The following is a 288,358-nucleotide window of genomic DNA, read 5'->3' on the forward strand; positions in this document are numbered from 1 at the left end:
TGGATAACGCGTGCCGTGTATTTCGTATCTTATTTGGCAATATTAACCGCTTTTTTCTTTTTCCCAGGTGAGGATACTGATGATTAGAGAGTTTAAGTTCTCTGTCTAGAGTGAGAGGCAGAAGCGGGCCAACTTCCTGCCAAATGCATAGAAAGTGCTCGGCAAATGTCTGTCACAGGAATGAACGAGCTGAAGGAGTCAGTATATACTCAACAGTGATTGCAAATGCCACCATATTCTCTGTTGTTTCCTTTGTTAACTAAACAACAGACTTTTCCTATTCACTTGGCATTTACAAAACCGGAAAACTCAAATAGTAGCTGAATGTTGATGGGCATATCTGAAATTTACTTGAATGAAATGAGAAAAACTGTAATTTGGGATCAGAAGCCTTTTTTTTTTTTTTTTAAAGTAATTCCAAAGGTCTGAGAAAAAGTTATGGGGCGTATCTATCCCTTTCTGGGCTATCAACTCCTACCCTTCCCCCCAGCATCCCCATCATCCGTTTGAAGTAAATACATAATACATTGGTGGGTAGAGGTGGGGTGGGTAGTTCTAAGTGCTGGCTTCTTTCTGCTTTCTCCCGCTAAGGAAGCTGTTGGCACTGGCTGGTACAGCTGGGGTAAGACACAGGGTCCCATAAGCTCGGCTAATTGCATCTCACTCTTGGAACTTGAAATTGTGAAGAATAATGAAAATAACCCTCTAAGAATCTCCCTTTTTGCTTCAGATAGCCCAGAATCAGTTCCTGTTGCTTAGAACAGAGACCTGGCAAGTGCAAAGGTCAACAGAAAAGTCAAACAAGTTTTTACACGTTCTGTTTCCAAAGGCTTTTTAGAACTAAAGGGCATTCAACCATTAAAGCCAAATGAAGTTATTTTTAAGCTGGTAATATTTTAAACAGGCAACTTATGTATATAGAGTGTGTCTGTGTGAATGCACACACACCCTCCACTGCTCTGAGCGGATTCAATATAAACATATACCTGAATTGTGTAACATTCAAGTCAATGTAGAAACCAAGCAAAGATTAAATTCAGTGAATTGCAGCTATTTCTTTGAAAGCTTATTTAATTTTTTTTTTTCACAGTGGGTGCTATGGAGGGATTATGCTTATTAGGAATTTAGCTTCTGTTTGGATGACGACTAACACAGACATTTCCCGATACAAAGCTGAGAAAACCTCTTGCAAAGCTAAGCAAACATAACCAGTAAGTTCCTTCTGTAAAAACAAAAAACAAAAGAACTATTCCTCTGAGATTTTTGTCCTTGTTCCTCTGTTTCCATCATAGCATCTATTAAGTGGTTTGGTAGTCATTAACTTTTTGGTAGTACAGGATATTTTTGGGTAATACAGGAGGGTATCCCTTCATCTTTACTTGAAGGTGATTATTTCTAACTTAACTGGACCCCTAAAGTGTAAGCAGGCACCTGGAGCTCAGGCATGATGAAACTGAGCTTAGAATATAGACTTGAGAGATGGCAAATGGAAAACAGAAAAGTGCACCACTGACGTAGGGATTTTTCTTTTGAAAGCTTATCTTTTATTTTTAAAATTCCTAAGCTTTCTTTAAAACAAAAAAAGTTTATTTTGAGAGAGAGAGAGCAAGGATAACTGAGCACGGGAGGGGGAGAGAGGGGTGGGGGAGAGAATCCCAAGCAGGCTCTGTGCTGTCAGTGCAGAACCTGATGCAGGGCTCCATCCCACCAACCATGAGATCATGACCTGAGTTGAAATCAAGAGTCTGACACCCAACCGATTGAGCCACCCAGGTGCCACCTCCCCCACCCCCAAATTCCTAAGTTTTCTAAAAACTACCTCAGTAATATACATTTAATTTTAAGGTAGTATTTTAAAGTACTTTGCCAGAATCTTTTTAAACCTTCGTTTTATAGATGGGGAAAGTGAAATCTAGAGCTTAAATGGACGTGCTTGAAGTCATGTAAGATGAGAACGACTGTGCCATCGCTCCCGAGAGTGGGATTTACTTTGAATTAGAAATTCTTAAACTAATAAAATTTGTGCATTAAATTAAGATTAGAAACCATTAAAGCATTAATAAGGGCTGAAGCATTTTTATAAGATTTTTATTTACTATTTATTACATTTAACTTTTTAAATAAAAATTGGAGAGCCCATACATTATTTAATTCTCCATTTTGCATGATCATAATGTAATTGGTACTTGCCTGCTTTCTCTACCACACTCCTGTTTTAGATTAGTCCTTGTGGACCCTTTCCTCCACAACAGCTTCTCTCTTTTTGCTTTAAATTGCAATCAGGGCAGAATAACAGGTGAGTTGAGAAGCTAATTTACGTCTCTGAGGTTTTCTATATAAACCTTAATAATCCTCTCATCTTACCAAGTTTGCTTTCCTTTGGGAATTTTGTCAGCGCCACAAGTTTATTCCCCAGGTGTGCAATTTAGGAAAATTAACCTGGCAGAGGTAAACAGACTGATTTATAGGAAAAGTGGTGATCATAATAACATAATGAGGATATTGCCGTGAATCAGGCAAGCTCCAGTAGGATCTTGGGTTCGGATTGTGGCAGTGACAACAGAAAGGGGAATACAAAGGAGACAGGTGGATACAATGTGGTTGCAGATTGGCTGTGGGTGTGAAGAGGAAGGAATCAAAGATGCCTGAAGTTCTAAGCTTCCTGGGTTCTAATCCTTGGTTCGACTCCTACTAGCTATGGCCATTCTAGCTTACTACTTACATACATACTTTGTGATTTGGATAACTTATCTAAGCCCCAGTTTCCTCCTCTCTAAAGCAGAGATAATCCTACCTACCCCAAAAAGGCTGGTGCAAAGATTTAAGTAAAATGTAAAACCCTCCCCGTGGTGCCCAGTACACAGCACTAGATAGACGGCAGTCATTATTTGTGGGGGATAACAACAACAGGTTAAAAACATGAGACTGGAGTAAGGAGTTTGGGTATGAATCAATCTTCCTGCCACACCTAACTCCACCCAGAGAAAGGGATGTTGGAGTTTTATACTCCTTTCCTCTGGAGGGTTTTTAATAGAGGATAGTCACCCACACAGAGCTCTGATACAGATGGATAGCAGAGCACAGTTTGGGCTAGGATCCTAAATGAGCCAGGTTTTTTAAATTTTGTTTTTGTTTTTGATCCCCCTTAATTTAAGATGGCTGAGTTAGTAAAGCAGACTCTGGCCCAATTTACACTCTCATTTGCTGGTGAAGGAACAGAAAAATAAGAATGACCACATTACATTAATTACATGGCAAGAAAGTGTAGGCAAGAAAGTGTAGGGAGGGAAAAAGACCTTCCTTCGTGGTCCCACGTCCTGTGACTTGGGACCTGGAAATTAAACTGACAAAAGAGAGATCAACAAGAGAGAAGCAGTTTATTAACCCGTGAGTGCACATACCCATGCGAGAAACTAAGTGGTGAATGACTCAAAGCGTGCCTACAATTTGGGGTTTAATGTATTAACAAAGAATAATTTTGTAGAGAAGTGACAAAAGAAAAGGGGATTAGGCTTTCAGGGACAGCAGACTGCTAAGGTAAAAACGTAATGGAGGAAACGAATGGAAGATAAGGGTTCATTTAGTTAAGGTTTGCGGGTCACTGAAAGTCTGAGTTGCCCTCTTCTTGGTAAGGGAGAGGGAGGCACCTTTACAAATAGAAATTTATGTCCTGCCTTTTAAGCGAATGGGGGCAGTGAGGAGGGCGGGCAGGGATCTTAAAAAAAAAATTAAGCATCTGCTGTTTCTCTGCTAACTTCAGCTCAAAATTACCTTTGTGTCAAAGTGGCATGTTTTGGGGTGGCACATTCTGATCCCCTACAAAAACTTAAGTGTGGCTTCTTCCCTGAGGAGGAAAGAAGGGACTGCCTGAGTGTGCGGACCTCAAAGGCCAGAAACACAGACAGAGCACCGGGTTCTCGCCCTTAAATCACAAGTGGCCCTTGACATTCGCAAAGGGCGGCCGATGGGTGTCCTCAGTTCTGTCCAGTCGGGTAGAAGACACGGAAGGTGATGCGCAAGAGAGGAGAGGGATGCTTTCCTTGGCAGCGCCTACCACCCCCAGCTCATTGCCACGTCGCACGGCCGCAGCACAGAGCGCGCTCAGCGACGCTCCAGCAGGACCCCGGGCGGCCTTGCAGAGATTTTCCCTGGAAAATGCCATCCTCAGACCGGCCTCCGGGCGGGGTGGGGTAGGTCCGGCGGGCGGCGCCCTCTGCTCTCCTCCTGCCAAACAGCTCCGAACCACGTTTATGGGACGTTTAATGGGTTAGAACGAAGCGGCTAATAATTCCGCCCACGGAAGCAGGGAGTCCCTCGCAGAACCGACGCGGCCACCGCCTCCCGTGACGAAGCCACTCAGGCAGGAGGGCGCGGCTGCCGGAGAGCGCCTGCGCCGCCCGGTGGCGCCAAAGCCGCGAAGGTGGGCGGAAACCATGGCAACGCGGCGAGACGTTCGCTACGCCGCGCGTGATGACGGTGTGGGGAGCGCCCCTAACGCCGGATTATGACGCAGTCGGCGGCGCGGGCCCTGCGGTCTCGCGTGACCGCGGACGCAGCCTCCTGGCCTCCAAACAGCAGCAACGGCAGAGGCAGGCGGGCGAGGTCAAGATGGTGGCTCCGCGGGCGGGGGAGGCGTTGGAGGGAGGAGGAGCCAGACCTTAGCCGGCCGGAAACACAGACACCCAGAGGCCTCCCGGGAGCCTCCGCCGCCTGCTCCAGCTCGAGAGACGCGAGCGGGCGGCGGGGCAGGCGGTGAGACAGACCGGAGAGGAGGGAGGGCGGGGGCGGAGTCTCCCGCCTTAGCCCCCGCCCCTGGCCGTGCTCCCGGGCCCTGCCCCGCGCGGCCCTGCCCGGCTCGCCCAGCCCCGGTGTGGCAGCGGCTCATGGCGGCGGTGGGGCCCCCGCAGCAGCAGGTGCGGATGGCCCATCAGCAGGTCTGGGCGGCGCTCGAGGTGGCGCTCCGGGTGCCCTGCCTCTACATCATCGACGCCATCTTCAACTCCTACTACGATTCCAGCCAAAGCCGGTTCTGCATCGGGCTCCAGATCTTCCTCCGGCTTCTTGGTAAGCGGAACCGGGTAGCTTGCGTCCCAGGACGGCTGTGCGGGCCGAGACGTGCTGCAGGGAGCGGGCACCCGCGCGCAGTCAGTGGGTAGTGTGTGTCTGTGTGTTTGAGAACCAGTTTCTTTCCCAACAGAGGCATCTTTGCAGGCTGGGAGAGGGGAGGAGATGACACTTGTCTCAGAGTTGACAGCGGAGCAGTCCTCGTCAAGGGTCAGCCCTCCGTTCATTTTTGCACCCGAGGGTGGGGAGAAAGCATGGATGTGTGAGCATGCGGCTCTTTGCCTGCTGTTTCTCTTGGGGAATGAGTGCTGGCTTGCCGCGTCTCCTGCGACAGCCTTGGAAAAACAGCAACTCTGCCCCATCTCGCCGTGTGTGACCTTGGGCTTGCAGTGCCAAGGCCCGGGCCTCAGTTTCCCCCTCTCCAAAATACAGAGCACTCGTATGTTGTCACTTCTGTATCCCCGGGCCCACATGATCATGAAGTGTCTGCGGGAAATGACACCCAAACGAAGGAGACAGGGTTTCGAATGTCAAACCTTGAAACGATTACCAAAAATGCTCATGAAGACAGCGATACTTGTAACGAGTCTTAGCATTTTCCATGAATAGAGAAGGTATTGAAAATCGTTATAAAAGTGGCTAGAAAGTGAGGAGACTTTTCCGAGACTCCTGGAAATCACTGCCTTTGTTGTAAATGAATGGAGTGTTAACAATATCCTGTTTCATCCCCCGTCTTTACTTGCATTACCAGTGTGAGAAGCATTTATGCATAACATTTTTTTTAAAGCAGCTGAAACTTGGCAAATTTTGTTGATGAGGTAATTCTTGTGATCAGTTTTCAGTAGGCTTGCGATTTTGAAGTGTTGCTGATGAAGGGTTGATGATGAGGTCCTTATTACCGAGCCTTTCTGAATTAGGAACCATCTGTTGCTTGTTTATTCCTCCAAAGGGGGGGGGGGAGTGGTGTTGAGTTTTATTATTGGCAATAACATTTTACATTTGTTTGGTGCTTTATTTTTGTAAAGCATTTTCACTGTTTTTATCTAACCTAAACTTTACACATCCCTCAGAGGTGGATGGTGCTAATCGCATTTTTTAAATGAGGTAACTGAGGGCCATAGAGACTAAGTGTTTTTGATTTTGATACATAGCAGTAAGTGGTTGCCAGAGCTTGGGCTGAAAAATCTTCTGACATCCAGGGTGGTTCACTTTTCTCCTCTATACAGCTGCTATCCAGATACAGAATGGTATAGTAGTGATCATATGTTAGATCTAAAACTAGCAGATGGGACAGTGATGCTCTTTAGCACAAGACTTCTCAGTAACCCACCAGCTACTTGATCCCAGTCATTGCTGCTTACCATTACAAAAGTGTAATGCCCTCATTATATGTGGCAAAAAGGGAGCTGTGTGATTTCGCAGTGTATATAATATGGAATCATCATGTTCTACACCTGAAACTAATGTGTTATATGTCAGTTATACCTCAGCTTCAAAAAGAGCATTGAGTGGTTTTAATGGTTTATGCTCAACATATTTTGCTTCATTTTGGTACTCGTAGATAAAAGTGATTTCAGTTAAAGTGAAATTCGTAAGGGGGGCCTGTTGGGATGGCATTTTATTTCTGCCAGTTAGAAGCCATTCATCAAGATCATAGATTAATAGGCTCTTACTTAACTCAGTATAGTTACTTAGGGGTTCCAGCTGAGCCTGATCAACTACCAGCCCTCTTTCCCTGCCATACCCACCCACATTAGTTAGGGATATGCATGCGGGCAAGATCTGTGCCGTTTTTTGGCATCAAGAGACTGAGAAGTGAGAAGAATTACCATTTTTGTTCCTCAACCCCATAGGATGAGAGAGAGCTTGCTAGAGAGAGAACAGAAGCTAACAGACTTCCAAGGAGCTTTATCAATTTTGGGATAACCCAAGTGCTGCTTTGGAAACTCACCGAATATAACTACAGGGATGACTTTCGTCACTTCTGTTTTAAGAGGAGGTCATGGTGGAGCAAAAAAAAAAAAAAAAAAAAGGCCACAAGAACCAAAAAACAAAACAGCTGTGTTTGAGGGGATTCATGTATTCTTTGGCAAATGGTGTAGCCACTGCCTTGAATGTTCTTTTGACCTGCAACTTCGTATCCTTTTGAGAAGCCCTTTGAGACCAGGTGCTTAAATGCAGTGCTCTTGAGAGTTGAGCTTTAGGCTAAGGAGCTTTAAGGAAAAGGGAGTATTTTCCTTAATTAAATCATGTGTACTTTAAGAACCCTGAACAGTAATTTTGGTATTTTCTTTGTAACCCATGCGTATTTTTATGGTAAATCATGGAAGCTGTATTTGGCAAGTTAAAGAATGTGACCTCAGGCAAGTGATTTAACTGCGCTATGCCTCCCTTTTCTTAACGTTTTTAAAGATGGGCAGTGATGGTCTGTCTCAGGATGTTAAGGATGGTAAGTGAGTTAGGATGTAAGCTCTAAGAACAGTACCTGGACCTAGGAAAGGCTATCTAAGTGTTAGCTATTAATAAGCTTGATAGCTTTAAAAAAAAAATAATGCTTCAGTTAAGACCATACTGTTAGATATTTTGGTCTTTTGAAGGCCTCAGTGAAATTTTGGTGCTTTGTACCCACAATTTTTTGTTCACACTTTGTAAGAAATACAACATATTTTCCACATCTATCACCTGGACTGCTACTTACGTTATACCAGTGTAATTTGCTAATTTTTCATACTTGTGAGAATGATAAAATTCTTTTTTTTAAAAAATGTTTGTTTGTTTATTTATTTTTTAGAGAGAGAGAATCCTCAAGCAGGCTCAGCACTGTCAGCGCAGAGCCCAACATGGGGCTCTATCTCACAAACTGTGAGATCATGACCTGAGCTGAAATCAAAAGTCGGACGCTTAACCGACTGAACCACTCAGGCACCCCAGAATGATAAAATTCTTAAAAACTGGTTTTGTTGCTAAAGATTTACCCTGAATGAAAACAAATGTCTTCAATTTTTGAGGCCCATTCAATGAGGCAGCTTATGTTGTTACTGAAAGTGACAGATTTGTGTGTAAAAGCCACCAGAGGATAGTTGAAATTAATTGTTCTATCTAGTTGTTTCTTTTTTTTTAATAATCATTGACCTCTCAATACTACTGTCTGTAAATCTCAAAACTTGTCAAATCTCATATTTTTCTTTAAAATGGAATTGTAAACATGGAAATCTATTCTCTAGGAAGCATTACCAATTTTATATCTGGTCTCTGAAAAATTGACTCCTCTCCTACAAACAGGTACCACCACTGCACTTGCATTTGGTATCCAACTAATACAAGAATTTCAGCAGATTAGAATATAAAGCATCTCATTTTGGAGATGCAAAAAATACGAATCACAGCATATGGAGTATTTAAGAATATTAAGCTATTCTTAGGAGGTGTCAAATGCTAAATGAAATGCAACCCAGTGCGGCATAATGCTGAATTAGCAAATCTAAATCCAAGGCAGAAAACGCAAGCAGACGAGTTTGATAGTATTACTCATGTAATGATAATTCATTGAAGTAGAAAGGCCTTTCTAAACACAAGGAAACCCAGAAGTTACAAGGAAAAAATGGATAAATTTGAGTGCATAAAAATGGAAGACTTTTTTTGTGACAAAACTCTTTTTTAAAAAATTCTTAAAAATGACAAACTGAGGGGAAAGTATTCACACTGTATAAGATTGAATAAAAGTTTTACTTTTAAGAAAAGACTTACTTAAAGAGAAACTTAAACTCCCAGAGAAGAATGGGCCCAAGATAAAGTAGTTTCCAATAAATGCAATGCAGATGGTCAGTAAGCAAAAACAAAAAACAAAAACTCAGCCTCATTTACAGTTAAAGAAATGCAGGCAACAAGATTTCAGTTACCAGACTGGTGAAGAGTTCAGCATTCAAATAAAAGTTAGACTATATACAAAGTTCAAATAAAGTTACACAGCTTTGGTATGCTGTCACTTCTGTGTAAAGCCATTTGGTTCTATCTCTTGAAATCCATCATCCATCTTTTGACTCAACAATTCCAATTCTAAGAATTTGACCTGATGATATAATTGTACTTGTGCAAGACTATGGGAAAGGATTTTCATGGCAGCATTGTTGGTAATAACAAATTGTTGATCTAAATACCTATTAGATATCTAACTTAGGTAATCTAAATATCTAAAAGGAATCTGTTCTTTATATTAGGTTTAGACATAAAATGAAGTTTTTGAAAAGAATGAGGTAGGTATTTTTGGTGGTATAGAAAGAACTCAGAAAACCTTTGAAGTGAAAAAACAGTGAAGCAATAGTACTTTTGACACCATAGGGATAGACTGGGGATTTTCAACAGCAACCCTATTGATGTTTTGGACTGGATAATTCTTGTGGGGGGGCGGGGCATTGGGGAGGGTTGCTGTTCTGTGAATTATAGGATTTTCAGCAGCATCCTTGTCCTGTTCCCATTACATACCCATTAGCATCCCTCTTCCTCCTTTTGTGACTGCTAAAAATGTCTCCAGACATTTAGATATTACCAAATGCTGGGTGTGGGTGTGGGGAAGTGGGGTTGGGGCAAAATCTGATCCTAGCTGAGAATCACTGAGATAGATAAATAGACCAGTAGCACAGAATAGAAACCCCAGAAACAGAGCATCCATGTATATAGAGAAACTTGATGTGTTTCAGAGGTAGAATTGAAGTATGTACATTGAGGTAAATACAGACTATTCAGGTAGTGGTCATTTAGTTACATGGAAAAAATTACACTGGGTCCATACCTCACATCAATATATAAATAGTTTTAGGTGGATTAATACCTAAATGTGAAAAGCAAAACTTTAAAAATTTGTAGAAGAAAATATAGGAGAATATAGAGTTTTTTTAACCTTTGAGTAAGGGAGAAATTCTTTAAAAATGTATGAAAGTAAATGTATAAAAAAAGATTGGTAAATCCAACAATATTAAAATTAAAAACCTCTGTCAATCAAAAGGCAGCAGCAGAAATGTGAAAAGATCAGCCACATACCTGCAGAAGATATTTGCATTACAGATAACTGGTAAAGAATTTGTAGCCAGAATATTTTTAAATGTCTACAATTCAAGGAGGAAAAACCGCTCCATAGATAAATGGTCAAAAGATAAATTGGCAATTCACAGAGAAAGAAACATGGGCAATAAATCGGAAGATGCCCTCTTTGATAAGTAATCAGAAATGCAATTTTTAAAAAAGATAATAAAAACTCCACTATTACAATGACATCCTGTTTGGATAAGAAGCAAAAAGAATGAGTTCGTGAATGTGTGTTTGCTTATGCAAAACTTTGTTTACTCTTCATTTTATACCCATACCTTTTGACTTTAAAAAAATTATATTCACATTTCTTTTTAATAAAAACGTTAAAAATCTTAGTTTAGAAGCAAAAATTTAGTTTTCTTATTAATAAAAGACTTAGAATACCCTTTTAAACCCCAAATGAGAATTCTGTAGAAATACTTTCTTTATGCTCTCGTTTATTTATCAAGTATACCTACAGATTAACATTTCAAGATATTTTATTTACTTGGTCTACATTTTATTGCTTGGGACTCTCTTTGGATTACGGTAATCATAACATTTCTGTGTTGTTCATTCTTTACTTTGTTAGGCATTTAAATGTTTTTCCATAGTTTTCTTTAGATTGTGTTTAAAAGATATTTAAAGATATATGGAGAGTTATAAATGTTATGTCTTATTTCCTTCCAGTTTTTAGTCCTCAGTTTCTAGACAGGGTTAAAGGTATGAATGGACTTTACACATAAAGGGGTTAAACGCTTTGTTGTGCGCCATGCATGGCAGTGTTTGTTTTGTTTGCTTATTTTGGTAATCAAGTTGAAAAGGCCCTGAACTCTTTCATGAATAGAGTTTGTGTGTATCTTCCAAGCTCCTGAATTGATTTTGATACTTGGCTCTTTTCCTACTGTGAGAACTTCGGTGGAACTCTAATCACTGGGTACTGAGATCCCTGATCTCCAGTGTCCAAGGTGATTTTTCTTCATAAAGTAGCATTTATATATAGTCTTGATTGCTTCTTCAGGTTACTCTCAAATCCTAATGAGAAATCTACCCCTGCGCTTAATTTTCTTAGCCTTCAGGATAAATACCGAGAGTTTTATGTCTGAAGTTGTAAAAATGCAACAAACTTTGGTATTATTTCAATGTTAAAAGGCCATAAGAGGGAATGTTACTGAGAGACTTGTTACTTGGCACGTGGGCTTTTTCTGTGAGATGAGAGCTGATTTTTCCTACATTCCATACATAGGAACATGAGCATAAAAGAAAACTGTAAGAACCTTACATGCAAACTTTGGGTGGGAATTAAAATAATTTTAAACTATTCTGGAAATGTTTTGTCATTATTGTATCCTGGAGTATAATTTTATCACGAAAAGTAACAGTTTCTTACTGTTACTTGCTGGGGCGCATCCAGACCTGGAGTATAGTCTCGCTACGTTGGCCATCATCTCCCCCTTTTTTCCTTTGATACATTTGCATGAAGCAAAATAGCACTTTTTCTACCGAAATATTTGTAAAAATCCAGTCATTCCTTCATTTGTGTATAAAAATAAGCTTTAAGGAAAAGAGCTGTTAGAATAAAAAGGACTGGTTTATAAATTACAACAGAGTTCAAGGTTATTCACAGGTAAAGATTAATTTACCATTTTGTGGATAGCAAGTTGACAAAAATAATTTATAGTCCCTGTTTGGCTTTCTCCATTTTAAGTGGCATAAAATAGGACTGAAGTTATTTGGGTTTTATTTTGACTTATTTTAGGAGGTTAGGTTAAGTTTTGTCTCAGGAAAAATACCTTTTTTTTTTTTTTTTCACATAGAAAAAGTAAGATTACACATAGTGGGTGAGTAAATTCTGTTTCCTGTACCGTACATGAAAAAAGTTTCTAATCCAACCCCCCCAAAAACCCATTTTCTAGTGAAAGGGCCTGTTCCCACCTGTCAGCTCTTTGGGAGATTATCAGTGACCACTTGCTCCAGGAATTAGGTGGTTCTTGTGCAGACATGTATGTGTCTTTCAGGTGATTGTGCCCTTTTCTCCTTTTCACGAATAATCTGACACGTGGGCACAGGATGAATTTTAAGTTCATAGGCAAAGCCATCATTGAGAACTAGCCCTTGCTTTTTTACATGCAATAGACTGTAAAATGCCTCCATTGTAATATGCAGTGTCTTTCTTGATTACGTGTTGAAATAAGGTGGGTAGGTGATGTTTTTGGCGTTTGCCACTTTTTCTGTACTCCAAGCTCTGGTTTCTCAGTTTTGTCTTACCTTTCCATAGGTTTCAGTTTCCAGGTGGGCTGTATTTTGCGCTTGCCTTTACAAATACAATCTAGAACGCAGCAGAAATCTTTCCCCAATGTGACTTCAATGAACAATGAAATAATTGTATTTATTTTCTGCAGAATATTTTAGGATCCATAGATGTGCAAGGTAGGAACCTTGCTTGCTCTCAAGAATACATTGTATAGCAGGGTAGATGACCTACTCAGATAACTACAAGCTACAACGTCAGGTAGTATATGAGTATTGGGCGTTTGCCCAAGTTCTGTGGGTAAGTTGAGAGATCAGTCACTACCAGAGAAAATGGGTCGATTGGATGGGTAGGATTCAAACAGTCAGGGATTTGGGAAGCCCATCATACCAAGCAAAGAGAAGAATGTAAACATAGCTGCAGTTGTGGCAGAGAAAGGGGTACGTTTGAGAAAGAAGTCTGCAGTGGTGGTCTGTGCGTGTTGGGAGGAGCGCTACTCTAAAGCACGTTGGGTCCTTGGATGTCTGGACAAGGAATGTAGATCTCACTTGATAGCGATTTCAAGAGCCACTGCTCTGGAGCATAGAAATGAAGAAAGGCAGTTTGGTGATGGACTGGATAGGTTTGGACAAGAGCTTTCAGGCACCAGCTAACAGGCTGGTGTCGCTGAGTAAAGGGACATAATAGGTGTTAGCAGAATTGGCAAATAACTGTCAAAGTTGGAGGATGTGGGGCTAGAGGCGCCATTAAGAGAATAATGGTACGTGTAACTGAAATTGGAAATTGCAAGAACTATTTGAAGTGAGTTAGGTTTTAGAAATTTTGAGTGTTTCAGTTGTAAGGTAGAGGTGGAACTAGGTGAATATTTGGATATTGTTTCCATCGTTGAAACCTTGGGCAATAATGTTTATTGTGATCTCACTTAAATGTGTCAGAGTTGGGGTGCCCGGGTGGCTCAGTCTGTTGAGCGTGTAACTTTGGCTCAGGTCATGACCTCACTGCTCCTGAGTTCGAGCCCCACATCGGGCTCTGTGCTGACAGCTCGGAGCCTGAAGCCTGCTTCAGATTCTGTCTCCGTCTCTCTGCCCCTCCCCTGCTCATGCTCTGTCTCTCTCAAATATAAAAAAAAAAAAACATTAAAAAAATTAAAAAAAAGAACTTGTCAGAGCACAAAGAAAGATGATCCTGGATGCATGTCACACTGTATATTGGTTACGTACAGAGTGTGGGGAGAGGGCTTTATTACCATTTTAAAAAAATGTTTGAGAGTGAGCACGAGCAAAGGGAGGGACAGAGAGAGAATCCCGAGAAAATCGGTATACTGATAGTGCAGAGCCTGATGTGGGGCTCAATCTCATGAACCATGAAAACATGACCTGAGCTGAAGTCAACAGTTGGATGCTCAACCAACTGAGCCACCCAGGCGCCCCTTATTACCAGTTTTTAAAACATGTTTTGGTTTTCTAAATGTTACTTCTGTAATTTAGAGAATAAAAAGGGTTGACTATTTGTAGTAAAAGATACAGTAATTACAGGAAAAAAGAGAACTTTGGAGGATGTTTCTGAAATCTGCAGGAAAGTATGTAGAAAAAAAAAACACCCTGATTTTGGACCCATGGGAGAATGCAGATTTAAGGAGCAGGAAAAATAAAAGCCAGCAGGAGTTCACTGTTTGAGGAAAAGGAGGCCTTAGGTGTAAGTATAAAAGTTAAACTTGATTTCCTAAATGTGACTTTTAAGAAAAAGGAATCTAAGGTTTAATAGGCAAATATTTGGATTTTGATTATTTTTAATCCTTAATGTTTTTTTAAAGTAATGGAATTGTTTTAAATATTTTTAGTGATTATGAAATTATAAAGGATATGTTCTTTCAAGATTTTAAAACATTAAAATGTATGTATCACTACAAACTGATCTTGAAGATAATTTTGGGGTCTGGACATACAGTACTACTGGAATTACTTTGGGAATTAGAACATAAAGGAGTAAGATTTTTTTAAATATTGTTTGGTCTGTTCTGTTGAACTCTGACTTTACAAAACCCTTATTGGCCTTTAAACCTAAATTGTCTTGAGGCTTAGTTAAGTTCGTAACTTTGAAAATATTCATATTTCCTGAGTAAGGGGAGAATGGCATAATTATTAGTAGAAAAACATTCTTAAAAATGTTGTGTTCAAATGACCTGTTCTTTCTTTTTTTCTTTTTTTCTCCTGTTTAGGTATATTTGTATCCAGTATTGTTCTGATCTTGTCACAACGATCACTTTTCAAGTTTTACATGTACAGTTCGGCCTTTCTATTAGCTGCAACTTCAGTGTTGGTAAATTATTATGCTTCTTTGCACATCGACTTCTATGGTGCCTACAACACGTCAGCTTTTGGAATTGAGCTGCTTCCTCGCAAAGGGCCCTCACTGTGGATGGCACTCATCGTTCTCCAGCTGACCTTGGGAATTGGATATATTACACTACTGCAGATCCATTCCATCTATTCACAATTAATTATTTTGGATCTCCTAGTTCCTGTAATAGGCCTGATCACAGAGCTGCCATTACACATCCGAGAGACTTTAGTTTTTACTTCTTCCTTGATTCTCACGTTAAACACAGTGCTTGTCTTGGTGGTGAAACTTAAGTGGTTTTATTATTCTACACGATACGTTTATCTTTTAGTGAGGCACATGTATCGAATTTATGGATTACAGTTATTAATGGAGGACACATGGAAGAGGATTCGTTTTCCAGATATACTGAGAGTCTTCTGGCTAACAAGAATCACAGCTCAGGCTACGGTGTTGATGTACATCTTAAGGATGGCAAACGAAACTGATTCCTTCTTCATTTCTTGGGATGATTTCTGGGACCTCATTTGCAATCTTATAATTAGTGGATGTGATTCTACACTAACTGTACTGGGCATGAGTGCTGTGATTTCCTCAATAGCCCATTACTTGGGCCTTGGAATATTGGCTTTCATTGGATCCACCGAAGAGGATGACAGGCGACTTGGCTTCGTAGCACCTGTTTTATTTTTTATTTTGGCTCTTCAGACTGGTTTAAGTGGGCTGAGACCAGAAGAGAGACTTATTCGCTTAAGTAGAAACATGTGCCTTTTATTAACTGCAGTCCTGCATTTCATCCATGGGATGACAGACCCTGTATTAATGTCTCTCAGTGCCTCTCACGTGTCATCTTTTCGTAGACATTTTCCCGTGCTCTTTGTCTCAGCTTGCCTGTTTATTCTTCCCGTTTTACTCAGTTACGTGCTTTGGCATCACTATGCGCTCAATACGTGGTTGTTTGCAGTTACAGCCTTTTGTGTGGAACTCTGCTTAAAAGTAATTGTTTCTCTCACTGTTTATACATTATTCATGATTGACGGCTACTATAATGTCCTTTGGGAAAAGCTTGATGATTATGTCTACTATGTTCGTTCCACAGGCAATATTATTGAATTTATATTTGGAGTAGTAATGTTTGGAAATGGGGCTTACACTATGATGTTTGAGTCAGGAAGTAAAATTCGGGCTTGTATGATGTGTCTACATGCATATTTTAACATCTACTTACAAGCGAAAAATGGCTGGAAGACATTCATGAATCGTAGGACTGCTGTTAAGAAAATTAATTCACTTCCTGAAATAAAAGGGAGCCGCTTACAAGAGATAGACGATGTATGTGCAATCTGCTATCATGAGTTTACGACATCTGCTCGCATCACGCCATGTAATCATTATTTCCATGCACTTTGCCTTCGGAAATGGCTGTACATTCAAGATACTTGTCCAATGTGCCATCAAAAAGTGTACATCGAAGATGACATCAAGGATAACTCAAATGTCTCTAACAACAATGGATTTATTGCACCGAATGAAAATCCAGAGGAAGCTATAAGGGAAGCTGCTGCCGAATCTGACAGGGAATTGAACGAAGATGACAGTACAGATTGTGACGATGATGTTCAAAGAGAGAGAAATGGAGTGATTCAGCAACACACAGGCCCTGCGGCTGAAGAATTTATTAATGATGATACTGACTGATTAAAATAGCATTTGCTAATCATTGAGGTATTTGTTTAAAATTCAGTTCATCCAAAATGGAGTAATATGCTTCACTTCAGTGTGTAACCAAGCACAAAAACAGTATCCATGTTGAATCTGTGAATGGTTTTCCGTTTACTGTGATGTGCTACTGTAAATATACCTCTTTAATTACTTCTGGTCTCTTTGGTGACCTATTTAAATTTGTGTACATTGTTGTACATAGAATAAAATGTTTTCACGTTTTTATGACAAAATTTGAACAACTAGCTTTTTAATAGATGTAATGATAATACAGTGCATCAACTGTGCCAAAGATTCCTCAATGAAAGCATATGAAAGTATCTAACCGTGGACCTTAGTTTTTCTTTAAAACGGATGGGAAGAATGAAAATGCAAATCAGAGGAAACCACATTACGTGAAAGAAATAAAATAATTTGGATCAGAGGATAAAAGCTATACCTAGGGTATTTTAAAACAAAGGCAAAACAGGCTGCCGGAAGAGACTTTCTTGAAATTTGAGAGCAGCCCCTTGTGGAGCTGGGGTGGAAAGTCATGATTCAGAGATTGTGTAAGAGTTGAGAAACAGGCTTATCTCAACTAAACTTTGGGATATAAACCAGAATGTGCTGCTTGTTTAATTTTGATGTAAAAAAACAAAACAAAACAAAAACCCAGTATGCTTATTGGCCATTCTGTGTTTGCAGCGTTGACATAAAATTGTCCTTTCAGACTTTGGAAGAGATTACAAAATGAAATATTTGGGAGTTTTCATTGATGTAAACTAAGACATTAATTGACATTAAAAATTTTTTGATCTGACTTTATGGATTAAAAATGAGGGGGATGGTGTGCAGTAACATATAATAACTTTTCATTCAACCTCCAGAGCATTTCTTTATTCAGTCCTTTAGTAAGGTTTACCATGAAATTTTACATACATGATGGAAAATGGAAAGGACATACTAATTACATGTCAGGAAAAAAGACTTTAATGGTGTTGTTATATAGTGTATTGGCTAATTCCAGTGGATCCTGCTCTCTCACTGCTGACATTATCTCCAGTATTTGACTAAAAGAGAAAACAAAAATGGTTGGTTATTTCCAAGTACCTGCTCAGTTTTAAAGGTTTCCTCTTCATCCATGCAAAGGAAGCTCTTGTACGAGCACCTTTAACATAATAAGCTTTAACCAGCTATGAAGTTTTCAACAGAAAGGCTTAACTGCTGCCATATTTAAAATAGGGTAAGTTGAGACAAGGACCAGGTTCAAATAAATTCTAAAACCAGCCCATATTAGGTCTACCACAAATTAATGGAACTAACCCAGTGAAGACGACGAGTTCTTTTAAACCGTAAGTCATTATGCATTCATTAGTGGGTCATGATGAATTTTCAGAAAATTGTAAGAAAAGGAAAAGTACATTGCACTTAATAAGGGAAGTACTGTTTCATTTTTGTTTGGTTTTATACGTACATGTGTGCTGAGTCGCAAGGTGGGTGGCATTGTGGGTACAGCAAAGTTTGAGCACCTCTGCTAAGAGAATTAGTCTCAAAGGACAGCAGGAAGTTGCTGCATCATCATTAGCACGGTGACCGCAAAGGAAGTTACAAGTTATTTACTTGGAATAATGCATGGTTATTGGGGGAGGGGGGAGGAGACGTGCTTTCTCCTCTGTACTTTTTCCCTGCACGATCAAGAACAGCCTGGGTGGCAGATCTTTCAGTTTCTCTGCCTAGAATAATCATCATCATGAGTGTTCTCTAGCCGTACTATATGTAATGTTTTTATACATGAATTAGAAAGTTCTAAAGTCCAAATTAAACATTTAAATATTCTTGTGTTAAGTTTTTTGTCCCTGCTATGGGTTTCTTAAATATAAGCAACTAAAGGAATTAGGGACAGAGATTAGAGACTTACTGGAATTTTTTAAGTACATAATCGTAACACAAAAGCTTCGCTTAATACAGACTAAATTTTTATTATCTAGATCAAAGTATGCCAAAAGCAAATCTGTTAACATTTAAATTGACATTAAGGACCCAATTTTCTTAGTAAACCACAGAACTTTCCTCTGTTAACTACTCAGAATTAGAACTTACCTGCATAATGTGTGAAATCAGTAAGGTTCCTGCCACCCATCTCCTTTTTCAGTCCTTTCTCTGTGCTGATATGTTAACAGCTTTTTAAAAACCACTGCCATTTTCCTGCTGAAAATCCTTTGGGTCCTGGTGAAATCTAAACTACTAAGGTTGGCATACAGGAGCCCTCACCAGTCTTCCCAGACTTATTACTTACCCGTGCATCCTACTTTTTGTCACAGTAAACTCATTGTTTCCCCTCTGAGCAGCCAAGCCCTTCTGCAGCCTGCCTTTGCTCAAGGCGTCCGTCCTGGTCTGGCCTAACTCCCAGTTGCACTTTGTGACCAGCTGAAATGTCACCTTAGTTAAGCTACTTCCCCACAAGGCAGGCAGTGACTATGTCCTGTGCTCCTAGTCGTATATTCATACCTCTATAACAGAACTAACATCTTGGATTATACTTTCTGCTTCTTTGCTTCAGGAGGGCAAGGATTCCTGTCTGACACCTTCAATGTCTTATCCAAAGTGCCTGGCAGAATGTATCTCGTCATCTGCTGGGTGGATGCGGGTAGGGACTTTGATTCTTCTATGTAACCTCAGTAACTTACACCTTCCTGACATACAAGAGCTTCAAAATGTGTTTCATGGAATTTATAATCTAAAAGGGAGAAAAGATCTCTATAAAAATAATTAAAATATAAAACTGTTAATAGATGGGATTGATAAAAATGACTTTTTAAGTAGGAATTAATTAGTAATTGGCGTTAGACTAGAGGCATGTGTGTTTTTGAGATGTGGTTTAAAAACTCTGTAAATGCTGGCTTTCCCAAGCTCAGCCTCCTCAACTGGTATTCATAGTTGCAGCTGAGACTCAAGCTTTCTTGCTTCTTAGCAGTCTGCACTTGGAAGACCACAGAATTTTGTTTTACAGATGTGTAACCTAGGTCCAGAGCTATACTGTATTTAACATTAAGGCAGTATAGAAAACTGACTTGGATCCCCGTTGGCCAATACTTCCTCTAAGCTGGCTGCTGGGAAAATACCAGTTTGTTGTCTCTAGTGTCTCTTTAAATCTCCGAAAGATTCAGAAATAATTGTCTTCTGACAATCTGCAGGTAGCTGCATTTTATAAAAGTTACAAGTGATTCTTTACTAGCCAGGATTTAAATGTATTCCTCAGCCTATGGGTTTTAAAACCATCCTTGCCAACAGAATGTTAACAAAGGAAAATCTTTCCAGTATTATTTTTGTAGAATAATTTTTCACTTTTCTGCTTGCTGCATTTTAGATCTTATCTGATACACTTACCTGTTAAAAGCTACTTAAAAAATGTATATGAAAGGAATTATTACAACCTAAAATTAACAGTTCAATTGCCTGAACTGGTAAACCATACTTGATTGATACAGTCTAGATTTAAATTATCAGCTTATGCAAACAAAAACTGGATGTGCCCATTAAAATGATATAAAGTTAACCTGTAAGTTACATGCTCTATAGCTCCTTAACAGTTAGATGGGTAAACAGCCCTTCTTTTCACATGCTACGTGTATTATAATCAAAAACTAATTCTGAATTTTTTTTTTCTCCTTTTGGGGTAGGAAAAGGAAATCCTTTCTATACCTTGCCCTTTTGTTCAGGGGCTCAAAGAAATGTGTTACTTCTTAGGTTTATTCAGGTTGTCAATTCATTTAAAATACAGATACCATTAAAAAGGTCTCCTGCTAAGAGTGCATTTTTATAACCATCAGCCAGGAAGCAGTATGAGAATCTTTTCTGCCTTTCCTACAACATGACAAATGACCAAAATCACATGAAGTTCTTACTGCTGTAATAAAACCACTTTTATTGAGCTGAGAGGTTGAAATGGTATGAAGAGGGGCAGAGACAGAGCAACTTAGTGCAAATCCTTCCAAATCCTTTCAAAATGGTGGCCTTTGAGCTGAACTTCATTTGAATTTCACCCAACTTTAGTCCCTTGAGTTCATTCTGTAAGTGGCATTTGGTAGTTGACTTTAATGTTCTGAAGACCAAGAAAACAAAATACTTACATTATATGGCAGGGTTCATTCCTGTCTTTCACACAGTGCCCATTTTCCCACTTCTTTTTGGTAGGAAACGAAGTTTTTACATATTTTGACCCAGCATGTGTACTTTTCACTCCACACCAAGGTGCATCTGGAGTTGAGCAAAGAAAGAAGTCTCTTCAGAGATTTACCTTTCAAATTACTGATTTTTTTTTTTTAAAGTTTTAAATGTCTATTCTTGGGTGAGAGAATAGGGGAAGGGGAGAGAGAGAGAGGGAGACATGGAATCTGAGGCAGCCTCCAGGCTCTGAGCTGTCAGCACAGAGCCCGATGCGGGGCTCGAGCCCACGAACTGTGAGATCATGGCCTGAGCCGAAGTCGGACGCTTAACTGAGCTGCCACCCAGGCGCCCCTCAAATTACTGTTTTTGTAATGAACATTATCAAACAAATAATGTAAATTCCTAAATACAAGCTAAGATTCAAAGCAAAAAAAAATCTAAGCACAAGATTAAACCTTGAACTCTACAAATTTTTAAATGCATTTTTAAAATTTTAATTGCTTTTTAGGAGTCTTATTTTTTTTCTGCTAACATTACTGTTGGTGTATGACATACTTTTAAAAAAGAAAGCTAAAAGAACACCAATTATAACTAGAAAAAAGTTAAACCTCTATTTGCCTCTCCTGAATGGGAAACAGTGGCTTTCAACACTAGGATTATTCACTTACCTCTTTCTTTAATAAAGAATTGTAAGAATTTACACATTTTACAAGCATTGTGCTTTTAATAAAATAATTTGTCATGACTCTCCAAGGAAATAAACCTGATTCTTCAGAATGGCTTAGTCTTGACTTTACTAAAAAGTCCATATGTGTAAGTAAAGCCTTAAGTTCAGGGCTAGGTAAAATTTTTAGCTTCTAACCTTGTTTTAAGAGGCAACAGATTAATTTCTAAAATTCTTTGACTAAACCAGTTTGATTTAAATTTATGTACTTGAAAAGTATCGTAGAATTAAGCCATTACAAAGATGACATTATGTAAAAAAATGTTTTGAAGATTTTGAAACCCTGAGGTGAAATAAGACTACTAGTTTAATAAAATATTTATAACCTCCTTAGTCACCACATATTCTGACATCCCATTTTTAAGTGCTTGGCTTAGTCAAACTTCTAAAATTGAGAAACTTGATTGGATACTTGTCTGTTAATTAATAAAAACCTCAAAGGTTTTCTGAAAAGTATAATTGTTGAGATTGAGCGTCTTTAAGATATTTAACTTTTGTCTAGCTCTGTTTTGGTATGGTTTAATATGAAAATGAAAGTTCAAAAAGCATAAACTTACCAGTTTCAATCATTAATTTTTCACTAGGTATTGACTTCAAAACTTCCAAATTAGCCTCAGTTTTCAGTGAGCTTAAAAAAAATTTCAGAGATAATAAGAAGGTATATTTAATGAGGAACTTTTTTTTGTATTATAAACTTACCTAAAACATTACAAAACCTAAAATCCCCAAAGAAAACTTTGGTTGGCTCTAATGGCAGTATACACATTTCTATCCTTACAGAATCCGGATTAAGATCTATTCCAACCATATCCTGGCTTTTGGGGGATGCAGTTTTTTTTTTTTTTTTTTTTTTTTTTTTGTGCTTATCAGTTGACCAATAAAAATCAGTCTGTGTAAAACTTTAAAGAATTCATTTGCTTCCCTGGGTAATTTGCATAACGTAGAAAGGCTCAAAATGCTGAGTTAGAAGGTCTGGTCAGTTCTGTATGGGCCAAGTATTGGTACAAAGATATCAAAGTTAATGCTTCACTAACCAGAAATCGAATCTTCACAAAGGATGAAAATCATAGTCTCAGAACAAGCAGCATTTAACAAGGAATGAAAATGACAACCTAGTTAGGAGATGTCAGTTTGAGTCTCCTTTTTTGGTGCCCTTTCCCCCACATCTGGAAACAGGATCTTCCATTACTTTTGACATTCCGAAACTTGATGTGTTAGAACCCTTCCAATTTAGACCCCACCCCCCACCCCCAACTCTGAGAAAAATTATGGGAAAAAAGGAATTTTCCTCTTTTGTCTTCTCTCTTTCTGGGACTTTTATTAGTCAATTTTAGGACTCCTGAATTAGTCTGCTAGGCCTTCTTTCTTTCATCCATTCCTGGGAAATTAACTTTCATTTCCTTAATTTTCATTTTCAGACCACGAGACGACTGTTTTATTGGTCTCAGTTCTTCACTTTCCTTGAATAGAAATGTATCTATACCCTTGCTATGGTTTCTTAGAAGGAGGAGCTTAAATCTGGCCATGAGCAGAAGCTTGAAATGCACTGTTTTGATTTTGATGGCACTTTTGTGATCTGAGAGTAGCATGCATTTAACATCTGTTGCCTCTTCAGCCTGGGCATCCAGAATGAAAACACGTAACTTGGATCTGAATTCAACATGTAGCCTGAAAGATCTGCCTCTATCAGTCAACCCCTAGCTAACCCAAAGACTCAGCAGTAAGAAAAAAATACCTCCTGTCATAAGCCAATGAGTTTTGGGATGGTTTGCTATATAATGTAATGATGATTAATACTGTCCTTACGTTCCATTTTTAATTTTAGCATATATATAACTTTCTTTCTGGAGAGGTTAAAATATATATAAAACTAGAATATAAAAACCCCCATGTATTCATTACTTGGCCCCAACAGTTATCAACTCCTGGCCGATAACTATCCCATCCACTTGTCCCAAACCTCTTCTATATAATCTTGAAGGAAATTCAAATTGTTGTAGTTTCTACATTTTAGCATTTATTTCAGAAAATATTTCAGCATGTATCTTTAAGCATGAATATTAAAAAAAAAAATGCAACCACAGTACTATTATCATGTTTAAGAAACCCCAACTCTTTTAATATACCAGTATTCAAACTGTCACAGTGTCCTACATTCTTGTTGTTTGTTTGACTTAGGATCCAAATGGGAGCCACGCATTGCAGTCTAAATCTCTTAACCTGTTAAATTTTCCTGCATCTCTTCTTCCCCTTAAAATTTATTTTATGAAGAAACCCAGTTGTTTGCCTTGAAGTTTCCTGGTCTTGATTCCATCTGTCTCCATCTGGCTTTGTGTCGGGCCTCTGTATACTGTTCTGTTGATGTATATGTCTGTTTTTGTGCCAGTACCATACAGTTGGGTAGGTTCCTTTTGTAACGGGAGCATAGTGAACATACAATATTACAGTAGTTACAGGTGTAAACCATAGAGATTTGACATTTGTCTACAAAATGCTCACCATACAAACTTATTACACTATTATTGACTATATTCTCTACATTGTATTTTGCATCCCCATGACTAATTTATAACTGGAGTCTGTACCTCTAAATCCCCTTAAAACAGCCACCAGTTCTCTATTTTTAATTTTTTTGTTTGGTCATTTATTTTTTAGATTCCACATAGAAGTGAAATCATAAAGTATTTGTCTTTCTTTGTCTGACTTATTTCACTTAGCATAATACCCTCTAGGTCCATACATGTTGCATATGGCAAGATTTCATTCTTTTTTTATGGCTGAGTAACATCCCATTTTGTATATGCAAACCTTTGTCCATTCATCTATTGACAAGCACTTAGATTTTTTCCATATCTTGGTGGTTGTAAATAATGGTGCCGTTAACACAGGGATGCACGTATCTTTTTGAATTAGTGCCTTTTTTTTTTTTTCAGGCAGATAAGCAGAAGTGTAATTATTGGATTGTGTGGTATTTCTATTTGTAATTTCTTGAGGAACTGCCATACTGTTTTCCATAGTACCTGTACCAATTACAGTCCCACCAACCCTGCACAAGGGTTCCCTTTTCCACACCCTTGCCAACACTTGTTATTTCTTGTCTTTTTGATACTAGCCATTCTGACTGGCGTAGGTGATACCACATTGTGGTTTTGATTTGCATTTCCCTGATGGTTAGAGACATTGAGCATCTTTCCACGTGTCTGTTGGCATGTGTATGTCTTCTTTGAAGAAATGTCTGTTCAGGTCTTCTACCCATTTTTAAACTAGATTTTTTTATTGGTGTTGAATTGTAGGAGTTCTTTACATGTTTTGGATATTAACCACTTATCAGGCTTATCATTTGCAAATAGTTTCTTCCATTCAGTATGTTGCCTTTTTGTTTTGTTGATGGTTTCCTACACTGCGCATAACCTTTTACTTCAATGTAATTCCTGTTGCTTGTTTTTTATTCTGTTGCCCTTGCCTGAGAACAAATCCAAAAAATACAGCTAAGACTGATGTTTAAGAGTTTACTGCCTACATTTTCTTTTCTTTCTTGAACTTGATGTTCAAGAGTTTACTGCCTATGGTTTCAGATCTTACATTTGGGTCTTTAATGCATTTTGAATTATTTTCGTTTATGATGTAAGAAAGTGGTCATTTTCCCAACATCATTTATTGAAGAGACGATCTTTTCTCCTGTGTATTCTTGCCTCCTTTGTTGTAAATTAATTCACTGTACAAGTATGGATTTATGCCGGAGCTCTGTATTCTGTTCCACTGATATGTGTCTGTTTTTACAAAATTTTATTTAAGTAATCTCTACACCCAATGTGGAGCTTGAACTCATGACCCCGAGATCAAGAGTCACATGCTCCTCTGACCAAGCCAGCCAGGCACCCCCTTGTGTGTTTTTGTGCCAGTATCCTATAGTTTTGATTACTATAGCTTTGTAGTATAGTAAATCTGAGATTGTGATAAGATTGCTTTAGCTCTTCAGGGTGTTCTGTGGTCCCTTACACATTTTAGGATTTTCTCTGAAAAATACTACTGGTGTTTTGATAGGGATTACACTGAGTCTGTGAATTGCTTTGGGTTGAATGGACATTTTAACATTAATTCCTCCAATCCATGAGCATGGAATATCTTTACATTTATTTGTGATATCTTCACTTTCTTTCATCAGTGTCCTAGCGTTTTCAGAGTGTAGGTCTTTAACAACTTTGGTTAAATTTATTCCTACGTATTTTATTCTTACACAATTGTAAATGGGGCTTTTTAAATGTTTGTTTATTGAGAGAGAGAGGTGGGGAGGGAATCCCAAGCAGGCTCTACGCTATCAGCACAGAGCCCAGTGTAGGACTCGATCCCACAAACCGTGAGACCATGACCTGAGCTGAAATCAGAGTCAGACACTTAACCCACTGAGACACCCGGGGCGCCCCAGTGGGATTTTCTTAATTTCCCTTTATGCCCATTTTAGTGTACAGAGACCCAACTGATTTTTGTACATTAACTTTCTATCCTGTAACTATAGTGAATTCATTTATTCTAATTGTTTAGGGCTTTCTAAAAATACTATGTCACTTGCAAATAGCGACAGTTTTCCTTCCTACTTACCAGTGTGGATGGCTTTTCTTTTGCTTGTCTGATTGCTGTGGCTATGACTTCCAGTACTTATGTTGAATATAAGTGGCATGAGTGGACATCTTTGTCTGTCTTGTTCCTAATCTCAGAGGGAAAGCTTTTAGCTTTTCACCACTGAGTATGTTAGCTTGTCATTATCTGTCCTCTATTATGTTGATGTGTGCTCCCTCTGTACTCCCTTTGTTGATAATTTCTATGAGTGGATGTTAAATTTTGTCAAATGCTTTTTCTGTTGTCTATTGAAATGATCATGATTTTTATCCTTTCCTTTGTTAATGTGCTGTTTGATTTTCAGACATTGAACCATCCTTGCATCCCTGGAACAAATCCTACTTGGTCATGATGAATGATCCTTTTAATATATTGTTGGATTCAGTTTGCTGATATTTTGTTGAGGAATGATGTAATCATGTTTATCAGAGATACCTGTAATTTTCTACTTTGTAGTGCCTTTGGTTTTTGGTATCAGGGTAATGCTGGTTTAATAGAATGAATTTGGAAGGATTCCTTCCTCTTCAATATTTTGGAATAGTTTCAGAATAGGTAGTAACACTTCTTGAAAAGTCTGGTACAACTCATCTGTAAAGCATCTGATCTAGGACTTTGGTTTGGTGGGAGTTGTTGGATTTTGTTGGTTGGGTGCATGGGTATTTTTTTTCTTTTTTTAATGTCTCAATTTCATTACTAGTCATCAGTCTGTTCAGATTTTGTTTCTTCCTAATTCATTCTTGGTATTTTTCTAGGAAATCTATCCATTTCTTCTAGGTTGTCCAATTTGTTATATAATTTTTCACAGTAGTCTCATAATCCTTTCTGTTTTGTGGTGTTGGTTATTTGTCATTTGATTTTGAGTCCTCTCTTTTATTATAAGTCTGGCTATAGGTTTATCTATTTTGCTTATTTTTTCAAAGAACCAATTCTAGTTTCATTGGTTATTTTTTTTTTCTCGTTTCTTAAGTCTGTATTTCATTTATTTCTGTTCTCTTTATTATCTCTTCTAATTTTCAACTTCATTTCTTCTTTTTCTAGTTTCTTTGTGTGTAAGGTTAGATTGAGATTTTTGTTTCTTGAGGTAGGCTTGTATTGCTCTAAACTCCCCTTTTATTTAAAAGTTTTATTTATTTTGAGAGAGTAGGGGAGGGGCAGAGAATCCCAAGCAGGCTCCACACTGTCCGCACAGAGCCTGACACGGGGCTTGAACTCACCAATTGTGAGATCATGACCTGAGTTGAAATCTAGAGGTGGACGCTTAACTGACTGAGCCACCCAGGTGGCCCTCTGAACTTCCCTTTTAGAACTGCTTCTGCTGCATCCCAAATATTTTGAACTGTTGTTTTTCCATTTGCATTTGTCTCAAGGTATCTTTTTAATTTCCTCGACCCAGTTCAGTAGCATGTTGTTTAGCTTCCATATTTTTTCCCCCATTTTTCCCTATAATTGATGTTTTAAAAAAATTTTTTTTTAACGTTTACTTATTTTTGAGAGAGAGAGACAGAGTGTGAGCAGGGGAGGGGCAGAGAGAGAAGGAGACACAGAATCTGAAGCAGGCTCCAGGCTCTGAGTCGTCAGCACAGAGCCCGGCATGGGGCTCAAACTTATGGACCGTGAGATCATGACCTGAGCTGAAGTCGGACGCTCAACCGACTGAACCACCCAGGCGCCCCTATAATTGATGTTTTTAAAGATTTTATTTTTTAAAGTAATTTCTACACCAGTGTGGGGCTTGAACTCACAACCCTGAGATCAGAAGTCACATGCTGTACTGTCTGAGCCAGTCAGGTACCCCTCTGTAATTGATTTCTAGTTTCATACTGTCGTAGTCAGAAAAGATGCTGGATATGACTTCAGTCTTAAGTTTGTTTTGTGGCCTCACATGTGAGCTATCCTGGAGAATGTTCCGTGTGCACTTGTGTATTCTGTTTTTGGATGGAATATTCTGTATATCCATTAAGTGCATCTGATCTATTATGTTGTCCAAAGTCAGTGTTTCCTTATTGTGTTTCTGTTGGATGATCTATGCATTGATGTAAGTGGGGTATTAAAGTCCTCTACTATTATTACTATTCATTTCTCCCTTTATGTCTGTTAATAAATTGCTTTATATATTTAGATGTTCCTATTGGATGCATAGATACTTACAATTATTATATCCTCTCGTTGGATTGATCCTTTTATCATTATGCAATGCCCTCTTTGTGTTTTGTTAGTCTTTGTTTTAAAGTATACTGTATCAGGGGAGCCTGGGTGGCTCAGTCGGCTAAGCATCCAACTTTGTCTCAGGTCCTGATCTTGCAGTTCCTGAGTGCAAGCCCTGTGTTGGGCTCTGTGCTGACAGCTCGGAGCTTGGAACCTTCTTCAGATTCTGTGTTTCCCTCTCTCTCTGCCCCTCTTCTGCTTGCACTCTGTCTCTCTCTCCCTCAGAACAAATAAACATTAAATTTTTTTTAAGTATACTATATCCTTTAAGTGTTGCTAGTGCAGTTTTTTTTTTTATTTTTTTTTATTTGCTTCTATTTGCATGGAATATCATTTTCCTCCCTTCACTTTCAGGATGCATGTGTCTTTTTTTTTTAATATTTATTTTTGAGAGAGATAGAGCACGAGCAGGTGAGGGGCAGAGAGAGAGAGAGAGACACAGAATCCGTAACAGGCTCCAGGCTCTGAGCTGTCAGCACAGAGCCTGACATGGGGCTCAAGCCTACAAACTGTGAGATCATGACCTAAGCTGAAGTTGGTTGCACAAATGACTGAGCCACCCAGACACCCCAGTCTATGTGTTGTTTCTTTAGATCTGAAGGGAATCTCTTGTAGGCAGCAATTTTTTTTTTAAACCCAGTCACCCTATGGTTTTTGATTGGAGTATTTAATTAACATTTAAAATAATTATTGACAGGTATGTGCTTATTACCATTTCTCTGTTTTCTGGTTGTTTTTGTAGTTTCTTCCTCTTGCTCTCTTCCCTTGTGGTTTGATGGCTTTCTTTAGTCTTCTGCTTGGATTCCTTTTTACTTTTTGTGTATCTATTATAGGTTTTAAGTTTGTGGTTACCATGAGGTTCATATACAACAGTCTATTTTCAGTTGATGTTTAAGTTTGCACACTGAAAGCACTACATTTTTATTCTTTCCCCAAGTTTTATGTATATGGTGTCGTATTTTACATTTTTATTTTGTGTAATTACTAGAAATATAACTGATTTTACTATTTCTTTTAAATGTCCTATTAGTCTTACAAGTGGTTGCTCTACTATATTGTATGTTTGCTTTTACTAGAGACTTATTTTCTGTTTTCTGTTTATGATTTTCTTCTAGTTGGCATTTTCTTATCTACTTAAAGAAGTGCCTTTAACATTTCTTGCAAAGACCATTTAGGGATGATGAACTCTTTTAAGTTTTGTCTGAGAAAACCTCTCTCCTTGAATTCTGAGTAACTCTGCCAGACACAGTATTCTTGGTTGTAGGCTTTTTCCTTTCAGCACTTTGAATATATCACGACACCACTTTATTCAGGCCTTCAATGTCTTTGCTAGAAAAAAAAAAAATCACCTGATAGCATTAGGGGGGGTTCCCTTGTATGTAATCAGTTGCTTTTCTCTTACTGCTTTTAAGATTCTCTTATTAATTTTTGACCTTTTTATTACTAAGTGCTTTAGTGTGGACATCATTGGGTTCATCTTGTTTGGGGCTCTATGTGCTTCCTGGACATCTATTTCCTTCCCCTGATTAGGAAAACTTTCAGCTATTTCTGCAGATTTTCTGCCTCTCTCTTCTCCTTCTGGGACTCTGATACTGCGAATATTAGTATACTTGATGTTGTCCTAGTTGATGTTTTAAAAATCCTCATGTTTAAAAATTCCTTTTCTGTTCAGCCTGGATGGTTTCCACTACCTTGTCTTCCAGGTCACTGATCTATTCTGCTGTATCCTCTAATCTAGTAGCGGATTCTTTTTCACTTCATTTATTATATTCTTCATCTCTAATTGGTTCTTTTTATATTTTCTCTTTTTCTGAGTTTATACAACTCGTTTCTAGTTCAGTGAGCATCTTTATAACCATTACTTTGAACTCTCAGGTAGACTGCTTGTTGTGGTTTTATTTAGTTCTCTTTGTGAGGTTTTCTTTTGTTCTTTCATTTAGAATAAACTCTTTTCTTCTCATTCTGTTGACTCTGCTTTTCTCTTTGCATTACATCAGTTACGACTCCTGGCCTTGCAAGCAGTGGCCTTGTGTAGAAGTGTCCTGTGGGGCCAAGCAGCATAATCCTACCCACCCCACCAGGGCACCAGAACCAAGTAGCCCAGGGATATGCCATGTGGGCTGTGTGTGCCCTCCTGTTGTGACTGTGCTGCAACTGCTGCAGGCATGCTGGGTGGGGCTGGGATGCAGTCCCAGCCAGAGCTGTCCAAGGTGTGGTGGGGCGGTGGTTGCTTTGCGGGTTCACCAGTCCCAAACAAGGCTGACCACAGGGTATGGCAGAGCAGGTGCCGATTAAGAAGGGCACCTGCCTGAACTAGCAGGTTGGGTGGGGTGGCTCAGACAAGGAATGCCAAGGCAGGGTGAGCTGTGCTAGCAAGCTAGTTGGAGAGGGTCAGACTTGGCTTTCATCATTATCAGGCCGGCTAGGCTGGAGAAGGGCAAGAAAAATGGCACCTGCTACACTCCCAGTCCTGGAGAAAGTTTCTACAGATCCTTGCCCCTCCAGCACAAACCCTAAAATTAGCCAGTAAATCTATTCCTGTATAATCCAGATACTTTTCAAACTGCTGCCTCTCTGCTGGATCTTAGAGTTAGTAATAGAGTGTGCTGGTCCTGTAAGAGTAGTCTGTTTCTTAATGGCACCCTGGCTCTGCTGGAATAAAGCCCTGATGGTTTTCAAAGCCACATGTTATGGGGGCTTGTCTGCCTGGTACAGATCTCTGGAGCAGTTGAGGTGGGGGGTGGGGGCACTCAACATGGGGTTCGATCCCCTTGCTCTTCAGGGAAGACCTCTACCCCTGTGATATCCCTCTCGGTTGTAAGTTGCCGTACCATGTAACTGGTTCCCTACCATGTCTCTGCTCCTTCTTGCTTTCTCAGTGTGGCCTTTTCTTTCTCCATGGAAGAGTCGTTCTGCTAATTAGGTCATTTTCCGAATGACTTGCATTTCACGTAGTTGCTGCCTGGGGTGTGTCTGTGGGAGGAGGTGGGATCCTCCTCCTCTACGATGTTCCCTGGTCATCTCGACATTAAGAAAATTTTGCCTGCTGTGTTTCTTACACGATGTCGAGAACACCATCCAGAGTCTTGACCAGATTCAGGTTGGATTTTTTTCTTCATGTTTTTGGCAAGACCTTCATAGGTGGTGGTTATGATCTTCTATTTAGAAGCACATGGTATCTGGTTATATTTTTGTGACATGAGGCAGCCACAGATGCCCAATGCTTAGACCTCTTAGTTTACTAGGAGTTGCAGATGTTGATAGAATCCTATCAACCCTTTATTCACTAGAATACTTGTATGAAGAGAAAATTCCTATGTCTACTATTAGGTACCCAATGGTAGTTGGTAGAGGGGAAAAATATGTATCTTCTTGTTGAATGTGTTGATTCCCTAGCTTAGCCCAATGGTGGTATTAATAACACTGACATTCATTTTTAATCATTAAGGAATTCTTTTATGTTCTTTCTCTTGTTACAGCCAGACTGACAGAATGTTACATTTCAGCCTTTACTATATCAGGTCTCTTTTAAAATTCTTTTTTCTAAATTGTTTCCTCTGGTGTTAATTTTTCTATTTGGTCTTTTTCTTTCTGTTGAGGCACCTCATTTATCTGGTGGTCCTTAATTATCAGTTTACATTTAAGTAGGCTTGAGTTTCTAGTGTTGTGTTTCCTCTGCTTTTGTGTAAACAGAAGACTGTTTTACTGATAGTTCTGAATGGGGACTCTTTTTAAAAAGTTTTCTTATTTTGGTGGGGAGAGGAGCAGAGAGAGAGACGGGGGGGGAGGGAGGGGGGGAGAGGGGCAGAGAGAGAGACGGGGCAGGGAGGGAGAGAGGGAGAGGGGGAGAGGGAGAGAGGGAGAGGGGGAGGGGGGGAGGGGGGAGGGGGAGAGGGGGGGAGGGGGGAGGGGGGGGAGGGGGAGAGAGAGGGAGAGAGGGAGAATGAATGAATGAATGAATCTCAAGCAGGCTCCATGCTGTCAACAGAGAGCCCGATGTGGGACTCAATTTCACGAAGCACAAGATCATGACCTGAGACAAAAATCAAGAGTTGGACACTCAACTGACTGAGCCACCCAGGTGCCCCTCTGAGTGGGGACTCAATGGAAGCTCCTTGTGGGACACCCAGGACTAGGAATATTGATCTGCAATTTCATCTAAGAGTGAGAAGGTAAGGAGCTGATGGTTAGGCTATTGCTTCTCTAAATGCTTTCCTCTGGCATCAACATAAGAATTCCAAGTCCTGGCTCTCACAATTTGGTTTGTTCATTTTTCTTGAGAAGAGATTTCTCCCTTTGGTAGAAATACTTGCTGCTCTTGTACTCTGTGTATAGCAGTAAATATAGGAGTGAGAGCTTTCTCTATAAAGGCCATCAATCACCCTAATTTGGTCCTATTAGTCACTAATTCTAAACCCAAAGCCCTCTCTCTGATTTCTGCCTGCTAAATTTGCTCCCATCTCCTCTGGGGCCCTTTATAAAGTCTAAGCTGGCTTTTCCAGAAACTCTGGCCTTGTTTCTTTGCCCTTATAGATGCCCATACTCCATTTTGAGTATGTAGGACTTTAGAATGATTTTAAGAGGAGTGAAAGGGAAATGTGTGTAGTTTGCCATAAATATCAGCCTTTTAATGATATCCTCTAGAAAAAAAACCAAAATTCTTATTTTCAGCCAACTTAACAGTTGATCAATATGAATATTTCCTAAATATGTTTGATATGGGTACTAAATTTAAAACTTCCAGTTATGAAATTATTTACATAGTTTTAATTTCATGAGATCATATCTTAGTCTTTTCCTACATTAATTCCACATGCTTGTAAAAAGTGATCTACATACAGAAATATATACTACCAGAATAAATATTTTTCAATCAAAACCAATTATTGGATGCAAATTAAAAAAATATCAAAGTCGATTATATCTTTAATAAGGTTTCCCATTTAAGGGAGAGCAGCTGCATATTCTGGAGTCAAATCTGAAACTTCCCCATTTTCTTGGGGGAAAATGTTATAATTTAATCCTTAGAAATCAAAGACTTTATGTCACAGGTAGTATAGTCAGATTAAATTACCATACCTCAGAGCCTCAGATTAAGACTACAATAAACTAAATTTCAGAACAAGAACAGAAATACTGACTTTGATTAAATGACTAACATTAGTTCTGAGTTAATGGAGGAGGAAAAAATCTTGTCATTAACTTAATGCCAAATCTTTATAAATTCAAGGTCATTTTGAAATCTCTCAGACAGTTCAAGTTAGTGAAATAAAGGTCTTCTACCTTCTCTTAAAAATCATTTCAAAATAGGGAAAAAAAAACCCACAAATTTTTTGATGAAACCAGGAGATATTTCTAACCCGTAGTCACAAACTATAAAGCAGAAAGTATATGTTAAAATTATAAATGACCTGTTTATGTGCAAAGTGACTTCAGTGCCATGTGCCTACAGAGAGAGATACTGAGGACAAGCAAACCAATTCACCCAAGGAAGTTCTAAGAACTGAAGATCCCAGGTACTGAGGCTGGGATAAGGCAGGGGACTGAGTGGGGGTTGTTTTAAAATGTGGGGTACAGAAAAGAGGGGACTCTCAGATTATTTTCCAGCGAACTGACGCGGAGATGACTCCTTCTGCCCCCCACCCTTGGCCTGAGAGAGAGAAGGGAGGAGAGGGTATGTGGAGTCTCTGGAGAAGCTGAATCAGAGCCGGGACAGGAGAACAAGAAGCACAGAGGACTGCAGGTGAAGATGGAGACTGAATGCTGACTGGCTGGTGAGTTCCTCTCTCCAACCCCATTCTGTTCCAGAACACGGGTGCATTCATGAATCCCCACCCTGTTTTTCCAGCAGAGATCAGAGGATCCCTCTATGAAGAAAAAGAACCCACCGAGAAGATCCCCTGGTGAGGTCAGCTGGCCTGCATGTTGATAGGCTGTCTCCCCACAGAGATTCCAATGAGCTTGTTTCTTAACTTTTTAAATATACAGAGTAAGAATTTCCTGACATTTGAAGGAAGTCATGACAGAGACGAAAAGAGGAAAAAGGCGCTCAGAGGAAATAAAAGCATTCTCCGGCAAACAGAAAATAACTTACCATTCATGTCTTTCGAGAGACGAGAAGATGCATCTGCAAACGTACATAGTTCCAGAGAATGGCAGGGGGAAAAAGCTTTCAGAGATTAAAACCAGAAGCTGAAGTTTCATCAAAGAGGTTGAAAAATATTTCTGAAAGTAGGTGGGAAAACTAGAGATAGAAATTAGAGGGGAAAATATTGAGATCAGATTATGAGCCTGGGAGCTCCAAAGAAAGACAGAGAGAGAAAAAAAAGTTTCCCAGGACTGACAAAGATGAGCTTCTAGCCAGAATGGGCCAGCAGCGAGTGCACAAATTATCGGCCACCTCTGTGAAGTCTGGCAATACCAGAGGTAAAGAACTAAAATATTCCACTGGGAGAAAATAGTAGGTCATGGGGTAAGGACTAGGAAACAGAATAGCCGCTGACTTTAAATCTAGAAATGGAGCCCTTATAAATTCTCGTGAAAATTATTTTTAGTCCAGAATATTATGCCCAGGAAAAATACCAAGTGGAAGGGTTTTTGGTTTAACTATCCAGGCAAACTTTCAAGAATAGAATAAATTCATTTTGAAATAGGTGTTCCATCAAAACAGCTGAATACATGGGATCTAAACATAAGAGTTCTATCAGGGAGCAGACGTGGACTCAAAACGAAGCAGAAAGGGTCAGGAACTAATGGAGAGATCATCTAGATAACGAGATTATCTGGACAGGGTCCTCATGCAGAAGAACAGATAAAGGCACTTTACAGTTGTTGGAAAGTGTGAGAAGGCTTCAAGTGTTGAAGAAAACCAAGAAAAAGGAAGAAAGCTGCCCCAGGAAAATAAAAAAAGTGGTATATCTTGTGGTTCAGCAGTCAACAGTATTTACACAGACATCAATGAAAATACTGAATACGCATAGAACCAAAAACTCTGCAATAGCCACACTGTGACGACTGTGGAGGAAATAATGCAGGTGGCAGGGCAGTCCTGGATGGAAGAACTAAGATGCTCATTTCCTTAATGAAAACAGACAAAGGGAATGAATTAAGAGACAACATCACATACATAATATTTAGTTATATGGTGATAAAGAGCAAAGTGGGGGGGTGCCTGGGTGGCTCGGTTGAGCGTCTGACTTCGGCTCAGGTCATGATCTCACGGTTGGTGAGTTCGAGCCCTGCGTCGGGCTCTGTGCTGACAGCTCAGGGCCTGGAGCCTGCTTCGGATTCTGTGTCTCCCTCTCTCTCTGCTCCTCCCCTGCTCACACTCTGCCTGTCTCTCAAAAATAAAGATTAAAAAAAAATTTTTTTAAAAAAAAGAGCAAAGCGGGGGTCTCTGGAAAAGCTGACTCAGAAAGCATTGTGTAGAGACTGTATCAGTAAGCTTTTAGAACTACTATTTAGTCCATTATTCATGCATGCCTTTTCACAGTGGTTTATTAGTTAAATCATTAAAATATAGAAGCAGCATTGAGGACATCTGAACTCCATAGCCAATAATTTCATGATTCTGTTTTCCTGAGGATATTTTAGCAAAAACTAATGTAATCAGAAGTGTGGTCATTTTAAAGGAATGAAACACTGGAGAGGGAAAGCCAGGGACCCAGCAGTGCTAGCTGACTATGTTGGGTTTATGAGGCTTGGTATGCTGTACCAGCAGAAAGGCTGAGTGCGGGGCCAGAGAACACTGGTTCTCACACTAGGAGTACTTTATACCGGGTCCTTAGCTTCTGTGAGTTTCCTGGCCTATAGAGGTACATAAAATGATGTCATAGTATGACTCTCCCCACATCAGACATCACTTGCATGCACAATGCTGCAAACACATATACTTTAAAGTGATAAAATGACCTAAGTATAAATGGCATTGCCAGAGAAAGCTAGCTGCTGATCTCAGTACAAAATTGGTGTCCATGACTGTAATACAGGGTTAGTAGTTTATAACCTTTAACTTTTTTTTTTTTTAACTTAAGTAGGCTCTATGCCCAACACCGGGTTTGAACTCACCACCCCAAGATCGAGAGTCGCATGCTCCACCCACCAAGTAAGCCAGGCATCCCTATAACTTGCAGGAGTAATGTAGTTTAATTTCTTGTATAATTACTGAAATTCACAAGCCAAGATCCAGGTGATAAATACATTTAAATAAAAAATTTAAATCTTTATCAGCAATTCACTGTAAAACAAGGAATCTACTTAATATAAAACAAACTTAAGGACCTACCAACCATTAAATCCTATATAGAGATCCAAGTCCATCAAGGCAGCTGCTGCTTCCTTGGTACCATCAAACGAATGCACCTAGAACATACAGGTGTAATTTTATTTAATAATCGCTCTTTCTTTAAAAATCCTAAATAACATTAATAAGACTTTCTAAGGAAAAGTGTAGGTGCATAGGGGTTTGTTTTTTTTGTTTTTGTTTTTTGGGTCAGAGGGTTTCGGATGTGGTGGCCCCTACAATTTTTATTTTCAATTCGAATCTCACAATTATAATGGGTCACCATCTCCAAAGAGGTGAGGCACGAGGGGACGTGGCTGCCCAGACTCTCTCTGTGGCTGTGCTGGTGGCTCCGCAGTACCTTCAGGAATGGGGAATGGACGTGGGAGCCACACTCTTAGGCAAAAGCATGAAGAAAAGTTAGAAATGTGACAAAACCATGTAAAATAAATCTTAAAATGTTGAGTTTTTATTATGTTAGAGGATACTTTTTTCTAGAAAATGACTTTTAGAAGAAATTTTAAGGAGATCTAGAAAGTGTTGCGAGAATGTAACTACAAAACTGAACTGTGAGATGGTAATAATCAGCTCAGTAGGCAAAAAGGAAGATGGTGTTGTTCTCCTTCAAAGATGTAAGGAAGAAAGCATAGTCTTTCATACTTTGGATATATTTATGTAATCTAAACAGTAAGTTACACTTTAAATACACCAACAAGTAATGTCATTAATCTGTTACTACAGCATCCAGAGTCAGAATCCACTATGGATAACAGGTTTCTGAAAAATAAAACTGCATTACACGGCTGCCCAAAAGGGTTTATTCTCCTCTCAGCATCTCTAGCTGACTAGAAGATATATCCTCCATTAATACCAAAGTAATTTTAAATATAACTCCTCATAAACCATTGCAGAAAATTCTTTTTTTTTTTTTATTTGGCAATCTTTTTTTTAAAGCTTTTATTCTTAAGTAATCTCTACACTCAATGTGGGGCTTGAACTTAAAACCCCAAGATCAAGAGTTGCACGTTCTACTGACAGAGCCAGCCAGGCGCCCCTTGACAATCTCTTTTTTTGATAAAATCAAACATTTAGGTTTGGATTTGCTAAGTAACTTCTTATTTAGAAATGAAGCAAATGGGCAAAGAGGTAGAGCCATTAATCCCCCCATTAATGAAAGCCTCTAAGCCTCTCTCAGTTCCCAAAGGATAAATTAGAGTCAGTAAACTATAGATAAAAACGTGCGCAGTAATATCAACAGCAACATAGAAAACATTATCACCAGCAGTACACGACATGAAGCAGAGGCTAAAAACCTGAGAGAATACAGATGAAGCTATCAAAGCAGCATATGTGGGCAAACAGTAAGTGCTCAGTGCCATTTCCTCTTTCTTTAGTTGGTGTAGTATAATTGATTTTATATACCTGGATAACAGCCTTTTTGCTGGAGATGAGTGAATCTCCTAAAATCACAGGTGAAAATTTGTACATCTGAGCATTTTTTGGAGGCAGATTTTCCAAAGAGCCCATGATCGAAAAAAGATTTAAGGAACACTGCTATGGATACCTGAGCTAAGTGGTGGGCAGATACTGTTTATGGAAACTGTCTCAAGACTAGTGGTTGAAATGACCACACAGAAGTGTTCACAGAGTACAAGCAGATTCCAGAAAGGAGGAGTCTGTAATCAGAGTGCTAAGTGAATACAGTTGACAAATTAAGAAGGCAAACCTGAGGTGAATATTAAAATGTTTCAAGATATTAAGATTAGTTTATATTTTGCTCAGAATTTAAATTGAAGAACACTGAAGAATGCTGATGGAAGAGGCAGAGAAAAAGAATGGTCACCCATGCTATTAAAATATAGGAGTAAATTCATGGGGTTTTCTTGTGAGCGGAATTCTTGATCATTCTTGTACTTTGGACAAAATAAATGTAATTAAATCGGTGTGATTTAGGTCTGTATTACATCTGGCCCATAGATTTAATAGTAAATTTATGTACCTCAACAAGAGAGGGAAGAAGCTTAATAGCTTTACTGCTGATATCTGGATTCCTTTAGAAGCCAACAGGACTAACAAAGAAGCTTCTGTGCCTCCTTTATTAAAAACAACTCTTCTACTTACCACTCCACCTACACACCGATCTCTGTTTCTTTTCATTATGTCTGCAAATTAAAAACAAACAACTTTTGGCAAATACTTTGCTAATTTCTGAAAAATTCTTTAATTCTAAAGGAGATTTTAGCTCTAACTCACCCAAAAATTCAGCATGTGAGTTCCGACAGTGAAGAAACATTGGTAATTTTGTTTGTTCTGCCAGTTCAAACTGTTTTTCAAAATATCTGCATAATGCCAAAAAAATTTCGTGAATTTTATTTTAGCATAAGAAAAATAATTTTTTTAAAGGACTTTTATTATCTAGGAGATTACAGGACAGAAGTAGTGAACTCAGATGTTTAAAATACAGCTGGCTTAGCCAGAGGCATTGATAATTATCACATACATCTTCCTGAAAGGAATACTTCATTTTCTGGGATTACAAAATCATTTTCAAAAAATGTCTGTTAGTGGAGACCCTGGGTGGCTCAGTTGGTTAAGCATCTGGCTTCCGCCCAGGTCATGATCTCACGGTTTGGGAGTTCGAGCCCTGCATCAGGCTCTCTGCTGTCAGCACAAGGCCTGCTTCGGATCCTCTATCCCCCCAACCCCCCCTCTCTGTCTGCCCCTTTCCCACTCACGTGCTTTCTCTCTCTCAAAAATAATAAATAAAAATTTTTTTTTAATGTGTTAGCTTTCCATTATAACTTCTAGGTAAATTAGCACTTTCTTGATCACTAGAAATAAAGAGCTATAACGTTTAAGTCTACAGTGATGGGAGCTGTTCCCTCAAATATACTTTTAACTGGCTTTTCCACCAAACCCCAGCAAATGAAGCAGACACCCTCCCATCACCTGTGGGACCCCTTCCCTGCAGCATGTGTTGGTGGTGAATATACCACCAGCCTCTTGCCTGGAGAGCGGGCTGAGCACCACCAGTGGGAATCCATTCGCTCCAGCAAGAGGCCAGGCAAAGCTTTGTGCTCCGTGTTTTCCATGTGCTGTTATACAAGAAATTATTACCACTAAACACAAGGATGTATTAAATATACACAAAAAAACTAAAACACTGTTTTTCAAAGATCTGAAAATTACATGATAAAATGGCAGCCCTAAATGTTTGAAGAGTACTTTAGAAAAAGGTTTTTCAAGTACCACATACCATTATCTCATTTGATCCACAAAATAACCCTAGAATAGGACAAGAGCTGGTGTCAGTGGATTTAGGACTTCATCCAAGATCACAGAACACAGTGTGATCAGAACTTCAGTCTCTAAGTCCAGGTCCGGCCAAAATGACCCAAGTTGTATTCAAAGAAGCCTTTTTTCCTGGTCCTATAGCATAAGAGCGAGATATAATGGGGTGGGCTGTCCTATGTTTTCTCACTCAGCACAGTGCTCACTAGTTCTCATTAACGGTCATGCAGTTAAAATAAAACCCAGGAATTACAGATAATAAGTGCCTTATTTCCTACAGGAGTTTACCTCTTCTAGGTGCCTTGATTTTAGGGAATAATTTCCCTGTGTTTCACTTAAATCTCTTTTGCTATATTTTCCGCTGTCTTGTCTCCTTGAAGTGTAAGGACAACCATTTTCCTGAAGTACCCCTTTGTACTCTTGAAAATGCTCAATTTTTTTTCATTTTTTTTTTTTGAAGTTTATTGATTTATCTTTGAGAGAGGGAGGGAGGGAGGGAGGAAGGGAGGAAGAAGGAGAGAGGGGGACAGAGAGTAGGGAGAGGGAGAATGAATGAATCCTAAGCAGGCTCTGCACTGTCAGCACAGAGCCTGATACAGGGCTTGAACTCGTGAAGCATGAGATCATGACCTGAGCTGAAACCAAGAGTTGGACGCTTAACTGACTGAGCCACCCAGGTGCCCTGAAAATGCTAAATTTTAAAATTAGAAATAGAAATGTACTTCTTAGTTTTCATAAACTTGGTGTTCTTTGTCTTTATTACCCAATGTTTAGGTGTTTATTTACTTATTTTAAATGTATATTTATTTTGAGGGGGAGAGAAAGAGAGTAAGCAGGGGAGGGGCAGAGAGAAAGGGAGACAGAGAATCCCAAGCAGGCTTTGCACCATCAGCGCAGAGCCCGTTGTGGGGCTTGAACCTTCAAACTGTGAGATCGTGACCTGAGCCGAAAGCAAGATTTGGATGCTTAACTGACTGAGCTACCCAAATGCTCCCACTGTGTTCAGGTTTTTAAATCACCTTTTCAGATTCTGCTGGGCTAGAAAAAGCAAAAATAGTTTAACAAAGTGCTAAAATTTCGCAGGGTAGGAAACAAATGAAATCTTAAAAGAAAAGTCACTGTTTCCATAACGTTTAACGTAATACAAGTGTCAGCAAGTAAGTGTGCTCCAGTCATTATATAAACTTGACCATGTATCTGGCTTCTGGCTACACACCACATACCCTTTGTGTTCACCACTCTACATGGATCATTTCTTTCACACAAAACTCCATGTACAAAGCCACACAACCAAGCCACAGATTTACAGAATCTAATGATCACCTTGGGAATAAGCCTATCACAAAACAGGCAAAAGTACAAATTATGAAAATAATAGATGCTCAAGCAGCGTGCCTACAGAATTTTGCATAATATGAGAAAAGAAAGGTCCATGCGTTCAAACTAGGTAGGTGTCTTAAGGAGGCCAATTATTCCTAGTGACATATATTGAGAATAGCTGGTGCTTGACGTTAAACTATTGTCTGTAAAGAAAAAAAAAAGCCACGGTAACTAAAAATAGCATAAGTTAAAGGGCAGGAACTGGCACCTTTCAAGAGACATCTCTGCTTTTATTATTTTTTTCTTAGCTCATATATGAAAACCGCTGTTTACCTGTGTTAGATTTGCTCATTTTAGTGAAACTGTAATTGCTTCTAATTGTAATACTGCTTCTTACATTTTAGGGTCAACAATCAAGTACAGGTCAGCTTGACCTTGGAAGGGTCAGCTTCAGAATAGCGGCTGTTAGTAGTCACGACTGAGGCAACTCCAGAGCACCCAAAGCATTACCACAGTGTACCTTAACCCACGGTGGCGATCCCTCCTCTGGACTGGCTGATGGCAAGGACAGCCTCAATCTCTCCTCTCTGAGGTCCCCTAAATCCCCAAACGATTTTTTTAAATCCTGTCTGATGTCGGATTTCTTTTTTGCACAGTGTTAATATTTTAAAGCCCCAAGAAAAATCCCAAAGCAAATTCTTCCCACTCAAGTGAACCAAGCTCTAAACTTACAACAAGAAAAGAGAATATGGCCCGTGGCAGAGAAACTGAAAATGCAGGGAATGCTTAAAGGGTAACCCTTCCAGGATGGAATCAGCCTTTCCCTTGTTTTCTGATTTTTTTTTCTTTTTAAAAAATACTTTCCAAAAACCCCAAAGAACAGCCAGTATTTTCTTTAGGATGAAAATATTTCTAAGAATAACACAACTGCCACAATTTATTGAACACTTACTTTGTGCCAGGCATGTTACTCTGGGCCTTACATACCAGATGTTAAGAAAAGTAGGTGGAACGATGAAGAAATTGAGATTTACAAAGAGACATACAGCCACCAATGGCAGTTGTGATTCCAACCCAAAGTGTTGATTCCAAAGATAACTACTTTCAAACACCGTTATATACTGTCTTTACTTACCATTATTTCTCAGACACTATTTTTTAGACACCGTGTCTACCGCACATTAGTTTTGTCTTGCCTAGTAATCTATCACACCATTTTCTATTTTTCTCTTCTCAAAGATCTTTTTCCTGACTGCATTTTTACACAAAAAACAAAAACAAGTCATACACTGGTTAAGTCTCCAGGATGGTATCAAATAACAGCTCAAAATCTAAATTCTTCCGAGAAAAGAGCCAACAGTAAAAGCTGAATTATAAGCTTTATATCCATGCCGCTCTACAGGAATCAAAAAGGACCCTCTCCTCCTCATTAAAAACTCAGTGAACATTTCCCGAGTACCTACCACGTACCGAGAGTACTGCGCATGGCACCATGGGAACTACAACATGAGTAGTAAGACTTGGCACCTGCCTCTGCAGAGCCCAGAGGCTAGTCTGTGTGGGCGGGAAGGGGTAGCGGGCTGCAGCGCACCCACGGCGGGGAGCACTGAAACTAGCACAGCCGCTGTGAGCAGAGCAGAGCCTGTGAGCAGAGCAGAGCAGAGCCGGAGCCCTGGGAGCACAGGTGGAAGGCGGGGCATTTCTTTCCATAGCAACAGTCCACACAGGATAACTGCTAGTGTGGTTTTTTACTACATCATTTGAGGTTTTAAAATTTTTAAAAATCTCAGACTGAACTGCCCATCTCTTCAAAATTTATACCAGACTTCAGTCTGTCCTTAGCTTTATCTACTCTAGAAGAGGCCTCACTCACATCTCCTCACCTTATTGGCAAAGGCTTCCCTGACTCCCCCGGAAAGTCCTTCCACCCTACTGCCCTACACCTTTTTGATAGCATTTTCCAGCCTATTTTAATTATTTATGTCTTCTCTTATCTCTAAAGGCACAGAACCAAGCCTATCTTTCCTTGTCTCATACTGAGGAGGCACTTGGTAATCATTTACTGAACGAATGGAGTTCAGACTCCCTAGTACAGATTAATACCTGGGCACTTGGCATCTACGTTCAAGCCTAAACCATATCCTGCTATGTGCATACTATTTTAATTATGAAAGGATTTACTCTAATGTTTAATTATCTTGATCATTAGTACACTGTTTCTGAAATGTAACAAAATGCTCAAGTCTTAAGTCTATTTTTCTTTTTAGCCAGTAACACTATCCACCAGTGTGCTTTATAGGAGCTCCAATTAAAAGGTATAGGCAGTGGGTTGTAGGAAGTCTACATGGCTTGTGAGCTTTGGAGTTTTCTCAGAAGCCACCATTCTCCATGTGGCTCCTATGAAAGGATTCTCATATTCTAAGTTGACAATATCCAATGCCCAGCAAGAGTAACATAAGTTTTTCTAGCTTTGGTGATTGATCCTATAATTTCTTTTTAATATCCCTTGCCCGTAAATCGTGTCCCCCACAACTGAATTTAAATCATCTCATTGGAATGATGCATGCATGAATACATTCGTGAAAAAAAGAACAACAAAAGTCTCTATTATGTAAAACTCATCCCTTTTTTCCACCACTAAAATTAAGTTAGCCGGTTAACCAATAGCTATATGCTTCCATCCCTTATGAATTCCATGCAAGTATGCATGGAATTTGTTTCACTTAACTTTTGATATACAAAGGGATTAACAAAAAATCCTGATGCTTACTCCAGCTACATTCTGAACTGATAAAAGCTATATATATAAAAAAAAAAAAAATCACTCTTAAGATTTTACAATAATTCCTGAAGTCAATAAAGTTCCTTACTTGAGCTGAGTATCTCTGGGACAGAACTGTAGTCGGTCAAAATCTTTAAAAGATAAAAACAGAACCAACAATTACTCATAACTTGTACGGAACAATCACTTTCGAAGTCAGTCTAACAGGGCTAGGTTGGCACTTACCAAGTCCACACTCCCCTATTGCTACAACTTTCCCCTTATTGTTTTCAGTGAGATTTAACAACTCCATTAGGTAAAGATCAGGGTCATTCTTTTCAAATTCATCACATCTTGTAGGATGACATCCAACTGTACTGAAAAACATATCTAGCACAAAATAATGTCTTAGGATTATTTCCAAAGTATTTTTCATATTATATTTAACATGTAAAAATGACAGATCAAATACTTTCAGCTGGTTAATTTTTAATAACAGCCATAAACTATTCAAACTGCCAGAATGAAGTTAATCATATAAGAATTTTTGGAATACCTTAGCAAAGCAGGACAGGAATATGAAAATTGCCTTAACAGATTGGTAAAAATAATTAATTCACCTCTTTCCAAAGCCTGGCATTTACTCAGCCTAACAGAATGGAAAATGAAACAATTTCTTACAGAATGAAGTGTCATAACCTAACTATATACTCACTATTCATGTGACCATCTTGTTTCACATAGTTAATATGACAATTAAAATTTAAACATGCTTAAAAAGGGTGAGTTAAGGGGGTGGAAGGGAGATTTGTTTATCTGATAAAAAATTAAGCTCACTTATTTGCAGACCATGTCTTGATAACTGTAATTGCACGAAACACCAACGTGAAGTCAAAAAGGGCTTCTGAGTGGTTTGCACCTGAACCCACGTGAGAGGTGGGGAGCCTTCCTCAGCCTCTCCTGCAGGTGTTTACATATAAGAGGAGGCAGAGGTTTTAAAACAGTGAGAACACAGGTTCATGAAGGGGGGAGTGAAGAGGGCTGACAATGAAGATTCAAGAGCTTTTGAAAATAGATCTCTCTGGGGATAAAAAGTATAGAAGACAATATTCTTATACACCTCAAAGGCATCTGGGAAGATGGTTATTTTTATCTTAATCATTAAGAAAAAGTGTCAGTGGATCCTGAAGAGAAGTACGCAGTTTAGAAAGATTGCCACAAAAAGATAGCTTTTTAAAAAAATATTTTGTTTACTTATTTAGAGAGAGAGAGAAAGAAAGAGAGCAAGAGCAAGCAGGGGAGGGGCAGAGAGAGAGGGAGAGATTCCCAAGCAGGCTCCAAACCATCAGCACGGAGCCCGACATGGGGCTCAAACCTACGAACCATGCGACCATGACCTGAGCTGAAACCAAGAGTCTGGAATTTAACCTACTGAGCCACCCAGGTACCCCCCAAAATAGCCTTTAGTAAGTAAATCAGTATTTTTAAAAATAAAATAGAATGTCTAATTCTTCAAAGTCTAGCACATGAAGTATGACAAAACACAAAACCAAAAAAAGGGGAGGTAAAACGAATGCCAGATAAAGGAGATGTTTTGTGTAACTAGGATTCCCTTTGGAACCAATTCCAAACCTTATAGATTTTAAATAAATGCAAAACGTGGAACATAAAGTGAGCATCTGAGGGATTATACATTATTACTTGCATTCCTGGGGCCTTACACCGTGGTCTGCATGATACATACTTAATAAATGATCCTTCACAGTTTAAGTTTAAAAAAAGCAAAATAAAAGCAACTCCCATCCTGAACACATTACAGCATACACACAAAAATCCTGTATCAGGAATACTGGAGACTAAATTATATACCTGGTGAACTTAATTCTCATTAAGGAAATCTTAAAATAATCCTTAAGTACGATGAGAGAGGATTTAACCAAACATCTGCTATATCAGTGTCAGAACCCTTTCATCTTAATCACACCCTGTTACACTCAGTCCGTTTTCCTGTTGTTTCCAGTCATGATCCGTTGTATTGTACCTGAGGCAGTTATAGAAAAGATTTCTTCAAAATAACTTAATTCATATGGGGGGGAGAGGGTCAAAGTGAGAGGAGGATACCATTTGTTTGTGCCAAATGCAGTGCCTCTTTACTGTCCTGCAGATTTCCACCTGTGATCATAAACTGAAACAGAAAGAAAACATGCCCACTTTAACAGAGTATCAACAAGTTTCCTAAACACGCCTCCCTGCTGCTTTTCCAGAATGCTTTCCTAAGACTGTCACACACTTACCTTCCTTTAAAATTTGGCTGAAAGGTCACCTCCTACGTAGAGTGGTCCCTGACCACCCCTCTCCACACATACAAGCATACATCCAACACGGAATGTGTCACTCCTTCCTATTAAAGTGTATTCATGTCTGTTTTACATTGAATGACAGAGGACAGAGATCACATTATGCTTAACAGACCGAGCCACCCAGGCGCCCCCCCAGAGATCACATTATGAAAGCCTGACTAAATACATCTGAATTTAGAATTCTGTTAATCTAAGTTAGAGATTCAACAGTGTTTATTAATTCAACAGTTCTCTAAGTGAAGTCCTGGGACATCCAGGGGATATGTGAGGTCAAACCTATTTTCAAAATAATACCAAAGATGCTATTTGCTTTTTCACCCTCAGTCATAAGTGTGCAGGGAGTATTCCAGAGGCTACATGATGTGTAATGTCACAACAGACTGCCTGCAAAAACACATACCCAAGTTCAGCAGTCTTAAGAGCTAGACAGGAAAGGGACGAGATGTTTTTAAAAAAAAAAAAAAAAAAAGGTAAAACAATTCCATTCATGTCACTACATTTTTGGGAGTTGGAAAATATTTGTTTTTCCTAAAAATATGTTCCTTATGTAATATATTGGTTTATTGTTAATAGATATTTTGAATTTTTCTCAGTTTTAATGTCTAACATAGTATATATTAACAGATAAAACCAAAACAAAAGTTCTTTGGGGTCTTCAATAATAGTGAAGAATGTGAATGGGTTCTGAGACCAAAAGTCTGACAATCTCTGGGTTAATGTATATTGATGACTTCTTTGTAAGGAAAATGTATGGCTCTTAGCAGAAAAGCACACTTCTAAAGGGATAGCCCTTAGGGTCCACCAGCAGTCAGAACAGTGTCTTTGCTACTGTATTAAAAGGAAAATGTCACCAAAGAGCCTGTGTGTTGACGGTGGCCACTGAGGCAGTGCTGATAAGTGTACATCCTTCTAGAGCAGTGATTTAAGTGCCCCGATGTATATTTCTTTAAGCATCTCACTTCAAGTGCCTCCCTGAGCTAAAATGAAGAATTCACTCTAGGTGTATGCCTAAAGAGAAAACAATAAAACACAGGAGGAAATGCAAATGGCGAACAGACGTTTTTATAAAGCAACTTAGACTTCTAATATAGCAGACATTGAGTATCTTACTCAGGGAATGCATAGGCATAATTAAATCCTCAACTTTTGGGAAAATTTTACTGTTTACCAACATTCCCTAATTCTTTAATACAAGACCAGGTGCCCACATTTAGTATTTCAATTGTGTAAAATAGTTGCTAATTAATTCTACCTTTTATCTGTAACTTTCCCAAAGAGATTAGAAAAACAACAAGCAAGGACAAGACGAGGGGACATAATTTCCTCTCCCAGTTCACACTGAGGACATTAGGCCGACGGCCTCTGCCACAGACTTCACAAAATACAGGCTGCTCACTTCATGCAGGGGCAATAGCAGGTGCTCTGCACTCCTGCTTTAGTTCACCCTCACAAGTCTCAAGTAGGCGTTATTATCACTGTCAGACGACGAATGGCGCCGGCGCTGGAAGCCAGCGGTGCCGCGATCACTGTGCTTTCAGTCACAACGTAACAGCAAGGCACCAAGTTAGATTTCAATTTGGAAGCATGTCCAAGTTATTCCATTCCTGTCATTCTTACGTGTGTGTGTGTGTGTGTGTGTGTGTGTGTGTGTGTGTGTGTGTGAGTGTTTACAAATGTTAAGACTGAACTACTCATGGCCGACGCGCGGAAATTCAGGAGCCTGGTATTCAGAGTTTGCAGAAAAGCATTTTATACAGCGATCTGCCAAGCACAGAATGACTGCATCATGAGAGAGGAATGCTGTAACCTTTATCCTTTCTTATTACTTGTGAATGAGAGCTATAGCGTTCCAAGTTGGGACTGAGAACTCATGAGTCAGCAGTGTCATCTTTTAATTTTTTTTATGTTTATTCATTTCTGAAAGAGAGAGACAGAGCACAAGCAGGGGTGGGGCGGAGAGAGAGGGGGACAAAGAACCTGAAACAGGCTCCAGGCTCTGAGGTGTCAGCACAGAGCCCGATGCGGGGCTTGAACTCACGAACCGCGAGATCGTGACCTGAGCCACCCAGGTGCCCCAGCAGTGTCATCTTTTAAAACTCAGGTTATTCAACTTAGCAGCCACAGTCACCAAGTGTCCTGATGCCATACTATGGAACTTCACCTGATTTCTTGCGTGTGTGTGCGTGTGTGTGTGTGTGTGTGTGTGTGTGTGTTGGAGGAGGAGGAAGGATAGCTTGATATTTTTAAAAAAATACTAATTAAGAAGTATCTATTCAAAGAATTTGACACAGTGCTAATATTCATTTGCTTAGAACTCTCTAAAAGATAGAATTTTCCTGATAATCAAATTAGTACTGTAAAAATTAAAGTGTTCTCTCAGTTTTTGAAATGGTATACCCATACTATAAGAGCTAAAGGTGGTGACAGGATACACATTTTTTTTTTTAATGTTTATTTATTTTGAGAGAGAGAGAGAGAGAGAGAGAGAGAGAGAAGAGAGAATCCCAAGCAGGTTCTGTGCTGTCAGTGCAGAGCCCGATGTAGGGCTCTAACTCCAGAACCATGAGATCAAGACCTGAGCCAAAATCAAGAGCTGGATGCTTCACCAACTGAGGCACCCAGGTGCCCCAGGATACATGTGTTTCTGATGATCACTTAATTCTAACAGATGCTAAATTACATTATAAAATTAAGAGTTGCATTTTGACAAACCTGGCAATTCAGATAGGTCTTAAAATTTTTTTTCAAAGAGATTTTGCCATTTACCATGTTTCTGATCACATGGAAGAACGATCCAAGCATGAGGTCTGTATCACTTGAATAGTTGTGAACAGAAAATTTTGGTATTTTACTTCATTAACTTGCTAATATTACTTGCTGACAATACATATCCCAAAATGCCAAGTGTGGCCTGAGCTCTTTCTCTTCTATTCTGTAGTACCTTAACCAAAATTTAATTTCTTAAAAAAAACTTAAGAGTAACAAAAATGAAATGTTACCTTTTTAACACCAATCTGGACAGCTCTTTCTATTACATCTTGTAAGTCGTCTATAAAAGCAAAAACCCCACATTAAGAAAAGCTAGTAAAAATTTTTTTCACTTATCTCTTCTTGAAAGAAAAACACATAGAAACAATCATATTTACCAAATCAATACCATTTGATGAGTACTTATGATAACAATCAGTGATAACCTTAAAAAAAACAAAAAAAGGAAACCTATATCAGTCAAACTAGGTGACTAGTTATCCATTTAATTGTATTTTATTCTGTTGACCAAAAGGGAGAAAAATGACAAAAATCAGGAAGTTCAAATGAAAGGTGAATTTGCTCACTACAACTTAAATCAGTTGCCTTAAAATTGAAACTTGTTGGTATTGTATTTTTTTTAATAAAAATAAAAGTCATTAAGATTGCTTATTTTTACTAGGGCTTTTCAGAGTGTATCTGTAATGCTTCCCAAAACATGATAAAACCTCTCTTTGTAAATTTCAGTTAATACCGTATTATTATAATTCCCATTCCCATTGAGGAAGGATAATTTTTATTTTCACTGACAGTTTTTTTCTTTTTCCCAAAATTTCTTGTTAAGTAACAATAAGCTTTCTGGGGAGATCAATTGAAGGCTAAGCTTTAAGAGGCTTGAGGTAAATGGACAGCAATATTAAAAAATAACATAAATCCATGTATTAATTTCAGATTTAAGTATCACAGTAAATTTGGTTAGAATTATCATTACTTCTAGAAGCTATAAAACTTCTTTTAGACAAAAAATATCAACTTAGTGAATTTACACTAAGACATCCAGTTTTGCTAAATATTGTAAACCAGAGGGATACTGATAAGAATAAAACTTATTTCATAAAAACACACATACAAACATACATACACAGAGTCATAAAGCATGAAATCTATTAAGTGCTACAAAGGCAAGAAAATCAATATAATTACATACTCTAAGATGTAGTACCTAACATTTGATAAACATAAAAACATTATCTAAACTTCTAAGTGAAGTAGAAAAGGTATGTTTTGAGGTAAGGCTTGTGAAAGCTAACGTTTAACTTTCTTGTAAGTGACATCTAACATTCTCTGTATTCAGAGAAGCTTTCGCTCATTACCACCTAGAAGCATAGTAAAATTATCTTGACGTAATTGCTGAAATGTGCACTGGCACTTCACCCAGGCCTCAAAACCAAATTTTCCTGTTTGCATTCACATAATAACAAGTATGGTAATTTTCTGAGGCAATTTTCACAAACCAGTTTATTGGAGAAATTCTTTCAAAAACTTGTTGTTGCCATCATTTCCTGCTTACTCACCTCAGCTGACAAAATATGCTTTTTAAATGAACTTGATATGATAAATATAAGCCATTTTGCTTTTGGCTAAGCTTTCCATCAACCTTTGAGAGACTCCTGTCTATTCCCACCTATCCCACAGGTATCTGGGATTTAGCAAGACTTAGCAATCTGGGATTTAGCAAGGAAAGGGGGGAAAGGTAAGACAGGGAGGGTGGACAGCAGCACGCCTACTCCTTAATCCCATTACCTCTTTGTCGCTTAGCGGAAAACGTTTTCAAAGGACTAGATACTGATGTTCAACTGCAGGTGATTTTTTAAATTATGTGCCCTACTGTTCAGATGCTTAAAAGACCAATTAAGCAATCAGCGATTGTTTGGCTTTTATGCATATGGTTAAAGTTCTTTATTCAAAATCATAAGCTTCCTCAGAGAAGACCTTGGTAACACTTTGTTATAATAGGTGCTTTATAAATGCTCATGGCCGTGGCTTACCAATATAGCTTATAAATGTTTCACTTTGTTTATAGTTTTATCCAAGTTGCATAATAAATCCTTTAATATTTCAGCTGTAAAGTGGATTATGCTTTCCATCATCTCCCTGAGGCAGAAAGCTTGTCTTTATTTTATCTTAACAACAGAAACATTTACCTTGATGCTTCTGAACTCCCCTATAAATTCCTCTGAACATAGGATCTGTCAAGTTGATACCAATATCTGTGGAAGGTAAAAGTAAATAATTAAGAGCTTCTATTTTAAACTTCTATGATAAATAAAAGCTGTTACTAAATTTTTCATTCAAAGTCTAAGTGCCACCACTTGTCTGTTACTGTGCTAGACACCTGGGATGCAAAGAATAAGATATAATTCCAGCCCTCAAGAAACTCCCTGCAGAATTGGGAAGGCAGACGCATTACAGACAATTAAGAAATATTATAAGTAGACACTGGCACTGTGGGACACAGAAGAGGAACAACTACCTTAGTCTGGTAGGTGGCCTAGAAGTTTCCAGAAAGAAGGGACCCCTGAGCTGAATCTTAAAGGGTAAGTTAGAGTTACCCAATAGAAGAGGGGAAATGCAGACAGAGGAAGAAGGAACAATGCATTCGGGGTGTGAAATAGTGATTGTAGAGAGCTATAGACTGTTCTGGCTATTGGGAGAGAATTATAGGGAAGGGAGTAGCCAGAAAGTCCAGACTCAGCTATGTTACAGACATCTGTCTTTAAAATACCGGATGCAACAAGAAGCACAGATGGGTTTTAGGCAGAGCAGCAAGAGTTGTCTTCTGGACATCTCATTCTGGCATCTTTGCAGAAGGCAGGATTTGAAGGGGCAGACTGAATCCGTTTATCTCATTTGGAAACAGGCGAGAGCTCATTTTCACAACGAAGAGAAACTGACGAGATGCAGAGAGTGGAATAAACTATTTTTTATTCACCAAATATTACGAAAAGCATCTATCTCTGTGTCAAATACTATGTAAGGAGTTAGGGGATATAGAAATGAGTAAGACCCAACACTTGGTCCCTGCCCTCCAGGAATTCATAGTCTATATGGTAACTAATATATAATTTGTGATCCAGTAGCCTAGACTAAGCAACACAAGGCAAGAATATTTTTCTTTACTGCTGTATTCCTAGAACCTAGTATAATGATTGGCACATAGTAGGAGCTCTATACATGTTAAGTTTGTAAATAATTATTATGTGCTTGGGAGCACAAAGAAGGCGCAATAACAGTTTTGGCAAGAAAACCTTCACAGGCGGGCTAGATCTTGAACAAAGCTAAAGCTTGCAAGCTGATGAATGGAAAGGGCATTCTGCAACATGGATGTGTGGAAGAAAGAAATTCTGCATCTAGAAGAAAGAAATTCCTTGTGCCTGTAGAGCAGTGGTCCTCAGTGGAGAGCAATTCTGCAGCCCCTCTCTTCTTCTAACCTCCCTTGTTGCACAACATTTAGCAATGTCTGTATTCATTTCTAGTTGTCCCAACTGAGGGAGTGCTATTGGCAACCCAGGCTTGTGGCCACAATGCTGCTAAATATCCTACAATGATCACGATAACTTCCCCAAAGAATGATCTGACCCCCCCAAGTCAAGTGCCATTCTTGACGAATCCTGCTGTAGAGTATACGGGAGCCAGGGGAATAACAAGCTGTGAAGTCAGACTGTGACGGCCATGGGCAATAATAATGCCTTCCTTATTTAAAATCCACTCCCTTTAGCTTTCAGAACTAGGACAAGTTCACAATGATAAGGGGCAGTTGCCTACCAACAGACCCTTATGTTAGTTCTGCTTACTTTCAGCTTCCTCTGAGGATATTCTCACTCTGATTTCTGCCAACCTGGCCCTCAGTAAGCTGTGCTGCTTCAACATTAAGGCAGACCTTAGACAATGAATGGGAGTTTGGATAATCCAAGAGATGATGTGGAGACTATCCCAGGTATTTGAAAACAGCAACAAAAAAGGCAGAAAGCATCAAAGATATTTCAGCAACAGTATATATGCCAATACAGGGTAGGAGATGAATTCGGACCTGGTACCCTTTAAAAGGACCATGGACACACAAACACTGAATACTATAAATTCAATATAGGTGTTCAGTGGGATGGCTCAGATCACAAGAATTCAGCAACTAGTTTTTTTTCAATTAAGGAAAGGAAATTAGATAGGGAAGGGTGCAGACTGAGAAGGGGAACCCAGGAAAGAGGGGAGGTCTTTCTGCCTAGAATAATCCTTCACAGGGGTCCGTCTACAATCACCCACCATGGATGATGGTTAGGAGCACAGATCCAGTGTGCATCGTTTCTACCCATTTCTCCTTTGCACAGCTAAGAGATTAGTATTTTTCCAAAGCAATCTTTCACTACAACACAAAGTGAAAAACAAAGGAAAAAAAAGCAAGCAAATTTAACAAGTAAACTTCATGATGCTCATTTTAAAAGCAACCTGGAAAAAACCAAAAAGCAACCCGAAGACTAGCTTGGAGGCTCAGTTTATGAAACCTTTCCATGTCCTTGTCTCATCCCTCACTGGACTGGATGCTAAACTGTTCTTCAGGGCTTGACCCTGAGGCAGATATGGCTGAAGCCAGTTCTAGGTGATACCACTACCTCTGAGAACCTACTTCTTCCAGGTGTGGGTCAGTCCTTTGGGCCCTAAGTCACAGTATACTTCAAAAATCTGTATTTGGGGGGCTCCTAGATGGCTCAGTGAGTTGAGTGTGCTACTTCACTCAGGTCATGATCTCATAGTTAGTGAGTTCGACACCCACACTGGGCTCTCTGCTGTTAGCATGGAGCCTGCTTTGGATCCTCTGTTTCCCTCCCTCTCTGCCCCTCCCCTGCTCATGCTCTCTTGCTCTCTCTCTCTCTCAAAAATAAACAAACATTAAAAAAAAAATCTGTATTCAGCTTTGGACCCAGATGAGCCTTGGCCTTTAGAATATCCTGCACTGACTCAGTCACCAATTTCTTCCCTCTTCTGCAAGACACCTCTTGTGACTTACAGCCTGTGGCCCTTTTCTTTCTGACAGTTTGCCTGAAGTGTCTTCCCTAGCCAGTTGTCAGAGCGGCTTTCTAGCCTTTGAATAGAATGCCTCACCTTATTCAGGTTTGGTGAAGGAGATCAGAACATACCACCCCAAAATATCAGTTATTTTAAGCTGAGTGCACTGGAGAAACAGCAGATGCGAGCAAGGCTCTCTGCTCTCCCCCCGAACTAAAGATACCCTCCCATACCAAGAACAGAAGAGCACTGTCATCACTAGACTGGGAGTCAAAGACAAAATGAATCTGTATGAACAAACCCAAATAACCCTCATCATCTTCCATTAGTTTCCCCTAGTTTCCTAGTCATTGTCCCACAACTTAGACAATTTAAGCCTTTTTTTTTTTTTTTGTCACATTGCCACTTATGCTGTAGGGCCTAACAGCTGCTTTGGGGCTTCATTCTCCTTCTGAAGACTCCCATATACACAAAAAGAAAACGTATGTGCTTTTCTCCTGTTAATGTCTTAATGTCAGTTTAATTCTTAGACCAGCTACAGAACCTAACAGGGCAATAGGAAGTTTTTCCTCCTCTACATCTACAGAGGCAAATATGTTCTTTTTCTGGACTCTGAGTCACTTCTGTCTCCTCTAAGTTCTCTCCTCTACGGGCTGGCCAATGGCCCTCCCACTCCCCAACCACCCACTCACCGGCAGACACCTACAGGGTGATTAAGTAACAGGTCAACATGGAGGGATCAAAGAAAAGTTTAAATCGACAGATCACCAAAAAGTAAATCCGTAAGCAAGTTCCAAGAAGTACAATAAAACGGAGGAACTGCAGTTCTGGAAAGAGAATGAGCTCTGGAGTCAGAGTCCTAGGGGCGCCTGGGGTAGCTCAGTCGGGTTGAGCATCCGACTCTACTTCAGCTCAGGTCATGACACTACTAGGGTCACGAGATCGAGCCCTGCGTTGGCTCTGCTCTACTCGAGCCTGCTTGAGATTCTCTCTCCCCCTCTGCCCCTCCTCTGCTTGTTCTCCTTCTTTCTCTAAAACAAGAAAGAATTCCTGGTATTGTGACTAATAAACTGAATGACTTTGGGCAAATCAGTGGGCCTTCTGAGCCTCAGTTTCCTCACTAGGAGAGAGGGCATAAAGTTTCTCCTTCCAGGAATGAAATGTGGCTCAAACTGGAAAATAAATGTGACAGCATTTTGCAAATTAAAATCCTTATAAAAAGGGGCGCCTGGGGCGCCTGGGTGGCTCAGTCGGTTGAGCGTCCAACTTCGGCTCAGGTCATGATCTCACGGGTCTGTGAGTTCGAGCCCCGTGTCGGGCTCTGTGCGGACAGCTCAGAGCCTGGAGCCTGTTTCGGATTCTGTGTCTCCCTCTCTCTGACCCTCCCCCGTTCATGCTCTGTCTCTCTCTGTCTCAAAAATAAATAAACGTTAAAAAAAAAAAAACTTAAAAAGGGGCGCCTGGGTGGTTCAGTCGGCTGAGCGCCCGACTTCGGCTCAGGTCATGATCTCGTGGTCTGTGAGTTTGAGCCCCACATCAGGCTCTGTGCTGACAGCTCAGAGCCTGGAGCCTGCTTCGGATTCTGTGTCTCCTTCTCTCTCTGCCCCTCCCCCACTCATGCCATGTCTCTGTCTCTCAAAAATAAACATTAAAAAATTTTTTTAATCCTATAAAAAGTACTTAACTATTATTACTGAGCACAGTATACCTTCTGTAACGTGCCAACAACACATGGAATTTCAGTCAACATTAGCTACACTTCCATACCACCTCAGGTGGCTAACACTCTCAATTCATTATTAAACAGCCAATCTTTTTGTACCCAACTCATGACACAATTATGAAAATAAAGCCAGTCAAAATCTTACTCATTTAACAACTTGTTCAAAATATCCTAATCCATAATAAGGGACAGTCTCTTTTCAATTAAAATTCCTGTCACAAGTATGTCTACTGACAACAAACTTAAAAAGGTAAACAAATACTACATGAGAAGCAATTTCCAGCTTGAAATAGCCTGAAAAGCTAAGAAAGCGAGAGACTAGGTAACAGCACAACAGGAAGAAAGACAAGGCAGAAACTGCTACTTCTGACTAGGGGGAAATTGAGGCAGTTATACAGTTAGGAGTATGTCATCTTATAAGGATTAGTAATATTTACCTTTTTTTTTTTATAAACTAGCTGCCTTTAAAAGCAGTACCTGCTTTATTGCTAAAAACTACTTCTGGTATTAATGAGTTTTATTTTTCAAAACAAGAGTGGAAAACTGCTTGCGGCCAAAACAAAACCACATCTCCAAACTAATGCCTCACTGTTTGGGCTCAGTGAATCATGTCTATCACCGTCACCTATGATCTAGGGATACAAAAGGACAGCAAATAGGGCATTTAAAATAGTTTCAGATTTGCTTAGCCCTCTGACAGAACTTCGACTTTACAGGAAATACAGGAAATTAGGAGACAAACTAACCACCACCACATAGCAATCAGAGGAATCCAAAAGACAGACTTCCGTGCGGCAATCTCTTGAATTTCTGAGACAGGGCCATGAAAAAAGAAATGTGCTAGGTTAAGGGGTTGGCAAGCTCTCGCCCACAGACCAGCGCCTATTTTTGTTTGCCCCTGAGCTAAAAATGGTTTTACATTTTTAAATAGCTGAGGGGAAAAGTCAAAAGAATAAAAGTATTGTGTGATACATAAAAATTATAAGAAACTCAAGTTTTAGTCTCCAAAAGTTTTACTGGAACAAAGCCGCACCCATTTGTTTACATAGTGTCAATGGCTGCTTTTGAGTGACGAGATCAGAGTATTTCCAATAGAGATCATATGGTCCACAAAATAAAAAATATATACTATGTGGCCCTTTAAGGAAAAAGTTGCCCAACCTCTGTGCTAGATACAAAACTGAAGGACATCCAAATGCATGGCTCTGGGTTAGATACTGTTTTGGACGTGAGCACTTTTGATCTTGGATTTCCCAGACTCCGGAACTGTGAGAAATATTTGTTTATAAGCTATCCAATCTTCGATATTCTGTTAGAACAGCCCAAATGGACTAAAGCAAATCTAGGACATCGCCTTTTCTCTCAAGGTATATATACCAAGTAGGTAGATTTTATCTCCCAACCAAACCTGCATACTCTTTTCCAACTATCATAACACTCTAGTCAACCAATTCCAGTCCGAATGCCACTCTGACCCCTTTCCACTCTGTTCTCCACCGGACCCAAATTTTCTTTCATTCATAAATCAGATCATGATACCCTCAGTCAGACTCCTCACTCTTAGGATAAAAACTGAAGTCCTAACATGGTATGATCTTGGCTCTGCTGATCTCTTTAGCTCATTCTGTACCGTCCTCCTATCCACTTAGCCCCTTCCCCATTTCTCTCTGCTCCAGACCACTGGTCATTTTTCAGTTCCTCAAAAAGTACCATGTATCCTCTTGCCACAGGATATTTGCATCGGCTGTGCTGTTTCGAACCTTCTCTCTGCCTATTTTGCCTACTAACTTAGTCTTTCAGAGCTCAGCCCAAGGGTCACTTCCTCAAGGAAATCTTTTCTAACCCACCAGAGTAAGTTTTGTTCCTCACCAAACACCCAGAGAACCATGTTTCCTTTCTTCAGTGTCCCCTTCTCTGTAACTGTGGTAAAGCCATTAGTGCACTTATGAGGCTGTGTCCACCACTACACTGTGACCCGGTTTCTGACCCCCACTGATTCCTAGCATTCAGCACACTGGATGGCACAGAGACTCGGTAAATATTTTAGAATGGATGAATGACTAGGTTGCTCAAGGCAATCAAAGACGAAGAATAGGAAATAGGATCCAATCCCTAGGGAAACAGAATTTATACAAAAAAGGTGGCCAGAACTCCCAACCAGTCTGCTTCTAGGAACACAGGGCAGGATGAGAATCCTGTTGAAAGAAAACAACTACAGATAAATCTTAGGTGCCTAAAAGCCCCCAGCTGGATGGCCCCAAGAGGTAGTTAGGTCACTAACTACTGCCAGCTGCTCTCATTGGCTCATGGAGGGGCAGGAGGAAGGGCTAGAACAGGAATCATCTAAAGCTGTGCTTCTCAAACTGGGGGTGTTCCAGAGTTTGTAACATTTTGAGATTTCCTGGAGTATCAATTTTACTTTGGAAGATTTAGAGAACAAAATACCTTAATTTAAAGAGAGCACTACATTATTTCAAACATATACACAAAACAACCAAAGAAATGTAAATGCGTCAAGTGTTACACACCACTCCTGTCACTGCTGGAAAATACTTCCATGTATAAATGTATTAAACAACTAGGGAAGGATATACACCAAAACCTTGGATTGTGAGTAACTTGTTCTGCAAGAGAAGCAGACATTTCTAATAAATTTTAACTTGATAAACGAGCAATGTCTTGCAATACAGGTAGTACATGACACTGAACATCACATGATCACAACTGAACCAATGATTCTTCTCTCTCTCGCTGCGGGATTGTGAGTGACCTCTCATGCTCAGACGCTCAGTCTCAGGCCACGGTGTTTGGCAGAAATCAGTGATTTTTCAGAACACTGGAAGGTGCTCACAATTGGCACTAGTGTATTTTTTGTCACTTCAAAGCACCTATGGACAGTCCTTTGGTTTTCCATACAAGAGTAAGCTTAGGAATGCTCTGCTTCATTCTAGGTCAGGCTGCCCGCAGATATAGACACTTCCCTCTGCTGCCTTATCGCCAGTTGCATTAAACACAGTAGATGACAAGAGTTTATTAATGCCGTACTGTAGTCAGCATCCATTAGTGATTGTGAAATTCGTCCTACACAATAACCCCCCTCTCTCGTCTCTCTCACACCAGCCACGATGGTTTCCAAAGGTAAGTGGAGGTTAATTTATTTTTCTTTATATTTTGTATTTTCTTTTTTATTTTGTACTATATTACAAATCTTCTTCTAAGTGGAACTAATCTTCTGAGTTTCCATTATTTCTTATAAAGAAATTTGCTTTGATCTACAAATGCTGTGGATTACAAGCATGTTTCTGGAATAAATTAAGCTCCCAAACCAAGGTTTTACTGTACTTAAAAATTTTAACACCAGCTATCTCAGAAAAGTAGAAATGAAGATCCTACAGGAAAAAGAATGGATTCTAATTACAACCACCTTCTCCAAGAAGTCTTTCCTAGCTTAAAATTCCTTCATCGATTTTCTTATCACCATAGTACTAAAACTACATATATTGTTTTACCCATCCCTACTTCCATTGAATGGTCACTGTACTAAGCCTCTGGGAAACAAAGAAATATTACTGATTATCTGCCTTAAAGTGTGGGCTAATGGGAAAGGCAGACACATAAATATCATAAAATAATGTTTTAAAAGGTGTAGTTACAAAGTCTGAAAAAGCAAGCAAAAATCAACCAGGCAAGATGGTAGTCAGTAGGATATTAGAGGCAGAAGTGACTTTACGGTTCCAAACTGCCACTCTAAAACCTTGTCAGAGGCAAGAAACAGCACGTCCAAATGTTTCAAAAATAAGAGGGATAAGGCTGGAAAAGTGGACAGGACCAGAACATGAAAAGGTTTTGTATTCTATGTCAAGGTACTTCAACTCTCCTGAGGACTGTAACTGAAGGATTTGAAGCAGAAGAAAAATGTAGTTGATTTTTATACAGACCACACTGGAGACTATATGTACAATGGGTTGAAGGAGACATGACTGGAGGCAAGGATTTAGTTTTATATCACAAATAAGTCTTTTCTTCGTGTACTGCTTCATGGCTCTTGGCCCACCTCCCTCATCAATTATATCACAGATTGGAGCGGGGAGGAGGACAGACACCACACCTGGAAAATGTCTGCGACCACTGAGGGCTGTTCCCCCCAGCCCCACCCCAGGCTCTCCTACACCATTTTTAAATTTCTTTTGTGGCACTTGACACATTCTCCCCTGCAGTTGCTTTGATGGTATATAAGTCTTGACTGTACATAGCTCTTCAGTCTGAAAATTAACTGTGCCACTAGATTCTTTCATAGTTCCACAAAGTTAGCACAAAGTCCTTGGTAAAGAATACTGCTCAAAATAACTCTGATTGGGGCACCTGGGTGGCTTAGTCGGTTAAGCAATCGACTCTTTGTTTCGGCTCAGGTCATGATCTCCCGGTTTGTGGGTTACAGTTCTGTGTCGGGATCTGCACTGACAGTGCGGAGCCTGCTTGGGATTCTCCCTCCCCCTCTGCTGCACCGGTGCACTCTCAAAATAAATAAACATTTTTTTGAAAAGTAGAATTGACAAATGTAGTAAAAATAAATAACTCTCAGGTCTAAATTTATAATCCTGACCTCTCACACTACATTTCCAATTGCCCAGTGAACGTCTTCAGCTGGATGTCCTATTAAGACTCTCAAACTTGAGGTGCCTGGGTGGCTCAGTCGGTTAGGCGTCCGACTTCAGCTCAGGTCACGATCTCGCGGTCCGTGAGTTCGAGCCCCGCGTCGGGCTCTGGGCTGACAGCTCAGAGCCTGGAGCCTGTTTCGGATTCTGTGTCTCCCTCTCTCTCTGCTCCTCCCCCGTTCATGCTCTGTCTCTCTCTGTCTCAAAAATAAATAAAACGTTAAAAAAAATTAAAAAAAAAAAAAAGACTCTCAAACTTAAACCTAAATCACATGGATCTCGAGACATCTCCTACCCATTGCCAGACTAATCATGCTTCCACTCATATTTAGGTACTTATCCCAACCCTGAGTCATCTCTGACCGTTCACGCTCTCTTACCGCCATCAACACGCTGCTGAGAAATGCTGCATACGGACATCTCTTGTATTTCTCTCTCCCTTTTCCACTGCCCTAGTTCAAGCTTGGAAACGTTTCCCTAGCTCTCTCCCTCCCCCACCAAACCTACAATAGCTATCAGGATTGCCTTATTAAAAGAGAGATGTGATCATTGCCATTTTCCCACCTTCAAGTAGCTGGAAATTCCACGATGACAAGAATCATGCCCAGCTTCACTCATTGCTGTGATAACGCACAGCCCAAGGTTCCTGGTGCATAACTGGCACCCCAAGATTTACTTAACCCATGAAGGTTAAAAGCCTTCAGCGAAGCTCCACTCTATACACAGTAAAAGTAAAGTCAGCCAGACATTTGAGTCCCAAGTTACCCTTCCAATCCTAGCTTTCACAATGTCTCAGGTTTTCCTAGGTGCCTGGTAGTAAATACTCTTCCCCCTTTGGTTCCTGTCGCATTCTCCCTCTTGTTCTACCGATGGTGAACGGATTATTGTACTCGTCAAGTAACAGAACTTGTTCTTCTCCCCACTATTTGTGTCCTCTAGTTTTCTCCACCTGATGGTGATCCCAGCAGATAAGGGTCTTTGTGCCTTGAGTTCCTAGACCGGTGCCTGTCCCACCAGAGGCGCTCAGTAACTGGGATATGAACGCATGAATTAGTGAACGGGTCCCTTGAAGCTGTCATCCTCTCCGTCATGGAGGGGGAAGGGGCGGGGGGTGCGCATAGGGAGGGAGGGGAATGCAGTGAACGGCCTCTCTTTTTGTAGTTTCGCTTCCTCTTATAACTGAATAGAACACATATGTTGAAAAGAGCATAAATCGTAACTGCACAGTTTGTTAATTTTCACATATGAGCGCACCGTGAAACCAGCACCCAGGCCGAGCACCAGAACTTTAACGGCAGTCAGAAGCCTCCCTGCGCCCTCTTCCACTGAGTGCCCTTTCAACCTTCAAAAAGCGGGAGCGCTCAGGTCCTGGGTGCCTGGCCGCGGCGAGCGACGCGTATAGTCCGAAAAGCCCAAGAATCCCCAAGGCACTCACCCACAAACTTGAAGCGACTCATGACTGCGGCCCGGTTCCTCCCCGGCGGAAGCGGAAGTGGCGTCCGTCGTCCCGCCCTTCCGGCCGCCCCGCCCCTTGGCCCGGCCTCCCGCTTCCCGGGAGTCCCCGCGGCCGCTGGAGGAAGCGGGCGGTCATGGCGTTCTGCGCGCCGGGTGCCTACCTGACCCACCAGCAGAAGGTGTTGCGGCTTTATAAGCGGGCGCTGCGCCACCTGGAGTCGTATTGTGTCCACAGGTGGGAGAGGGGGACCTAGGGTGCGGGGAGGGGATCCCGGGGATCCTCAGGCCTCGGGGGACCGAGCGGCTCAAGGACAAGGAGGACAAAGTGGGAAGCCGGCCGTAGGCCCGAGTTCGAATCCAAGCTTGTCGCCCCTAGCTGCGAGACCTTGAAGAGTTGTTTATCTGGCTTAGGCCTCAGTTTTCTGTTCAGGAATACCTGTGGAAGTCCAGCGCTTACTAAATAAGAGCTTTCTTCGTGACCTTCTTGTTCTTAATATAAGCAACAGTAATATGTGCGTTGTTTTTTAGTTCTCAGAACAACTCTAGGAGTCAGGGATTATTCAGCCTTATTTTGCAGGTAAGGAAATAAGCAGGGAGAGTAATTTGCCAAGTCCCTCCAGCTGGTGGCTGGGCCAGGATTAAAACTCAGGTGCCTAACCCTAAAGCATCATCAGTCTCTCACCCCTCGAGTCAGCTTTCCTCTTCAGCTTCATCCAGCCCTTTCCAGTATTTTCACATTCACATAATTCTTTACCAGCCATGTAATTCTCTTCTTTCTTCTCTCTCTCTCCATCCGAGAGTAGTCTTAGGACATAGTCTTCAGACATACAGATTTTCATGACCTGGATGCAGTGCATGGTGGGGTGGCAACCCAAGATGTGTAGATGCCAGGCCTCATCGGAATCCTAAAGCCTAGTCCCAGGAGAAGTGCTTCTGGGAAAAAGCTCTAAATGATGGGAAACCAAGTAGGTCTGGAAAAGTTGGGGAGGGTTATCCTTGAAGCCCAGATCGCACATTTGTGATTATTGGAAAGCCATTGACCTGCTTCTCTTTGCTAGACAGAAAGATGGCCAGGCTCAATTGTGGAATTGTTAGTCTCTTCCCTGATGTTCCTCATTAATTCATCTGACAAAATTTGCATTTCAGGTTCTTTGCTGGCTACTGAATAAATAAAAATTAGTAAGTCCTCTTTCTCCGCTGTAGCAGCTCATGGGTTAATGGGGAAGATGGACATGTAAACAGATAACAGAGAATTATCAGTCTTACAAAGATGAAGGATTCAGGTAACACTGAATCGCATCTGGGATTTTTTTTTTTTAATTCATTTATTTTTGAGAGAGAGAGAGAGAGAGAGTGAATCCCAAGAAGGCTCCCCACTGTTAGCACAGAGCCTGATGCGGGGCTTGAACTTAACCAGCCGCAAAATCATGACCTGAGTCAAAATCAAGAGTTGGATGCATAACCAAGTGAGCCACCTAGACTCCTCTGCATCTGGGAATATTAAAGTCCATAGTCATGGAAGAAAGAATGAAAGCATCTCCTATGATAATATTGACTCAGCGTTTTTTAAGACTTACCTCCTCTCTTAGGACTTTTCTTTCTCCTTTTGTCCTCAGTGCTCTTTGTTCTCCATGGTTGCATCCCAGGTCCTTGGTTATTGGTGTATATACTTCAGGTAGCCTCATCTAATCATCTAGGACTTGAGTTACCACCTACCCTCGCTTGTCTCTAGAGCTGTTTTCCAACTGTTTTGTTCTTTGAAACTCAACTTGTCTTAATGCCTTAAAACCAGACTCTTTGCTGCCTCATTCTGATCCTTTTCCCAAATTCCCTGTCTCAGCTAATGGTATTGTTAGTAATGGCATTATTCAGCCACTCAGCGTTAAGTTTTAGAATTGTTCTCAAATACTCTCTACCTACCAATTCTGCCAGTGACACATGTACTTGTGTGCTGTGTATAATTGGATACTGATTTTTGTAAATTCTCTCCACAGTGTAATAATGTTAGTAGCTGACATTATTGAGCAGAGGAGGTACCAGGCACTGTCTGAAGTGTGTTTATATGATTTGGTTTGTCAGATCTTTAGGATAACTTTAAGATCTAGGTACCGTTACTAACACTTGTAGAGGAGGAACCCATGGCCTAAAGACATTACCCCCAGGTTACATGGTGAGTAAGCTAAGATTTAGTCCCAAGCAATTTGATTTTAGCAGACACTCTCATATTCTATAGCATAAGTGTCTTTCTCCTGTCTCCTACCATCACAGTTGCCTGCTTCATGCTCTTCTCATTTGTGGCTTGGATTATTGAAAGGCTTTAAATGATCTCTGCCTACCATTTCTTCTAGAACCTGACCTTAATTTGCCTATAATCCTGCAGTTAGTGTTGGAGTCAGGATTCAAACTTCTATGTCTCTGATTCAGGCAATATAATTGTGTAACACCTCCCTTCCTACTCATCTTTGTATCTCCAGAATTTAGCACAGTGCCTCGCACAAAGTAGGCGGAAATTCAGTAAGTTGTCATTTAATGCGTGTTGAATGATCCTACAGAGGCTATAGTTTTTCTCTTTTGCAAATTATCTTTTTTTGTTGTTTGAATCTGCATTCTTTTTTTTTTTTTTTTTTTTTTGGAGGAGAAAGTAGGGAAAGTGGTTAGGTTGTATTTAATACAGTGTTTTTAAATTTTTTTTAATGTTTATTTTTGAGAGAGACAGAGTGTGAGCAGGGGAGGGGCAGAGAGAGAGGGAGACAGAATCTGAAGCAGCTCCAGGCTCTGAGCTGTCAGCACAGAGCCCAATGTGAGGTTCAAACTTACAGTTCGGGAGATCATGACCTGAGCTGTAGTCAGAAGCTTAACCAGCTGAGCCACCCGGATGCCCCTAACACAGTTTTTTGGTTTTTGTTTTTTGTTTTTTTCCCCCCACTGTCGGGGGCAGGGGAACTGCGGAGGAAGCAGTCCTAACGATGTGGCTGTTCCATTGGCAGGGCCTGGGGAAGGTCCAGGTAGTCATGCTACATAACCAGAAGGGCTTAGTGGAAGTACAGCCTCTTGTCAGGCAGTAATCCTGCTCAGTTGAGTAGATAACATTTCTAATCTCCAAAACCATTTTGATTTAAGGGACAAATACCGTTACTTTGCTTGTTTGCTGAGAGCTCGGTTTGAAGAACATAAGAATGAAAAGGATATGGTGAAGGCCACCCAACTGCTGAGGGAGGCAGAGGAAGAATTCTGGCACAATCAGCACCCTCAGCCGTACGTCTTCCCCGAGTCTCCAGGAGGGACCTCCTACGAGAGATATGAGTGCTACAAGGTGGGCGAGCATCGCGGGGGCAGCCGCAGACTCTGTTCCTCCCATCCTGAACCCTTGGCCCCAAAACCACCTGCCCCGTGGGGGGCAGGGAGGCCAACTTCTTTCTGACAATTGTGAATACTTTTCTGCGGTGTCTGTTTCCTCTCTCCCAGGTGACATTTAGGCTTTTCTTTTCGAAATTCAGCTCCAGAGTCTTGCGGTATCTTTTTGACAAAGGAAGGGGCTAAATTACTTGGTGTATATCACCCACTTTTGCATCTTAAAGGTAACCGATTTGGGTTGTGCTCACTATTTCTGAGCAATTACAGGTAACAATTCCACGTAGCAGGAAGAGTGCGCGGGTCAGGGAGCAGTGGTGCCGGCTCTCTTTGGACTGGCCTTGAGGTTTCTCGGCCCTGGGCTCTTTGACTCTGAGCTGCCCTCTGCTGCTCGCTGCGTTGTGCCAGAAACGGTCTGGTGTGTGCGGTGCTTCAAAATATCCCGTCAATTTTGCCTTCTGCCTCCTGGGCAGGCCCTGTGGCTGGCACGTCAGTGCCTCCCTTGGGCCAACGCGGTGATTTCATCTCCGGACAGGTTCCTGAGTGGTGCTTAGACGACTGGCATCCGTCCGAGAAGGCGATGTATCCAGACTACTTTGCCAAGAGAGAGCAGTGGAAGAAGCTGCAGAGGGAGAGCTGGGAGCGGGAGGTGAGTCCTCCCCGCCTTTCGCCCCAGAGCTTGGCCCGCATGGGTGGCACGGGAGCGCGCTCGGGTTTTGTTCCCCGTGCGCAGAGGCCCAGGTTCCGGTGATGACAGTCACCGTGGCCCCTTGCCTCCCAGATATACTTCCTAGTATATCTAGATGTTCCTAGATGTGTTAAATGTAGCACTTACAGGCTTCGTGCAAACAGGTGACAATGTGTCGCTGGTCTCTGGGTTTTCTGCTATTTTGCTTCTGCCCTCCTCTTCCTCAGTCCTTTGCCCGACCTGCTTGCCATCCCCGCCTGTCCCTAACTTTCCACCCGCGCCTCAGACACTTTTCACTGCGGAGGTCTGAGTTACGTTCTTAAAAGCTGAACGTTGCCATAGTGGGAAGGGTGTGCTGGAGAGGGTGGGAGGCGAGATGGAGAGGCCGGTTGGGGGTTGCACCAGGGCGGATGCAGCGGATAGGGAAGGGGCCGATTCAGGATGTCATTTGGAGGGACGTGAAGGCTGACTGGATGCAGCCATGAGGGGGTGCATGAGGGACAGGGAGGAATCGAGAATGAGTTCCAGGTTTCAAGCTTTAACACCTGGAGTTTGGTGATGATTTATTGAGCTAGAGAAGATGAGGGAAAAACAGGTGTCAGAGGAACAAGCAACCGCTTGGTTTTCAGTTTGTTAAATTTGAGAATACTGTGAGACCCAAGTGCAGATGTCAGTAGGTGACTTTGGGTGTACGAATTGCGAACTCAAAGGAAAGATTTGAGTTTGAAATAGAAATTTGTGACATATCCGTTGTTTTAAAAGCCACAGAGTGGCACCTGGATGGCTCAGTCGTTTGGGTGGCCGACTTCAGCTCAGGTCATGATCTCACGGTCTGAGTTCGAGCCCCACATCGATCGGGCTCTGTGCTGACAGCTCAGGGCCTGGAGCCTGCTTCGAATTCTGTGTCTCCCTCTCTCTCTCTGCCCCTCCCCAGCTTGTGCCCTCCCTTAAAAATAAATGGATAAACATTAAAAAATAAAAGCCACAGAAATGTGATTCTTAAGAGAGTGGAGAGAGACAAGCAAAGTCACAGGCGCTCCCACCTGTGGAGGTCAGGAAAGGAGATGGCAGAGCCCCCTGCAGGGGAGAAGGGTGACAGCAAGTCCAGGACAAAGTGTTTCAGGAATGGCCGGTCAGCGTTGGTCACCTTCGCCGAAAGTTGCTAAAAGTGGAATAGAGTGACGCCTGGAAATAATGACCACAGATTGTGGCCACGGGAAGGGCATTAGTGGCCTTGGCGAGAGCCTTTTTTGGAGGGTTTAATGGCACTGGTGGGAGCAAGTGGAAAAGAGAAGACAGCTGTGGGGTTGGGGGCGAGGGATTCTTGAGAAGTTTCACTGGAACTGGAGACCGAGGCATTATTTTCTTTTAAGATAAATATGGATGCATGTGTACTGATGAGGAGATGGGGTGGGAGAGAAACGGACGGGATTGAAGCGAGGTGAAAAGGTCAAGGAGGAAAGCTTTCGAGAAGAGGGATGGGATCCCAGGCATACGTGGAGGCCTTTGAAAGGAGAACGGGTTCTGCCTCCACGAGAATTGGACGAAAGATGCGTGGGAGTACATTTGGGCCAGAAGTTTTGGTGACGGGAAAAGGAGAGTCGTACGGGATGGCTTCTCTTTTTTGCGAGGAGGAGAAGGCATGAAGTGGGCGCAGCCTGTTTGGAGAATGTGGGAAGGATGTGGTAGCCGCGGGAGAGGAGCACGCCGGGAATAGGAAGATCGCCAGGTGGTGGTGAAGGCCCAGTTGAAGCTGGGAATAGCTCGTGTGTTATGATAGCAGTTGTGCCAGCATTTTCTTCTTTCTAGCAATACAGGCGGTCTGGTGCAGACTGGAAGTGAGTGGTTACCGTTTGTCCAGTCGAGAGTGTCCCAAGACCAGAGGCTGTTCAAGTGATTGTTCTGGTGGGATCTAAGTGGGTAGAGGAGGCACGGAGACAGGAGGCTGGTGGAGAGAGAAGGGCAAGCTGGGTCAGGAGGTCTGTGAACCGGCCATCTCTTGAGTTTCAAGAGCATCTTCAAAGGGACATTTAAGCACGAGCCGGAGAGGGGCACTGTGTTTGTATAGTGGGATATCTGATTCATGATTCAACAGTCATATGGGTGCTCGTGATAAGGTCCAGGATGTTGACGGCAGGAAGTCCTTGGCCAAGGCGGAGTGTAAAGAAAGTCATTGTGACCAGGGAGGGCAGTGTTTGCTAAGGGATGTCTCCTCTTTGGGAAAGGGGGCAGAGGTGTACTTACTCATGGAGAGCAGTAGGTTCATTCTGCAGTCAGTCACCGGTGACCCCTCCATAGAAACGTTCTCCCTTTACCTCGTCCGCCTGACATGATTAAACAGCACATATGCTGGAGGCGCCGGTCACCCACAATCCAGAACTTTTTCTGAAGGAAGTTCCAGAAAATCATGGCTCTGGCGAGTGGGTCTCTTACATGTCCTCTGTCAGGACAGGGATAGTCTTGGAGGTCTCTGGAACCGGGGGGTGACTGGACAACATCAGGCAGAATGGAGCACGTTTTCACGTGTGATTTCACTTTATATCTTGTTCTGGTTGCTACTTGGGGGGCTTTAAAATGAACATCTCTAACATAGAAGAATTAAGGTTTCCTAATGGTGCTTTTGGAGAGCTCTTAGCTGAGACACAAAAATGTCTTTTTAGGGAGTACAGGTGGGGGGACCATAACAAGGGGTAATTGTCGCAATTTTGCTTAATGAGTAAGGGACAGGGGCAGAGGGTTTCTTGGCTCTGCTGTTTTAAGAATGGGAAAACCTTTAAGGAGAATTGTTTCTCTGAGTTAAACTGTGGGTATAAAAATAAGGCAGGTGTATATAAAAAACCCTTTGCAGTAGTGAGAGCCAGAAAGCATGTAAATGTGACACAGATTCAAAGCAGATACTTCACATTGTCCAGTCAGTTTGACTCTACTTGTTCCTCCCTTCCCCCTTCTAGGTCAAGCAGCTGCAGGAGGAAACCCCACTCGGTGGTCCCAACACTGAAGCTTTGCCCCCGGCCCGAAAGGAAGGCGATTTGCCCCCCCTGTGGTGGCATATTGTGACCAGGCCCCGGGAGCGGCCCATGTAGAGAGAGAGGAAGACGCCTCGCCTGTCACGCTTGCAAGTGAAATAAGTTACAGAACGGGCACACACGTGCCGTAATAAAAATAACTCCATGTGGTGTGACCGATGTGTTCCTCTGCGCGTTAACGTGACACCAAGTGGCTGTGCCGCTGTCGTCTCCTACCACCTGTGCCAGAAGTATGCGGAGTGTGGTCAAGTGTCCTCTGCCCCGGGGAGTCCTGTCGATAGCGCGTATCATCAGGGACAGCTGCACAGAACCAGATACAGGAGTTACTCTGAAGAAGAGTTACAGACTCCAGCTGAAGGCTCAGGGGCTGCAATACGAAGTCTAGGGAAGGGGTGTGAGGATTGAGGACTTGAGATACCATTTTTGGTTTTCTAAAGGTGCCACGAATGAGATTTTAGGTGGTTAAAAGAAAACCTCGAAGCAGCACACACTCAAATAAGTATGATGGAGTTTGCGGGGTTCACGCAGGATTGGAGGTTTGGGGGTTGCAGTGAAAGGGTCCAGTCTGAAACTGTGACACCTGTTTTGGAGGCAGTGTTCCAGCCTTGCTTCCTCTCCTGTGGCCTGGATTGTCACAGGGAAGGGGACAGCAGCACTCTTTATATGTTGGAAGAAGCTTCTCTAAAAGCTAGAGCCATTTTTACCATCATCAGCCAACCCACCTGCTTTTAGTTTGTGATAGCTCATTAGAACTGTGTTCAAATAGTTCATCGATTGAGGCAACGCGTGTTCTCGGGGGTTCACGGCCATCACAAAAAGAACGTTCTGTGGGTGTTCTGAGTAAGCCCAACCGGAGTCTCCGGGTGTCTTCTAACAGCTAAGACTTGCAGCTGAGTTTTAATAAGTCTTGAAATACCGTTTTTTGTTTTCTAGTGGTTCTTTATTTATAATGTAGGCTGAAGCAATTGTTACAAGGTAGAAGGGAGACACATTACACAATTGTTATTTATACAAGTTTAGAACAAAAAACTGCACAGGGAGAGGTCAACTCTCAGTACAAACTAGCAACTAAACCACAATAATTTACCTTGAGAAACGATTTCTTTATTTTTAGCTGTGACACTGCTTTTACAATATGCAAAAACACAAACAGAACTACCCAAGGTGTTTTGTCACATTCTTTCTACATTGAATTTGGCAACATTTTATATTAAATTTATTCAGGTTATACTAACGTTTAAAAACTAAACACGTGAAAAGCTGTACCAAGGTACAGTCCCATCCATTTATTTCGAAGGTTTAAAATACCACTTTTATCTATTGTAATTACCTTGCAGTGATTTCTGCTTTTGCAAAAACCATCTCAAGCATCATATGCACAATGCATCAGCTACTTTTAGTCATCAAGATTGGTGGGCTAAACCACAGGCACTACTGTTGCTTATATTCTGTAGAAGGAGCTTGTTTTTCAAAGAAAAAAAAGCTTAAATAGTTTCTAATAATCATGCCTTTGCTTTAAAGCCGTAACATAAAATGCCCTTGAGCAATCACAGCAGTGTTAAGTGTTAATATACAGAACAGTGACTATACAGGTACGTTACTCTCACATCCAATGCACTTATGTATTAAAGCATAAGATTATGTAATTGAAGATTAGAGCCAACAGAAACCTGCAGGGTCTGGGGGACCCACCAAGCTCCTATTCGTTCAGAGGAACGGACCCCAATTGCTTAAGGGACCTGCTTGGTTTTTTCAAACCCGGCTGTCTTCTCCAAACAAGATCCCTCTTAAACCTACAAATCTCTGTTGGCTTTAGGGAATGGGCATTAGAACAAATCGAACTTTCACTTAAAGTAAGAAAAGACATAAATCCATTCCAAAAACATTACCTAGAATACAAAAAAAGGGACAGTAAGTATAGTGGCCAGATTCCCAGTGACAATAAATAAATCCTCCTCTCTTCAATGTTCGGTATGATGCCAATTCACTGCCATTTGTTGAAAAGAAGATAAGAAAAACAAGCCCCCAGATTGGTAAACACATTGGCAAGTTGCTAGATTCCAAGCTGGTTACCCTTGTTAAATCCGCTCGAGTTTTTTCAAAATATTTGGGCTTTTCAACGCGCCCAGCCTGCTGGGCACAGTTAAGTAAAAGGCATTTATTTGCTATATCTAAGAATTCCCTGCTCTCATCATTTTAAAATGTTCTTCACATTTTTAAAACTGCCTTACCCTTTTTGGACGTATTTGGATCCCATGAAAGTGGGTACAAGAGACGAGTAACTGAAGTGGGGGGGTTCTAGGTCTAACCGGCGGCAGCAGCATGCACGGGATTGGAGGTGGGTGCTGTGCAGTCAAGAGGAATCGTGGGAGAAAGGAAGTCCTTAAACACCCTACAGAAACAGACACTGCAATCCAGTATGGCTTGTTCGGATGCATTTACCATGAAGATACTAGAAATTCAACCTACAAGGCTACTCTTAAATGTTAACAGGATCGGCTATGTTGACAGTGTGCCCCTCCCACGGCCCTCCCCCCAATCCCAACAGAGTCTACCATTTCCAGATTCACTTCGCTCTGAATATTGCTCATCAATTGTTACTCCTGCTTTTCTCAGCCAGAACATACTACATTTAAGTGAAGATTTTACCCCTTTATCCATTTTGTTTGTACATTAAAATAACTTGAATTTGCTTCTAAGCCAGACTACTAACAATGCATCTACAAAAGCTTGCAGGAAAAAGAAAAGAAAAGAAAAAGCGAAGTATAGTTATCCTTTTTTCTGAAATTAACTACTTCGTGGTTCCCCTGCCCCGACCACCCCCCCCCATTATGCATTTAAAATTTTACAAAGACTTGTAAAAAAGTTAAATGGAATTTGGCACCTTCAGAAAAATCAAAAGGGAAACTAAGATTAAAATGTGCAGAAAGAAAACTGTCAATATTTACAAATTAAAAGATCAAAGTTATGTCAGTTACGTATGTTGCTTTTAATTCTTAGCTAAAGGTGTCGAGTACTTTCAAAAGAGCTGTATTCTGAGTTGCCTACAAAATCTTTTGTTTGATTACAGATTGGAATGGATCGAGACAAATTAGGTTTTATGAATTAAACAGTTCCTTCCCCACTGGCAGCATTTCTTGGGAGCCTAAGCGAGCCTACGAGAAGCGAGGGGCTGAGCGGTCGTTTGTGGTGGTCTTCTTCAGTTTCACGCCCCTTCGGATGGCGTTCAGCATGTCTTCCCCTTGCGGAGTATCTCTCGGGCTCGGGTCTGCAGCGTCACTCTCTGGAATCTGGCCTGGGGAAGCAGTGGCACTTGAGGGATCCCTTTCCTGGTCTTCGGCCTCGCTTTCTGGAATCGCCTGTCTGTGCTCCTCGGGGATACTGGGCTTCGGGCCTGGAAGAGGAGGGTTGACGGAGGCTTGGCCACTCCACATTGAGGAGGGCATGCTGGTGACACCCTGGGGGCCCTCACCCACAGAGGGCGACTCGGGGCTGTGCTCACCCCTCTCCTCTGGCCCATCCGGAGGTGCCGGCAGCACCCCGGGGAGGTCTGGGACGGTTGGGGTCTTGACAGGGATCACGGGTGTCTTGATGGGGATGGGACCGGCTCCGATGGTCCCCCGGCGGACAGAAGGCTTGGTGGAGGGGGTCCGTCGGATGGTTGCAACCCCTGGGGTGACCATAGCAGGTCCGAGGGTGGTGGGGAGGCCAGCAGTTGAGGCCGGGCGCTTGGCTTGGAACATCCGTCGGTAAGACTGGCTGATGTCACTGTTTCTCGGAATGGTGGATGATTTGTCAAACTCCTGCTGGTCTGCCTCCTGGTCACCGCTTACAGAGAAATAATCATAATCTGAAACTGATGATAAGATTTGATTAGGAATCTCCAAGGCAGCAGCTTTGTTTTTTGATTCTTTTGTGCTAGAGGACAAAAGGCACGAGAGGCCAGGTGCTTTACCCACAGCCTCATCCCAAGCACCTCCGCCAATCTCCACACCGTCCTTAGAGGCCCCCAACGTCTGAGAACTCCCCCCCCCAACCCCGCCACCAGGCAGGGATCTTCGTCCTGCTCCCGATGTAATCCTGGGCCCTAGAACGGGGCTGGACGTCACAGCACACACGCGATCCTGTTGAGCGGTGAAGCATGCCCGAAGGCCGGGCTACATCAGGGCTACCCACCCAGTTGCTCTGGGAGGAATAAAGGAGGTGAGCAGGAAGAGGAAAGAAACTCCATAGACCCTCCAGCCCGGAATTTGACAAGAGAAACAACCCTTAGACAGACGATCGCAGGCCTTACTCTCTCATAAGGGACTCGCCAGGCGAAGGCTGGAAAAAGAACGGAGCTACTGGCAACGAGCCCCTAAAAACAGGTACAAAGACAGGCTCCGTCCGCGAGGTGTGTGTATGTGCTCTCAACACTGGGGTCACACGGGAGGCAGAAGCACACAGAGTGAACGTCTTTGAGCGGGTTTCTGAACAGCAGCCCCCCCGGCATCTGGGGCCAGGCGAAAGGTTTGTTGCGGGGACAGGGGGCCGTGCTGTGCATTACACGACGTTTAGCGGCATCCCTGACCATCTACTAGATGTCAGCAGCACCCCCTCCATGGGTGACAACCAAAAATGTCTCCGGACATTGCCCGATGTCCCCTGGACAGCAAAACGGCCTTTCGCTGAGACCCACTTAGTCCTAGAAGTTCTGGCCAGTGGACCGCAAATACGTTTGCTCAACTCCCCCAGCTGCGCCCTAGCCCCGGCCACCATCTTGCTGGCCTGCGTGTGCTGTGGTGAGGGGGGCGGGGTTAGTAGAAGAGTTGGCTGGAATAGGTGAAGAACTCGGGCCTTCAGAACTGAGGTTCAAGCCCAGGGCTGCTCATTAATTGTTTGGGCGAGGTACTGAGCCTCGCTGTCCGATGCGTAAAACGAGGGCGAGAATCCGTACCACCATAAGCTTAAATGGGAAAAGAGAGCGCTTAGCACCAAGTGCTGCGACACAAATGACCTGATTGTCATTCGCGGCATCTGAGTTCACCCTGGGAGCTATCCTGCACCCGGATGGTGAGACACGGGAGAAGCTGCAAAAGTCCGGTCACCGGACGTGGCAGCTACCCGCTCACTACAGGCCAGCTCTCCCGAGCATGCCCAGAGGATGACAGTGGCTCTGAAGCGGGTCTGCTGGCCAGGGCTGACGCTGTGCTCCTTCTTCTGCCTCGTCCCGGCAGGGAGGGCACCCCTTCTCCTCACCTGCCAATGCTCAGGAAGCCCCGGACCGCCTCGTACCTTGGGAGGGGATGGTGTCCTCAGAGCAGCATGGGGTGGTCGTCTGCGTGCTGTAGCCGCTGGAGCACTGGAGCGAGTCCCGGCTGCTCCTCTGCGTGTCCAGCTGGAGGCCCCGCGACAGGGCCAGCGCCAGTTCCTCGCAAGCCTCCATCTCCTCACCAGGCTGCACGCGGGAGGAACGAGAGAGACACAGACAAGCCACAGGGGCCGTGAATCCCCTGTCCGGTGTCCCCAGAGCCTTTCCGCATACTCCTGCAAGTGGGAGCCTCCGTAGTGCTCCTATTCTGCTCCCGCGAACATCACCCATCTACGGGTCCTACCCGGGCTCTAGAAAGTTCTACCGGTCTGATGTCAATACAAGGCTTTTCCCCGGGGGTGCAGGAAGTTCGGGGTTGGGGCGGGGGGAACAGGGCTCAGGTCCTGCCAGCTGCAAGGCTGACTCGGCCCCCTGCTGCTGGCCAGGTCTAGAGGGCAGAGAATAAAAGCGTCACCCTGGTGGCAGCTGACACGGTCATGCTCCGTGGTCTCTGAGCTTCCTCGGCAGCTGCAGGCGCACCACCCACAGCAGTGGATCCTCCTCCATTGGGGTCCAGCTCCCGCTTCTCCTTGCGGCGCTGTAGGGTGTTCACCAGGGGCTGATCATAAGGTCCTGGCTTGGCCCAGTCCTAAGTAGAACAAGTGTGGTCAAGCACCAGGGCCTCGGCCTCCGCGTGGAGGGCCGCAGAACCCTCCGGACAGCTGCCCGCAGACGGCAGCTGGCCCCGGTAGGGGCAGCTCAGGCTAGGACAGGCCAGCAGGCCCTTCTATGTCCTCAGCCGGCTCGAAAAGAAGGCAGTGGAAAATCCTTTGGGGGCCCCCCGGGTGCCTCCCCTTTCCTCATATCTGCCCAAAGATGAAAAGCCCTCAACAACCAGGCAGGTGGGTACCTGTGGGAGACTCAGCCACCTAACGGCTGACCAACTGTCTAAGGTGTCCGAAGGCACCAGCCAGTGGAGACCCAATCCCCAGGGACAGCGCCCCCCACTTCTGATGTCTCTCCCCCAGCAGCCCAAATGTCTTCACTTGAGTGAAGTGGCCACCAGGAGGCACTAAAGGAATTCAGCCTCGCTCGGAGGCTGAACCTCCACTTCCTGGATACTGGACCCCCCACCAAGGGCCCGCAGGATGTGCCCTCTGAGGCCCTCACATAGGAAAGGCAGGCCTCGGGGGTCAGCAGGAAGACCCTGAGGAGCCTGAGGGGACCACACTACCTGTGAGGGGTTAAGCCAAGACCTGCTCTAGATGCCACAGCCTAGGCTAACCTGCGATTCAAATTCGGGGCACCTCCTTGTAGGATATCCTCCCGGCCATCAATTGGACTCGCTAGGAAATAATTTTAAAACTTTGCTTTTATATTAAAGCAAACATGTTTTAATATAAAACAAATGAGACTAAAAATAAAGTCTGCATTCACACTGAAAATAAAACATGATGATAAGCCAAAAACATAGTTTGGATTATGGTTCCGTTACCATGGCCCAATAAGGGACTCCAGGGACAAGTCTGAGGCACATGGTGGAGAAGGGCAGTCCCTCCCAGCCCCTGGTAACAGTGACACCCTGCGGTGGCCCCAACAGTGTAGAACTGCCTGCCGGCCCTGCAAGGCCATGTCTGGCATCACCGTCTAACCACCTCTAACCGGGCCGAATGAATGTTTCTGAAAGGGAGCCTCGCCCAGCTCCGCTCCACGTGGACATTTCTATCTCAGATCTGCCTGCTGCTTTTTGGTTCTTCCCAGCGGGAATTTTCTTAGGGAGAGGTGTTATATGGGGAGGAAGGCAGAGTGTGGAAGGAAGGGGCAAGGGGGGGGGGTCAGGATGAGGACCGTGGGACAGAAGAGGGGGGAGCACAGAGCCATGAAGGGGGAGGAGGGAAAGAGAGGAGGGAGGAGAGACACAAACCTTCCAGCTAGGGATCTGAGATGACGGGAACATGCCGGGCCCAATGGTGTAATAATGAGCGTAGTCTGGAAGGTGGACAGAGGTGACCCGAGGGAGCAGGCGGGAGGCAGGCAGGCAATGAGGGGAAAGGCTTGCCCCCACGGGCCCCACATGGGACTCACTTGGCAAACTACAGTGAGAAAACCCGTTAGACAACTGGAAACAAAACAAACAAAAAAGGGGGGGGGAGGAAAATAAAATTAATATAACAGGATGAGTGTGGAGGTACAAGATGGCATTGACATTCAAGGGAGGAGGGAGACCTGAGTATTTATAAATAAAACAAGCCGCTCCTGGATGATCCGTGGTGCCAGAGGAAGGGCCACGGGGCAAAGAACACATACTGGACGGCAAGAAGTGTTCAGTCAAGCAAATAATTTATCTACATTTTAGAGTAGTGTGGAAATTGATCGGTGTCCTTAACTTTTTGGCGTTCTCAATGGTTTTGGATGATTTATAACCAATGGAGCTTAATTTCACGGTGATAATGATTTGTTCATCTCATTATGCAAATTTAAAACATTCCCAAGCAACAACTGAAAACTGTTCATTCTGGGTTTCTGAAATCATCACACTGTTCAGGAGCAGAATCCAAATCGGGGTGAAGGGGGAGGAGGGGTTGGCGAACTAAAAGGCAGAAAAGCGCACAGCCTCTGATGCAGTGAGATGTCCTCCTCCGATGGTACCGCAACAAGGAGGCCACGGTGGGTGGGGTACTTGGGAGGGGGAGGGGGGACAGATGAGCGCACGACACTTCTGAGAAGGAGCCTTCCACCTCCGAGCTCCCCATACCCCTTCCTCTCCCTCAGGACACTGCAAGGTCATTGCCCAGGAGCCAGGCACCCTTTCAAGAAAAAGCCCTCAGCCTTGTCCCTCTCTCTGGCCCCAAAAGGGACTGCTCCTGGGATGCATTTTGTAGATTTTGAGTTTCAAGGTCCTGGTGGTGACAGTGACGGTAGGTGGGGGGCAGGGGAGGAGGGGTTGGCCACGGTGGCCGGGGCCCAGCCGGTCACCTTCTCTGTGGACGCCCAGGCGCCCATGGTGGAGCCTGAGCTGACTGAGGTGGGCGAGCTGCACTCGCTCACGGACTGGCAGGTTTCGGAGGCTTCAGAGGAGGCCGAGCTGGACGAGTTCTGCAGCAGGGAGGGACCACATGCCACCAAAAGTAACAGGAAATCAAAACAAGAAGATGGGGTGGGGAAGTGCACGCACAGAGAGAGAGACAGACATATACACAGAAGAGGGAAGGATGAGAGAAGCAGAGGGTTAGGGTTATTTTTTCCCCTTTGCCAAAGCTGCACCCACACAGAGGCTTTCAAGCCCTCGAAAAGCAGCATGAGACACCTGCCAGATGGTCAGCCCCCCCAGGACCCTGATGTGTGTGTGTGTCTAGTGTGTGCCTGGCACTGGTCAGTGAGACTCCCCGTGTTCCTTTGGGCATTTCTTCTCATGCCACAAGTCGAGGTCCCAGGGGAGGCCTGCCTTTGCTATCTCTCAGGTGCACAGGCATACTTAGTGCCTGAGGACTGACCCCCTCCACCACCACCACCCAGCTTGGGCTTCTGCTCCATACCCCTCCAGTCCCCAGCCTCTCCCTGTGTCACATGCAGCCTTTGCACCCATGCAGGGTGGTTTCCAGCCATGAAGCTGCATCTTCACAGGGCAGGTTTTTAGGTTTCTCTGCCTGGGAAATGATTTTGAGGTTTGGCCAGTGAGGCCTTGAGATCAGTGCAATGTTTCCAGGGGCCATCTAGGGAGGGACGGAGCATCTGGAGAGATCTGGGGCATTACAGAAAGGAGGTCTGACTTGGGACAACATGTCCTTGTGCCGATCTTTATTTCACCTCCAGTCTTGCCAGTCGCCTGGTGTCAGCCGGGGTACGTGCCCCCAGCTCAGTCTCCTGACATTCGGCTCGGGCAGGGACCATGCCCGTGGGCTCACCATTATGTCTCAACTTTCTAGTCCTGTACTGGCACGTGACAGGTGCTCAAAACTACCGAATGGATGAGTGATGAAGACCATCTCTTCCAATATAAACTTCCAATATAAGCACCAAGATAGTGCTTCGGGCACACCCAGATATTTAAGTTCTGTTCGCTGCTAACTCCAATCTCCGGCTCATCCTTTTGTTTAAATAAGCCCAACCCTACCGGGGTCTACTCTTACTTCCTCAAAGTGTTCCTGAATTCACTGCCAAGGAGGCCAGGTTCACGTTTCTGTCATGTTCGTGTCCACCTCCTTCACAGCCAAAGAAAGAAAGGTTCCGGCAAAGGGACAGAGCTATAGCTCTCCATCCTGCAAGCAGCAAGGCTCCGAGAAGACACTCCACTGCATGGGGCCCCACAGAACCAAAGCAAGGACACGCTACCCACTGGACGCCCCGATGGCTCCTCAAGCTCAGAGTCTGGTTGGTGGTTCCGGAGCCAAAGTTTGAGGGTTTGTATTTAAGTTACGATTCTGTCACTTCTCAGTTGAGGAACCGCAACCTTAATCTAAAACTCCAATTTCTTTCATTTTGGGCAGAGGGATCACTAATATCTAACAGAGGAAGAGAAAATGAAATTTTCCATGTGTCTATCTATGTATGTAGCACTTAATCAAGTGTACAGAGAGGCCAGTTATCACTATAATTTACTAGGGCTGTTCATTTTGGTCCCTCTAATTCAAGTATGTTCAACTTGAAAAAAAGAACCAATAAGCCATTCCAGGACTGCAGGTTCCTATTTCTTTTGGCTTCTGTTCATTTTTCCTAAAGAACCTCTTGCCTCCACGGAATGAACAGCTCTAGGACGAGACCCTCACAACAGACATAGTCCCACTCCTGGGCACAAGCGGATTAAGGTTAAATTTGAAAAGGGCACAGTGGAGGAAAATGGGAGAATTCTTAACACATTTCATCACTTGGCACTGGTTGAGACCCACGTGACCGAGGAGAGAAAGGAAGGGCTCCTTCCCCTTAGAGATGTGTGTGCCCTTCCTCATCCTAAATAAAGGTAACATTTTGGGAGACTGGATCCTCTGGCCTATGTGATTTGTACAATTTCCTTAACTTCCCCTCTACCTTACAATTATAAGCAGCTGTAACGCCTTTTTTTTTTTTTTTTTTTGTAAAAATAGAATTCTGTTTTAAATTTTGCAGCATCCCTGAGCCTATTAAAACTACCCTAGAGTACCCTAGAGTTGCCAGCCAAGCAACTTGGGCACCAGCTTTCAGATTTAAGTAAATCCCACATGCCGACTTCTGCTTCCCTCGACATTACCGGAGGCAGAAACGCTCACTTCAGCCTGATCCACACACAGTCTTTGTCAGGGAGGCTGGAGCACGTGGCCTCTCTTTTTTTTAGAAAGGAGTGTCAGCACACAATACTATGTTAATTTGTCAGTTGATTCAAAACACACACAGAATTAGGCTGCACATTAGAATAGCCTTGGAAGAATCGCAAATTCCTGTTTTCCTTTCAACCATTCACACTCTGCTTTCAAGACACACAGGTATGGTTTAGCTCTGCCGCATGGCGGGGGACGGGCAGGTGACACCTTTCGGACCCAGCCAAAGCGCCCCAGCTAGGACAAGCACATTAGAACTCAAAGTCGTGGCCCTTGGCCCGGAATGTCTCTGTTTGAAATGAAGTCTCTCTCCCACAAAGACAGAGAGAGGCCACAGTCTCCTGGGACAGCTGGAAAATGCCAGAGGGACCACTGAGCTGAGAACCTCCGGGTTCACCAACGTCAGACACATCAGGCAAGGAACCGTCTGGCTTAAATTCCCAAAATACTTCAGCTGCTTGCTCTACACGAAGTGTTCCCCCAAACACTCTCCCAGGGACACCTCACGGCTGAGACAGAACAGAAAGGACTCTGGACTGCTCGCCAGAAACCCTTGTTCCAGGTCCCCAACCTGCAGGTCAGATAATTGTGCAGCTTGGGTAAGTCACATCTCTGAGCGTCTGTTTCCACAGCAAAACAGGGATAACAATGCCGCACAGATAGCAGACGGAGCACGTCCTGCGGTGGTGCCGGGGACACTGTAGTCAGTGACTGTGAAGCAAACTGGATACCTGGATACAAGAAAAGCACGCGACCTTCTAAGTCCAGAGGATCTCGGGCCAAAGCTGGGTCAGCCTCAGAACACACAGCGGGCACTGAGCCACATGCTCCCAGCAGATGGCACTGTGGGGCACCCCGGATGGCGTCTGCTGTTGTGCTGCGTATTACTAAGTAGGAAGCCAGACCCCTGGCGCTCCGAGAAAGAGGACGGAGAGGGTAGCACGGGAAGGGCGTCACAATGCCCTGTCCAGCCCCTGCCTCCTGCTCCAGCTGGAACCACGGGCTGGGCCGGGTCTGGCGCCACTTGACCCAACTGGGGCTGGAAGATTCCCCGCCGGCCCCTCTCCCAGGAGCAGAATGCCAACGGAATTATCTGCAAGGGCTCTAAGGATTCATTCTCATCCTCACACCAATTGCTAAAAGGAACCGGAGAGGGCCAAGGAAGGTTTCCAAGGCACCGTTCAAGGACAGAATCTCCGCCGTTCAGAGAGAAAAGCGGACGTGCCGGCGGCGAAGGTGCCACCATCGCACGCACGTCCGTTAATTAAGCATCATGCGAAGCCGGGCACTTACAGGGACGCCGGAGGGTGGCCAAACTCCCTTGAGTCCGTCTACTTACCCGAGAGGACTCCCCAAACCAATGTGGCGACTTGACCATCACCACCATGGAGACAGGCTTCAAACCCAACTTACGGTTCTCACCCTTTGGGGAAAGGACACATCTAAAGATGAGAAATTAATCCAGAGGTTTCTCGCGTCGAGAGGACAGGGGTCTGCCTGAACCGACATCTTCCTTGGCATCCGGCCAGTGACGGTGGTCCAGGCACCACAGCCACTTCTGGAGCCGAGGGCACCCTTACCTGGTTGGGGGCCTCTGGCGGCATGGGGGACGGTGACTTGGACTGGAAGGCGTCCTGCGAGATGAATCCTGAGTCGTGGGAGGACACGCTGGACAGGCGGACGGGCGCCTGCTGGGCCAGGTTGGAGCCGCGGTAGCGGTAGTGTGAGCTGGGGGAGTGAGTGTGAGAGCCGCTGGAGCGCGAGTCACTGCTGTTGACGCTGTTCAGGCTGCTGTGGGGGCGGAGGGAACGCGGGCGTGCGAGGTTAAGGGGCAGGGACAGGGGAAGGGGGGAGACAGAAGACAACGGAACAGGGGAGGGGGGAGAACATAAGATAGTCAGCTGGGTACCACGGAGAGCTGGGCAAACGGTGAAACGTGTTTCCAGAACACCAAGTCATCGAGCTAGTAAACAAAAGGTTTTTACCGTGTGAGCAAGCGGGGAGAAAAGCGGGAGCTGTCAAAAAGCAGGTCCGCCAAGACTCACTTCTCTGATGGTACGATGAGGTGTCCCTGGCACCAGGTGCCAGGATTCTGAAGAGTCAAGTGCTACCCAATTAATTCAGCTAGGTCATCTACCACCAAAGCTAGAGACCTAACATCTGTGGCAGGAAAAGAGACGGGGCCGATCTTATCTGCTCATCTGCTTGCAGAATCTCACGAGCACGGCGCGAAACCCACTAAGGCTTCAGCATCATCTGGTTAGTGTATTCAAGGCTCTCCCTCAGATGCACCATCTGGGTCCAGGAAACCAAGGTCCACCCAGACAACCGTCACTTTGGGAGTGCAGGTGCCACGGCGCCCCTCAAGGAGACTTCATCCTCGACGAGCCCGGTTCAAGACCGTCATAAAGAACACGGGCAAATCAACTCTGTGTGTTCATGTCAGCGTGTTTTACCTCTTCTTACCAGAGTCGATGCTTGAATGAATGGCTTTTCCCTGATCACAGACATTTCTCTGTGAGAGGATCTGCGGGCCTGGTGTTACAGCACACGTGGCAAGAGGCAGGCGGCTTTCAACAACTACAGGCAGCCGAGGCTGAGCTGTTTGTTTCCGAGGTGAACAGTAAACAGGGTGTTGAGAAGCGTCACACACCCTCTGGGTGTTCTGTCTGCGCTGCGTCTCCAGTTCTAACAAGTATGCGCTCTAGTAACTCAGAGTGCAAAAACCAGAAAACCGAACACAGCCCCACGGTCCAAACAAGCAGAACGGACAACGGGAAGCCCTGGAAGGGCCGGAATAAACAACCCAGCCTGGGATTACCAAGTGCGTGGTTTCTGCTCCCGGCGAGAGAGTCTTGTCAGATTTCACAGACCCTGACAGCTAATGAGGCAGTCAGGACCGTGACTGCTCTACGCTAGAATTACTTGACAACGAATGTTCCGACAGATAGAGGGGAGTGTGCCAGAGGAAATCACTGCCGCTGGGGATAATTACCATAATTTTTGCTTCCCCCAACCCCACCCCCCCACCCCACCAATCAGCCAGAAGAGGGCATTTGGGGACTGGCAGTAAAGCCACAGCAGCTGCACTCCAGCAAGCTCAAGGCCGATGTTGTCAGTGCCGCATGATTTTTGACTGAAGCTAAAACTAGAAGAGAGAACTCGTGCAGCTTTGTTTTGTATTAGTGAGATAGTTCTCTTTGTTAGCAAAATGAAAACCCAACAGATTTGTCAAACACACACACACACACACACACACACACACACACACACACAGCCCATAAGTGATGACAAGGAACCAACCAACATTTTCATGATGTAGCATCTTAAGTCTGAAATTACTGCTCTGTGTTTACTACCCAAGGTTAAATATGACACCACACACACACACACACACACACACACACACACACACACACACGTGTGTGTGTTTGGGGACATAACCAGACACAGACCAGGCAGATCCACCCTGCTCTTTCCTCTCACTGCTAAATTCGCAAGAAGTGGAAATCTACTTGGCTTTGAAAAGTCAAAGAGAAAGGTCAGTAGGTTGCGTACATCAAGAAGGGTTAGTGATGCGTGATGAAGTTGCCATCCTTCAAAAAGAGAATACGCTTTGCAGTCAGCAGGCCAAGAATGGTCTTCTAACAGAAAACCGCTAGAGAACAATTTTGCAGATGGCAGACATTTCCGGAGGATTCTCGCTGCAGGTGAGTAGGGGCAGAGCCCAGCTTTACTTACCTGCAGACACTAGACTTGCGGGACATGGTGGTGCTGGGAGAAGAGGGTGGCGTCTGGTACGACCAACTATAATCAGAACCTTTCAAGTCCAGAATCACCTAAGGGGACAGAGCCAAGTGGGTAGGTGAGGTGCTGAGAAGGGAAACATCATCCATCAAATCTTTAACCTGTATCATCAAAATGCTGTCATCATCAAGGGGTGGGGTTAACGTACAAAATGTTGTTAACGTCCTTTCTTCGGTTAAAGAACAACAGTACCAATCCATCAATGTCATAATCCTTTTTTCTGAGACAAGCAAAAATATAAAAAATTGGAAGGGGGGAGGGGACCATGAAATGTCAGTCTAGAGGGAGAGGGAGAGATTTACAGCTACAGATTAACGATTTACAGGAGTCAGGTATACTCAAGGCCAGAATTTGTAGGATTCTTGTCTTACGGCACCACAAATTCAATGATGGTGTTAGGATTTGTCGGTCTTGCACGTTAGCCGCCTGATATTCAGTGGGTCACTTCTGGCCCTGAGATTTCAAAACCTGACAGAATCAAGAGCAAGCCAATTTGCTCGCAGTTACTTCTACATCTGGCTCCCCTGCTTGACAAATAGCTATTTGAATGTGAGGTCTACCTTTCATTCACGTAGTAGATTCTCAATAAATGTCTATTCATGGAGCAAACGCGTGCCTGCTGTGATTTGACAAAAGCAATTTCATAGAATGGAAAACGTAAACTCTTGTATTTGTCCTCTGAGTTGGTTCTCCAGGGAGGCAATGAGAATTTTCTACAAAGGGCAAAAGCCAGCATGTGATTCATCAGCTGTCCCCCCAAATACGGTCCTTCCCACTTGATATGTTAATGTCATATGAACCAAATGAATAAGCACGAAAGATGTCATCTTTTCTGTAAAAGAGACCCTGTTTTAATCCATCAGAATGGGAGAAATTCAGTGAGAATGGTTCACAAGGATGACCAAAACACATCACTATCATGTTCCTGTGAGAGTTTATTTCTAGAGGACAGGTGAACACAGTGGTTAAGGCCATGCATGGGCTCTCGACTGCTGGGTTCAGATCCCACTTCTACCACTAATTAGCTAGATGAACCTGGTTAAAGGACTTTATCTCTCAGTGCCTCAGTGTCCTGCTCTGTAAAATGGGAATAATACTGAAGATTAGCTGAGGAAGTCTACGTAAAGCGCTTCGAACATACATGGCACACAGCAAGTGCTCTATAATGGCTAGCAAAGATGGTTACTGTATTTCACAATATAGCGAAACACAGATAGGACTTTAAATGCGATGCCTCCGGGAACTCTCGAGACCTTGAACCTTTATGTCTTTGGTTTGCCCTCCCGAGTGCTTAGCCCACAGCTCCTACCTGTTCACTTGAGGAGGGCAATTTGTGAGGGTCCATGGTCAGGCTTTTCAGATCTTCTGAGATGGTCTGAAGGTGAGTTATTTCCCCTAGCATGGAGATTTCTTCTTCCTGAAGGAAAGTAATCCACAACGTGTCATCATGAGTGATTCATTCATGGTCTTGGCTCAACTGTTTTTATTAGGGTTACTGTCTAACCCTTTCAACTTTCCAGAAAAGTCACCTCGAGACTGGTACATCTTGGCTAAAGCCCTTTCTTTTGGGAAACGAAAAGGGAAAAAGGAATCTGCCATAATTATGGAGTGACCTGTCCCGCCCAGACAGTGGTGAGCAAGTCAAAGAAAACACGTGGCCTTCCTCATGGTGTCTGGGGGGGGGGGGGGGGGGGGTAGCTGCCACATCTTCCTGGATGGTCCGCCTGTATCTTCTCATGGAGTCCTGCAGCATAGCCCCCTCCATGGGCCGAGGCCCTCTGAGCTCACTCAGCTTCGACGGTTGACACGATTTGGAACAATTTTGGTCCAGATCTGATAACAGCTCTTGGTGACAGCACATGTGTGTGCAATAAAGTTAACTATCCCCTCCCCCTTCTTTCTTATTTTTTCCCCACCTACTTAATAGAAAGTCACAGCAAGTGAGATAGGGGCAGGAGACTGTGGAAGAAAGTCATTCACTTCACCCAAGTACCAAGCTGGGACTGCAGGCCTCGGCAAGAATGAGCCATGGAAAAGCTCTGTGCTCAGAGGAACGACTCCTACTTGGGCATTTTGCTAGGGCTGAGGGAAGTGAGCTGGGGTCGTTGTATCAGCTTCAAGAATGCCTACAGCAAAAGTCCTCAATTATGGCAATGCAAATGATTTACTTAAAAAAATAAGTCTTGGGGAGCCTGGGTGGTTCAGTCGGTTAAGCGTCCGACTTCGGCTCAGGTCATGATCTCGTGGTCCGTGAGTTCGAGCCCCGCATCGGGCTCTGTGCTGACAGCTCAGAGCCTGGAGCCTGTTTCGGATTCTGTGTCTCCCTCTCTCTCTGACCCTCTCCCGTTCATGCTCTGTCTCTGTCTCATAAATAAATAAATGTTAAAAAAAAAAATAAGTCTTGCAGGGGGCACCTGGGTGGCTCAGTAGGTTAAGTGTCTGGCTTTGGCTCAGGTCATGATCTCACGGTTTGTGGGTTTAAGCCCCACATAGGGCTCTGTGCTGGTGGTTTGGAGTCTACTTGGGATTCTCTCACTCCTTCTCTCTGCCCCTTCCTCTCAGTCTCTGTGTCTCTCTCAAAATAAATAAATAAACTTAAAAAAAAAATCTAGGATGTCTGGGTGGCTCAGGTGGTTAAGCGTCTGACTCTTTGATTTCGGCCCAGGTCATGATTCCGGGATCATGATCATGGGATCGAACCCTGCATTGGGCTCTGTGGTGTGGGCATGGAGCCTGCTTGAGATTCTCTCTTCTTCCCTTCCCCACCCCTCGCCAACTCATGTGCTCTCTCTCAAAAAAAACCAAAAACAAAAACAAAATAAGATTCTCTATCTGCCCCTTTCCCTGCTCATGTGTTTGCTCTTTCTCTCAAAAATAAATAAATAAATAAATAAATAAATAAATAAATAAATAAATAAATAAGAATTGATTTGAGGCTCCTCCCATATTAACCTCATGGTCACTCACTGGTGTTGAACCTAGCCACTGGGTCTCAAAATCACCTGAAAGGCTTGTTTAAAACACAGATGACTGGAGATCACTGAAGTGTCCAACTCTTGATTTCAGCTCATGTCACGGTCTCAAGGTTCAGGAGTTCAAGCCCCACATCGGGTTCTGCACTGGGCGTGGGGCCTGTTTGGGATTCTCTCTCTCCCTCTCTCTGCCCCTCCCCTGCTTGCTTTCTCATTCTCTCTCAAAATAAATAAATAAACTAAAAATAATTTTAAAAAACCACACAGATGCCTGGGTCCCCACCCCTAGAGGCTTGGATTTGGTAGGATTTGGATTCAGTAAGGTCTGGGTTGGGCTCGAGAAGCCGCATTTGTAACCAATTCCCAGGTGACACTGCTGGCCAGGCGATCGCACTTTAAGAACCACTCTGCAAGGCCTTCTAGACTTGGGGGGAGAAAGAGTAAGTCAACAACTCGGGCTAAGAACTGTGCACCAGCAGTGGCCATGTGGTCATCGGCAACTCATGGAGAATCACTGCTCTACAGAAGTGATTCCACCATCGTGATCCCTGAGACACAGCAGATTCCTGACGACTCAGTGATGGTTGGATAAATAAAGGAAAGTCTCCTCCACACCAGCAGTGTAAGCCTTCCAGAGCCTTCCACTGACTTACAATCACGGGCCGCAGCATAGAGATGAAGGTACAGAATCGGCCGCGTTCTTCAATCAGTGCTTTCCGGACTGCCTGCTTTTCGGTCTCTTCCAACAAGAGATACTTGTCGTTGACATCTTGGAGAGCGCTGTCCAACTGAGGCTGGATGTCACCTCTCCCTGTAAACAAAACAAAGCCCCAAGCGTGGCTTGCTGAAACACCAGCTTCTGGAACAAATGCCCTTCCTCCCTCGAGTCCTTGCGGGAGTGGAAACCACAAGTTGCCAGGACTTAAAACAATTACTCAGTTATACTCAGGACTGAAGGTAGCTGTTTGTCCAGTACCAGCCATTTCCAGTTTCCAGTGCCCAAAGGGCACGTTTATCCTCGTGACAAGGAAGATTTCCTGGGGTGACTCCTCCTGACTTGCCTTCTTGCCTTACGTAACCCCCTATGGAGACTTCTGCCAACAAAACCCCAGGATGTGGCAGCCAGACAGTATTCTTTCTTTGTAGAACATTCTGAAGAGGCCAAGGGATGAACAAGGTGAGGGCCTGTGGAGGTTTCCCGAAATGGGCAAAAAGTGGCTTTGTTGGGTCAACCTCAATCAAAGAGCCTCTGTTTGGACAGAAGTTTCTGTCTCTGAAGACAAAGATGGAAAGTATCAACTGTCCTGGCCATGGCGTGGGGGTGGGGGGGCGCCTGAGACTCCCTGGCAGTCAGCTTAACTCCCTGGTGGAGTCCTGAATGTTCTTATAAAACAAGCCCAGTAACAAACTGACCTACAGTCAGGTCTCTGCTGGTGCAAGTCTAAAGGGAGGGTCAGTGCTGAGCCTGACCCACGTGTGGTAATCGTCTGGCCACATCCAGACCCCAGTTACGATGACACAACCCTTTCTAGGGTTTAAGACAGAGTGTTAACCTTTCAAACTAAACCTTTATAAAATAGTTAGCAAACCATGTCCATAAATAAAGTTTAATTAGAACGCAGAGATGCCCACTTGTTCATATACTGTCTCTACTTGTTCTTGCCATAACTGAAGAATGGAATTGTTATACCACATACTGTATAGCCCCTGGGCCAAGAATATTTACAACTGGATTCTTTAGAGAAAAGGCTTGCTGTGCTAGAAGAGAAACACTGGCACCACGACAGAAGGAGAGGCTACTGCAAATCTGATTTGTAGATGGGGATAAGGGGGTGACCAGCCGAGAGCCCAGCTCACGGGCTTCCATACTGGTCTCCCTATGCAGGGGCTTCACCTATCACCTGAACCAGGGAATGTTTTCTAAACTCCTTCAGAGCAGGGACTTGGAACTCTCCCACCCAGCCCAGCCCCTGGTACAATGTCATGTGTGTATACAGCAAGTACTCAATAAATGTCTGATCATTTTCAACACAGAATGCTAGACATGGAAGGGGCCTTTGGGGCTATCCAACCTGTTTCCACTTCGGCAGAGGCTGAGAGAGACTTGCCCAGCGCTGTTCAGGGAAAGGTGGGAATCCAGGGCAGAGCCCACACAGCCTGACCCCTCTAGGGCTGGACTCGTTCTCCTCTGTCCCACTGCCTCGAGCCACATGAAGGAATCAGCAAGGGGCCTGAGCAGTCACCGTTTAGCCCTCTCTAAAATGATGTGTCCCGCTCTTGATCTCGGCTTGGGTCATGATCTCACGGTCCGTGAATTTAAGCCCCAAGTGGGGCTCTGAGCTGACAGTGCAGAAGCTGCTTAGAATTTCTCTCTCCTTCTCACTCTGTCCCTCTCTCACTCAGGCATGCACACACGCTCTCTCTCTCCAAATAAATAAATCAACTTAAAAAAATTTTAAATGATGTAGAGAACATTAAATGCAATGTGTTATTTGGTTTGAAAAAGGAAAGGGTCAGCGGAAATTGCCTTGAAAGTAGGAACATGTTCCATATTTTCTCTCATAAGCAGATGAGAAAGCTTAATATGGAGCAAGAGGTTGACCCAGGCTTCAAGAACATCCCACCAGAAAAGGTCTTTGGATTTAATGAGGGAAACATCACTTCCTGGGAAGGGACTGAGCTGTAAGTTGGCACACAAAAAGAAAGTCCTGCCTAGTCGAAGGTCACCCCTGAAAACGCCTTGGATGGCTGGCGAAGTACATGCTGCATGCAGGACCCTCGCGAGTCAAGCCAGTACAAGTTCCGGACGGCTATAGCAGGCAGCACTGAATTCCGTGCAGGGATTTTATCCAGTGATTCCATTATGGGAGAGTTTGCATCTGTCCAAGGTGACCCTTCACCCATTCCTCCATTTAGTCAATGTCTACCCTCAGGATAATTATAGCATCTCCTGCAGGTTTCCCAGCTGCCTCCCCAAGGATGCAGGGCGCCACCGCCCCCCCAGCCCCCCTACGTGAACCTGGCGTCAGACCATGGGTTTCTCGAGTCTGCAGCGGATGGGAAACCTGTGAGAGCCAGGGACCATCTAGGGAGGGGACAAGTGCACCCCACTGAGGACACCCACCGTCTGCGACTCAAGCTCTAGGAGGGAAGGCTGGGGCATCAGCAGCCCTATGAGAACCGGGGGCTTTCTATTAAATTGCTGGTTTGGGGCGCCTAGGTGGCTCAGTTGGTTAAGCATCCAACTCTTGATTTCAGCTCAGGCTCATGATCTCACAGTTTATGAGATCGAGTCCTATGTCGGGCTCTGTGCCGACAGCATAGAGGCTGTTTGGGATTCTCTCTCTCTGTCCCTCTGCCCCTCCTCTGCTGGCATGTGCACACATACTTTCACTCTCTCTCTCTCTCTCAAAATAAACAAATAAATAAGCATTTAAAAATTATTGGTTTGTGCAACTGAATCCACATACACCTAAGGTACACCTGACACAAGCCTCTGGTAGAGAAGCTCCAGGAGGCTGAAAACGCTCTCTTTTGTTCTGCAACCTGCAAAACTGCCTGGTCCGTCCCCAGCCCTGCCGGGGGAGGTGGAGTGATTTCAGGCTGGTCTAGGGCCTCCTCATGTCTCTCCATCTCCTCTATGATGTTCTAACAGAACATGAGGGGCCCCAGCCATCAGAATGTTCTCAATTCCTGGGGAGGGTGGAGGGGCGTCAGGAAGATAGATTAAAACCCACAACGCTTGACCAAACCCACTTGGATGTGCTTCGATTATGGCAGCAATGTCTTTTCATATCAGCCTCTAATTATAAGAAATTAGGAAAACGTGTATCTTCCCTTCCTTTCACAAAGTATAAGGCACGTTTCTATCTGTAATTAATCACACTGACTTTAGAAAACATACCCACATAGGAATGAAAAGTGACGGGAACCAAGTGTCATCTAATCTGGTAAATATAAATTTAAATTATTCTATAATTATAGCAAAGTTATCTCAAATATGTATTATATTGTAATTAAAGGACTTGCAAATTGTAGTATTCTAAAATAAGTATAATCTGTAAAGACTGCTATAATTATAGGCACAGTGAGTACATTTCCATTCAGGATATATCATAACCTAAAAACACAATGTTTATTTCTTAAATTCACCAATATAACATATAATTATATTTATAAAGAAAAAAACTGTAGGAGAAATTATTCCATGTCCCAGTTGGATGCACTAGCTTTAAGATTCAATCCAGAGTTGTAGGAGTACTGATTCAGTGCACAAGAGCTCATCCACTTGGCTCCCCGAGCACAGCTGGCCGCTCGAGTTCCCTCTGGACTTGACCCCAGCCTCTCGTTCCACCTCTGCAATGGCCACCCTCACTGGGTCACCTCGATCTCTCGTCCGGACAGCTGCAATGTCCCCCAATTTGTCACCTAACATGCTGGCCCAGAGCAGTGCCAGACTCTTGCAAAAGGCAAAGTACCACTTCTCAACACCGCCCAGCGCTTTCAGGAAAAGTCCAATGTCATCAACATCGCCTGCCCTGCAAGGCATGCATGGGTCAGCCCACCCACCGGCAGCCTCTGAGATTCTTCTCAGGCCACTCTCTCTCCTCCCTGCACCCCCACAGACCCTTCTCCAGAGTCCAGGGTCTGGCTGCATCCAATCCTCATACACGCTCTCCTCCCCCTCCACAGCCACCTAGGGCCTGTTCATCTGGCAACTCTCTGTCCTTCAGGAAATCTCTTCTGGAACTCTCTCATTAGATTGGGGTTTCCTTCCTTGATCTCAGAAGTGCCCTCCATGGATCCCACAGGACATTCCTCCCAGTACAAATTCCATCTTTATTTCTTGAGTTCTTTGACTGAGGTCAGTCTGCCCTACTGATCGGAAACCCCACGAACGTTTCTGCTCCGCGCTGTACCTTCTTACCGAGCACACAGGCTCTCAACACGTGCGAATGAACGAGGCACTGGTAGGGTAACTTGGCCCGAGTTTGCTGAAAGGGCTCGACCATCCTGCCCTTAAATGGCCTAACATTATGAAACACAAATCCCGGGACCCAGGACTGCCAGGCAGCCACAAGAAAGGAGAGGAGTGCCTTCAGGGGACTTTCCAGACAAAATTCCCGAGTGAAGAGTTGCTTGTGACCTTTTCTCTAAACCTAAGTCACTTCGGTCTTGAGAACGGTCTTCCCACTGCCAGCTTCCAGGTCTTGGTTGTATTCACGCCGCAGAATTCCAACGAACAACACCCAGGAGGCTTTTACTCCCCCAGAATTCAGAAGATTATTTTCTTTACAGAAAATGCTGCGGGGACAAAGCACCATTAATGGGCACAGTGCCAGGGGCCAAAGCAGCATTCCCAAAGGAGAAAAGATTTCATTTTTCATTTTAATTAAGTAGGGAGAGATTACAAAGTGGTCTGGAATGATATGAAGATGCCATATCTTGCAAACATTTATATTCTGTTTTCCTTAATCTTTATGTAAATGTTTAAGGCAGGAATTAACACCCCCTATTCAGAGAAGGGAAAACCGAGACCAAGGGAGGCTACGTGGCTTGCATGGAGCCCCTGAGCCAGGAATAGGCCCGGCCACCCTCCACCCGGAGGTCTTTCCTGTTCAGGGGCCGCGCTCTCTGTACTTCATGCTCACGGCAAACATAAACCCTGGGAACAAGTCGCCAGGAGCTAAATGTTCAATGTCCCCAACAGCCCAAAGCAAAAACCCAGTCCACTGTGAATCGCATTATCTGGAACCTCCCAGCCTTCTCATCACACCCTGCAGCCCACGCCTGAGCCCTGGGGCTCGACCACGCCGGACACATTCTCAGGCAAAGGGCTTTCCCACGGGGAAGAACCAACACACTGGGTCAAGACCGCTGTCAGGAAAATATCCAAGGTCATCTGTTTTTCCTGAGACACAAGTACAGGGAAACAATCAGGATCTAACAAAATGCCTTCCATCTGCCACACACACACACACACACACACACACACACACACACACACACACACACACACACAGTACTTCATTTGGAGGCACCCATTTTTTCTCATTTTTATAGCTCACAAATCAGGGTGCGTCCTGTAATCAATGGTGTGTCAGAGTTCAGTCGGCACCATCTTTTCCCCTCTTTTATCGCGGTCCGGAAAAAAATGGTGTGTATCTCATGGCATCCTAGAGTCAATGAAATGTGGGCTACAAATACAGAAACGGACGCGTAAGAAGAGGCTGGAGATGAGAAATGGAATAAGAACTCCCCTTCCCCATCGAAAGGCGGCTGTCCTTGTGATCCCTGGACAAATCTTCTATCCTGATAGCCTGTAGCAGTTTTGGATTGATTCCCCAAAGTGAAAACAAGCAGAAGTCAAAAGAAAGATGGATTCGATCAGACAAGATGGGAGGCGTTCTGACTTAAAAAAATTCTCAAACCAACTCAGTTTCTGTTATTCTTTCAACGTGCTGTGTGCCTCACTGTCCACTTGTCTGTGAGATATACATAATAGTACCTTGCTCACAGGGTTGTTTTCAGACCAAATGAGTTCATTCGCGTGAAGCGTGTAGCACAACGCCCAGTACGTGGCGATCGCTCGCTCGGTACGTGTCAGGTGCTATCGGTGTCTCTGAAGCCATCCTCCCCACGCTGGGCACCTCAGCCGGGGGCAGTTTGCTGGGCACACAGGTTGGTTTTTTTTTTAATGAGCTTTCAGTTCAATGTCTTCTTTGATGCACAGAAATGCAAAGGATCCCATAATCCTTTCACTAAAAGGTGGGGGTTTTGTCACCAGGATTCGCTGGTCCCTGGACCATCAGCTGCTTAATCAAAGCAAAGACAGCTTAGAGGAAACTAGGAAACAGCCCATGCCAACGCGTGGCTCACCACCCATGGCGTCTCAGAACCCTCCTATCTTTGACATGATTCCTCCTCTGTGGTCAAAGAAACACTCTCCCATTCGTCAACCTGGTTGCCTGAAACCTGCATCTTCTTCAACTCCTCTCTCTCTCACATTTCCCCTAAAATGCTCTTTCTCCATCCCTGTGGCCACTTCCCTGAGCCCTGGTCACTGTCATCTCCCGTGTGGATCACAACAGCCACTTGTTAACGGGTATCCAGCTACGTCACTAATCCAAATGCACAGAACCTTCACAGAACCTTCTAGAAGCCAAGGAGCCTTCAAGGGCTTCAGAGTCCTGAAAGTCTTAAGTCTTTAATACGGTAAAAAAAAAAAAAACGGCCCTGCTCACCTCCCTGCTCACCTGTGGCTAGTTCTACACCTGAGGGAAGATGCAAGAGCCATGCCTATCCAAGGTAAGGTCTTAAAGGTACAGCGCACTCCTCCATCTTCCCTGGGCATGGGGAGAACCGGAGCCTGGCATCGAGCCCCTGATGGACACCTACCAGGCACCAATCAATATTAAATGGATGAAATGTCAACGAAACCAGCCTTCTGCTTCCAGCCCCACTGATTTTTCTGTGTGCCTCTTCCCGGAAAGTACACTCATCTCTTGTCCCACCCACCCCTGTCTCTACAAGAATTCGATTCAACCTTTAGGAGTCTGCTTGAGTATTTGCCTCCTCCTGGAAGCCTTCACCTCCCCCAAGGAGAATCCAGCCCCAGCGTTTTCTTCATAATGAACTGTACTGTTTGTGTTGCCAGGTCACGGTTGTCGGTAGGACGCCAGAGTGTTGTGTTAGGACAGAAAATATGTATATGTTTGGTCTTTGCCCCAGTTCCTGGCACAGAACTTCCCCAAACCCTTGGAATTTCCAGAATGACAGGAGTGTCTTTGTCATCCTGATGACCTGGGGGTAGGGGGTTAGATAAGTTCAGGATGGGAGACACTTACAAGGAAAACCAACCACAGGATTAGAGGCTTGAACTTTCAGCCCCAACCCCTGACCTCCAGGGAGGGGAAAGAGGGTGGGGTTACATCACCAATGATTAATCAATCGTGACTACATAACAAAGCTTGGTAAAAACTTGAATAGCCAGTTTCTGGAGGCTTCCTGGGCTGGGGAATATACCGAAGTGTTGGGAGGGTGGTATGCCCAGAGAGGACAGAGCAGCTCTGCACCCTCCCTGACCCCACCACCACCCTATGTATCCCTTCACCTGGGTGCTCCTATGTATCCTTTATAATAAGTCAGCAATCCCAAGTACAGAGCTTCCCTGAGTTCTGTGAGTCGTGTTCATGAATCATCAAACCTGAGGGGAGTCCAGAGGAAATCCCGACTGTGAGGTTAGCCAGGCAGAAGTGTGGGGAGCCTGGGGAACCCCACTCGTGGCAAGTGGCTAAAGTGGGGGCAGTCTTGTGGCACTGAGCCCCTCAGCCTCTGGGACCTATGCCAACTCTGAGTAGTTAGTGTCAGAACTGGGTTTAACTGTACATGTCAGAAAACTGATGTGAGAACATAAATGCCTTTGCCATCCCGGGGACAGCTTGAGGGCAGAGGCTTCCTCTGCTTCCTTAGCTGCCCACAGGGCAAGTGGAGGAGGCACTCACACCCCTCTCCTCAACGGGCTGGCTTCCCAGGGCTCATCCGGAGCCTTCCCAGAGAACGGATATGAACGAGAGCACACCAGATGTGAACCAATTAGCCCCGTGAAAACCAAGGACGGCTTGCAGCTCTAGAGGGGCACACCTACCATCCACCCCCCACTCACCGCACCAGCCACTGAATGTTCGCTACATAGATGAAAACCAGATTGTACAAGGAATCCGTTTCTCCAAGCAAGCTGTTCTTTAAATTCTTGGCCTTTTTGCTGGGATTCTGTTGTAACCTCTCCACGCCACTGTAAATACCTCTCCCTCGGCTTCTGAATGTAGCCACTGGGAAGCCAGGTGCTCCACACCGAGATGACAGTCTCACCGTGCAAGAGACAGTTCAGAATTTCAGCCTCCTGAGGTCAGCCATCAGCTGACCAGAGTCACGGGCAAGGCACCTGGTGGGCTGCGTCGGGGTGAGGCTTTCCTCGGAGACCAGCTCTGCACAGGAAGGGGGTTCGCAGCTCTGGGCCTCTGGGGGTGTCTGCGTGGCCTGTCTTTACTTACATTCTCAGTTGTGAAATATGGCCAACGAACCTCCCGGCCTCTGAGGACCACCTGCTTTCTTCTCCAAATGCAATAGCCCTTTGAAGGAGTTTTCCAGGGTTCAATTCCGAGGTCTCAAGTGATTCTAGGCAGGGACAGCTTCCGAATGCCACACAAGGTGTAAAAAGGAAAATTCCATCACTCCTGCTTTCGCCAAGGCTGCCCCTTTCTCTCCCGCTCTGCCCGCTGCTCTATCTGGGGCTTCCCAGAGCCAGAATGTTCGTCAGGCCATGGCTCCCTTGTGCTGACTCATTATTACAAAGCCCTTCCCTGTCCATTTCACACAGGTTTCCCCATTAAGTAGGGCTTGTACCCATTCAATTATCTGCTGCATAATTAAATGTGTGTGCTCCTATAATGCCTTCCCCAAGCCTGGAAAGAAGCCGTGACTCAACCTTCCCCACCGAGTTACAGTTGGGTGCAAATACCCAGACAGATCTCGAGGCTGCATGTGGTCAGGCCACCTCTGGAGGCCGAGGCCAACACCCGACCCCTGACTTCAGAAGGAACTTTTCCAGCTTTAGTTTCTGCAGGGAACAATCATCTGTTCAGGCCCAAGGTCCACTTCTACCATTTGCACAGGTGTGAGCACAGGTCGGGGAAGCAGTCTGGACCACTCGCCAGCCCCACACCACCGAGGGCAGTATTTAGGAGGGGTGGGATTTAGGAAGGATGTTAGACTGGTTGTTGCTCTGCAGACAGTCGACTCGTGTTAGTGAGGTGGTGACCACAGGGGGTATCCAGAGTTTTCTAGGCTCTGCCACCCCCCTTCCAGGACCAGGTCTTAGGACCTGGACAGCAAGAAGCAACCAGGGTGGGCTCTCAGCTCCATATGGATTCCAGTGGCCCAGGAGCTCCTAAAGGGGATGGCGATTCCTGATGACTTTCAGAGGCCCCATCCATGACGCTCATGGTTGACAGCCATGCAGGTCCCCTCATGCCAGCCACACCGGCTTCTGAGCGGCCGTTTATCCCTCCTACCCAGCAGCAGAACAGAGGAAAGAGTCTTCTGCCCGTGTGGGGCAACAAAGCCAGGTGATTCGCTAACAGCTCAGACTTTAGATTTTTAGGTGGGAATTCCCTCCGGGGAAGAGGACTTATAGAATTATTCCTCTTCCCAGAACCAAAGGCAGGGGTGCCTGGAGGAGACCCAGACACATCCAACTTTTTACCACGGAGACGGGGAGAACGACCCACACTGACTACAGTCTCGGGGCGTTCTTAGAGCGGTTTCTGCTGGTTCTGTAGGTACAGAAGAAACACACATGGGAATGTGTGCATGCACTTGATGTGGCCACAGGACATCAAAACCACTGCTCCTGGTGAAACGGACGCTGATGGGGGAGAAGTTTAGTCCAGTTCAGGGTGTGAGCAGAAATAAGGCCCAGTGATAGAACCATCTAGAGGCAGGTCAGGGTGGCCAGGCAGCTGAGGCTGAGCAGGCGGGATCCCTGTGGTTCCCCTGTGGGTACTCCTGAAAAGCTGACTCAGGGTAGTGCACACAGTTGCCCTCAGGGTGCCCCTTTGCAACATGGTCACCTTTTCCCATGGTTCTGGTGCTTGCGTCTAAATGGTGACGACCATGTGTTGGCATATGCTTTGCCCCTCCACCTTGAACGTCCCCCACCCTATTCTCCACCGGCTGACCCCTTTCCATCTTCCCATCACCTTTCACTCCAAGCTTCACTGGGTTTCTTCTTTGCCCATCGCTAGACCCTTTGTTCACACTCATCACGGCACTGAGCATACCAGATTAAACAGGGTGGTTTACTCCCACTAGAGTCTCAATTCCTTGAGGGGGCGGTATACGCCTGGTGGAATACTTTTGGAGTTGTAAATTCCTTCCCTCAGGAACCACGCTTATGCAGAAACCTGGGGTTCAGGGTAAATACTTCTAACTGGATCAAAGGAGGGTTTTGTATAAATATTTTTTTTTTTTCTCTTGTCAAACCAGGACACTTTCATTACTGAGAACCTATGTTAAAATATAGACGTTCAGGTTCAAAAATGATTTAAAACTTGTTTACTGCTATGATTGCATATCACTGTGGCTTAGCCTTGTGAACCTTGCTTGAGTTAAGAAACAGAGGGAGCCGTGATTTTTCCTGAGATGAGCCGCATGTAAGTGACAGAGCCAAAGGGCTGTGCGATTTCTCTCCTCATCCCCAACCCTACTGCCCATCATTCAAAACGAATAAACCATGCAGTTTACGCCACAGACTGACTCACCCCAGACTCTTACAAAAAGTTCTAGTAAAACTCTGTGTCATCGAAAGGACACATGGTACAGATGCCTTTATATGAAATGTCCAGAAGAGGTAAATCCATAGAGTCAGAAAGCAGACAGGTAGGTGTCCAGGGCTGAGGGCAGGGGGAATGGGGAGCAGCTGCTCAAAAGGCAGGGGGTATCTTTTCGGGGTGGCACAAATGTTCTGGAATTAGTAGTGATAGTTGCACACCATTGTGAATGGACCACAAGCCTTTAAGACGGTGAATCTTATGTTATATAAATCTTATCACAGTAAGCAAAAAACCGAAAGGGGCTGTCTTACCTTCCTTCCAAAAGTACACTAAAAAATGTTCAAACTGTTTCATAATCACAACACTGAGGACTGGAAAAGATCATCATTTATAAAGTTGGGGACCATCTCGGCCCCACTGGTCATAGGAGACCTATGTCGTTTGGGTTTGTCGTGGATGACAGATTCCAGTTCAAGAACCTCTCTGGAGCTGTTCAGTAAAAATGTTCTCAGAGAACACTCAAGCACATTCAAGGCAAGGATAAATCACACGGATGCCGCACGGACAGACCTTTCCGAGACAGAGGGACAGCCACAAGACTCCAAAAGCAGATCACCCGGAGAATGAGGTTCAACATTTAGGCAAGAAGAATCATTTTGATTATTGAATTTGAAGATCTGATACCTTTGAAATGAAACACTGCACAAACTCTGCTGAAATAAGAAATACTTTCGATTTTTTTTTTTATGGATTATTCATTTTGAAAAGAACTATATGGTCCCAGGGAGACAAAGTATAAAGACATTTTGCTAGCTTAATGCAACCAAATCTGATTTGGGAATTATTATGAGGGGTTATTTAGTGCAGTTCTACATATTTTGTTTGTGATATAAATACACATATACATATATAGCTCAGGTATATATGTATGTATAAATACGTTTATTTCCTGTGCAAATCACTCTGTATTTCTTCTTTCCATAAGTCTAATACTGAATTATGGTGATGCAAAGGCCCTCAGGGTGTTGGGCTAACCCGTGAAAGGGCCAAACACCGCAGAAAGAAAATGATTACACACACACACACACACACACACACAGGATTTTCATAGTTATGGAAAATTAAGTAGGCACAACTGATTGCTCTGAGCCGGCAGGAAAACTTGGGCAACTAGCATAGGTCTGGACAACCATGGAAAGCCCACAGCAAGGACCACATCGTGACCAGCCACCAGAGAGTCAGGATGGTACACTTACCGAGAGCGTCCACTGGCGGGGGGCGCACGGTGACAAAGTGCAGGATACACAATTGACACAAAAAGGAAAATAATAAAGTCAAACTGGTATTCGAGCAGCAGGCTTACCCTTCTTTCATGTGTTACACAGTCCGAGGCTGGCCACCGAATTTTGTTTTAGGGCAATTAAACCCACCTCCACCAACAGCCGTGCGCCCAGGTTCCCTTCCCTGACTCACTCATATTCTTTCCTTCACATCTAAACAGAAATCTTCCTACTTAGTAAGCATCACCCCTAGAGAGGACAGGACGGCTCCTAAGAAGAGAGATGACTATATTCCCAAAAGAAGCCAATTAAGGTATCAAGAAAATCCTTCAAGTATAATTTATTATAACTTGCAAAGTAATTAGAGAAACCCAAGGAAGAAAACTTAAGCTAGGGTGAAAAAAAAAAAAAAAACAACTTAACATTTTAGGTTAACAGCAAATACCACATTAGTCTGGAATTCTGTGAGTCTGTTTGTTAGGTTTATAGTATTTGCTTTGCAGGGTCTGGCTGAAAAGGATAGATTGAATCTGTAGAAAGGTCAGGCTCAAGGGTTAATCCAGCAAAATGTTCCAGTCTCAGCGCTCCCAAAGAAAGTCCCTGATAAGCTTTTAGTAGTTACAGATTGAAACACAAGGCTTTACCATAATTAATTTTTACATTTAAATTAAGAGTAACATGGGAGTTAAAGGAGAAGGTTGCTGACTTCGTGCAGTACAGCGGCAGAAGCAGGCAAATGCCGTCAAATGTTTCCCACACCCAGTCCACACGCGCTTTGCCCGTGAAGGTATGGCCGACCCCAGGACCCCAAAGGGCCATGAGCTGACATCAAACAGCAGGGCTTGATGGGGACTCATGAGAGGCCTTTCAGAATGTGGGCTACTAGGCCAGCTCCACACCATGTCCCTGCCTTCCTGCTGCCTGTGTCTTCTCCCCATCAGCTGTCCCTAAGGCTGGCTCTGCCTGTGTCCCAACCCCGGACACCAGCCTGGAACTTCCCAGAGGGCAGGTACTGTCTCTGTAGCCCCCAACATCTGCCTGGAGTTTACTCCTGGTAGGTGTTCATAAACCTGCCTTCCAAAAACTGGGTACATTCACCCACAGCTGGAGCATCTGTCAAGGTGGTTTTTTTCCACATGTTTATTTATTTATTTTTGATGGGAGGGGGAGGGGCAGAGAGAGAGGGAGATAGAGAATCCCAAGCAGGCTCCATGCTGTCAGCATGAAGCGTGTCGCAGGGCTCAAACTGACGAACCGTGAGATCATCACCCGAGCTGAAATCACGAGTTAGGCACTTAACCAGCTGAGCCACCCAGGTGCCCCTGCCAAGTTGTTTTAAAATGGTTTTGAGGTGCACCTGGGTGGCTCAGTTGGTTGAGTCCAATTCTTGGTTTTGGCCCAGGTCTCGATCCCAGGGTCATGGGATCAAGCCCAGAGTTGGGCTCTGCACTAAGCTTGGAGCCTGCTTAAGATTCTCTCTCTCTCTTTCTCTCTCTCTCTCCCTCTTTCTCTCTCTCTGTCTCAGCCCCTCTCCCTTGCTCACCGTGCTCTCCCTAAGATAATAAAATAAAAATCTTAAAAAAATAAAACATCTAAAACAAAATGGAATGGTTTTGAAATTAAATCTAGCCAAATCTACCAAAAAACATTCAAAGTTTTTTGATGGTAATATTTAAATACCTTTAGATTATAAATTACCACTCTATATTACAGTAAAAAAAAAAAAGAGTTAAATAAAACATGTGACAAAAGGTGATTATCTGCAGAGTGAAAATTAAGGTAAATTAGTCACATACAAAAATTACACCCCAGGGCCACCTGGGTGTTTCAGTCACTTAAGCATCCAACTTCGGCTCAGGTCATGATCTTGTGGTTTGTGGGTTTGAGCCCTGCATCCAGCTCTGTGCTGACAGCTTGGAGCCTGGAGCTGCTTTGGATTCTGTGTCTCCCTCTCTGTCTGCCCCTCCACCGCTCACTCTCACAGTCTCTCTCGGGTCTCTCAAAAATAAATAAATGTTAAAAAAAAAATTGCACCCCATATGTGTCTGCCTATGTCAAAGGCAGTGCTACAACCATGCTTAAATTAAATGCACAAAGGAATTTGAAATTTTGAAAAAAAGAGTCAGAAGAATTTTTAGATCAAAGATCACAGTTTTTTTAAAAAGGCACGGCAGAATGCTGCTTGGTGATCTCCTGAAAACACATTAAAAGGTAAGTGATTATTTGGTTATCAGATTCAGTTCTATCAGGACAAAAAAAAAAAAATGTATCCAAAGCACGTGTCTATCCCAACATATGGTGTAAATCTCAGAAGGAACTACTAACACTTTATAAGCCAAGAGTCCAGGAAGGGACCACTTGAGGGAGATGATACAGATGCCTCTATAAGAGTCCTGGCAGAAAAGGGAAACTACCGGTAACCAGACCCAAAAATTAACTCGAAGCCTCAGATAACCAGATTTCTTCTGGCCCTTGTAGCATTCCCGCTCCATTCTCAGGCTACCCATCTTCCAGGAGAGCGCTCCATTCTAAACAGTCAGAATGACGACTCTGGTACCTTCTAGAAGGTTCCATTCACCCCAGAAATACACAAATGTGTGCACTCAGGTCAAATAAAATGCACTTATATATTGTAGAAAAAAAAATTATAAAGGATAGAAATAAAAACTGCTTTCTGGTTGTACTCTGGAGTAACTAGAAAATTATCTGGAACATTCCAAGCTACTGATCTGACTTGGCTCATAGATGTAACTACACCACCATGGCCACCTTGTCTGGAAGGACATGGTGCCCGACACCACCAGGTACATGGCTAGGGGCTGAGGGATGGATGCTTCAGAAACCCTTGGTCAGAGCCTCCACTCACTACCTTCAGGCCCAAGGGCCCCACGAAGCCCCACAACCAATGCCAATTATTCTGAATCCCAGGACCAGAAGCATCTATCTCTTCATGTTACCCAGTCCAGCACCCTAGGTGTCCTGAAACTTTCTACCGGGTGCCTAAAAGGGGAGCTCATTATCCTCTCCAGGCAGCCCGAGCCAGTGCTGGGCAAGTCTAATTGCCAGAAACTTCCTTTTGTGTGGCACTGTAATCAACCCATCAGGCTTTTCCCGTAGGTCCAAATTCTGCTAATTGGACAATGCCAGGGACTTTGAGTGACAGATGAAGACTAGTTCAGCCTCCATGGAGCATTCAGATAAAAGGATTATCACTGCAGCCAAGAACTTAAGGCCTCTGGAAAGACAGCTCTGGAACAGCTCCTTTTTAATTCCCTCATCCTCTTCACCAAACTCCCAGACCTTTTCCGAGCTGGAAGTATCTCCCCTGGACCTTCCTTCCAAATCCCTTCTATCTCAAAGTTGCTAAGCTGTCAACTACATGGAATTCGGTTCCAACCTGTTCTTCCATGGGACCCCAGATTCAATGGAAGTGGATGACTGGCTTACTTATGAACATTGACCTCTGGACACACTAAAATGTTACTGGCCACAAACCCCATTCGTTGTCCAACACTAGCTCCCTGGTGCACTGAGAAGATATAATGTACATTCGAGAAGCACTAAGACCAAGAACACACATCCAAAACTAACAACTGAGGCCAATACTAACAGAACATCTGATTATGAGTGAAAACTCTCCTGCCTTGGGGCGCCTCAGTCAGTTAAGCGTCAGACTTCAGCTCAGGTCATCATCTCACAGCTCATGGGTTCAAAAGCCCATGTCAAGTTCTGTGCTGACAGCTCGAAGCCTGGAGCCTGCTTTGAATTCTGTGTCTCCCTCTCGCTCTACCTCTCCCCGACTCATGCTCTGTCTCTCTTTCTCTCAAAAAAAAAAAAAAAAAAGAAAAAGAAAAAAAAATTTAAATTCTCCTGCCTTTATCTTGAAATGGTCTTATGGTTTTTCACAAGAACTAGGAGGGCATTTTTTAAAAATGTCCAAGCTTTAAAACTTTGTCCAGTCCTCACCCCACCGTCCACCAAACTACTCCATCTCTCCAAATGTATTTTCCTCAAATACCAAATGAGAACCTCTCATTTAAGGAAAAGAGGAAATTTGGTTTGGGGGATTTCTACCTAAAAATTTCCCCAAACAAACACTAAGCACAGAGTAGCCTCAGGGGAAAAACAAAACATTTCATCAGTTGTGAGACAACAACTTCAAAAACCTGTTATCAAGAAGAACAGTCTGGAAAGAATGTCACCTTCTCAAGTTTGAGTCCCTACATCCTGGGTCTTAGTAAAACATCACAAATGCTTGCAAAGTGGATGTAGCTAGATTTTTCTGTGCACATTCGAAGTCCACGCTGGAAGAGCAGAGTTGGGTCTCGTATCTGACAGCGGGCCAGCTGATGGAGGACAGTCAGCAGGGAGGTGGGCAGACAGCCACGAGGCACCAGGCTGGTGTCCCCTAGAGAGCCCCCAGACTCACGAACACCCTGAAAAATCTCTCTATACAACAACAGCTCCCAGCTTCCCACTGCAGCCGTTTCTAACATTCTCACAAGACTTAATAAAGGGTTTCGGAGATTATAGGCTGTGAAAGATGGAGGAGAAAATGACATAATTTCTGTAATAATTACTAGAGGACATTTGCATGAAGGCTTTTATGCGTTATCCCAAGGCTTCCAAGAAATTTATAGGTTTCATTACAACGCACAATAGGGCACGGAAACTGTCAAATTTTGGAGACAAAGGTGGGGGGAGGGAACAAGTCAAGCACAACTTTGCAAGGGCCTCAAATTAATAGATATTCTGCACTTGAGAACTTTAATTCAGATGGATTCTATTTGCTCCTGTTCTCCAGGGCTGTCACAGGCAAGGAAGTCTGAATCGAATGCTTTCTGCTTCAAAGACAAATCAAGCACATGTTCATTTCCCCAAAGTAACACTATGCAAAGCAGAATTTGTAGAGTTACCTTTTTTTGCTTTCTTCTGCAGTTTCAGCGTATCTGAGGACTTCTTTTTTATCTCTTGGCGGGCTTTTTTATATTCTAAGAGAAAGAAGAATTATTGAATAATTTTACCACCTTGCTCAACAGAAAATCTTTTAGGAACAACCATTACTTTCATCACAGAAAGAATGAACAATGATACGCAATAAACAGCTTAATCAGGGTACTATATGGTAAAAATCTCCTGCTGAAGGGGTTATTCACATGAAAACCAACAAAATGCACCCTGGTCTTTTCCTGATAGAATTCACTCATATCAGCTGTGAGGAAAGACATCATTTGGGAATACTTTACTAAAAGTGAAAAATCCACAATTTCTCAGCTCGTGTCAGGAAATTGAAGAATAGGATTTGCTTTCCCAAGGCCCCCAGTTTGCAGTGCTCTGCTCAAAAAAGAACCCATGTAGCAAAACACTGGCCAGATGTTACCATTCAGAGAAGAGCACTGAAGACTATAGCGTGAGAAATCAGACGGTGTCAGGGGGGAAGAAACTGCGAAACGCCCAGCTGCCTTAGCCTCATTCTCACATCAACACCAAGGCCGGCACCAGACCCCCCAGAGGAGGGGGCGACCCACAAACACCACACTTCCCCTGACAACCACCTCCGCTTCCCCTACAGGTCTACACCTATTCCTGGATTTCTCATTTCTGTTGCTGGCACCTCCATCACCCAGATTCAGACGTCTGAAATGACAGCTGCCTCTGACACTTCTCTCCTTTGCTGCCCTGGTATGCATTCAATTGACTGCCAACTGTTCCAGTTCCCTTGCAGCCTTCCCCGATGCCTCCCTCCCTGCTGGTGCCATGCCACCAATCAGACACCTCAGTCACGTGCTCATGCGATCCACTGTTAGCCAACCCTTTCATTCTGGTTCACACCCCCCCAGATCCACCCACGAGCTTTCTCTCCCCGACACTTTACTGCAGTTATGAGCCTCCCAGCAATGAATGGCTCCTGCCCCTGCCACGATGCCAGCACTCCCACCCATGGGTTCCAGGAAGACCGGCTTGGGAGGTGTCTGTCTGGACCACTCTGCCCCCGGCGGCCGGCACACGAGGGACTGGGACATGTTTGCTGAAGCATTTCCAAAGAAGGCAGCAGTTCTAGGGATGCCTGGGTGGCTCAGTCGGTTAAGCGTCTGACTTGGGCTCAGGTCATGATCTCGTGGTTCACAGGTTCGAGCCCCGTGTCAGGCTCTGTGCTGACAGCTTAGAGCCTGGAGCCTGCTTCAGATTCTGCGTCTCCCTCTCGCTCTGCCCCTCCCCTGCTCTCTCACGCTCTCTCTCTCTCTCTCTCAAAAATAAAGAAAAACATTTAAAAAAAATTAAAAAAAAAAGAAGGTGGCGGTTCTGGACAGGAGACCCAAGGATAGCTTGTATCATTAAAAGTTTGGTTTTCAAGATGTGTTGTGATGCCTGAAGTATGAATCTTTGGCAATTCACATTTAATTTACCTGATCGCAATTAATACCACCAAGAATCTGGGCTCTCAGCAACGGGGGGATGTTTCATGGGATCACTTTTGACTCCTTATTCTCCAACACAGAAATGCCTCCAGGAGACATGGGAACAGAGTGGGCCCTTAGGATGACACCAGCAGAGGCACCAGGCGGCAGCCGGCAATACCCGTGCCTCTGCTCGGAACACGCGTACTACTACGCAGAGGACAGCTTGCCCCCCTGTACCTTTTGCGTGGTCTTTATCCAGCTGGTTAGCCACTTTCTTCCATTCTTCCATCTGTTCTTGAAGCGGGTTTATCAGACAATCAATTAAAGCGCTTTCACCAAAAAGAAAGAAGAAATTAGATACATTCTGTTGTCAAGATTTACACTTGGCTGTCAAAAGTACCTAAATCAAGGATTTCATGATGCAAGACAAGGCAGTATACTAAGCCCAAGTTCACACCCAAATCCCTCCATTTCGTAACAACCTTATTCTCTCCAGAGACTGTTAGGAAGCCATAAGCATGACTGGTTGGAGCAACATCTCTTCTTGTTTCCCCTGCTTATCTTCTGACTCTTGTATTAACGAGCACGGATGCAGACCAGCGGGGTCACCCCTCTGGCTGCACAACAGAAGCACCTGGAGAGCTTTAAAAAGGCGAGGACGCCAGGGCTGCACCCCATACCTAATGCCTGGCATGAACTTCGAGGGTGGGACCCCGTTATTACTAATTTTTAAAAAGCCAGGGGTGCCTGGATGACTCAGTTAAGCAATCTGACTCCTGATTTGGGCTCAGGTCATGATCTCATGGTTCGTGGGTTCGAGCCCCACATCTGGCTCTGTACTGACAGTCTGGAGCCTGCTCTCCCTCTCTCTCTACCCCACCCCTGCCCGCATACTCTCTCTCTCAAAATAAATACACTATATATATATATATATATATATATATATATATATATATATGTATACACACACACATATACATATACATATATATGTATGTGTATGTATATATTTGTACATATACATATACGTATATACATATATGTATATGTGTATATATATACACACATACATACACACACACACACACACATACATAAAAGAGCCACATGAGTCTGATGTGCATTCAGGATTATGGTCATGACTGTAGGCTGTGGACAGCCTGGAGAAAGAAAAGCTGAATGATGAGCTCTTAGATCAGAGGGTATCCCCAGGGACTCCCTGTATTTTGTGCAGGGTCCCAAACAGATCACACATAAGCACGTGGAAAGGCAGCTCCCCACCCAGAGGAATCATGCAAGGCATGGACCCCCGAGGTTTTTGTCTGTGTAATGGAAGGAAAATGGACACATTCTGACATTTACAGAGATCCTGTAGGAAAATTAGAAAGTGCCCATAAATTGCCTGAATTGCACTGATGAGATGTACTAAGAAGGTGTTCTCAGACTGCCTTTTGATCACAGAGCCTCCTGAAAACCTTCAAGTTCTCGGTACAGTTCCCTCTTTTCCTCCTCAGGGTCTACGTGGCACTCCCCCGTTCGTACACACTCCCTCCAGCCATCAACACAGCTCACTCCCTTATTTCTTCCAGGTGTCTGTTCAGATCTCTCTCTGGAATATACTCACTCCCTAACCACCCAGGGTCGAATGGCCACCACCCGTCTCCTCTCCGTGTGCCTCCCCTGGTGGCATTCAGCAGCCCCTGACGTCATGTCACGTGTACATAGTGCCCAGAGCGTAAGTCCCATGAGAACAGGACATGGTCCTATTTAGTGCTACACCCCACACTCCTTAACTAAGATAGTGCCTGGCACACAGTAGATGCTCAATAAATCATGGTTGTTGAATTGGTGTCCCCTCATGACTCAAATGTGCAGACCACAGGCTTGCAAATAAACCCGGGAGACAAGCGTGAGAGGAGGTGCTGCATGGTCTGGGGAGCATCACCCAGGAGCCAGCAGGAGGGAAGGCAGGCAGATGTCATCACCTGCTATCCAGGCACTTTCTGCTGGAAATGTGTAGATGTTTCATAAATTTTCACAAGAACCCTTTAGAGACCACTATCCCCATTTTATAGTAGCTATGATTCCTGCATGATTCCAGCGCCTGAACGGCCAGTCCAGGGCTCAAACCCAGGCCTGGCCATCTCCAAGACCAGGCACTTCCCAGAACATTCTGCCACCTCCCACAGTGGCCCAGCCAGGGCCAGGGTCAGAGGCATCTCACTTGGGCGTATCTGTAAAGCAGAACACTATCCGTAAAGCAGAATGGTATGAGAGTGGTGAATTCTGCCCATCTTCTTGGAAGAATGCCCCCCTCCCTCCCACTGACTGGAACACGGATGACTCCACATCCTCGTGCCAGCCGTTGCCATTTCCACCCATGCTGGCAGCGCGGGGCGCTCGATCGCTACCGCTGTCCTCCATGGAGGGTGGGCCCACAGCTGCTCCTCCAGGGGTTCCTGCAGGGGGCGGCTGCACCGCTCTTCCACCAGCGGAGGGCGAGCAGAGACACACAGGAGCACAGAGAAGACCCCCAAAGTGGGGTGCAGGATCCACGAGGGCAGGGACCCAGGCAGGCTGGTTGTCCGCCACATTCCCAGCACCCAGGCCAGTGCTGGCATGCAGCGGGCGACCAACGAATACTCGTTCAATGAGCGAGCAGAGCGATGGGCAGTGGGGACTTCGATGCTACGGGGAGATGATTGCTGCTTCGGGTGGGCAGGCGAGTCACTGCCTCCTTAACCTGAAACCAGCAAGGGCACACGCGATCGGGGCAGGATATGCTCCTCACCTCGAAAACTGCCTCAGCTTGGCTTCTATGCTTCTGTGCCTCATGCACATCCTCGTCAGGGCAGAACCGATCTCCCTGGTACCACCTGAAACAGAAACACACGCATAGTTGAGGGCAGGAGACACACTGGAATCATTGAAATCCTTAAAAAAAATTTTTTTAAGTTTACTTATTTTGAGAGAAACAGTGCCAGTGGGGGGAGGGACAGAGAGAGAGAGAGAGAGAGAGAGAGAGAATATCCCAAGCAGGCTCCGCACTGTCAGCACAGAGCCTGATGCGGGGCTCGATCCCACAAATCATGAGATCATGACCTGAGCTGAAACTGAGAGTCAGACGCTTAACCGACTGAGCCACCCAGGTGCCCCAGAATCACTGAACTCTTGAAAAGAGAATGAAATAATTTGAAAACAAGCCATATTTCACCATGTGATAAAACCCAAGCCACTGCTTCTCACCACGCATGTGTGCGCATACACACACACACACACACACACACACACAGGGTGACACATTTTCCTATAATCACCAAAATAGAAGTTACTTTTACTGTATGCAATGCCCAGTAATATTTTCTGTTCTATCTGATTTTCTTTAAATGCTGTGACCCAGAAATTGGTTTTACAACCCACTACTGGATCATGACCTACAATCTGAAAAACACTTCCCAAGGAAAATGATCAAAATAGTATCCTGACTTTCAAGGAAAAGCTGTTGTTTTCTTCTGTTTTCCACTTCTGGCAAAATAACCCTCTTCACGTTATTTAGAACAGCTAACAAGGCTACTCCGGCTAATTGTTTCAAGATACATATTCTAGAATACGAGTAATTCAGAGACTAGCAAGGCCAAAGCAGAACGAAACAAGGGAGCATTTTCTGAGGGGGTTGGGTAGCACTAGTGAAAGGGGGTCCCGCACTGAACAAATGTCAATGTAAGCTGTAATTCAGTTTTATTTTCCCGAAATTCTGGTCACGCCGCTCCCTTCAGGCACACCCTCTTTAAGACTATTTGTGAAGCGCCCTTCCTGCCCCCTCCAAGAAACAATGCCCGAATCAGCACTTACTTGGGCGTAGGGAGCACGTCACATCTACAGATGGGAATTCTGCACCAAGCACTGGAAAAGCTCAATTATAAATGTTATGAAAACATTGGGGCTCATGAAATTGGGGAGGGGGAATGTCACATGAAGCACTATTTTTCACAGACAAGGCCCTCAAGGGAAAGCTGTAGGCATTTATGGTAGGTTTAACGAAGCCAAGTTAACGGGAAAGAAATTCCCTCCTTTATTAGTGCTGGTGATGTTATTATGGTTCGTATCTCCCCCTCTGCCTTCTCTTCTAGAAAGGTCAATGTGCTATTTCAGTTCCTCTTATTTGCCATTTTATTCTGCAAAACTAGCAGGTTTCCAGAACCAAATAAATTAGTGTTAATAGTAATAAGTATTCAATATGAATATTTCTATATTTTAGTCTGAAAAGAGAAGTCTTCTAGAACAATTCTCCCACTCCTCTAAAACAGGGTTTCTCAGGGGCGCCTGGGTGCCTCAGTTGGTTAAGTGTCTGACTCTCGGTTTCAGTCAGATCATGATCTCATGATTCGTGGGATCGAGCCCTGCATCAGGCTCTGTGCTGACAGTGCGGAGCCTGATTGGGATTCATTCATTCATTCATTCATTCTCTCTCTCTCAAAATAAGCAAGCTTAAAAAAAAAACCTCACAGGGTTTCTCAGCCTGAAGACTACCCACATGTCAGTCAGATGATTCTCTGTTGGGGGGGGGGGCTATCCTGTACATTGTAGCATGTTTAGCAGTATCCCTGGCCTTGACCTTCCACAAATCAGTAGCAGCCCCCAATTTTGTGACATCTAGACATGTCTCCAGGCAGTACAGTGTTCCCTGGGGAGCAAAATCCCAGTTGAGAAGAAGCACTGCTGTAAGAGAACCTGAGCAAGACCTAAAGGTCACCGGAGGCTGACTTTTTAAACGGCCGAAAGTCTTGGTAAAATGTTGCCCTTTAGCTGCTGGCACCTGCAGCCACTCTGGAGTTAGAAACCACCTGGGCATCCCCATCTACTGCAGCTCACCATGCTCCACCCGGGAAAACCAGTAGAGGGCGCTGTTTGCATGCGCACTACTTGCCTCCTGGGCTCTCTACAGGTTCTGCTAAGCCTTTATTGCTTATAAGCAGGGACGAGGAACACTTTATCCCCAGGGAAATATCTCCTATTTTTCCTGGGCCTTCATTTGACTCAAAGTTAATAACCCGGCCATGCAAGGAAACCGGCACACTCATTCACTGCTGGAAGGAGTGTAAACGAGTACTTTTCTGGAGGAGAATTTGGCCGTGTCTATCCAGAAAAGCCTTCAAGACAAGTCCCCTGTTTGACCTGGCAAACCTACTTCTAGAAATTTAACCAGAGAAAACAATTAAGGACGAAAGCAAATCCCCACCTATGAGGACAGTCATCGAAATGTTGTTGACGACAAGAAAAACTGGAAGCAAAATCTCATTGTAGGGAGCAGGGCAAATAAAGCATGGAGCACAGACATACCCTGTCATAGCACGTAGTTACCTAAAATGCAGGACGGTGGTGTTTAAGGTCGTGGGAAGGTATGGCATCTGTATAGAGCTTAGGCTGTGCCAGGCCCTGGGGTAAGCGCTGTGCACACATGAACTCATTCAATCCTGCAAAATCCTGGTTGTGCTAGTATGATTACCCCCGTTTCCATCAGTGCCTTGTGGAATTTGTCCAGGGTCGCGCTGTCAGTAAGTGGGATTCCAACCCAGACTCAAGCTCCAGAGCCTATGCGTTTAACCACCCGACACACAGCGTTTACTACAGACCCAGGAAGGTAGGCAGGGGCAGGACAGAGAGCCTAGAATGAATCCCGCTGAATTTACTTAGCGACACGCTATTATGGGTGTTAGGCCCTTAAAGCCCCGCTCTTAAATTCTGGTTCCGGACCCTAGAAATGTCGAACTGGTCCCAGAGGACTGAGCTCCAATCCTTGCTAGGCTAACACTGAGAGCTAAGTGGTGGGCAGCTGCCTCACTGACAACCTATGCCTCAGTTTCCTCAAGATTGATTTCTAGGCTTGGAAATGATCACCTCAAGGTTGGTTCCTTCACCCCATTTCTCTGCTCCATTCTTTCTCTCACCTTCCCAGACATTTTCCATAGACGGCCACCAGTCACGTGTCATCTCCAGGAAAGCCCAATGCTTCCCAGAAACAGCTGACCTACAGTGCGATAACCAGCAGTTTCTAAACATGCTGTCTGTGCTCACCCCCGGACCCTGCGGCACAGGAAACCCTGAGAGGGGAGGAAATAAAAACCGCAAAGAAAACTTCCAAATGGCAGTTGTCTCCGTCCAATTGGCACAGAGCAGATGACATCCTCTGTGGACCCCGGGACCCAGCCGCTGGAGGGACTGCTGATCTAAGCAACATGGGGCATCCTAAAAATAGCTCTATGTGTGGAGGTGCTTAACATCTCATGCTCTTCCTGACCCTGGCTAAAACTTAAAAAAAAAAAAAAAATCAGCAAGTTCGAAAGAGCTTTCAGAGGAAACCGGCTGTAGCTACAAAGACAGAGCAGACATGTGGAAGGGCTCTGACTTGACAGTGAGAATATTTATGGAATCAAACGGCTGGGTTGAGACGCTCAGGAGCCTGTGAGTGAGGACAAGCTCTTACTCGTTTCTGTGCTGCCTGTACCCAGCACTGGTGCCGGATGAAGGAACCAACATTTACCATTCTGGGAGCAAATCACCACGCTGGCTCTACCTGGAGGCAGGACCACGGACTGGGTTTGTCTTTTCTTTAATCCATAAATCTTGGTGTGTGTTATAAGTGCACACTATACAATGTCCAACATCAACAGGAGATTCTTCTCTTAGAAAAGATCTATACTGATGCGAGCTCAATCTAAAGAGAGAATGGTATATTCGCTTCCTATTGTTTTTGTAATAAATTACCACAAACTTACTGACTTAAAGCAACACACATTTATAATCTTATAGTTTTAGAAGTCAGAAGTCCAAAATCTGTTTCACTGGGCTAAGATCAAGGCCTTGGGAGGGCTGCAGTCCTTCCAGAGGCTCCAGGGAAGAATCTGTTCCTTGCCTTTTCCAGTTTCTAGGGGCTGCCTGCATCCCTTGGCTTGTGGTCTCTTCTAATATCTTCAAAGCCAGCTACTTAGCATCTTTTGTCTTCTCTGACCTCTGTACTGTTCTCACATCTTCTCGGACACTGATTCTCTCTACCTGCTTCCTATAAGAATCCTTGTGTACACAGACCCAGCTGGAGAATCCAGGATAATCTCCCCGTCTCACGATCCTTAACTGAATCACATCTGCAAAGTCCTTTTGCCTTACACTGTGGTAACATAGTCACAGGCTCCAGGGGCGAAGATGTAGACATCTTTGGGGAGGCATTACCCTGCCTACCAGCACTGCATAAGAGTTGCTCATTTGGAGACTGCAGAGGGGCAATGCGTGTCTCACCAGAGCCTATGGATTGTCAGCTGGTTAAGTCTGGGCCAATGATCTAATTCCACCCCCACCCCCCACTCCCGGCAGTGGCTGGTCTAGGGATGGGACAAGGAGGAGAGGTTGTCGTAGAAGCCTGTGGGGAAAAGACCCTGATCTGAACATCAACACAACAAAGAGACACCACAGGATGTAAACAGAAGCAGGGTGCCCAGTTACTGCAGTCACCTATCATCATGGCCATGGGGACACCTGCCTCAGGATGAGACCCGTCCTCTGAAACTAACACACACAGCCTGGTCTTCCTCTGGACCCAGAGCTCCTGTTTTGTAAGAGCATACATCTCCTTTTTTTTTTTTTTAATGTTTATTTTTGAGAGACAGTGTGCATGAGCAAGGGAGGGACAGAGAAAGTGGGGGACAGAGGATCCAAAGCGGGCTCTGAGCTAACAGCAGACAGCCTGACACGGGGCTCGAACTCACAAACCGTGATGAGATCACGACCTGAGCCAAAGTCAGACGCTTAACGGACTGAGCCACCCAGGGGCCCCACATCTCCTTATTTTTAAAGCCACTTTGATTTGGTTTTGTTTCTCGCCAGTTGAAAGGAGAAGAGAGCAGGGAGCAAGGGCCTCCCGTGCTTCCCCGTAGCACCAGGAAGCAAGCTGCTGCTGAAAGAAATAACGGTCTCCAGTGGCTGCGGATGTAGATACACTTTATGGCAAAAATCTTAATTCTTTTCCATGTGGTACATGTAAGAGCTTTCTCCTGTAACAAGCAAAGGTTTTTCATAATAAAGTAGCACAAAATCAGTCAGTGATCTAAATTGGATGGTTTGCAAAGGAGCCCAACAGTGGAGAAAAAAGAATAGGGTCCAGAGGCTAGACTAGCAAAGTATGGATGTCGGGGCAGAATACTATGTTTTGCACCTGAAGACACTTAAAAATTCCATAAATGTTTGCTGAGTGGTGCACCAGTTTCCTGGGGCTTCCGTAACCAAGCACCCCAAACCAGTGGGCTTAACACAGCCACAACGTATTGTCCTCACACATCTAGAGGCCAGGAGTCTGATGGGGCCGTGCTCCCCTGGGAACCTGCAAAGGAGAATCCTTCCTGCCTCTTCCCAGCTTCTGGTGGTTCCAGGCAATTCCTGGCTTGTCAAAGCTTCACTCCCGACTGTGTCTTCATTTTCGAGTGGCGGTCTCCCCTGTGTGTCCGTCTTCACATGAGGCATCTGTGCCTGTGTCTGCATGTGTCTGTGTCCAAATTTCTCTCTTCTTCTAAAGACACCAGCCACACTGGATTAGGGCCCACCCTAATGACCTCACCTGAGCTTGATTACACCTGCAAAGACCTTATGTCCAAATAAGGTCATATTCACAGATACTGGGGGGGGGGGGGGCGGGGAGGACTTCAACCTATCTTTCTGGAAGACTCAATGCACCCATAATGGGGATCTACCATGCAGCAAGAATTAAAGTGATTCTGAAGAGGACAACAAGGGTCTGACCCTTAAGGGGCCAGCAGACTGTCAGGCAGGGATAGCTACAAAATGGGGCAAAGGAATGCAACCTTTGCAGCATCCCTGTGGGGTTGGTATTCTCATCCCCATTTTATAAATGGAAAAACGAGCTCAGGAGAGTTCGCTAACTTGCTGAGGGCTACAGGGCTGGGAAGCGCAGAGCCAAGATCCAAGCCCCACATTTACTGATACTGAAAGGCCCTTTCCCACTATGATAAGCTGGAGACATTCCCAACTGAGGACAAAGAGGCACGCTAAAATAACAGAATGCAAACTATTTAATGCCATTTTGGGGATGATAAGGGAAAATAAGGAGCTGCTATCATCCCTCCCCACCCCCCCCCCCAACAAAGTCCTATAGGGCTACACCCTTCAGAACGCAACTGGCCACAGTGGCTTTGCAAAGGCGGGACCATGGTGCACACCCAGTGGCATCGTCCCATCCGCCCACGCTGCCTCATTTGCAGGCGGCTTCCGTCTCCCCACGCAGCAGGGGACTAATGCACAGGCCATGGAGGGGTCTACAGCATGCAGGTGGCCAGGGAGGACTGAAAAGCCAGTCTGTCAGGCCCAGCTTCTGCGGCAGGAGGGGGGAGGGGGGAGCAAGATTTAAGAATCGCTCGAGTGACAGCGCAGGGTGACAATAAGTCACTGTGCGTCCCGGAGGCCCTCTGAGGGCTCATGTTGTTGGGAAGCCTGATTAGCAGTCAGAAAGAACCACTGGACAGGAGGGCTCTCTCTGAGGCCTCTGCAGGAGAGGGCTCAACAGGACAGGGCCCCCCACCTACCGCGGGGTTTGTCGACCCCAACACTGCCTACATCTTGGACCAAATCCTCTGTTGCACGGGGCTGCCCTGAGCACTGCTGGGTGAAACACACCCCAAGTCGTGATGACCAGAAATGTCGCTAGACATTTGCCAGGGTGGGGAGGGGGGGGCAAAATGGCCCCTGTCGAGAACCACCGGCCAAGGGGGAATTGTGACCTTTTCCCATAAGAGGGCTCGCTGACCTTGGTGCGGGGTCTTGAGAAGCCACAGGTGACATATTCAGCCGTACCAGCAGCGGCTAGGAGAGGGGGCTAATCTCGCCACCCACCCCCGGCTTCCTAAGCACAGAGGCAATAGGAGCCTCCTGTTGATGTGACCAAGAAAATACTCCACTCGCCGTTAAAGAAACATTAATTTCAAAACACACGGCTGACATTCCCCACAAAGTCAACAGGCACTAACTCCCTCCCCTGCGGCCTTAGGGACACATTAATTCCACCAGAGGCAGCTTATGTTCAACTGTAAAAACAGCTATGAAAGGGAGGCGGAAAAGTACACGTGAGGCAAGACCCCAGGCACAGAAGATCCACCGCGGGTGGAGTTAGGAAGGGCTCCTTTGTGGGACCCACGAGAGCTCAGAGGAACAGGGCGGTGGAGTAAGTGACCTCCGACCGCCCAGCAGCTCGTGACTTCTATCTGGACGCAGGCCAGCAATGCACTGACAGCCCCAAAGCGTCTCTGAAGATGGGTGACACCGGACACCAAACAGGCGTCACAAAACCCTCACTCTGTCCTTGCTGCACCCGGATGCATGAAATTGCTTCCTGCGCCCATCCGGTTAAAGTTTAAAAGATCTAAGATGGGTGGCCGTGTGTGGTTCCCAGGCATATGACCACCAATCACACCAAATGCACCAAACACATCAATTTCAGACTGGAGGTCACCCCTGTGACACATTTTTATCAGGAATTTTTTTCCAAAACGTATCTGCTTTATCCACGCCAAATCTTACCTCTTGTGGTATGTGACCCTGTCCCCTTCCCCCACTGACCTCAGAAGAGTTCTGGGGGCCCAGTCCCAGCTGCATTCCACCCACCCCACGCCACATACCTGACTGACATGTGGCCCCCAAGCAGCCTGCAGGCCCTGGGGCTCCCACAGCCCCACTCTCACTGTGGCCAATCCGGAGTCGTGGCACCAGCTCCCTGTCCTCTCCCAGACTAACACGGGGATCAAGAAGAAAAGCAGTAGAGAGGTTAAGAGAGCTCGGCTTTGAAGTCAAACAATGTGGATTCAAAGCCCAGCTCCCCTCCCGCCCCCCCCCCCCCCCAGCTCACTAGCTGTGTGACCTCGGGAAGGGTCTAACTTTCTTAGACTCACATGTGGATGACTGTACTCTAACAAACAGCGAGCCCGACTCGTGTTTCAGGTCATCTCTGTTGTGCACATCACACCCGAAGAGCATCACCTGTGATTCAGGGTTTGGGCTTCTTGTGAAACAGTCTGAGTATCCCAGATTTTTATAGTCTTGTCCCCTGATCTTTCACAATTGCCTCATCCATATGTCATCTGATGGCGACATTTCTGTCTAAAAGCAACTTGCTTCTAGCCTATCTTTTAAGCATTCCAATTCCTGTGCAGAAATAACCAATCTTGGTTTTTACACTCATATTCCAAAGATTTACCGACCTTATAATTAAATAATTTCATGAGGGTCCGTAACATGTGGATATACAGAAAAAGATCTATCAGCTATGAGCTTACGAAAGGCAGGGGTTGGTATAGTTTATAGAGAAACACAGAGTGCTGGATACATCAATGGGCCAGTTAAGTAGGGCTTTGGTGTGGCAATAGTCAGCCAAGTCCTACAGGAGGGCAGACGCCAGAGGAACTGTGGCCTGACTGGAGCAACCATCCACATCAGTGCACAGCCCTTATTTCTTCCATGTGGAATATCGCCCTTCTCCAAGGAGCTGTCTAATGAGAACATGGAAGGCAAGTTAACAGTACAGAGGGTGGTTTCTGCAAAAGCCCAGATAATTCCTTCTTCCCAAACATCTCAGGAGACCAAAGGCTGGGAAGGAGCAGTTCAGAGGGTCTGCCTTGGAAAGGCTGTACTTAATGTTCACATCAGCGAAGTGGTCATTTGATGGTACTCAAAGCTCTAGCTTCGAGAGGTTCATGGTCAGCCGACTGCAGTGAGCCTCAGTCTCTCAGTGTCCCAGGTCTCCAAAACAGGCAGGCAGCTGTCCTTGACTAGCCAGCGTTTGAAGGTGTCCCCAGCCTTACTTCTCTGTTGTTTATTTTTACGTTGCAAAGATCAGGACAGTTGCGTCACTAGCCTCCTTCCAGCAAAGGATGGAAAGGAAAGGTCCTATGGAATCCACTGCTTGGTACCATTATCGGCCACTCAGGGGATCCTTCTGCAATGGCTCATGACAGGTTGTGGTATCACAGGCTCAATATACGAGGAAAGAGTGTGTCTGTCCTTTCTCTCAAGCCCCTGCTCTTCAACAGCGCAGAAGTCTTAAAATGTCAGGTGTCTTTCACCTTGATGACCGGCTGGAAGATTGCCCAGGCATTGCATCACAGAACCCGCCTCGGCATGCGTCAGCTGCCACTGTGGCCAGACGGAACAGGGCACGGCTGGGGACACCATCTGCCGCCCTGGGGGACGCCTGGAGGCCAGCACGCGCCACGGCCACCGTGGCTCCACACGCACAGCAGTGCCACACCTGACAAGGAAGCTGGAACCCCACTTCTGCGATCTTGCAGGTGGGTTTCAGGGTTCTTACAACTCTAAGTGATGGTACCTGGACTCCAGAAGGGAAAGTAAAAGTGTCTCAAAATGGCACCTGAGCGTGAGCCTGAATTCGAGTAAGATTATGCCTGGGAAAGCTCAACCACGATGCCCTGGCTAACAAAGACCACATGCTATCCAAATATCCGGTTCAAGGGGCCACGTCCAAAGGCCACCACTGCCACATGGATGAAAAGATGGGTCTGTAGGGAGCACTTTGGCCCTCCAGGCAGGGGACCAACTGGACCTCAGGAGGAGGTGGGCATACCTGCTGGAGGCTCTAGAAACTGACCTCCAGGCTGGACCCGATGACCCTCCCTCCTCCTTCGAGGGAAAGCATCCCATGGCAGCCAGGATGCTGGAGAAGAGACGGGGCAGCATTCCTGTACTCAACAAACACTGAGGAAATGTCACCGTGGTCCCATCACTGTGCTATGAACAGGGAGACAGCCCCGGCCCTCATTTCACCTACACGTGGAAGCAGAGAATTTTCAGGATGACCCTTGGGCTGGAAGGTACCTTAGAAAACTCACAAAGCAACACACCAGCAGTTCCCTACCGCTTGGCAGCACACTCTTGCCTTTAATTAACAGAGAAGCTTCTGATGCCCTCTCAGGAGTCCCACACTGGCTGCCCTCCCTCTTGTTTGGGAAACACACCCTTGCCCATCCCCGTGCACTTTTGAGGCGGATGGCTCCTGCCGGGGGCCCCATCCTTTTCATTAAAGGTCAAAGAAGGCCACTCAGGATATTAAGAACAAATTAGCTGCGTTTCTTTTGGCTTCATCAGCATTTTATTTTTATCCTCGGACACAAGACAAATGGACGACAGGGAGGAGGTGGCATCACCTGATGCCCTACATTTGTTTAACTACAGGGAGGGGAGGGTCAGGGGAGGGGGAGAGAAAAACAACCAGTTCCTATTGTGGTTACCACACAGACCGTTTACCATTTACATCAGCCACGTAAGCTCGCTCGGCTCCGTAGAGACACTTTCAGGCTTCAATCACTGAACGGCATCCACACGCCTTATGTTAGCCCTGGCGGTGGTTTCAAGAACCCCCAGCGCTTCTGTATGAGCTACTTGGCTTCTTAGATCACCCAAACGTTCTTGCAACAGATACACGATCTGATTTCAAGGAAACTAACGGATGAGAAAGGTGCGTACTGTTTTAAGCAGTGGAAGGATCTGCCCCTTTGTCCTCATGGGGTCCCTTAGGACAAAAGTGAAAAACGTAGAAGATCTGTCAAAAATAAACCCTTACAGCTCCCCGCAAAGGAAGCGTAACTTCCCTTTTGCTACAATGGCAATCCTAACAACCCGCTTCCATCTTCACGGAAGAGACAAACACATGGAGTTTCCTGTTTGAAAAACTGGATTGTTCAGCTACTGTATGTGGCTGAGGCAACGGACAATCCAGCTGGTGTTTACGGGACAGCTAATACTGTGCGCTCAGCAAATGCTGGAGAGGGTCAGCGGCACATTTTGGGAAGACACCCTCGTGCCCACGTGCGGGGTGGAAGGCACTGCAAACTGTTATCAGCTGACACTCTTGCAGCCAAGCTCACACTCCCCAGCCTCTCCCACTTCACGACTTTTCAAAAAGCAGAGGAAACAAAACCACACACAGCCCTACCACCATCTGGCGGCTTCAGCAAGCACGAGATTCTGGCAGGCACGGTACTGGCAGCCACAGAGACCAATATTCCTCTTTCTTTGTTGCTGTTTTAAAAGCAAAGCGAGAGTGGTAATATGGAAACACAAACACACGGACCCGCTCACACTCTGGGGAAGACAGAGCAGCAGCAAACGCATTCCGACAGGGATCCTTCCCCACCGTCATTTCAGGTGGAAAGGCACCAGGCTGAAAGACACCGTGGGGGGGATCACCCAGGAAACGTCTCCGGCCCTCTGCCACCTGCCATTGGTAACGCCCACCACGAGGGTCTGCCTCTGACCCGCGGGCGCAGAGAGGTGCTCCCGCTGGAGGCAGGTGCACGACTCAAGGATGCCAACTCGGGCCAGCAAAGCAGATGTGGGCCGCTGTGTCTTCTTGGCTGGTGAAATTGAACGGTCGGGCAGATAAGATGCTTACAGCCACAGATCTGGGCATTACCTCTCAGGAGGCCTTCAGGGAAGGCCAGATGATTTAGAAGGGGGCCTGATGAACCCTACAGACACAGAACAGGGCAGTTATTCTAGGGATCAGAGAGAGCCTGACACATCCATCTCCTCAAAAGGGATGACACCCCAGAGAGTGAGCCCTTGATGCTGACTCTTGAGCTATGCCCTGGTTCTGCTTCTGCTGGTGACCAGACAGACCCTCCTTGGGACTAACAATTTATGCTTAAAACCTCTGCTATCCAGGGGCGCCTGGGTGGCTCAGTCACTTAAGGGTTCGACTCTTGGTTTCGGCTCAGGTTGTGATCCCAAGGTTTGTGAGTTCAGGCCCCACATGGGGCTCTGCACTGATGGTGCTGAGCCTGCTTGGGATTCTCTCTCTCCTTCTCTCTCTCTACCCCTCCCCCACATGCGTGCTCACACACTCTCTCTCAAAATAAATAAATAAAACTCAAAAAAAAAAAAACAAAAACAAAAAAAACCTCTGCTATCCAGAATCAGGCTACCCTCATGGGTTGCTGGCCTAAGAACTATTCTACTCCTTTAAGGGGCTTCTGTACATCCCCGAACTCTGCCAGAATGTGTCAACTTTATCAGCTCTCAGGAAGCAATCTTGCTGCTTTCCAAGTTATTAGGAACAGCTACCATTTTCTGACTGCTTGTAATCTAATAGGCACCTGCAAGCACATTGTATCAATTTTTAGAACCTCATTCTACTCCTCATATAGGTATCATTATAAAGTAGGTATTCTTATTCTCATTTTACAGATAAGGGCAAGGAAGCTCAGAGAAGTTAAGTAATTTGCCCAAGGTGCCACAGTAGAGTTCAGGTTTGGGATCCAGGGCTGAGTCTATAGAACTTTTAAACATTCTTTAGGATATCTCACTATTACAAATACATCTCAAAATATTTGACAGATGAGAAATTAGGTGTTCACCATCCCCACCCCCCGCCCCCACTGTTTAACTCCACTCAAATATCTGTTTTATCAGGCAGACTTCACTGTCACCACTTCCTTGTTGGACTATGAACAGGCCCTGGCTTCGGGGTGGACACAGACTCAGCACGTCACCATCTGCTAGCTTCCTTTGGAGGGGGTGCTATTTATTCATGCAGAGGACCCTGGACCCTTCCCTACTCACTAGGAGTATCTTTCCCAAAATCATCCTTTCAGCTTCTGCCCCATCCCAGGAGGGACCTCTGGAGTACAGTTTCATGGTGACGCTATCTTTACTCAGCCAAACTACAGACTTTTTCTTTTTCTACTAACATGGTGTCTCATAAAACAGCACAGGATGGGATGTGTGCATATCCCTGGACATAGCAGGTGCTCAGCAAACCTGAGTACGTGGGAAGTGGGAGGAATGCCAAGCTGCGAGTTCCAGGCCTCTAACACTGGCTCTTCCAAATTCTCTTAGCACCCCTCCCTGCTCCCCACTCCTCTCCTGTGCCTGCTGCACACCCCCTCCTACCACTGCGACAGGGAACTAATCAAGAGAAGCTAAGATATAAGATTCTAGAGGAAGAATGGCCACAATCAGCCTAGATTCCACCTGTGGCACACATGCACACAGTCAGACTTCTGGTCACTGACAGGGACTCATCTACTGTCTCATACTCCTCTTCCCCTCCATTTGTATCTCAAGCTGCACCTTCCCCAAACGGTTTTTGGGTGAATGTTTGGATGGCTTCTGATCTATTAGAAACCGGAACACTAACCAGAACAGACAACAGCAGGCTGGCTCGTAACAACCAGAGAAAGCAGGTATAGGGCTCAGGCGGGCAAGAGAGCAGCACCATGATGCAACCCAAGCATCCTCAGGACCCTATAGGCCCCCAGCCTGCTGTTCAACGCAAGGGCGTAAACTGGTTTTAGGGTCTAGTTCCCCAGCTGAGTCTCAAGGTCAACAGTAGCGATGTGAACCCAAAACTATTTTCAGTTATTTCTAGGTCTCCTTACTGCTCCGGCCCAATTTTCATTAAAGCAAGATACAACTCTAGCATCCTAATGACCCTCTGAGGCTGACCTAACTGGCCTGCATGATATGCCCCTGAGAGCCGGTCACGGGATGGGATGTGAACTTTCTACTCGATGATCAGAGCTACTCTTGTCCTTCTTCCTGCTCTGTTCTCCTGTGTCCTTCTCTTCCCCAGTTCTTCTAACAGAGCACAAATACTTCCTGAGGACAATAACTATTCGTGAGTGGTTTAAACCTAACTGTTGCCCAGTCATCAAACAAACCCAACAGGAAGTTGCCAGAAAGCACGGGACTGACCCTGTGTTCTGAGGGGGGACTGCAGGAGTCAGGGTAACACAGGGGCTTTCCCTGCTTCGTCAAGTTCACTGCCTGACCGCAGAGGACTAGCTGGGTTGGTTTAGTGCCACTGCACTGTGTATGTTCCGGTTGCCAACAGCTGTTCCTTCAGTGGGCTCTTGTGTTCCTTTCCTCTTCCCTGGGGAATGATTAGGGGCATGATTCTTAACCCTTAAGGTCTAGGCAAAAAGCAATTTCCTTGTCTTTTCACACAGGTGGGGAGGGGAAGCAAATGGGTTTTACCTTCTGGGATAATTCCAACTGCCTGTTAATGATGCCTGGAACACTGAGTTAAGAAGGATTCTGAGGCTGGATCTGGACTTGAAGGAAAAGAGGGTGCCTAGATCAGCTAGCAATGTCTGCCATGCATGCCTTGTATTTGCTACTCTGGCCCTAAAATCTCACAGGAACTAGAGCAGTAATTTTTCAAACTTTCATGTGATCACGCAGGGATTTTGCTAAAGTGCCGATTGTGACTCAGAAGGTCTGGAGTGGACCTGAGATTCTGTATTTCTAGCCAGCTCCCAGGTGAGGCCAACTTGCTGCCAGACCGGCAGCTACACTATGGGTCGAGGGTCGTGCACTAGCCAATATACCTTTTCCAAACTCCCTGAGAATCCACCACCACAGGGATCCCCCACCCCCGCAGGCAAAACCTAGGTGGGCCAGATGTCCTAGACTTGGGAGGAGGGACACAGGGGATGCCATACCCCCACAGGACACTGGGGCCTGCTGTTGGGACAGCCTCCTGCTGGTGAAGCTTCCTCACCCCTCACCAGAGGTTCCCCTGCCAACACACGGAACTGCAAATCTGGGTCCAGAGAGAAAAAGAGAGCTCAGGAGCATTCGACAACAGGTGAGGGCAAAGCGGCTGGACACAAGCTAAGTGCGGGTCACAAAGCGGTCCTTGATTCCCACTGGCCTCCACGTCCCCCCATGCCTAGGACATTAACTAGCCTTCAGAGTGACTCAGTATAAAAAAGTGGGCACGGGGGGTGCTTGGGTGGCTCAGTCGGTTGAGTGTCCAACTTCAGCTCAGGTCATGACCTGACAGTTCAAGAGATGGAGCTCTGCATCGGGTTTGCTGCTGCCAGCACAGAGCACGCTTCAGATCCTCTGTCCCCCTCTGTCTCTGCCCCTCCCCGACTCATCCTCCCCTCCCCTTTCTCTCTCAAAAATAAACAAACATTAAAAGAAGAAAAAAGCATGGAGTGAGCTTTCCCTCTGCCTTATGGGAGATTAGTACCTCAGAGGGCTCCAGTACATGCAGTTAAGGAGGGGACAATGGAGGAAGGGAGACCAAGGGAAACTAAGGGGACCAGACGTTGCTAGCTCACCTGCCTCTTTCCTACACTGTGATGCGTTACCACACCGGTAACGCCGCCCTGGGCTTCCTACTTCCTGGGCCTGGGTCCCCCACTCCTCACGGACAGCAACAGCGTCCCAGCCAGCTCTGAATTCCCAGAGTCGGGCAAGATGTGTGGCCCAGAATAAAGGCTCCAGAGATATTTGCAGATAAAGGAAACCAAAACAGAAATAATTTTTTTTTTAATTGGACAATAACTCATCCTGAAACGTAACGCAGATACTCCCAGCATGTGGGTAGCTGGGTTACATCTGAGCTCCCAGGAGGGGGCAATGAGCAGTTCTTTATCAGAGTTACACTCAATCGTGGGTCCTGGCTGTCCCACGGCGTGAAAACAAAAGAGGCGGGAGTTCTGACCCCTGTGAGCTCTGGGAGGCCTACCTGGCTTGAGGTTCAAGATCATTTAGTGAAAGGTATATCTAGATGCTAATCTAATAAAGAATATTTAGATCAAAGCTCGGCTGTTTTGCCTGTGCAAGTAAAATTATAGGGGTACCTACTATGTGCACGGCATTATGGAACAATGGAGTCTTCTACCATGTAGGAAAGTGCACAAAAGAAAAAAAACAGGGCAAAATCAAGAGGAGTATTTTTATTAGCCTTTTTAGACAGGGGACTGATACGGCCCTCGGAAGTCCCCATCAGGATGGAACAGGGCCCATTAAAATGTTCACCATATTCAGAACATATTTTTTTTTTTAGAAGATAATTACTAACAGTCTCAGGAAGCTTCAGATCCCCTTACACGCTATTAGAAAAGCCTCTGCAGGCGCAGCTCTGTTGCCATGACAACGATCACTTGGCTGAGGTATAAAGAAGGACGAGGGATCCACCAAATGGTATTCTCAACAGTAAGCCCAGAGGTTTCTTAAAGCCACTTTCTAAAGAAGCTTCAGCATCTAGAGGTTAGAGAATGTTACACGCCGAATGAGACCTACAGGCAACCCAGTTTTAGCATGTTGCTGGCATTTTTTTTGTCACCCCTGCCAAACAGTCACCTAGACTCAGGTGAAGTATCTCCCAGGCCAGAGCACTTCCTCTGTCCCATGCTTGGAGGAAGGGGGCGGGGGACCCGTCCTCTGCAATCCTTGGAGTGAAGTGAATACAGGTGAGGCTGTGGGAGGGGTGGGAGCTCTCATCCGAAGAGGCTCTCCCGTTCCAAGCAGAAGGTTTGGGTAAAACACGCTGACCTCTTTGGTGACACCTACCATTAGCTCAATGAGGCCGAACAAAACAGAAACAGCCACGGAAGATAGTTTGTCCTAGGTATTAAGTACAGGGCCAGTTTCTAATTCCAGCCATTAAATGCCACCCGGAAATTTCATGACTTCACTGTCCTACTGTTACCCTAAACAGAAACAGCACACCAGGCACCCTAATGGTATTACTCAGTGAACCACTTGGGAGGCTGTATATGGCAAAAACATAACCACATGCCTTGTGTCCACATGTGTCAACAGTGCACGGACCCACGGGAGAGGAACCCACCATGACGTGCGCCTCTCCAGTCACCTCTGCAGAGCATCACCGAGGACGGCCTCTCCCAGGGCCCCAGGCACCAGACACCTTTGAGATGGATGCAGAAGGATGCTCAGGGAGCTCCCAGGGGAACACATCTATGCAGAGCAGGTTGGGAGAAGGGGACAGGGCGGAACCGGGGGCACCGCCGGCTAAGTAACTTGCATCATGAAAGTGGATGCAGGCAGTGCTGGAGGGGGACCCCACATTCCACCCATGGGTGCTGCTGTGAGGAGTGGCACAGCCCGAAGAGGAGCCTTTCCAGAGCCGGCCCATCAGAACAGATGCTCTCCTGGGTGTCTACTCCCATCCCGTCCAGGACGGAATGGCCCAGAACCCTCGTCTACCTTCAGTACAGCACGCCCCTCTGCTCATCACTTCCCAGATGGCCTCTGGACACCATGTGCATCTGTCCACGGTCGCCCTGCGCAGCACTACCTGGCACCACTACCCTGAAGCAAGCTTAAAGGCTCATCTCACAGGAGACAGAGGCAGAATAATTGAAATAACCTGTTCTTCAAACTCCGGTTTATTTAGTGCCTTACAAATAATTTCTACCATCCTAAGGCAGGACTGTGAAACGATCTGTGTGACCTATACGCTGCTCTCCACAAAATCAAACACCCCAGTGGGCTTACTTTCACAGAAGCAGATTTGATATGAAGACCGTACCAATGAGCAGGTGTTTCTCCAGAACGTTGCAAGGCACCCCCCAGGGTTCCCACCAACGTTCCCAATCAGGAACCCAGCCCTCGTTCAGGGAAGGACCCAGCAACCCTTAACAGCACTGAATCAGCAAACCGGCTCAAGTTGGAGGCAAGAATTAGCTCCTGTAAGAATCAGCGTTGATTTGGTGAGCATCCCACAGAAAAGACACGGCACCAGCCCAAAACGGTGGTGACGACGGGGGAGGACAGAAGCACAGGGAGCGGCTCCTGACCAGAAGGCAGAAGACAAAGGGTGGAGGGACTGGCAGGGAGTCAGCATGTTCCTGTTACAGAAAAAGAAGCCGGCCCTCCCCCACCGTGGGACTGTTAGCCACGTTTCCAGATGACTGCACACGGCCACAGGAAACGGCACAGGCACTCAGCATCCAGATAGCAAGGAAGGCAAGCTTACAGCCCTGGGGATGCTAGTTTATTTTAAGAGACAATTACCCAGTTATTACAAACCTGAGACCGACCTTTCAGCTAGAAAGTTTGGCATCAGGGACCTTCTTGTCTCCAGAAAGAAAACAGGAAAAGCAACGACGTACGAATGGCTTCCAGTTTAAAGAGTGTGTGTGTGTGTGTGTGTGTGTGTGCATCCGTGCACACGTGTGTGTGAGAGAGAGACAGACACGAGTGAACCCAAGGGCAGGAACAGACCCCCCAGCAATATACTAGGCTGCCAATAACACTGAACTGCATTCAGCTCACCAACAAGCATTCGAAAGTGGACGAGTAACTGTTGGAAAAAGAGACTGAGCAAACCCAATGTTCGTATTTTTGAAGTTCAAAGACTGAGCCCCATCAAGTACATTAAGTTACAGGACAGACACCAGCCAGCCACGGATACCCTACTGAACAAGCAGACAAACCCTGTACTCAGGCTGCTGCCCCCAAGCTCACTCCTCCCAATGAACGGATTCCTTGAGGCTTGATGCTAGGACAAAGGAGCCCAGGGGGTGTTGCTCTGGCCCTGGAAAGACAGCATGATTCCTGAATGCCCAAGAGGACAATAAAGGTCCCGCTGGTTACACATCTGCGCCCAGTCCCCCGGCTATACCAACTCTAGGTCAGCTTGGCATGACCCAGCTGAGCAGCCATGTTCTAAGAGAGGTTCAGATCTGGCTTCTGGAGTTGAGCATCCCAAGTCACTGTTCCAGCTCTTCCTCCAACCAGTGGTGTAACCTTGGGCACCATCCACTCTGAACCTCAGTTTCTCCATCCAACAGCACTTCTTCCCACAGAGGACTGAGTGAGATAATCCACATAAGATGCTTAGGCACCTGTGCAGGCTCTCTGCAGACACGGTACTCAACAGACACTCGCTGTTATCATGCTATTAACATTCAAAACCACAGCCGCCCGATTCCAGATCTCTTCACTTGAGCCTTTGTGTGCAAAGCTTCACACAAGACTCTTTCAACTAAATCTGGTTTGGGATTGACATCCCACCTCATTCCCAGATGCATTTGAGTTTTCTGTTTAAAACGTCAATTGCAGCAGAAATGTCTGTAGTGATCAATTAGGAAGAGGAGGTCACTGCCTTCAAAGACGGCCACAGAAAGGCCCTTCAAGCCTCTTGGGACGGGTGTGCATGGCTGCACAGGTTGTGCACTGCATGACTCCAGGGGATACCATTCCCACAGACAATGAGTCATGAGCATCCAAAAGTCTGGTTTCTACCCCAGTCAAATCCAGAATGAGATGTGAATGGAATCTGAGTCACAGCACTGCCGGCTCTGTTGCCCCTACCCTGCTCCGTTCCTTTCCCTTTGTCTGTTGGCAAAGCTTAAAATAGACTAATTCAGGGGCGCCTGGGTGGCTCAGTCAGCTGAGTGTCTGACTTAAGCTCAGGTCATGATCTCACAGTCCGTGAGTTCGAGCCCCACGTTGGGCTCTGTACTGACAGTTCAGAGCCTGGAGGCTGCTTCAGATTCTGCGTCTCCCTCTCTCTCTGCCCCTTGCCTACTCGCACTCTCTCTCCCAAAACAAAATAAATACACAATAAAATTTTTTTTTAAAAAAAATAAAATAGACTAATTCGCTCTCAGCAAAGGGACAGCTCCCACTCCAGATGGCTCGAAGAGAACAGGGTGATTATCTGCCACTGACACCTGGTTCCAATGGGGCCAGGTGTGACTGCCGATGGCCCGTCGCCTCTGTGAAAAATCATACGTTACGTTCTCAGGAATCACTTGACTACCACTGAAGTTGCCACACCTTTTTCTCTCCTTTCTGGGTGGATGGGTAGATTTTTTTTTTTTTTTCCCTGATGTACAAAGGCCAACTCACCCTTGTCCTCATTACGGGGATGGAAAAACATCTCCGGCTTCCAAACCAAATGGCACAGTCACTAGGAGACCTCAACTTATCAGAGAGGTGCGTGTTCCAGAAGCCTGTTTACATTTGGTGTTTTAAAAATGGACATGGCGGGCACCTGGGTGGCTCAGTCGGTTAAGTATCCAACGTCGGCTCAGGTCGCGATCTTGAGGTTTGTGAGTTCGAGCCCCACGTCCGGTTCTGCGCTGGCGGTGTGGAGCCTGCTTGGGATTCTCTCTTTCTTTCTCTCTCTCTCTGCCCCTTCCCCGCTTGCGCTCTCTCAATAAATAAACTTAAAAAAATTTTTCTTTTTTAATGGACATGGTTTTTTCCCTGTGAAGAAACAATGCCCAAGATGGTAGTTAAGTTCTCAGGCTAGCCCCCACGCTTTACCCATGACATCCCTGAGCCAATTACTACTGAACGTGACCATAGCCTGTTTCTAGGGGGGAAAAGCACTCAATTTCAACGTGGGACAAAGAGAAAAGACAAAGAGAAAAGGGCAGTAGGAGGCAGTGAAGATCCTCCTACATTTGAAAAGACAATGTTTCTCATGTGTTTAATAAATGTGCCACACCTACCATGAACAGATGCCGGGATTAGTCAATAAAACAGTCCTTGCTCTAAAAATGGCTCACAGGCCCCTGGTACAAAACGAGAACTAAAGAGAAATGGACAATACGACGTGCTAAGTTTCCAAATTTGGGGAAATCAAGAAGAGCTTGTCTACGCTGAGCACGCAGGGGCCCAGCCAGGCTAAGAGAGTGTGCCGGTGGGTCGAGAGGGTGGGGAAGAACCCACAGTGAGGGGGGACAGGTCTGGAGGCCTCTCAGGAGTCCAAAGTGGCTGGAGCCTTGTGGATGTGAGGGCAGGAGCCAGAGGATGAGGCTGGAGAGAGAGGCAGGAAGAGGCCCAGCCTCGAAATGTCCTGAGCAACAAGGTTAAGGTTGGGGGAGAAATTTTACCCCAAGGCAAATGGAGAGCCACAGAAAGGTTTGAGAGAAGCAGCATGGCCAAGAGGCAGAAGCAAGCCAGGTCCATCAATGGATGAATGGATAAATAAGATGTGGCAAATCCATACAGCATAGAACTACATAGAACTACGTAGAACACAGAACTCAACAACAGCCATAGAACTCAGCCTTAAAAAGAGATCCTGTCACATGCTACCACTTGGATGAACCATGAGGATGCTACGCGGAGTGAAATAAGCCAGTCGCAAGGAGACAAATCCTGCCTGAGTCCACTTAAGCAGGGACCTACAGGGGTCCAATTCACAGACTCAGAAAGTGGAATGGTCGTTGCCAGGGGCTCGGGGATGAGGAAAACGGGGGAGGGGGGGCGGGCTCTTGTCTAATGGGTACAGTTTCAGTCTTGCAAGATGAGAAAGTTCTGGAGATTGATTATATGACAAGGTAAATACACTTACTACTACTACTGAACTAGACACTTAAAAATGGTTTAAAAAAAAAAGATGGTAAATTTTACATGATGTGTATTTTACCACAATAAAACTGAAATTACAAAAAAATTCAAAAGATTTCAATGATCTCGTCTCAGCTCCAGCTTCCGTTCTGGGAACGGTTTTGGACGACAAACTAACACAAGGACAGGAATGGGACGCCTTTCCTAGACCGGATCAGCCCGGTGGCTCGCACTCCTCCGGCCGGCTTCCTCCGTGCTGGGGCAGCTGGGCCCCAAGACCTTCGACCTTCAGGGTCCACCTGTCCCTCCTCAGCATTACTTTTCCCATTGCCTGCATCAGAGGTGACAGTGCCACACGTCAGGCCGTATCTGCCTCTGATTGAACCAGGAGCGCAATTTCACGTTTCCAAATGCAGGGTCCGGGGAAACCAGACCAAATCGGAAGACACTCGACAGAACAGGGCCAACGCTCTGTGTGGCTCTACGGGCTACCCGGGGCTTGAGGGTGCAACAGGTAAGGTGTCACCTGCAGTGAGCTGTGAAACTGAGCCAATGTTCATTTGCATTTGGGTTGCCAGGGAAGCAAGTGGAGGTAAGAGCACTGGCTCAAGGCACCTTCTCATTCGGTGGGCGGTTCCTCCCCTGCAAATGTGCTTGTTTCCGGCAGTAAAAAGACCCCACTGGTGCTGCTTTGTTACCTGAGCTCGGCCCATCAATACGCCTAACTACAATCTGACACCCGGCCTGGGAACACGAAAGCAAGAAGGGGGACGAACAGGGCCCTGTGAGCCCCCGGCCCCTCCAAATCCTCTCAACAAATTCCTTTTCGGAGTCTGCGGTGATTTCTCTGCTACAAAGCAAACTCTTGACTGATGACAACGTCTGGGAGAGAAGTGAGCCCTTCTCAACTAACCCCTTGAGCAATGAGGCATTTAGCTATTGAAATCTGGACCGCTTTTTCCTTTCAATTTTTGAGCTCCTTTAGGAAAAAACAAAACAAAACAAAACAAAACAGGGATTGATTAGCAAACAATCAGATTAAACTAGCAGAAATCCACACCTACTGACCAGCATTTCATCTGCCCTCCAGCCTGCGACAAATCCTAATGTTTTTCCCATCAGGATTATGTAAGCAGGAACCCACAGCTGGAAATGCCGTCTGCTCGCAGAGTGAGGGCAGGGTGTCTCCGTCTGGCACACAAAGTGCGTCGGACTTAAAGTCTGTGCCTAATGTTCTTCCCAGGACTCCTTCCCAGAACACTGGTGGCAACAAGATGATTTTCAGGCAGGGCTAGGCATCCAGTGAGGACACTCTCCCTGCAGTATGAGGTGGTGATACGGCCACCGGGCAGCTCTGAGTCAGGGAGACCAGCAGCTGTGCCCAGGGGCCCCAGGACTCTCCCATTTCCAGGGGAACAAGTACTCACCAAAGGGCCATGAGATTGGTAGCAGACTTTTAGGCCCCAACAGGCCATTAACTGCTTTAACCCATTCACCTTAATTTCCCTGGCCTATCAAGTACAAAAGACCCGATTCCCTTCTACTTCTTACAAATTAGAGAACCACAAGATCTGGGCCGGTCCTTGAAAAATCAGCTGGGACTTCCTAAGGGATCTCACCTCAACCTGAGATTTGGAAAAGAATTTTTAGAGCAGCAAAACCCTATTTTGACTTCAGATGCTTTACAAAGAAAAGAGGTCCAGTGCTGGCCAGAGGGGGTAGGGGAGCATGGGGGCTCCTCACAGACTGTTCTCCACCCCAATCCCCTGGGCACCACCTGTGAGCTCACTTATATGACAATGCTATTCAAAAATTAGAGCATAGCTGCCATTTTAGGGTCCTCGGAGATCTAAGGAAGTCAGCTGGCAAGATTTACCTCCACCTTTACACTCTTCACTCGGGGCAGAAACCTTATACTAGGCAATGTATATTCTTTCTTTTTTAATTTTTCAAGTGTTTTATTTACTTTTGAGAGAAAGAGCATGAGCAGGGAGCATCAGGGAGAGAAGGAGAAGAGGATCCGAAGCGGGCTCTGTGCTGAAAGCAGTAAGCCCGACATGGGGTTCAAACTCACGAACCACGAGATCATGACCTGAGCCGAAGTCAGATGCTCAACCGACTGAGCCACCCAGACTCCCCTATTTTTTTTTTAATGTTTATTTATTTTTGAGAGAGACAGAGACAGCAGGTGAGAAGGGGAGGGGCAGAGAGAGAAGGAGACACAGAAGCCAAAGCAGGCTCCAGGCTCTGAGGTGTCAGCAGATTCCGACACGGGGCTTGAACTCATGGACCAAGAGATCATGACCTAAACTGAAGTCGCCCGTTTAACCGACTGAGCCACTCAGGTGCCCCTATACTTTATTTATAATATTTATGATAGCTCTGCATGCTGGGCATTAATATTCCCACTGTGGATGAGGAAACCAAGGCAGAGGAACCAAGGCACTCACTCCAAGAGGTGGCCTGGCACGTAAGTCCTCACCCCACCCCAACTGTGTTCGGGAAGTGGGATTCTTTATGTAGGCTCTGCAGATTTGGTGTAAGTGTTATGTAGAAGTACTCCTTCCAGACCCCTACCTAAACACTTGTTTTGTTTTGCTTTGTTTGTTTCCTAAACACTTCTTATAACAATACTCTAAGCTGCCTGTGAACAGAGAGGGTAAGTAACTTGCCATGGGTCACAAAGTAAACATAAAGGACGTGGGCTTTAGGTCAGATTGTGTGCCTGTAAAGTCCATGCTCCTTCCACCAAACCCCACTGCTTCTCAAATCCCTCAGGGGGCTGCCTAGGCCTCAGGGGAAGGTAGGGACCACTGGTCACCACCCTCCATGTACCAATTTTCACAGGCGAATGGACAAGTACCCAAAACACACTCTTCTGTTTTACAACATTCCTGGTTTTCATTCACGGAAAGAGTAAGCTGCTGGTGCATCATTCTGCATTATCACGAGACAGATTTCCAAAGATGATGTCAACAGGGCAGAGTCGGTGCCAGTTTTTTCATATTCGATCCGCAGTTGACAAAACTAATACTTGGACAGCTGGCAGAGCAGATCTGGTGACCCGCTCCTAAAGCCACACGTGCTTTTTGTGCATTGTGACCAGGGCGACGGATGGCAAAGAACAGCAGCAGGGGGCCGCGGCCATTCCTTTCATTCCGGAGGGACACCAAGTACGGGGTTTCCTGCACATGCCTTCCCCTATAGGCTCTGCAGTGACCCTGGTACCCAGCAGGTCTCCGCAACGCAGGTGCCATCGGCTTCAGCGCAGCACCACAGACAAGGAGCGAGAAGAACAGCCTTCTCCAGGCCCAGGGAAAGACAAAAGAGAAGAAAACCAACACAAAAAGCAGCAACCGATAAGCAAGCTGAAATACAGTTCTAAGGAACAAACGGGAACAGATGTGAGACAGTCTCAGACTTAACGATGACTTTTACACAGCCTCAAAATCATTTGACGCTAACAGATTTATAACATTTGCGGGGTAGGATGGCTGGGAAATGCAAGGATGAAGTGCTTTGCTGCAAATGACTTGAACAGATGTTTGCTAAGTTTATCTCAAATCTTCTCGTATGTGTTAACGGGAGGTAATTAGCATTCACGGGAGGAGGATTTCACCTGAATTTCATAGAGTTGACATCTATTAAAGTTAACAGACAAAAAGGCAGAGCCGTGAATGTTCTTTTAAACTGGCACCTGAGAGTCTTCGCAGAAAGCAAAATAGGCACAAACTGCCAAAATTTGCACTCCAGATGACAGGCATCCTGGCAGCTCCCAAATGCCCAGCCCTCCCTTCCGCTGTCTCTCAGCTTCTGTACATGCCATTCCCTCTGCTGGGACAGTGCCCTTCTTGCTGACTTCCACGCACCCTCGTGACCCTGCCTGGATGTCACCCAGATGGGAGTGGCACTCCTGGAGCTCTGCCTCCAAGGAGCCCCCTCGCTGTGGGAACTCTGCACCCATCACTACCGGACACACTGTTCCGCCACTGTTCCCCGTCCCTCTCACCCCACTCACCCCATGGAGCATGTCTCCTCCACCGCGACTAAGCTTCTTGCCGCTGGGGCTCGTGTCCATGGCATAGTGCCTGGTGTGAGCAGCGCTCAACAAATACTTGCTGAATGATGGAAAATGGAAGGAAGACATCACCGGGAAATGGGGGGTGGGGGTGTCATTAAAGACAATAGAAATGTGAACAAACACAAAATAGATCTGGTTGATCCTTCTAGATCTTTCTTTAAAAAAAAAAAAAACCTTTTTTTTTTTTTTAATCTCCAGCTGGCTAGATAGAAGTATCACAGAATTTAGACGCCTGGAACTGGAAGGGATCCTGAGTCACATGGCCCAATATCTGTATAATGCAGGGAACATGTGTCTGCCTTGCCCAGAGTCAAACCCATCGCTGATGCTCTGTTCTCCTGGCAGACGATGCTCCCCGAAGAGCCATAAGCTGCAGGCCTGTTTTTCTGCAGGAGAGTAACAGTACACAAATTAGAGCAGAGGGTTTTTTTTTCCTTTCCACTGTTTCAACTTTCTCCAGTTTATCATCTCCAACAGATGCCAAAAAACCCACAAAAACTTAGAGTTAGGACTTCATACTCAGAGGTGGGTGTTTTTGTCCTTGGGAACATGGAAAGTATCAGTGTTCTGAAAGGGATGCTTTTTGCTCCTCTCTTCTCGATAAGGCATTCATGAAGGGCACTGGAAGGGAACTTTAATTCTTAACGGTGCCCAGCAAGGTCCTGACACACAGCAGATGCTCAAAATACCAGAGTTGGTCTTTTACCAACATAAACCCAATGTTGACCACACCCGTTTAACGTTTGAGGCCCTCCATTCTTCTCCTGAAAATCCTGTTAGATGGCACAGGGCAAAGCGCTTTTTAGGAGTCACCTAAAAAGTTAATTAATGCCAATCAATTTTATTACTAGTATAATAAAGCTAGGATCCAACCATTGTGTGAGGAGAGGCGTTACAGTGGCAATGGCCACCTTATGCATACAGAAGCAACACTCTGAGGAAGGAAAAGCCGGTAGCAATGTTCAAACATCATTTCTTCTTTCTGCATAAAAAATTACGTTAAAAAGCAGAACAACAGAATTTCAATGCCTCACCAAGCTCTGATAGTACAAATGAAACCCTATCTTGAAGACTTGACACAGAATGCGATTCCTTGTATTGAGCACGGTTGCCCAGTTCAAAGGCCACCCTCGCCCACGTCCCAGCCCCTTCCTGCCATCCCTCTGGAGAATCAAGACGAAGGGGAAAAAATATATATGTATATATATGCATATATAGCTACTCTGATCACCTGGAATCCCTTCACCCATAAAGGCAACTTCTAACTATCTTCCTTCCCGCACATTCTCTTCCTTCCCATTCCCTATGCAAACCCACAAGGAAGGAAAACAATGAGTTCACTTGCAATCACCATGACTTTGACCTTTAAATGTTTAACCAGGGATGTTTTTTAAGGGCCAGATAAAGAGGCAGGTGATTAGTTTTCAACATGAGTCACAATATCCCCACAGTGAAATAATTCAATTAAATATTTAGTGGCCTTCGGTTTTGTTTGAGGCGCTGTGTATGTCGGGGCCTTGTTAGCTCTGGCCACCATCTCACGAGTGAAGAAAGAGTCCGCTCCCAGGCAGGGCCGAGTTGCTTAGGAGAGAGAAGGCAGCCCTTCTCTCCAGCACTGGAAAGCATAAGTGTCTCTCACAAGCAGAGGCCTCTCACAGAGAAATCCTTACTAAGCCTTGGAGGGCCCCCAAAGATTCTCGCGAGGGTTCCCGGCACTTAACTGTAGGTTTCAGGCTTTGGTTGGGTTTTGCTCGTCTCCAGGTGACATGTTACCATGAGCTGGCTTTCCACCCTCAGTTAAGACGACTCTCCCCAAGTAATATCCCAAGAAAATAAGGGGAGGGGGCCTAGGGTAAGGTCAGAGAACAGAAAACCCATCTGTGTCCAAGAACAGGACAGTAAGAACGATCGAACCTGTCTGCCTTCATTGGCCCTTCCAGAAGCTGGAGCCACAGGGATCAGGCAAAGCATTCAAGTGCTATCTATTCCAGAGGACTGTGTCATCGAAGGACTCTAATGATGAAAGATTCCCCAAACTACTCCGTGTGGTTGTTTTGAGGCATGTTTAACTTTGTCTGTTATCGTATGAACTCACACAAATGTTTATCCTTCTCACAGAGGCCACAGGGATCAAACTGTATGCATTTGTGTTCATATGTATGTATTTCCCCAGAGAGTTTCCATTAAGATATTGATCAATCACTTTTGTGGATGGCAATCATGAAAGGCTAAAATTATCAGGAAACACGGTCAGGCTCAATTCTGCGAACACCCCATTTTCTTTTTAGCAAACACAAATCAATCTGGCACCTGAAATAGTTCGGTGCTCTGACCCTCTCCCAAAAACAACTCATCTGCACAATGAACTTTTGTTTGAATTAACAAATCACCGCCAAAGAGTGAAATTTATAACATTAACCACCCGGCTGAAGCATCTGACTTTAAAACAAAACAAAAAACAAAACAAAAAAACCCAAAAAACAAAGAGCATCTAAAACACGGAAGCACCTTATAAAATATGCTGCCTCCCTGCCCTTCCTGGGGGAGACAGGAAAACTGTCTCCCCTTCTCTTATCATCTACTCAAAGTCATCAACCATTGCTTCCTGTCTGTGAAGAGGTAAGGACTGGTTAAACGAGCCTAAAACAAAGGAGACAGGCGTACTTGCTATCTCCATCAGACACGCTAGCCAGCACTCGTGCATGGGTTCGAGAAGGCTGGACACCGCGCAGAGGCCTGCTAGGGCAAGAGAAGAGTAAGACCCCGCTCTCCAGGACTGGAGCAGAGCGGGAGAGACAGGAACAGGTGCACACTCTTTACTCTCAGTGACACAAGCGCTCCAAACCAAATGGCACCGTGTGTCCATGGCAAGGGAATGCCATGTTTTGAGCAGGGCAGGGCCTCTACTCGAAGATTCGCCGCCCAGGTTGTAAGAGGAGACGCAGTGAGCAGCAAGGATCAGCGTACGGAGAGGAGGCGGCCAACAGCAACCTGGTCTCGGTGGTGACGTGCTAGAGAAGCAGAAAGGAAAGGGGCGGACACAAGGGAACTACAGGGAGTATTGGCTCCCAGCTAGACAGGGCCAGAGGGATCAAAACACGGGACCAGGGGACCTCAAGAGGGCCAGGAACAGACATGGAAAGCAGGAGGAGGCAGTTTGGTTTGGCAGACTCCACTGGGTGGACTGTACTGTGCCAGGCACATGGATGGCACGGACATCAACGATCGAACCTGTCTGCCCTCACTGGCCCTTCCAGAAGCTGCCTTGTTTGGATGGATGGAGACCAACCAGCAGACAGCTGGACTAGGAGATTGGAAGCGGACCCAAGGAGGTGGATTTGCCCAGAAGAGGGATGTGTGGGCACCAGAAAGAATGTGCCCTACACATAAAGCGCTCTCCTCCCCTCCACATTACAAATGGCAGATGTCTGGCAAACGCCTGGAAATTTCCTGACACGCACCTCATAAATGCTATAAACAACATGCCCACATTTCCCCAGCCACAGACCTCGCAGCTGGAACAGCACATGGCCCCAGAGCTGTCAGCGCCAGGACGTGTGGATTTCAGATGCAAATATCCAAATCACCCCCTTTCAGGGAAATGGTATTGTGGGCGGGGCTCTGGGCTTGGGAGCCTGCAGGAGAGTCAATGAGAAGGTGCAATGTTAAGTGATCGTCATCCTGTTGAACATTATCAAGGACTCTCCTCGTGGCGCTGCCTCCTGCTAGTTACATGCCCCCTGAAAGGATTTTTCTGAGCCTCAGTGTGCTCATCTATAAAGTGGGACTCTCTCCAGGCCTTGAAAGACTGCAGTTAAGGAACACGTGAGTTAAACCTCAGAAGAATACACTATAAAATGTTAAGCCCTCCACAAGCACAAGGGATTCTTGCTAAGAAGCAGAATCCTTCTGATCCTTGCATTGAACCTACCACATCAATTCTGACTCATTTTTACAGGTGGAATTTGGGTCCAAAGAAATGAGTGCAAGCTCGAGAACTGAAGAATAACAAAAGCTGAAACTTTAGACAGACCAGTACTTTCGGACTCTAACCTTCAATTCCCCAACACAGACGGCTTTCGCAGCAAAGTTCAGCTGGTACAGACCATCCACTTTCGAGGCAGCTCTACTCCCAGAGGCAGCCCAGTCCTGGCTCCAGAGAGAGAAGGCCAGCCAAGTCCCCCATGCACAGAAACTGCAGCTTTGAGAATCGTCGTGAAACGGGCTGAAACACTCCAGCTGCAAGCACAGCTCTCTGCTGCCTTTCTTAAACACACCTAGTTCCTTTTATTCCCTGATGAACACACTCCCAGGCTGCAGAAGGCTTTGGAAGGCTACACGCCATTTTCATGAGCAAATCCTCTTACAGGGCCTTTTCCAACCAAGAAATCCAGATGACAGGATGACGTCCCTGCAATATCTCCCCTGCCTCTCTGCACCTCTCAGTTTACAGGGTCAATGTTCTACGGTCTGTGCCTCTGGCTTATGCATAGTGAGCACCTACTGTGTGCAGCAGAGCCTGCTGGCAGCCGGAAGGGAGGGGCCGTGTCTAAGCTGGACTGGAGGGCGGGTCTTGTAATCATGGCCCTGTGCAGGCAAGGATGCTGATGAGGATGATGGAGGAGGAGGAGGAGGAGGAGGAGGGGGAGGAGGAGGAGGAGGAGGACAATGACGACAGTGACGACAGGGGACCCAACAAAAGCACAACCACAGGGATCCTGAAAGGCTATGGGAGAGGAAGGTGCAAGGGCGTGGGTCCTCCACAAGTGGAATTAACTTCTCACACATTCTAATGTGTCACCAGTTCTTGTCCTGGGAACATTCTACGTGCAGTGCTGGGCAGTTTCTCAGCTGCCTTTTCTGCCAGAATGCCTGAGCTAAAGGATAATCCCATGGTCCAGGCAGCCCCAGTCAAAGGGGCCCCGAGAAGCATTACATCCAGAAATTAGCCACCTTGGCCACGGAACTGGGGGGGTGGGTGGGTATGTGGGAGGGGACCTTGTGAGATTCCATTCTGTAATGCAGTTTGTTGGGAGCTACTCAACCTGGCACTGGAAAAGAGGTGACATGAGATGAGGTGATTAAAAATGACCAAAGCCCTAGGGGCGCCTGTGTGGCTCAGTCAGTTGAGCACCCGACTCTTGATTTCGGCTCAGGTCATGATCTTAGGGTAGTGGGATTGAGTTCCTCATCAGGCTCTGCGCTGACAGCACAGAGCCTGCCTGGGATTCTCTCCCAATGGCGTGACACTGTCATTGTCTACACACAGAACTGTTCCGTGGATAGAACACTAGCCAGGATGCTAGTGCAGCACAGGTCATAAAGGAGCAGGCACTAAAAGCTTGGCAGGGGGCAGAGGGGTGCTTCCTGCCACAATCAGCAAGTATGAACTCCATCAGCCTCGCTGCTCCTGGGCGTCTCGCTCTCGGATCGTGTTCCCCAGAACACAGCACCAATTATCTCTTCCAATTAAACCACCGCCACAGGACACTAAATCCAGTGACACAAACCGGCAGCAGGATGCTCGCTCAGCTTCGGGCTGGCATTTATGACCCTGATTAGCAGGAAGGCTCCGTCTCCTGCTCCCCACAGCTTGCCCGAGGAACCCAGAACGGCAGGTGAGCCCAGTAGGACCCTCCACCTCCCTCCCCCACAGGCCCCTGAAGCAGGGGCTCTGGAAAAGGGCAGAACGACACTGATGGCAGAATCCAGAGAAGCCAGGGCTCCCTCACCTTCACGTCTGCTGTCCTGCACGACAGCAGGGCTTTCAGGATGCACGAACCCCAAAGGGGGTTCCTTCCCCGTTGAGAGCAATTTATAAAACATCAAGTTACAGGCATTTTGTAAGCTAGTATATTCCTGTGACTGGGGGCATACAGCGGGCCAGAAACCGTGAGGAGCACTGACAATATTTCATTCAATCCTTACGGCAAGCCTCTGAAGCAAGTGGGGTGTTACCCACCCTCCATTTCCTTTTATTTTTTAAGTGTTTATTTTTGAAAGAGAGAGAGAGAGAGAGAGAGAGAGAGAGAGAGAGAGAGAGAGAGAGAGAGAAACACATTGCACAAGCAAGGGAGGGACAGAGAGAGAGAGGGAGACACAGAATCTGAAGCAGGCTCCAGGCTCTGAACTGTCCACACAGAGCCCGACACGGGGCTTGAACTCACAAACTGTGAGATCATGACCTGAGCTGAAGCTGGATGCTTAACCAACTGAGCTGCCCAGGCACCCCTATTTTTAATTTAATTTAATTTTTATTTTTTGACAGAGAGCGAGCACAAGCATGGGAGAGGCAGAGAAAGAGGGGGAGAGAGAGAGAATCCCAAGCAGGCAAGCAGGTTCCATGCTCAGTGCAGAGCCTGATGCAGGGCTTGATCTCACAACCCTGAGATCATGACCTGAACCAAAAGAAAGAGTCAGACACTCAACTGACTGAGTCACCCAGGCGCCCCTATGTGTAATCCTTTTAAAACATATTATGCACGTTTGGCTTTCGGTCAACAAAGCCATCAACAGACAAGTGGGTTCCCATTACGCAGACAGCTGTCAACCACACGGGGACAACGGTAACAAGGGGCAGGAGCAGAGGGAAAGAACTGCAAGAAAAGGACATTTAAGAAGGACTGGGGGGGGAACAAAGGGATGGAAGGGCCACTGATAATTTCCATTAATTTGATTTACAAAGAGTTCACATTTATGATCTGGTTTCTAATGGCGATTCTAAGGAAGAAGGGACAAGTGATAACACATCTGCCCAGTTTACAGATACTGGAAGTGAGATTCAAAGAAATTAAGCTGTACACCAGGTAGTGTAGACACTTGCTACACCGTGGAAGCAGGAAGACATGGGAGCCCCACTTCAGGCTTCCTGCCTCCCGCCTGCATTTCACCACGACCCCAGGTGATTCTCAGGCTCTTTAAGGTGAGAAATGTTGATCTAGTGCATAGGCTTTGGGGTCAGAAAAATCTGGGTTCCGCTACTTGTATGTGACCTAGAGTAAGCTCCACAGCCAGAACCCTCTCATCTGCGAAGCAGTGCTCACTTACAAGGTCAAGCACAAGTGAGCAAAATAATGCAGGTAGAGCACTCAGCACAAAATCCGCTACAAAAAAAAAAATAAATAAAGGAGCAGTTGGCTGTGCCATCATCAACACTTGAAGGTAGAGTCCAGGTCACAAGATCCCACCTCCTGTCACCTTCATCTCTCTGGAAACCTGTGGCCATGACACTCCAGAACCTGCCAGATACGTTGGAATGCCCCTCCCCCACCCAATGTGTTCGCCGACATAAAGCTGCCAAACACATTTGGAGCCAAAGACACACTTGTATGATGACAAAAGGTGGCATTTAGAGTCTCCGTCAGCCAGCACCCTCCAAGGCTTTACCCCTGAGCTTAAAACACCTCACACACCGGGTGCTTCAGTTCAAGACAAGGAAGCCGGGGCTGGGGATTGGGGGGGGGCGGGGGGGGCGGGGGCGGGCAGGCCAGCAATTCTGGACCCTGACTCCAACAAGCTGCCACAGCTGGGGGCCCTGAGGGCAGCACAGACCAAAGGCCACTGCCTTGACCTGAGAATCTCCCCAGTGACACAAAATGTCCTTTACTTCCAGAGCCAGCAAACACAACACGCTGATTTCACAACGGGGGAGTCCTTCCAGGCACTGGAGGCACATACACGTACAAAATAAAGGCAGGGTCTACACATCAGGGCACAACACCTCTGCACAGGTCACACTCTGTCCTGGCCCTCCCTGTCCACACCACATACCCGACCTGGCATCCCAGTCAACTCTTGCCTGTCCCTCACTCATCTCAAGGCTTACCATCCTAGGAGGTCTCTGGCCCTGCCCTGTCCTCGTCACTCCCCAAACCGCATCTCAGGTTCTTGCCACAAAAGCCCCGGGTCTGCACAGCTCAGTCCTTGCTCAGCACTACTCTGCTGGTCAGCCCCGTACGACACGTCCGACCCCACCACGCCCTTGGGTGGCTCTTGAGTATAAACCCAGGGTCCTTCAAAGGCAAAGGCTCCCAGCGCTGCCCATGCACCCCCTCCTGGTCTTCCGTGGCAGCCCCTGGAGTGGGAGATCTGGAGTTTGCTGGTGGTGGTTATTTGCCTGGTTTGGTTTTAACAGAAAGCAAACAGAATGGGGCAAAAGGGTAAGAACCATGACGGTCCACGCTGCCTTTTATCCGCACACACACGCCACAAACAAAAGTCAGTAGAAAGAAGGCGGATCTTGCCACGAAGTCTGAATTTCTCCAACCAAATGGTGGTTGTTCTCTTTGTAGCCAATGATTTAATAAACCTATTGTTGGGCAAAACCTTCGGGGAACTCCTATCTCAACGGCATTCAGAATCAGGTTCGTAAGGAACTGAAGAGCAGCCCTTCTACTTGAGTCAAACACGCTTTATGGACAACAAACGTTACTGAGCAGCTTTGTCACCCACCCTGGCCCCAAGATTTGGCACTGACTCTTACTGCTGAAGGGAAAAATGAGGTCCGCTCTTGCCATAACAAATGGTTTTAAAAATAACATTTGTTGATTCCAATTTGATATCGTGTAAAGTTCTCATAGCGGTTCTAGGGGAGGGAGCCCCCCAAAAATCTGAGCAATGGCCACGCCGATGAAGCAAGTGGAATTAGCTTCCAAAGGTAATCAATCACTTCTCTCATGCTTCAAGGTGTGATCCAGATCTAAATTTATGTATGAAAATGTAAGTTATTCAAAATGACAAAAGGGCAATGTTCTCTAAGTAGCTTCCTTTGAGACCAGTAAGAAGGTTAATATATGGGGCGCCTGGGTGGCGCAGTCGGTTAAGCGTCCGACTTCAGCCAGGTCACGATCTCGCGGTCTGTGAGTTCGAGCCCCGCGTCAGGCTCTGGGCTGATGGCTCAGAGCCTGGAGCCTGTTTCCGATTCTGTGTCTCCCTCTCTCTCTGCCCCTCCCCCGTTCATGCTCTGTCTCTCTCTGTCCCAAGAATAAATAAAAAACGTTGAAAAAAAAAAAAAAAAAAAAAAAAAAGAAGGTTAATATACAGGCCAGTCCTTATTTAAAATGGAAGCTAGAGGGCGCCTGGGTGGCTCAGCTGGTTAAGCGCCTGACTCTTGGTTTCGGCTCAGGCCACGATCTCATGGTTTCGTGAGTTCAAGCCCCGCCTCAGGCTCTGTGCTGGCAACACAGAGCCTGCTTGAGATTCTCATTCTCTCTCTCCCTCTCTCTCTCTCTCTCTCTCTCTCTCTCTCTCTCCCCCCACCCCCGCTCACATTATCTCTCTCTCAAAAATAAACAAACTTTAAATAAAAACGGGAGCTCTAGAAAGTGCCAGTTCCCCCTAGGTTTCTTCACGCCTCTCTTCTTCATCCTCTCAAACCACACTGAATAAATATTTACAAATATGAAGAGATCTCAATCTGTCACCAAGGAAGGACACCAACTGGAAAATAAAAGTCACCAGGCCTGGTTTTCGCGACGAGCTGATGAGAGCAGCAAACTTTCACATTTCCTTGATCTCTCTTTTCTCCCCTGTCGCTAGAAACAACAGCAATAACAGTAACTAGCAGGTGTGCAATCCAGGCCCTGGGGACTCAGAGTGTGGTCCCTGGACCAACACCCAGGAGACTTACTGGACACTCAGCATCCCAGGCCCCACCCCCGACCTGCTGAATCAGAACCCGACTTTTACAAGATCCCGGGTCATTCCTACCCACGTTAGAGTCTGAGAAGTGCTGTTCTCTGGGATAGACTGAAAAGATAGCAAATGATTTTTTTTTTTTAAAGTCCTAACGAACTTTGTGGTTTTACAAAGTAAGAAACTCTCCTCTGACTCTTGGTTCCCCATCTACTGATAGGAAACACCATCCATTGTCCCCGGGTCTTTTCCCTCCTCCCTCTCTCTTCCCATAAATAAACCGCACTTTGGGTTAAAAAAGGTAGGAGGAGACAAAGACAAGAGAAAAGAGACAAATGAGGAGCACAAGCCACAGAACAGAGCTACACTTGTCCGCCCGGAAAATAAACTTGCGAGGCGGGAGGAGGCACACAGAAGCCGCCAGGTGCGGCCCCCCTTCCAGACTGCACGTCCGCTACATTTAATCCTTAGAAGCGTGGCCGTGGTCCTCGAAGTTTTAGAAGACTCGGGACCTCTCTGCTGCATGGCTCAGCTCTAAATGTATATGTACACAGAAATGTGTGATGCTCGATGGACATACGCCAGCCAAATGCCCAAACACCTCTGTTCCTATGAAGTCCCCCCCCCCCCCCCCCATCCAGAGCACACAAAAACCCTGATCACGCAGTTGGCTACTCTGATTTTCAGCTTTCAGCTCATCTCCCAACTGCCAGGCTAAGTTGTTTGAGGCTAAGAGTGGGTTATTCATCTTCGTACCCTCCACGGCATGGCACGATCTAGTAGACAGCAGGTGCTCAATCACTGTTGTCACATGGCCGTCTTGAGCTGTTCCCGTCTCTGATGCAACTTCCCTATTTTTAGGGGGAATCAACTTAATTGATGACTCCCGGATTTCTATTTTATTAGACTGTTCTCATGCCTTCCGTCTGGCCGCTAAACAAAATAATGAGCAAGGTTGCCTGATCTCAATATTCTCACCTGGGCCAAATACAATGCCCAGCTGCATACAGCAAGCATCCGGATGATTCTCTGAGCAAAGTCTTCGACATTCCGCACTCTAAGGTTAAAAGGCACAAAGGTTAGCAGGCCTGTTGTCAGGCTCCTCCGGCTTTGCGCACAAAGCAGCCTCGGATAAGGATCCCGGGTGTAATCAGATTTTTTTCTTTCCTTCTTTTCTACTCAACAAGTTTTGAGAGTCCACAAAGACTAGGCCAATGAAACAAAGGTTATTAACTCAGGGAGCCTGCCTCTGAGAAGTTTTCCAAAGGGCAGCCAGTGTCACACAATCATTCTGACAGCTGTGACAAACTAAGCTTTATTTGCAGAGAGCCCTCACTGTTCATTTAGCGCGATCGCTGGGGCCTCATGGTCCTTGTGGAGGAGACGCACCCAGCTGACCGCCGAGAGCTGCAGATCTCCCAGGCCGAGTCTTCAAGAACTGCCATACAACTAACTGAAGGCAGCAGCCCCACTGGAGAGGGCTCCCTTGAAAGCGGGCAGCTTCACCCCCTGGCGCATAGGGCTCTTTGCCCTGTCACAGCCTTGCAGGACCGCCTTAGAGCCTCTGTAGAGGTACCTACAGTTACCACTTGCTCTGGGTGGGAGCTATTTATTTGTGCTCCTCTCAAAAGCCATCCCACTCCCTTCAAAACAAAGAGTTCAGGGGCGCCTGGGTGGCTCAGTCGGTTGAGCGTCCGACTTCGGCTCAGGTCATGAGCTCGTGGTTCATAGGTTCAAGCCCCATGTTGAGCTCTGTGCTAACAGCTTAGAGCCCGGAGGCTGCTTCGGATTCTGTGTCTCCCTCTCTCTCTGCCCCTTCCCAGCTCGTGCTTTGTCTATAAGAAATAAATAAACATTAAAAAAAAAAAAAGTTCAGATGAAGACAGGTTTTTAAATGAACTTATTTATTAATCCAATCCATCCTGAGGATATATTTTATACAAGGGAACAGGGAAATGGGGCGGTAGCCAGGTAAGGAAAAAGAATCAAGGGGGGTTTTGGATGATGACTTTAACGACACCAGTGGCTAGTCCCGAGTGCGGGCTGTACAGGGTGAGCAGCATGGTAGGCTGGGGAAGCAGGAAGCAGAGCAAAGGGCTCTGACGTGGACAGGCTGGCGCTAGGCTGGGTATGGGCAGCTGAGCATGCAACACTGGCAGAAATGCAGGAGGGAGGGGTGAGGTCATCTGCAAACCCCTAGCTGTGGCCCAGCTGCCGTTTCACGTGGGGGCCTGCAGGAAACAGGTGGTCGGTCGTCTCCACTCACATCCTGGCAGGCATGGAACCTCTGTGTCACATTTGGGCCTCGGATTCTTTGGCCAAAGTAGCATTATTGTGATGAGTCTTCAAGGGAAGGGGTGACCTGGCCCTCAGAGTTACAGGGCTGGTCTTCACAGGTGCATTTTGGATGGATGCACTTGCTCATTCGTTCATTTTACGCAAATGTCTACTGACCCCCAGCGTGAAAGCTGCTATGGGGACGTGAAACCAAACCAGGCTGAACTTGCCCTCAAAGAAAGTGTGCTCTCAGAGAAGACTTACCCATAAGTTAGATCAGTGAAGGAGGGGAAACAGGTTTGGGAGGTTAGAGGTGGTAGATTAATTCCAGTTAGGAGTATAACAGAATTTCTGAAACTTTACCATGCATAATACAAATCACCTGAGAAGCTTTCCCTATGGGGTCTCTTCCTTCTCATAAAATTCTATGATTCCTGTATCATTTTAGGGAAGAAGATGTTATTTCACGGTATTATCCTCAGGATGGAGAATGTAACCTCTGACAATAAATCTAATAGAGATGTTAACCATAATTCTTTCATTATCTTTTTATATTTATTTTTGAGAGAGAGCACGTGCACATGAGAGCAGGAGAGGGGCAGAGAGAGAAGGGGAGAGAGAATCCTAAGCAGGTTCCGTGCCATCAGCACAGAGCCTGACATGGGGCTCGATCCCATGAACCGTGAGATCAAGACTTGAGCTGAAATCAAGAGTCAGATGTTTAACTAACTGAACCACCCAGGTGCCCCAATCATAATTCTTTTATCCTAAAAAAAGCCAAGGAAATTTCACATTTTATAACTACCGGGTTTAAAGCTTGAACCCTGCGGCCCAAGTTTAAGGGTCTTTCTCTTCAATCAGTGGAGAAGATAGTCAAGAGGATACACAGAAGTGTCTGTGATCAAATCCACTACCCCTAACTGGCCCCACCTTAGAATTTAGTAATGCTGCTGAGTGGAGCTTCAAAGGAAGCCCGAGTCATACAAAAATCAGCTTGGAATGAGAAAAGTCCCATCTGAAACAGTAAAGGGGATCACACGCAGACACCCACATCCAGAATGTGGTGGAGATTCACGCCCTTTGGAACACTGTCAGGAAATGTATGGTCCATGATGGTATAAGCAGACGCCTTAGCCTCAGGAGGGCAGTTCTGTTCTCCCTGAGCTGCCAGAGAACTGAAGGGGCCACAGAGCTAATTACCACCACTCAAGCATGAAGTTGAGATCTGCCCCAAATGCTTCCCTTCTAATAACCTGGGGGCTTTTAGATTAACACCCATCACATACATATTTCCTACCACTTTGGTCAGGACACAGGAGGGTGACAAGGGCCTCAAGGCCAGAGAAGAATTGGGTAAGCAGAGGAGGATGCTTTTCTTAATCACTAGTAATTATTGCTAGTGTTACAAGCAAACGAGTGACAAATATCATTTTGGAAAAATAAAAACAGCCCCTACAAGAGAAAGAATTTTAATTAAATGGGAAGACCGGTTTGAACTCATCAAAAGGCTGACCTGGCAAGCATTAACTCTACATTTTAACAAAAAAAGGATGTTGGGGTGCCTAGGTGGCTCAGTCAGTTAAGGGTCTGACTCTTGATTTCAGTTCAGGTCATAATCTCACAGTTCATGGGATTGAGCCCTACATCAGGCTCTGCATGGACTGCACAGAGCCTGCTTGGGATTCTCTCGCTTTCTGCCCCTCCCCCACTCACACATTTGCATTCTCTCTGTCTAAATAAATATATATATTTTTTTTAATAAAAGGACTTCTAGGGGCACCCGGGTGGCTCAGTGGGTTAAACATCCCACTTCGGCTCAGGTCATGATCTCAGAGTTCGTGGGTTGGAGCCCCGCATCGGGTTCCGTGCTGACAGCTCAGAGCCTGGAGCCTGCTTCGGATGCTGTGTCTCCCACTCTCTCTGGCCCTCCCCTGATCACGCTCTGTGTCTCTCTCTCAAAAATGAATCCAACAGTAAAAAAAATTTTTAAAAAAGGACATCTATTTTTGAAATGCATACACAGTAATGAGCTAGGTTAAAAAAGTGTGGGCAAGCAGAAGTCCTGGAACGCCTGCTTTAACAAAGATATAAATCTCTAACAAAAGTGTGTCAACAAGCCCCTCTACATTGCTGTAAGAGTGTATGCTATTAATCTTTCTGATAGTGCTGACTTAGCAATTTCTTTTCCATGTAGCATTAAGGCAGTTATAGTCTAAATGTTTATAAACTTGGGATCTGGAAAGTCTAGTCAAGTAAGATTTTCACTAAATTTCTTGCCCCCAAACTCACAATCATATTAGCGAATAAGACACACCAGTATAATGAGCCTAGCACAGTCAGCTGACATTTCATGAGCACCTACTATGTGAAAGGTACTTTCACGTATACTAATTACTAGCTGGACCCTCCCACCTGTGGTGCTGGACAGGAGCTGTTCATCCCATTTTACAGATGAGGAAACTGAATGGTTTCCCTTTGGTCTCAGAACCGGTAGGTGGGCCAAGCTGGGGTAAGAACCCAGCCCAATCACTGTTCTTCCATCCTCTGGCCTGTTTCCCACCAGGCAATGGGGCGGGGGGTGGGGGAGGGGACAGGGGAAGAAAGGCAGTGACTCCAGCTCAGCAGAAAGACTATCCTGTCTGATGTGATGGCTGTTTATTTTAAGAAGTCAGAGCAGGAAAGGACTCAGAAATGAAATCTACACACCTTAAACAATTTATTTTAACTTAAAACATTCATTCCTCAATCCTGTGATGAAGGGCCAAGGTCTTTTGAGTATGGATCTGTTGACTAAAGTTCCATGGTCTTTCTACAAAAACCATACCCACAATGCCTCGGTACAGTTCCTTCAAGGAAAGCTTCACTGCTTCTAAAGAGAAAAATCCCTCCTCAATCTTAAGCACCACCATCATGCCCCTTCTTTATTTACACTGATGCATCTCAACCACACCTAAAACGATAGCAATTTTTTTCCTAATAACATTGCTTTTCAAGGCTTTCCAAAACACATAATGTACTTTTCAGGAAAACAACTTCTCTTCACACTCAAATTTTATCAGTTTATATAATACTTCATTCAGTTACATAATTCAAGGGGCAAAAACAAGTTTGGAGGGAAAAAACACACTGACCAGTAAGCACGGCACTATCGGGAGGGAGGGAGCAGACGCGCCGGGGGACAGGTGACAGAGCAATCCCAGACCTCAAGGGAGCAGTGCCTAGCAGGCCCACTGGAGGCCAGTTAAGACAGCTTCTATCACACACACCTGTAAGCACTTTGGGGCAAGCACTAGGTGAAGTTTCCATCAAAAAGCAGGACGGTGGGGCGGACGCCTGGGTGGCTCAGTAGGTGAGGCATCCAACTCTTAATTTCAGCTCAGGCCATATGATCTCATAGTTTCATGAGTTTGAGTTCGAGCCCCACGTTGGGCTCTCTACTAAAAGTGCAGAGCCCGCTTGGGATTCTCCCTCTCCCTCTCTCTCTCTCAAAATAAAGAAAGCAGTTTCAGAGAGAAAGAAAAGGTGAGCCCCAACAAATGTGGATTCATATAACCATGACTTTGACAAGTCCCAGGATCTCTCTGAGCTTCCATTCCTGTAATGTGTGGTGAAAACAGTGTTTTCCCATGCAGCTGCTGCAAAAAATTAAATAAGAACATATAAAAGCACTCAGCCTTGGCCCCAAAACACTGAACTACTCAACAAACATAAGTTCACTCTCTGCCTTATGTACCTTTCTTCCATAGCACCTAGCAATGTACTTCAAGGTAGAAAGCTATAAAGATGGATAGATGGATGGATGGATGGACAGGCAGCCTGACAGACAACTGGTCCAGTGAAAGAACTAAAAACACTTCAGTTTAATAACTTCTTTGGCTCAAATGGAACCAAATAAATGAGTTAAGAAGCTATATCCTAAATCAGAATCTTCCCTACCCAAAGACGGACGGAATTTCTAACTTTAACAATGAGCTTGGAAAGAAAAGAGGAAGGATAAAGGAGAGAGGCAAGGAGAAGAGAACTGCGAAAGTATCAGTCCTAGATATTAAGCAAAAGCCCTGACTCACTGGTACATAAATCTCTCCCCCTCCTTCCTTCTAACCGTAGTTCTTGAGAACGAGGAAACATTAGCACGGGTGTGAGGTTTTCAAGGCACAGAGAAATGTACAGACAGCTAAATCCAGCATAAAGGTTATGTACTTTTAGTTTTCAATAAACAGCAAGTCTCAAAAGTTAAAAGGAAACAGGTCCAGAAGGACAACCACGTGGTTTAGTTTCAAGTACTTAGCATTTCCTGAAAGGCACAGTTAACTGGAAAGATATTCAAATCCTGAAACGAAGCAGGTGCAGGGTACATGCTTTCAATGGTGCCAGTGATATGAATGGAAAGCAGGCAGAAATGGAAAGCCCTAAGCATAGCATGTCTTCGGATTTTTTTTTTAGAAAATGAATCACAACAGATAAAGCTTTCACTCACTCTGGAGATTCTTTGTTTACAAAAGCTCAAAGTGCTGGAGAAGACACACCTAAAACCTGGGATGCGACACTATATTCTGGGAAGAAAAGCATCACAATTTTAAATAGGAGCCTCACACATCAACTTACCTTTCTCAAGCGCTTTCAGCTAATTCCCATCTTCTTTCTGACAACCCATCTTTGGTGGGCCCAACTAAGCTTTAAAACTATTAGGTCTCCAGGCATCTCCTCAGCTCATAACGTTAAGCACTGACTCACCCAATTTGGGAATAGGAGTCTCTTAAGACAGTTTCGTTTGTCCTCTGTGTTTTTAAAAGACAATATGAAAACAGTCAATGGCCTATGTTTCTCTAAGCCTCAGTTTCCCCATCTGTTAAATGGGGATATGGTGGGACCCATTTCAGTTGGCTGTTGTGAGAACCAAAGATACCTAACTGACTTAGTGCATGCTGTGCAATAACTCCTTAATCCTACTATCACTCTTCTGGTCTATAAAATTAACAGAAACCACCAAAACTAAGGATCTCTGAATAGTCAAATTAGCAACGTGGAAAAAAAAATTGGTAACACCTAGTCTTAATGAGATACCCCACTGCCTGGTGGGGGATTAACTAACCAAATCCTTCCAAAAGGAGCATTTGGCAAGAGGGCAAAAGCCTGGGGGCGCCTGGGTGGCTCAGTCGGTGGAGCCTCGGACCTTTGGTTTTGGCTCAGGTCATGATCTCACAGTTGTGAGATCGAGTCCCGTGTCATTCTGCGTGCTGGGTGTGGAGCCTGCTTAGGATTCTCTCTCTCCTTCTGCTCCTCTCCCCCGTGCACTCACACTCTCTCTCACCCGCTCTCTAAAAGTAAAAAGAATAGAGAGGGCAAAAGCCTTAAAAATGCGACTGCCCTTGACTCAGTGATTCCACCTGAGGACCCTAACCTAGGGAAACGAGATCTGCAAAATGATGAACAGAAATGCTTAGTGCAGCATCATTTGTAAACACTGGAACATCGGAAACATAGTAGAACAGTGGGGAGATGGCTAACTAAATTGTCATCTGCTTGTATGAGTGTTTCTGCAGCCATGAAAAAATTATTACAATATGGTAATTTAAAAATTAAAATCTGTAGCTAAAACTTGGGAGACTTTATATGTAATATATGAATATATTTAAAGTATTATGCATTCACACAGTTAAATTATATACATGTGTGTGTGCATATATGTACATATGGAAAAATATTCTCAGGAGTACAAAATATTATATTAGCTATTTCCAGATGGTGAAATGACAAGGTAGTTTTCATACACTATAAAAAGATAAGTGCTATAGTTCTGAAATTCTGTAAAAAGAGTTTAAAAATCAGGAAAAAAAGTGTACGAAGTATGTGTGACAAAGAGAAAAAGTACATTAAAGAGATGTCCCACAGCCCATTTCCATGAAAATCAATTGGAAGCACATCATTAGGAGCTAATACTTGAACACACAGAAAGAAGGCACAGAACACGATCCCCTTAGGCCCACAGCTTGAGCTACATTGAGCCCGGGGTCATCTTCTTTAAGAACGGGCACATGGGCTTTGCTCATTTCCATGTACTATCAACTGTGTCTCGGCAGGTGTGGAGGGGGGCCCCTCCCAAACCTCAAACCACATTTAAATGCATAAACAGCACATAGTTATGTAGCACTTTGGTGGTTTCCCTGGCAACCTCATCTCTGTCTTCTTTTATCTCAGCTACACATGATACAGTCTTGGTCCTACAAAGTCCCTGAGATCACTGGCCGCTACCAAGGAGCCAACCAGGGCAGGACGCTCACTTGCTAAGAAATCCCAATTAACAAATCTGTTCATACCGATCCCATCCCGCAACAATTTAAAAAAATTTTTTTTAATGTTTATTCATTTTTGAGAGACAGAGACAGAGCGCGAGTGGGGAGGGGCAGAGAGAGTGGGAGACACAGAATCCAAAGCAGGCTCCAGGCTCTGAGCTGTCAGCACAGAGCCCCACGAGGGGCTCGAACTCAAGAACTGAGAGATCATGACATGAGCCAAAGTCGAATGCTTAACTCACTGAGCCACCCAGGAGCCCCTCATCCCACAATTTTTAACAAGAGAACCTTGATACACATTCACCATTTGAGTTCCAAACTGTGATTTTCATGTTACCAAAATTTAATTTTACCATCATGTAAACACAATTAATCTTTTTCACTAAGTGAAAAGAAAAAGGAAATTACATTTAAGTCTCCAACTTTGCTAAATAGTACTAGCGTCTAAACACATACCTGCTGTTTCCGCCTCAGGCCCCCCTGAGTAGCAAGGAGGGGAGTTTCCAGACCTAATTTTAACAGGGGAATGTCAAACTGGCAAGGCTCCCACCAGGAGCTGTGAGCAAGGCTTTGACATCTGAATACTACAGACAGAATATTACAAAGAGACCGGTGGATCATTTCAAACAGGATGGAGAAACTTAAGTCACCTATTTTATTTATTTGTTTGTTTATTTGTTTAGTTTAAGAGACAGTGTGTGCAGATAGGGGAAGGGGAGGGAGAGAGGGGGGAGAGAGAGAGAGAGAAAGAGAAGATCTTAAGCAGGCTCCAAGCTTAGCGCAGAGCCCAACTCGGGGCTCCATCCCACGACCCTGGCATCATGACCTGAGTGGAAATCAAGAATTGGACCGTCAACCAACTGAGCCACCCGAGCGCCCATAAGCCACCTATTTATGATTCAGTAGCTATCAGGGGACTTTATTTTTTTTTATTTTTTATTTTTTGATGTTTATTTATTTTTGAGAGAGGGGGAGACAGAACGTGAGCAGGCGAGGGGCAGAGAGAGAGGGAGACACAGAATCGAAGCAGGCTCCAGGCTCAGAGCTGTCAGCACAGAGCCCGACACGGGGCTTGAACCCACGAACTGTAAAATCGTGACCTGAGCCGAAGTCGGGCACTTAACCGACTGAGCCACCCAGGCGCCTTTAGGACTTTAAATATTTCACAGAATTTGTGTCTTCCCCTTAAAGTGGTTTTTCTACCAAAATGTCTGCCTCGAGAAACCTAATGGAGTCAGATGCATCATGCAGACCCATTCAACCATCAACATGTATCAGAGGCCTGCTATTAACCTGGCACGGTGATAGGCCTCAGGACCCGAGAGATGAAAAGGGGACACCTGACCCAGAGAGGGTCTCAGGTTAGCGGGCCAAATACATCAAGTGTACAGAGGTGCATGGGGCTCCCCCGCGCACAGGGTGGCTCGCGGGGTGATGTCTCCTCTGACGGCAGCTGCACTGTGGTATCACAAACTGAACGCGCACCCGTTTACCAAGTTGGGTTGATTTTTTTTTTTAACTGTTTTCCCCAGATCTCATTTTCTCCACTAAGACTCAGCATGATTTTCAATGTTAAGCCCAAACCATTGACCTCAACTCTTTATCTTGAGTGCCCAGAAAGTGAAAGTGACCATGTACATTAGTATTTTGAGCACTCTATGCTTTCAATGAAAACAGTTGCTCATATTCCTAAGCAGGAAAAAGCCCTCCCCCCCGCCCAGCACCCAGCTTCCTCCTCCACCCTCCGGCCAAGTGGCAGCAGGAGAGGACCATTCCTCATTCAGGCCCGGAAAGCCACGGACTCTCGCCTCATCTCAGAGACTGTGGTACCTTCAGGAGCTGCTGAGGCAAACGGATCCCAATTGCTCCTGCTATATCTCTCCCCCTTCTCTCCATTTATCTATTTAGAAAAAAATGAAGTATTGAAAATACATTTAATGGACAGTAGGGTTTTTTGAAAATTGTACTTAACTCATTTTTTTGAAAGCATTCTGGGCCATGCTGAAATCTCAAGTTATTTGGGCTTCTTTGGGGAACCAGGAATCAATTCCCTCTGTGTCTTCGCCCCTTCTTTCCATTGTGACATGGTCAAGGCCAAGCTCACAAGCTTATGAGTCCATTAACTCAAAAGCTGAGCCAACTAAGCTTTAGTCAATTACATGTTAAATAGCTGATGATCTGGAAAATGTGTAACAATGAAGACAGATGACATCTAATCAGCATTTCTGTGTAAATAAATGGAATAAACGATCAGATACAGGAAGCCATTCTGTGTCAAATCCATACTTTCATTATTTAGACAACCTACAAGAAATCCAACGGCAAGATCCTCCAAGGCTTCTCAACTGCTTTAAAAGAATAAATGCCCCTGAGTTTTAAGCCTTCCGTACAGAACAGTCATTAGAAAGCTGTCACCCAGCACCTTGAAGGAAAATTTGTGTCAGCCATTTGTACTACATAAACATGTTGTACAACTTACTGGATTATAGCTAATAGCTATTTTCCACACAGTTAAAAAAAAAAAAAACACTGCATCATTACACATACCTTCTTTAAATAGAAGGGATTTACCTACATGTTCAAGAACTACCTCAAACTAGAATTTCCTATTATTTAAGTTTTATATATGTATTACGTTATTCATGTCTGGATACATCCAAATTTAAGATCTTTTATTTAACAGAATTTTTTGACCTTTATTAGATATCAAAGTTTCTGTTTTTAACAGTTTTTAACCTTAATAAAACAGGTTCTACTACACCAAAAAAAGGTGTGTGTGTGTGTGTGTGTGTTGAAGGGTTACCATTCCTCTAATCTTCGTTGTCGTATTTTAGCCAATTTCAAAAGTACTAAGATAATTTCTCATCTCTTCATATTGACACAGCTTTGTTACAGCCACACACGCCCTCATCTCAGACTTAGGATACAGGAAGCAAAAGCCACCTTCACCTCAAACAGCAGCCATTCATGACTCCTGACCAGGAGATGTTTCAACACAAGGTAAGAGAGAGAAGGTGAGACGCCCTTCATGGACTGCAGTGAAATGGGCATCACCAGGCAGAGAGTTCGCCAGGATGAAAAACGCTATTATTGACCCAACACCTGTGGAGTCCACATCTGCAGTCACCAAGTAACATGGGGTGTGCCACAAGCCTGCCCTCCCAAGACCCTCTACAATGTCCAACCTCTCTGAGAAGCCCCCCCAGGCAAGAAGGGATCATGATTTAATCTTCTCCAAAAGAGCTACCCTTTTCTATCTTTTGTGAGCTACTTGCCATCATTCTCCAAAAGATTTCAGAAAATAATAGTGATAAACAGCCATTTCCATTCAGACTGAACCCTGAATCAGGAGTTGGCAAACTGCAGCCATCAGAGCAGATATGGCCCACGGCCTGTTTTTGTAAATAAAGTTTTACCGAAACACAACCCGGGCCATCCATTTAGCTTTTTTCTATGGCTGCTTTTGTTCTACTAGGGCAGAGTCGAGTAGCTGCATTTGAGATGCTGTATCTCTCAAAGTCTGAAATAGTTACTCTGTAGCCTTTCAGAAAAAGTATGCCCCAAATGGTACAAAGCATCTAAACCTCTAGGAGGTACATGACATTACCAGCAGGAGGCAGCTCTTACCTAAACAGTACCCTCACGTGGTGCAGTAGACTGAGGGGCAGAGGCTCTGAGACAGGCACTGTGCCTCTTACCAACTTTCAGGACAACCACATGACTCTGGCAGGTCTCAGCTTCTCCGGCTACACCATCAGGGCATCGAGATCTACTTCACAAGGCTGTCGTGAGGATCAGACATGACAACACATATAAAAAGCCCCTAGAACCAGGCCTGGTATTCCTCAAGGCGCTCCGTGAATGCCAATGACCCACCATCCATCCTTCACCAACCGTGGTTACCTGAGTCAGAGCTTAGTACTGAATGTGAATCACTGAGATACTCCCCTTCGATCAATGACACCCCTATTGCCGTGATCTCAAAAAAGATCACAGACTCAGTGTAATCCAAAGAAAAGATGCAATGCTCTCTTCTTTGTTGAGCCACAGAAAGTTAAAGTCTCAGGATTTTATATTCCGGTGTTTGGGGAAAAATACTGTGGACTGTTTCCGGATGGAATCTTTCAATGCCAAACTTCAGGCGGCCTCTAGGATACGGAAAGACCCAGAGCTTAGCCACCTACAGTCAGTCTTTGAAGGCTGTGTGTTTAACCTCATTAATAGGAAGCAAGTAGAACAGAGTATCCCCACACAGTGATAAAACCACACCCTGGACTAGCCGGAACTGTGAAGAGAGGATGTTTTAAAGGGCTGTGAAATCCCACTCCTGTTGCTTCATGCTGGTAGGAGGTATGACTCCAGCCAGAGTACACAGCAATGACAAGGAACGAGATCATCAGGACATGGTGTGGGGCAGGTGCCCAATGGGACCAAGTCATGAGAATGCCCTAGGTCAGGGGCAGCCACGTCTCCTCAGCCCTCTCTCCTGTGCTCCCTTTTGCACCCCGTCCCCTCTGACATTTGCAAACCAAAACCATGCAGCTTTCAACCACCCCAATCACATTTCCCTGCTTCAGGGCGACTGATCCAAAAAACAAATCCTATGAAGTAGGTAGGGCAGGGTTTGGGTGTCAGCTTTACAGCTGGGGAAACTGAGGCTCAGAAAAACAGTGTGGCCTGGCAGCAAGGTCACAGCTATCTGACTTACCCACCACTCCCTACCCAACCCCAGGGCCTCGCAAGTCCTTGGCAGTTAATACAGGTACTTAGTCAACAATTGTTTAGGGCCTAGAATCAAATTCCAGCTATTCCATCGACTAGCCGTTGACCTTGAGAATGTCAATTTACCTCTCTCTACCCAAGTTCATCCATCTGTGAAATGGAGATAACAGTTAACCTACCACACAGAGTTGCTGTGAGACCTAAATGAGTTAATACATGTGGAGAGCTTAGGACAATGCCTGGTGCAAAGCAAGTGTCCGTTAAATGTTGGCTACTGTTATTTGCTGAACTGAATCTACCTGACTTCAGTCCAAATCTGTGGACCACCTTTTGCCTTCTCATTCACGTAGTCCTTCCCTAAACACACATACAGCAATTTTTTAAACTATGACCTGAGAAAAGCCAACTCCTAGGATGTCAGTATTAAAGCACAAGGCAACAAGAGCCTTTTTCAGAAGGACATCTGGTTTAAGCTGATAACATGCCACAGAGTAAGCTGATAGCAGCAGTCGGTCACGTGTGGAAGTCTCAAATGGAAACCTGAGCAGGATGTGCCCACTCAAAGAGCATTGCTTTAATACACTTTGCACATGCACATAAATGACACTGAACCGCTGTACCTGTCCCTAGTCACCAAACACCAGTTCTGTGGCCATTTTTTGCCAACGGTGACTACAGTTGTGAACATGTTACATCAGAAACATTTCTTAAGGCTTCTGCCCTCTAAATAAAGGCTGCTGCTGATTCTCCAGCTGCAGAAGGGCCCTTCCCTGAAACCACAGACCAGATAAAGAACAATGCGAAAGGGTTCACAAGAAAAGAAGTCATTTCGGCTGCTCTGGGACATGAATCTCCACTAGGTCACAGAGTTCCACCCAACACCCAGTTAAAAAAAAAAAAAACAAAAAAAAAAACAAAAAAACAAACAAACAACAAAAAAAAAAAAACCTCGCTCAGGAAGAACTTGCTAAATCATCCAAGGGGCTCGGTGACAGGAAAATGCACTGAGTCTGGGTCACCCTGATCCCTGGATCAGGGGGACCCAGTGACTTCCTGTTTGCTGGGGCTTTGTCCCTTATCTCAGAGCCACAGCACACTCCCTCCCAGAGGGAGAACTTCTATGGTTCCTCCAGACTCCCACTCCTCCTGGGGAGCAGGGGAGACCTGATTCTGTCCATTTCATTTTCCTTAAAGGATTTTTCACTCCCCAACTTCAAAATTCAGTTCTAAGTATACCGCCCTCCAGCGCCCTTTCCCGGCTGCTTCCACAGGTTTTAACCACTGTTACATCCACCCTGTCCACTAGGAATCACACACTGTGTAATAAATGGATGGGACCCAGGACACATCTATTCCAACTTCCAACCCAGTAGAGGAATTTTTTTCTGTACACTGGCATTGTCCAAGAGAAATATAATGCAGTCCACAATGTAAGCCACAGGAGCAATTTTTAAATTTCTAGGGGCAACGTTACCATTAAAAGAACCAGGAGGAATTAATTTTCATAATATATTTTATTTAACCCAATACAGCTACAATATGGTCATCTCAATACGAAAGGCAATCTACAAATTACTGACGAGATGCTTTAATTCTATTTTTTATACCAAGTCTTTAGAATCCAGTGTGTATTTTCCACTTAAAAATCTATCTCCATGCAGACCAGTCACATTTCAAGTGCTTGACAGCCATAAGTGGCCAGTAGCTACAGTATGGGACAGGGCGGTTACCCCATTGTCTGTGGGCATTCCTACAGTGCAGGGGAGTGTGTTCCTTTAAACAATATACAGGAAAAACACAGTTCCTTCCTACAAACACAACACATTGGTTATGTCAGTTAGTAAAGGCTACTACGGGTGAGAAACACAGGGCATACGCACAGACCCAGCATTTCCTGGGTAATTTACTACAACAGCAACTTTAGAGATCTCGTGGTCTGACTTAACAGGTAGGAGACTGAGATCCAGAAAATGGGAATAACCTGAAGTCACACAGATGAGCAATAGAAGTGGGAGGCCTGAAATCTACACGTCTAGTCAAGCATTCTTCAAATATTAAATATCAAACACACACACACACACACACACACACACACACACACGAGTCATGTATCAATATATTGGGTTACCACTGTCTGCAATAGATGCATAATTTAAGATTAAAGCTGTTGTAGAAGGCAGCTTCCTCCCAATAAGCTCCAAATTTCTGAGATCTAGGAAATACAACAGAATCTCACCCATTCACTCCAACATCCCACTTCCCTACCCTGACCTAGACTTAGGAATAGCCTAAGAAAACAAAAATAAGGAAGATAATCACAGACACACCAAAGCATGCCTCTTAATTAGGGGTAAAGCACAAAATGTGCAGAATGTCTCTACCCTAGAGGCTCTTAAGATGTATCCACCCCTCCTTCCACCACCAATGGACACACTTTAAGAGAGCGAACTTTGGGAATCTTACAAAAATGGGTAGTAACCTGTAATGACTGCCATCAAAACTACTTCTCAAGAGTAATCCCACTGAATCTGTTTTAATGAATCTCTACCTGAACACCCTGAAGTCTGTGCACCCCCAATACCTGTGGTAGGTTACCTATCACCTCTGCAATCTCATTCACACTGTGACTTGACTGCAGCAAATTCTCTGCTTTATCTTGACCACCTATCCAAGTCATCCATTCCTCTGTAGGCAAGTGTCAAAAGGAACCCACAGATCAAAACCCCAAACATACTCAGTTCTGTGCCCAGACACATGAGGCTGGCCTAGATCTGGAAGGCCTGGATGGGAAAGCCCAGATCAATTTGTGTGTCCACAAGAGGGAACCCAGGAACCCTCTGAGGGATGACAGCTGGCTAGGGCCAGGAGGGAAAGGTATCAGCTCAAACTTATGTGTCAGTGAAATGTGTGGCTTAGTCCACCATTTTGAAACAAACTGGTTGGCCAATAACTTCTCATATACTATGTCTTTTGTAAGTTTTTATTCATTACAACTACGTAGATAGAATATCCAGGAAAAGGATATATATGCTGGCTTTAAAAAAAAATACAAAAAGGCCTTCATAATATGTACTTTGCATAAAAATACCCCTTTTCTGCTTAGGAGATACTACAAGGATGACTTTCCATGAGGATGTTGGGGTAGGTCCACAGTCAACAGAACCACTAGAAGTAACCTGCACTCAAAGAATGCTAAAAACTTAGAAAATCTTAACTCCCTGATCGCCTCAGTGCCCACCACGAGGCAGCTGTAGCCTTGGCTGCAGGAAAAGGCCTCTTTCCTATCACAGATTCTCAGGCAGACCGGCAACATCTCAGGTTATTTACATTCCAGAGCTTCTACCGCTGGGTGGATGCTCCCGGAAATATCTTACTGCTACCCCACGTGAGGGTAACGAGGTGTATCATCGACATGAGCCCGCCAGCTAAGAGAGGAGTCTCAACTCCAAAGAAAGGACAGACAGGCCTGAAGCATTCCTGCGGACAGCTGCCAATAATAGCCCAAGGATGAGACTCTTTGCTAAATGAACTATTAACCTGTTTTTAAATGTTTGACCCTCTTTTTCCCACCCAGTTTTCATTTTATTTTATCTTTTTAGCGTTATTTTTGAGGGCGGCGGTGCAGATAGGTCTAAAGTGGGCTCTGCCCTGACAACAGAGAGCCCCATGCCGGGCTTGAACTCATGAACCCTGAGATCATGACCTGAGCCAAAGCTGGATGCTTAACCAACTGAGCCACCCAATTTTCATTTTAAAGGAATGTGTTCTTAGGAAAGAAAAAACTCACTGTTTCAAGAAGCATTACAGAAGCAAATGTTCCCATCTACTCTCTCACAGTCCCTGTCACATTTAATGGTGAGAATAATAGTGTCTAAAATGTAGGGCACATTAATAAATTACATAGCAGAAAAGGTCTCCCCTCCCCATAGATCAGAAGAAATGACAAACCAAAATTCTGAAGAACTTGGAGAAAACCAAGAGTTTCATAAAATGTAAATATTCGAAGGTTTCATACTAAACCCCATGAAGTATATTCTTAGGTCAAGAACTCCAGGAGTTGAGAAATTTTGTCCTAACCTGGCTCAATCACTACTAGCAAGATGACCTTTGTCATCTGGGAGCCCTTCCGGGCCCCAGGTGCCTTACTAAAAAAGGTAGGACATAATTCGTAGGACTATTCTGTGATAAGCATAACATGACATTATCTAGAGATGGTCCCCAACTTACAATGGCTCAACTTAGGATTTTTTGACTTTACAATTGTGCAAAAGTGAAATACAGACATTAGAAAACATACTTCTAATTTTGAATTTGCATCTTTTCCCCAGCTAGCAATATGGGGGACAATCATCTCGCGATGCTGGGCAGTGGCAGTGGCCGTGGCTCCCACTCAGCCCTGCAATCACGAAGGTCAACGACCGATACACTGACCACCGCTCTGCACCCATTCAGCCGTTCTGTTTGTCACTTTTAGTACAGTATCCAAGAATTACATGAGATTTTCAACACATTATAAAATAGGCTTTGTGTTAGATGAGTTTGCCCAATTACAGGCTAATGTAAGTATTCTGAGCACATGTAAGGTTGGCTCCACTAAGCTATGATGTTCTGTAGGTTAGGTGTATTACATGCGTTTACAAATCATGGTGTTTTCAACTCACGATGGGTTTATCAGGATGTAACCCCACTGTAAGTCAAGGAAGATCGACATCAGCAAACCTGATAAACCAATGTGAGCAGCCCTTTATAGCTTACTTATACTTCCCATCAACTCTGTGAAGTATCTTCTGCCCATTTCTTTATTTATTTTTAAATGTTTATTTTATTTTTGAGAGAGAGAGAGAGAGAGACAGGCAGAGAGAGAGGGGGACAGAGGATCCAAAGCAGGCTCTGAGCCAACAACAGAGAGCCCAATGCAGGGCTCAGACTCACAAACTACAAGTTTATAACCTAAGCCAAAGTCGGATGCTCAACTGACTGAACCACCCAGGTGCCCCGCTTCTGTCTTAGACAAGAACACCCTGAGGCTCAAATAACTTGCCCAAGGCCACAGTTAGAAAGTAACAGAACAGGGTGCTGTTTTCTAATACTGAAACCTCTAATAGTCTGATAAGAATGCCTAAGATCAGTCAGGCACTCTATTCTTAATCAAAAACGACTTCCCAAGTGAAGCACTACCCCATTCTCCCTTTTCTGCTCTGCGGTCCATAAAGGGCACAGCAACGTGTGGACCAGAAAATGATGTGCTTACGAGCCAGGCGTGGTAACTGCAGCCGCTCTGTGGCTCAGCCCAGGCACAGGTAACTTGCCTGCCTGCGGAGGGGACTGGCGGAGCCCTGCCTGTGTACAAACCACGTCCACTGACACCTTCTGGGGAAGCATTTGTTCCCCAAATCACTGCAAATGGTTCTAAAAGGCAAAGATGTCAGATGCCAACTCTGTTGGAATAGTCAGCTGGACAGAGAATGGCACTCCTGAGTATCTGGGGCTTTTGACATCCTCTCACTGGATACGGAGGTCTACGGGATTCCCAAGAGTAGTCAGACAGCCCTCCCTCACCTCAGCAGAGCGCAGAGGAGTCTCCAGAGTGGCCGCAGGCAGGTGAGAGCACTTAGAGTCCTAGAAACTCACCAACACCCACCTCACATCAAGTGCCAGAACATGGACTAAAGCTTTCTGCCTTCAAAGAACTGACCGATGAACCGCAAGAGAGATTCCTACAACCACCCATGGGGCAACCTGGAGAGTGACATACAATTTAAATAAAGAAGAAGGGGCTGTTGCAGACTAGATGAAGAGAGATTTGAGCATATATCAGCAAGTACGATGATGGGACTTGGCATTCTCATGGGAACAAACCAACGTGAAAGACGTTTGAGTCAACTGGGGAAAACTGAGCACGGACTAATGATGTGAAGAAACGACTGTTAATTTTGTTCAAAGTGATAACAGCGTTGTGGTTATGGGCTGTTGTTTTGTTTTTGTTTTTTTCTTTAAGTCTAATCTGTTAGTGGTTCCTGCTTAAGCATAGATGGGTAAAATAAAGTGTGCATTTTGCTTGCAGATACCGCAGCACACAAAACAGGAGGGAGGGCCACGCGTGTCGGAAAGTAAGCATAGCAGCAAGTCGACAGTGGTTGACCGGAGCGATGGCTACACGGGATCATCAGAGTATTTTGTGTATGTGCTGAAAAATGTCCATACTAAAAAGCTTTTTAAATGAAGCCACAAAAATTGGAATAGAAAAATGTTTTTCCTTCCTCTTGACACACAGATCATTTTAAAGGCAGAGTCAGCTAAAAAAAAAAAAAGAAAAAGAAAAAAGAAAAGGAAATTTAGTCACAGATGGACTGTGTGTGAACAGAGGCTAGTTCCCTCTGCACTGAGCCAAAAGAAAGCACAAAGACACAAAGGCTCAGCAGCAGCTCTGTGCCAAAGAGAGTTCCAGGGTCACCTCCCCCCGCCCCCGCCGCCCAAGCCCGCTGCACAAGCATGGTGCACAATGCTGGTACACACAGCCCTTTCCCCAGTCCGAATTTAACCAGAAGACAAGGGCCTTCTAATGACACACAGGACCCCCAGGTATCAGCCTCCTTACAAGAAGCATGAGACCCTTAGCTCACACATCCATCCTGGATGGAACCCGGCCATAACCTCATTATTAACCCATTTCAAGTTGTCAAATTACAAGCATTATGAAATGGAAGTCCCTCTCCATCTGCTATGGACTGAATGTTTTGTCCCCCCTCGAATTCACATATTGAAGCTCTAATCCCCGAGGTGATGGTATCTGGAGGTAGGACCTTTGGGAGGTAAATAGGTCATGAGGGTGGATCCTCATGGATGGGATTAGTGCCCTTACAAAAAGGGACACAAGAGGTAAGATTTCTTCCATGTGAAGACATAGAAGGAGGTATCCAACTACAAACCAGGAAGAGCCTCACAAGGAACCGAATCAGCCAGCACCTTGACCTTGGGTATCCCAGCCTCCGGGAACTGTGACAAATAAGTGTGTTGTTTAAGCCTCCCAGCCTGTGGTATTTTTGTCACAGCAGCTCGAACTGACTTACAGATCATCTTTGCATTATTTCAAATGAATGTGAACAAACCCCAGAAAGTCTGAACTGTGTTATACGTGACATTAATAATTTACCATTTAACTCGAATACATAATTCCTTTATAAGAACTCAGTGCTAGTTAAGAACCTTGATACAACTAGAATTGTGGATGATCCGAGATGAAATCAACAATTTGCGATGAAAATTACCTTTCTGTCCTGCTCAGAACAGTTCTTTCTCACAGTAGGAACTCTAAATTCTCTTAAAGTTCTCACAGGGAACTTTAAATAAATAACAGCCAAATGGTATCATGTGGTAACTGACACCACACTGGCTTAAGAGCTCAGATTTTACGTATCTGTGGGCTTTGGTTTATTCTGTTTCCCCCGTGACTGTTGATCTATTTTAGTGATTCACATCTCAGCAATGATCATATACATTCATGCTTTTACCGGATAACATCAGAAAGTTTCTCTTTAAATAAATTAAAACACTTGGTTCCCAACACATGGATCACCACTCTAGGCTTATTCCAGAAAAGCTACCTAAAAATCACATGGAGCTGCTCAGCTCATTTCTCAGGAGATTAAAGGCTAAGAATTATGATTTGACTCCAAAAGCAAAGAGCCAAACACTGAAACCACACTGTTTCCACTGCTTAAATTATGAACTCTGCAGAAATTCTTGGGAGGGAACAGACAAGGTACAAGCATCATAGCATCAAAGGGGACCACGTAAAATTAACCTGGTCATCTTCTGGATCCTCTCCCTAAGCAGAGTGATGAAATAACATCTGGGCCACTCCACTCTCACCTAGGTGCCCTCCCTGCCCTCTTACAGAAGCCTCTCCCAGCCCCTGGATCACATTCTCCCTGGAACTGGTTTTCCAGGGATATTTCCATCTTGACCCAGGCCCTGAAGGAAAGGATTGTAATTCACGCATCTTCAAATCAGCAGCATCTACCATAGTCCCTGGCTCGTGGCTGGCACTCAAATGCCTACTGAGTGAACAGAAGGTGGATGGATGGATGAGTGGAGAACCCATAATCCCGAGGAATTAATAAAACATACGGAAAAGACAGAATGTACTCAAGTACTATGAAGACATGAAAGAAAGGAATGGATATTAAATCAACTTCAGACAGTGAGAGTTGTCCTGAACACAGAATTAAATGAGAGTCCAAATAAAATGACTAAACAGAAATAAATACAAGGACACGCCATTGTCAGGCAAATGTGCTAACCACTACGCCACAGGAACATCCATCAGGGACACACCGTTGTAAGGAGTAACCCTCTCCCTGACTCTCTTACTGTTAAAATCAGACCTTGTGATCCATCTCCCGTGGAAGTTGAGTAACAACAGAGTATTAGAAACACTCTGTGTCTTCACCTGCTCAAAGGTACCACCCTCCCCCACCCCAAAAAAAATATGGCAGGTAGGATGGCCATTCTAACCAGTTAGCTCTCAAAACCATGCAACTGTCCCAGTGACATCCTTGGACTTCAAAACCATCTACACATGTACATTTCAGAAAAGAACTTTGAAAAAGCCCCGTTCTGGCTTTGGGCTCAACTGTGCAAGATGACAAGGAGCTGGGCAGCCTAGAGTCAGGTTTCAAAAAAGTACAGTGAGGGGCAACTGGGTGTCTCAGTCTGTTGAACGTCCGAGTTTGGCTCAGGTCACGATCTCACGGTTCATGAGTTTGAGCCCCGCATCACGCTTTCTGCTATCGGCGCAGAGCCCGTTTCCAATCCTCTGTCCCCCTCTCTCTCTCTGCCCCTCCCCCACTGGCTCTCAAAAATAAATACACTTTAAAGAAACAAACAAAACAGTACAATCATCTGAGCAATTTGGAATAAGTTGTGCCACAGAGAAACAACCCCTACAACGGGGAGGCATTTTGCCAGAAGAAAGTCAACAGGGGAAGGAGAGGCAAGAAACCAATGACACACGTTGTAATTAGAAGGTATGTTTTGGTATTTAGAAAGAAGCACACATGCACACACATACCCTCAAGCAGGGGCAAGGCAAAATCAAGGCAATAAATCAGCAAGGCCTCCCCCACAACAGCACACATCACTACCCTCCTCCTCCCACAAAAAAGGAACTTCCTGGGTTATAGCTTAACCCCACTCCCACTAGCTTGGGCCGAGATGCCTCCCACTGTACAAAACTGAGGCTGTGGCTTAGTGAGGGAATTCAAGTAGCCCCACTATTTCCATAACGGATGTTCTAAGTGCATGTAATGTGAACGGCTCTGAAATTCTCAATGTGGTATACCACGTGTGGTTGTGATGGGTCAAGTACCAGAAGCCCAGCACCCTTCCCTCTGATAGGATTTTCTCCCCTAAGATATTCTGCTTCTCCCCACTGTGAAGGCTCTTGTCCCCGTACCCGCCCCCCACCCCCCCACACCCAACCTGGGCAAAAGGGTGAGGAACTGATGCCCCGGTGCTGTTTCAATCAACAGAGACACAGACAGGGAGGCAACAATCAGTGAACAGGAAAAACCAGACCCAGCCCTGCAGCAACATGCCCGAGGGGGAAAAAGAAGCTTGGCCATTAGAAAGTTTATCTCTCAGAACCTTCATCCTTTGAGTAGAGTTCTCAGTAAGAAAAACTCACTAACACATCTATGTTTTAAAAAATAAAGTCAATCTGCTTTTCCTAAAATGAAAAGGTAATACTATAAAGTAAAAAGCCCATGAAAACGTCACCCATAAAACCCACCGCCCAGAAACAACTCCAAAATTATATAGGTTTATTTCCTTGTGTTTTTGTTTTGTGTTTTGGTTTTTTTGTCCTGCAAACAGATGGCTATTTGTGAACAGTCCAGGTCTGCACAGGCTGATAGTTACAGTATCGAGACAAAGAGCACACTTCATGACCCAGTGCCCCCGTGCCCACCAAAGCATTCATTCTTCTGTTTCTCAGTTGGAGTTGGGAATATACATACAACCACCACGCATGAAGACCGGACAGGCTAAATGATTAGGCAGTCGGATCCTAGCAAAGCCACAGGTACAGATACTGCTGGGAGAAAACACAAACCAAGAGCCTTCCCAGCCCAGGTGAGGGGCAGCAAGCCTTCCTTCCTGGACCAGCCCCTCCCTACAAATGCCACCCTTCTAGGATGGGGCTGGGGAGGAACCTGGGAAATCCATCCAGCACAGCGGGGCCTCATGCGCGGAGATTTTCCTAGTCATTAAATCTACCAAAGTCGCTTTAGTGAAGAGCCTGTTCACAGTTTGCTCATCACACATTTAGAACCAATTACACTTCTTTGCATTCATCTGTTCCCACATCTGTCTCCCCCACTTGACTAAGCAACCCATAAGCTTGGGGGCTGTGATTTACCCTCGTGTCCATGTTGCCTGGCACATGGTAAGTGCTCAAGAAACGTTTGTTGAGTGAATGTAAGAGGCATTTAAAATGGAAGAGAAAGCCAACCTCAGCTTCTTTTTATATTAAAGAGAAAGGAAACGGATCCACCTGTCTTGTCTTCAGGCTCTGCTCTTTAGTCTCAAAGTCAATGGGTAAACCAAGGGTGGCGATTTAGATCTACGTATCCCATTTTCTACTAACGCTGACAATACTCCAGGGTAACTCCCCAATGGTACATGGGAAGACCACAATTCAGTGATGCCTGAGGATGAAGAGAGGCCAGTCTCCACATTTCCTTAGCATCTAATACAAACAGGCACCCTCAGCCCCTTTGGGGGCTCCAGAGGTACCAACAGTGATGCTCCCCATTGTATTCCAGGGCCTGGCCCATAGCAGGTGTTCAATAAATACCTCTGAATGGTACTAAATGTCGGGTACAGCAGGGGACACCAAGATATAGAGGGCTCAGGCTCTGCCACCAAGAAGCGTTTCCATCTAATGCAGTGGTTCTTGGTCTAGGGCACCCATGACAATTACCTGGGGATGGAGAGCTTTTCCAAAATATTCAGGAGCCAAACTCTGCCCAGACCTCCTGAATCACCTCTGAAGACGGGGTCTGGCACACCTACTTTTCAAATAGCTACCCCAGTGATTCTGATACACAGTTGAGCACTTCTGCTCCAGAGAATAAAATAAAGTTATTGTTACATTTATAAATATTGGGACATAGGCACACAGAGAGGAGTGAGGCAGGTAACAGTTTTCTACTTGTAAGCATCAATGCTTCCCTCCTGGCCCTCAGCCTTCCCATAGCTGACAGCAGTCTGCAGTCAGACAAAGCAGGCAGAGATCAAGGGCAACTTCCTAAGGGTCTAAGTGACTGAGAGATGTGGCCCTGAGCCATTTCTGATTCAGAGGGCAGCTGCTCACCTTTAGCCAGATGAGGACACTGGTTGTCAGGGCCCCATCCCCACCCTGACAGCCCCACTCAGAGGCACTGTGTCAGGTGCCTTCTGGATGGCCTCCAGCCCAGAAACAGGTGACCTGCAGGGACCTACACCAGAGGCCCTACAAGCATGTGTCTTCAGAAAAGAAGGAACACCTGCAGCCTGGCCATAAACTCCCTTGTGGGAACCAGCACATTGCTCGGGAAGTTTTTCCTTGGGCCACTTGCTACAACCTCATGCTAAGTGAACAACACACATTTTGTTGAGAAAGTCATAGCCTCAGGAGCCCTCTACTCAAGGAGGCTTCCCACAAAGGCCTTGGCAAAGAGCGATACGTGAAACTGAGGACACTCGTCCCCTGGAGGGGAGGAAAATCCCCAGTGTCCTCCATCCGTTGGCCCAGCCACAGTCCTCTCCTCCCCGAAGCCTCCAGGAACATGGACTCAGGAGGCTGGTAGGAAACCTAGGCTTGCATGTGCATGATCCGCCCCAAATGACCCACCTGCCCCATCCATGCCCCTGCCAAGGTCAAGTGTAGGGCTGCTCCCCCTTCTGCTTTCTCCCATACTCCTTAATGCAATAGATTTGGTCAATTCTTTTCCCCTTCTTGGCTCCTCTGTCACGTGACCCATTATTCACCTACACGCAAAGGCTGCTTTCCTCTCCTTCCTCCTTGAACCAGCCTTCAGAGTATCACCTTTTGCTATTTTGTCTTTGTCCATTCCAGTGTCCTTCTGTAAATGGCCTACCACGCACAGAGCACAGTAGATACAAAGAAAAATAGGATGCAGTCCCATTCCTGAAGATGGGCCGAGACACATAGAACGGAAAATTGTGATAGAAAATGCAATGGGGCACCTGGGTGGCTCAGTTGGTTAAGCATCCAACTTTGGCTCAGGTCATGATCTCACAGCTTGTGAGTTTGAGCCCTGCGTCGGGCTCTGTGCTGACAGCTCAGATTCTGTGTCTCCTTCTCTCTGCCCCTTCCCCACCTCTCCTTCCCTCCCTCCCTCCCTCTCCCTCTCCCTATCCCTCTCCCTCTCTCTCTCTCAAAAGTAAGTAACATTAAAACATTTTTTTTAAATAAAAGAAAATGCAATGAAAGAGATAAGCCAGGGCATCAGGGGAGCACAGGGGTGAGTACAGCTCACAGAAAACCTTCTCAGGAGGTGAGGCCCAGCTGGAGTCTAAACACCAAGGATGAGCCGGTGATGGCCAAGTGGTATTGGCAGGCAAAGGACACACTGGGAGCAAAGCACGGAAGCAACCCCATGCCCGGGCGGTGGGAAGGGACTATAGGCCCTGGAGTGTGACCATAGGTGAAGTCCAAGTGAGGTAGGGCAGGGGAGCACGCTGGACTGACGGGCAGGGGCCAGCGCCTGCAGGGCACCCCCTCAAGTCCTTGGGTGCCACCCACAGCTCTGCTAGGCTCTTCCCAGGAGTCGTTTCATGATTTAGAACCACAGGCCTTCGTTCAACCTGTCATCACAAGGCAACCAAGTCAATGGCCCTAATTAAAGTCCCCTGGGAGACAGGCGTGGCCACCCCCTTCCGGCAAGGCCCGTCTCTAGATAAAGGCTCCTCCACCACAAGGCCCAGAGGCCCAGTTCTCCGAGCGGCTTCCTGCTGGCCTTTAATTTCGTAGCACCCAGGCAGTCCAGTCTGAACCCGACCATTTAAGGTTACAAAACGTCTCTCTAATGGCTGGGAGTGTGTACATCAGAGCGGAGGGTGTGCAAGATTAAAGGCCATACTCTAAAACCGAGCCCTTCATTTTCCCTCGGGTTTGGAAAAGGCAGAGGACCACGGGGCTGTATCAGACCTCAAAGCACACACACTCCCAGCCCCGGGTCATGTGGAATTACAGGCCGCAAGGGCTCTTGCTCATCAGCAGACCCAGCTAGTCTGAAATCTGCAAAATCTGCAGTGAGTGCACTTTCCAGACAGCTTCGGCCTACACCAGGCCATTAGTCACTGCAGCCTCCAGGCCCGTTTCCCCCCTCTATAAACACCACCACCACCATCAACACGGACTGAGTAATGACTGTGCGTCGGGCACTGTCCACCCGAACCCTGTGAAGCAGACGACCACAGTTCATGGATTCTAAGCCCATGCCTGGACTCATTTTATGGTCAATCCTTTTTCTCCCCACATTTTAGGATCTCGAAAAAAGCACGTCATACTTTAATTAGCAGGACTTTTTCTTAGGGGTCCAAAAAATACAGGTGCAGCTTAACTGACAGTATCTTGGGTTTGAGGAAGTATCTCTCTCGACCACCCTCCCCCCTTATTGATACAGACGCTGAGCACAGAGAGGGTAAATAACTCACCCTCAGGCAAATGTTTGTACCAGGTAACCCGCAGGGGGCCTTTCAGCACTTCAGTTATTTGAATGCCCGTATATCCAAGCAGCAGTGCTGCCTTCCAAACCTAAAGACAAAAATCAGTCCTGCAGGGTCTCTCTCGAGGATTCTTCAAGATTCCTTAGCTCAATTCAACAATCGGGAGAAATACTTCTTGTTACTCATATTAGCATTATTGCTTCTATTGTTAAATAGATTAGCCCAGTTTTAAGTTAGGAGTTAGTTGCATTTTTTGACATTAAAATGTTTTGATTGTTGAGCCTGAACGCTTCCTTAATTGATGGCTGCTTTTAGGCCAACTACGGTTTGTATTTATGTGTTCAGTGTCAAGTTCTATTTTTCTTCCTGAATCTATTCAATGAACACTGCATTCCTTTTTCCTCTCTCTCTAGGCCTCAGGGCATAAAATTTCATCCAAAGTTCACTCATTCACTCAGTCCCACCTTTTGGCCTTTGCTTGCTTGGTCTCCATCCCCATTCTGCACCCTCATCCAGGAAGCCTTCAGTGATTTCATCCTGGCTTCTCTCCCTCCTCTCCGCTCCTCCTCCTCCAAGACCAGGCTTGGACAGGCTGGTCTTAGAAAGCCTAGCAATAAAAACACCTGGCCCCTGGAGACAGACCGCAGAGCTGAAGTCCCACTGTTCCCACTAAGAAGCCTCATGATTCAGGGCAAATTAGGAATGTATCTGTGCCTCAGTTAATTTCATCTGTAAAATATTAGTACCTACCTTACAGAGCTGTTGTGAGAATTCAGAGGTGGCACATAAAACGTGCTCATTAGCACCCAGCACATAGCAAATGCTCAATTAGCATTAGCTATTGTAATTCCACAGTATTCAGATGGCCTGTTTATCAGCACACATTCTACATTAAACTGAGCACCCTGGGGTGGCCAGTGGATCATACCCCTGAGCACATCTCCAGGGCCCAGCACTGTAGCTAGCCCATAAGGGCTCAAAAAACATGTGCTGGATGAATGTGCACACGAACGCATGCCTGTGTGCACAGCACGAATAAAGCACTTTGCTCTGGAACACATGGGAAAGGCAGTCATGCAAACCATCAACTTTCACACAAATGTTAACCAGGTGTTCCAGGGGCGCCTGGGTATCTCAGTCAGTTAAATGTCCGACTTCTAGGTGTTGGCTCAGGTCATGATCTCACGGCTCGTGAGTTCAAGCCCCGTGTCTGGCTCAGTGTTGACAGTGCGGAGCCTGCTTGGGATTCTCTCTCCCCCCTCTGTCTTTGCACCTTCCCCTTTTGTCCTCTATCTCTCAAAATAAATAAATAAAAAAAAATAGGTGTTCCAATAACGTGCTGTGCAAGAACAACAGAACAAAAACTTATTTCTGGCTAGAAGGTGCACTGAAGAAAAATACTAGTGGAAGGGGAAGGAACAGAGACAGGTGGCTATAAGGAAAGAGCATGGGCAAAGGCAAAAGGCTTCATATGCACAGTCTTCCCAGGAATGGCGCAACGCAGCGTCAGGCAGAGGTCGCAGCTGGGATCCAGAGACCTTTTGATATTGAATGGACAGTTAGCTGGGTGAATACATATCTTTCCAGGTAGAAGGTCACAGCTTTCCTTACCACCTCAAAGGGAAGATGAAGGGCCCTGGGACAGTGTGTCCAGTTGAGGGACAGGGACAACAAAGGGGGGGGGTTTACTCATTTCAGGATGAGCCATGTGGCAGAGGGGTTAGAACGCCACTCAGCAGAGTTTGAGCTTTATTTCATCGCGATGGGGAGTCACAGAGGGTTTTCAGATAGCAAAGTGGGGTGATCAGGTCTGAACTGCCAGAATACCCATCTGCAGCAGGAGGCTGAGGGGGAGAGGAGGCAAGGGAGACCAGCAGAGAGGCTGCTGGTGGAGTACAAAAGGGAGATATGCTAGAGGCAGTGGGAGTAAGAACAGAATCAAGATCCCCATTTAGGAAGGAACAGTTCAAATGAACCCCAGACTGAAGTCTAGCCCCGCCAGTTCTATAAAAAGGAAAAAAAGAATGAATTGGGGAGGAGGCTGGGATTCAGGAGGAGGGGAGAGCAATGCCTTCATTTCCTCATCTCTTAGAATCTGAGTTTCCATTGTGAACTTGGGGTGTAGGCAGGACCCCCATGGGAAGCTGTCCCTGGGTGATCTGGGGCTTAGCTGTCACAGGCAAGAACTTCAGCCTCACTGGTTCAGACTCTTAATTCACCCACAAGGACATATCAGGGATAGGGTCTGAGGTTATTCAGAAAATGCATTTTTGTAGATAGTACCAATTAACACAACAGATTCTTAGGAGATGTCAAACATTTAAGACAGCAAACCCTCTTGAGTTGTGCTATGGTAGAAAGAACACTAGACACATGGAGCCTAAAATCCTGGGTTCAAATCCCAGTTCTTTTAGGGGAGAATGGGGAGTTATTACATAATGGGCACAGAGTTTCAGTCTGGGATGGCTAAAAGTTGTACAGATGGATGGTGGTGATGGTCAAACCACAATGTGAATCTACTGAATGTCACTGGAACGTATACTTGAAAATGGTTAAAATGGTAAGTGTTATGTATAGCCTGCCACAATAAACAAACAATAACCTGGCAAGGTAGGCATTATTACCATTTCAGACAAGCGAGGAAACAGAGTCTCGAAAAGGTTCTGTAATTAGCACAAGGTCGCACAGCTGCCAAGCTGCAGAACTAAGATTCGAAAGCTCCAGGACTTTGAGCTCCACCGGCTGACTCTAGATCCAAGATAGCGCAGGGCAACCAGCTACGCGTGTTCCTACAAAGCCACTGAGTGGGCTGAAGGAGGGTGGTGCCTCTACGCTCCCCGTTTGGTTTTCTTACAGGCACAACCAGTTCCGCCTGCCACATCTTTTCCAGCAGGTTTTATTCTGGCTACATGTCTTGGTGGAGGATGGTGCTGTAGATAGGAGGTGTCAGCAGATCTGCTCCATCTTTAAAAGACACGAAGCTGAACTGCCACCCCTCAGTTCACAACTACAGCAGAGATTCATCCCACTTCTTCCCCATTCTCAACCCCCCCCCCATCTTTGCTTTCCTTCCCTTGTGGGTCTGCAAATGGATTCCTCACTCCATGTGGCCATGGACAGCTAAAAACTTCACATCAGCCATTTTTTTTCAGGATGGCAAACAGACCTGCAAGGTCAATTTAACATATCCTGACACCCTTCAACAGTATCCCAGATTCGGTGATGGGGCGGGCGGGGGGGGGGGGGGCAGGGATCAATACCTCCAAATGTGACCAGAAAACAAAAATGTAAAGATACCTAAAGCAGTTCAGTTGAAACCAAGATTTCTGTGTATCAGGGCAACCAGTCAACTGACCACCATTTTGAAAATAACTCCTGTACCCAGAACCCAAACTCGATTCTTAACTGTATCTACAGGATCTCACCTGACGCGAGCTTTTACCAGCAAATTCTACAAAGCTTATCAAGGTCTGACTCACTTTGTTCCTGTGATGTAAAAGAAACACCTTTCGGGACACACGGGCCCTTTCCCACACAGCTATGTACCCTCAGTAATGTCCTGCACATATCAGATTCCCCATCAAAGCTGCCGAGTGAACACCAGCCTTATGGTTTAGACAGGTATTTTGACTATATCTGGCTTTTAAACTCTTTTCAAACTGGGTTTACTGCCACTGGATTTCATTTTGCTCCACTCGAAATGTTGAGCACAAAACGAATCTCTCGGTAAACACCAAGCAGCAAAATAAGACCCCCCTGCCAACTACCCACACGCTCCAAAAATGCAATCCCTAGGACATCATGATAACACAGTACAATTAGAAAAGGTTTCATCCCCACAGCTTTAGATTCTATTTTCTCTATAAATACTTACTCATTTTCTAATTAAACAAACAATTAGCAGAAAGCACAGTCTGAGAAACTGCGTGGGTGTCACCATCTTACTACACAGATATTGTGACAAACGATGCTAACCACGGGGTAAATAAAACATGGTTGACTCTGATGTCTGCCCAGGCTGAGACGACCTCACAGCCCAGCTTTTACGACACAGCCTGCTCCAAACTTGAAATATACACTTGTAACGATAAACATCTTCAATAGAACAACAATTCTTTTAGATAAAGCCCAGATTTCTTGGACTGGGGGGAAGAAAGAACTAGCTACAGAATACATTCCAAGCAGTTTTATTTTTGTTTGTCTTATAGGATGAGACAAGTACTCTAAATGGCCCCAGTCAGAAATGAGTAAAAGACAATGAACCACATATTTTTGGCTGGCTTTTCCTAATGTTCAGCGTCTCTGTGACCACATACTCAGGGATACAAGGCAAAGCGATGGCCTTTCTAGCTCAGGTGCTAAATCTGCTGGTTCCACTTGCCAAAGCAAAGTTAATATTTGCTCTTCTTAGCTGAGTCCTGGTAAAAGAAAATGGGTAGTTGGGGCGCCTGGGTGGCTCAGCCGGTTGAGCGTCCAGCTTCGGCTCAGGTCGTGATCTCACAGTTTGTGGATTCGAGCCCCACATCGGGCTCTGTGCTGACAGCTCAGAGCCTGGAGCCTGCTTCGGATTCTGTGTCTCCCTCTCTCTTTGCTCCTCCCCCACTCGTGCTCTGTCTCTCTCTCTCCTTCAAAAATAAATAAAAACATTAAAAAACAAATTAAAAAAAAAGAAAATGGGTAGCTATAGCACTGAAGTCTCCTACACTACGTCAAGGCAGACAGTACAAGCGTTTTGCTCCTGCCCTACTAATAGTATCCAAATATCATCCCCACAGAAGGATGTGTCTGTAAGCACAGCTATTTTTAAATCCATTCATTTAAAATTCTTATTCATTCATTCATTCATTCATTCATGCAACAAACCTTTACTGAATGCCAGGTACTTGTGGATACAGAGGTACATAAAGTTCTGTCCTTGTGGAGCTGACCTGCTAGTGGAAAGGAAACAGATCAAAGAAGTCATGCAAATAAGAATTTCATATAACTCCAAGAGCCATAAAAAGGGAAGTGGAAGAGAGAGGGAATGGGGGGCACAGAGGAAGGGGGATGGGATGTTTAACCTGGGGTAGGTGGGTGTTCAGAGAAGGCCTTTTTGACATCACATTGGAGATGAAACTTGTACAAACATCTGGGGAAGAACATTCCAGGCAGAGGATATTGCAAGCACAGTGATCCTGCAGTGGAAAGGAACCAGGCCCTTGAACACAACAAGCTATGGAACAAGTGGGGCGGGGGGGGGGGGGGGGGCGTAGTAGGGGCCTCTCATGGAGCCCTGTAGGCCCCTGGCAACTTCCGATTGTGTTCTGTCTGTAAAGAAGTCTTACAAATGAACAAGGAGCTACTACTTTAAATATAAATGTGCGGGTGAGCTCAGGAAACACGATCCACTCGGAACTGATCGTTTGAGAGGATACAAATAAGGAAGTGGGCTTATGATAAACACCATTTGTAGAGCACCCTAGGGGCTACCAAGAGCATGCACCACATCGTCTTATTTGCTTGGTTATAGCGGGGCAGTGAGCATCAGAGGTTAAGGACAAGCAGTAAAAAGAACTGCTAGCTCTTAATTACTAAGAAACCAACTCATCCTGTCTCTAAAGTGGTTAAAGAAGAAAACTCCAGAGGCTGTAGATGAAAGAGGTGGCTTCCGGGCTCTTGTGCCTCTGAAGACTTCAAATCATCTCTTTAACGTGGCTTGGGGTATGAACCCAGGAATGCCAAAAGGCCTCGTCACCAACACAAAACACACAGCTGCCATTTTCAGGACGAGACACAGGCAGCCTTCATTTTCCACTGTGATCAGTTCAAATGAGACCTTCTGGAACACATGCCTTTTCAGTTTTTGTTGTTTTCCGAGGTGCCTCTGAATCCCTACTGCTGATAAGCTCATAGGGTCTGGATCACTCCAGGTCCATCTCGTCAGGCTAGCCTCGTAAAGACTGCTCTCCCCAGAGCAATTCTAACCTCAAGAATCCTCCACAGAGCCCTCCTCCAGAAATCAGGGCCTCCTCTACTGCTCTGATGGTGCCAGCCTCTGTTTCCTCATTGTTTCCACCCACCTCCAGAGAGGAGTCTCCCTATGGCCCTCATTAGGGCCAAGCTGGGTACACATGTCACATGTCAACACTGTCCTCCATCGTTCTACCCAAACTCAGTACCGCTGGACCAGGAAAGTCACATTTCTTTCATGAAGTCTTCCTTCATTATTCTCCCCTTGGCCGGCTGCCTTGTCTTCTAAAATTCCACAGCACCAGAACAGGGACACTCAGAGTTCCCATAAAGAAAGATAACTTTTTGAAAGAAGACCAAAGTAGACAGAGTATTCAGAGACATTTGCATTCCCACTGGTGGCTCAAACTCTGGAGAAGGATTCATGGCGGCAGCAAATTAGTTCAACGAGTCCCAAGTACAGGTTTGAGATTGTGTGACTGTAGACAGCTGATTCCAGATAGCGACTCTTGGACAAGGAACATCCATCCGATATCCCTTACATAACTACCATCATATAACTCGTAACCAGCATCCTGCCCCAAGAAATACCTGCCATGGGTCAACAGCCATTTCTCTTATAAACATAAGAAGAGATTGAGATGCTCTATCCACAAACACATCATGATCTACATTATTTGTACAGGACAATAAGATACACAAAAGCTAGACTTTTGCTATCTTCAGTGACTTTACAGAAAAATCCCTACCCATTGCAACACACACTAAGGGTACATGCTTCTACACTTAGTAAGCACTATTCTGTAGAAATTTTAGAAGAATCGGGCAGCCATGTCCGTTTGATATCTTTAGGAATGTCAACTGGAATACAGGCTTCATGATTATCTCAAAGAATGCTAATTAAGGATGTACTCTGCCAGCCTGCGTGGAGTGAAATAATAAGATGTACTCAGATGCTAAGGGGCACAAAGACTGTATTAAATCAGTAATATTATTTTCGTCCACTTCAAAATATGGAGAAGGAGGAAGGGCATCTGGAGAAATGTGGCCTTCTACTGCTTATCCAGGAGAGAGAAGGAAGCTGACTTCTAGGTCTTTTCCACTTGATTTTTTAAACCTTAAGAACCAAATCCATGCCCATGGCTCTGGACTAAGCAGTCAGGGTTTCCTTCAGGGTCTCCCCAAGTTAGGAAGTGAAATTACTATACATTCCACACTGACTGGTGTGTTCTTTTAGTAAGGTGAGCTGTGTTTTAAAGGGGTACCAAAATGCATAATGACGGTGCAGGAGAGATGGAGAGGGGGAGCCCCGTAAAATGAAACACAAAGCCAAAAGGAGACCACGCACACCTTCCCAGCGTGTGTTCCTCTTGAAGAAGATTGCTCTGGACGATGCTGTAGATCTGCTCACGAGGACACACGTGACCCACACACAGGCCACGTGGACCCAACGCAAGGCCGAGACCCCCAAACGCCGTGTGAGAGTCCCCGGGGGAGGGCAGGGAAAACGGGCTGCTCTCAGCCATTCGGCCCTGCGCTATTTTAAGCACTATGACTTCATTGTTGTTTGTTCTGAAGCGGTGCAGATGGGCTGCTTCAATTTATGTTACTACAGGAAGATAAGGAGACCCAGATCGGGAGCAGGATGAATCGCCTCCTGTTAGAGCATCATGAAGCTGGAACTGGGTCGTGTTCAGCAGCTGCAAGTGCGGTTTCTTGCTTTCCGTTTGAAAAGCCTAAGAGCATTTCACACACGCTGCCATGTTTCACGGGAACCAAACGCCAGACCCACCTGGGCAATGGCAGAAGGTGAACTGCTGGTAAGCACTTAAGCTTTTCCGTTTCATGGGTGCCACCCGCCCGTGAGAGTAATTCCAGCCCCTCAAGACTCGGGAAGGCTCCTCCTCAGCAGAGAGCAGAAGGGAAACGCCAACCATCCAAGCTGGAACGTGGCTTATGGGAGACTGGGGCTCCCCCAGGACATCTCCTTCCCCAAACATACCTCTGAAGCCACGAGGCTTCTCCTCAAACCTTCCAAGGAATGTAATGAACCAGACTGAGGAAGGAGCAGGTATATAACAGATTAAACCTTTCCCGGGGCCACACATTTTATTAAGAACTCTGGGGGTGCCTGGGTGGCTCAGTCGGTTAAGCATCTCTCTGACTTCGGCTCAGGTCATGATCTCGCAGTCCGTGGGTTCAAGCCCTGCATCAGGCTCTGTGCTGACAGTTCAGAGCCTGGAGCCTGCCTCGGATTCTGTGTCTCCCCCTCTCTCTGCCCCTCCCCCACTTGTGCTCGGTCTCTGTCACTCTCAAAAATAAATAAACACACAAAAAGTGTTTTTAACTCTGAATGATCCAATGATCCTCTTATAATTCTTATGATCTCCATTTTAAAAGAGAGAAAACTAGCTCAAAGAGGTGGGGAAATAACCGGGCCAAAAATACAGTTAGCAAGAATCAGAGAACAAACTAACCCTTCTGCTCCAAGGCAGGTCCTGTCAAGAAACTGTCGTTTACTGGGAGGTAGATCTGAAGCTTCTAGAGGAATAGAGACCCTTCACTAGCCTACCCACTTTGCTGGCTTCTCCCATCACCCTGCCAGCAAATGTCACCTATTAATAATAAAGATGTACAGGAAAACCCAGGAGTCAGTCCTACAACGACCACTTCCCCATGACCTGGCTGTGAGCAAGTTCCATCATCCACATGGGGTCCCCATGTGGAAAGGTGTGTTCTCCTCTGTTACAGGTGGCAGACCAAGCACATCAAGGACTGACAGCTCCTGGCGATACAGCAGGAGTGCCCTATGCAGTGGTATCGATGCAGCTCCGGGGTGTGTGTGTGTGTGTGTGTGTGTTAACAGAAGTGAAACGGACTTAACATAATATGAACCATTTGAAAGTAAACAATTCAGCGGCATTTAGTACATCCACAATGTGCAGTGACCACCTCTACCCAGTTCCAACATATTTTCGTCACTCCAAAGTAGACTCCGATGCCCATTAAGCAGTCAGTCCCCATTGCCCCCTCCCACTGCCCCTAGCAACAAATAAACCCTGCTTCTTGTCTCTGTGGGTTTACCTTTTCTGAAAGTTTCACATAAACGGAATCATAGGAGACCTTTTGTGTCTTTCATGGAACGTAACGTTTTCAAAGCTCATCCAAGTTGTAGCAAGTACCAGTTCTTCATTCTTTTTTATGGTCAAAGAATATTCCCTGTGTGTCTATACGTCAACTGGCGTACCCTCCATCCCGAAGGACCGCTGGGCTGTTTCCACCCCGTGGCTATTGTGAGAAGAGCAGCTTCGAATATTCAGGGGGCAGGTTTCATCTCCTGAAGCGTTTTTACATTTGATTCTAACAACTTTGTGAGGAAGGCCCTAGGTCTTATGAATGATATTCAGGGTGTGCTGCCTTCTTCATTAATTCATCACACTCAAACCCACACCGCCCCCCAACCTTTTTTTTTTTTTTAAATCAAGAAAAATGGTGGGGCGCCTGGGTGGTTCAGTAGGTTAAGTGTCTGACTTCGGCACAGGTCGTGATCTCACAGTTTGTGAGTTCGAGCCCCATGGCGGGCTCTTTGCTATTGGTGTAGAACCCACTTCATATCCTCTGTCCCCGGCCCTCTCTGCCCCTCCCCCACGCACATGCGTGCTTCCACGCACACTCTCTCTCAAAAATAAGCATTTACAAAAAAAGAAGAAACGTGGCAAAAGATTCCCAAGGCCAAGTCAGATGCACAAAGACTTTGTGAAGAAAGGAACTAAAGGTGTTTACTCATGACTTGATTTTTTTTTAATACAGAATTTTAAATGTTTGTTTGTTTATTGATTGAGAGAGAGAGAGAGAGAATGAATGAATGAATGAATGAATCCCAAGCAGGCTCCGCACTGATAGCGCAGAGCCCGAGGTGGGGCTCCACCTCATGAACCGTGAGATCATGACCTGAGCTGAAATCAAAGTCAGATGCTTAATGGTCTCAGCTACCCAGGAGCCCCTCATGACTTGATTTTTTAAAATCGTAACTGAGAATACAAGAGGACATTCACAAAATTGGACATTATCCCTCACATGTATGAGAAACGGAAAAGCCACAAAAAGAATTAAACTCTTTCAAAAGTAATGAGACTGCAGGAACGCGGAGAGGAATGAGACACGGGGGAGAACAAAAGCAAAGCTCCTCGTCTCTGGTTCCACACTTCGCCGCCGCCGAACCCGGCGACTTTGGAGCACCCGGACCTTCCACCGCCCAGAATCATTTTCATCCAGTACTCTCACTACCGTCCGGAGACTTTCCGCTCAAAACCTAAACAAAAGTGGGCAACCACCAGGCAACTGTGGATCCGAGGGAGCCTCAGGGCCTTCACCACACTTGTAGGGTCAAAGGGAAGAACCTGCTCAAATCTCAACTCGACACTGTCCTCGTTAATGTTGTCATTGTTTGGCTTCCAAGACGACTCGTTATCCAAGCACAGAAATCCACCTCTTCCTGGATGCGACAAGTCTGAAGCTCTCAATAAAAAGGTCTCCGTTCCCTTGAGTAGTTTTCAAGTCTAAGGTTTGGGGCTTCGAATGCAGTATAAAGACTGAACTGCATACAACAGGCTCCCCGAACGGGCAAAATGCAAACTCACCTGAGGAAGGAGGCCTGCCAGCCGCAGTCCCCAGGAGCCAGCCAGGCACAGGCACAGGGCACAGCCAACGCCAAGAACTTGGCGCGACTCGCTGTACCATGTCAAGTACTCTCCGTTGCATACATAATAAAGTCAGTCAGATGAACATTCTCATACTGTGTTCCCTGTGTGATGCAAAGAGAAAACCTGCTATTCAAAATTTTAAAGGTTCTGGGGGTGGGACACAGAAGAGACGTGAGTGAGAACCGTAAGAATTTCTCTTATGCCACGATATCAAAGCCTTCCTTTCCGCTGCTTCCACTGTCACCGATGATTAATTTTTTTCCTTTGTCTTTCCCAATCAAGACTTTCAACTCAGGGATACACAAAATCAGGAGGGAGGGGGAAAAAAAACCCCACATTTTAAAAGAAAGATTCATTTTGAACATTTAAGTTTTACCAAAAGCAGGGCAAAGGGTAAGGGAAAACATTTTCCACCTTTACCCCCCTCCCCACTATTTCCTCCCAGCCTGCTTTGTTTCAAACCAAAGCAAACTTATTCTCTAAAGGGTCACGTGGCAAATACTGTAGGCTTTGTGGGCCATTTGGCCTCTGTTACGAACACTTCACTCCACCACCGCAGCACAAACCTAGCCAGAGACCAAACATTAACAATAAGGCGCTGGCTGTGTTACAATAAAACTTTATGGATGAACCCTTAAGTCTGAATTTCACATTAATTTTTTTCATGTCATGAAACATTACTCTTCTCGTTTTTTCAACTGTTTAAAAACACATTCTGTAGTGAAGAGACGCACTGCACAGGTTACGGTTTGCCCAACTCGGTTTTAAATCACTGATGATAGCTTTTTAGGGATGCAGGGTATATGGGGGATTTTTTTTTTTTTTTTTTAGGAGGGAGGTGGGTGGGGAAGGTTTAGAGGTCTGCATAAACCAAAACAGAATCAGGCATGGGTGATATGACAACACTGTATTTCAGAAAGAAATCACCCACCTCATTACCCAAATCCCAAGAAAAGTTTAAAAACTCCTTTCATTGCTTTTTGGCAGAAGACTACAAACTTTAAGATTTGGGTTGTTTTTTTTTTTAATATTTATTTATTTTTGATAGAGAGCGCAACTGAGATAGGGGCAGAGAGAGAGGGAGACAGAGAATCAAAGCAGGCTCCAGGCTCCGAGCTGTCAGCGCAGAGCCTGACGCAGGGCTCGAACCCACGAACCGTGAGATCATGACCTGAACTGAAGGCAGACTCTTAACCAACTGAGCCACCCAGGCGCCCCAGAAGACTCTAGATTTTTAAATGTGCCTGCTTACTTCTAAAAGTGAAGTATTTCACTCTCTCTCCTTTGAAAAAGAAATCTAAGAATACTATTTATGTTTTCTTAATCAGATTGCTAGGTGCTCACTAGATGCCTCTTGCGTACTCAGCAGCAGAAAAACTGCTGGATATAAAGGATATCAAAACACACCTTTTCCCCTAAAGGTCTTTGATCCCTGAGAGTCTTCAGTGGCATACCCTCAGTATGGAAGTGATAGATCCCTCCCGGAACCATAATCCCATTGAATCCCCCTCTGAGCCACTGCATGCATTTTAAAAATGATTTTAGCTGGAGGTTATTCTACATATGTTTTTCTTTTTTTGTGTGTATGTATGTGTTTGTCTGTGTATGTGTTGTCAGCACACATATTTATGGCAATGAAGATAGCATGGTCTTGTAGGTACAATTCCAGACTTTAAAATACTGATTCTGGGGGCACCTGGGTGGCTCAGTTGGTTAAGTGTCTCACTTCGGCTCAGGTCATGATCTCACGGTTCGTGGGTTCGAGCCCTGCGCTGGGCTCTGTGCTGGCAGCTCAGAGCCTGGAGCCTGCTTCGGATTCTGTGTCTCCCTCTCTCTCTGCCCCTCCACCACTCATGCTCTGTCTGTCTTTGTCTCTCAAAAATAAATAAGCATTAAAAAAAAAAATACTGATTCTGCCACGTAGCTCTGTGACCCTGGGAAAACTAACCTCTCCCAATCTTCTAGAAGAACAGACATAAAAACAATCTTGCTCAAATAATCCCAACCTTTAGCGCAGGGCCTGATAGGCAGTAATTCACCCTCTTATTCACCATAGGTTTAATGAGCCCCTACAACGTCTGGGGCTCTGGGAACACACTGAACAAGGCAGACCCAGTCTCTTCCACTTTGGAACTTACAGACCAAAGGCAACTCATTGGCTGTTTTCACTAAACACACACACATGCCTAAAACACTCCTTAAACTATGAAACGCCTATCCTCCCTTGCTTTCTTTACTTTTAATTCCACTCCAACCCGTGAGCCTGGGAGTGGCACTGGCTTTAGAATCTAACAGACGCAGATCAACACACAACGTCTGTCATGTATCTGTCATTCTTGCTCCAGAGGGTGACTCCAGAAGACCGCAGGCATTCGGAGACTTAAGCACTGTCAACTGAGACCATTCTTAAGAAATTTTATGGTCCGTGGCAAGCGTTAACAGATGGTTTTGCCAAGGCAAGGTCTGAATCCCATAAGCAGTGAGGGGGATCAGGATATGCTGCCCCCAAATATGCTACTTTGACATGAGAAATACTTTAAGCTAAAGGGATTTGAGAAGCAGCAGGTGCAGGAAGGACTCTGCCCTCAGAGGGATATCTAGAGGAATCCAAATGAAGAGGCCTTGATACATTTCCCCCAGAAACCACCCTTAGCTCCTTTGTTTTTAAGTTTATTTATTTATTTTGTGTGTGTGTGTGTGTGTGTGTGTGTGTGTGTGTGTGTGAGAGAGAGAGAGAGAGAGAGAGAGAGAGAGAGAGGGAGGGAGGGAGAGGAAGCGCAAGCAGGAGAGAGACAGAGGGTGGGGGAGAGAGAGAATCTCAGCAGGCTCTGCACTATCAGTGCAGAGCCCAATGCAAGGCTCGAACTCATGAACTGTGAGATCATGACCTGAGCTGAAATCAGGAGTCTGATGTATAACTGACTGAGCCACCCTGGCGCCCCACCCTTAGCTCCTTTTGTCCCATCACGTTTTTCCATGACTTTCCACTCTTCATCAAAACTCATTATGAAAGCACTCAGGTTTAACCATTTCTTAGGGTCTTCATTTCCTTATGAAGGCTCCCATCTGGTATAAAACTTACATGAAATAAACGTGTATGTTCTTCTCTTGTTAATTTGTCAGTCCAACTTATGGGGCCCCAGCTGGAGAACCGCAGAAGGTATTAGGAAAAAGTTTTCCTCCCCTACAGAGGCGAGGTTAGTCTATGAAGGTAAGACCCTTAGCTAGTAAGCCAGCCAAGCCTGGCACCTGCATCTCAACTCCAGTTTGTTCTTTTTATTTAACAGAAGATTTCATTTAATCCTTGCAACTACTCTAAGAAGTAGGTATAACCATCCTCATTGAACACGTACAGAAACCAAAAATGGCTTTTGAGCATGTGAAAATCCACAAGCATCTTGTACTGTCATCCTGTGATATTCAGGGTCTGAGAGGTCTGTCTGCACTTAGAACCAATCTCGATGCTATAGAAAATACTGATGTCGGCCCCACTTCAGATGAGTTAAACTGGACCAACAGAGAGCAAGACCTAAGTATCAGTACTTTTAAAAAAAATTTTTTTTAACGTTTATTTATTTTTGAGACAGAGAGAGACAGAGCATGAACAGGGAGGGTCAGAGAGAGGGAGACACAGAATCTGAAACAGGCTCCAGGCTCCGAGCTGTCAGCACAGAGCCCGATGCGGGGCTCGAACTCACGGACCGCGAGATCATGACCTGAGCCGAAGTCGGCCGCTTAATCGACTGAGCCATCCAGGCGCCCCATCAGTACTTTTTAAATGCTCTTCTGAGTTTCATCTGGGTGGAGATAGTAGAGTGATAGTCCGTGAGCCAAATTTAGCTGGCAAACTCTCAAAAATCAAAAGACTGCACATAATATCTGGATTCTAGCTTCTCCTACAACTGTGCTGCCCAATATGGTAGCCATGAGTCAGATGCAGCTATTTAAGTTTAAATTAATTCAACTAAAATAAAAATCAAAAACATGGTTCAATAATCCCAGCCACATTTCAAGTGCTCAGTAGCCTTACTGGATGAAGCAGATACAGAACATTGCCATCATTGGTAAAATGGCCACGACAGTCCTACTTCAGTCTAATGCAATCGTATTGGACGCACAGTTTCCAAAACTCCAAGGATCCAGGCCCTCATTCCAGTAAGACAACAGTGTCAGCACCTGCTCTAGACAGAGCAATGCCTTCCTCCTGGCAGCCTGACTCAGTTCATTCATTTCTGTAACCTGCCCAGTCCCTCAGATACCATACCCAAACCCTGGCTAGCCATTATGAAAGGAAAATAAAACTCGTCCAGAGCCTGATTAGAAATAGATTCAATTCTTTACCTCTAACGCTTAACTGCACGTGTGGTAAGTTCCCTCGGTCCCTCCACCTCCCTCCTTCCATCTCCTTCTGTTTTTACCGCAGTGAGAAGGAGAACCTGTATGACAATAGATTCTACCAACAAATGACCTGGTAGCCGTTGGAGTCCATCCCTGCATGAATGTGTACTTGTCTCACATGGTTCCCGGTGCTTTGAAAGATCAGATTTTTAACCTTTGCCCACAACGATGATTCAAGAATACCTCAATTTCCATAGAAATGGACACATTTTCCTGTGAGCGACAGGGATTAAGGTGCATGCATTCTCTCTCGTTCTGGGCAGTTAATCTTATTGAGGCAAAATCCCTGCCTGATCTGCTTCAAAAGCCCTTTCCAGAAGCTGCCCGGCCCTTTAAAAGTGGAATGTAGTCACAGTATGTCAGGTGAACCAAGGAGCCATCTGCCATGTGGTTGCAGTGGAAAAGCTGGATGTGGTGTAGAAACCCACAGTACCCGTTGACTTATATAGCTCCCCACGCCAGGCTCACCGTGAACATCAGAGAATGCCAACAGAAGACTTACAGACTGTGAGAATCTCAAAACCCCCCACACTTTGCAACACGATCTAGGAGAAAGTTTAGAAAGCAGCCCAACTCCTCAATGGGAGAAGATTCATACGACACACTGTTCCATATGTGACCAGGGCTAACCTCCACAGAGGTACCCGCTAGTACCCACTAGTTTGGGATTTAATTAAAATCACCTCTAACAACTGCCAAGATCAGATCCTGCCAAGGTTAAAAATCTGACCTTTTTTTTTAATGTTTATTTTGAGAGAGAGCGAGCAGGGGAGGGGCAGAGAGAGGAGACGGAGAATCCCAAGCAGGCCCCACATGGGCAGCGCAAAGCCCAACACGGGACTCAAACCCACAAACCACGATATCATGACCTGAGCCGAAACCAAGAGTTGGATACTTAACCGACTGAGACACCCAGGCGCCCCACTGCCAAGACCTTCTCTAAACTTAGTCTTCCTTATCCTCTCCAGAACTTCTTTTTTAGTGCCTAGGGTTAGCAAAACAGTAAGTCAGGTTCTCTCGATCATCATTTATGTATTAAGCCCTAAGAAACACAAAACTCAAGAGTCATATTGGAGTTTCAGCTGTCAGTACATAAAGTGTGAATGGCAGAATAGTGCCCTAGGAAGAGATTTTTTAAAGGCAACTTCTTTACCACTGGATCAGACCCTACATCTGGAATACAGGATTCTCCTGAGCGACAGGTCCATCCCTAGCTCAGGAATCAGCGCTGAGACAGAGAACCAGGCAAGGCCTGGAGTCGGCAGCCAAACAGGGAGGGGATGAGTCACCAGAAGGCCCTCCCTCCAGATATCCACATCCACCTCACGGGACCACTGCCCGACAGCTGCTGCTTCCATTCTCAGCTGAAAGTAGTTAATAAGGAAGCCCCTGGAAGGTGAGCCCCAGGGAAGACGTGCGGGGCAGGTGGAGGGATCCCTCCGAGGTAAAGGTGGGGAAGATGATTGTAAGAAAAAACGAAGGCTATTTTATATGCCACAACTCGGGCACTCAGCTTCCAGAACCCAACAGCCTGTAATAGATCTGTTACAGTAATAGCGTCTTATTTCAACACTTCTATTATACTCATCTCTTTCCAGAACACCCAAAACCTGACCACCAATGTATTCCCAAGACAGAAACTCAACAACCCGCTATATGTGTCAGAGAACATTCACTGGTGCCAGGCCCAGTGCTTCTACAGAATGAGTAACAGGTACAGCCCTTCGTAAAATAGGAGCCCTCCTCCTACCCCACTGCCTGCAGCCTATCTCTGCTCTGCATGGGCTCCTACCCCAGACTCAATTCTCGGGGGCAGCAAGGCTACACCAGGCCACAAAGACCCTCAGGACCAGAGCGGTGGTTTCTCTGGACCCCAGAAAGGGGGCTCCTTAATCACATTTAAGCAAGTTAATAATCTCTTCAAGGCCACCTGGGGATTAAGTGGCAGAGCACAGAGTAGAAAGGTTTCCCCCACACGGAGTAGACTCTAAGGTTCAGGGTTGAACAAAAAGGAGGATTATTGTGCTCAGCTTCCTGCCGAGTGAAAAGCTGGACTTTGGAAACCATATATAAATGTATCTATCAAATCCAAAACAACACAGGAAGCTGTGGCATTCTTTAAGAAAAGAAAAATAAAGGCAAATGACAAACTCCAGTAACTAATCTTTTGTCTCTGATCATCAGTCAAGAAACGTTAACTGCTTCTATGCCACATCAAGTTTTTGGGGTGTGTGTGTGTGTGTGTGTGTGTAAAAGAAGAGAGAGAGAATAACAGAGAAAGACAGGGAGTGTTTTGGGGCATGTATGTGTGTAAGTTTTTCAAATGTCCACAATGAAAAGAACCCATCCTAAATATATTTCAAATTATTTTAGGGAACCTGACCAGCATTTCATTTAAATCAACACCACCTCAGGGCCCATGGGTGGCTCGGTCAGTCGAGCATCCGACTTCGGCTCAGGTCATGATCTCGTGGCTAGTGAGCTCGAGCCCCACGTCGGGCTCTGTGCGGACAGCTCACAGCCTGGAGCCTGCTTAGATTCTGTGTCTCCCTCTCTCTCTGCCCCTCCCCCACTCGCGCTCTGTCTCTCTCTCTCTCTCTCAGAAACAAATAAACATCAGAAAAAATTTTTAAGTAAAAAAATAAATCAACATCACCTCTCTCAGAACCACTTTGTATAAAGATTAGCAAAATCTATACCAAGCACACGGCATAGTGACTGACACAGTCCTATGTGCTGACAAATAGTAGCTCACCTTTTTCGTAATAGCAGCTAATGTGCAAAGGCCTCTATGGCCAGGCACTGAACTAGGCCCTACACGCACACGTGCACACACACACACTTCCCTGCAACCCTACATGGGTGCTATTATCACATCTAACTTACAGACAAGAAAACTGAGGTACACAGAGATTAGAGCAATTTGCCAAAGGTCGCGCTGCAGAAAAAAACAAATCGCAGGGCAGGGTTCAATCCAAATTGAAGGTGCTTAACCAGCACACTGTGTGATTTCTCAACTCCAATAGCTGGGCAGCACTCACACCAGAAAGACGTACCTTCTTTTACAATTCGCGCTGACGTGGTTTTGGTGATCATATTTCTGTGGCATGTGAGCAGGGTGCATCGATATGCATGCCCCCCCCACCGCCCCCCAGCAGGGGGGAGTGGGGAGGGCCTCGCAGGGGTCAGCCCTGTTTGCAGACTGGCCGGCGCTCCCTGGGCAGGTGGGCGCAGGCCGTCAGTGGCAAAGCAGCTGGGACCCAGGGCTAATATGCCCTCCCCTCAGTGCTGCTGCTGCACTCAGGACAAAGAGTCCTTGCCAATCTGCAAGGTCACAGGTATGAGGAGCACAGAGGTAGGGGGGAGGGGCCCTGTTCCAGGGGAATAAGTGTTTGCTTGTGAGGCTTACAGGGCGAGAAGGCTCTGGCCACTGCCTCAATTCCTGCAGGGAAGGATACTGCAAAGGGGCACTGGAGGGGCCAGCCTTGTGAGGCAGAAGGAAGCCACACACGCACACACACACACACACACACACACACATAGCACATGAACAGGTACAACAAAGTGAAACACTTTAAGCCGAATTTATACCAAACACAGTCAAAGAAAACCAGCGGGTTTCTGAAGCCAAATCACATCCCTAACCGTGTTCCTGGAAAACACAAAAATGCACAAACTTTGGAAAATGGATAACAGTGCTCTGTCTTGCTTTTCCGACACTGACAAATGGTCATCCGCCCTTCCTTCCGCAGCCTCTGACCTTACCAGACCATCTTGGTTCCGATCCTGGGGTTTCTTAAAGTAATGAGTCAACAGCACATTGAACTGCTGGCTCCATTCTATTTTCAGGCGACTTAAGCCCAACTGGCTCATGTCTAATGTTACAGAGCTTCTCGTTAAAGTAAGCAAAAAAAATAAATAAGAATAACACATTCAAATGAAAAAACGGAAGAAGAGCCGTAACACTAGACATTCTCCCCTGGAGGAAACACGAGCAGAAACAAGGTTTTCAACAGCCTGTGGTGTATCATCCAACATTAGCACGCAGGCGCGCGCACGCGCACACACACACACACACACACACACACACACACACATGCTCCCTGGGCCCTTAGGCTCCAAACTTAGGAGGGAATTTCCAAGAGTGCTGGCTTCTTTGACAGCCCGGAAGGAGTGCAACACAGGTCCATCTCCAACCTAGAAAACCATAGCTGGAGGCCAGAGGAGGCACAACCTCTTCAAAGGCTTCCAACTCCAAGGAACCGACTGCCACATCTGGGTCCATTTCTCTGTCAGCAAACACCACATGATGCAGGGCAAGTGAGAATTTGAGAAACTATCTCATTAGGATGGTCGACCAACAGCTGAACAGACATGCTCGGGACAGAGGCAATAGAATATGGTGGCTCAAAGCCTCAAGGCCCTGGAATGACAGCCCAGTTCACCCCCTCCAGGGGTGGGAACAGAAGCCACCCTGTGCATATGGGGAGGCCATAATGAATCAGCACGAACGCAGTGAGGGCTAAGCATTGGGTGGCTATCGACACCCACACCCATCTCCATCACCAAACCCAAGAGTGAGCTTCAGTATAAGAGAAGGCAAAAGGTTTGGGGCACCTGGGTGGCTCAGTTGGTTAAGTCTCTGACTTTGGCTCAGGTCATGATCTCGTGGTTCACGAGTTCAAGCCCCGCTTTGGATCCTCTGTCCCCCCGCTCTCTACCCCTTCCCTGCTCGCTTGCTCCCTCTCTCAAAAATAAACATTAGAAATATTATAAAAAAAAAAGAGAGAGAAGGCAAAAGGTGACCTAAGCCCACAGATTCCAAGTACTGATCATCTAAACAAATGGAATTTTCTGTCAACAGCAGAACATTTTAGAGAGGAGAAAAGATCCAAATCTTTAAGACTACAAATGCATCACGAGAGTAGAAAACAGCCATAGTAAACAAGAACCTTTCATTATTTTGTTCTAGACAAACAAAACCATAAGCTACATTTTGCATTCCTTTTGTTTCTTTTTTTTTTTAATATTTGATAATACGGCCATTAAAAATAATCTCTAAAAGTCTTTGCTGAGCGTCAGAATGAGACAGCTGGGATACAGGCACGAGGAAATGTTTAATCTTGTCATTTTGTGAAAGGAATTCATATTCATAATTAATGATGCTTTTGTCCACGCCAGAAAGAAAATCTAAAGGCTCAACTATGCTTAAGTAAATTCTACCCAAGCCAACTGCAATGCAATTTTATAAAGTATAGAGCAACAGGGAAGAACAAGATTTTATGAGCTGTGAACATAAAGAAAAGGACTAACATACTTCAAGGAAGAAATTGGCTTAAAAATAAGAATTTCTGAAAGGTGGCTGCATTTTTTTTCTCATCCATAAAAGAAACAGTAATAGAAATTTTTTAAAGTTTATTTTATTTATTTTGAGAGAGAGAGCACAGAAGGGGCAGACACACACACACACACACACACACACACAGAGAGAGAGAGAGAGAGAGAGAGAGAGAGAGAGAGAATATCCCAAGCAGGCTCCACTGTCAAAACAAGAGTCTGATGTGGGGCTTGAACTCATGAATGGCGAGATCGTGACCTCAGCCGAAATCAAGAGTCAGACACCGAACTAACGGGGCCACCCGGGCTCCCCAGTAATTGAAAATTTTAACATCCTAAGAAAAAGCATCACTACGTGTATTTGAAAGACTCCATAATTTTGTTTCTGAGTCTGCCAGACAGACACCACCAGGTACAGAATCAGGACCACTGTTATCAACCCAAAACATCAACGAAAAATAACCAAGATGGGCAGATAAACTACAAAATTAGCTTTGGCTTAAGAGGCACCTTTATGCAGATATCAACAGACAAGTAGAAAAACCAAAATCTTATATACTAGTGAAACATTTCAAAGAAATTTCCTTAAAGATAACTTTTTTCACTAAAAATAGACTGTTGAGAGCTGCTGAAGAAATAGACATGAGGCAAGTCCGTGTTAAAGTAAAACCTAAGTGCATTCATTCAACAAAGGCTTATCTAGCAACAACCATGCTGGGGGCTCAGGGTATAAGGATGAAAAAAATACAACACACCGGCAGACCCTAGGGGAGGAGAACGGACAAGATAGGGATTACATGCTTAATGCATATGGGTTTTTAGTTTTTGTGGTAAAATATACCTAACATAAAATTTAGCATCATAATAATTTTTTAATTAAGATTTTTTTTTTTTAGAGCAGTTTTAGGTTCATAGCAAACTTGAGGAGGAGAGACAGATTTCCCATATACGTACCCGCATGTCACCACAAATGCATAGCTCCCCATTATGAATATCCCCCAATCAGAGTGGTACGTTTGTCATAAGCGATGAATTTGTTCTGGTACATCATTATCACCCGAAGTCCGCAGTTTATTTTAGGGTTCACCCTTGATGTTGGACATTCTATGAACTTGGACAAATGTATAATGTCGTGTATCCATCATTACTGCCCTAAAAATCCTCTGTGCATTATAGCCATTTTTAAGGGTACAGTTCAGTGCCATTAACGTATATTCCCACGGTCTTACAACCATTGCCACCGTCCATCTCCACAACTTTTTCATCACCCTGGTGCAGGGTTTAATGCTTTGGGGACTAGACAGGGGTGGCGGTTGTCCAACACTATGAATAAGCAAAATGCCCCGAATTTAAAACAGTTTTATGTTATGTGAATTTCATCTCAATTAAGAGAAAAAGAAAAGCCGTGTTGGACACACCAGAGCGCTAATGTCATCAGTGGGGGAGTGCTTGCCTTGAAGAAGCTCACAGATTAGTAAGATAATGGTGATGGCCAGGCAGAGCACAGGTTCTGGGCTTGGAGCAAAGCGGGGCAGCCTCTAACCCGCTTCAGGACCGAGAAAAGGGTTCCCAGAGGGGAAATGGCCGGAGAGAAGCCTTACAGGATCAGCCAGGGTCTGTGTGAGGGAAGGAAAGGAACATTGCGAGTGTTTGCCAAGGCAAAGAAAGTGATAGATTCCACTGACCCAGGGCACACGAGAGACAACTAAAAATCTCAAAATTCATTTTTAAAAAATGGTAACTATGTCAGGTGATGGGTTCCTTGATTAACTTAATTATGGTCATCACTTCACAATAAAGTAGTATATGAAATCATCATGTTGTACACCTTAGGATAAAAACACAAACTAATTATATAGTTTTTATTTGTCAATCATGCTTCAGTAAAGCTTGAAAAAATAAAAAACAAAAACAGATTCGAGTTACCATTACAAAACCCCAAATCTAATAGCAATATAATAAAATAATAATACTTATAATTACATGTAATATTTGTAATATGTAAATATTCATTTACAAACAAACAAACTCTAATAGTGCTAAACAAAATAATAACAAAGCCCAGAGAATAAAGGGAAATTTTAAAATGTCCGAAGTCTTTCGAGGGGAAAAACAGGGCCGTAAATGGTCTAGAGGCATGCGCAGAGGTTGGGGACAGAGAGGTAGGAGACAGGGCAAGCAAAGGTGGAATCAGACTCGAGCACTGGTATCCAAGAAGAAGCCGAGGAGACACCCGTCTGACATGGGCAGGACCCCCAGAAATTATGTCAGATGGGAGCACTGACCTTGTGTCATAGCCATTTGGGGCTTTTCCAGCACACCATCGTGTGAGCTCCATGATCACCCTGACAGGAAGGCACGGTGAATCCGAATGTCCCTGAACAGATGACAAAGCTAAGGTGTGTGTGATCGGACAGACCCACCAAAGCCACACAGCTGTGACCGGGCAGCACAGACCTCAAGCCAGCCTCCTGACCCAGGTTCTGCCTTGGCCAAGCCACCTCTCTGTGAAGGAGGCAGGAACGAAAACCCTCCATTCATTTCCATCACTGTTCTTATTAGATTTAATCTTTTAAAAATACGATGCATATTTTCACACTGGGAAATGACCTTCTGCTAAAAAGGAGCCATCTTCTTTGGTAAGATATGGACTCTTCACAAAATTTTATCCACAACTTGGCACAGGGGTCGTTTCTCAAGTGACACAACTACACAGACTGTCAAATGTCTAACATCAAGACGTGGTTATAAATAACCTCAAACCTTAACTGGAATAAGCTCTCCACAACTGCCTCAAGAATAGGCACAGCCACATCCATTAAAACACCAGAAAAGCAGGGCTCAGTGCTTCTCCACCGGGGAAGTTTGAACCCCCAGGGGACACTGGGCAATGTCTAGGTATATTTTTGGTTTTCACAACCGGCAGATGGGAGCCAGGGATGATGCCAAACAGGACGGTCCTCATGACAAAGAATTTTCCAGCCCCAAATGTCAATAGTGCCAAGATTAAGAAATGCTGGTCTAAATTCTGAGGTTGTTCTATATATGCAGCTGACCTCTGAGGTGGAAAGAATGGGAGACTGAGCACAGAGCGGATATACACTCCAGGCTCTGCTGCTTCAAAGTCCTGTGACACGTGAACCTGGTCACTTCAAGTCACCAAGCTGGTTGCCCTTGTTTGCAAAATGGGGTTGCTTCCCCTCCCCAGGATAAAGCAGCTGAGGGGCCAGCTGAGTGTTTCAACAGGTAGGAGGGTCTTAGTCAATCCCCAAGGCCATGGCTGGACTAAGATCCCCACCACCTGTGACAGGCAAAGGCTCTGGGGGATCCCACTGTTTCTGAAGGACATACACACCCAGTATTTGCTTTGTACAAACACATTTGGAAAAACAAATGTCAGAGCAGCAGGCGTCCATCTATACAAGGTTAGGGTCAACCTTACTCTCCTTCAATGTCATGCAGCAGGAATCTGTTCACGGGCAGTGGGAACCCAGGGCTGGGTATCTGCCATCTCCCAGATGTGGCCCCACCTGTCACCATTATTGACCAATGGGCCTCAACCGGGAGGTCAGGGGGTAGGTGCAGATGGCTCGTGAGTTCCTCCAGTTCTCGTACAAGCCATCTTGCACTTGGCTTTAAACCGTATTATCCAAATGAAGTATTGCTCTCATAATCAGCATCCGCCTTTCAACCAGCACAGATGGCAACCGCGTGCTTAAATGGCAATTCAAGGGCTAAAATTTGGGCAAGCTCTCCAGGATCTCTGATCCGGTTCTCTGGGCAGGTTCTGAGAGAGAGAGAGGTCAGGAAATGCAGGAAGTGGGGGACCATGTGCAAAGCTGAAGGTCTTTTGTCTGCTATCAAGCCTTCCCAACAAATCAAGCTGAAGCCCACGTCAGCTCAGCTTGTCCATCATTCCCAAAGAGAAGCTTGCAGATCACCAGAACGGGAAGAAGGTTCCATTTTGGCCATCTCCTCCAAAATTCTTCTGTATTTTACCAGATACCTTTGGCCACCTTTGGATAATTGTGCTATCCTACTGCTGACAATCACATGGAAACAGTACCCAGTGAGGTCTCTTTCTGCCTTAGCAGAAATAGCATTTTTTTAAAAATTTGTAATCACTCAGCTTTCCCCCCCTCTCCTTATTTTAAAGGGGGAAGACGCAGCATTGTACTCAACTGTGAAATGCGCTCAGATGCAGCTCTAAAGGAGAGGTACCACCCAGTGGCTGGATATTAGTTTCCATGGTAACTAGGGTCCCTGGGCCCTGGCACACACAGCAGAAATGCCGCAGATTTCCACAGCAGTATCTTTTACTAGAAAGAAGAGTCCCGTGGCAATTTTACACATTTGGGAATGAAAAAACATATTGTGTGTGCGCACGGGTGCATGTGTGTGTGCACACACGCACGGATGGAGATATAATTTGCAAAACTAAGACAACGCAGACAAAAAAATATCTAGTTATTCTTACAGATAAATGGGCTTATGTCAAATATAACAATATATTTTCGCTTAAAATATAAGCAAAACAGCCCCCCCACACACAGACAGACACACACACACACACACACACACACATACACACACACACACACACAGAGCTGAAAGAAAACAAAAATATCTTCCATAGAAAAATGAAGGACTGAAAGAGTGGAAAATGGCTTTGGAAAACCAGTTGACCAAGGATCCCGCAGAAACAAATAAGTGAGCAAAAATCTTTACCAATAATCGACTGAAAGCACAGAAGAGATTTTTTTTTTTTTTCACAGCCCATGTTATTTTCTACTTGAGTGCCCTCAGCATTAAACCAAGGGACGGAGTGAACAAGCAGATTGCCATGCGGCTTTCAGAGGAAACCAAGAGACAGAAAGCCCTGTGCTAGAAAGAATCCTCCCCAGGAGCCCCTTCTGAGCTGAGTGGACTTGGGCAAGTGATCTCATCTCCCCTCCAGGAGATTCAGCGTGCCCCATGAAAATGAAAAAGTCCCACCAGACACTAGATGGTCTATAAGAAAAAACCCTGTACCACCTTAAAAATCAAAGACCACAGGGTTAGGCTAAAAAACAGAACAAAACAAACTCCAGATAATTCTCAATTCAGGCCAGAGATAGGTTTCTAAAGGTAGTGTACAAAAATCTAATTTCTTTAAAATGTATCAGAAGAATGTATGGCCAGATTTGGGGGACGGAAGAGTATCCTTTTGAATAGTCTTTATTCTCTGAGTGATTTCCCAATATCAGCTTTTTTCCCTTACAAGCAGAGCACATGTGCCCAAAGTGAAAACCTTAGTTCAAAGAGTTTCTGCATCTCCTGCAAGTTTCAGGCGGGGTCTTTATCAGAGGGAGGGGAGAAGAGATGGCCACGCAATCAATCAGGCAGAACAGACTCACTAGTATTTTTCGACAACTTCAAGTGTCTTCACGTTTGTTCACCATACATTCCAAACGGTTATTTTTATCTGAGGTGGGCAGACCAAACCAAGTTCACGACTCTAAGGCAAATGATCTTTCACAAAAAAAGCACTGTTGAGAAGAGAAGGAGAAGGAGGAGAAGGAGGAGAAGGAGGAGGAGGAGGAGAAGGAGGAGGAGGAGAAGGAGAAGGAGGAGGAGGAGGAGGAGGAGGAGAAGGAGGAGGAGGAGGAGAAGGAGGAGGAGGAGGAGAAGGAGGAGGAGGAGGAGGAGAAGGAGAAGGAAGAGGAAGAGGAAGAGGAAGAGGAAAAGGAAAAGGAAAAGGAAAAGGAAAAGGAAAAAGGAAAGGGAAAAGGAAAAAAAGAAAAAATTGCCTCATCTGTATGAACTAAGATAATTGCATCCTTCCACGAATGCTAATCGATATTTTACCGAAGTAACAACGGCACATTTGTGTGCGGCAGCAGGATGGGGTGGAGTATTACTTATTAAGCCAAAACAAAAAGCAAAGGGAAAGAATTAGGATGGAGAGGAGGGAGGGCAAGGGGGGAGAATCCTTACTGCTTGTGTACAAAGCGCAGACAGCCCAGCAAGCTGGAAGGGATGGAAATGCTGAGCAAACCACTTCATTATGTAAACTGCCTAACGACACAAATAACAACGCTGCACAGATCGACCCAGTCACCCATAAAAACACACATCCTCTCCATGCCTGGACCTTCCTCCCCGCTGCCGCCACTACCACCACTGTGTCATTCACTAGCGTTTATTAAGGCTGCGGAGGTTAGACAGAACACAGCACACATCATATTCAAGCATCATCTGGGAAAATACACTGGAGCAAAACAGGGTGACACCACTGAACTGAGCAAGAACGGGTGCTTCTCTTGGTTAGCGGTAGGATGAGCCTTAACAGGACACACGGGCTCGGGGGTGGAATTCGGACACCCACGGCTCTCCCTGTTACAGGATTTCAGGATTCTGGGGACTCCCTGCTCTGGACAACCCAGGAGGTGCTTCCCTTACAGTGGGACTCAGGCTAGTGTGTTTCAGGCTAACGCACACTAACCACCGTTTCAAGTGTCATTTTGGGAAGACAGTGAAAAGCCAGACACTGCACAGGCAGGACACCGGCTGACCACGATGAGACACCCCATCCCTGGCAACTGTTGCTACCCAACCAAAGATCAATACGGAAAGGCCACTTGTAGAGTGGGGAACTGTACTGTTCTCAAGCATCAGTTTTAACATCGAGAAAACATCAACAGGATCACAAAGGAGGGATTTCACCGTATCACCAGCAAGGCTGGGTTCACGATCCCAAACCTACCGGAAAATGGGAATGTGCTCACCGAAATAATCGCAGATATTAGCACCTACCTCTTAACCCCTTCAAGCAAAAAATGGGGAGGAAAAAAGGAAGATTTTTTTTTTAATTCATAAAATAATGATACTTAATAAACATATGAATTCCTTTGAGTCCTTACCTACAGCGTAATTTGTAAAAGAAAAAAAGACTTAAAATACCCATGCCTTCCTACTGTCTGACTTTCATATAAAGCAAATCAAACAAAAATCACTTTTAAAAATGGAAAATGGTAAGACAAACTCCACATTCATAAGACCATTTTTAAAATGTTGTTTTGGGACGCCTGGGTGGCTCAGTCGGTTGAGTGTCTGACTCTTGATTTTGGCTCAGGTCATGATCCCAGGATTGTGGGATCAAGCCCCATGTTGGGCTCTGCACTCAGCATGAAGCCTACTTGAGATTCTCCTTCTCTCTTTCTCTCTGCCCTTCTCCCCCACTCATGCGCTCTTTCTAAAAATTAAAAAATTAAAAATTAAATTAAAAAATAATAAAAAGTTGTTTTGTCCTAAGCAGAATATATAGGATTAAACGTACTGTGGTCACGAATTAAAGCGACGCAAGGTCTATCAGAGTGGAAAAGCATCAAAATAATGAAACCCACAAGCAGGATGTGCATTTATGAACCCACTTAAAAAGACATTATATTTTTTTATGTCCCTTCTTAGTAAGTCAAAGACAACTCCAAAACCTCTTTAGGAGATGGAGAACTTATATCCCGAAGCTGTTTACATAATAGGCAACACTTTTTAGCTAGGTTGAATATTATCATAAATAGCAGCAAATTGGAAATTTTTCATTTGTCCCTCACGTAAGATTGAGACTACAAGAGGTATTAAACACAAACACAGATGTATACGCACTCCTCCACATGTACACATTTAAGTATGGAGTGGCTTGAGAAGCTGACAGAAGTTCCTGAAGCAACACCAAAGCTATCCGAGGTTGAGGTACCACCACAGCCCTCAGCTAAGTTGCAAGTTATATATAATTAAAATGAATTAAAATCCAAAAAAATTGAGAAATTCAGTTCCTCAGTTACACCAGCCACATTTCAAGAGCTCAATGACCACGTGTGGCTTGTAACTCCCACATTGGACAGGGAAAGGTAGAACATTTGCAGCATCACACGGAACGGCCTGGCCCCGACTGAAGGCTCCACAGGGCCAGGACCCCACGGCATACACGAGAGCCGTCGAGTCCTGGCACTGGGCCTGCAATTAAAGGGAAAACAAACAAAAAAGAAATTCGAGAGAAAAGGTGACTTTGTCTTTGCCGGGCCAATTTCCCACTTCAGCCAAATACAAATGTTCTTATTCTTCCGAGCTCTGTTCTACTCCCCACCACACCCACCAGCATCCTAGCAGGGAGAATTCAAAATGTCAACTACCAGCAGAGGCAAAATTTGCTTAGGGTTTCCTCAGCATAATTCATGTGAATCAAAATCAAGTTCGAAACCCTGAAAATGAAAAGCAGTGGAGAGTTTCTAGGTCATCTTCTATACAGCATGCCTAAACTCATGTTTAAAAATATGAGAGAATACAGCAGCTGGTCCATCCACCCTGTACGCTAGGAAGTGTTTTGTCTTATGAAATTTTTCAACAAATCAGCAACTGTTTCCCGGGCACTTAAGACATGCCAGGCTCAAAAAAAAAAAAAAAAAAAAAAAAGACATGCCAGGCTCCAGGAAATCAGAGCTAAGGTGCCCCAACTACGGCCATATACAGTTTCCAAGCAAAATTAACCCCTGCCAGGTTTCCACAAGACTTTTTATCCAGGCTCCACAGATGCTTTATGCCAGACTCCTTTTTTTCTCCTATTATCTATAAATCCTCAGAATAAGATCATCAGAAAAATTAATATATGATCCTTGAATTTTTTTTTTTTTTAGAAAAAGGCTCAGCTCTTAAAGAAAAATCACAACTAAGCTCGTTTCTCAAATATTTGTAAGTTCCCTCTTTTCCTAAAGGCATTAAAATCCCAAAGACAGGGGCGCCTGGGTGGCGCAGTCGGTTAAGCGTCCGACTTCAGCCAGGTCATGATCTCGCAGTCCGTGAGTTCGAGCCCCGCGTCAGGCTCTGGGCTGATGGCTCGGAGCCTGGAGCCTGTTTCCGATTCTGTGTCTCCCTCTCTCTCTGACCCTCCCCCGTTCATGCTCTGTCTCTCTCTGTCCCAAAAATAAATAAAAAACGTTGAAAAAAAAAATTAAAAAAAGAAAAAAATCCCAAAGACAACAACCAAAAATAATAGTTTGTGATCCACAGCCATATCTAGAGATTAGCAGATTGCAGTTTTAGACATCTTTATTTTTAATCAGTAAGTTTGTCGACATTCCCTTAAGGTCATATTCAAAGAATATTCAGTTCCAGGCCTGTGAGAAGGGCTTGATGACTTTTTAAAAATAATTAATTCCCTCTTCCACCTCCGGTTTGTGGCTAAGTAGCTTCCTAGGTAGAAATCATAAGGCTCTAATTACGTGAAAGGGTCTGTCTGACTTGAACACCAAAGTCAATCCAGAAGTTAAGGGCTAGTGAAATTCCAAACAACCTAATTAAAATAAAACTTGGGGGCAAACAGAACCAGTCTGGCTGCCTCTTGAAAACAGCTTCCCAGTACCTCCTCTCCTAGAAGGGAAGGTTCCGGCTCTTCCCTGGGCTCTGTCTTTCACCCACCTGCCCCTTCCTGTGACCGCATTGAGGAATTGCTAGGCCCTCTTCAGCTACTGAAATATCAAGTCACACATTCCACCAGACTCGACCTCAAGGAGGGGTCATCAAAATTTAAATTCTGAATCCCCAAGTGGAATCTGACCAAGATCCCACCCCACTAGCCTCCCACCGGCCGCAAGGACAGCCCTCCTCACCCAGATCCACTGAGGGCACCGTGGGAGTGTGGTAACTGCGACACGCACTCGGTCGTTCATTCAGACGCTGTCTGCACCTGGCCCAATGCCAGACACTGGGCATCTAGGTGCCTGGGCTCCTCAGAGAGGAGCAGGGTGCAGGCCTATCCTGGAGGGGCCTGCGTTCTGGTGGGGAAACGGTAAGGACACAGTGAGGTGCACCTGCCGGCCGCAGCAGGTACCACAGAGGTCCCGAGGCCTGAGGTCTCACTCTACCTTGTGGGCAAAAGTGTCACTGGTGATGTGACTGTTTACCCGGCTCTTGGAAGACGAGCAGCAAATCCTCAAGCATCTCAAGGAGGCAGACGGGGTGGAGTGAGAAGGACATTCCAGATCTGGAATGCACATGTCCAGCAGACACGGATCAAAGGTCTTAAGAGTTTCAGGGAGCCATGAGCATTTCTTTGTGGGTGGAACTGCCAGCCCCCGGCAGAGAGGGCCCCGGACAGGTGGTTTATGGCAGGAGGCACAAACCTCGCCGGGGAGTAAAATCTCCTGAGGAACTTTAAAAAAATCTGAGATTCCCAGGTCCTACCCAGTTATTCTGATCCCACGGGCAGGGCCCCGAAATCTGTCTTTTGAAACAAACTTCCTGGGTGATTATGATCCATGCAGCCAGATGCGGAGACCCTGGCATTTAACAAAATATATACTAAACACACGCAACGTATTTGCAAAAACCACTAAGCCACAGAGGTTTTCTTCACGGACACACAGAACCTTGGCAACCCAGGCTCCCTGATTAAGGCACATCTCCCAACAGTCTGGATCTAGGTGGTGGTCCAAAAGTTCCAGCTTCCTTCCACCTGCCCTCGGGCACACGCAGCAGCAGCAGCAGGTCTGGGGTGGGGGAGGGGAGCCTTATTTTTCTCTTCTAACCCTCCCTTCTCCATAGTCCTGTGCTTAACTTTGCTTCCTCCCCTTCCTGACTCCAGAGCAAAAATTGGAAACTCTAAAGATAGCCTTGCGGAGAGAATTTAGACTGTCCAACTTCATTCATATTTTATGAATTTAATAGGACCAAATGAGGTTTAAAACCATTGAATATTAGAACTAAGAAAGAGGACTTGTGACCATCCAGGACTCTATGTCCCGGGAAAACCCCTTTTATAGTTGGGGAAATTAAAGCCCAGAAAAGCAAAATATACCGTAGTTCTCCCCCTTATCCATGGTTTTGCTTTCCGTGGTCTCAGTCAGCGGCGGTCTAGAAGCAGGTGGCCCTCCTTCTGACAAAGCGTCAGAAGGTCCAACGGCAGCCTAACGCTAGGTCGCAGTGCCTACGTCATTCACCTCACTTCATCTCATCACGTAGGCATTTTATCATCTCCCATCATCACAAGAAGAAGGGTGAGTACAGGACAAGAAGATATTCTGAGAGAATAGAAAGGCCACATTCACATAATTTTTATTATAGTGTATTGTCAGGATTGTTCTATTATTAGTTTTTGTTGTTCACCTCTTACTGTGCCTGTTTTTATTTATTTATTTTGAGAAAGAGAGAGTGGAGGAGGGGAAGAGAAAGAGGGAGAGAAGAGGATCTTAAGCAGGCTCTGTGATGTCAGCGCAGAGCCTGAGGTGGGGCTCAAGCTCACGTACCATGAGATCTTGACCTGAGCCAAAATGAAGAGTCTGACGCTTAACTGACTGAGTCACCCAGATGACCCTTACTGTGCCTAATTTATAAGTTAAACTTTATCACAGGTATGTATGTATAGGAAAAAACAGTCTATACAGGGTTTGGGACGATCTCCAGTTTCAGGCATCCACTGAGAGTCTTGGAACGTATTCCCCCGTGGACAAGGGGGCGCTATTGTAATTTACTCAGGGCGGCATAGTTGGCAAAGCCAGAAGACACAACTGGGCATCACAGCTCCCAATCTTGGTTATTCCAAGGTGCTACACAGATCCTTTTAGTACATTCAGGATCAAGTAACTTGAAAAGCAAATATAAGCTTATACTAAATCCAGGAGCTCCTTACATAAGGAATTGTAATTTAATGGTCAAAATTTAGGCTCTGGGCCAGACTCCTTTTACCACTAACTGGCCATGTAACTTCGGTTTAAGTCAAGTTCTCTTCATCCCGATTTTATCACCGAAAATGGAGATCGTGAGCACCTATCTCACGAGCCGTTGTGAGAATTGACTCCGCATACGTGATGTACTTAGAACAGAGCCCGCCCACATTACTAGTCAATAAAGGTTCGCTATCATGATTTCCAATCTCGAAACCACGCCCACTTTTTTAAGTGATGTACAAAGGCTTTTGGACATTAAAGATGATCTGGTCGGCCGGGAATCCATTTCCTTTCTTCATAAAATCTTAAAACTCCTCACTCTGGGTTTGGTGTATCATTATCTAAACAGCCCTGAGATGGTTTTTCAGAGCTATAAAGTAATTACCCAGGCACACAGAGGCAGCCAAAAATGAAAGTCACATAGCATTATGCACTTCAAAGGCCCTTGCTGACATAAGCAAACAATGCAGTGCTGCGCAGGGCCAGTGCTAAGGCGGAGGGTCTCATCAGCTCGGTACCCCTGCCTTCCAGTGAAACAGGGAGCAGGGCCCAGTGTGCAAGGCACACTCAGGCGCAGGAGTGCTATTCCCCCAATATGGTGCCTCTGCTGCCCAAGACTGAGAAGCACGTGAACACAACCCGGTAGTCCTTTTCTTTTTATTTTTAAGTAACTCAGACAACTGCATACCAGTCAGTTCAAACATTTCTTAACTCCTATAATAGGCCATTTGCTGGTCCATTATGGACACGAAGAAGATGGGGACCCTGCTCCACAAAGTCTGGCATTCCATGCATAGCAAGTGCCTAGACGATAATTCTTTGCGGCCAGTAATACGGGAAAAGGTGTACTTTCATGTTAAATACAAAGGTGTACTTTCATACTAAATGCAAACTGTATATTCATCCAAGAGTGCAAAAATCCACAAAACATGAAACTGTACTATGTATTATGGTGTTAATAAACCCTTAAATTCCATTATAGTTTAATTATTAACCTACACACATTATAATACCAACTTATACACGTTTGTGTGACAAACAAAATCGAGTTCTAACGTATTTCCACATTCTCTTTAACAGCAGTTATATAATGATTAGAGTAATTTTGCTCCTATAGTGAATAGCTTTAAAAGTTTTTCCTAAATACATTATATTAATAGCTAGTGCAAAATATTCGCTAAAAAGGATAGAGGAATTTCAGAGCTTTGGGAGATAATACGGAATGCTAGTATTTTGGAAACCAGGGGCATGCTAACTTGAGATTCTGGATACCTGACCAAAAGAGATGCGCTTAACTTCCCTTCTATCACTTCCAGCAAGAAGGACTCAAAAAACACTTCGAGAAGCTCTAAGCAAGAAACTGGACTTCGTAGAGGGCAGATATCAAACTGCAAACCACATTAGAGTTACAGTCTGTAATGACATCAAATCCAAGTAGATCTGCTGCTGACCAAAACCGTTTGAAGCATTTTCTATAGATCGTTTCCATGGAGATGCACACACTATTAAAAACAGGTCATACATAAATCTCCCAAAGGATGTATACACGGGTATCAATTGCTGAGTGCCTTGTAAAAGCAAATAAATGGAGATACCCTAAATTTCCATCAACTGAAGAATGAGAAAATCCTTCTGTTTCCAGACTATGAAATTCCATTTGGGCACTAGAAAGGACAAGGCAGATCCACAGGTATGGACGTGGAAAGAGAACTACAATATACTGTGGAGTACAAGCATGAGAACATGTTCCTTATGGGCTACCTTTAGATCACCCAGATGTACTTTATTCCACATACCATTCTACATACTGTTCTGCAACTAGCTTTTTTCCTCCCGGACGCATTTATGTATACAAAAAAAAAGTATATATAGGACGCTTACTCCAGTCACTGCAAGGGGGTACTGGGAGGGTGGATTTTACTTTACGCATTTTGTTCTATGAATTTTTTAAACAAAAGCACGTGTTCCAGGTTTTTCAATTTGTAAGTAAAAAATAACTTAGTAAAAATCACTTCTGATGCTTATGGAACATACAAGAAGCACCTCCGTGCTTCTCTCTTACCATCTCCATAAAATACCCCTTCTTTGTTATCGACCACACCCTTTTTAGGTCACGGGAGAGTTCTCACACTCAAGGGAAAGTTATTTTCCCCCAGTGCACATGGACACTAGAGATGGCGAGATGTCAAGTATTCTGGCATCGCTAAAAATGACCTGAAATCAAGTGGTTTAAAAATATATCAAAGCGAGAGTCTGTTCACTGTGACATTAGTTGTCTTCTGTCGAGTACATCACCTCCAAACTCTGACTCTTACCTCTGTCACCACCAGAGAGGCTATTTGAGTTCTTTCCCCACAGATGATTGCTCTGTTTTTCTTCCCTGCAACCAGGAGATGTGCAGGTCCCCCTGGTTTCCTGCCGAGAACCACTCCAGGGAGCAGCCTCTGCAGAAACCCTGGCTCCTTGCTGCAAGCAATTATGAGAAATCAGGGGATGCTGCTTTATTCCATCCTTTAGGGTCCAATCAATAATTCAATATTAAAATAGAAGAACTGATTAAGGATCACAGAGCCTCAAAAATGCAATATCAGCTATCTAAGTTCTTTAAAATAGTAGAGCAATTCTTTTAAGAAATACACATTCTGATGGCTATTCTAGAAAGACAAGTCCAGTTCTGGATATCGCTGGAGAAAATATAAAACAGACTCAAAAACACTTAACAGTGGTGATTATGGCCTTAAAGGTTATAGAATGTTTAGAACATGCACGTATGAAGAAGACTATAACGGACACATGTCAACTAGGTCATCATCTTTTAAGGGATTAAGAAAGATACTAGCTAAGACCCATATCAAGCTGGCGAACCAGATCAAGTTCTTCAAACCACCGCTCTGATATCGCCATCACATTCTCCTAGGGAACCTTTCGAAACACCGCTGGCATCTTGGAAATAAGGAGACAGAAGACCTCCCCTGGGAGGACTCTGGCTCCTGAACTGAGTACATTGCTCACGTTTCGATATTCCCCCAGCACACTGTCCTATCGCTAGTACTGTACCACACATGTTACTTCCACACCGAAATCCTTTATTTGCACATCTCATTTCCCACCCCCCCACTCAACTGCAAGCCCTTCCAGGCCAAGGAGGATAAATAATATATTGGTTTTTGAGGTCCCATAATGGTACCTAACATATTAGCAGGTTTCAGGCTTCTTGAATGAATGAGAAGTGTCCTCACTGCACATTTATTTGAATATTTAATTTTTTTTTTTAACGTTTATTTATTTTGGGGACAGAGAGAGACAGAGCATGAACGGGGGAGGGGCAGAGAGAGAGGGAGACACAGAATCGGAAGTAGGCTCCAGGCTCTGAGCCGTCAGCCCAGAGCCCGACGCGGGGCTCGAACTCACGCACCGCGAGATCGTGACCTGAGCTGAAGTCGGACGCTTAACCGACTGAGCCACCCAGGCGCCCCATGAATATTTAATTAAGTACCTATGGTAAAGGGGTACCTACTGAAACCCACTGGAGGTAGAGAGGTGTGTCAGAGAAGCTAAATCCTCGTGTGACTGAGGGCAACCCCTCAACACTTGCCCCCAACACCCACCTTTTCCAATGTTCCCATGACAATGAAGAGAACAGGCAGTGTAGAAGCAGACCCAGAAATATAAGGCAAAAAAAAAAAAAAAGAAAGAAATAAAAGAAAGGGAGGAGAGCGTCCCTGGCTGGGAACGAAAAGGAAAGCACCCCTCTTTGAACAGAGGTCTCCACGTTACGGGTAATGTTGTCTTTCCAACAATGGCAGTGGATATAGGAGCTATCATTTTCTCCTTTATACACGTTTTTGTTATTCTTTTGTATGATTCAGTAGTCCCCGAAATTACTGAAAATTGGCACCACAGTCCCCTTTGTTCATTGATTTAATAAGCCGACTTTAAACACCTGCTATGTCATAAGAACTATTTTTGGGGAGTTAAGACACGACCAAGTCACACTCTTCAGGGGTCTGCAGAAAAATGTGGGAGACACATCACCACATACGACGCACCAGCGCACCACTTACACGAGGGCTCCTCGCAGAAAAATGGTCTACCCGAGCATTCTCACTGCCCGCTCCCCAGGGAGTAAGGCAAATCTTAGGACAACCCGTGTGAGGAGGGAAAAACAAACTGCAACCAGACACACGGTTCAAGGCTCTGCAGCCGGCATGTCATTAAAAGTGATCGAACTAACATGCCCAGCCACTTCCCGCAGAACCCGCGGTTCCTTTCCTTTAGTTTTCGTTCTTCGCACGTGCTTCCCTGTCCGGAGAACTGTTTGCAACTTTCAATAGGTGGAATCCCACAAAGTGTTCTAGGACGTGAAAACTAGGAGTCAGCTAAGCTCTGATAACTTAAGCTGTATCTCCTCATGACGCCGCCCAAGGGTAAACAAAGAGGCACATGCTGAACTCGGTTCACGCTGGGCGCCATCCCTCCATCTGCTTACCACGTGTGTTGGTGGCCATGTCGGCCACTTTCTGAAAGGCGTCCAAGAAGGCAGCCGCTGCTACTACTGTGGTCCTAAAATGCAAACACATAACAAAAGCATGAGGAATGTCTCACGCTAGCAAATTCATTACAGCTCAAGGGTTAAAACCTCTGTGGAGAACTGAATGCAACCTTCTAGGAGAAACGACCCTGCTGGACGTGGACAACCACTGGCTTTGCAGGCCTACTTTTTTTTCCCCACCCCCTTAGGAAGCATTTCTTCCCGATATTAGCGCACTCTCCCAAAAACACACAGCTCATTCGGTGCCCCTCGGTAAATGCTGGCAAGTCTTCCCATCACGACACCTGATGGTGTAACACAATTACCAGGCAAAATTTCACAAAGGAGGAAAGACAAGTGTTTTTACCTAAATGAAAACCATCATTAAAAACTATAAACGGTATAAGTGGAAATAATTTTAGAGCAGGAAAACAGCATATAGACATGGACCAGGAGACGGAATCTTGGAGAGAGAGCCTCTACTTCAAATAATTCATTTTAGAGATGGGAAAACTGAGACAAGTAGAGTGACTTTCAAGATCACTAGTTTGGGGGCACCTCGGTGGCTCAGTCAATTGAGCGTCTGACTTCAGCTCAGGTCATGATCTCGCAGTTCATGAGTTCAAGACCCGCATTGGGCCTTCTGCTGTCAGTACAGAGCCCGTTTCAGATCCTCCCCCTCTCTCCCTGCCCTTCCTATCCTCCTGCTCTCTCTCTACCTCTCTCAAAAATAGACATTTAAAAAAAATTTTTTAATTAAAAAAAAAAAAAAAAATCACAAGTTCATCCCAGAACTGGAACTGGTAGCCCAGAAGGACACACAGTCCCATGCTCATCCCACTGCCAGATCAGATCCTGGCTATGTGACTCTTTCCCCCTAAATCCCATTTACAATGGAATTGAGACACCATTTTTTCAACCTTAGAATGCTCTCTCGACTGCATCTTCTGAATTCCTCAAAGCTGACACCAGGGAGAAGTCACTACACTCATTTGCTGCCCTAGAAATTATTTTGAGTTCTTCACATCCTCTTGAGCACTCTGTGGTCTACTGGTTCCTAGCGCTGTGATCTAGCTGTCACCCCATGGAGAGGAAGCACCTCTCCACGCCAGGGTCAAGGACAACGAGAACAAGCCAGCCTCAGGACTCACACACACACACGGGACTCACAATCAAGCATGGAGCCTGAAGCTCATTTCCAAATATTTCACGTATGAATCTAATCTCTACTCAGCACTCCTAAGAATGCAGAGCTGTTGAAGGAAGAATGTGAGAATAAGAACTAAAAAAGAGTTCAAGATGGAACTGAAGAAGTGACTCTAAAACTCAGCAACCATAGCTCTGAGACAGAAGGTTCTGGAAGATGCTGGAAGTCATCCCTGGGAAAACCTGTGCAACAGTCCCTTAGCACCCAACTGCAGAATGAATGAGGCCTGATATTTTCCATTAGAGCAAAAAGCCATTCTGCTCAAGTTAAAAAAAAAAAAAAAAAAAAAAAAAAGACATACACACGGAACAAAACTGAAAGAAAAAACCCCTTTGAAGCATATTTTTCAAAGAGTTGACATCATACGCAAACCCTGGAAAAGTCAGCTTTATCAAACATCCTGGGATTTATAAACAGCTCATTCTGATTTGCAATTACTATCTGACACAATGGCCGGATTTATTTTCAAGTCAATGCCAATCATCCCAATTTAACGAGCCAGCTATAGAGACGCCTTGTGTATTACTCCGTCACCAGGGCTCCACTGAAAAGGAGGATGGTGGTCAAGTGTGAGGAATTAGGAGCTTTTAAACACCGCCTTCCAATGAGTCCTATTTCATTGTCTGCTGTTGTCATAATATATCTTAGTTCTCTGATGGGGCAGCACAAAGGAGTGATTTGGTGTATGTGTTCCCAGCTTATTTGCCTCTTCTATAGCCTTATCCTTTCTTTACTGCAGAACACCAAACCATGTGTGTGAGGCTCTCAGCTGGGCACTACCAGTTTGACAAAATAAAGAAATGGTCCCTGCCCTCAGGAGGCCTAAACAGTTGTTAAAAAATAAAAAGTGTACTTTGTACTAGTGAGTATAAGATTGCTTTAAAAGTTTTACTGTAACTAATCAGCTGTACTAACCTCATATTTACCTTAAGTTTTGGCTTGCTCTTTGGTAAAAGGGGAAAAGAATCTTTTCATTGGTCGACCCTGAAAAGGCTGTCAGATAATTAAATGAGGCCACATAAGAAAAACGTGTATGTGTTGGGGGGATGGTGGGGGGGGGGGCTACTTAAATGTTTTACTGGTTGATTCCAGCAGGGACCTACAGGATGGAGACTATTTAAAATCAATGAGAAGAGTGAGTAGACATAGCTTGATAAGGTGAGGCCGGTAAAGGCTTCTGCAGGGCTTTGCATTCAGACAGAACAGAGTGGAGCTGGCCCAGCATAAAGTCTTTACAAGTTCTTAAGCACCGAAATGGTAAAGGATCTGACAAACAGAGAAGGGGCTGTATTCCTGAGTCTCCTGGAAGACCAATGACAGCTTGGGAAACCCCAGGTGCATGGGATAGAAATCCCAGGCCCCACAAAGCTGACAGAATGGAAGAGGAAAGATCCATCCTTCTGGAGTTCTTCTCTCCTGACCTACAGGGGAACCACGAAATGTCCAGTCCTATGGTTAAAGCTCTGGGCAGTAACCTCCTGATGTCCATGGGCAAAGGACCAAAAGTGTCATGTCATCCACATGGTTTTTATCCTAGAAAACCCCTACTTGCTTTGTCCTCTGGAAAACCACCTGCATACATTCAAAACAACTGATGTCATCCCCCTTATGCCATGAACAGGAGTCATGAAAATTACTGCTTTTGTAAATGCCCTGTCCCTCATGGAACACCGCTGAGTAGCCTTTCTCCTCACTGATGTAAAAGCATACAGCTGTAACAAGAAGATTCTATTTCACATCAAATGATACATAAACAAGAAACAAGCACAAGACAAAGCAACAATAGCCCCTTAGAGCCGACTGACCCTAGATCTTGTTGTTTAAATAGCTTTATTGAGGGATAATTTGTATACCATAAAATTCAACCTTTGTAGGTGTGTGATTCAACAATTTTTTAGTGAACTTAGAATTTTGCAACCACTAGCACGAGCCAACTTTAGGACATTTCCATCACCCCGAAAAGATTCCTCATGCCCACGTGTACTCAATCTCCTTTTCCTCCACTAGGCCCAGGCAGCCACTAATCTACATCTGTCTCTGCAGATGTGCGTTTCCTAGACATTGCACACAAATGGAAGGATACAGTAGTCAACAATAAGCGGTAAGCTCTTTATAAGGATAGGCAGTAAGCAGAATGGACCTCGCAGCCAGACTCAGGTTCAAATCCCTGCTCTGGCTTTTACTAGCTCTGTGACTTTGCACAGGTTGGTTAAGTTTCTCTGTGCCTCATTTTTTTCATCAGTAAATTGAGGATAATAACTGTACTTACCTCTCAGGGTTGGGAGATTTAATTAACATATGCCTGGCACATAGTGAGCGTTACATGAATGTTGCCCATTATTACCTTACATGTATAACAGCTCATCTGACTCTCAAAATTCCTATGGAAGAAGGCAGAGCAGACAGTTCAGTTTTACCCAAGGGAAGCTGGGCCCAAGACATAAGGCTAACAAGTGGCAATGCTCAAATTAGAACCCACTACATGCTTCTATACCTGTAACGCTTCCAAAATTAACCTCAATCTGCATCCTGGGTCTGTCCTATTCCATCCTTTGTCTGTGGATGTTGCCATTTTCTGGGAACGACAGGCTTCTATACTTACCGAAGCTGGGACTGTAGCTTTCCTGCTTTGTTTATGAAATCCTCCCAAACTGGATAGCTCCCCTACAACAAAACAAAGTCATCGATCAGTAAGGCATGCTGTGACCGACACCTGACTAAGACAATAACAGAACACCCAGACTCCAATTACACAGGGAACGATCTGTGTGTGCTCTCTTCCTCTGCAGTCTATGGTATGTTGCCCAGATGATATATAAACGTATCGGCTCAGAAATGGGTTTCGAATATACTCAGGCCCGGTAATCTTATAAATACTACAAACACCGACTGGAACACGTTTGGTGGAATCTAACCTATAGATGGATGGATCACATTTTGAGTAGTAGATGATGGGTCCAAATTCAAGATGTGCAGAACACGTAAGGCTCTGCCCTGAACCACGTGACCATGGCTGTGGCGTTTTTCACCCTTATCTCAAAGGACAGGGAGGAGAGAACCAGAGTGACCGGAGCCCCTCTAGGACAGGCAGCTATTGGGAACCATTATTAGACCATCAGAATCTCAAGGTTGAGAAGATACCTAAATATAGCCACTCAGCTGATGGCTTGAACCCAACATCTACATACAAGATGCCAACAGGTAGTTCCCCACCACATTTCGGCTCACAGGGAGCTCAACACCTCTCTCTGCCACCCTGTCTTTTGTGTCCATGCAGCATTGGCTTGAACCTTCTGGGGACCCTCAGAGTGAAGGCCTACCCTGCTTCCAGAGGGAGGTCTTCTCAGGGAATTCATCCACAGCTTTCCCTTCCCTTCCCAAGTGCAGTTCATTTTCTACACAGGCCCGTTTCACGTCCCTGCAGCATCCTGGGGCACTGCACGATGTCTCTCTGCTCTTTTAAGTGTGGTACTCAGACACAAACTCAAAACTGCAGGTGCCATTCTGACTGGAGCACACCAGAGTGGACTGTGACACCTCCCTACACATTAAATTTATATTAAGATCAAATAGCCAACTGATCAAGAGGTGATGCAAAATAAACCCAGGAAAGGAAAAACCATGGCTAGAGAAATGGAGCTGGGGGGTGCCTGGCTGGCTCAGTCAGTAAAGCGTGTGACTCTTGTTCTCAGGGTTGTGAGTTCGAGCCCCATGTGTGGTGTGGGGTTTACTTGAAAGAAAAACTTAAAATAAAAAAGAAGAGTTTGGCACGGAATCATTTAAACATAGAACTAAGATTAAACACCTAGGGGTGATCGTTGCAGGACAGAATGTAAGTGTTAAGAACACTGACATGGTGAGCATAACATGGGCCACCTCCTGATTTTGCAGTTTAAGGAGAGGAGGGAGAAACTCTAATGAAGTTAATCATCTCATCTTTCACTGCAGAAGCCCAATCAGAATAGTCTATAATTGCAACTGAGCTAAAACATAATGATTTCATCTTCCTATTGGTTTTAACAATCTTATTTTCTTACCCTTGGGGACAGTTTCTCAACCTTGCCACCAAGGACATTTTGGGCCAGACAGTTCTTTTGGGGGTTTGGGAGGGGCTGTCCTGTGTACTGCAGGGTTTCTAGCCCCATCCCTGACCTCAGTTCATGAGATGCCAGGAACATTCACAGATGCCACTGGTGGGGACTACGAAAAATGTCCCCAGGCATCTGTGCCAGATGGACCTAATGGGACAAAATCATCCCCTGGTTAAGAACCACTATTTTAGGGGTGCCTGGGATGGCTCAGTCAGTGGAGAATCTGACTCTTGATTTCAGCTCAAGTCATGACCTCCCAGTTAGTGAGTTCAAGCCCCATGTCAGGCTCTGCGCTGACAATGTGGAGTCTGCTTGGGATTCTCTCTCCCTCTCTCTCTGCCCCTCCCCTTCTCTCTCAATCCCTGGCAAAATAAACACTAAAAAAAGGGGGGGGGTGCCTGGGTGGCTCAGTCGGTTAAGCGTCCAAATTCAGCTCAGGTCATGATCTCATGGTTTGTGAGTTCGAGCCCCGCGTCGGGCTTTGTGCTGACAGCTCAGAGCCTGGAGCCTGCTTCACATTCTGTGTCTCCCTCTCCCTCTCTGCCCCTCCCTGCTCATGCTCTCTCTCAAAAATAAACATTAAAAAAAAAAAACCGTCTCTTTATACATTTCTGTAGGTATCAAGCCTGCCTGAAAATGCACACAGAGATGTCTGGAAAATTCTCTACCAAAATTAAAATGGGCTATTTCTGGAAGTTAAGATTTGGACCAATAGGTTACTTTCCTGTTTGTACTTTCCCATATGGCCAGAATTGTGTGTGTGTGTGTGTGTGTGTGTGTGTGTGTGTGTGTGTGTGTGTTTTAAATAAGGATCATGTATCATTTTTATGAAAACAATAGTCATTACTTTTTTTTTAATTTTCAGATCAAACTAGAGGTTCTGGCAACAAAACACCATGAATTTACAACCCACCCAGAGCCTAAAGTCTGTTCTACAGATGCCACGAGAGCACATCCATCAGTTCTGCCTTTGAGACCTGCTTGGCCCAACTGCAGGTCTCTGGATTTATTCCCCCAAGCGACAATTTGCTCCCACGGGGCACTAAGCCACACCCCAGGGATCCTGTCTGACTGGCTCCTGGCAGAGGTCCACTGGCAGCTACTGACACCAACACCCACGCACAGATCCCGTCACCGTCCTGCTAAGCCACACAGCCTCCATCTTGTCTCTGTGCCCCAGGGGGCTGCTTCTACCCAAGAGCACAACTTTATTTTAACTTACGCTGAGTGAACCTTTGACAGCTCAGGCTACCATTCCGGACCCAGCGAGACATTGTGGGGAATTCCAATGAAAACACCTAACATATTTACCATTTTCTTATCAAGTATGAAGGCCCCTTCTACATCTACATCCAAGTAATTAAAGAGGTAAGGGCTGAGATCAGAGTCCTCTGACTGGCCACTGGGGATCCCCGTCCAGATAGACATCAGTCAGCATCCTTAAAAGCACAAGAGTTCAAAGCAACCAATTACAACCTCACCTAACCTTTTATTCTCTTTCAGATCCACAAAAAAAGTATGAGAAGCTCTTCTGAAAAGCCTGAAGATGTTCAGATATACTGACCACCAACCTGTAGCCAAAAGGCTAGAAGGCATTCATCGATGTAAAGGAGGCCAGGAGTGCTGGGCCCTCCTTTTCCCAACACCAATCACTCCCATACAGGGACCCCTGGAGAAGGTCACTGAGATGATCTAGAATGTTTCTTAAGAAAAAAAGGGAGGCACATTTCATAGAGAACATGCCAGAATGGCAAGAGGCCAGTGCAGGGAGCACACAGTCCCGACTTCTAGCCATGGCTCTGCCAAGTATCAGGGGAAGTCACTTTACCTCTCAGGGCCTGCTCCTTACAATGACAAATAACAAAAACAAATAATTCCATCATCATTCCTGACCACTCTCATCACTGAAAGATTGTAGGGAAGGAGTAAGGGACACCAACTCGGGAATCCCGTCTCCCAGACTGAACCGTGGCTCTCTGGTTCGCAATGTGTTATCAGGCAAGTCGTTCGACTTCCACGAGGGGATAAGTCACCGCTTCTCAGGGCTGGTGTGAGGAATAACTAGGATCGGAAAGTGCTCAGGGCAGGGGCGCCTGGGTGGCTCAGTCAGTTAAGTGACTGACTTCACCTCAGGCCATGATCTCACAGTCTGGGGGTTCGAGCCCCACGTCGGGCTCTGCGCTGACAGCTCAGAGCCTGGAGCCCGCTTCGGATTCTGTGTTTGGGAGACAGAGAGAGACGGAGCGCAAGTGGCGGAGGGGCAGAGAGAGAGGAAACACAGAATCCGAAGCGGGCTCCAGGCTCTGAGCTGTCAGCGCAGAGCCCGACGTGGGGCTCGAACCCATGAGCCGTGAGATCATGACCTGAGCTGAAGGTGGACGCCCAACGGACTGAGCCACCCAGGAGCACCGCCCCCCCAAAAAAAATGTTTTTAAAGTGCTTCGGGGCAATGCCAGGCACTCCGTCAGTGTCCAATGAACATTTGATAGAACTGAACCAAGGGTGTGCAGGCCCCTGCAATCTCCCTCAGGATGCTGGCAGAGATGTGAAAACCTCTAAGTCAGACTGTCCATCCAGGCTGGGATCCCACATTCTTAGGCCTAAGTACAGAACCAGCTGTAGCTCACGACTAGTTAACTAGCTGGGCACATGTCAGCCTAGTCTCAGTCACCCCCAAATACATGGCAGGAAGAGTACTCAAACCGACATGAATGCGCCTGAAATCTACTGCTCAAAGCACTTTAAAAAAAAACAAAAAACTACTTATCTACCCCCACTGCTTGGAGCCTCACTTAAGTCTTTACCAAATTAGCAACAAAAGGAGGGTCCCCTCTCCAGTCAAGGGGTACAGCACATAGCTCTCCACCCACGAACGCCCACTCAGCCAGAAGAAGGCTTCCAAAAGCAGCTCGCTCCTGATTTAATGATATTCGACAGTCTATCAAAGAGTGTCAGGCCCACCTGTTTTAGGCAATATATAATTTAATGGATTCTAAAAAAAAAAAAAAAAAAAAAAAGGAAAAGGAAAGAAAAGAACTTCTAAGAACAGAAGACAAAAAGCCTCCTTATTGAGAATTTTTTTTTTAAAAAGTGTGTAAATGTTATTAAAAGGTAAAGGCAAAGTGATGTTGGATTGTTCGAGATCTGGGTTGTTTTTTTAAGTTTCTTTCAAGGTAGAAAAAAGTTTCTACCCACCTAAAAGTAGTTTTACTACTAAAATCACAATCTTGGAGGAAGTGAGAAAGGAGAGAGAAGAAATTTGAACAAAGCGTTAAAGGTAACAGAGAAAAAGCTCTGGCTTTTTCTAGACTCTAAGACTGAGCCAAAGCGAGAATGCTCAAATTTCAAAAGAAATCTGCAGATCAAGATGCAGTATCCACTGAGAACCCTTTTAGAAAGCAATTCCAACACAGTCCTCAATTTTCTGACCTGCACCACCCACCAAGAAGTCCCAGAAAGCTCCCCTCTGAGGCTTCTGGTTCTGACCTGGCTCAGGTCACATTTGAGGTCCCTAGGAATGCATTTCCGGGGCTGTGAAAAAGTCTTCACACAGACCCCACCGTGGGGCTCACCAGAGAACACATAAAAGTTTCACAACTTTCCAGACAGACCAAAATCAAAGCAAATGAGACTCCCACCGGGCACCCGGGTTCTGCCAAGTCCAAAGTGACAGGCAACTTGGAATGTGACTCTCCTCTCCCTGGAACCACTTGACTTTCTTTGGAGAGGAGGGTAGGTTTTGAACCCCTGGCAATTTGTTGAAAATAGACCTTAGACCACACTGGGTTCCGAAAAAGGGAAAGTCCCCTATTATAGAAACGGGAAGAGAAAACGAGCCTGTTTACAAACATGTAGAGGACACTCCTTTAATCAAGCTGCAAGACTGCCCCCCTCCTACAGCAAGAGAGGCGGGGCTTCCCTGAAGACCGGCTACAGGGCCCCACCCCTGCATCCGCCAGGTGGGGCGTCCACCATGCTCCCCACACCCCACACGGCACCAAGGGCGGCTCTTCTCTCTTCCGACCTCCAAGGGATGCAACAATCTTGAAAACTCCTATTCCACCATCACCACGTAGCTCAAATGTCACCTCTTCCACAGCATTCTCAAATGCACCTGCTTCCCCCACATCATTCAACTCACCATCTGTGAGCCCGAGTCTCCCCACCACACTGTGGGCTCCAGGACAGAGAAACAGAGGGAGGAAGGAAAAGGTTTCTAGTAAGAGCAACGGCTGGCACACAGACAGGGAAGCAGAGATGACACATGGGGGCTCTCGCCAAGGGACACTGGAGTGATGCACTCATGCTGGGGACTGGCAGGACCTGGGCAGGATGGACAAGGTGACCATGAGCAGCCTTCAAGGGCAAGGTCAGAGTTCAACCACAAAGAAGAGAGCAGAATTCCAGGCAGATGGTGAGGGACATAAATCCCACACCACCTAGGTGACCAGAGAACCTAACAGGTCACATACCTAACAGCAGCCTGGTCCCTTAGGGAGTGGGGAGGAAACTGAAGTCATTTTCTTACTTCTGAAAAAAAAGTCCCGCCCAATCTGTCAACTTCCCTGAGAGTTTTGTGGCCACTTAAACAAATATGCGAGCCAGCTTACCCACTCCTCCCTCCCTCGAAGTTGAACTCTGGGAACACGCCTGGGTCCCTCTCCTCTTCTCCCCCCTTCCTCCACTCTCCCCACAGCCAGAAGGCTGGACAGGCCACTCGCCTAATGCAGGGCGCAGGGCTCAGCCCGTGGCTGTTTTGGCTTGGGGTTCTGTTTTGCTTTGTTTTGTTCTGTATTAAACAGAGGCCCAGGATGGCATCCCACACACGAAGCAGAAGAATAAACTGTGTGTAACTCACCAGTGCGGCTGGTTAACGATGCCCCATAAATAATGCAGCAACGGCCTCTCCCAGCCCAGCCCGCTGCGACAGCAGAACCTCAGGGGACAGCTGAGCGAATCAGACACCCACGCTGCCACACAGGGAACACAGAGGAGCCGGGAGCCGTGGTCAGAGAAGGGGTGATCTGAGAGGAGCCAGAGCTGGAGAAGACTCTCACAAGGAGGAAGCATTCAGCTTAGATGAGAATAGAACAGTGATTGGAGGAGCAGGGTGCAGGCTATAGGGAGTAGGGTTCCAGCTCAAAGGCCTCTGTCCTGTCCAAAGGTTGCAGATGGAGGCTGGCTCGCCAGTGGTCATGATCCCGAGGACTCAAGTCTTGGGCACACCACCGGACAGGGAACCCCCCCACCCAAGCCCCACTTTTCATCCTGATGACGTCAATGTCACCATCATCATCATTAAGCATCACCATCTTCTAAAGGGTTGTTTGGTGCCAGGCACACATATCAGCGTTTCTCTAACTTTCACATACATTGTTTCTACCACCTGGGGATCTTGCAAAAACGCAGGTTCTGATTCTCTTGGTGTGAGGTGGGCCTGGATGTTGCATGTTTAACCTGAGTGATGCTGAGGCTGCTGGTCCACAGACCACACAGAAGAACACAGCTGGATACACACTCTATTACACGCTCACAACAATCTGAGAAGCAGATGCTGTTATTTTGCAGCCGAGGACTGACGTCGTGACCCAAGTGCTACCCTGATTCTGGGAAGTGTGCTGAACAGAACCGGCTGCCCAGCCCAGGCCTGCAGAAAGCCACTCAGTAGGCAGGCTGGGTCCTGCCTGGTCCCCAAAGTGAGGTGCAAGGCCTCCCCCAACACACAGCTCCCAATTACAACTGCAAATGCTCCAGGGGAGCTACAATGTCACCCTAGAAATGGTCATGATCCTCAAGAACTTGGGGGGAAAAAAAAACAACACAAAGACACAAAACAAAGAAAAGCCCTTTGTGTTGGAAAAGGTCTGATAGGAATGAACCAGAAATGGTCACGGGTGCTGTCATTAGTGGTATGATGACGGATAACTTGATCACATCTTCCGGTTTTCTATGGATGCCGGGACTGATCTGCTTCTGCCAGATCAGAGAACCTGTCTGGAGCACCTCTAAAGGCTGATGCTGTCACCTCCCCAGCCACCAGGTCCTCGGGGCAGGTCTGCGGGAACCTCCTCAGAATGAGCTTGAGCAGTGCAGCCCACAGCATCCCTCCTCCTCCCCTTCTAGGTCAGCCCTTGTTGAGCTCAGCCTTCAGGGAAATGAAAAGCAAAGCTTCCAGAAGAAGCTTCTGACCTGAGCAGGAGTGCCTCTGGACCCCAGGCTTCTACAAGCAGGGGGCAGGAATCTGCAGCTTCCAGAAGTGGGTGTGAAGGATGAAGGACAGGGCCCCTGACTGTCTGTCACAGCTTTGTCCCCCAGACCACCCTTCCCCACCCCATTCTGCAAGAGGGAGGGCCCCCGAGATCCTCAGAAGAAATGCACTGTGGAAGCCCATCCATCATAAAAACCATTCCTGGGCTTTTATTCTCTGATTGGGGCTTGCCTAATCCACTAATTATCCCTGTCCATCAAGTGGATGACAGCCTTGGGGATAATCAATGGTTACTTCCTCACACGCCCACCCTCACCCACTTGCCCAAGCTCACCAACAATAAACACGCCTGCGAAAAGGAAGATTTAACCACAAAAGGGGCTTCCTCCACCCAACCTCCCCTCACAAACTTCTCCATTTGTAACCATAACACCCTGCTTAAGTCAAGGCCATCAGCGTCTTCTTCCTCCAGCGCTAGGAGGTTCCATGCCCAGAATGCCCGTTTTCTGACACACGGGTAGGTCTCCACCGGGAATAAAAGAAGAACCAAACAAACAGGTCAACTGTATCTTCAAAGTATGATTGGTTTTTTACATTTTCTACCAAGAGGCATTCCTTTGTCTATCCTGAGCCTTCCAATAGAAGAGCCACTAGCCACCTGGATGGAACTTTAAATTCATTACAGTTAAATAAAATGTAAAATTCAGCTCCTCACTCAAGTGTTCCACAGCCGCATGGGGCTAGTGGCTTCGGTACTAGACAGGGCAGATGCAGAAAGGTGTGCTGGACGGTGGCGGCCATAAGGTGACAAAGCCACTCTGGGCACCCCTGGGTTGTTCTGGAACTGCAACTAGGCTTCCAGTCCTATTATTTAACTTTTGCAAAATCGATGCGTGAACCCCTCTCCTCTCCCTTCCTATTCCCCAAATTTATCCCCCCAATCTGTACCGCCATATTGCCTTTACTATTTCAGATAGACACCTAAGGCCGCCTAGGAGTCCAAATTTATTCCATGATCATCATTAAGAACCCCATCTCACATTTACACAGTACTTGAGAGAGTATAAAGGGCTCTCAAGACAGCCCTGTGTGGGCACTTGGCAGACAGGCATTTAACACTTTTCCTTTTCCACAGGAAAATAAAGCACAGAGGTTAAGTAATCGGCCCAAGGTCAGGGAAAGGTCTGCCCTCGCACCCAGTTTGTATCGTGAAGTGCTCCTAAGTTTGCCCAGTTGTTTTTAAAAAGAGTTTTATGTTTACTTATTTTTGAGAGAGAGACAGAGCATGAGCAGGGGAGGGGCAGAGAGAGGGAGACACAGAATCCGAAGCAGGCTCCAGGCCCCGAGCTGTCAGCACAGAGTCCGACGCGGGGCTCGAGCTCACGGACTGCGAGATCATGACCTGAGCTGAAGTCAGATGTTCAACTGACTGAGCCACCCACGTGCCCCTGCCCAGTTCTTTTTAAAATGCCATTGTTCCAGGGGCACCAGGGGGGGTTCAGTCGGTTAAGCATCTAGTCAAGACTCTCTGTCTCGGGTCGGGTCATGATTTCCCAGTTCATGAGTTCAAGCCCCCCATCGGGCTCTCTGCTAATGGTACAGAGGCTGCTTGGGATTCTCGCTCTCCCACTCTCTGTGCCCCTACCCTGCTCACATGCACACTCTCTCGCAAAATAAATAGATGAAATAAAATGAAATAAAATGCAACCGTTTCACATATTCACCTAAAACTTACTCCTTCTCCACAACCGGACACTTGTGAACTCAAGATCTAACCACCTCGCACGGGGGCCAGAGGCTCTCACCCAAGTGCTTACATCTATGCCTCCCCGAAATAATACATGTACGTCTACCCCCCCCCAACCTCTGTCCCACTACGTAGAGTGCAAAGCTTCTGTTCCATCTGTTTTTCCTGTGTATAAATGTCCACATGAAATAGTGAACAAAATACTTGGTGACCTGCACACCCTATCAAATGTTTAAGCATCGTCACCATTATTTCCTGTTTGCGTACCTGTCCTCACCCACTTCTCCCTGGAAGTGCCCTCTCAGACTTGCCTCCACCCAATCCCAAACCCGATTCTGCAACTTGTCAGGTCCACCCCGGGGGAGCAGCGGCCTCACGACTCTGCGCACACTTCGTGTGCTCTGCCACCTTCCACCAAACAGTGCCTCCCCCACAACCCCCAAACCCCACCCCAGGCTGCTAGGAATGACAGCCGGCGGTGGGGGCGGGGAGGGGGGGGTCACCAAAAAAGGCAGTAACTCTGATACGTCTACACCCACCACCCTCTTTGTAGTCTTTCCACTGCACGCCCTCCTCCTCGCCTGGGTAAGTGCCCTGATGGGCAGCCAGACTCCAGCGTCTGAAAGGACCAGTGTGACGTAGCGGTGGAGAGCATGGCACGAGAAGGGCGCCTGGGTGGCTCAGTCAGTTAAGTGTCCGACTCGATTTCAGCTCAGCTCATGATTTTCACGATTCGGGAGTCTGAGCCCTGCGAGGGGGCTCTGTGCTAGCAGTGTGGAGCCTGCTTGGGATTCTTTCTCTCTCTCCCCCTCCCCTGCTCTCTCTCCCTCTAAATAAAGAAACATTTAAAAAAATTTTTTTTTTTTTTAAAAAGAGCATGGCTCTAGAGTCAGACTGCAAGATTTCAGATCTACTCACTGGGTGACCTAGGTTACTTAGTCACGTGGAACTGCCCTGTCTTCACCTGTAAACGATGCCCGTGCTAGTCCCCACCTCCAAGGAAAGCAATGAGGATAAGGGAAATAATGCAAGTGCTTAGAATGGTGACCAGCACTTAGAACTCAATAAATCCCAGTGACTGCTATTTTCAGGAGTCAACGCACAATGCCAGCCACCCTAACTCGGACATTTAATGAGCACCTACTATGCACAGGCACAGAGTGGGGTACAGGCCACACAGAGATTAGGAATCAAAGCGTTGAGGAGCTCTAGCTAGTAGGAACGCTGATGTGTGAGCCACCAGTCAGAGGGCACAATACTCCAAATATAAAGCACTAGGAGGTGGGGTTGATGCAAGCTTCCAGAGGTGGGTAATGCCTCACCTAGGTCTTTAAGGACAAAGGGGAGTTTCCCTGGCAAAGAGGAAGGAAATAAAGAAGGGAGAAAATTTTCCCTGCAAAAGAAACAATTAGCAAAGGGGGCGCCTGCGTGGCTCAGTCGGTTAAGCGTCCCACTCTTGATTTCAGCTCAGGTCATGATCTTGCAGTTCATGAGAGAGAGCCCCATTTTGGGCTCTGCGATGACAACAGAGCCCGCTCGGGATTCTCTCTCTCCCTCTCTAGCTGCTCCTCCCCTGCTCTCTCTTTCTCGCAAAATAAATACACGAACTTTTAAAAAGAGAAACAACAAAGGAAAGGAAATACGGGAGATCATGCTACATTTAGGCTTGGGCATCATTTTGGTCACCGGGAACACTTTCCAGGGACGTGTAATTTGGGGGCACGGGAGAGAGGAGCAGGAGAGCTTCATGGGCGGCACAGGAGGCTCTTGGCAGGTAGCTCAGGGTGGCCCATGAACCACCCCCCACTGGTATAATCACAACCTACCAGAGACTCACCAGGAATGTTTGCTGAAACTACAGATGTCTGAGCCCCACCCGGGGCTACAGAACCAAAATCTCTGGGGAGGGGGCCCAGACACCTGCATTTAACACATTCCCCAGGGGAGATTCCTACTTTTTCGCTACAATCACACACAGCAAGATTTGAGAATCACCACCCCAGATAAGACGCCCAGTCCCTCTGAGGCCTTGCAAGCTATGGCCTCAGCAATTTCTCAGTCCCAATATTCAAGTCTAGCTCCTTGAGAAATAATCCCTGGTGATGAGCACCCACACATGGGAATGTGAACTGATATGCGCTTTCTGAAAGGCATTGGGCAATGCGTTTGAAAAGCCTTGAAAAGTACGTACCTCTGACCCAGGCTAAATCCTTCAGGGGAAACTGTCAATGTCAATCAACGTCTAGCTTCAAGGATATACTCACTGCAGTGTCGCTTATAATTAGTGAAAAACCGGGCACAGCCTAAACACGAATCCGTACGGAACACGTGGAACTGGCACCCATCTCAAAGTCTTTGCACACTCTCCCCCTGACCTGGAACATTCTTCCTCGGATATCCACATACGTCATACGGTGTTGCTCTAAGGTCACCTTTTCCGTGAGACCTTCCCTAGCCACCTTATTTAAAAACAACAACATCGCCCCTGCTCTATATTTCCCCATTCTAATATACAAAAGAACTAACTTATTCAGTTTGTCTGTCCCCACTCCCCTAGAATGTCCAAGAGACAGGGACTTGTGTCCATGTTATTTACTGCTGTGTCCCTGGCACTTAACACAGAACTTGGCATACAGTCAGCCCTCAGATACAGGTCAACTGAATAAATCAACTGTTACACAAACAAAACAGTGGAACACCACACAACATTAAAACTGACATGGCTCATAATTGCATACGCGGAAAGACAGCGTAAGTGCAAAGCTAAGTGAAAAAAGAAATTTCTGGCACAGCGCAGGCCACGTGAACCTTTGTCTAAAACATGCGTACATAACCCACTTTGTAATCAAGTGGTTATGGGCGAGTTCTATTCTTTACTTAACTGAAATTTCTTAGTTTTTCTTCCATTAACTTTATATTGCTTGCATAATCTTTGAGAAGTAATCCCTCATGAAATGCTCTCAAAACATTTGCTAATTTTTTTTTTTTTTTAGAAATAAGCTTCCTCCTTAGTGACTTAATTAGGGTGTCCCTAATTAAGGCCAGCACAACATCAAAGAGGCCAGGTTCCAAGGGACCCTTGCTTCAGGTCGACTCCTGGCTGCAAGACGACCTCAGTCCCTCCAGCAGCAGTTTGCGGAGCCTCGGAGTGCTCAGATGCCAAAGGCTTGGCCACCAGCTAGCTACTCCTGGCTCTGCTCCCCGCTACTTGCTTCCTATTGGGGTGCCTCATCCAATTATTCAGGCCCGAGATCACATCCTGCTGGAGAGCTGGCTTTGAAGGTTCAGTAAACAATCACTTCAAAACAAAGCACAACCATTAAACCAAACTCAAAGACTTCCTTAATGACTCCGTGCTCAGCTGCAGGAGCCGGGCTCAAGCAAGCCAGGCCTCAGAAGTGAAGCTGAGGTCTCCCTGGAAACTAATCTCGAAGCATTTCCAGCCTCCTACTGCAAATATCCCCCCTTCCTGTTTTGCACTCAGTCATGTGGGGTGCAGAGCCGTTACTGGGACGACCCCGATGGAGGGGGGGGTTCCTCAGTAGAACAAACGTGTGTCCTGTGGTTGTCACCTTCGACGGCTGCATCAGAGCCTTAGGTCTCACACCCTGCCTGCCCCCCACCTACTTCCGTCTACTGACAAATCAGAGGCACCCATGGGGTGAGTCAACCACCCAACAATATCACGTTGGCTGGGTCAAACTCTGCTTTAAATAGAGGCCCCTGGAGCTCCTTGAAGCACTTCAGAGAAGAGCCTAGATGGTTATACTTCATCTGGTTCATCGTGAGTCCTAAAGGTATAGAAAGGGCAATCAACAAAGACATCAATGAAACACACCCATTACAGAATCTGAAAAGGAAATTCTCAAACACCATGCTGTGAGAGCCCACGGTGGTAGACGAGCACAGACCCTGGGACTGCATGGGTTCAAATCCCAGCCTTACCTCACCCTAGCTATATGAGGTGGGCAAACGGTTTAACCTCTCTGCACCTCACTTTCTCCATCTGTAAAATGGGAGTTATAGCAGTAACTACCTCACTGTGGATATACAGGAAGTACCTGGGTTGCTGGGAGGAGTAAGAGTCTATCTGTAAAGCACTAGAAGAGTGCCTGGTTGTGCCACATAAAGGCTTATTAAATAGCAAAATAAAACATAGTTCTCAGTTTAGGTGTCACTTGTACCAAAGCCTTCCCTGACCCTGTCCTCTGGCTCCAAATGAAAATCAGAGGCCCTCTCCCAAGATCCTGCTGTTTGTCTGCTCCTCTTCTAGACAAAACAACTTTAGGGCAAGGACTTTATCTGTCTTGTTCACAGGTATATCTCTGCCCCCAGCAGCGCCTGGCACATAACAGCCACATCATGATATCTGTTGAATACATGTACCGTGTTCTCTCAAATTACTCGTTATGTTGAGAATTGAAAAGCATATATTGTCTCTATTGCATATCAAAGTGGAGATACAGGTTTCTTGGATTTTCTGAAACATTTCATCCTGTTATGGGCAGGATACTCCACTAGAAACTACCAGGGTAGCTCAGACAAGAGCTACTCAAGAGCATTTTGTTTAGCATTTATTTCATGCTATGCCCTTTCCATATACTTTCTCATGTAAACCTCTAAAACTTTAAGAGGGAAGTATTATTTCCCCCATTTCACAGATACGAAAATCAAGTCTCAGGGAGGTTGAGCAACTTGCCCAGAGTAATTGAGCTACAAAGTGGCAGAGCCAGGCTTCAAAGCCCAAGGGCAACCGCTTAAGGTAGAATGCCACAAATACTAGATGGAATCAACACAGAATGTGAAGAATGCCTAAGGCTATCTGGCTTGGTGGAAAAAAGAGGGCCCAGAAAGGAGATAACTTTGTAGCGGGGCCTTGAAGGATGAGAAAGATTTCAACAGACAACAATAGAGAGAGTCTGCATTGCACTGTCCAAGCAGGACAAACGGCAAGCGTGAGAGGCATGGGATGTGCTCCAAGAAGCCAGGGACTCCGGGATGGGGAGCACTCGGCCTGCAGCAGAGCACTGGGCTAGGGCCAAACTGCAGGCGTCCTTGAATCCAGGCTAAGGCAGGTGAGCCCCATTCAGCAAGTAGGAAGAACCCCAATATGGCCAAGTCCTAGAAAGGAACAGAAGATCAGTGCAAAGCTGCTGCTACAGGGCAGGCTAGAGGCAAATGAGGCCACTTTTCGGGTGGTCATTCCAGAAAAAGGAGGGAGAATTCAAACAATGAAGACAGAAAAAGATGGGCCTTATGAAGCAACTCCTCTCCCCTTAATATCACATCTCGGCCAACACTTTTTTTTTTTTTTTTAAATATAAGCATTAAATGCCCTGAGGACCTCAGCCAGGCACCCAGCCCTCCTCTCCCTTGATATACAGTGAGTTTGCAAATAGAGAACTGCAAATAGGCTCAGCTGAGGCAGATGAGGTTAAAAATGAACTCAGGAGTCATTTACTTAGCATGAAAAAAAAAAAAAAACCAAAAAACTCCATCTCTTGCAACTTCACTGCAAATTCGAAATAACAGCCAGGTCAAGGGTGGGGTAGCATTTGCCCTAAGAAGTGAGGCAGAGAGAATTACTATCCTGATTTAAAGAGTCAGCCGCGAACATTCGAGGGCCAGCACACAGGGCACAGTGTGGAGTGCTTCACAAGCAAGGCCTCATTTCGGAGTCATCTAAGGTGGGTACTTTCTTAGACCCATCTACAGAAGAGGAAAAGGAGGCTGAGAGATTAAGCAAATTGCCCACAGTAGTGAAAACCAGATCTCTTTCCCTCTAAGGTCAACAGTAGCTCTAGAATTTCTTCAGGAGGGCTTCAGAGACAATGAAGGAGCCAGAAGGAAACAGAGGTGTGCAGGAAGCTCACTATTTTTACTTAGATGGTATGTTATATACAGATCTGTACTGTCCAATATGGTAGTTGTTAGCCACATAGGGCATTTTTAAAAAATTGAAACTGAGTAAAACTTAAAAATCAGTTCCTAGGTCACAGCCATACTTCAAGTGCTCAACAGTCAGATGTGCTACTGGCTAACATTTGACAATTTCCATTATTGTAGAAAATCATACTGGAGGGGCACCTGGGTGGCTCAGTCGGTTAAGCATCCAACTTTGGCTCAAGTCATGATCTCACAGTTCATGAGTTCGAGCCCCACATCAGGCTCTCTGCTGTCAGCACAGAGCATGCTTTGGATCCTCTGTCCCTCTCTCTCTCTGCCTAAACATTTTTTTAAAAAAAGAAAATTATTTTGGACAGGGCTACTGTATATTTAAAATTGTTAAGAATGCTAAAAATGCTTTTTCTATTTTTCTATTTCAATTATTCACTTTAATGTTGTTTCACCATAAATTTTTGTTTTTTTATTTTATTATTTTTTTAATGTTTATTTACTTTTGAGAGACAGCCAAGGCGCAAGCGGGGGAGAGGCAGAGAGAGAGGGAGACACAGAATCCGAAGCAGGATCCAAGCTCTGAGCTGTCAGCACAGAGCCCGACGCGGGGCTCGAACCCACAAACTGTGAGATCATAACCTGAGCCGAAGTCAGAAGCTTATCCAACTGAACCACCCAGGTGCCCCTATTTTTATTTTTAATCATGGCAAAATACATATAACATACAATCTACCCTCTTGGCCACTCTTAAGTGTCCAGTTCAATAGTGTTAAGTATATTCACGTTGTTGTGCAAACATCTAAACATGCTTTTACTCAGACTTCGGTAAGGTTGAGAAAAATACTTTTAAGGATGCTGAAACTGTTTGTAACTCAGTGGTTCTCAAGCCTGACTACACATTAGAATTACCTGGGGGTACTTTACAAAAAAAACTGAATGTCCAAGATGTACCCCAGAAGCACTGAATGACAGCTTCCAGGAAATAGGGTCCAGGTATCAGTGTGGTAAGGCTGGCAGGGAATCCGATGCTCTTATGCCTGTAACCAGGCCCATTCTACCAAAAGGGGCACACCTGCCCAGAACCTCCTTCTCTGGACAGACCCAATCCTCCAGCCCCCTAGAGACCCGTCCTGTGTGTGTGTGGGGGGGGGGGGTGGTGGCGGGGAAGGGAGTTCCAGGCAAAGCCTGCCGTCCACCTCCAGGACTCGGGAGGCCACTGATGCTGAGCAAACTCAGATTTTACTGCTGCCCAAATTCTTCGAGGAGAAGAAAGCAAATAAAAAGACACACAGCTCAAAGGCACTCAATTGATTTTTTTTTTTCACCCACTTAAACTAGACAGGAAAAGAAAAACCACTTAGAAACTACGACCAAGGCTGTATATGCCAAGAATCAGCACAGGAAGGAGTTTTTTTGGCGATCCCATCAACTTCTCCAAACACAGACCTGAAATGGCTCTACAGACTGAACCAAACCAGAGGGCTACCGGGACATAATTAAATACAGAAAGCTCTTTTACAAGGAAGTTCCAGGGCTGGACACAAAATGAGTTCAAGGTAAGGAGTTCTTTTTGAGGCCTCATTTGAACTTTGGGTGAACTTATTTAACTCCTGTAATTAGAAAGGATTGCCAGGCTTGTATAGTCGTCCAGTCTCAGGGACCGATGGGTTCCCTGGACATATAAACATGGCCCTCTGGCCAGTTATGGAGAAGAAGACTGCAGACACTTTGCATGAGGACAAGGACAGGAGCCAAGGGTGACAGGCCAGAGCCTGGCCCAAAGGCTTCTTTCCCCTCTGCACACCCAGAAGAGGAAAGGAGAATGCCAGGTTGTCTGTTAGAGAAGACTGGTGAGTGGGAGAGGGAAGGAAGCCACAACATATCAATAGATCATAAATTAAATGACTTCCACAAAAGTGACAGCCAGATGGGAGCCGCCGGCCCTACAGCAGTCCTCACACCATCTGAGCTCAAGTTCACACCTCCAGGTTGGCTCTGGGCTAGAGGCACAGAGATAGGACCCTGATTCCTTCCTCGAGCCTCCTGTAGTACTAGGAAAGTGTTCCGTATGCTGTCCTCTAGCAATAACACCCCCCCCCCCCCCACTTTCAGCACGTTCTAAAGAGCTCCAGCTTTAGGATCAAATGGGTCAAGGTCTAAAGACCAATCCACCTCACCACGGCCTTAGGTAAGTCACTGCCTCTCTTCAAGCCTCAGTTTTCCCATCTGTAAAGTGGGGTTGATGTGAGGATAGCAAGACTCCATGCCCACCAAGCACTCAGCGCAATGCCTGGCACATAGCAGCCTCTCACAAGTCCCTTCCTGCTCCACGTTCACCATATGCAACGAACACTCAGCACCTACCATGTACCAGGTGGCGTGTGAGAGCATCCTAAAAAAGGAAGCAGCTGAGACGACAGAGCCCCATGCCAAGGTCCTCCTTGGGCTAAGAGAAGGGAAACACTGCCAATGGGTGGGCTGGTCTGGAATCTAAGCTGGGTGGGTTTAGTTTTGCTTTTGGGGGGGTTGTGTGTGTCTGTGTTTCAGATACTCAGAGGAAACCTTCCACAATCTCCAACTAATTCAAGGGAGAACCTGGGCAATCAAATACAACAGGCTTCCTCAACGCTCAGCCAATTAATTTACTCCACTTGCCTCTCTGGTTTGCTACTTAATAAAGCCGTATCAGCAGTACAATCTGCAAGTCGGAGTTAAACTGCTTAAGGCATCCGTCAGTTCCCTCTAAGGAGCCCCAGATACTTCTTGTCTGATGTCCTAGGCAGCTAAATCTGCCTTTGGCTTTTGTTTGGTTAGGGGAGAAGTATTTCTTTGTTTTTGCAGAGGTGTGGGTTTCAGGGGAAAGTGTCCCGAAGGCAGTTCCGAGAAGTAATGGTGAACTTGGTATGATCTCATTTTTCCATACCCAATTTGAACACCTAAACGGTCTCCTGCAGAAGGAATCTTGCCAGCTCTCACCCATCCCCGGGAAGACTGGAAAAGCCTAGATGAAAATTACAGATAAAGCATCTAATAGATCAATAGTTTCAACCTTTTCATCCTCCAAACATTTTAACAACCTCAAATGAACTGGCCATATTGACAGATATCATTTTAGCTTTTTCCCTTTCCCTGGCTGCAAAAGAGCATTTCAATGTACAAGAGGTCAGTCAGCAGCTGAGAAGACAGAGTTTGCACAGGACATACTTCCACTAAAAAGTTGCTGACTGTTTCCCTGAAATTCAGATTTAACTGGGAATTCTCTATCTTTACTTGCTGAATCATAGCATCAACTTTGCAACCTTGCTGATGCTCAATAAATACTATAGAATTATGAGTTACTCTCATAAGAACTGGCTGATAGCTGAACCGGGCAAAATTCAAACTCAGCTCATCTTCCGTTCAAACCATGACCTAGGATTGACCTTCTCTCTTTGTTCAGGGCATCGCTAACTGCAGAAATTCAGAACATAAAGGTTCACAGCATCAAGCAACAAGTTCTAAACAATTTGGCAAAATATGATGTATAAGGGATTTTCCCAGAGAAACATCCAAGCTAAGACCAAAAAAAACCAAAACCAAAACAAACAAACAAGACTTCTTTCTAAATCTGGATGAGATCTGCACCTAAAAAACCAAACAGATTGATCCAGATAGAACAGGCCCTAAATCTTTGAACAGCCACCCATTCTGGGCGGTTTCCTGCTGCAGATTTTATGATATCTTCACTTCACCTTCTCTCACAGGCCCAAACTGAGGAAGCTGTAAAATCCTGGGCAAACACAGCCATTTGTGAAGAGAAAAGCCAACATGAGGCCCATCTGTACTTTACAAGGGTTTTGCTCGTCCTGCTTTTGTGTGTCACCATTTACAAGGAAGCCAGCCTCCCTTCAGAGCACCTGGCTGCTCTTAGAGGCCTTGGCTGGGTTTTCAGTATCTTCCTAGAGAAAATATTTTTATTATTTTTTTTTGGAAGAGTCAAAGGCAAGCCCTTCAAGGACTGACTGATGCCCTTCCTTCGTGGCCACCATATTACACTCACGTTATCTACTCATGACCCACAGGACAAGCTGCTCTCCAAGGACCTGCCTCAGTGGCTCTCTGGCTCCTCGCTGCCCAGCAAAAGGCCTTCCACATAGCAGGCCCTCGATAAACACCAAGGAAGGGAGCCTCTTGTCTGACAGGAACCCTGAAGCCAAAGCGGCAGGGCGGGGGGGAAAACAACCCTGAAATCATTATCCAGTGCTGGACCCAATACCCGCATTCTTGATCTATGATAAGTAAGGGAAAATACCATGTCATGCCTTCGAACCACAAAAGATTTCCATGGAATTCAAGAAGCTCCTTTAGCAGCTCTAATTTTAAGGCAGAACCTAGGAGAGAGGATACTGGTACAAACAGAGGTGGCGGGCAGTGGAGAGGAACTGAACAAGGCCCCTATTCTGCTCGGTGCAGGTGCTGGTAACAGGACACCCCTGTCCACAGGGGGACGTAGGGTAGGGAATTCAAGGTGTGGTCGGGTGTTCTTCACCCCCCAGTCTCATTACATAACCCCCAACACAGTCTCGAACCTAGTACAAAGTTCTCCCTGCACCAGGCCCAATTCAGCTCCCGACATACTGATTCTTGAGCAACAAAGCTGAGGAAAATATTTGGTTTTAGGATCCAACTTTAAAACACACACACACACACACACACACACACACACACACACACAAGTTAATTATTAAAAGAAGCAAGATAGCCACAAAGTGACCTGCCCTCGAGTTTGGCCAATCTCCTGGTCTTAAAAGCACCCGAAACACCACCAAATTCTATGGCTGGTTCAATTACCTAAATAAAAAAATATATATATATATATATATTTTTTTTTTTTAACTACCACAGCATCAAATCCCTATGCTGTATACCTTAAACTAATATAATGTCAAATGTCAGTTATAGCTCAATAAATAAGTAATGGCTCATATCTGCTATTTGTTGTACATAGCCTGTTTTTCTTGGCATTTGGCTTGAAACTACAAAAAAGATTCTAGGCCCTCTTTAATGTCTAAATGTTGTCAAGCATCAGAAGCCAGTCAACTGGCCTTCCATACAGTCACTTCCATGCTATAGTTCCCCCAGATGTATGAGCAACAAGCCCTTGCCTCCAGCCACATGAATCTCATCTCCCCTTTCCTTTGGGACCAGCTCACATCAGACAACTTGATTTATGTGGACGGGCGGAAAGGCAGCCAGTAAGCGATTTTGCACACCACCATCATTAGTGACCACCACCACAGTGGGGTGGAAGGCAGGAGGAAAAAAAACACAAGGTTTCCTCTCGTCAAGGAATCAATAAGTTATTTAACAGCTGCTGCTGGATCCCGATGGAAGACGAGTGAGGGTTACTTCCGCACCCTTCCCCTGAAAAGGATAAAACACTGAGGATTTAGCCAGATGAAGGATCATTAGAAAAAAGTAGAAAGTTTCCTCTCTAGCTTCTCAATGTCTTGAGGTTTTTTTTTGGTTTTAGGAGATATATGGTGTTAGGCCTTGAAATTATTCCATTTTTTGTTGTTGTTGTTTTTTTTTTTTCCTCTCCTCCAAAGAGGAAACTGACTCCCTTCCTGTGTTGCTGTACATTTTGGAGAATCAAATGCTGCTTAAAAAAAAAAAAAAAAAAAAATTCCTTACCCTTTCCTCACCCCAGTGTAACATTCCTTCTGGGAAAATAACCTAAAAATTTTCTCAAGATGGGATTCCAAATGGGTTTCCAACATATACACTTGTCCTTCAAAGCAAAGAGAAAGGGGACCAAAGACATTAGAAACCCATCATGGCAGTTCAAAAAAGAGGAAAACAAGGATAAACAGGTCATTAGAAAGCCACCTGATTTCAGATATGAAAGACTGACTTTAATTGCTGGTGACTTCAAGCATTATGCATACTACACGTTGCTTATCCTATGTGGCCAAATGTTTTAATTCCTTTTTAAAATGTCACTCCCATCCTATCCATAAAGTCTTTTAAGAAGAAAACTCCATGAAAATATCCAACAATTATCTTATGCATAAACAATCTTGGAAATAAGTCAACTCCTCTCTTTTTCCTTATCTCTACTCCCCAAAAAGTCTGGAATTCTGCAGACCCCAAGGCAAGTTTTAGTCTTCAACTCAAGCTTGCTTTTACAATCTTTGCCAAAACAAAACAAACAACCTTAAAATAAATGCCTTCCCACAGGATGCTGAACAAACCCTACTAAATTCAAAGAGAAAAAAGTCAGGAACCACAAACTATAGATCCAGCCCCGAAGGGGCATTAAATCTTTATTTTTAACTGGAATCTTGCAGAGGGAAAAGCATGCCACCTTAGCACCCACAAATCCCTCTGGCCAGAATGCTAAAGGCAGCCATGGGAGGCAGGTGGAAAACAGGGGGCCCATCCCGTGGTGAGCTACCTTTTGAATGGCTCAGGGTTGAAGCCAATAAATACAAAGAACCAAGACTGGACAGATTAGGAATTAAGGAACAAAGAGAGAAAAAAACTCAAGATGTGAACACGCTGGGACTGCAGTGGGCAGAACTTTTAGGTCACTGGGTCCTTGTTACTACTGAAGGACTAGGAAACATGCATTTCTCTTCTCAAAAAAAAAAAAAAAAACACCCACAGCTTTACCAACCCATCTCAAATTCTTCCCCTGGTGATCAAAATACACACGTGCCTCAAACTAAATCTTTGATTATAAGGCGTATAGAATTTAAGTTAACAAGACCCCCCCTCCCCCCAGAGTCCAAGGCAGGGACACCAATCTTTGTCTCAAAAGAGCACTTCAATAAATCCATGTGGATTGAGGGCAAGGGAATGAAAGAGGCTGTCTTTGAACAGGGAATAATCCACCTAATTCCAAGTGGCTGGATTAAAGGCATTCCTGGACAAGCAGGGTCTCGGGAAAGATAATGCTACATGAATGTCAATTTCTGACAAAAACAAAAAACAAAACAAAAACCAGAAACAAGCAAACAAAAAAAACAAAAAAAAAAAAAAACCTGCCTCTGTAGAAGGATGGACAAGACTGTGATGGAGGCACCTTGGGAAAGTTCACCCTTGAGGAGATGGCAGTTGGTTCTAAAAAGGGGAAGCAGGCCATGACAGCTGAGCATTCCTTTGCAAAGTCCATCTCCCAGGCCAAAGCCTCTCCAAACCTTACACTTCATCAGACAGAAGCTCCTCCAGACGCCCAGGCAGCGGCTGAAGAGGGGCTGTCCACACCCACCGGCTGCACAGCCTTCCAAACCTGCCTACTCGTTTTGGAAGCCGAGCTTTTAATTAAACACCACCTCCCCGGATCTGTTGAGGCAAACTGGGGCTGGGCCAGAGCCAAAGAGAAGCTCCCTAAATACACAAGAAAAAAAAAAAAATCCCCCCACCGCCCCCAATTCCCACCTCCAGGCAGCTCGCACGGCTGGTTATATTTCCTTTGGATGAGTAACACAGGGCCCTGGTCTATCTCTATGCACCAGAAAATCCACATCCAAGGATCAGGTTATCCCCAGTCCCACCCTTTGCAGGAAAAAGCCAGGGTGTTGTTCCCCGCCCCCAATACACACACACGTGCCCGCGCGCGCGCACACCGACACACACAGACACACACACACAATATCTACACAATCCTTCCAAGAGAAAACCGGGAGTCTGTGTTTGGGGGGCGGAGGGGGTAAAAATACAGTTGTTTAGGGGGCTCCAATCTTGCCTTCAGGCTAGGAGGCTCAGCCAGAAGGAAGGTCCCCAGCAAGGCTACTCTGGGAACTTCTGCTTCGCGCCCCTGGGGAGGGTTGAGGGAAGGCATGCATACCCTCACCAGCTGTGGAACAGCCTAATTAATACCTAATTCGCTCAGATTCCGCACCACCCGCCCCCCCCCCCCACCAGGGTGAACCTGAAAGCCCAGGAGGGAGAGGCAAAGCTATCCGGCCGGGGACGCGGGTGGGGGGTGGGGGCTAGTTCCCGCGGCCGGGCAGAGCCCCTATACCCCTCCCCACCACCGCACCAGGTGCCCCCACCCCGTACTCGGGGGAATCAGGTGTGTGCCCAGGCACCCATCCTCCGCGGGTCGCAGACGCTCGGTCCAGCGACAGACAATGGAAAACTTGGGGCCGGGGCCCTGCGCCCCCAGGGAAACGAGATGTTACCGCCCCCTGGGACAATAAGCGTGGAGAGGGCAGGGGGCATGAGACACCCCCAGGGAAGCCGCCCAGCTCGGTGACCCAGCAGTGCCCGGAGCGGCGCCGCGGGTGAGCAGGTGACACCCGGCCAGAGCGCTCCCGCAGGTGGCCGGCGGCCACCGCGTAAGCAAGGGCCGGGCGGACGGCCCGGGGCGGAGGCGAAGCTCCGCGGCGAGGTCACTGCGCGGCCGCCCGCACCGCAGCCGCGCCCCCGGCGTCCTACCTTCATGTCGCTGATGATGGTCTGGAAGAGGCCTCCGAGCGCGCTGCATTCCTTCTCAATCACAGCCTCCATTTTCCCGGCGCCGGCAGGGTGAGGACACACACTCGGGGCCGCCTGGACTGTGCGCGGGGCCGGGGCTCGCTCACCCGCGAACAATTCCACCCTCCGAGCGACCCACCTCCGACTCGCAGCCTCTTCTGCAAAGAGGGCGAAGTGCCCGAGATCGGCTGTTCACTGCCCCAAATAATAATTTTAAAAGCCAAACCGCGCTGCAGCGTGATTCGCCTACATGCAGCGCTCGGCTCCTTGCCTTAAAAATGCCCGGAGAAGACTGACAATCAGGCCACCACTGGTGCCCACGACGGAAACGGCAAAGCCCATCTTGAAGCAAAGAAAACCGCCCGCTGACCCGGGGCCAGCGCCATTTAAAAATCCAAGATTTTCTAATTTAATAATATTTTTGAAGTTAAAAAAAAAATCGACCAACAGCAGAACGCGTCTGCTCGCGGCTCCCGGATCTGTTGCTCGCAGCCGCGGCCGCCGCCTCCTTTTCACTCCTGCGCGCCCGGCCCCGGCGCTCGCTCTGGCGCGGCTCCCGGGGACGTTCGGAGGGGCGCACGCGCGCTCGTGGCCGTGCGTCCGCCGCGGGGGCGCGGGGAGGGCGCGCGCTCGCGGCCGTGCGTCCGCCGCACGCGGGCGGGGCTAGGAGCGCGTGGCCGGGAGGCGCGTGGGGCGCCCGCAGCGGAGGGGAACCGGCGGGCTGTGCAGCGACTAACCCACGCCCGCGGGAGCCGCTTCTTCCTCCGAGCACGCACGGAGCACCCCCTCCTGCCCTGGCCGCGGGTCGGAGCACGGAGAGGCCGTGTCAGCACGCTGCTGGGCGAACGCCCACCCCACAATGGCTGCGAGCGCCGGGAACGGAGGGTGCACCGCCGCTCCCTGGGGACTTGCAGGGTGGCACGCTTAGCGCAGTGCCCAGCATATTGTAGTGAGCGCTCAGTAGGGCGGGAAAACTGCTGTGGCTGCTACTGCAGCCTTCGGGGAAGAGGCCCGTTTTGTGATATCAGGACTGCAGCGCCAGTCACGATTGCAAACAGCAATCGTAATTTGTAATTAATTTGTAATTAACAAATATGTAATTACCGAGAGTTTTGGGGGCGTATCCTATGGCGGGAAGCCCAGTTCAATAAAAGTTGCAGGATACTGGCAAAGCAGATTGATTTGCCATTGTAAAATAAATGTATACTGTGCTTCGATTTATGGGGATTGTTGACTGCCCCTGATTTGGACGGGTTTTTTTTTTTTTTCAGGCCCACTGAGGGGATTGGCTGTTGGTAATAACTGCAGAGAGCCCTGTTGGGAGATTTAACCTGGAAAGAACACAAATGTGCCTAAGTTGATTTGCAGGCCGGTGGTTCATTTTCATAGCTCTACGGCCTAACTGCATAGCTTAACACCAAATAGGCAAGAAGGAAGGGAGAATCAAATGAAAGGCTTTTAAAAGACCTTAAAACATAAGCACCTAACTCTTCACTGCTCCCTTGACCTTTGAGCTTACTTTGTGAAGCACAAAGTACAAAAGGAAAATACTGGCGAGGAGACCAAAGAAATTACATGTAAAATGCTGTAGACTTGTGTCAGACTCACTAATAATAGCTAAAGTTCTGGCTTTGAAAAACGGCATGAGTCAAATACATGGAGGGGCATATCACAGCTGCAGAAGATAATTTTCCCCTGGGCCACCTTGCCCAACTCTTAATCCCAACTACCCTTCTCCGCCCCTCTCCCAAAAATCATAAGGAGGAGTGTTACTTCTGGAATTAACCAATCTTTTAGACAAGTCTTCTGGGTCCCGTCCCCATGGTGATTTGGATGCCTAGGTCACATCTTCACCTTGCCAATAACAGTACGTGATACACAGTTTGCTCTCAATCATTACCATTATAATGATTTTTAATACTATTGGTATTATAGTGATCAGGTCACTGTTTATAGAGCCTGATTGCCTGGGTTCAAACTCCAGTTTACAACCTACTAACTGTATGACCTTGGGCCAATTTAACGGCTTCATTTTCCTCATCTGTAAGTGGGGATAAAGACTTAATAGGGCTGTTGGGACTTTCACGTGCACTAATATATGTAAAACATTTAAAGCAGTTTCTAGCATATAGTAAATAAGCGCTCAATAAATCTAACAGATGTAGTTTATTCATAATAGCCAAGATGTGGGAACAACCTAAATGTCCATAATGGATGAATGGATACAGAGAATGTGGTATGTCCATACAACGGGATATTATTCAGCCCTGAAGGAAATCCTGCATAGGTGACAACATGGATGCAACTTGAGGACATTGTGATAAGTGAAATAAACCAATTACAGGACAAATGCTGCATGATTCTATTCATATTAAGTACTAGCTAACATACTCAAACTCGTTGAATGGTTGCCAGGTGCCGTGGTTGAGGGAAGGCGGTAATGGAGAGTTGCTAACCAATGGGCATGAAGTCTCAATTACACAAGATGAGGTAAGTCTAGTGAAGGAGAGATTTTGAACAGGAAAGGGGCAACATCAGAGTTGCACCCCCTACATTGCATTCTTTCCCCGTGTTTGAGCCTCCCTCAAACTCTCTCCTCCCTTTGAAACACCTAGCACTCACTGGGCTGACATCAAGAGCTGATTAACATGCAGTTTCTCCCAGGAGTATTTGCTTTATTATTATTTTTTTTTAAATAGCTCCTAGGAGGAGGAACCCAGAGGAATGAAGCTCTACTAAAGGAATTTCAAATCTTGTGGCCTTCGAAAGGAGAGATTGAGAGGCAATGAAGATTTCTCAAAGCGGTTCCTGTCACCCTGCTTCGCCCAGTAGATGGTGGTGGGTCAGGATGCTTACCACCATCTCCCAGCTCTGTAACCTCTGGCAGGCTATTTGATCTCTGAAGCCAGCCTCTATTTCCTTGTGGGTTCCTAACTTGGGGCCTATTCCCAGGATCGAAATAGATATCAAATGCCTATCATGTAGTCATGCTACACACGTGAGTTTCCTTCCCTCCAAGAAGTGATTCTCAGCCCTGGATGTACTGGGAGCCCTGCCTGGTCCTCAGACTTGGCAGCTGGAATCCTCTGGGGGGACTTTAAAACACCTGTGCCTGGGTTCCACAACCAGGGAGCCCAATTTAATTCATCTGGGCTTTTTAAAAGTTCCCAAATGATTCTAATGTGCAGCAAATTTGAGAACCTTGATCTAAGGAACTTTAAAAGATACCCATGCTCAGGTCCTACCCCTAAACAATTAAAGTAGAATCTCTGGGGACTGGGCTCCAGATTTTTTAAAATGTAGTATACATATTTTATTCCATCCTCATATAAGGATACATAGGCATGTGTGTGTGTGTGTGTGTGTGTGTGTGTGTGTGTGTGTGTTCATATTTTGTCCTTATTTGCTTCACCCAAATAGGATCACATCACACACACTTTTCTGGATCTTGTTATTAACACTTCGTGTTAACACCTCTTACCATCAACAATTCCTATAGAAATCCCTCCAGGTCAATTAATATTATTCCAATACATTTTTTCTTTTAATTTTTTTTTTACTTTGATACATTTCAGACATACAGAAATAAGCAATAATAGTGCAGAGATCTCCACACTTACCCTTCCTTAGATCTCCCAAATGTTTATCCTTTATGGTATTTCCTCCATGTCTGCATATGCTTTAAAGGCTCCTCATGAGGGGCACCTGGGTGGCTCAGTAGGTTGAGTGTCAGACCTCAGCTTAGGTCATGATCTCACAGCTCGTGAGTTCTAGCCCTGCACGGGACTCTGCACTGAGCCTGGAGCCTGCTTTGGATTCTGCATCTCCCTCTCTCTCTCTCTGCCCCTAACCCACTCACATTCTGTCTCTCTCAAAAATAAATAAACATTAAAAAAACATTTTTAAAGGCTCCTCATGAGATCCTTAATGTATGTCCCCGAGGGGAGGCCTCAGGGTTGCTATGAGGGTTGTCATTGTTTGTGAATCTTCTGACCCCTTGTAAGAGATCCTTGCCCAGAGGTAGCTGTGCAAGGTGGTGAAGAGGGTAGGCTCAGAGTCAGGCTGCCTAGGTTTGAATTCTGACTTCTTTGCTGCCCAGCCTTCTGTGCCTCAGTTTTTTCATCTGTAAAATGGATAATGGAAGTGTGAACTCCTAGGGCTATGCGAGGCCTAAATGGGATTATTTACTCTAGTACTTGGCACACAGTAAGTATCCAACAAAGGTTAGCTAGTAATATGTATTGATCATTACCATGGCTCATCTATGAAATAAACTTAGTTCAAGCTCCTTTTTATGACCTATTAGCACAATGCTTTATGAGCCCCAAACCACTAAATCCCTTAGATAAATTGGGAAGTTGGCAGTATATAAAAGTGTCTCGAATTTAGAAACTGAAGGCCATTTTAAAAATGAAACCAGCAAGAATCAACAAATCATATCTGTTGCAATGACTCACCCTAAGAGATGGTTTGTCTGTGTTTGCAGATGGTGGCCTGAGATACACCCCACAATAATATAGCCTTAATGTGCAGAATGTGTCACTGAGGCAGGAAACTAATGAAAGAAGGTATACCATCATGAACCAATTGGTAGCCAGGCCAAAGTAAGGTTCTGGAACTGCAGGGTCCCAAACCCATGCCTACGGGGGTCAGGCAGCATACCTGTGTGAAGCAGGCCAATTGTAAGTTCACAAGAGGTGGGGAGGGACACTGGAGCCCTGGTCAGCAAAGTGCTCCCTCAAGAGCCAGGTGCTCCATACTCCCAGGCCAAGTGGGAACGTGTGTCCTTAATCACCACATGTTCCAGTCCTTCCAGAGGGGCTGACACTTTGGATCCTGGTGTGAAGTTCTCCAAAATCTAAATATTTTCAAATTTCCCAATTTTTAAAAATCTTCTCTGCAGGCCAGTTTGTGGCTTCTGATCATGGCACTCACATACGGGGTCTGGTTCATGAGGAAGATGTAAAAGAGGGGGAAAGGTATAAGAATTTGCATTTCTCTGGGACTGTTCAAGGACAAGAGGCCCGATGTTATGGTGCTAGGTCACCAGAAAAGTGTGCCTGCCCTGTCCTGGATAGGGATGGTTTTGTCCATTCCTGAGACATTTCTGGAGCATCTACTCCATCCCAAGTCACACTTTTTTTTTCCCAGGAATGCCTGGTTCCCTTCTCCTTGTTGATATTCTCCCAAGCTGCCTGCCGACTACTCATTTAGCAAAATTAGTTACCTTGATATTGAGAATGGGGCTTGCAGGGGAGCAGATACACCCATCACAAATTACAGAAGAAGATTGTCCAGGATCCAATCTCTTCCTCTTCCCATGCTCAGCTTTTCTGTTCCATACGAGCACCGATGAAAAAAAAGGGGCATTGTGTAGGTAAGATATGAGTTCTGGTTATATAGAAGCAAAAGAGTGAAAAGCCTTATTAGCAAACTTTACTTTTAACATACCACGTGAAGCAACTGAAAAACATCTAGTTATATCTACTTAATCAGAGGCATCTGAGTTTACCTAAAAATGGAAAATATTACACATTCTGCAAAAACCAACATTTCCCTATGTAAACATTTTACAGTTATTTTTAGTATACTCAGAGTTGTGTGACCACGATCACAACCAATTTTAGAACATTTTCACCGAAGCGAATCCTTACCCATTAGCAGTCACTCCCCACTTCCCCATACCTCTCCATCCCCAGCCCTAGACATCTACTAATCGATGTTCTGTCTCAATAGATTTGCCTATTCTGGACATTTCATAGAAATGAAATCATGCATTGGCCTTTCTCGTCTGACTTCTTTTACTTAGCATAATATTTACAAGGTTCATCCATTCTAGCATATTTCTGGACTTCATTCCTTTTGTGGCTGAATAATATTCCATTGTATGGATATACCACACTTGTTTATCCATTCATTCGTTGGTGAACATTTGAATTGTTTCTACTTTGACTATTATGAATAAAAGTGCCATAAGCATTCATGTATGAGTTTTTGTGCTGACATATGTTTTCACTTCTCTTGGGTATATACTTAGAATGGAATGGCTGGGTCATACAGAAAATCTGTTTGTAACCTTTCGAGGAATTGTCAGACTATTTTCCAGTAAATGGTTTTTTATTCCATGTAATTCGTAAGGTTTTTCACAACATGAATTAGCTCTGATGAAGTCAATGTCAATCTATTCATAACAGTGCTACCATATGTCTGCATCAAGATTTGGCTGCTGTATCATCCCCAACTAGTCATTGGTTATATGGTAAATTTCTCTGTTACCTAGCATTGCACCCACAGCAAATTGTTTATTGATCCTTCCAACAGCATGATTTTAGAAATTTTAAAATTTGTTTTACAGCAATCCCATTGTTGAGATGTTTCTAGCATTAAGACTTCCAGGTAAACCAAATTCTACTGTAGCCAATTAATAGTCTGTCTAAACATCTGTCACTCATAAGTTTGGCTAGCGGTAGTCATTACTGAGAATTCATTAACCCTAGATTCACCGATAAGGCCAAGATTCTGCACCTGCAAAGCTGAATTCTGGTTTGTTTGGACAGCAGAGAATATAAAATGACACAGGAATTAAGAGTGCATTGCGGCAAGATACTAAAGACATCTATAGTCTTGGCTGTGCCCACTTTGCACATTTAACTGATCGGGGTTCCTCTCTCCAGCAACACCACAGGCGTGCCTACAATTTCAGGAGGTTTTGCCAAGGCAGATGCAAGCTTCCTTCTCCTAGGTCTCGGGCTTTTCTTTAAATCAACAGCAAAAACAGGGGCATGGGAGACCTGTCTTTAATGTGCTAAGGTAGATTGGGCACGGTTGTGGAGTCATAGAGATTTAAGTTCAAATCCTCATGTGTCCATATGACAGGTGTGTCCATGAGCAAATTACTTGACCTGCCCATGCCATTGATAAAATGCAAAATATTCTTACTTCCAAATCTTAAATATTAGAGATCATGTAGATACTGAGCCTGAGCTGTGACAGACACTCAAAATGGGGTGTGTGTGTGTGTGTGTGGTTCTTAACCAGACTGCTGGCTTTGTTTGGGGTAACAGAGGTGAATTTCGGCCTCTGAGCCGGGAGACATTTAATCAATTGTTTCAAAGCAGTTCTGTCTTGTTTACTTTTAATAATGGGTTTGTTTGCTTTTAATAATAAGACCCAGACCCAGCCCTTCTATTTTCTGAAGCTTGTGAGCAAATGAATGCTTGTGAACTGAAGCTCGGCAGCAATCTCTGCAGCCACAAGTGGCCAGCGGCCACAGGCAACAAGTGAAAACAGGTTGTGCGCAGGGAAACGTTTCATTTGCAGAGGGTAATGATATTTACCTGTGATCCTATCCAGTAGCTTCAAAGGTGGTGGCAAGCATTACCTAACTAATGAGCATGACACCCCGTGGGCCACTGGCCCCAAGGCAGGAATGATGGTACGTAATATCTTCCCAAGGATGCCCATCAGAAGAGAGAAGGAGAAGAAAAAACCTGTCCACCTGAGCTTGACTAGCTGTGTGATCTCCGGGAAGTCAGAGATCCCTTCTGGGCCTCACTTTCGTCATTTGTAAAATGAGAGGGTTGTTCCAGGTGATGTTAAAGGTGTCTTCCGTGTGACGGTGGCTGACCTTCAGGCCTGACTTTAGGCTCACTCTCAACCTTTGTTGGCTTTACATATATAGGTGTTTATGTCTGTCTCTGTGGGTGTATATATGTTTATGTTTTGGAAGCAGCTGGAAAAAGAGATGAGGGAAGAGATGGGTGCTGTTTGCTCCAGGCGGTGACTTAGGAAGGCATTCCCAGAGAAAGGAGAAAATTGGAGCCCCTGCGTGGCTCAGTCGGTTGAGCGTCTGACTTTGGCTCAGGCCATGACCTTGGTTTGTGGGTTCGAGCCCTGTGTCAGGGCTGATGACAGCCTGGAGCCTGCTTTGGATTCTGTGTCTCCCTCCCTTTCTGCCCCTCCCCTCCTCATGCTCTGTCTCTCTTTCTCTCTCAAAAAATAAATAGTAAACATTAAAAGAAGAAAATCACCTCCCAAGTGATGCTTCATGCCCTTCCCCCACTGCCTTGGACTCCTGGACTCTCCCTATCACCTTGTCTGTCACTAGACAAGCAGAAGGAAGCACAACCATGAGTTTGTCTCATCTGCAACGGGGGCACGTCTTCCCCCCAAAACTTGTTGTTTATATTTATTTTACTCTAAATCTATTTTAACCTAAACATGTTGAAGAAGGAGAGACCTACCCATCATCTCACACCTCCTATAGACATGTATTTGCTAGAACAAATTCAACCCCAATCATCAAATGAAAACAGATTTCATAGTTGTTTCACATCGTTGTTCCCCATAATCTAAATTTTTCTGATAGGGAGCTTAATACTTCAAATGGCAACCAGTCCCTTGTTGGTCATAGCTATTTATTTGAAATAAGATCTTTATCCTGAGTTGGATTCTTTTCCCTTTGTTGCAGTGAATGTTCTTTAGTTCTTTTTTTAAACGAAAAAAATTTTGGGGGGCGTCTGGGTGGCTCAGTTGGTTAGGCATCCAACTTCAGCTGAGGTCATGATCTCTCGGTCTGTGGGTTCGAGCCCCGCATCGTGCTCTGTGCTGACAGCTCAGAGCCTCGAGCCTGCTTTGGATTCTGTGTGTCCCTCTCTCGGCCCCTCCCTCCCCCCTTGCGCACACACTCTCTCTCAAAAAAATAAACATTAAAAATTTTTTAAGTAAAATTTATTTAAAAATAAATTAAAATTAATAAAAAATTAAAATTAAACAAATATTTTAATGTTTATTTATTTTTTTGAGGGAGAGAGAATTCCAAGCAGGCTCCACACCATCAGTGCAGAGCCTAATGTGGGGCTTAAACCCACGAACCGTAAGAGCATGACCTGAGCCCATACCAACAGTCAGACACTTAACAGAGCGAGCCACCCAGGCACCTCTGCAGTGAATTTTCTTAAGGTTCTATAATCAATGCACCATCTTTCCTTCAACACCATCTCCCAGAGGAGGAATGTAAATAGCCACACAATTTACATACATGTTAGCCACTGGGTCTCAAAAACTTATTATTATAGAAATTATGTATATTATGTAAACTATATTCTCTATATATTTATATGTTCAATTCCATAATATAGTTTCTGCTTGTAGTTTAATATGTATTACAATATATAAAAATAATTAGAAAACTGGATTAATTTAGAAAAAGCAGTTGTCTCAGGGGACTCATTCATGAAAATGGAAAGATCTTTTATCAAGTAATTTCCCCCCCAGGGGGCCTTTAAATAGCAATCTCCCCCATTTTGATTCCATCTGTAGCAATCCCATTTAGCTGCATTACTGGACCACCTCATTGTGTAAAGGAAAGTAAACTGTATTGGTAACCATTTGGCTCTCTGTTTTTTATTCCCAACTTGCTACTAATTCATTTGGCCATTAATCGGGCTTCCCCCCCACCCCCCAGGCCATTTGATCTGTTTGCAGGATAAGCAGGGAGTTAGGGCCACTCCTCCAGCTGTGATGGTTTTCCAGAAGCACACAATCCAAAGAGATATTGTAGTTATAACAGAAATGATTAATTGAATAGCTCCCTCGAAAATGATGTGCCACTTTGAAGACCTCACCTAGTAGCCTGGCTGAGAACAAAGCCAGGAAGAAAAAAAAAAATTTTTTTTAAAAGAATCCCATTAATGGATTTCTTAAAGTGCTGGATGCATGATAGACAATAACATTTATATAATTTTGATAATATTCACTTACATTTGCATAACTCCACATGGTTTATGAAGCATTTTCACAAATATTGTTGCGGCTCTCACAGTATCAGAGTATCAGAGAGGAGGTGGGGTGGCAGGGGGTGGGGGAGTGGGGTGGGGGTAGGTGGGGGTGGGAGAGAGTGGGGGGACGGCTCTGAAAGTTGTCAGCTGGACCTGAGTCCCAGGAGTGGCAGCGGACTTGGTGCTCGTGACTTCCCAAAGCCACCCGTCTAGGAAGTGGCAAAAATGGCACTAAGACCCAGGACTCTAATTTGAAATCTCTTTTAACCGCGCCATCTCCCGAGCATCACAGCTAAAATTACCTTGTTGGACTCTCTTACTCAAGAGAGAAGGGCACACCGACTTGGAAGTATCTGGCCGTTGGGGGCCCAGAAGTCCAAGCAAGATGGCTGGTCACAAAACACATCTGAGTCCCATGAAGCATGACATTATTTTCCGATATTTTAAAGAAGTGTGTTCCTTTCTGTGGGGCCTTCATGGAATTTACTGCACGAGGTCCACACATCCTTATGAACCACCAAGCCTATGCAAAGAGAGACTGAATATGCAGTGGTCAGATCATATAAAAAAAAAATAGAAATAAAACCTTGAGCCAAAATCTGCCCAGGAAACACATCTTTTACCTGCCCTTATCAATAAACAACCCAGGTAGCCGGTCTGCCCTAAATCAGATTTGCTAGAAGACAGATTGCTATCTCTAGTGGCAATCCAGGAAGCGAAAAATAATTCTGTAAAACTTGGCCCCAAGTGTCTAGAACTTGATTGATAACGGACACCTCCCGTATTTCCCCCCTCCGCCTCCAACTTGGGACCAATCAGAGAGAGCTACATGCGCACTCCTAACCAATAGGATTCCCTGCTTCTAGTTCGCCCGCCTCCAGCTCCCCAACAGTCTCCAATCAGGGCATACCTAAGGCTGGGGGGGTGGGGGGGTTCCTTCCACAACCAAGCTCTCCAACTTTCTGCCTGCCTGTCCTGTCTGTCTCTGCCAAAATGCAAGTGACAGCGGCCGACTTTCTTATGATCGCATATAAATAGCTTTTGCATTTCTCATTTGGTTGGTCTTCGTTTATTTGCAGGGCATATATCAGAGATGTAACATGGCTCATTCATACACACACCACTTCCTTCAAATATTTGCAGTGGCTGTTGCCATGTGGGTCCTAGACCCTGCCACCAACTGCACACCTAAGATTAGTAGATTCGTTCTTTTTGTTTGTTTTGTTGTTTTTTAAGATTTTATTTTTAAGCAATCTACACTCAAGACGGGGCTGGAACTCACAACCGCAAGATCAAGAATCGCAGGCTCTTCCGACTGAGTCAGCAGGCGCCCCTCGATCCTCTTTCTGAGTGTTTCCAACGCACAGCTGTCTTTCTCCTTCCTAGTTCTCGGTGTCCTTTCTTGCTCAAGGCTGGGCCTCTCAGCCCGTCTGGCCTGCAGTAATAATAACCATAGCAGCCACCATCACAACTAAAACACGCTGACCTGAATGGCAGGCTCTGTTCTGCATACTTCATGTGTATCATCTCGTGTCAGCCTCTGGCTGACCCCATGAGGTCCATGCTAGTTGCAGATGGAGAAACTGAGGCATGGCAGAGTTAAGTGACTTGTTCAAGGTCACGAAGCTGGTGTGATGCAATCAGGACTCTACACAGGCAGTTCGGCTACAGAACCTGGACTCCTCGCTGCGACAAGTATACCCCCTGCAACGTCAGCGGTATATGGGCAGAGGCCACAGCTGCCTGTTCCCCACTGAATTTCCAGCACCTACTTCAATGCTTCGTACATAGTACATGCCCAGCAGGTATTTGTGGAATGAATGAATGGCTTTTGTCTCATCTGTACAGGGCCTAACAAAACATTTCATACACATTGGAAGTTAATACTATTCGATGCCCTGGTTGAGTGTGTTTAATTTTCTCCCTAGTTACTGTTAACAACCAAAGGGAAAGGCTTTACTATACACAAATAGTAGTTCGTTTGCCCTGTCCCCACCGGACTTTTGTTCGTATTTACCTGACGTCTAGTCATGCCTTTTGTTATACTTTGACATTGTTATATTTTGACGCCTTGTTGGATGAAAAGGACCATTTGTTTCAATAGGTGCTAGGGAAAAAAAAGAGAGATCATTTGCTCCTTTCCCACCCAGATCTATATCCATCATTTGCTCCTGTCTCCCTTTGGGTGTGTTGTTTTTACTCAATTAGTGGCTCTGCCATGAACACTTCCAAAGAGCCAGCACCTGTGGGTCCCCTTACCCTCTCTCTAGAGCTCACCGACTTCTCCTTGACACCATTTACCGGAGGTGGTACTGAGTTTACAGCCTCCTGATCAGCGGCTCTATGAACCCAATTCGCACACACTGAATGCTGTGGGATCCTGTTCGCTGCTGGCAGCTTTTTTTGGGTTGTTCATTTCCCCCGCATGGCACTAATAGCTTTTTCAGACATCTCCAGGGACGTGGACTATTTTGCATTTGTAAGCCACCTTATGGAAAGGACCTGCAGGTCTGAAGTGCCCCGTGACCACTTGCTCAGCTGGAGACGTGTCAAGGCCTCATTCACCGGGAAGTGGAAATGCGTGGTAAGTGTGACATTGTGAACGTCCCTGTGGCACTGGATGTTCACGCAGGACTCTGGCGTGGCTGAAATAATGTCAGGAAAATGGAGTTTTACTGATTCAAAGGATTTTTCTGCTATGTCTTTAAAGTAGGGTGGGGGGCTAAAAAAGGAAGTGCAGTTGTGCGGGGGCAGGCGAAGAGAAAAGGAAGTGTTTAGTCTGAAGTCTGGAAGATTTTGCCCTTCCAAAGCAGGGCGGGGGATCCACCCAAACCCAGGGTTATCATCCCCCTATGCCTCCATCCTGATCATCACGATGGCAGGCTGAGAGAAGTTTCCAAACTAATTTGGGCACCTTCTCCGTGCCAGGCCCTTTCCCTGTTTCGCTGTCACAGGATTGCTCTGTGAGAGTTGCTGTGGCCTTAGTTTGTACTTGGGGAAAGTGATGCACAGGGAAATTACACGACCTGGCCAATGTCATACTGCTAAGTGACGGAGTCACCAAAGCTAGGTTTTTCCCTCGGTGCCACCCACACGCTGTCAATGACAGGCAAACAAATGACAGGGACCATGACAATAAGGACCTGTTGCATTTCCTCAGTCTGGTAGACGGTACTCTTTTTGTTATTTGGGGGATCGCCCTGGCTGCGTCCCCTGGGCATCTAGTGGTAAAATTCCTTTCAAACAACAAGGAACAGTGCATTCTCTCGTAGGAAGCTGAATTCTCTCTGACGTTCTAGGTGGGGAATGGTGCCCCAGAAGATAGAATTGACGGTGGGCACTGCGGGGAGGAAAAAAAGACAGCAGGAGGAGCTGGCCAGAGACCTGAGTCATCATGGGTGCTAGACCACAGAAAAGCCTGACGAGGACCCGATATTTGTTTGTTTCCATGACTCCCCACCCACTCTGGCAGAATGAGTTACCCTAGGGTGCCCCCTTAGCCTCTAGGCATTCTTTTCACTATCAATAATTTGTTGAGTGTTTGGCATGCTGGTGTAGAGTTAAGATTAGGTCCTACTGCACACAATAACATAAACACACGCAGTGGCTCAACGAAGGCAGAAGTTTCTCTTTCTGTTGTGTAACAGTCTACAGGCTGGCTGTGCAGGACAAATATGGCGGCTCCGTGGTGTCATCAGAGACTCAGGCTCTGTCTTTCTGCTCTTCCCTCCCAGCTGTGGCTTCTGCCTCAAAGCCACCTCCCAGTCCAAGATGGCCGCCGGGGCCCTTCACAGGATCAAGAAGAGAGGGGTCCTTCCCAAATGAGTCAGCTACTTTTAAACAGCCTTCCAAGAAATCCCAAATAATGCTTCCACTTATATCCCATCAGCTGGGATTTATTCAAAGGGTCACATTTGGCTGCAGGAGCGGCTAGGAAGTATTGTACTGGGGGGACTGCTGGACACAGATATGTGCAGTTAAAAATGAGGAGTTCCGGGGGCGCCTGGGTGGCTCAGTCAGTTAAGTGTCCCATTTCGGCTCGGGTCATGATCTCGCAGTTCATGGGTTCAAGCCCCACATCGGACTCTGTGCTGACAGCTCTGAGCCTGGAGCCTGCTTCGGATTCTGTGTCTCCCTCTCTCTCTGCCCTTCCCCCACGTGTGCTCTGTCTCTCAGTCTCAAAAAAATAAATAAACATCAAAAGGAATTAAAAATGAGGACTTTCTAATGGAAGAATGGACATTATAATAGACCAGGAGTCAGTAAACTATGGCCCGCAGGCCCAATCTGGCCCACCGCCTGGTTTTGTAAATAAAGTGTTACTGGAACACAGCCAGGCTCATTCGTTTACATATTTTCTACAGCTATTTTTGTGCCAACTACAGCAGAGTTGAGCAGTTGTGATGAGATACACCCTGCAAAGGCTAACTATTGACTATCTGACACTTTACAGAAAAAGTTTGCTGATTCCTGGAAGAGACAATAGGCAGCTTGTGGACAAATAGCCCACAGCCAGAGACTGGGCTCTGCACCGGGTGCATAGATGTGGGTTCTGTCCTCAGACAGCTTATCGTCCAGTGGGTGAGACAGCCAAGGAGACCTCTAATTACAACGTGATGTGAGGAGTAGAACAGAACTCTGTTCAGGCTGTTGAACCATGTACAGAGCGACAGAGGCAGACCATCTACAATGGACTGCAGAGACGGGAGGTCAGGCAAGCTTTCCAGATGAGCTTGAAGGATGACAAGCTGGAAAAGAGAGGGAGGGAGGAATTCCAAGCAATGGGAAAGCACATAGAAGTGAAATGCCCAACAGGACGCATTCTTCCCTCTGTATGTCCTGGTTTTCCACGAGTCTATTTGCTCCAGGGGTGACACATCTTTGCCTCCCCAATTGCCAGGGCTGTGTGTGCATTGCACCCAGGTACACGGCACCTGCATCTTGCACGTACTCATCAGTTAGCTGCTCACACGTTAGCATCATCTGCAATCCCATTATCCTGAGTCCTGGGGACCCTGGCCCACTGAGCCAGACTTTAGCGTGTGAGCAAGGGACGCCGAGTTCCAGGGCCAAGTTCAGCAATCACCAGCTAGAAGCAAGGTCTCTGAATTAAAACCTCAATCCCAGGGGCACCTGGGTGGCTCAGTCGGTTATATGTCCAACTTTGACTCAGGTCATGATTTCACGGTTTGTGGGTTCGAGCCCCAAGTCAGGCTCTGTGCTGACAGCTTGGAGCCTGGAGCCTGCTTCGGATTCTGTGTCTCCCTCTCTCTCTGCCCCTCCCCGACTCGTTTTCTCTCTCTCTTGCTCTCTCTCTCTCTCTCTCAGAAAAATAAAATAAACATTAAAAAAAAAAAATCCTCAATCCCACCATTTCCTACCTTGCATGGCCCTGGGCAAGTGTTACGACGTTTCTCCATCTTTCATAGCAATGGGAATTGTGTCACGAGCGTGTACAGGGTTCCTCAGTCTCGATGCCATTGCCATTTTGTACTAGACAATTCGCTGCTACGAGGGACTGTCCTGTGCATTGTGGGGAGCACAGCAGCATCCATGATGTCTACCCACTAGACACCAGTAGCATCTCCCAAATTGCGACAACCCAAACTGTCTGCAGACATTGTCAAATGTCCCCTGGTGCTGGGGGGGGGGGGGGAGAGAAGGCCCACATCGCCCCTGCTGGAGAACCCATGAGCTAGTAGCAAGGATTAAGTGAGATAGTGCATATGTTACGTGTGCAAGCAGTCAGTATGGCAACTCTAATCATTCCCATCACTGGTGTCCAGGAAATGTAAGCCGAGAGAACAAATACACATCATGCAAGAACAAAACTCTCACAGAAGCAATTTCTGGTTTTAGGCTGGCAAACTCCAGAAAGGCAGTCTTAGCTGTGACAAACAACATTTTCTGTGAAACCCACCCGTTGTGTGTGGCATTATGTGAGGAATGTTGGCCAAGAGGCATTATCAAGTGAGCCGCCAGCGACATCCGTTGTCTTGTTGCCTGATTTTGTTTGGGGGGAAATACCCACCCCCGCTTCCAGCCCTGTGCTTCTCATGAAGGTGAGCCCTATGTTGGCTCCCAAGGTGAATCACAGGCATAAGGGTCAAGTCTCTTGGGGAAGTCCATTCTCCTGGTCACAGTTCTTAGTCCAGGATTGGGAACAGGACTTAAGCCAGGACCCAATCAGAAAAATCCCAGGGGTTTGCTTGGACAACTCTGAAGATGGACTTGAACGTGCCAGGTCGTGAACTCTAGACCGTAGCCGGGAACGGGGGCCGTGTCTGAGAATAAGGCTCCCACGAGAAGGAGGGCAGAAGTAAGCAGCGAGACGAAGAGAAGTGGAGTGCTCTGATTTTCGTCTCAACTCCTGTCCTCGGCAATTCCTGAAACCCAGTTTTTTCACCAACTGTTCCTGTTCTTGAGCTAATAAATCCCACATTTGCTTGTTCGTTTAGGCTAGTTTTTCTGTCCTTGAAACAAGATCCCCCTGTCTCAAACGATCCTGGATCCTGATTATACTAAGAGCAAAACACTTCATGAGTCTCTGCACAGTTTGAAAAATGGGCTCCAGCTCATTTCTCTGGAGCTCTTTCAGCTCCGCTGGTCTCACTGTGCTGGTTTTGCCTCTAGGTCGGCTTCTCTGGTAGCAAAAGTGGGGCAGTGGTTCCAGGTTTCACGGATACGTGCCACTAGGAAAGAGAGAGGAAGACATTTCTCAGTTTGAAACCAGCAAATAGAAGTCCTGGGCTTCTCTGTGGTTAGACCAGGTGCTCAACCTCAACCCGAGGTGACGGGCAGGTGATCTCCTTGGTTTGTAGCCTAAAGCTAGATCCACAGGGGCTGGCTCGGTGCCATCCAGGGCTCAGAACCGCTACCCACTGGGAAAAGGGCATGGGTGCTGGGAGTCATGCTTGTGGCTCACTTGAAAACAAGAAAGTAATATTAAATGTCAACTAAAATGTCACCTTTGAGCGGCACCTTTCAGGTTTTTTTGTCGGATGTCAGTATTCCTTTTTCTGGGCTCTTTCAGGATTTGCTTGTCAATATATTAGCAATTACATTCTCTGTGGTTAAGAGTTGCTTGCCCAACATCTCTTTTCCTTGCTAGACAATTTGGGCAGGGAGCAAATCCAACATTTTTTCTTTTCCTCAACATAGCCCCATACTCAGTGGAGGCTTGCTGTCTGTATTTGTTTGTTTACCATATACTTTGGCTTTATTTTACTCAAGATTTCCACGAGGATTATGCCAATAGTGATCTTTCTGGCACCAAGGGGCTCCCTTCTGAATCAGAGACATGGCCAATAGTTGTGCCGATAATGGGAGCCTGTTGTTTATGAGAATTATTTGATTAGCAACACAACTGACCTATCTGCGCTAATCTGCGCAGTCCAGAACTTCAGTCCAGCTTTGAAAGGCTAGATCTGAAATGAGGGAGAGGTGTATTAACTAAGTACACTGATTGCTTTCATTTACCAGGAGGTGTTTTATTTTGTTATTGGTTTCTCTCTCTCTCTCTCTTTTTTAACCCAATTAAATTTGTTCCCCTACAAAGTAAGGGCAAAGAATCTCAAGCCCAGCTGGCCAAGAGTCTAACGAAACCTCTGAATTGTATATTCCAGGACGGAAGTTCAAATCTTTCCTCCAAACTTACTGGCTCTATGACCCTGAAAAAGTTCCTTTATCTGTATACACCTCGGTTTCCTCATCTACAGAACAGGGATAATAGGATTAACCACGTTGTAGAGTTACTGGGAAAGTTGAATGACCTAATGTCCGTAAGTCTAGCTCACAGGAAGTGCTCGGCAGGGCTAGCTGTTAATGTGATGGCTCTTTTTATCCTTGAGTGTGCGAGTTCTGACAACTCAGACAAACCGACCAAGGCGGCATCTTCTTCATTTGTGAAACAGGACAAGAGCCCCTCCCCCCCCCCTTTATGAGACCGTCTTGAGGAGCACGTGGTAGGCATCGACTCAACGTTAGGACCAACTGACTTCCACCCATGCTCATCCCAGTGTGGAATGGGTGGGAGGGCGCCCTCTGTTCCCCTGCCCCTCTCATCCGTGGAAGAGGCATTTGAAACCCTAGAGTTTGTTTTACAAATAATTAGGAAACTAGGGCAAAGAAACCCTGGTAGGTGTTAGAGCGACATTATGGTTGAGATCTGATAGTCGCAGACCAAGCAATGCAGCTTCTGTGGTTCCTGTTTCAACCACTGTCGACCACATTGGGCTTTCAGACAAATCTGCGGACAGTAAGGCTGAAACTTTAGTTGGAACAGGAGAGGGAATGTACGTGGGCAGCTGCAAAATGTCCTGACTTATGTCTATGAAACACACTGCTAGCCAAGGCAGGGAAACCCTGACGCATTTTTGTAAGTTGTTGAAGTCTTTTCCCTCTTTGGAACCTTCCAGCTACCTCGTGGGCTTCTTTTTCCTATATTGCAGGCTACTGTTTAAGGTAGCAGTTGGCACGTTTGGAAACTACTAGCCTGAAAACGATTCACAACCTGAAATACCCCCTTGGTTTCCAGATAGTAGCTTATGCATTAATGGGTGTATTGGAGGGATCAGAGGGGTCTATACTCTATCTTACTATTCATTCCTCCACCCCAACCCCTAGCACAATGCCTGATATAGGCTCCTGGCTTAGCTGATGTCTGACAAGTGAGTGAGAGAGGAGGAAGTCACTAAATTAAATAGATGAATGCACAAATGGGAAATCCTGACCAATGGTGTTTATAACCTATTGATGACTGAGAATTTCCAGACTGGCTGGAGACTTGCTTTGACATTTACTGACTTGTACTTATAGCAAGACCAAGGGGGAACCTGTTTGGGTGAGTTGATTCCAATTTTCAGTTAGGATATTGAGTGGTGTCAGCCCGGGCAGAAGGACCATATTCCTGTGAGCTTGTGTGTATAATTGGCGAGTGTCCAGGGCTAGTCAGTTCAGCTTGGGGACAGGAGCACAAAGCCCCTGCTGCTGAGCCCCTCTGTGAAGTCACCGCATTCTGGTTAGGCATCATGACATTATCCCCTGGCCTTCCCATCACTTCATGCTTAGGAGAATTCCTGTCTTTTGTAGCCTTGTAGAATACAGGCTCGGGGAAGATTGGATCTGGAAGGGGCCAATGTTTATCCACCAGGCCCACTGGCCATCAGAGTCAGAATTACCTGGGATACTGGGACGCTTGGGTGGCTCCATTGGTTAAGCATCCACCTCTTGGTTTGGCTCAGGTCATGACCTTGTGGTTCCTGACTTCAAGCCCCACATCAGTCTCTACACTGATGGCACGGAGGCTGCTTGGGATTCCCTGTCTCCCTCTCTCTCTCTGCCCCTTCCCCCACCCTCTCTCAGAAATAAATAATAAAAATGAAAAAAAAAAAAAAGAATTACCTGGGTTACTGATTCATTTTACACATGATAAAAATGAAGCCCAGGGAAGTACAGCGACTTTCCTAAGGTCACACAGCTAGTTTGCAACAGATGGTGATTATACTGTGGCATCATGAGAGCTGTATATGTTGTCACAAAGTGTTTTCATCTCTATTCTCCCATTTGATCTTCTCAACCAGTCTCCACCTGCCAACACAGAATTATTTGTTTTCATGTTAGGAGGAAAAGCAGTTTTTATTGGTATTTCTGTGTTAGTAGCCAGACATGACTTTCTCAAAAAAGGTACCACTAACCTATACAGCACCTTTGTACAAATTTGTAGAAGGCACCCTTTCTTCCAGGAGGATGTGGGCCCTTGTGACCGAAGTGCAAGCTGGACTTTGGCCCTTATTCCTGCTCTTGATCAAATGCCCTTGGACAGTTTCCAACCTGCACAACTGTGCGTGGTAGCCCTGTTCTCAACATGAAGAACTTGTCTTGACCTTTGGTTTGTACTCCCCAGTATCAAGCACAGAGCTGGTCTTGTAAGTGTTTTTAAAAAGGTGACTGAATTGCTCAAGGCTGCCTGGTTGATCAGTAGTAGGACTGGAACTTCTGATTCTTGGCAAGGCCTCAGGCTGCCTTACACAGGAGACAACAAATTTTAACCTGGTATTCTGTCCATATTCTACCACTGGGGGAGTAGGCCAGGATAATTTAGTTCTCCAGAAAAAAAAAAAAAAAAAACAAAACCCTTGGGGTAAACCCTGAAAACCAATGTTCAAAGTCAAGGCTGGACTTGTAGTGACCCCCAACTCAGATGTGAAAGCCAGGATGTGCAGGTAGAAATAGCCTGATACCCTCAACCCCTGCAGGAATTCAAATGCCAACCTCTGTGTTTGGCAAAAGTTAAATGAGAGTTTGTAGCCAGGGAGCAAAGCCTCTCCCCATCTCCAACTCCATTCTTGCCTCTGCCCCCCTTGAAAGGTGTAAACACCTGAGGAAGGTTCCTGACCAGCTGTGCCTGGCCCATAATCACGGTAGTGACACTTCGGCCTAGTCATAAACATGCAGTGCTTAGCCTTTTTGTTATACTTCTCAACGTTATCACAGAGAGACGGCCTGTTTCCCCCTCAGGCCGCCCCCGAAGAGAATTTCCACTGCTCAGGGATGGAACGTTCTTAGCTCTGACTGTATATATAGCAATAGTCAGCTTGCTCTGAGCTCTTCTCAGGGGTTCAGGGCTTCACTGGGTCCTCTTATTTCCTCCCCACATTCGCCCTGCGAGGTAGGCGTTACTATGCCCATTTTGCCGATGAGGAAACGGAGTCAGAGGAGTTAAGTAAACCACTCAAGTTCACACAGCTAGCAAGCAGTGAAGCCGGGACTCAGACTCACGCCCTAGGGTGTCTTAACCACCAAGCCTGTGTCCCTAACTCTCGTGCGACGCTTTCTTAGTCCTTTTTGATGGTGTCCCATACTGGGTGCGGAGAACAAAGACCTGAAGAGAGCTCTGTTTTCTGCACGTGTTTGCTGCGCTACGTGTTTTGAGAGCTTGCTGTGTTTCCAACACTGTGCTAAGGGACCGCTGTGGATTGACATTCGTTTTCTTTTCCTACTCAAAGCAAACCAGTGAGTCACCACCATGGCTCCCACTTTCCTTACGAGGAGGTCAAGTCCCACACTTAAGGGGAAAGGCGTGATTCCAGTTCCAGGGCTACACGACTCTAAAGCTTGTTCTCACTCCAAAGGCCAGTGTTTCTCAAAGCATGGTCCGTGAGGGTCCATGGGTCACCCCCATTTACCTCTGATGGCGCGTGCAGAAATGCAGATTACTGGTCCACATTCAGTAGGGCCCGACCTACTAAATCAAAGTCTCTGACCCTGGGACCAAGAAATCTGCCTTCCTGCCAAGCTCCCCAGGTTTTCCCTATGAGTATGTGCACTTAAAACTCATTTCCCGGGGCGCCCCGGGTGGTTCAGTCGGTTAAGCATCCAACTCTTGAGTTCAGGTCAGGTCATGATCTCACGGTGCATGGGATCTAGCCCCGCATCAGGCTCTGCGCTGACAGCCAGGAACCTGCTTCAGATCCTCTCTCTCAAAATAAATAAACATTAAAAAAAAAACAAAAAACCCTCTCATTTCCACATCTTGGTGCTGGCAATATGGGCCTGCTCACTCCTGAAAATTCATGGAGTTGTACATTTCTGATTTGTCACTTTTCTCGGTGTCTGTGACATCTTCACACAACTTTGCCTGCTTTGCTCTGCTATCTCACACGTGGTCACGGTGTTACATTTCCAACCTTGATTCGCACGGGACGCCACAGTGCACCAGGCCTGAAAAACCAGGCTATGAGAATGTCCCGGAGTCACCTTTTCTCTGCCTCAGGCTGTCACGCAAAGGTTACTGGCAGATCTCGTTTTCTTCTCTCCAGATAATTCCTCCAAAATAGATCACCCAAGTGCCTCACTCTGAAAACTTCCATCGGTTTCTTTCAACCCTGAAACCCAGATCATTACAAAACGGTCCCTTGGGGGCCTCCTGATGGTTCATCATCTGAGTTTCCACCACCAGGTCATGGAGGGTGGTCCCCGAAACTTCTCCTTTTGGGCTTATTCCGTCCATGATTCACTCCTTGACCGACAACGTCATCTGTTCTTTTCCCCTTTAACACTTGATGAGGGTTTTCCCTCTTCTTCTGTCTTCCTCTGCTCCTTCTAGAACCTCAGTAGAATCCACGTCCGAAACGTTTTTAGTCTTCAACCTCCATTAACTGACCCATTCCCTCTCTTATTCACAGGCATTTACTGAGCATCCGTACATACTAGGAACTCTGCTAGGGACAAGAATTTAGAAAATAAATAGGATGTGGCCTCTTTTCTCGTGGCATACAAAGTGTGTTTCTAAGTCACTTTTGGCAAATGCTTCTGGAGCTACTCCTTTTAATAAATGATATGTTGTCGTTGATGAGGACACTGATGCCAGAGGAGAGGAAGAAAGAGAAGGAGGAGGGGGGCGGGGGAGAGGAGAGAAGGAGGAAAGGAGGAGGCGATGATGACATTTTTTGAGCCCTTTGTCCATGGCAGGCCCTCTAACAATCATTTAAATGTATGACTTATTTCCCTCAACAACCCCTAGAGGTAGGTACTATTATCTCCCTTTTACAGATGAAGAAATGTAGACCAAGAGAAGTTGAGTGATTTTCTCAGGGTCACACAGTTCATGGAGTCTCACTCCAGAGACAGACCTCTCTAATATTCTCTTAGAGTCCTCAAACCATCAAATGAGAAGTACGGAGGTGCAGGAAAAAGGAAAGAGGTTGAAAGATGAGAAACAAGAGCCTGATGAGAGTATAATTTTCCTCTGCCTGGCTCCAAATGAAGAGAATCTGAAATGTACATTGGCTATGGAAGCGTGGTCTTATCTGTCCTGTCTAAAGGATAGAATTTCCCCCAAATCATAGAACCATAAATCTCAGGGGTGGGAGGGATGCTGACATGGTGTGTAACCTAACCCCCATTATGCCAAGTCTTCCTACAACCTTGTCACCAAGTGCTCATCCAGGCTGTCTGGAATACCTCCAGGTACGGGGACCTCACTACCTTACCAGAGGGTTTATTCTGTTGATTATAAACCAATGTAATGGATTCCGTGGTTTTGCCTGCCCAGCATCTCTCCTTCCTTTTGGTGACAGTATTCCCCGGTTTCCCCCGGGCAGCTGTCTACCCCCATTTTAGGTGATCCTACCAGGGGCTGTCTGTCAGTCAGCAGAGGAATGGGTATATGACCCCAGGTTAGGCCAAACAGACTTTCTTGCATGGGACACCAAGGAACACGAGAATAGAAACGTGATAAAACCACGTCACAGCGATACAAGCACCTGCGAGGGCCCCTGAGCAGCTTCAGGACTCCTGACCTTCCTCAGCTTTCTCTTCAATTCTGGAGGCAATCATGTCCTTCTATTAAATCCCCCCCCCCTTTTTTTTTCTTTTTCTTGTCCTGCTTCTTAGCCAGGGTTATATTTTCAGGTTTGTACCCCAAATCCCTTAGCTGATATGATCCACTTGTGTTTTCTTTCTGTTGCATCGCATTATTCAATTCTTTTCTTAATTATCTCAATGTCTTTAAAACCATGCACATGGTTTTAAAACCTCTTCGGCGGAACACACGGGTAATTTCCAGTGGGACATCCCCCTGGTCCCACTCCCTGGAGGTAACCGCTGCTGATCGTTTCTGGTGTTCCCCCCAGAAACCTCTATTTTGTTATATTAACAGCTCTGTTAGTTCTTCCTTACACTGAGTTAAAATCTGTCAGCCTGTGGCTTCCATTCATTCGTTCACACAAAGTCTGAGTTTTGGAAACCACTGAACAGATTTCCCTTTCAGGTAGACGACAGTTCTGATGCCGTGTGCCCTAAGTCTCTCCTAGAACTAGACACTCTCAGTTCCTCTGGTTACTAGCCCCGGGACAGTCAGGAAACCCGTCACCATCCTGGCCCCTTTCCTCTAAATACAGGCTAGTCTGCTGTATCTTTCCAGAACTGGGACAGCAGAACTGAACAGAACTGACGGCTATTTATTCCACAGTGATCTGGTTGACAAAAGCAGAACCCCCTGCTGCTATCCTCGTCCTTCTTGCTGTCCTATAAAATGCAGCTGGAGAGTCCCTGAGTAACTCCTGTCAGCAGCCTTATCACACCACTGACCCTACTGTCCACTAACACACACACACACACACACACACACACACACACACACACACACACACACTAGCTAAATCAGATCTCCTTGATTCTGAATTTCTACTACTTTTTTCTTTTTTTTTTAAGTTTGTTTGTTTGTTTATTGAGAGAGAGAGAGAGAGAGAGCACGAATAGGGGAGGGGCAGACAGAGAGAGGGAGAGAATCCCAAGCAGGCTCCTTGCTGTCATTGCAAAGCCCAATGCGGGGCTTGAATTCACCAACTGTGAGATCAGGACCTGAGCCGAAATCAAGAGTCGGCTGCTTAACCAGCTACCCAGACACCCCATTTACTGCTTCTTCTTTTTTTTTATCCAAGTACTGGAATCAATACACATGCACCTTAAATTCTCTCTAGCATGTAGATGCCTGTTAAAATTTTTGGCCCTTACTTAGTGAAATATTACCAATAAAGTCCCCGTCCCTGAGAGAGTCTGTCCTGAAAGCATAATCTCACTTTGCATAAGCTGAAACTCTGCACACTGAAATACAGCACCAACATCAGGATGTGTATCAAAAGCCTTAGGTTTTTGCATACCCCGTGGCCCAACAGTTCTATTCCTAGACTGTTCTTTGAAACGTTGTTCAAAAATAACCCTAAACTGCGGAAGAGCCTAAATGCCCCACAAGTAGGGACTTGATCAGAGAAACCAAAGAACAATCATGTGATGGAATCTCATGTGGTTATTAAAGACCATGCTCAAGAGGAATAATAAATAATGTGAGAGGCCATTGATGCTATATTGTTAAGTCTACAAAAAGATTACAGGGAGCAGCTGGCTGGTTCAGTCCGTGAAGCACGCGACTCTTGATCTCGGGGTTGTGAGTTCGAGCCCCACGTTGGGTGTAGAGATTACTTAAAAATAAAATCTTAAAAGATAAAATCAATTAATAAAAGACAAAAAGATTATGAAACACTTGAGGCAATACAATCCCACTTTTCTACATGCCTAGATGCATAGAACAAGGATTGGAAGAATATACATAAAATTGTTAACAGAGGTTATCTCTACGTAAAGGGGTTCTGATTTTTATTGTCTACTATGTCTTATCCGTGTTTCCAGATGTTTCTATTATAAACACTACTTCTATAGAAAATTAATTTTAGGGGTGCCTGGGTGGCTTAGTCGGTTGACCGGCCGACTTCGGCTTAGGTCATGATCTCACGGTTTGTGGGTTGAGCCCCGGGTCGGGCTTTGCACTACAGCACGGAGTCTGCTTGGGATCCTCTGTCTCCCTCCCTCCCTCTCTCTCTCTCTCTCTCTCTGCCCCCCCTCCTCAAAAATAAACATTCAAAAAATATATTTAAAAGTAAAAGAAAAATATGGCATCGACACCTAATCAAATGATCCAGAATTGAAATGAAGAAAATTAAGTTTAAAAGTAATTGTGCTTTCTGGAAATTCTAACATTCTTTGACTTGTATGTCCATACTTGAGTCAAAGCCATTTGGGTGTCCATTAAATCACAACACGCTACATGGCGTGGACCTCCTGGGTCCTTCAGAAATACCTGAGGTACCAGATGTTCAGTCACATAAACCAAAGGTTATCTACTTCAGGGATCTCAACTCAGATGCCTTCAGGGCTAGTCAAGTTGCATACGTGAGTGAGGCAGGCAGAGGGTAAGAGCGGTGGTGAACTGAACAGCACGTGCTACTCAGCTCAGGCCAATTACATGTGGGAAGGCAGGCCCTGTCTTGCCAGAACTTCCGCTTTTCAAAGAGAAGCCAGAAATCTAGATTTTTTTTTTTTTAATGTGACATTTTATAATTTTTAAATGTTGAGAACCAATTCAAATTCTTAAAATACGGTGTAGGTCAGGGCGCCTGGGTGGCTCAGTCGGTTAACGTCTGACTCTTGAATTTGGCTCAGGTCATGATCTTGCGGTTCGTGGGATAGAGCCCCGCATAGGGCTCCGTGCTGAGCATGGAGTCTGCTTGGGATTTTCTCTCTCCCTCTCTCTCTGCCACTCCCTCCCTCTCTCTCTCTCCCTCTCAAAGTAAGGAAAATAAAAATAAATAAATAAAATGGGGTGTAGGCTATGCACCGTGTTGTGGGCCTTATCAGACTGTTAGTTGGCCCGTTGGTGACCCCGGGTCCGCAGCTGGTGTGAAGCCTGAAGAGACCGGTAGGAAGCAAACACGCCGACTGGCAAATGCTGCCGAAGCGGTGAGCAGGAAGCAGAATCAGGACTGACGGCCAAGGAACCATCCTGGCAGACGGAAAGCCAGCAAGGACAGAGCTGCAAGAGATCATTGAATTACACAGAATTGATACACAGAGTTGTTCAGAGTTACACTCAGTTGTACTCCAAGTTCCTGAGAGTAGAAGGGGGCCACCACCTGGAAGGACTTCAAAGAGAGAAGAGAGAGGGAGAGAGAGACAGAGAGAGAGAGAATGAGAATCCCAAGCAGGCTCCGCATCACCAGCACAGAGCCCGACGTGGGGCTCGAATCCACAAACCGTGAGATCAAAATCCGGGCCGAAGTCCAATGCTTAACTGACTGAGCCACCCCAGAGCCCCTAGATTTCCCCCTTTTGATGACTGTGACAACACGGCTCATTTGTTGAATGTATATGTATTAAGTTTGTAATCATTAAATACAGGTTAAAGCTTTGTAAAAGGAATTGCTAACACAGCAATTATTTTCTTGGTAGACCCTATCTGCAATTTTTACCAAAGCTGTAGTCTTAATGTATACACGGTTGTCCGTATTCATTTGATGGTACTGTGGAAAGGCTAGGGTGGCTTGTCAGTGGGGGATTCTGGGTTCTAGACTCAGCTCTCTCAAGCTGTGTGACCTTGAGAAGGCACTGAACCTCAGCGGGCCTCTCTTTGTGCCTCTCATTTCCAAAAATGAGAGCATCTCGAAGATTCTATCAGGAAGGAGCTGAAAGTGAAAAATCTCTTTGAGCCCAAAGCTTCATTACTCTCGAGCCTGCAGATAAGCCTGTGATGTAGCCCACCACCATTTGAGGACCCACACAGTAAATAACATTCTGGATTGGAAGATATCTTTAATGTGCTCCGAGAAAGGAGAACAAAAAGTAAAGGTGTTTTCCCCTCAAAGCTTGGTGTTTTTAAAAAACTTTTAGATGGGATTTAGAGATATGACTTGTCAAATGTTTCTTGGAAACGTGCTTCAAATACTGCCTCTTCATCTCCATCAACATGACCTCAGCCTAAGCCTTCTTGCTGGTCTCCTGGCCTTTGGTTTTCTATCTCTCACCAATTATCTTCCTAAAAGACATTGAACATTCCCCTAATTAAAGCCAGGTGGACTGCTTGATGCCCACTGAATCAAACCAAACTCCTTGGCCTGACGTTCATACAAGGCAGCCTTGTTGCCTGTCTTCTTCCTTGGGCCTCCCGATCCCTACAAACCCTGTCCTCCAGCCAAAAGGAACTCCTCCTATGGGTGCAGGCAAACCATCCCCTTTCATGACACACCATGCATCTTCAAATGCTCAACCCTCTGTGGGATTGTTCATTCTCATCTTGGTAACCCCCTAATCATCTTTCTAGGTACTGGGGATCCAATGGTGAATATAAGAGAGAAGTCATTCCTGTCCACACACAGCCTGCACTGGGCCTGACATACGGTAGTAAGAAGGTACTCGATGAATATTATCTTGATGGATGAATGAATGAATAGATGGATGTGTCCTTGAATAAGTGAATGAACCGATGAGAGAATGAATGAATCAATGGATCGATAAATAAATGGTTGGAAGGATGGAAGAAAGAATGAATGGGCAAATGAAGAAGTGACTAGAATGAATAAATGCATAGACATACAAATGTAGACAACTAATTCACAGAATTTTAGCAAAGCCAGATTCAGTGGTCAGAAGAGAAGACAGAAATGGAAGATGGCAGACAAGTTAAATAAAGCCAGAGGCCTGTAGCTGTCACCCCCTTTTGTTTCCCTACAGCTACTAAAAGACAGCTAGTGTTGCCCTCTCTTCTTCTGGGCCCCAAGCTATAGGTACCCTTGCCCCTGGCAGTCCTGAGGAGAACGCCTCCTTCTCTCCGTCCACCATGTTCTCAGAACAGACTTGAGAATGCTCGTCTGCTAGGACTCTTGGGGAGGGAACAAAGAAGGGGATGCTGGGAAGGGAAGGAACAAGGATGGGGATGCTGGGAACATGAGTTCTGGGGTCTCACATGGACAAATAGAAGGAAGCTATTGGATTTCTTTCTTGTTTATGTTTTGAAAATCTTGTAGCAGGTCCCAAGTGAGCCATGGAAGCTGGGGGTGTCTTCCTGCTGGGTCCCCAGAAGGGGTTTCTTCACTGGTAACCTAGACCTCACCATAGGAAGCTCCGTGCATTTCCACACCTCCCTGCATTTGCCACTTACGGTTGTCTCCATTCCTTACCAGGCAGCAGGGATACTAATACTGCCATTCACGGAGTAGTTAGCATTTCCCATATATTATCTTGTTTAATCTTTACAACAACCTATGTGTTAGGGACTCTTGTCCTCATTACATAGATGCAGAAATTATAGTTCACAGAGGTTAAGGAAGTAGTCCAAGACCTTACAGTGACCTGTACCTAGTGAAGCTAGGATCGAAATACAGTTTCATTTGACCCCAAAGTCCATATTCTTTTTTTTTTTTTAAGAGAGAGAGAGAGAGAGCGAGTATGGGTAGATGAGGGGCAGAAAGAGAGGGAGAATCTTAAGCAGACTTCATGCCCAGCGCGGAGCCTACTGTGGGGATCAATCTCATGACTGACCATGAGATCATGACCTGAACCAAAATCAAGAGTCAGACACTTAACCAACTGAGCCACTCAGGTGCCCCCAAAGTCCATATTCTTAAGCTGTGTATTATATAGCTATTAATATTTCTTCAAGGGTATATCCGAGGGTCCCAGCAGGAAACAGATGGAAGACTCTAAAGGAGTCACTGGGGTGAGTTTAATAGGGATCGGTTCAAAGGTGTGGGCAGAGTTAAGGGAAACCAAGGAAGGCTAAGGGGCCCTTACCAATCAATAGCAGAGAGCTGCTGTCACCCTTAGGGCTCAGCAGAAGGAGATTTTCCTGCACTGGGGAGAAGTCACCTGATAGGGATCGTGCCCCTTGGTAGAGGAAACTAGACTGTGTCAACCCGAGGCTTGGCAGGGTGGAAGCTGGGGGATGAATACCCCCAACATCTCTGTCCTCTTATCCTTCCATCTCCTGTTGAAGCCACCCATTTGTCCAAATTCAACCTTAATCCAGGAGCATAGAAACATACTTATGTACTCCATAAAGGTTAGCCTCTTGGGGCACAGAGCAGAATGAAGAGGGGGAGGGAAGTAGATCACCAGGGGAAACTGGTAATCTCTAGCAAAGTGGTGAGCTCCAAGTTCCTTTTCTTTGGGAAGTCTTTGGATCCAGCCAAGTCAGAATAAACCATTTTGAACTCTCAGAGTAGATGAACTTTGTACTATTTGTTATGGATTTCCCTGTTTTCTCTTTGAGGTAGATGTTTGTATGTGTGTATGTGTATCTAGCTCCCTACTAGACTGTAGTACTCTGAAGGCATATTTGCAGTCCTATCATCTTTAGGCCACTCTTCTCCCCCAGTGATTAACACAGAGCTTGGCACTTTGTTGACCGTCAGAATTACTGGTTGAATTTGTTGAGCACTAGTAACGTACCAAAGATTTTCTCTGGATGAGGGAGATCTGTTCAGGTGGTATTTGCTGTGCTATGTTAATAGGTTTGTATTACATGCTTCCTGCTTTTGCAAATTTTTCTAGCATTGTAAGCCAAAAGCTAATAGTTCTAAGTACTTAACTGGAGTTTCAGTACTCAACTCCTTTTAGAGAGCCTGTCTCTCCAAGAGCATCCATATGCTTTGTTAACTTACCAAAGTCAGGGTTTGGACTGTCTTTTTCACTCAGTAAAAGTGATTTTCTTTCAATAAAACTAGAAATATCAGGGAATAGATGGCATGAAATGATATGATGGCTGCAGCACAAGATGAGGCATCAGAATATCCATCCACTGCCTACTGTTTGGCAAATGACCAATCTCTTTGAACCTTAGTTTTCTCATCTGCAAAATGGATGCAATACGGTAATAACTAAATGAGAACATACATGTGAGAGTTCTAAAGCTAATACACATAAAACGGCTCATGAGGGTTAACAGTGGAGCAAGATGGTGGATTTAAACAACCCTTCAACAATTCTTTGACTGTGATTTTTAGAAGTATCACAAGTAAGGTATCTTCTGTAAAGCAGAAGGCTTGGAGACAGGTTATTAGATAGCAAGCAAAGATTGTAACTTTTATCAAGTGAACATCTAAATGATCCCCACTATTTTCAAAGTAGATTTATCTAATGGTAAACATGGAATCAAAAGTATTAAGCAAAAGTTTTAATAGCAAAATAAAAAATGTAATCAAAAGTATTAGTATCAAAAAGGTGGCATAAGATGTTTCAAAAATAAAAACAAGGCTGGGGTTTTGGAAGTAAATTCAATCATGTTCCATATCAGGGATGGGAGAACATTTTTTTATAAAGGGACAGTTAGTGAATATTTTATGCTTTATAGACCATACAGTTTCTACTCTGTCATAGCATAAAAGTAGGCATAGACAACTTGTAAACAAATGGATGTAGATATGTTCCAATAAAACTTTATTTCATGAAACAGGAGACAGTCTAGATTTGGCCTGTGGCTGTAGTTTACCAACCCTGTTCTAGATGAACCCAGCTTTCCTATGCCAACAGGAGCTAGAGGAATTGAACATGTCTCCTCTATTATTTTAGATTATAAGAGAAGGTATCAATATTTTTTGAGTAACTACTAAATACCAGGCACTGTAGTAAGCATATTACACAGGTAATCTCATTTCATTATGAAGGAGGTACTAATATTAACAGGGTTTTTTTGTTTTGTTTAGTTTTTTTAGGTAGACTTCGTGCCCAGCACAGAGCCCAGTGTGGGGCTTGAACTCACAACCCAGAGATCAAGACCTGAGTTGAGACCTGAACTGAGATCAAGAGTTGGACACTCAACCGACTGAGCCAACCAGGTACCCCAAAGAGGTACTAATATTATTTCCATTTTACATTTGAGGAATATAAGCAACTGAGCTGGGTCCAAACATAGGCTCATCTGCCCATCTCGTATTACCTTGCAGGGACGTTGAGCCTTTCAGCGTTATGTTTAGTCCATTAATATTTAATGTAATTACTGATACATTTGGAGTTAATTTCACTATTTTAATATCTGTTTTCTGCCTTTACCATCTATGTTTTGTTCCTATATTCTGGACCAGGACAGTGGAGCTGTGGGTTTTCCCTGTCCATTCCCAACTAATCCCATCACTTTTAGTTGGGAAAGCATGGGCTCTTGCCCCCACTGCCTCCTCAGTCAGACTCACCCTCTTCTGGCATCAAAGTTACTGATCTCCTTTGCCAGCTCCAGGGTGATAAAGCTGCATTTCTTCTCCAAGGAGCAGGAGGAGTGCTAGATATGAGTAGTCAAAGGCAAGAAAGCCATAGACATCTACCAATCTCATCTGAAGCTCTAGGAACATGTTAAGAGTAAATAGTTCTCAATTTTTCTGCCTTTTTCTTGCTGTACCAGAAATGGTTGTTTCGGAGCCCAGTTTTAGAATTTCTCTTTTTATAGAGGAGGGATTGCTGTCCTCTTCATTCTACCATTGTGGGAAGTCTTTCCCTCTTTACCTTTAAGAGCGCTTTTGGACCCAAGAGCTACTTTACACAGCACTAGGTTTCTTTAGGTTAGCATTCATGGTATGTATTCCCCAATACATTTCCTTCTACCCTTTCAGTGTTCTATGATACCTCTTGTAGCAACATAATGCATTTTGTTTTTCTTTTCGTCCAACCTGACAGTTTTTAAGTTTTAATTAGAAAATTTAACCCATTTTCATTTAATATAGTTACTGCTGTGTTCATGTTGAAATCTACCATGCTACTGTTTGTTTTCTATTTGTTATATTTATTTTTAGTTTTTTTTCTCTCCTTTCTTGGTTTTTTTATAACTTCATTTTCCATTTATATTAGCTTGCTAGTTATATATGCTTTTACCATTCTTTTAGTGATTACCCTAGATGTTACAATGCACATTCTTGACTTTATTACTGTTAATATAAAGTGCACTTTCATATAGAGTATTTAACACTTCCCAGAAAATGCAAGAATCTTAGAGCACTTGAACTCCATTTCCCCCTCCTGCCTTTGTGTTCACAAAACATTATTTCATTAAAATACCGTGCATATATACACTTAATGTTTTTATAAAATATTATATATAACCCAGAGGAGGCATATACCAAAATGTTAAGGTTTTTATCTTTTGGGTGGGAAGTGGGGGAGATACATTTTTTTATCTGCATATTTTTCTTTTTCAACAATAAGCATGTGTTTTGTCAAAAGAATTTTTTTTAACTTTTTTTAATGTTTATTTTTGAGAGAGAGGGAAAAATAGAGTAGAGTGCAAGCAGGGGAAAAACAGAGAGAGAAGCAGACACAGAATCCGAGGCAAGCTCCAGTCTCTGAGCTGTCAACACAGAGCCCAACGTGGGGCTCGAACTCACGGACCGTGAGATCACGACCTGAGCCCAAGTCTGACGCTCAACCGAGCCACCCAGGTGCCCCTTGTCAAACAAATTTTTAAGAAGACAAAAGGGAAAAAAGAACATTTGCCATGCAGACCCATTAAGCCAGAGCACTTCCTCCCCGCTCAGGTGCTCTGCACAGACAGACTCCTGCCTCCCCACCGGCCAACAGGGTGACTCAGAATGTGGGCAGGGCTGTGAGTGAGTAGGAAGCCCCTCAGGCCTGTGAGGATTACACAGGATTGCACAGTTTTGGAAGGATGAGGAGCCAATGCAGCCCAGTCGAGGCTTGCTTTTTAGCTCGCCTGTTCCAAGTGCTCATCACCATGGGTCACTCTACCCAGGGCGATCAGCAATATCTGGTTGTGGACGTGACGGGACGTTGTGCAATGATTGGGCAAATCCAGAGCCTTCCTTTTGCAGAGCTAGCGAATGCTGCGAGCAGGGCTAGGCTCATGTGAAAAGGAATTAGGCACAAATCTGCAGTAGCCTCTTCTCCGCATGGCCTTCTCAGCCGTGGCTTCGGTCCAAGGCACGGGTCAGGCCAAGCTCAATGCCAGAGATCTCCCTTCCCGCCTCTGACTCCCTGAGTCCAGGCGCATCAAAACCCAGCTGTCCTGGAGCCTCATTTATCCAAAACTCCTCCACTCTACGCTGGGTGATCAGGGGCTGAATGAGTGAAAACATTGCTTTGTATTTCTCTGATGCTTTTGAAGTATTTTTGTCTAGATTATCTTTTAACTCCGATAATGAGGCAATATGGAAATCACCAGAAGTCCATGCACTTGAGTTTCCCACCATCAGACTTATGGTACAGACTTGTACCCGTACCAATGCTTTCCTATTTCCCTTCTGTCATTGTAGAGGAAGGATCCCTTCTACAGGAGGCAACTTCTGTCATGTGAGCTATGGATTTTCTCCTTGCTTACCTTCTTAAGGACCCACCACATTAATATTCATTGTTTTCTTCTACATCTCCTACCTTTCCTTCTGCTGGGTCTTCTTTCTTAGCATTCAGATGTCCTATATCTCCAGTGTTTAAAAAACAAGCCCATGGGGCGCCTGGGTGGCTCAGTCGGTTAAGTGGCCGACTTCACCTCAGGTCACGATCTTGCGGTCCGTGAGTTCGAGCCCCGCGTCGGGCTCTGGGCTGATGGCTCAGAGCCTGGAGCCCGCTTCCGATTCTGTGTATCCCTCTCTCTCTGCCCCTTCCCCGTTCATGCTCTGTCTCTCTCTGTCTCAAAAATAAATAAAATGTTAAAAAAAAAAAATTAAAAAAAAAAAAAAAAACAAGCCCGAACATCCAACCAAAGTCAGATAGGACTAAAAAACCAAAAAACAAAATGCAACTATATGGTGCCTACAGGAGACAAACTTTAGGTTCAAAGATACCAATAGGCTAAGGGGCCCCTGGGTGCTTCAGTTGATTAAGTGTCTGATCCTTGATTTGGGCTCAGGTCATGATCTCACGGTTTGTGAGTTCGAGTCCTGCATCTGGCTCTGTGCTGACAATGCGGAACCTCCTCGGGATTCTCTCTCCCTCTCTCTCAGCCCCTCCCCCGCTCTCAAAAGAAATAAATAAACTCAAAGAAAAAGTAGAAAGATGGAAAAACCTCATGCAAACGACAACCATGAGAGGGCTGGAGTGGTCGTGCTAGTACCCGACAAAACAGACTTCAAAACAAAAAAGTGTCACTGGAAAGAAAGAGGGGCCTTTCATAAGATACTAAGGTTGGTGTTCAGGAAGACTTTATTGAATAAATGAATAGAGATGACAGAATGGAATTTATGACCTACTTTCACTGGTGAGCAAATGGAGGCCCGAAGGACCATGGCAGACACTGAGGCTCAAGTGGATAATTTTTTGATGACCCAGGCGTGGGGCTTGGGTTTTCTATCCTTTTCCTGATAGGCTGCCTCTCTAGCAATGATGCCAATGATGACCATGACCGCACGCTAGACATCACTTGCTTTTCCCATATTAACCCGTTTGTCCTCACGTCCCCATCAGTGCATGAGGAGGGTACTGTGATCCCTGCTTGACATATGAGGAAACTAAGACACGGAGGGTTGAGTAGCCTACCAGCTGCTGAGAGGTAAGCCTCTGGATATGAACCCAGGCGGTCTGAGTCTGGAATCGGTAGGTTAACCCACCAGACATTGCCTCCATAAATTAGCCCTATTAACAGGTTAGCTTCATAATATATCATTATGTCCCAGAGGATGAGGTCTAGCTCACCTCAAGATTGGAAGGGTCAGCTGAGCCTTCCCGGAGAAAGTAACACTTAGGCTAAGTCCTGACGATGCGTAGCAACTGGCCAGCCGATGAGAGACTTGTGCGCGGGAACCCTTGGAGGAGACACGGCAAGACACATGCGAGGAAGCGAGAGAAGAACGGAGCTTGAAAGCGTTGAGAGCGAGCGGCGAGGTCCAGGGCAGGACAAGGAGGCACCACGTGTGAAGGCCTTCAAGTGGGTGTAAGCCCTAGCATGTTTTGGCTGCTGTCAGCTACAAAACCTAGACTCGAAGTGCCTTCAATGATAAACAAATTTCCGATCGAACTTTACAAGAGGCTCAGAGGTGGGTGGCTTCAGAGTTGCCTGAATCCGTGGAGCCAGAACCTTTAGCTCGTGGTTCTGTCTTTCTCAGCCTCACGAGAAGCTCTCCTCATGGTCACAGGGGGGCTGTCAGCAGTGACGAGAGCAACAGGCTCCTTCGCCGAGAGTGGCCCGTGGTAACTACCACAGACTGCCTTGTCCGGGGGGTTTAGAAAGCCCAAATTCCCTCCAAAACTGGGGAGACGTGTCTATGTGAATGAACACAGGTGTAGTTGGGAAGGGAGGGAGTGATGATTATGTAGGCAACCCACACCGTCCACTGCATCATTGTTAGAGTTTGGAATTTTTTTCTAATGGCAACGGAAAGCCATTGGAGGATTTTGAGCAGGACACCTGCTTATTAATGGGAAGAGAAGGTATCTTCCTGATTTATTTACGTGTAGGCCAGACCTGATGCTTCTCTCTCTCTCTCGCTCTCTCTTTCCATCCTTCCTTCCTTCCTATAAATGGATGGCTATGTTGCATGCACTATCCTCTTTCCTTAAAAACTCAGAGCCATGTTTACCTGCTGACTTTATTCAGCACGTGGGAATTGACACCATGGAGAAACACTCCATTTCTTTCAAATTTGGAAGCACTGTACATGAGAAAATCTCATGACTACTGTTTTAGTTCTAGTACAAAAAGTAGTAGTTAATTTGAAAGCTTTTTTTATTTTTTAAAATGTTTATTTATTTTTGAGAGATATAGAGAGGGAGAGCACAAGCTGGGGGAGGGGCAGAGAGAGAGAGGGAGACACGGAATCCGAAGCAGGCTCCAGGCTCCGAGCTGTCAGCACAGAGCCCGACGCGGGGCTCGAACTCACAAACCGTGAGATCATGACCTGAGCTGAAGTCGGACGCTTACCAGACTGAGACACCCAGGTGCCCCCAAACCATCTTTTAATTGACTGCCCTTTGCTCTCTGTGTATGCATTGGTGGATGCCTGGCACGTAGTACGTGTTCACCACACGAGTGATGGCAATGAAATTGTACCACGGTTCTGCCATCCCAGCGGCAAGGCGCACGCTTTCTGTAAAACTGGAGATGATGCCATTCTGGCACTTTCATCAATTCCAGACGATTCATACTGGTGAAAACCTTTCACTCCTTGTTTGTAAAATATTTCTTTTCTAAAAAACATTAAACATGCAAATTTTGAACAAATATTATAAGTGAAGAGCCTTCTTAGGGACGTAAAAAAAGTATGATCTAGCACGGTACGTACCTCAATGTCTTCTCAATAACGTGAATTCTGCCAAAACTTATCTTTGCCTGTTTCTGTATCCATAAGGTGATCATTAGTTTTCATGAGTGCTGATCGTGTGCCTGGTGCCGTCCGCTCTATGTCGATGTCATTTGCTCCTTCCCAGGAACTCCACGGGGTCAGTTCTGTTAATATCTCCTTCACGGACACAGTACTGGGGTTTTACATGAAGTAAATGGCCTCCCCTGTGTCTTATAGCCCGAGAGTGTAAGAGCTGTCTTGCAGCCCAAGCTCATATTCATTTCTCTTTACTTCCTCAGTAAGTTTATGATAGAAACTATGTACTGTTCCTTTACTTCCCTATTAAATTTTGATCAGAAGTAAATTCTCAATGATTTGCCTCTAATCGTCTACAAATTCAACACATATTTATTGAATATCGACTGATGGCAAGGCATTGTGCTGGAGACTTGAATGTAGAGATGTAGAGGGCTTGTAAAAGGGCAAGGACTGGGGCCCTCCCTGCAAGGCCTTTATATTCTAGAAGGGAACTGGAGATGGTATGGAAATTATACACATGCAAGGCAAAATAAAGTTAGACAGAAGCTAACTTCTTGAACATTATACTATGTGCCAGGAACTATGCATACCTTATTTGCATGTTCTCATTTAACTTTCTGAAGAAGGAATCAGAGACTCAGATTCCTTAATAATTTTCCCATGGGGTGCCTGGGCGGCTCAGTCAGTTGAGCATTGGACTCTTGATTTTGGCTCGGGTCATGATGCCAGGGTTGTGGGATCGAGCCCCGCGATGGGCTCCATGCTGAGAATAGAGTCTGCTTGGGGATTTTCTCTCCCTCCCGCCTCTCTCTATGCTCCTCTCCCCTGCTCGTGCTCTCTCTCTCTCTCTCTCTAAAAAAAAAAAAATTAGAAAAAATAATTTGTCGAATGCACCATGTAGAAAGCAGGAGAAATCAACAGACTAGGGTTGGAAGCTTGGCCCTAACTCCTGCCTCAAGAAAAGATAGAAGTTAAAAGTAATGACAAGTCACTTGAATTTTAGGGCATGAGCAAAATCCTGCTTGAGGAAGAGGTGCCCTTTGGAATTGTTGAAGGAAGAGAAGACTGGGGAGGGGGTCAAGCAGACAGCGTATTGCAGTAGAGGGAGTAACAGTGTGAACAAAAGAAAGATTAGTGCTGGGGCTGTGTGTTTGAAGAATGGCACCTAGTCCATCGAATGGAGGATATGACATGTGCACCCGATGGGGGGAACGTGCTTGAGAAGGTGGAATGGGTTCCACTGAGAACTTTCTCTTGGCAGGTGATGGGAAAATGAAGGTGTGGGCGGGTCAGTGATATAACCAGAGCTGAGTTTTAGGAAGATTAACTTTATGAGCTTTAGAGTGACTCATAGCTGATGTCACTCCTGTTGTTCTGACCCCCAAGGTGCTTTTTCTCAGCTTTTCCTTCTCCCAAGCAGTGAAAGGAAGAAATCTCCAAAAACAAAGACAAATGCCATTCAAGGTATATAGCCCCATTGCTTCCTCCTTTAAGAGCTTTTGCTTTTCTTCTTCACTTAAAGTCAATTAAGAAACATTCTTCCTCAGAGAAAATGGCTAATGAATATATATTTAAAAAAGTAGATACACTGGTAGTGGAGAAATACTCATTAAAAGTAAATGAGTCGGCACCAAATTAGTTATGAATCTAAAAAGTGATAATACTCAGTGCTTGTGAAGATGCGGTGAGGTGGACAGTAACATGCCGTGCTCAGAGGAGTGTGACTTGATGGACACGGTCTAAGAATTCCACTTGTAGGAATTCATGCAGAGGAAGTCACCCAAGATTAAGACAAAGATTTGTACCCAGAGAAGTTCACCACTAAATTCCTGAGAATAGTTAAAATTTTGAGAAAATTCTGATGCCCCATCTTAGCAGGAAGGCTAAAATAAGGTGCAGCCTGGGGTGCCTGGGTGGCTCAGGGGGTTAAGCGTCTGACTCTTGACTTCAGCTCAGGTCATCATCTCATGGTTTGTGAGTTCAAGCCACACATCGGGCTCTGCACTGACAGCACGGAGCCTGCCTGGGATTCTCTCTCTCCCTCGCTCTCTGCCCGTCCCCTGCTCGCTCTCTCTCTCTTGCGCAAAATAAATTTTAAAAAATAATGTGCTGACATATAATATTAAACAATATAATGATACCTACAATAAAACTTAACTCAAAAATAATTTTGATTATGTGCTAGAACCTCTCTCTCTCTCTCTCTCTCTCTCTCTCTCTCTCTTTCCAAGTTGGGCATTGCAGGGAAAGCTAACCGCCCTTGTTTTCCTGCACCAGTTTCTTTCTTCTCCCTCTGTCTCCCCCGAGATAACCACTATTTTGAGTTTGAAATGTGTCCATTCAGAGCTTCACAAAAATACTTTCCATGTGTGCTTAGCAAATACACATTATTTTGGCTTGTGCTTTTTTTTCCCCCCTGGTAACTAGACTATATGTCTTATCCTGCAACTTGCTTTATAATGTGCCTTTTAATTATGTGGGAGAATCCTTGCAGCATACCAACTGAGAGGAGGAAGAGAGGGTATTATACAAACAGCATGAGCTCAAATATGTACAACTGATCTCATGCTTAGAAGAGAGGCTAGAAGGAGAATATGCCAAAAATACTGGCAGTCTATCGTCTGGGAGAGGGATTTGGAGAGACTGCTCTTTTCTTCTTTATGTTTTTCTGGGTTATTTTCCCCTTCAGATTCAGCACATATTAATTTGACAACCAGAATAAAGTTATAAAAAAAACCATGTAGAATGGCTCAAAAATGTCCCTTTACCTGTGAAACGCCACCCCTCCCCACTCCTGCATTCCCAGAGAAGTGTTTTTCCACTTTATTCTCCAGAAGAGGGGCCCTCCCTTTCCCTTCAGTTCTCTCCCTGTGCCTTGGAGGTGGTGACAGAGATTTGTCAGCCTTTTGTCTAAAGCAGCTGTAACATCTTTGCAGCAAGAATTTCAAATAGCCACGCTCTGCCACACTGAGCAGAACATTCCGAAATAGAAATCGCTACGCAAGAACGCTTAGCGTTTGACCAACCTGGTAAGTAGTTTCACAAAACATCATTGCCTAGTCGCCAGTCAAGGCAGAGGGGGCTTATATTATGAGAAAGCACCTGTGTACGCGTCCGCATATCACCAGCCTTCTTCTACTGGTGACAGCATCGGGACCCTGCCCGTGAGCCACGTGTATTCCTGGCGTACAGGACAATGTGTGATGAAAACTGTCCTCAGGGACCAAGGCGATTTGTAAAAGTCTACTGTCTTTTGGTTGTTTTTCTTTTTGAAAATAATGTAAAAATAACTTTAGGCTTTTTCCTCCTTATTATAAAGGACTATATGTTTGTGTTTTAAAGTAGAAGACACAGATAACTGAAAGGAAGAAAACGGAATGCCCGTACACACTCAGATTTGGTGCATAGAACACTCTTCCTTTCTAAATGCCATTAGCCACTAAAACCAGGTGGCCCCTCAGAGAAATGGCTGATTCCAAGGCTGGGGCATAGAAGGTACAAGATTAGCCTGAAACACCTTGTTGTGCCAGAAAGAAAAGCCAGAAGGAAATGCTCAAAAAAAAAAAAAAAAAAAAAGAAAAGAAAAAAAAACAAAGAAAAAGAAAAAGTACATGGGACATGTGAAAAGGCTCAAGAGCCAGCGTGAATGGGCTCCTACTGGTCAAACCTAGACCATTTTGAGCATCACGATAAATATAGACAGTAATGGCCGGTAACCTGTTGAATCAAATAAGCCTTTACAGCCCGTTTTGATAATAAGCAAATAACTTAGGAGGAGCTCTTCCTTACAATTAATGTAGCAGAAATGATTACATCAGAACAATCACCCTTTGTCACTATATTATGTAGTAAAAACGGGTCAAGATTCATCAGTGGATTCTACACAGGAGCTAGGGAAGAAGTCTGATAAGGAATGGGAAATTTACACAGTCTCAAAGTGTCCTCCCAGAAATTACTTGTTAGTTACAAAAGGAGAAATAAAAACTGCACTGTGAAGAAAGCACAAGTGACAAGAAATTGATGAAAGTTAGTACCACCACCAAGGGACAGACAGACGTCATGGGTCTCTAGATGTGATACCTTGAGAAGGACACAATATCGCTTATGCAGTTTTCCAACCAAAAGTGTATAACCTGAATGAAATCATAAGGAAACATCAGACAACCTAAATCGAGGAGCATCCTATGAAATACAGGCCTGTGGAGCACCTGGGTGGCTCAGTCGGTTAAGCGTCCAACTTCAGCTGAGGTCGTGATCTCATAGTTCATGAGTTCGAGCCCCGCACCAGGCTCTGTGCTGACAGCTCAGAGCCTGGATGGAGGTTGCTTCGGAGTCTGTGTCTCCTTTTTCTGCCCTCCCTCGCTCACACTCCGCCTCCCGCTCTCTCTCAGAAATAAACATTAAAAAAATTTTTTTTTAAATACGAGCCTGTGTTCTAAAACACTGTCATTGATATGAAAGACAAAGAAAGTCTGCTGAACTGCTCCAGATAAAGACAAAAAGACGTGACGGCCAAAAGCGGTGCGCTGCCCTGAACTGGGTTCTGAACACGGAAAAAGAACTTCCTGTAATGGATCTAATGAGGATAATTGATTAGGTTGCAGGATGGACAGTAGCTCAGAAGAAAGTATTGTATCAATCTCCCGTGTCTGGAATTTGCTTTTGGCCTGTGGCTTTCTAAGAGAATATCCTTGTTCGTAAGAAATGAATATAAAATACTAACAGTTAAAAGGACATGCTATAGTAACCTACTCTCAACTGTTTCATAAAAAATTTTGTGAGCACAAATATAGGAGACCAGCTGGAGGGAGAAAAAGAAATGCACAAGAAGGGTATACAAGTGTTCTGTGTACCACTCTTGCAAATTTTCTGTAAGTAAGAAATGATTTCAAAATAAGCTTATAAGTAAATAATTAAGGAAGGGGCGCTTGGCTGGCTCAGTTAATAGGGCACGTGACTCTTGATCTCAGGGTCATGAGTTCAAACCCCATAATGGGCACAGAGCCTACTTTAAAAAGAAAAAAAAAAAAAAGTATTTCCAAATAGGGGCGCCTGGGTGGCTCAGTCGGTTGAACATCCAACTTCCGCTCAGGTCATGACCTTGCAGTTTGTGAGTTCGAGCCCCGTGTCGGGCTCTGTGCTGACAGCTCAGAGCCTGGAGCCTGCTTCGGATTCTGTGTCTCCCTCTCTCTGACCCTCCCCCGTTCATGGTCTGTCTGTCTATCTCTCTCTCTCTCTCTCTCTCTCAAAAATAAACACTTAAAAAATATTTTAGAAAGTATTTCCAAATAACCAAATAAAAAAATAACATTGGAATTGCTATTTTTAGGAGTAATTAACTCAGCTGTGAAAAAAGAACAGCTCTAATCTTATTAGTGTCAGGTGATCCTCACATACACTAGGGGGGCTATCAATCCAGAGTGTTTTTCAAACAAAAATGGAATCAGATTGAAGCTAAATTTTGTTAGCAAAGCAAAATCTCACAAATGGCTTTTATCCATACACATAAATACCCATAATTTGTAATTAACCATAATTATTAGCAGTTTTATCATTATCTTGTGTTATTCAATTGCATAAAAGTGCCTTCATTTATTTAATTGATAGCTGCCAAATACAGGTTGCTTTCAGTTTTCCCAACTACAACTGATAACGTACTTCATCAGATCAAAGGATACACCACTTATAAGAGACATGACCATTATTTTATGTACAACTAAAGAAAGAAAAATGTATCCCAATATGCAAGATGTTGGAAAATCTGCATTTAGGATTTGTGAAATAAGTACTTTTTCTTAAACGCCTAGAACTGTGGTCTGACAGCTCAGATTCAGGTCAGAAAATGAGGTTGCCCGGGGCCCTGCGCGATTAGGCAAGTTGCATGACCTTCCAGGATGATTCAAAAAATTCTTTGGGGGTTTATTCAGAACCTAAGAGTCATTATTAAAAGGAAGATAATAATGCCTTTCCCGGCCAACTTGTTTTTCACTTTTACTGTTGTTTACTAAACACTAATGTTCTGTGTCATTCACGGTGTCTGCCCAGGAGGATTTTGCAGTTTAATGGGAGAGAGGAACAAATAATTGTTCTGCCCTGAAGATCAGGTATGTCCAAGGGAGAGACAGAAGGGGAGCAGGGGGCACGGAGAGGGAGGGCAGCGAGGGGGAGACACTTGATCTTGTGGGATTTATTCACGGAGCAAATATTTATTCATCTTTAACTGTGCTTTGGACCGTGCTAGATGCTGGCGTTGAGCAGGTATTTTGGGGACATACGTGGGAAGGGGCATCCCAGGCAGTGGGAGCAGTGATGCAAAGCAATGCAAGCATTAAGAGTCTGGTGTATTCATGGGGCGCCTGGGTGGTTCAGTTGGTTAAGCGTCCCACTTCAGTTCAGGTCATGATCTCACAGTTGGTGAGTTCGAGCCCTGCATCAGGCTCTGTGCTGACAGTTCAGAGCCTGGAGCCTGCTTTGGATTCTGTGTCTCCCCCTTTCTCTCTGCCCCTCCCCAAATTAAGCTTTCTCTCTCTCTCTCTCTCTCTCTCTCAAAAATTAACAATAAAATTAAAAAAAAGATTTTTTTAAAGAGTCTGGGGTATTTGTGAAACAGAGATTGTTCTGGAGAATGTGGGGAGCTGCAGAAGATGAGACAAAAGGCAGGATGTCATTGACCCCATTTGGCCAGTGAGAAAACAGGTTCAGAGGGTACACAGTGTTGTAGGGTCCCACAGCTAAAGAGTGATGGGTCGTGTTGGATGCATCCGTTCTGGGCTCTCTCCCCCATGGTGGGCTCCTTAAGAGAAGGAGGCACATTTTTTTCTCCTAAGTGCCTCGCCCAGCGAGGTTCCATCCTAGATGTTCAAGATGTGTTTGTTGAATGAATAAGGCAGTGAACTACACAGGGCTCCTGGAACGGTTTACATAAATTCTTTTCAGAACTAGGTGTTTCCTAGATGCCTACACTGCTCAGTTCAGGGCCCTGCCTTGCCTGGATTATGCAAGGAGGTGGCTTTACTGGTCTGGCCACTCTCAGTTGGACCCCCTGCCAGGCCTCAGAGAAGGGCAGCCTGAGTTGGAGGGACAGATAGTCAGACAGTCCTTCTCAGGGCCTCAGGGTAAGCCCAGGCAGGCCAGTTCCTGGAACCGCCCTTCCTGCTGGGACCTCCCTGGGGCTGGGACTCCGGAGAGCTGGTCTAACTGTAGGCAAATCTTGTTTCCAAGGCAATCTGCTGAGTGAGAAGGATGAGTAAGGGCTTTATGAACTGTAAAAGGCTGCAGAAACACGGGGGATTGCCATTTGGTATTACTCCTAATTTCGTGGAAAGATAGTTCTAAGAGGGACCTTAGTAATCACATCATCTGTCCCCTGCCCTCGTTTCCCAGATGAGGACAATGAAGCCCAGATTGGGGAAGGGACTTGGCCAAAGTCATGTGGTGGGCAAGAAGCTTTGCAGGAGCCATGCAGTGGAAGGGAGAAGAACTTGCCAGTAGGTGGGTAAAAGCCTCCCTGAGCACTAACAAGTCTTACCTGAGAGCCCTTCCTGGAGCTGAGAAGCCAGCGGTGAAGACAGAATGTAAAACACAGGCCGTCGGCCACGGCAAACGCAGCTCTGGGTCCTGGGGTAGGCGGTGTTGCCCTTGTTGGCAAGGAAGGGCAAGAGGGTGGCAAGCTGGGGAGGAGGGAGGTCTTGACCACCAGGCAGAGGGCTTCGGAGTTTCTTTGGGAAAGTGACATGCACACGGACACAGCTCCCCATGGAGCTGGAACAGTGACGGGCAGGAAAGCGTTCGAGGAAGATCTCATTGGGCATCCTGTGGCTTCTCTGCCTGTGTCCTTTTTTGCACCCCTGCATCTCTGGTGGCGGCTCCCTGTGTCTGCCCCAGGCAAGGGAAACCCTCCTGGAAGAGCACTTCTAGGGAATTGAGGCGTCACCCGAAGTCGCCTGGTGAGCCAGAAAAGCGGCCACAACAGCCTGATTCAGAGCAGGTCTGGGCCTCAGTGTCCTCATCTGTACAACGGGCAGCTCCTTCCAGCTCACGCAGATTCGAATGGCCGAGGTTCTGAAGAGTCACCCTGGCACGGGTTGCCACTTCCTGGGTAGTGCCTCTCCCATCCTCAGAGCCCTCCTTCCGCCCTGCAGCACCCCTCCCACCCCACCCCCGCCTTCAACAGGCTCCCGCCTCCTCTCCACCTGAGTCCCGCTTGCCTCAGCTGTCCTTCATCGACGTGCAAGATTTCCCCGCCCTCTGGGCCCCTCGCAAAACCCCCCCCACTGGAGAACACGTAGCCCCTACTGGAGGTCTAATCAAAGCATTATTGCCTCTCCTAAGTTACCTGTTTAAGGTTTGCCGGAGTCCGTCTGTAGACGTGGCTTACGGCCAGGGGGTGACTCTCCCGGTGGGAACACTGGAGAGGAGCTAGGGAGGACAGGCTGACCTACAATGTGCCCCACATCTGCTTTTGTATCGCTGCCTTGATTCCAACATAAAGGATGACACGGAAACAGAGGAGGGACTCATTTTTATAGAGCTTCGGGGTTCTCCAAGGCATTGTTGTCTAATTCGGTCCTGTCGCCAGCGCTGTGAGGCAGGTCTGGCAGAGCCGTGCAGCCAGGCCAGGCAGCGTGGAGGCAGGTGAGACAGACAGTGGGGCCACCATCCGGGCCTTGCCCCTCACTAGCTGCCGATGTGGGGCAAGTTTCTCGGCCTCTCTGATCCTCAGTTATCTCCTCTGCAAAGGGAGGGTGATGATGTTAATAACAGCCTGTACTTCACGGGGTTATTACATGAAATGACTCAGGATGTGTGATGCACATTCTGAGGACTAGGAAAGCGGTCACCATTAGCACTCTGATTCTACCTGTCCCCGTGCGTGTCCCAGTGGTCCCGCTGGCTGGGGCCAGGTAAGAAGGCTGTAGACACCCCCTGCGTGTCTGCTCGGTGAGCCCTCCAGCCTTGGTTCCTTTACCCACGGGGGCAGGTGGCATGCCCAGCAGCCACGCTGGACTGACTCACAGGATTGAAGCAGGGGCAGCTACGTGACCCAGGCAGGGTCAATCAGATCCTGTCTGGGACCATGGTATTTTCTGGAACAGCCATTCTTGTAAGCCTGGGCAGACTTGTAACCCCTCTGTCTGGTCTCCTTGTCTGCACAAGGGTGCTATCCAACAAAATCTGACCTAGCTACCACGTCTATGGTTCCATGACACCCTTGGGAGGGAGTGGCCTGGGGTTATCCGCATTATCATTGCAGTCCTGCCTCTATACCTTCCACTAACTCTAGGGTTTAGGATAGCTATTTGTCTCCTTTAAACCTTACTTCTTCATCTATAAAATGAAAAAAGTACCAATCCCACAGGACTGTCGCGATGGTCAAGTGCAGTGGTGTGCTGGTAAATGCTTAACAAGCAACTCCGGGTCGGGAGCGAGGACGGGGGGCGGGGAGGACTCTTCGATTTGTAGCGTTTGCTAATTTCCATGGTGCAAATATGCACTGCCCCCCCCCCCCACAGATGATATCCAAGATACCAGTGTAACACCTTTGAACGTGGAATTGGGAGAGATGTGCACCATTATACAGTATTTCCATGGTACAGATACAATAGACCTAACTTGAACCTAGATAATAGTTAAAGGTAGCAAAATAATTTAGAAATACGTGAATGGTGAGTTTTTATTACAGTCGTTTTTAATGCAATTTCTTTAATGGGGCGTTTACAGAATCTAATTTTTAGTGATCGCCGCGTTTAGTAACCAGCTTACAAAATTCTTGAAAATTTAACAATTGGCTTTCAAAAGCCGGTCCGAGCTGGTTCCACATTCTGTGGATGAGCTAAAGCTCACACCAGGCTCAGGACAAAACTCAGCACGTCAAAGTGCTCACTATATGATAACCTGTGGGATTCTTGTCATTCATTTTTATTATGCAATTTATGACCGAAGGGGGAAAATCAGGGGGGAAAAAACACATTTTAAAGCCATTATTTATGGGTTTAGGGTCACTATGTTTAATTAAGCAACACAGACTTGAGGTTTATGTGACGTGATTTACTCATAAAATGACTGTGCTTGGCATAAAGTCAAAACTGAGACCAGAAAAAGAACTGAAAAAATGTCAGTTACAAAGTTTATGAAACTTTGGATTTATTGTGGTATTGCATGTGGTAGCAGGAAGCCGGAGGCAGGTCCTCACTGGGGACGGAGATGTGAGGGAGGGATACTGTGGAAACAATGCGTTGCTATCGGAACAGGCTTCGTGTTAGATGCTTTTGCCCAACTGTAGGCTAATGTAAGTGTTCAGAGCATGTTTAAAGTAGGCTACGCTAAGCTATGATGTTGGGTAGGTTAGGTGTATTACATGCACTTATTTATTTATTTTTTTTATTTTTTAAATGTTTATTTATTTTTGAGAGAGAGAGAGAGGGAGAGGGAGACACAGAATCTGAAGCAGGCTCCACGTTCTGAGCTGTCAGCATAGGGCCCCATGTGGGGCTCGAACTCACCAGCCGTGAGATCACGACCTGAGCTGAAATCTGAGGCTTAACGGACTAAGCCAGCCAGGTACCCCTACACGCATTTTTTGACGTGGATAGTTTCAACTTACAATGGGTTTACCGGGGCAAAAGCCCATCCTAAGTTGAGGACGAGCTGTATTTGCAAAGGTGTGGGCAGGGTTAGGAAAACAACCGGTGAGGACTGTGAAGTGCCCTGGAGGAGGAACAGCCATGTGACCTAACGTGCCCTACGCCTGAAGGGGCTGGTGGGTGGAGACAAGTGCCTGGAGAAGGCCACGTCACAGGAGCCAACACCTGCCCCAGCAGAGCACCTCGCTCTCTGGCTTCTCTTTCCCCCCACCTTCTGGATCTCCTGACAGTGCTTCCTATTGGCCAGACCCAATTAGAAGCCAGAGGGCAAGCACACCGGTGATGCCCATCCTACAGATGAGCCTCCAGGGACCCAGAGCTGGGCCAAGGGAAGCGGAGAGTCGATCTGGAGATGCAAATACAAAGCGTCCATCACAATATTCCAGGACACAAATCACACATGTTAGGATGGATGTTAGCAGGGGACAGGGAAGGGAAGTAAGGACGTGGAGTGTGAAGGAAGATCCTAAAACCAGTTCTTTGCCCTGATGTCGAGGATAATCATGTCCTGAACAGAGGCGCATAATTAACCCTCAGCTCCTGAGATCTCAAAGAGAAGGCAAGTCTGATATTTGCTGGAAAAGCAGCAACCACACCAAAAGAAGTCTTTGGAAAACACCCTTTCCCTTTGTACTGTTTGAGATGAAATCCAGGCCTTCCCATGTGAACTTAGGGCTGGAGAGAGAATTGACTGCTTGTGTGAAAGAATGGGTTGGTCACAGGAAGGGGCCCAGGGCGAGGACTGTGTGATGAAAAACAAAAGCAGAAATGTGTGTGTGGGCAGAAGAATGGGTCTCAGGAGTATTTTTAAAAATCTATGTTTGTTGGTAAAGAGGAAGAGAAGATACGTAGACAATTAGGAAGGGATGATATTTTTCTGATAAAAAAAAATGTACATACATGCAAAGAAAAATGCCTGGCAGGCAATATACCAAAATACGAATGGTGGGCGTCTTTGGGTGGGGGTAGTGGGTAGTTTTCATGTATTTTGTTTGCTTTCATGTGTTTTATAGTTTTCGTAAAGTAAACCTACATTATTATGCAATGAGGAAGGAACTAAGTTAAAAAAGTAATAATATCTTCGCATAACATAAACGGCTAAAAATTGGGATTAATGATATATCTGAAAACTGCCGCATTTCTTCCCTTCGTTCACCTTCTCCTCCCTCCTCAGACTCCACGTTCCGTACGTGACTTACACAGGAACGGATTGATCCCGTCATTTGCAATGGAAAGTAGGGAGAGGCCCTGTTCTTGGCTGGAACCAAGAAGGTTATCAAGAGATTAAATTTTAACCACTGCTTGGGAACATTCTTTACCTTCTACCAAGAGGCCGAGCGGGGATCAAAAAGTAATCCTTCTTGGAATTTGGCGCTTATCTTGATTTCTTGGGGCAGCCATAACAATTGCCACAGACCAGGAGGCTTAAAACAACGAGAATGTATTGTCTCACAGTTTTAGAGGCAAGAAGTCAGAAATCAAGGTGCTGACAAGGTTGGTTCCTTCTGGAGACCACGAGGGATAATCTGTTCTATGGTTTCTCTCAGCTTCCGGTGGTTCCCGGCAGTCTTTGGCATTCCTTGACTCGTAGCTACACCACTCTATTCTCTGCTTCCATGTCACATGGACTTCTCCATGTGTTGGTGTGGCCAAGCCTCTCTCTCATAAGGACACCAGTCCATGGATTTAGGGACCACCCTATCCAGCATGACTTCACGTAACTTGATTACATCTGCAAAGACCGTATTTCCACATAAGGTCACGGTCACAGGTACTGGGGCTTAGGACCTCAACATATCTTCTTGTGCGGGGGGGGGGGGGGGGGGACACACAATTCAACCCAACCCACCACAATACCATTTGCCAAAACTTATTTTCCTTAGAGAAAATTCATACTTAAGAATTTTCCTGATGAAATAATCCTAAACGCTTAAAACTTATTGAAGCATCATAGAATACAGGGAAGTGGAAAACTCGCGTTCAGCTCCATGAATTGTCACAAAGTGACACACTCGTGTGATGACATAGACCAAGAAGCAGAACATGACCTTTCCTGCAGAAGTTTCCCTCTTGTCCCCTCCCTTGTTCCTCACTCCCCGCACCCCGGATGCAATTTCCTATTTTTGAACTTACGAAACATGAAACAATGCAGTCTACTTTCTTGTGTCTGGATTCTTCCATTCAACGTTGTGTTTGTGAGATTCATCCACGTGGGGTGTAGCAACAGTCCGTTCAATTCTAATTGCTCCACGGATTCCATTATACGACTCTTCCGTTGACTGACTCTACTGTGGGTGGGTATTTGGGTTGTTTCTGTTCTGGCTTTTGCTCTTTTCGGCAGTGCTGTGTCGATACTCTCGTACGTGTCTTCTGGTAGACAGACACGCATATGTTGACTACATGCCGGGAGGAGAACTACCGAGTCGCAGGCAGTGTCTGCTCAGCTGTCGTAGATACTGCCGAAGACTTTCAAGCTCATTATCAGTTTACCGTTTCTCCAACAGCATGTGGCATTCCAAGTGCTCCATGTTGTCACCAACACTTGGTATTGCCTTTTTAATTTTAACCATTGTGCTGGATGTGGATATCTTTTAAAATAAGAAATTTGGAGGCGCCTGGGTGACTCAGTCGGTCGAGCGTCCGCCTCCCGGTTTTGGCTCAGGTCTGATCTCACAATTCGTGGGATCGAGCCCCGTGTCTGGCTCTGTGCTGCCAGTGAGGAGCCTGCTTGGGATTCTCTCTCGCTCTCTCTCTTTCCCTGCCCCTCTCCTGCTCACATACTCTTTCTTTCTCTCTCTCAAAATAAGTAAGTAAACCTGAAAAATAAGATATTTAATGCAGCACTGTTCACACGAACAAAGAAAACAAAAACTGGAAAAGATCAAATGACATGAAAAGATGCTTTTGATACATGAAGTTAAAACAAAGTTATAAGATTCTATGAACCTATTTCAAAAGAGAGAGAGAGAAATGGAAAGAAATCTGTACATCTCTCTCTTCCTCACCTTCTGTCTACACATACCCTTAACGTGTCTGACCCCTCTGCCTATAGTGCTTCTCCTGCAACTCTCTCCATGGATGCCCATTGCAGTTCTTCAGGCCTCATTTTACTTCCCTGTTCCCAGGAAGGCCCTCTCTGATCACCCACTTTAGAACAGTCACCATCTGATCTTCCTCTGAGAGCCCAGTTCTTTTCCTTCACAGCAATTAACAAGTTTCTAAGTATATACAATGTTGTGTTTACCTTCCCCGTAAATGCAAGAACCATGGGTACTCTGGCTTTGGGGCTCTACTTATAGCACATGTTTGGACCAGACATTCATAGGGATCACATTCTAGCAGGGATGAGAGAGACAAATGACAGGATTATAGATGGTAGTAAATCCTTCAAAGGAAATAACATTAATGATGACTGGGGGGGAAGGCCATGCTGAGAAGAGGGAGTTGAGATCTGAACGGATGATAGGAATCCAGTCCTGCAAAGATGTGGGGGAGATGATTTCAAGCAGAGGGTAGGGCAAGTGCAAAGGCCCTGGGGCGGTTTGGCTAGACGGCACTGAGGGGACCAGGTCAGGTAGATGATGTCAGAGAGGAAGTCATGAGTGAGATGATGAAAACCCTGGTAGGCTATGCGAAGGAGTTTGGATTTGGTTTTTGTAAACGCAGTGGTAAGCCAGTGGAGAGTTTTAAGCAGAAAAGTGACTTGATCTAATTTATATCTTTTAAAAGATTCATCTGGCTGTTCCATGAGTTCTTAGGGCATAAGAATAGAGGCATGAGCTAGGAGGCTATTTCTTTGGTCTCAGAGAGATACCAATGGCTGGGATCAGGATGGGAACAGTGCAGATGGACAAAGCGAGTGAACTCAAGTCATAATGTGGCCGCTGTACCACCAAGACTTGTTGATAGATTGCGTGTGGTTTATGAAGAAAGAGAGGCATCAGCCATGACTATTAGGAGCCAAGTTACTGGGTGATGATAGAGAAGCAAGTTTTGGGGAGAAAATGAAAAGTTTTGCGTATGCTCATTTTATAATGAACTTTAAGATGTCTAAGTGGAGATATCTACAAGCTGAACGGATATGCGGGCCTGAACTCAGGGGGAGGGACTGGGGCCAGCAAGAAGGACTTGGTCCTCAGGATGCGGATAGTATCTGCAGCCATGGGAGCAGAAGGGAACGTAGGAAGAGAGCACGGAAGGGCCCAAATAGGGAGCCCAACACTGACTGAGCCCAGGGGTCTTCAACATTCACAAATCAATCAGAGGAAAAGCAAAGTCTCAGCAAAGGAGACTGAGAAGGAGCTTGGCTTTCTGTGATGGAAAAACTCACAGTGTCTGGCATTATGAAAGCCCAGGAAGAAAGTGTTAGAGGCAGAGGACGGTCTGCTATCTATCAGACCACAGGGTCTGGCACCTAGTAAATAGTCAATTATCTTAGTTTGTTACCAGTTACAATTGCCCAACTGTGTCAATTGCTTCTGAGAATTAATTTGAGTTCAGTGAGAATGAGGAGCGGACCCTTGCGTTTGGCAAGCTGAGGTTGTCACTACCTTGATAAGAGCAGGTTTATTTGGTTGCGGTTGGGGTGGGAATGGAAGCCTGTTGAGAGCTGTAAAGAAAGGCTTGGAGTAGGAAGCAAGTGACTAACTTCTTATACGTGTGCAAATTATAATGTATGTCACACTGGTTTCCACACCTGTCTCCCCTCCTACTCAGGCGGCTTACTATGCTTTATTCATCTGCATATTCCCAATGTGTATCACAGCATCCCTGATGCATAGTAGATACTCACTAAATCGTTGAAATGCATTTAAAGACAATCCTGGGTCCAACTTCCAGACCAGCCAGGTGCTACGTGTATAGCCTGGGCACATCCCTTAAGCTCTTGTGGCTTCGTCTGTTAAGTGTAAAAATGGAATAAACGGGGCGAGCAATGTCAGCCTCCCAGGGTTATTGTGAAGATCAAATAAAATAGCAAATGTGACACCATAGTGCTTTGGGAACCGCGGCTCACCAGACAAACCTGGGTTGGGGTTATTATGAGCGGATGACAGAGAATCCGCCAGACTCCAGCTCTCTGAGGCACCTGGCACATTGTCCCCTGAAATTTCACTTGCAAAATCAATTCAAATTGGCTCCAATACAGACACTTCCTCATGAACTGAAAGTCAGCCAAAAGACACAGAACAAAGAGCCGCAGTAATTGTTAGCATCTCACACAACAGGGCTGTGTTTACCGGAGATGCTGGTTTTAGGATCAACCTTCTCGAAGGAGGTCTTTATACATCGATTGGGAAGTTCCACCAGGCAGAATCTTAATGGCACTCCCCAGGGAAACAAAACTGAAGGGATTTGCCATCACCCTTTAGAACCAGGAATTTACATGGGGCATCCAAGTAGCTCAGTCAATGAAGCACCTGACTCTTGATTCTGGCTCAGGTCATGATGTCATGGTTGGTGAGATCGAGCCCCATGTCGGACTCTGCGCTGACGGCACAGAGCCTGCTTGAAATTCTGTCTCCCCATCTCTCTCTGCCCCTCCCCCACTCACCTTCCTCCCTCTGTCTCTCTCTCAAAATAAATAAATAAGCATTTAAAAAAAAGAACCAGGAATCTACAAATGGATTTTAAGGGCTGAAGTCTGTTAATCTGCGTTCCTCTTTCAGCTTTAGCTGTGGGGAGGCTGCATGGACCAGGGGCTGCCCAGGCAATGACGGTTGTGAGGAAGGCAGCAGTCTCCCCCGTTTCATCTTCTGAGTGGGCATCACTCTCGTGTTCATCATTGCCATTATCAGAGCAACATAGATTTTCTGGAATCCAGGTCCTTCCTCTGGGTTAGATGCTTTACAGACACTGTCTTGTTTGCTCTTTGCCACCACCCCATGACATCAGGTCAATGATCATTCCCATTTTATCAAGAAAGGAAATGGAGGTGCAGGAAAGTGAAATCTGGACCATATGGCCAATAGAAGAAGTGGTCGAGTTTGGATTCAAACTCAAGCCTTTGTGTTCCAAAGCCTGAGTTCATGCCACTTGTGTAAACCACCTCTTAGGGGAGGTTGTTTGGGCTCTTCAAGGCTACCAAGATGACTCTGAACCTGAGCTCCCGGCTGACTCTGCTCAGGGAGATGGTGATTCTGAGTCCTCTCAACACACATACACGTACACACACATCCCCCTCATCATCTAAGACCCAAATGAAGAACTGGCTTCCTATGGCTCAGCCTCATCTGGGCTACAGTTTAAGCTTGACCATTCTTTCCCGTCCACAAGTGCCCAACAGCCCTATTTCCCAAAGGAAGGCCCAGGTGGGGGTTTGTGGTCATGCAATATGGCGCCTTTGATTGAGTGGAGTATCTCCATCGAGTCATGGAATCGTTTGCACAACCCTCTTGGGCTCATTTGCTAATGAGAGTTCTGTGGGTAAAGCTGGCATTTAGAATGTTATAGACTTTCTCCAGTCCAGAATTACAGAACCGAAACATTCATTGGAGCCTACATGCCTGTGTTCACGTGTTGTCTCCGTCACTTACAACCGTGTGGCCTTGGGCATCGGTAACAAACTAAGATAATTGAGTATTTACTAGGTGCCAGACCCTATTCAAAATGCATTTCCGTAATGTCAATTCTGAGATACAGGTTTTGTTATTCTCATTCCCATTTTATAAAGGAGGCAACTGAGGCACAAAGCGGTTAAGGGACTTGCCTAAGGTCATATGGCTAATTGTGAAGGGGAGGAATGAGGATCAGGGCAGAGGCTATGGGGCCAGAACCCACCCTCTCTGCTACCATCCGACACTGCCCCACTCACTTATGCCTCTTTGAACCCTGGTTTGGGCACCTAGCAAATGGAGGTAATCATATATTCTTTGCAGGGGGTGAGGTGCAGAGCTGGATTTAGAACCCCGTTTGTGAGGGTCCCTAGTCTTGCTTCAATCTCACCACCCTTAATGGAAGTCATCTTTTAAAATGCAAATCTGACTGGAGCTGTGGGCCCCAGATCATATCACGTTTG

The 288,358-nt window shown here is 45.4% G+C and overlaps 4 protein-coding genes and 1 long non-coding RNA gene across 23 annotated transcripts; 3 read left to right on the forward strand and 2 right to left on the reverse strand.

Moving 5' to 3' along the window:
• The first annotated feature begins 4,496 nt into the window (after window positions 1–4,496).
• On the forward strand, window positions 4,497–17,240 carry RNF139 (ring finger protein 139). Its single transcript, XM_042924295.1, has 2 exons — window positions 4,497–5,064; window positions 14,598–17,240. Exons 1-2 carry the CDS (start codon window positions 4,884–4,886, stop codon window positions 16,415–16,417), a joined length of 2,001 nt encoding a protein of 666 aa, XP_042780229.1. The 5' UTR covers window positions 4,497–4,883; the 3' UTR covers window positions 16,418–17,240.
• A 62-nt stretch (window positions 17,241–17,302) lies between these two features.
• TATDN1 (TatD DNase domain containing 1) lies at window positions 17,303–61,815 on the reverse strand. Of its 9 annotated transcripts, none has more exons than XM_042924297.1 (12): window positions 61,769–61,815; window positions 51,099–51,164; window positions 49,146–49,195; window positions 45,908–45,971; window positions 44,033–44,176; window positions 43,896–43,938; window positions 38,668–38,753; window positions 38,536–38,576; window positions 36,418–36,494; window positions 21,869–21,939; window positions 20,551–20,677; window positions 17,303–17,490 (listed from the first exon to the last, which is right to left on the reverse strand). In XM_042924297.1, the coding sequence occupies exons 1-12, from the start codon at window positions 61,788–61,790 to the stop codon at window positions 17,388–17,390; spliced, it is 894 nt and encodes a 297-aa protein (XP_042780231.1). In that variant the 5' UTR covers window positions 61,791–61,815; the 3' UTR covers window positions 17,303–17,387. The 9 variants fall into 9 exon arrangements, with proteins under 9 accessions (XP_042780231.1, XP_042780233.1, XP_042780232.1 ...); XM_042924299.1 differs by lacking the exon at window positions 61,769–61,815 and adding an exon at window positions 60,282–60,389; XM_042924298.1 differs by lacking the exon at window positions 61,769–61,815 and adding an exon at window positions 51,680–51,865.
• Window positions 32,151–41,902, forward strand: LOC122211163. Of its 3 annotated transcripts, none has more exons than XR_006198530.1 (3): window positions 32,151–32,305; window positions 33,561–33,907; window positions 41,430–41,902. It is a non-coding gene; the product is annotated as an uncharacterized LOC122211163 (long non-coding RNA). The 3 variants fall into 3 exon arrangements; XR_006198531.1 differs by having other exon boundaries at window positions 33,586–33,907; XR_006198529.1 differs by lacking the exon at window positions 32,151–32,305 and having other exon boundaries at window positions 33,516–33,907.
• A 47-nt stretch (window positions 61,816–61,862) lies between the features above and the next one.
• On the forward strand, window positions 61,863–69,008 carry NDUFB9 (NADH:ubiquinone oxidoreductase subunit B9). The gene is made up of 4 exons (XM_042924119.1): window positions 61,863–62,023; window positions 64,909–65,101; window positions 65,675–65,788; window positions 68,779–69,008. The coding sequence occupies exons 1-4, from the start codon at window positions 61,923–61,925 to the stop codon at window positions 68,908–68,910; spliced, it is 540 nt and encodes a 179-aa protein (XP_042780053.1). The 5' UTR covers window positions 61,863–61,922; the 3' UTR covers window positions 68,911–69,008.
• A 2,671-nt stretch (window positions 69,009–71,679) lies between these two features.
• On the reverse strand, window positions 71,680–234,888 carry MTSS1 (MTSS I-BAR domain containing 1). Of its 9 annotated transcripts, none has more exons than XM_042924111.1 (17): window positions 234,301–234,888; window positions 210,535–210,596; window positions 206,684–206,757; window positions 108,019–108,103; window positions 105,465–105,556; window positions 103,743–103,817; window positions 98,803–98,814; window positions 86,867–87,024; window positions 84,551–84,658; window positions 83,176–83,273; window positions 81,015–81,225; window positions 77,120–77,239; window positions 76,229–76,262; window positions 76,068–76,132; window positions 74,619–74,792; window positions 74,128–74,290; window positions 71,680–72,709 (listed from the first exon to the last, which is right to left on the reverse strand). In XM_042924111.1, the coding sequence occupies exons 1-17, from the start codon at window positions 234,370–234,372 to the stop codon at window positions 72,009–72,011; spliced, it is 2,304 nt and encodes a 767-aa protein (XP_042780045.1). In that variant the 5' UTR covers window positions 234,373–234,888; the 3' UTR covers window positions 71,680–72,008. The 9 variants fall into 9 exon arrangements, with proteins under 9 accessions (XP_042780045.1, XP_042780046.1, XP_042780043.1 ...); XM_042924112.1 differs by having other exon boundaries at window positions 71,680–72,247; window positions 72,356–72,709; window positions 76,068–76,262; window positions 234,301–234,887; XM_042924109.1 differs by having other exon boundaries at window positions 76,068–76,262.
• Between the last annotated feature and the right edge of the window lie 53,470 nt (window positions 234,889–288,358).

Source organism: Panthera leo, chromosome F2, assembly GCF_018350215.1.
Source record: "Panthera leo isolate Ple1 chromosome F2, P.leo_Ple1_pat1.1, whole genome shotgun sequence".
In the NCBI taxonomy this organism is placed as follows: Eukaryota; Metazoa; Chordata; class Mammalia; order Carnivora; family Felidae; genus Panthera; species Panthera leo.

What these genes read in the sequence shown, in the direction of transcription:
- RNF139 (XM_042924295.1), top strand. Translation starts at nt 4,884, where the DNA reads ATGGCGGCGGTGGGGCCCCCGCAGCAGCAGGTGCGGATGGCCCATCAG. An exon ending in GATCTTCCTCCGGCTTCTTG is followed by an intron (nt 5,065 to 14,597) that starts GTAAGCGGAACC and finishes TCTCCTGTTTAG; the next exon opens with GTATATTTGTATCCAGTATT.
- TATDN1 (XM_042924297.1), bottom strand. Translation starts at nt 61,790, where the DNA reads ATGAGTCGCTTCAAGTTTGTGG. An exon ending in GAGTCGCTTCAAGTTTGTGG is followed by an intron (nt 51,165 to 61,768) that starts GTGAGTGCCTTG and finishes TACCTTCCACAG; the next exon opens with ATATTGGTATCAACTTGACA. An exon ending in CCCAGAGATACTCAGCTCAA is followed by an intron (nt 38,754 to 43,895) that starts GTAAGGAACTTT and finishes GGCATTATGCAG; the next exon opens with ATATTTTGAAAAACAGTTTG.
- NDUFB9 (XM_042924119.1), top strand. Translation starts at nt 61,923, where the DNA reads ATGGCGTTCTGCGCGCCGGGTGCCTACCTGACCCACCAGCAGAAGGTG. An exon ending in GAGTCGTATTGTGTCCACAG is followed by an intron (nt 62,024 to 64,908) that starts GTGGGAGAGGGG and finishes TTTTGATTTAAG; the next exon opens with GGACAAATACCGTTACTTTG. An exon ending in AGAGATATGAGTGCTACAAG is followed by an intron (nt 65,102 to 65,674) that starts GTGGGCGAGCAT and finishes ATCTCCGGACAG; the next exon opens with GTTCCTGAGTGGTGCTTAGA.
- MTSS1 (XM_042924109.1), bottom strand. Translation starts at nt 234,372, where the DNA reads ATGGAGGCTGTGATTGAGAAGGAATGCAGCGCGCTCGGAGGCCTCTTC. An exon ending in CCATCATCAGCGACATGAAG is followed by an intron (nt 210,597 to 234,300) that starts GTAGGACGCCGG and finishes GTTTTGTTGTAG; the next exon opens with GGGAGCTATCCAGTTTGGGA. An exon ending in CATGGCCACCAACACACGTG is followed by an intron (nt 108,104 to 206,683) that starts GTAAGCAGATGG and finishes TTTCTGTTTCAG; the next exon opens with GTGGTACCAGGGAGATCGGT.